This window comes from Drosophila obscura, unplaced genomic scaffold, assembly GCF_018151105.1.
Source record: "Drosophila obscura isolate BZ-5 IFL unplaced genomic scaffold, ASM1815110v1 contig_181, whole genome shotgun sequence".
Taxonomy (NCBI): Eukaryota; Metazoa; Arthropoda; class Insecta; order Diptera; family Drosophilidae; genus Drosophila; species Drosophila obscura.
Genome location: NW_024542769.1, coordinates 725,057 through 990,490, shown reverse-complemented (window position 1 = coordinate 990,490; position 265,434 = coordinate 725,057). Strand labels below are relative to the sequence as shown.

The 265,434-nt window shown below is 45.3% G+C and overlaps 42 protein-coding genes, 3 long non-coding RNA genes and 1 other non-coding gene across 91 annotated transcripts; 22 read left to right on the top strand and 24 right to left on the bottom strand.

Annotated features, from left to right (window-relative positions):
- The first annotated feature begins 38,698 nt into the window (after positions 1 to 38,698).
- Positions 38,699 to 41,204, top strand: LOC111076765 (acyl-protein thioesterase 1). Of its 4 annotated transcripts, none has more exons than XM_022370693.2 (7): positions 38,699 to 38,804; positions 38,870 to 39,120; positions 39,186 to 39,217; positions 39,281 to 39,668; positions 39,730 to 39,885; positions 39,984 to 40,001; positions 41,096 to 41,204. In XM_022370693.2, the coding sequence occupies exons 2-7, from the start codon at positions 39,073 to 39,075 to the stop codon at positions 41,150 to 41,152; spliced, it is 699 nt and encodes a 232-aa protein (XP_022226385.1). In that variant the 5' UTR covers positions 38,699 to 38,804; positions 38,870 to 39,072; the 3' UTR covers positions 41,153 to 41,204. The 4 variants fall into 4 exon arrangements, with proteins under 4 accessions (XP_022226385.1, XP_022226388.1, XP_022226387.1 ...); XM_022370696.1 differs by lacking the exon at positions 41,096 to 41,204 and adding an exon at positions 40,842 to 41,006; XM_022370695.1 differs by lacking the exon at positions 41,096 to 41,204 and adding an exon at positions 40,842 to 41,006 and having other exon boundaries at positions 39,947 to 40,001.
- Positions 41,205 to 42,271: 1,067 nt separating this feature from the next.
- On the top strand, positions 42,272 to 54,877 carry LOC111076783 (ATP-binding cassette sub-family G member 1). 2 transcript variants are annotated; one of them, XM_022370729.2, is made up of 7 exons: positions 42,272 to 42,425; positions 46,103 to 46,636; positions 51,939 to 52,068; positions 52,619 to 53,157; positions 53,221 to 53,745; positions 53,807 to 54,063; positions 54,133 to 54,876. In XM_022370729.2, the coding sequence occupies exons 2-7, from the start codon at positions 46,546 to 46,548 to the stop codon at positions 54,472 to 54,474; spliced, it is 1,884 nt and encodes a 627-aa protein (XP_022226421.2). In that variant the 5' UTR covers positions 42,272 to 42,425; positions 46,103 to 46,545; the 3' UTR covers positions 54,475 to 54,876. The 2 variants fall into 2 exon arrangements, with proteins under 2 accessions (XP_022226421.2, XP_022226423.2); XM_022370731.2 differs by lacking the exons at positions 42,272 to 42,425; positions 51,939 to 52,068 and having other exon boundaries at positions 46,558 to 46,636; positions 54,133 to 54,877.
- LOC111076785 (serine/threonine-protein kinase RIO1) lies at positions 54,585 to 57,017 on the bottom strand. Its single transcript, XM_022370732.2, has 3 exons — positions 56,808 to 57,017; positions 55,474 to 56,754; positions 54,585 to 55,415 (listed from the first exon to the last, which is right to left on the bottom strand). The coding sequence occupies exons 1-3, from the start codon at positions 56,865 to 56,867 to the stop codon at positions 55,047 to 55,049; spliced, it is 1,710 nt and encodes a 569-aa protein (XP_022226424.2). The 5' UTR covers positions 56,868 to 57,017; the 3' UTR covers positions 54,585 to 55,046.
- Positions 57,018 to 57,064: 47 nt separating this feature from the next.
- LOC111076786 (DNA-directed RNA polymerase III subunit RPC8) lies at positions 57,065 to 58,239 on the top strand. The gene is made up of 3 exons (XM_022370733.2): positions 57,065 to 57,248; positions 57,329 to 57,808; positions 57,876 to 58,239. The coding sequence occupies exons 1-3, from the start codon at positions 57,138 to 57,140 to the stop codon at positions 58,005 to 58,007; spliced, it is 723 nt and encodes a 240-aa protein (XP_022226425.1). The 5' UTR covers positions 57,065 to 57,137; the 3' UTR covers positions 58,008 to 58,239.
- Positions 58,240 to 58,895: 656 nt separating this feature from the next.
- On the bottom strand, positions 58,896 to 82,816 carry LOC111076782 (F-box/LRR-repeat protein 16). 2 transcript variants are annotated; one of them, XM_022370727.2, is made up of 6 exons: positions 82,566 to 82,816; positions 77,440 to 78,940; positions 70,141 to 70,314; positions 69,929 to 70,046; positions 60,528 to 60,723; positions 58,896 to 60,467 (listed from the first exon to the last, which is right to left on the bottom strand). In XM_022370727.2, the coding sequence occupies exons 2-6, from the start codon at positions 78,760 to 78,762 to the stop codon at positions 60,170 to 60,172; spliced, it is 2,109 nt and encodes a 702-aa protein (XP_022226419.2). In that variant the 5' UTR covers positions 78,763 to 78,940; positions 82,566 to 82,816; the 3' UTR covers positions 58,896 to 60,169. The 2 variants fall into 2 exon arrangements, with proteins under 2 accessions (XP_022226419.2, XP_022226420.2); XM_022370728.2 differs by lacking the exons at positions 58,896 to 60,467; positions 60,528 to 60,723 and adding an exon at positions 69,089 to 69,736.
- On the top strand, positions 62,423 to 64,085 carry LOC111076787. 2 transcript variants are annotated; one of them, XR_005967672.1, is made up of 3 exons: positions 62,423 to 62,578; positions 63,255 to 63,960; positions 64,018 to 64,085. It is a non-coding gene; the product is annotated as an uncharacterized LOC111076787 (long non-coding RNA). The 2 variants fall into 2 exon arrangements; XR_002608071.2 differs by having other exon boundaries at positions 62,423 to 63,766; positions 63,834 to 63,960.
- Positions 82,817 to 85,301: 2,485 nt separating the features above from the next.
- LOC111076776 (general transcription factor IIE subunit 1) lies at positions 85,302 to 87,162 on the top strand. Of its 2 annotated transcripts, none has more exons than XM_022370716.2 (3): positions 85,302 to 85,402; positions 85,455 to 86,666; positions 86,723 to 87,162. In XM_022370716.2, the coding sequence occupies exons 2-3, from the start codon at positions 85,571 to 85,573 to the stop codon at positions 86,914 to 86,916; spliced, it is 1,290 nt and encodes a 429-aa protein (XP_022226408.1). In that variant the 5' UTR covers positions 85,302 to 85,402; positions 85,455 to 85,570; the 3' UTR covers positions 86,917 to 87,162. The 2 variants fall into 2 exon arrangements, with proteins under 2 accessions (XP_022226408.1, XP_022226409.1); XM_022370717.2 differs by having other exon boundaries at positions 85,320 to 85,402; positions 85,447 to 86,666.
- A 426-nt stretch (positions 87,163 to 87,588) lies between these two features.
- LOC111076773 (major facilitator superfamily domain-containing protein 6-like protein A) lies at positions 87,589 to 92,549 on the top strand. Of its 3 annotated transcripts, none has more exons than XM_022370707.2 (6): positions 87,589 to 88,011; positions 89,125 to 89,263; positions 89,326 to 90,157; positions 90,227 to 90,694; positions 90,754 to 90,937; positions 91,533 to 92,549. In XM_022370707.2, exons 1-6 carry the CDS (start codon positions 87,948 to 87,950, stop codon positions 91,604 to 91,606), a joined length of 1,761 nt encoding a protein of 586 aa, XP_022226399.2. In that variant the 5' UTR covers positions 87,589 to 87,947; the 3' UTR covers positions 91,607 to 92,549. The 3 variants fall into 3 exon arrangements, with proteins under 3 accessions (XP_022226399.2, XP_022226398.2, XP_022226397.2); XM_022370706.2 differs by lacking the exon at positions 91,533 to 92,549 and having other exon boundaries at positions 87,589 to 87,775; positions 87,832 to 88,011; positions 90,754 to 91,411; XM_022370705.2 differs by lacking the exon at positions 91,533 to 92,549 and having other exon boundaries at positions 90,754 to 91,411.
- On the bottom strand, positions 91,749 to 93,516 carry LOC111076780 (biogenesis of lysosome-related organelles complex 1 subunit 6). 2 transcript variants are annotated; one of them, XR_002608069.2, is made up of 6 exons: positions 93,458 to 93,516; positions 93,187 to 93,405; positions 93,037 to 93,121; positions 92,598 to 92,684; positions 92,253 to 92,493; positions 91,749 to 92,175 (listed from the first exon to the last, which is right to left on the bottom strand). XR_002608069.2 is itself a non-coding variant. In XM_022370724.2 (5 exons), exons 1-5 carry the CDS (start codon positions 93,481 to 93,483, stop codon positions 92,389 to 92,391), a joined length of 522 nt encoding a protein of 173 aa, XP_022226416.1. In that variant the 5' UTR covers positions 93,484 to 93,516; the 3' UTR covers positions 91,749 to 92,388. The 2 variants fall into 2 exon arrangements, 1 of the variants encoding a protein (XP_022226416.1); XM_022370724.2 differs by having other exon boundaries at positions 91,749 to 92,493.
- Positions 93,497 to 95,755, top strand: LOC111076779. Its single transcript, XM_022370723.2, has 4 exons — positions 93,497 to 93,604; positions 93,703 to 94,000; positions 94,060 to 94,579; positions 94,638 to 95,755. Exons 2-4 carry the CDS (start codon positions 93,856 to 93,858, stop codon positions 94,750 to 94,752), a joined length of 780 nt encoding a protein of 259 aa, XP_022226415.2. The 5' UTR covers positions 93,497 to 93,604; positions 93,703 to 93,855; the 3' UTR covers positions 94,753 to 95,755.
- Positions 95,756 to 95,993: 238 nt separating this feature from the next.
- On the bottom strand, positions 95,994 to 98,920 carry LOC111076775 (2-(3-amino-3-carboxypropyl)histidine synthase subunit 1). 5 transcript variants are annotated; one of them, XM_022370711.2, is made up of 3 exons: positions 98,784 to 98,920; positions 97,006 to 97,801; positions 95,994 to 96,928 (listed from the first exon to the last, which is right to left on the bottom strand). In XM_022370711.2, the coding sequence occupies exons 2-3, from the start codon at positions 97,795 to 97,797 to the stop codon at positions 96,329 to 96,331; spliced, it is 1,392 nt and encodes a 463-aa protein (XP_022226403.2). In that variant the 5' UTR covers positions 97,798 to 97,801; positions 98,784 to 98,920; the 3' UTR covers positions 95,994 to 96,328. The 5 variants fall into 5 exon arrangements, with proteins under 5 accessions (XP_022226403.2, XP_022226406.2, XP_022226405.2 ...); XM_022370714.2 differs by having other exon boundaries at positions 98,822 to 98,900; XM_022370713.2 differs by lacking the exon at positions 98,784 to 98,920 and adding an exon at positions 98,626 to 98,751.
- Positions 98,921 to 99,133: 213 nt separating this feature from the next.
- Positions 99,134 to 101,291, bottom strand: LOC111076774 (dynein intermediate chain 3, ciliary). 2 transcript variants are annotated; one of them, XM_022370710.2, is made up of 5 exons: positions 100,181 to 101,291; positions 99,943 to 100,121; positions 99,652 to 99,889; positions 99,366 to 99,589; positions 99,134 to 99,289 (listed from the first exon to the last, which is right to left on the bottom strand). In XM_022370710.2, the coding sequence occupies exons 1-5, from the start codon at positions 101,249 to 101,251 to the stop codon at positions 99,271 to 99,273; spliced, it is 1,731 nt and encodes a 576-aa protein (XP_022226402.1). In that variant the 5' UTR covers positions 101,252 to 101,291; the 3' UTR covers positions 99,134 to 99,270. The 2 variants fall into 2 exon arrangements, with proteins under 2 accessions (XP_022226402.1, XP_022226401.1); XM_022370709.2 differs by having other exon boundaries at positions 99,370 to 99,589.
- Positions 101,292 to 101,994: 703 nt separating this feature from the next.
- Positions 101,995 to 109,308, bottom strand: LOC111076778 (F-box only protein 32). Its single transcript, XM_022370719.2, has 4 exons — positions 109,199 to 109,308; positions 103,780 to 104,078; positions 103,533 to 103,714; positions 101,995 to 103,470 (listed from the first exon to the last, which is right to left on the bottom strand). The coding sequence occupies exons 1-4, from the start codon at positions 109,303 to 109,305 to the stop codon at positions 102,994 to 102,996; spliced, it is 1,065 nt and encodes a 354-aa protein (XP_022226411.1). The 5' UTR covers positions 109,306 to 109,308; the 3' UTR covers positions 101,995 to 102,993.
- A 19-nt stretch (positions 109,309 to 109,327) lies between these two features.
- LOC121404042 lies at positions 109,328 to 110,502 on the bottom strand. Its single transcript, XR_005967657.1, has 3 exons — positions 110,488 to 110,502; positions 110,040 to 110,425; positions 109,328 to 109,502 (listed from the first exon to the last, which is right to left on the bottom strand). It is a non-coding gene; the product is annotated as an uncharacterized LOC121404042 (long non-coding RNA).
- A 1,028-nt stretch (positions 110,503 to 111,530) lies between these two features.
- LOC111076770 (cytochrome c oxidase assembly factor 3, mitochondrial) lies at positions 111,531 to 111,879 on the top strand. The gene has a single exon (XM_022370701.2). It carries the CDS (start codon positions 111,613 to 111,615, stop codon positions 111,877 to 111,879), a length of 267 nt encoding a protein of 88 aa, XP_022226393.1. The 5' UTR covers positions 111,531 to 111,612.
- An 11-nt stretch (positions 111,880 to 111,890) lies between these two features.
- Positions 111,891 to 113,135, top strand: LOC111076767 (dimethyladenosine transferase 1, mitochondrial). The gene is made up of 2 exons (XM_022370697.2): positions 111,891 to 111,982; positions 112,049 to 113,135. Exon 2 carries the CDS (start codon positions 112,049 to 112,051, stop codon positions 113,048 to 113,050), a length of 1,002 nt encoding a protein of 333 aa, XP_022226389.1. The 5' UTR covers positions 111,891 to 111,982; the 3' UTR covers positions 113,051 to 113,135.
- LOC111076768 lies at positions 113,075 to 113,970 on the bottom strand. Its single transcript, XM_022370698.2, has 3 exons — positions 113,807 to 113,970; positions 113,597 to 113,737; positions 113,075 to 113,536 (listed from the first exon to the last, which is right to left on the bottom strand). Exons 1-3 carry the CDS (start codon positions 113,862 to 113,864, stop codon positions 113,256 to 113,258), a joined length of 480 nt encoding a protein of 159 aa, XP_022226390.1. The 5' UTR covers positions 113,865 to 113,970; the 3' UTR covers positions 113,075 to 113,255.
- Positions 113,971 to 114,529: 559 nt separating this feature from the next.
- Positions 114,530 to 117,471, bottom strand: LOC111076754. The gene is made up of 2 exons (XM_022370679.2): positions 117,205 to 117,471; positions 114,530 to 115,211 (listed from the first exon to the last, which is right to left on the bottom strand). Exons 1-2 carry the CDS (start codon positions 117,299 to 117,301, stop codon positions 114,955 to 114,957), a joined length of 354 nt encoding a protein of 117 aa, XP_022226371.1. The 5' UTR covers positions 117,302 to 117,471; the 3' UTR covers positions 114,530 to 114,954.
- Positions 117,472 to 123,063: 5,592 nt separating this feature from the next.
- LOC111076751 (mitochondrial uncoupling protein Bmcp) lies at positions 123,064 to 125,368 on the top strand. Its single transcript, XM_022370677.2, has 5 exons — positions 123,064 to 123,339; positions 123,499 to 123,646; positions 123,895 to 124,308; positions 124,377 to 124,437; positions 124,502 to 125,368. The coding sequence occupies exons 1-5, from the start codon at positions 123,270 to 123,272 to the stop codon at positions 124,721 to 124,723; spliced, it is 915 nt and encodes a 304-aa protein (XP_022226369.1). The 5' UTR covers positions 123,064 to 123,269; the 3' UTR covers positions 124,724 to 125,368.
- Positions 125,369 to 126,107: 739 nt separating this feature from the next.
- On the top strand, positions 126,108 to 129,186 carry LOC111076746. Its single transcript, XM_041592626.1, has 8 exons — positions 126,108 to 126,357; positions 126,425 to 126,536; positions 126,598 to 126,721; positions 126,779 to 127,005; positions 127,081 to 127,630; positions 127,708 to 128,071; positions 128,124 to 128,889; positions 128,952 to 129,186. The coding sequence occupies exons 1-8, from the start codon at positions 126,108 to 126,110 to the stop codon at positions 129,184 to 129,186; spliced, it is 2,628 nt and encodes an 875-aa protein (XP_041448560.1).
- LOC111076747 (vacuole membrane protein 1) lies at positions 128,185 to 132,609 on the top strand. Its single transcript, XM_041592567.1, has 3 exons — positions 128,185 to 128,889; positions 128,952 to 129,199; positions 131,228 to 132,609. Exon 3 carries the CDS (start codon positions 131,238 to 131,240, stop codon positions 132,531 to 132,533), a length of 1,296 nt encoding a protein of 431 aa, XP_041448501.1. The 5' UTR covers positions 128,185 to 128,889; positions 128,952 to 129,199; positions 131,228 to 131,237; the 3' UTR covers positions 132,534 to 132,609.
- LOC111076752 lies at positions 129,315 to 129,977 on the bottom strand. The gene is made up of 3 exons (XR_002608068.2): positions 129,963 to 129,977; positions 129,499 to 129,896; positions 129,315 to 129,436 (listed from the first exon to the last, which is right to left on the bottom strand). It is a non-coding gene; the product is annotated as an uncharacterized LOC111076752 (long non-coding RNA).
- A 2,615-nt stretch (positions 132,610 to 135,224) lies between the features above and the next one.
- Positions 135,225 to 165,173, bottom strand: LOC111076750. 3 transcript variants are annotated; one of them, XM_022370673.2, is made up of 8 exons: positions 164,822 to 165,173; positions 158,135 to 158,588; positions 143,051 to 143,274; positions 137,431 to 137,575; positions 137,227 to 137,349; positions 137,006 to 137,164; positions 136,443 to 136,914; positions 135,225 to 136,375 (listed from the first exon to the last, which is right to left on the bottom strand). In XM_022370673.2, exons 2-7 carry the CDS (start codon positions 158,349 to 158,351, stop codon positions 136,694 to 136,696), a joined length of 1,089 nt encoding a protein of 362 aa, XP_022226365.1. In that variant the 5' UTR covers positions 158,352 to 158,588; positions 164,822 to 165,173; the 3' UTR covers positions 135,225 to 136,375; positions 136,443 to 136,693. The 3 variants fall into 3 exon arrangements, with proteins under 3 accessions (XP_022226365.1, XP_022226364.1, XP_022226366.1); XM_022370672.2 differs by lacking the exon at positions 164,822 to 165,173 and adding an exon at positions 164,505 to 164,771; XM_022370674.2 differs by lacking the exon at positions 164,822 to 165,173 and adding an exon at positions 164,644 to 164,771.
- Positions 149,622 to 150,873, top strand: LOC111076748 (gustatory receptor 68a). The gene has a single exon (XM_022370671.2). The coding sequence runs from the start codon at positions 149,686 to 149,688 to the stop codon at positions 150,871 to 150,873; it is 1,188 nt and encodes a 395-aa protein (XP_022226363.1). The 5' UTR covers positions 149,622 to 149,685.
- Positions 165,174 to 166,174: 1,001 nt separating the features above from the next.
- On the bottom strand, positions 166,175 to 172,914 carry LOC111076771 (flocculation protein FLO11). Of its 20 annotated transcripts, none has more exons than XM_041592580.1 (10): positions 172,864 to 172,914; positions 171,791 to 172,807; positions 171,583 to 171,637; positions 169,920 to 171,035; positions 169,529 to 169,592; positions 169,280 to 169,402; positions 168,146 to 168,814; positions 167,657 to 168,043; positions 166,864 to 167,578; positions 166,175 to 166,620 (listed from the first exon to the last, which is right to left on the bottom strand). In XM_041592580.1, the coding sequence occupies exons 1-10, from the start codon at positions 172,871 to 172,873 to the stop codon at positions 166,397 to 166,399; spliced, it is 4,380 nt and encodes a 1,459-aa protein (XP_041448514.1). In that variant the 5' UTR covers positions 172,874 to 172,914; the 3' UTR covers positions 166,175 to 166,396. The 20 variants fall into 20 exon arrangements, with proteins under 20 accessions (XP_041448514.1, XP_041448509.1, XP_041448515.1 ...); XM_041592575.1 differs by having other exon boundaries at positions 166,175 to 167,578; positions 167,657 to 167,741; positions 167,835 to 168,043; XM_041592581.1 differs by having other exon boundaries at positions 166,175 to 167,578; positions 167,657 to 167,703; positions 168,001 to 168,043.
- A 2,387-nt stretch (positions 172,915 to 175,301) lies between these two features.
- LOC111076764 (mitochondrial import inner membrane translocase subunit Tim13) lies at positions 175,302 to 175,746 on the bottom strand. Its single transcript, XM_022370692.2, has one exon. The coding sequence runs from the start codon at positions 175,649 to 175,651 to the stop codon at positions 175,373 to 175,375; it is 279 nt and encodes a 92-aa protein (XP_022226384.1). The 5' UTR covers positions 175,652 to 175,746; the 3' UTR covers positions 175,302 to 175,372.
- A 519-nt stretch (positions 175,747 to 176,265) lies between these two features.
- On the bottom strand, positions 176,266 to 192,670 carry LOC111076756 (phosphatidylinositol 4-phosphate 3-kinase C2 domain-containing subunit alpha). 4 transcript variants are annotated; one of them, XM_022370681.2, is made up of 16 exons: positions 192,198 to 192,670; positions 189,520 to 190,592; positions 189,399 to 189,451; positions 186,245 to 186,988; positions 186,080 to 186,168; positions 185,361 to 186,009; positions 184,724 to 185,294; positions 184,013 to 184,652; positions 183,700 to 183,945; positions 183,194 to 183,630; positions 182,730 to 183,122; positions 182,457 to 182,657; positions 177,863 to 178,059; positions 177,708 to 177,799; positions 177,493 to 177,642; positions 176,266 to 177,424 (listed from the first exon to the last, which is right to left on the bottom strand). In XM_022370681.2, exons 2-16 carry the CDS (start codon positions 190,548 to 190,550, stop codon positions 177,242 to 177,244), a joined length of 5,676 nt encoding a protein of 1,891 aa, XP_022226373.2. In that variant the 5' UTR covers positions 190,551 to 190,592; positions 192,198 to 192,670; the 3' UTR covers positions 176,266 to 177,241. The 4 variants fall into 4 exon arrangements, with proteins under 4 accessions (XP_022226373.2, XP_022226374.2, XP_022226376.2 ...); XM_022370682.2 differs by lacking the exon at positions 192,198 to 192,670 and adding an exon at positions 190,651 to 190,718; XM_022370684.2 differs by lacking the exons at positions 176,266 to 177,424; positions 177,493 to 177,642; positions 177,708 to 177,799; ... (8 more) ...; positions 186,080 to 186,168; positions 186,245 to 186,988 and adding an exon at positions 188,370 to 189,047.
- LOC111076761 lies at positions 178,569 to 182,102 on the top strand. The gene is made up of 4 exons (XM_022370689.2): positions 178,569 to 178,803; positions 178,861 to 179,054; positions 179,714 to 179,807; positions 179,878 to 182,102. Exons 1-4 carry the CDS (start codon positions 178,776 to 178,778, stop codon positions 181,674 to 181,676), a joined length of 2,115 nt encoding a protein of 704 aa, XP_022226381.2. The 5' UTR covers positions 178,569 to 178,775; the 3' UTR covers positions 181,677 to 182,102.
- Positions 192,671 to 192,760: 90 nt separating the features above from the next.
- LOC111076759 (trichohyalin) lies at positions 192,761 to 196,089 on the bottom strand. Of its 2 annotated transcripts, none has more exons than XM_022370685.2 (3): positions 195,955 to 196,089; positions 194,347 to 195,900; positions 192,761 to 194,291 (listed from the first exon to the last, which is right to left on the bottom strand). In XM_022370685.2, the coding sequence occupies exons 2-3, from the start codon at positions 195,732 to 195,734 to the stop codon at positions 192,809 to 192,811; spliced, it is 2,871 nt and encodes a 956-aa protein (XP_022226377.2). In that variant the 5' UTR covers positions 195,735 to 195,900; positions 195,955 to 196,089; the 3' UTR covers positions 192,761 to 192,808. The 2 variants fall into 2 exon arrangements, with proteins under 2 accessions (XP_022226377.2, XP_041448531.1); XM_041592597.1 differs by having other exon boundaries at positions 194,347 to 195,883.
- On the top strand, positions 195,893 to 197,678 carry LOC111076762 (spliceosome-associated protein CWC27 homolog). Its single transcript, XM_022370690.2, has 4 exons — positions 195,893 to 196,549; positions 196,620 to 197,006; positions 197,073 to 197,279; positions 197,338 to 197,678. The coding sequence occupies exons 1-4, from the start codon at positions 195,963 to 195,965 to the stop codon at positions 197,663 to 197,665; spliced, it is 1,509 nt and encodes a 502-aa protein (XP_022226382.2). The 5' UTR covers positions 195,893 to 195,962; the 3' UTR covers positions 197,666 to 197,678.
- Positions 197,679 to 197,739: 61 nt separating this feature from the next.
- On the top strand, positions 197,740 to 200,806 carry LOC111076760 (kinesin-like protein Klp68D). The gene is made up of 3 exons (XM_022370686.2): positions 197,740 to 197,833; positions 198,005 to 198,774; positions 198,848 to 200,806. The coding sequence occupies exons 2-3, from the start codon at positions 198,107 to 198,109 to the stop codon at positions 200,574 to 200,576; spliced, it is 2,397 nt and encodes a 798-aa protein (XP_022226378.2). The 5' UTR covers positions 197,740 to 197,833; positions 198,005 to 198,106; the 3' UTR covers positions 200,577 to 200,806.
- A 514-nt stretch (positions 200,807 to 201,320) lies between these two features.
- On the bottom strand, positions 201,321 to 203,242 carry LOC111076763 (2-amino-3-ketobutyrate coenzyme A ligase, mitochondrial). Its single transcript, XM_022370691.2, has 4 exons — positions 203,188 to 203,242; positions 202,567 to 202,763; positions 201,639 to 202,500; positions 201,321 to 201,573 (listed from the first exon to the last, which is right to left on the bottom strand). The coding sequence occupies exons 1-4, from the start codon at positions 203,222 to 203,224 to the stop codon at positions 201,416 to 201,418; spliced, it is 1,254 nt and encodes a 417-aa protein (XP_022226383.1). The 5' UTR covers positions 203,225 to 203,242; the 3' UTR covers positions 201,321 to 201,415.
- A 704-nt stretch (positions 203,243 to 203,946) lies between these two features.
- On the bottom strand, positions 203,947 to 204,018 carry Trnaq-uug. Its single transcript has one exon. It is a non-coding gene; the product is annotated as a tRNA-Gln (tRNA).
- Positions 204,019 to 204,412: 394 nt separating this feature from the next.
- LOC111076736 (cubilin homolog) lies at positions 204,413 to 217,470 on the top strand. Its single transcript, XM_022370653.2, has 17 exons — positions 204,413 to 205,100; positions 205,643 to 205,749; positions 205,803 to 207,724; positions 207,783 to 207,979; positions 208,035 to 208,369; positions 208,438 to 208,547; positions 208,801 to 208,990; positions 209,059 to 210,370; positions 210,440 to 211,331; positions 211,390 to 211,547; positions 211,632 to 213,454; positions 213,681 to 216,024; positions 216,092 to 216,274; positions 216,337 to 216,478; positions 216,539 to 216,693; positions 216,759 to 217,053; positions 217,113 to 217,470. Exons 1-17 carry the CDS (start codon positions 204,543 to 204,545, stop codon positions 217,331 to 217,333), a joined length of 10,944 nt encoding a protein of 3,647 aa, XP_022226345.2. The 5' UTR covers positions 204,413 to 204,542; the 3' UTR covers positions 217,334 to 217,470.
- Positions 217,370 to 218,353, bottom strand: LOC111076738. The gene is made up of 2 exons (XM_022370655.2): positions 217,856 to 218,353; positions 217,370 to 217,783 (listed from the first exon to the last, which is right to left on the bottom strand). Exons 1-2 carry the CDS (start codon positions 218,273 to 218,275, stop codon positions 217,454 to 217,456), a joined length of 750 nt encoding a protein of 249 aa, XP_022226347.1. The 5' UTR covers positions 218,276 to 218,353; the 3' UTR covers positions 217,370 to 217,453.
- A 69-nt stretch (positions 218,354 to 218,422) lies between these two features.
- On the top strand, positions 218,423 to 220,069 carry LOC111076737. The gene has a single exon (XM_022370654.2). It carries the CDS (start codon positions 218,614 to 218,616, stop codon positions 220,012 to 220,014), a length of 1,401 nt encoding a protein of 466 aa, XP_022226346.2. The 5' UTR covers positions 218,423 to 218,613; the 3' UTR covers positions 220,015 to 220,069.
- Positions 220,060 to 221,522, bottom strand: LOC111076739 (60S ribosomal protein L10a-2). The gene is made up of 3 exons (XM_022370656.2): positions 221,415 to 221,522; positions 220,924 to 221,079; positions 220,060 to 220,615 (listed from the first exon to the last, which is right to left on the bottom strand). The coding sequence occupies exons 1-3, from the start codon at positions 221,417 to 221,419 to the stop codon at positions 220,123 to 220,125; spliced, it is 654 nt and encodes a 217-aa protein (XP_022226348.1). The 5' UTR covers positions 221,420 to 221,522; the 3' UTR covers positions 220,060 to 220,122.
- Positions 221,523 to 222,546: 1,024 nt separating this feature from the next.
- LOC111076745 lies at positions 222,547 to 223,553 on the top strand. Its single transcript, XM_041592625.1, has 3 exons — positions 222,547 to 222,943; positions 223,013 to 223,463; positions 223,526 to 223,553. The coding sequence occupies exons 1-3, from the start codon at positions 222,766 to 222,768 to the stop codon at positions 223,551 to 223,553; spliced, it is 657 nt and encodes a 218-aa protein (XP_041448559.1). The 5' UTR covers positions 222,547 to 222,765.
- A 302-nt stretch (positions 223,554 to 223,855) lies between these two features.
- LOC111076740 lies at positions 223,856 to 227,781 on the bottom strand. Its single transcript, XM_022370657.2, has 9 exons — positions 227,221 to 227,781; positions 226,693 to 227,155; positions 226,518 to 226,629; positions 226,333 to 226,456; positions 226,049 to 226,275; positions 225,424 to 225,973; positions 224,983 to 225,346; positions 224,165 to 224,930; positions 223,856 to 224,102 (listed from the first exon to the last, which is right to left on the bottom strand). The coding sequence occupies exons 1-9, from the start codon at positions 227,404 to 227,406 to the stop codon at positions 223,856 to 223,858; spliced, it is 3,039 nt and encodes a 1,012-aa protein (XP_022226349.2). The 5' UTR covers positions 227,407 to 227,781.
- LOC111076744 (NADH-cytochrome b5 reductase 3) lies at positions 227,729 to 231,726 on the top strand. Of its 6 annotated transcripts, none has more exons than XM_022370660.2 (5): positions 227,729 to 227,830; positions 227,889 to 228,205; positions 229,676 to 230,329; positions 230,389 to 230,488; positions 230,912 to 231,215. In XM_022370660.2, the coding sequence occupies exons 2-5, from the start codon at positions 228,182 to 228,184 to the stop codon at positions 231,124 to 231,126; spliced, it is 993 nt and encodes a 330-aa protein (XP_022226352.1). In that variant the 5' UTR covers positions 227,729 to 227,830; positions 227,889 to 228,181; the 3' UTR covers positions 231,127 to 231,215. The 6 variants fall into 6 exon arrangements, with proteins under 6 accessions (XP_022226352.1, XP_022226355.1, XP_022226354.1 ...); XM_022370663.2 differs by having other exon boundaries at positions 227,730 to 227,830; positions 230,954 to 231,212; XM_022370662.2 differs by lacking the exon at positions 230,912 to 231,215 and adding an exon at positions 231,269 to 231,726 and having other exon boundaries at positions 227,734 to 227,830.
- Positions 231,727 to 232,368: 642 nt separating this feature from the next.
- On the bottom strand, positions 232,369 to 238,782 carry LOC111076741 (G2/mitotic-specific cyclin-A). Its single transcript, XM_022370658.2, has 7 exons — positions 238,147 to 238,782; positions 237,302 to 237,513; positions 236,964 to 237,234; positions 233,789 to 234,012; positions 233,507 to 233,711; positions 233,185 to 233,432; positions 232,369 to 233,113 (listed from the first exon to the last, which is right to left on the bottom strand). The coding sequence occupies exons 1-7, from the start codon at positions 238,375 to 238,377 to the stop codon at positions 232,969 to 232,971; spliced, it is 1,536 nt and encodes a 511-aa protein (XP_022226350.1). The 5' UTR covers positions 238,378 to 238,782; the 3' UTR covers positions 232,369 to 232,968.
- On the top strand, positions 234,769 to 236,355 carry LOC111076742 (RIB43A-like with coiled-coils protein 2). The gene is made up of 2 exons (XM_022370659.2): positions 234,769 to 235,021; positions 235,090 to 236,355. Exons 1-2 carry the CDS (start codon positions 234,896 to 234,898, stop codon positions 236,107 to 236,109), a joined length of 1,146 nt encoding a protein of 381 aa, XP_022226351.1. The 5' UTR covers positions 234,769 to 234,895; the 3' UTR covers positions 236,110 to 236,355.
- A 2,568-nt stretch (positions 238,783 to 241,350) lies between the features above and the next one.
- On the bottom strand, positions 241,351 to 242,645 carry LOC111076755 (alpha-ketoglutarate-dependent dioxygenase alkB homolog 7, mitochondrial). Its single transcript, XM_022370680.2, has 4 exons — positions 242,509 to 242,645; positions 242,248 to 242,446; positions 242,020 to 242,187; positions 241,351 to 241,953 (listed from the first exon to the last, which is right to left on the bottom strand). The coding sequence occupies exons 1-4, from the start codon at positions 242,550 to 242,552 to the stop codon at positions 241,609 to 241,611; spliced, it is 756 nt and encodes a 251-aa protein (XP_022226372.2). The 5' UTR covers positions 242,553 to 242,645; the 3' UTR covers positions 241,351 to 241,608.
- A 2,164-nt stretch (positions 242,646 to 244,809) lies between these two features.
- Positions 244,810 to 245,145, bottom strand: LOC111076781 (kunitz-type serine protease inhibitor homolog delta-dendrotoxin-like). Its single transcript, XM_022370725.2, has 2 exons — positions 245,064 to 245,145; positions 244,810 to 245,006 (listed from the first exon to the last, which is right to left on the bottom strand). The coding sequence occupies exons 1-2, from the start codon at positions 245,143 to 245,145 to the stop codon at positions 244,810 to 244,812; spliced, it is 279 nt and encodes a 92-aa protein (XP_022226417.1).
- Positions 245,146 to 245,698: 553 nt separating this feature from the next.
- On the top strand, positions 245,699 to 246,234 carry LOC111076772 (kunitz-type serine protease inhibitor textilinin-5). Its single transcript, XM_022370704.1, has 2 exons — positions 245,699 to 245,844; positions 245,917 to 246,234. Exons 1-2 carry the CDS (start codon positions 245,751 to 245,753, stop codon positions 246,108 to 246,110), a joined length of 288 nt encoding a protein of 95 aa, XP_022226396.1. The 5' UTR covers positions 245,699 to 245,750; the 3' UTR covers positions 246,111 to 246,234.
- Positions 246,235 to 246,952: 718 nt separating this feature from the next.
- On the bottom strand, positions 246,953 to 256,488 carry LOC111076753 (palmitoleoyl-protein carboxylesterase NOTUM). Its single transcript, XM_022370678.2, has 4 exons — positions 256,094 to 256,488; positions 250,047 to 250,545; positions 249,460 to 249,972; positions 246,953 to 249,395 (listed from the first exon to the last, which is right to left on the bottom strand). The coding sequence occupies exons 1-4, from the start codon at positions 256,199 to 256,201 to the stop codon at positions 248,314 to 248,316; spliced, it is 2,202 nt and encodes a 733-aa protein (XP_022226370.2). The 5' UTR covers positions 256,202 to 256,488; the 3' UTR covers positions 246,953 to 248,313.
- Positions 256,489 to 265,434: the final 8,946 nt, after the last annotated feature.

The following is a 265,434-nucleotide window of genomic DNA, read 5'->3' as shown; positions in this document are numbered from 1 at the left end:
AGGCGCACAGAAATCAGCAGAAAGTCGCTGCTTTTTCTTAATTCTCGTTTTTTCTTGTTTCTCTTTGTATTTCGTTGCTCTCTCTTTTCGATCTACTTTTTCTCATTTTCTGCCTCCACTTTCCACCGCTCAAATGGCATAAAACCGTTAAATTCAAATATGAGATACCAGGCGCACAGAAATCAGCAGAAGGTCGCTGCTTTTTCTTAATTCTCGTTTTTTCTTGTTTCTCTTTGTATTTCGTCGCTCTCTCTTTTCGATCTACTTTTTCTCATTTTCTGCCTCCACTTTCCACCGCTAAAATGGCATAAAACCGTTAAATTCAAATATGAGATACCAGGCGCACAGAAATCAGCAGAAGGTCGCTGCTTTTTTTTAATTCTCGTTTTTTCTTGTTTCTCTTTGTATTTCGTTGCTCTCTCTTTTCGATCTACTTTTTCTCATTTTCTGCCTCCACTTTCCACCGCTAAAATGGCATAAAACCGTTAAATACAAATATGAGATACCAGGCGCACAGAAATCAGCAGAAGGTCGCTGCTTTTTTTTAATTCTCGTTTTTTCTTGTTTCTCTTTGTTATTCGTTGCTCCCTTCTTTTCGATCTAGTTTTTCTCATTTTCTGCCTCCACTTTCCACCGCTCAAATGGCATAAAACCGTTAAATTCAAATATGAGATACCAGGCGCACAGAAATCAGCAGAAGGTCGCTGCTTTTTTTTAATTCTCGTTTTTTCTTGTTTCTCTTTGTATTTCGTTGCTCTCTCTTTTCGATCTACTTTTTCTCATTTTCTGCCTCCACTTTCCACCGCTCAAATGGCATAAAACCGTTAAATTCAAATATGAGATACCAGGCGCACAGAAATCAGCAGAAGGTCGCTGCTTTTTTTAATTCTCGTTTTTTCTTGTTTCTCTTTGTATTTCGTTGCTCCCTCTTTTCGATCTACTTTTTCTCATTTTCTGCCTCCACTTTCCACCGCTCAAATGGCATAAAACCGTTAAATTCAAATATGAGATACCAGGCGCACAGAAATCAGCAGAAGGTCGCTGCTTTTTTTTAATTCTCGTTTTTTCTTGTTTCTCTTTGTATTTCGTTGCTCTCTCTTTTCGATCTAGTTTTTCTCATTTTCTGCCTCCACTTTCCACCGCTCAAATGGCATAAAACCGTTAAATTCAAATATGAGATACCAGGCGCACAGAAATCAGCAGAAGGTCGCTGCTTTTTCTTAATTCTCGTTTTTTCTTGTTTCTCTTTGTATTTCGTTGCTCTCTCTTTTCGATCTACTTTTTCTCATTTTCTGCCTCCACTTTCCACCGCTCAAATGGCAGAAAACCGTTAAATTCAAATATGAGATACCAGGCGCACAGAAATCAGCAGAAGGTCGCTGCTTTTTTTTAATTCTCGTTTTTTCTTGTTTCTCTTTGTATTTCGTTGCTCTCTCTTTTCGATCTACTTTTTCTCATTTTCTGCCTCCACTTTCCACCGCTCAAATGGCATAAAACCGTTAAATTCAAATATGAGATACCAGGCGCACAGAAATCAGCAGAAGGTCGCTGCTTTTTCTTAATTCTCGTTTTTTCTTGTTTCTCTTTGTATTTCGTTGCTCTCTCTTTTCGATCTACTTTTTCTCATTTTCTGCCTCCACTTTCCACCGCTCAAATGGCATAAAACCGTTAAATTCAAATATGAGATACCAGGCGCACAGAAATCAGCAGAAGGTCGCTGCTTTTTTTTAATTCTCGTTTTTTCTTGTTTCTCTTTGTATTTCGTTGCTCTCTCTTTTCGATCTACTTTTTCTCATTTTCTGCCTCCACTTTCCACCGCTCAAATGGCATAAAACCGTTAAATTCAAATATGAGATACCAGGCGCACAGAAATCAGCAGAAGGTCGCTGCTTTTTTTTAATTCTCGTTTTTTCTTGTTTCTCTTTGTATTTCGTTGCTCTCTCTTTCGATCTACTTTTTCTCATTTTCTGCCTCCACTTTCCACCGCTCAAATGGCATAAAACCGTTAAATTCAAATATGAGATACCAGGCGCACAGAAATCAGCAGAAGGTCGCTGCTTTTTCTTAATTCTCGTTTTTTCTTGTTTCTCTTTGTATTTCGTTGCTCTCTCTTTTCGATCTAATTTTTCTCATTTTCTGCCTCCACTTTCCACCGCTCAAATGGCATAAAACCGTTAAATTCAAATATGAGATACCAGGCGAACAGAAATCAGCAGAAGGTCGCTGCTTTTTCTAAATTCTCGTTTTTTCTTGTTTCTCTTTGTATTTCGTTGCTCTCTCTTTTCGATCTACTTTTTCTCATTTTCTGCCTCCACTTTCCACCGCTAAAATGGCATAAAACCGTTAAATTCAAATATGAGATACCAGGCGCACAGAAATCAGCAGAAGGTCGCTGCTTTTTTTAATTCTCGTTTTTTCTTGTTTCTCTTTGTATTTCGTTGCTCTCTCTTTTCGATCTACTTTTTCTCATTTTCTGCCTCCACTTTCCACCGCTCAAATGGCATAAAACCGTTAAATTCAAATATGAGATACCAGGCGCACAGAAATCAGCAGAAGGTCGCTGCTTTTTCTTAATTCTCGTTTTTTCTTGTTTCTCTTTGTATTTCGTTGCTCTCTCTTTTCGATCTAGTTTTTCTCATTTTCTGCCTCCACTTTCCACCGCTCAAATGGCATAAAACCGTTAAATTCAAATATGAGATACCAGGCGCACAGAAATCAGCAGAAGGTCGCTGCTTTTTTTTAATTCTCGTTTTTTCTTGTTTCTCTTTGTATTTCGTTGCTCTCTCTTTTCGATCTACTTTTTCTCATTTTCTGCCTCCACTTTCCACCGCTAAAATGGCAAAAACCGTTAAATTCAAATATGAGATACCAGGCGCACAGAAATCAGCAGAAGGTCGCTGCTTTTTTTTAATTCTCGTTTTTTCTTGTTTCTCTTTGTATTTCGTTGCTCCCTCTTTTCGATCTACTTTTTCTCATTTTCTGCCTCCACTTTCCACCGCTCAAATGGCATAAAACCGTTAAATTCAAATATGAGATACCAGGCGCACAGAAATCAGCAGAAGGTCGCTGCTTTTTCTTAATTCTCGTTTTTTCTTGTTTCTCTTTGTATTTCGTTGCTCTCTCTTTTCGATCTACTTTTTCTCATTTTCTGCCTCCACTTTCCACCGCTAAAATGGCATAAAACCGTTAAATTCAAATATGAGATACCAGGCGCACAGAAATCAGCAGAAGGTCGCTGCTTTTTTTAATTCTCGTTTTTTCTTGTTTCTCTTTGTATTTCGTTGCTCCCTCTTTTCGATCTACTTTTTCTCATTTTCTGCCTCCACTTTCCACCGCTCAAATGGCATAAAACCGTTAAATTCAAATATGAGATACCAGGCGCACAGAAATCAGCAGAAGGTCGCTGCTTTTTTTTAATTCTCGTTTTTTCTTGTTTCTCTTTGTATTTCGTTGCTCTCTCTTTTCGATCTACTTTTTCTCATTTTCTGCCTCCACTTTCCACCGCTCAAATGGCATAAAACCGTTAAATTCAAATATGAGATACCAGGCGCACAGAAATCAGCAGAAGGTCGCTGCTTTTTTTTAATTCTCGTTTTTTCTTGTTTCTCTTTGTATTTCGTTGCTCCCTCTTTTCGATCTACTTTTTCTCATTTTCTGCCTCCACTTTCCACCGCTCAAATGGCATAAAACCGTTAAATTCAAATATGAGATACCAGGCGCACAGAAATCAGCAGAAGGTCGCTGCTTTTTCTTAATTCTCGTTTTTTCTTGTTTCTCTTTGTATTTCGTTGCTCTCTCTTTTCGATCTACTTTTTCTCATTTTCTGCCTCCACTTTCCACCGCTCAAATGGCATAAAACCGTTAAATTCAAATATGAGATACCAGGCGCACAGAAATCAGCAGAAGGTCGCTGCTATTTTTTAATTCTCGTTTTTTCTTGTTTCTCTTTGTATTTCGTTGCTCCCTCTTTTCGATCTACTTTTTCTCATTTTCTGCCTCCACTTTCCACCGCTGAAATGGCATAAAACCGTTAAATTCAAATATGAGATACCAGGCGCACAGAAATCGGCAGAAAGTCGCTGCTTTTTATAAATTCTCGTTTTTTCTTGTTTCTCTTTGTATTTTGTTGCTCCCTCTTTTCGATCTACTTTTTCTCATTTTCTGCCTCCACTTTCCACCGCTGAAATGGCATAAAACCGTTAAATTCAAATATGAGATACCAGGCGCACAGAAATCAGCAGAAGGTCGCTGCTTTTTTTTAATTCTCGTTTTTTCTTGTTTCTCTTTGTATTTCGCTGCTCTCTCTTTTCGATCTACTTTTTCTCATTTTCTGCCTCCACTTTCCACCGCTAAAATGGCATAAAACCGTTAAATTCAAATATGAGATACCAGGCGCACAGAAATCAGCAGAAGGTCGCGTTTTTCTTTTTTCTTGTTTTTATTTCGTTGCTCTCTTTTCGATCTACTTTTTCTCATTTTCTGCCTCCACTTTCCACCGCTCAAATGGCAGAAAACCGTTAAATTCAAATATGAGATACCAGGCGCACAGAAATCTGCAGAAGGTCGCTGCTTTTTTTAAATTCTCGTTTTTTTTTGTTTCTCTTTGTATTTCGTTGCTCTCTCTTTTCGATCTACTTTTTCTCATTTTCTGCCTCCACTTTCCACCGCTCAAATGGCATAAAACCGTTAAATTCAAATATGAGATACCAGGCGCACAGAAATCAGCAGAAGGTCGCTGCTTTTTTTAAATTCTCGTTTTTTCTTGTTTCTCTTTGTATTTCGTTGCTCTCTCTTTTCGATCTACTTTTTCTCATTTTCTGCCTCCACTTTCCACCGCTCAAATGGCATAAAACCGTTAAATTCAAATATGAGATACCAGGCGCACAGAAATCAGCAGAAGGTCGCGGGTTTTTTAATTTCTCGTTTTTTCTTGTTTCTCTTTGTATTTCGTTGCTCTCTCTTTTCGATCTACTTTTTCTCATTTTCTGCCTCCACTTTCCACCGCTCAAATGGCAGAAAACCGTTAAATTCAAATATGAGATACCAGGCGCACAGAAATCAGCAGAAGGTCGCTGCTTTTTTTTAATTCTCGTTTTTTCTTGTTTCTCTTTGTATTTCGTTGCTCTCTTTTCGATCTACTTTTTCTCATTTTCTGCCTCCACTTTCCACCGCTCAAATGGCAGAAAACCGTTAAATTCAAATCTGAGATACCAGGCGCACAGAAATCAGCAGAAGGTCGCTGCTTTTTTTAATTCTCGTTTTTTCTTGTTTCTCTTTGTATTTCGTTGCTCTCTCTTTTCGATCTACTTTTTCTCATTTTCTGCCTCCACTTTCCACCGCTCAAATGGCAGAAAACCGTTAAATTCAAATATGAGATACCAGGCGCACAGAAATCAGCAGAAGGTCGCTGCTTTTTTTTACTCGTTTTTTCTTGTTTCTCTTTGTATTTCGTTGCTCTCTCTTTTCGATCTACTTTTTCTCATTTTCTGCCTCCACTTTCCACCGCTCAAATGGCAGAAAACCGTTAAATTCAAATATGAGATACCAGGCGCACAGAAATCAGCAGAAGGTCGCTGGTTTTTTTAATTTCTCGTTTTTTCTTGTTTCTCTTTGTATTTCGTTGCTCTCTCTTTTCGATCTACTTTTTCTCATTTTCTGCCTCCACTTTCCACCGCTCAAATGGCAGAAAACCGTTAAATTCAAATATGAGATACCAGGCGCACAGAAATCAGCAGAAGGTCGCTGCTATTTTTTAATTCTCGTTTTTTCTTGTTTCTCTTTGTATTTCGTTGCTCTCTCTTTTCGATCTACTTTTTCTCATTTTCTGCCTCCACTTTCCACCGCTCAAATGGCAGAAAACCGTTAAATTCAAATATGAGATACCAGGCGCAGAGAAATCAGCAGAAGGTCGCTGCCTTTTTAAAATTTTCGTTTTTTCTTGTTTCTCTTTGTATTTCGTTGCTCTCTCTTTTCGATCTCCTTTTTCTCATTTTCTGCCTCCACTTTCCACCGCTCAAATGGCAGAAAACCGTTAAATTCAAATATGAGATACCAGGCGCATAGAAATCAGCAGAAGGTCGCTGCTTTTTTTAATTCTCGTTTTTTCTTGTTTCTCTTTGTATTTCGTTGCTCTCTCTTTTCGATCTACTTTTTCTCATTTTCTGCCTCCACTTTCCACCGCTCAAATGGCAGAAAACCGTTAAATTCAAATATGAGATACCAGGCGCACAGAAATCAGCAGAAGGTCGCTGGTTTTTTAATTTCTCGTTTTTTCTTGTTTCTCTTTGTATTTCGTTGCTCTCTCTTTTCGATCTACTTTTTCTCATTTTCTGCCTCCACTTTCCACCGCTCAAATGGCAGAAAACCGTTAAATTCAAATATGAGATACCAGGCGCACAGAAATCAGCAGAAGGTCGCTGCTATTTTTTTAAATTCTCGTTTTTCTTGTTTCTCTTTGTATTTCGTTGCTCCCTCTTTTCGATCTACTTTTTCTCATTTTTTGCCTCCACTTTCCACCGCTCAAATGGCAGAAAACCGTTAAATTCAAATATGAGATACCAGGCGCACAGAAATCAGCAGAAGGTCGCTGCTTTTTTTAATTCTCGTTTTTTCTTGTTTCTCTTTGTATTTCGTTGCTCTCTCTTTTCGATCTACTTTTTCTCATTTTCTGCCTCCACTTTCCACCGCTCAAATGGCAGAAAACCGTTAAATTCAAATCTGAGATACCAGGCGCACAGAAATCAGCAGAAGGTCGCTGGTTTTTTAATTTCTCGTTTTTTCCTCGTTTCTCTTTGTATTTCGTTGCTCTCTTTTCGATCTACTTTTTCTCATTTTCTGCCTCCACTTTCCACCGCTCAAATGGCATAAAACCGTTAAATTCAAATATGAGATACCAGGCGCACAGAAATCAGCAGAAGGTCGCTGCTTCTTTTTTTAAATTCTCGTTTTTCTTGTTTCTCTTTGTATTTCGTTGCTCCCTCTTTTCGATCTACTTTTTCTCATTTTTTGCCTCCACTTTCCACTGCTCAAATGGCATAAAACCGTTAAATTCAAATATGAGATACCAGGCGCACAGAAATCAGCAGAAGGTCGCTGCTTTTTTTAATTCTCGTTTTTTCTTGTTTCTCTTTGTATTTCGTTGCTCTCTCTTTTCGATCTACTTTTTCTCATTTTCTGCCTCCACTTTCCACCGCTCAAATGGCAGAAAATCGTTAAATTAGAATCTGAGATACCAGGCGCACAGAAATCAGCAGAAGGTCGCTGCTTCTTTTTTTAAATTCTCGTTTTTCTTGTTTCTCTTTGTATTTCGTTGCTCCCTCTTTTCGATCTACTTTTTCTCATTTTTTGCCTCCACTTTCCACTGCTCAAATGGCATAAAACCGTTAAATTCAAATATGAGATACCAGGCGCACAGAAATCAGCAGAAGGTCGCTGCTTTTTTTTAATTCTCGTTTTTTCTTGTTTCTCTTTGTATTTCGTTGCTCTCTCTTTTCGATCTACTTTTTCTCATTTTCTGCCTCCACTTTCCACCGCTCAAATGGCATAAAACCGTTAAATTCAAATATGAGATACCAGGCGCACAGAAATCAGCAGAAGGTCGCTGCTATTTTTTAATTCCGTTTTCTTGTTTCTTTGTATTTCGTTGCTCCCTCTTTTCGATCTACTTTTTCTCATTTTTTGCCTCCACTTTCCACCGCTCAAATGGCAGAAAACCGTTAAATTCAAATCTGAGATACCAGGCGCACAGAAATCAGCAGAAGGTCGCTGCTTTTTTTTAAATTCTCGTTTTTTCTTGTTTCTCTTTGTATTTCGTTGCTCTCTCTTTTCGATCTACTTTTTCTCATTTTCTGCCTCCACTTTCCACCGCTAAATGGCAGAAAACCGTTAAATTCAAATCTGAGATACCAGGCGCACAGAAATCAGCAGAAGGTCGCTGATTTTTTTTAAATTCTCGTTTTTTCTTTTTTCTCTTTGTATTTCGTTGCTCTCTCTTTTCGATCTACTTTTTCTCATTTTCTGCCTCCACTTTCCACCGCTCAAATGGCAGAAAACCGTTAAATTCAAATATGAGATACCAGGCGCACAGAAATCAGCAGAAGGTCGCTGCTTTTTTTAATTCTCGTTTTTTCTTGTTTCTCTTTGTATTTCGTTGCTCCCTCTTTTCGATCTACTTTTTCTCATTTTCTGCCTCCACTTTCCACCGCTCAAATGGCATAAAACCGTTAAATTCAAATATGAGATACCAGGCGCACAGAAATCAGCAGAAAGGTCGCTGCTTTTTCTTAATTCTCGTTTTTTCTTGTTTCTCTTTGTATTTCGTTGCTCTTCTCTTCGATCTACTTTTTCTCATTTTCTGCCTCCACTTTCCACCGCTAAAATGGCATAAAACCGTTAAATTCAAATATGAGATACTAGGCGCATAGAAATCAGCAGAAGGTCGCTGCTTTTTTTAAATTCTCGTTTTTTCTTGTTTCTCTTTGTATTTCGTTGCTCCCTCTTTTCGATCTACCTTTTCTCATTTTCTGCCTCCACTTTCCACTGCTCAAATGGCATAAAACCGTTAAATTCAAATATGAGATACCAGGCGCAAATATGAGATCAGCAGAAGGTCGCTGCTTTTTTTAATTCTCGTTTTTTCTTGTTTCTCTTTGTATTTCGTCGCCCCTTCCTTTCGATCTACTTTTTCTCATTTTCTGCCTCCACTTTCCACCGCTGAAATGGCATAAAACCGTTAAATTCAAATAGAGATACCAGGCGCACAGAAATCAGCAGAAAGTCGCTGCTTTTTCTTAATTCTCGTTTTTTCTTGTTTCTCTTTGTATTTCGTTGCTCTCTCTTTTCGATCTACTTTTTCTCATTTTCTGCCTCCACTTTCCACCGCTAAAATGGCATAAAACCGCTAAATTCAAATATGAGATAATAGGCGCATAGAAATCAGCAGAAGGTCGCTGCTTTTTTTAAATTCTCGTTTTTTCTTGTTTCTCTTTGTATTTCGTTGCTCCCTCTTTTCGATCTACCTTTTCTCATTTTCTGCCTCCACTTTCCACCGCTAAAATGGCATAAAACCGCTAAATTCAAATATGAGATAATAGGCGCATAGAAATCAGCAGAAGGTCGCTGCTTTTTTTAAATTCTCGTTTTTTCTTGTTTCTCTTTGTATTTCGTCGCTCTCTCTTTTCGATCTACTTTTTCTCATTTTCTGCCTCCACTTTCCACCGCTAAAATGGCATAAAACCGCTAAATTCAAATATGAGATAATAGGCGCACAGAAATCAGCAGAAGGTCGCTGCTTTTTTTAATTCTCGTTTTTTCTTGTTTCTCTTTGTATTTCGTTGCTCTCTCTTTTCGATCTAATTTTTCTCATTTTCTGCCTCCACTTTCCACCGCTCAAATGGCAGAAAATCGTTAAATTCAAATCTGAGATACCAGGCGCACAGAAATCAGCAGAAGGTCGCTGCTTCTTTTTTAAATTCTCGTTTTTCCTTGTTTCTCTTTGTATTTCGTTGCTCCCTCTTTTCGATCTACTTTTTCTCATTTTTTGCCTCCACTTTCCACCGCTGAAATGGCATAAAACCGTTAAATTCAAATAAGAGATACGAGGCGCACAGAAATCAGCAGAAAGTCGCTGCTTTTTCTTAATTCTCGTTTTTTCTTGTTTCTCTTTGTATTTCGTTGCTCTCTCTTTTCGATCTACTTTTTCTCATTTTCTGCCTCCACTTTCCACCGCTAAAATGGCATAAAACCGCTAAATTCAAATATGAGATACCAGGCGCATAGAAATCAGCAGAAGGTCGCTGCTTTTTTTTAAATTCTCGTTTTTTCTTTTTTCTCTTTGTATTTCGTTGCTCCCTCTTTTCGATCTACCTTTTTCTCATTTTCTGCCTCCACTTTCCACCGCTCAAATGGCATAAAACCGTTAAATTCAAATATGAGATACCAGGCGCCAAATAGAGATCAGCAGAAGGTCGCTGCTTTTTTTAAATTCTCGTTTTTTCTTGTTTCTCTTTGTATTTCGTCGCTCCCTCTTTTCGATCTACCTTTTTCTCATTTTCTGCCTCCACTTTCCACCGCTCAAATGGCAGAAAACCGTTAAATTCAAATCTGAGATACCAGGCGCACAGAAATCAGCAGAAGGTCGCTGCTTTTTTTAATTCTCGTTTTTTCTTGTTTCTCTTTGTATTTCGTTGCTCTCTCTTTTCGATCTACTTTTTCTCATTTTCTGCCTCCACTTTCCACCGCTAAAATGGCATAAAACCGCTAAATTCAAATATGAGATACTAGGCGCATAGAAATCAGCAGAAGGTCGCTGCTTTTTTAATTCTCGTTTTTTCTTGTTTCTCTTTGTATTTCGTCTCCCTCTTTTCGATCTACTTTTTCTCATTTTCTGCCTCCACTTTCCACCGCTGAAATGGCATAAAACCGTTAAATTCAAATAAGAGATACGAGGCGCACAGAAATCAGCAGAAAGTCGCTGCTTTTTCTTAATTCTCGTTTTTTCTTGTTTCTCTTTGTATTTCGTTGCTCTCTCTTTTCGATCTACTTTTTCTCATTTTCTGCCTCCACTTTCCACCGCTAAAATGGCATAAAACCGCTAAATTCAAATATGAGATACCAGGCGCATAGAAATCAGCAGAAGGTCGCTGCTTTTTTTAAATTCTCGTTTTTTCTTGTTTCTCTTTGTATTTCGTTGCTCCCTCTTTTCGATCTACCTTTTCTCATTTTCTGCCTCCACTTTCCACCGCTAAAATGGCATAAAACCGCTAAATTCAAATATGAGATAATAGGCGCATAGAAATCAGCAGAAGGTCGCTGCTTTTTTTAAATTCTCGTTTTTTCTTGTTTCTCTTTGTATTTCGTCGCTCTCTCTTTTCGATCTACTTTTTCTCATTTTCTGCCTCCACTTTCCACCGCTAAAATGGCATAAAACCGCTAAATTCAAATATGAGATACCAGGCGCACAGAAATCAGCAGAAGGTCGCTGCTTTTTTTAATTCTCGTTTTTTCTTGTTTCTCTTTGTATTTCGTTGCTCTCTCTTTTCGATCTAATTTTTCTCATTTTCTGCCTCCACTTTCCACCGCTCAAATGGCAGAAAATCGTTAAATTCAAATCTGAGATACCAGGCGCACAGAAATCAGCAGAAGGTCGCTGCTTCTTTTTTTAAATTCTCGTTTTTCTTGTTTCTCTTTGTATTTCGTTGCTCCCTCTTTTCGATCTACTTTTTCTCATTTTCTGCCTCCACTTTCCACTGCTCAAATGGCATAAAACCGTTAAATTCAAATATGAGATACCAGGCGCACAGAAATCAGCAGAAGGTCGCTGCTTTTTTTAATATTCTCGTTTTTTCTTGTTTCTCTTTGTATTTCGTTGCTCCCTCTTTTCGATCTACTTTTTCTCATTTTCTGCCTCCACTTTCCACCGCTCAAATGGCATAAAACCGTTAAATTCAAATATGAGATACCAGGCGCACAGAAATCAGCAGAAGGTCGCTGCTATTTTTTAATTCTCGTTTTTTCTGTTTCTTTTTATTTCGTTGCTCCCTCTTTTCGATCTACTTTTTCTCATTTTTTGCCTCCACTTTCCACCGCTCAAATGGCAGAAAACCGTTAAATTCAAATATGAGATACCAGGCGCACAGAAATCAGCAGAAGGTCGCTGCTTCTTTTTTTAAATTCTCGTTTTTCTTGTTTCTCTTTGTATTTCGTTGCTCTCTCTTTTCGATCTACTTTTTCTCATTTTCTGCCTCCACTTTCCACCGCTCAAATGGCAGAAAACCGTTAAATTCAAATCTGAGATACCAGGCGCACAGAAATCAGCAGAAGGTCGCTGATTCTTTTTTTAAATTCTCGTTTTTTCTTTTTTCTCTTTGTATTTCGTTGCTCTCTCTTTTCGATCTACTTTTTCTCATTTTCTGCCTCCACTTTCCACCGCTCAAATGGCAGAAAACCGTTAAATTCAAATCTGAGATACCAGGCGAACAGAAATCAGCAGAAGGTCGCTGGTTTTTTTAATTCTCCTCTTTTCTTGTTTCTCCTTGTATTTCGTTGCTCTCTTTTTTCGGTCTAATTTTTCTCATTTTCTGCCTCCACTTTCCACCGCTCAAATGGCAGAAAACCGTTAAATTCAAATCTGAGATACCAGGCGCACAGAAATCAGCAGAAGGTCGCTGCTTTTTTTAATTCTCGTTTTTTCTTGTTTCTCTTTGTATTTCGTTGCTCCCTCTTTTCGATCTACTTTTTCTCATTTTCTGCCTCCACTTTCCACCGCTGAAATGGCATAAAACCGTTAAATTCAAATAAGAGATACGAGGCGCACAGAAATCAGCAGAAGGTCGCTGCTTTTTCTTAATTCTCGTTTTTTCTTGTTTCTCTTTGTATTTCGTTGCTCTCTCTTTTCGATCTACTTTTTCTCATTTTCTGCCTCCACTTTCCACCTCTAAAATGGCATAAAACCGCTAAATTCAAATATGAGATACCAGGCGCACAGAAATCAGCAGAAGGTCGCTGCTTTTTTTAAATTCTCGTTTTTTCTTGTTTCTCTTTGTATTTCGTTGCTCCCTCTTTTCGATCTACCTTTTCTCATTTTCTGCCTCCACTTTCCACTGCTCAAATGGCATAAAACCGTTAAATTCAAATATGAGATACCAGGCGCAAATGAAATCAGCAGAAGGTCGCTGCTTTTTTTAAATTCTCGTTTTTTCTTGTTTCTCTTTGTATTTCGTCCTCTCTCTTTTCGATCTACTTTTTCTCATTTTCTGCCTCCACTTTCCACCGCTAAAATGGCATAAAACCGTTAAATTCAAATATGAGATACGAGGCGCATAGAAATCAGCAGAAGGTCGCTGCTTTTTTTTAATTTATTTTTTTTCTCGTTTTTTCTTTGTTTCTCGTATTTCGTTGCTCCTCTTTTCGATCTACTTTTTCTCATTTTCTGCCTCCACTTTCCACCTCTAAAATGGCATAAAACCGCTAAATTCAAATATGAGATAATAGGCGCATAGAAATCAGCAGAAGGTCGCTGCTTTTTTTAAATTCTCGTTTTTTCTTTTTTCTCTTTGTATTTCGTTGCTCCCTCTTTTCGATCTACCTTTTCTCATTTTCTGCCTCCACTTTCCACTGCTCAAATGGCATAAAACCGTTAAATTCAAATATGAGATACCAGGCCAAATAGAGATCAGCAGAAGGTCGCTGCTTTTTTTAAATTCTCGTTTTTTCTTGTTTCTCTTTGTATTTCGTTGCTCTCTCTTTTCGATCTACTTTTTCTCATTTTCTGCCTCCACTTTCCACCGCTCAAATGGCAGAAAACCGTTAAATTCAAATCTGAGATACCAGGCGCACAGAAATCAGCAGAAGGTCGCTGCTTTTTTTAATTCTCGTTTTTTCTTGTTTCTCTTTGTATTTCGTTGCTCTCTCTTTTCGATCTAATTTTTCTCATTTTCTGCCTCCACTTTCCACCGCTCAAATGGCAGAAAACCGTTAAATTCAAATCTGAGATACCAGGCGCACAGAAATCAGCAGAAGGTCGCTGCTTTTTTTAATTCTCGTTTTTTCTTGTTTCTCTTTGTATTTCGTCTCCCTCTTTTCGATCTACTTTTTCTCATTTTCTGCCTCCACTTTCCACCGCTGAAATGGCATAAAACCGTTAAATTCAAATAAGAGATACGAGGCGCACAGAAATCAGCAGAAAGTCGCTGCTTTTTCTTAATTCTCGTTTTTTCTTGTTTCTCTTTGTATTTCGTTGCTCTCTCTTTTCGCTATTTTTCTCATTTTCTGCCTCCACTTTCCACCGCTAAAATGGCATAAAACCGCTAAATTCAAATATGAGATAATAGGCGCATAGAAATCAGCAGAAGGTCGCTGCTTTTTTTAAATTCTCGTTTTTTCTTGTTTCTCTTTGTATTTCGTTGCTCCCTCTTTTCGATCTACCTTTTCTCATTTTCTGCCTCCACTTTCCACTGCTCAAATGGCATAAAACCGTTAAATTCAAATATGAGATACCAGGTACCAAATAGAAATCAGCAGAAGGTCGCTGCTTTTTTTAAATTCTCGTTTTTTCTTGTTTCTCTTTGTATTTCGTCGCTCTCTCTTTTCGATCTACTTTTTCTCATTTTCTGCCTCCACTTTCCACCGCTAAAATGGCATAAAACCGCTAAATTCAAATATGAGATAATAGGCGCACAGAAATCAGCAGAAGGTCGCTGCTTTTTTTAATTCTCGTTTTTTCTTGTTTCTCTTTGTATTTCGTTGCTCCCTCTTTTCGATCTACTTTTTCTCATTTTTTGCCTCCACTTTCCACTGCTCAAATGGCATAAAACCGTTAAATTCAAATATGAGATACCAGGCGCACAGAAATCAGCAGAAGGTCGCTGCTTCTTTTTTTAAATTCTCGTTTTTCTTGTTTCTCTTTGTATTTCGTTGCTCCCTCTTTTCGATCTACTTTTTCTCATTTTCTGCCTCCACTTTCCACCGCTCAAATGGCATAAAACCGTTAAATTCAAATATGAGATACCAGGCGCACAGAAATCAGCAGAAGGTCGCTGCTATTTTTTAATTCTCGTTTCTCTTTGTATTTCGTTGCTCCCTCTTTTCGATCTACTTTTTCTCATTTTTTGCCTCCACTTTCCACCGCTCAAATGGCAGAAAACCGTTAAATTCAAATATGAGATACCAGGCGCACAGAAATCAGCAGAAGGTCGCTGCTTCTTTTTTTAAATTCTCGTTTTTCTTGTTTCTCTTTGTATTTCGTTGCTCTCTCTTTTCGATCTACTTTTTCTCATTTTCTGCCTCCACTTTCCACCGCTAAATGGCAGAAAACCGTTAAATTAGAATCTGAGATACCAGGCGCACAGAAATCAGCAGAAGGTCGTTGATTCTTTTTTTAAATTCTGGTTTTTTCTTTTTTCTCTTTGTATTTCGTTGCTCTCTCTTTTCGATCTACTTTTTCTCATTTTCTGCCTCCACTTTCCACCGCTCAAATGGCAGAAAACCGTTAAATTAGAATCTGAGATACCAGGCGCACAGAAATCAGCAGAAGGTCGCTGCTTTTTTTAATTCTCGTTTTTTCTTGTTTCTCTTTGTATTTCGTTGCTCTCTCTTTTCGATCTAATTTTTCTCATTTTCTGCCTCCACTTTCCACCGCTCAAATGGCAGAAAACCGTTAAATTAGAATCTGAGATACCAGGCGCACAGAAATCAGCAGAAGGTCGCTGCTTTTTTTAATTCTCGTTTTTTCTTGTTTCTCTTTGTATTTCGTTGCTCCCTCTTTTCGATCTACTTTTTCTCATTTTCTGCCTCCACTTTCCACCGCTGAAATGGCATAAAACCGTTAAATTCAAATAAGAGATACGAGGCGCACAGAAATCAGCAGAAAGTCGCTGCTTTTTCTTAATTCTCGTTTTTTCTTGTTTCTCTTTGTATTTCGTTGCTCTCTCTTTTCGATCTACTTTTTCTCATTTTCTGCCTCCACTTTCCACCTCTAAAATGGCATAAAACCGCTAAATTCAAATATGAGATAATAGGCGCATAGAAATCAGCATAAGGTCGCTGCTTTTTTTAAATTCTCGTTTTTTCTTGTTTCTCTTTGTATTTCGTTGCTCCCTCTTTTCGATCTACCTTTTCTCATTTTCTGCCTCCACTTTCCACTGCTCAAATGGCATAAAACCGTTAAATTCAAATATGAGATACCAGATACCAAATATGAGATCAGCAGAAGGTCGCTGCTTTTTTTAAATTCTCGTTTTTTCTTGTTTCTCTTTGTATTTCGTCGCTCTCTCTTTTCGATCTACTTTTTCTCATTTTCTGCCTCCACTTTCCACCGCTAAAATGGCATAAAACCGTTAAATTCAAATATGAGATACGAGGCGCATAGAAATCAGCAGAAGGTCGCTGCTTTTTTTATTTTATTTATTTTAAATTCTCGTTTTTTCTTGTTTCTCTTTGTATTTCGTTGCTCCCTCTTTTCGATCTACCTTTTCTCATTTTCTGCCTCCACTTTCCACTGCTCAAATGGCATAAAACCGTTAAATCCAAATATGAGATACCAGATACCAAATATGAGATCAGCAGAAGGTCGCTGCTTTTTTTAAATTCTCGTTTTTTTTATACCCGTACTCAAAAAAGAGTTAAGGGGTATATTAGATTTGTGGGAAAAGTGGATGTGTGTAACGCAGAGAAGGAAACGTTTCCGACCCCACAAAGTATATATATTCTTGATCAGCATCAATAGCCGAGTCGATATAGCCATGTCTGTCTGTCCGTCTGTCCGCGCCCGCTGTCTGTCTGTCTACTGTCTGTCTGTCTGTCTGTCTCGATGAGCGCCTAGATCTCAGAGACTATAAGAGCTAGGGCAACCAAATTTGGTTTCCAGACTCATGTGATATCCCACTGTTACAAGTGTATTTCAAAATTTCGCCCCGCCCCCTTCCGCCCCCACAAAGGATGAAAATCTGTGGCAGGCACATTTTTAAAGATACGATAAAACTAAAAACGCAGTATCGTAGAGAATGCCCATATCTACCAGATTGCCGAATCTAAATCAGATCGGATCATAATTATAGCCAGAATGAAGAAATTAATTTTCAGTTGCTTCCCCTGTCCCCCCTCCCGCAAACGACAATGCAACTCATTTTCCTTCTCGCTCGCACACTCTGCCGCGTTCAGTGCGCGAGAAACCCCTAGCGGAGGAGATGTAGAATATGAATGGTACATCTATAATCTACATGTTAGATGTAGAATAGACATTGTATATGTAGATGTAGATAGCAGATGTAGCAAAAAAATGTAATATGTAAATTTTTTATTTTTTTCTAAAATTCTAAAAAATCATAAGCTGTATATACTGACTGAGTACGGGTATAAGTAGAGTCGAGTCCCCAGAAGCGACTCGCACGTTCCTTCTCGTTTTTTCTTGTTTCTCTTTGTATTTCGTCGCTCTCTCTTTTCGATCTACTTTTTCTCATTTTCTGCCTCCACTTTCCACCGCTAAAATGGCATAAAACCGTTAAATTCAAATATGAGATACCAGGCGCACAGAAATCAGCAGAAGGTCGCTGCTTTTTTTTAATTCTCGTTTTTTCTTGTTTCTCTTTGTATTTCGTTGCTCTCTCTTTTCGATCTACCTTTTCTCATTTTCTGCCTCCACTTTCCACTGCTCAAATGGCATAAAACCGTTAAATCCAAATATGAGATACCAGGCGCACAGAAATAAGCAGAAGGTCGCTGCTTTTTTTAATTCTCGTTTTTTCTTGTTTCTCTTTGTATTTCGTTGCTCTCTCTTTTCGATCTACTTTTTCTCATTTTCTGCCTCCACTTTCCACCGCTGAAATGGCATAAAACCGTTAAATTCAAATATGAGATACCAGGCGCACAGAAATCAGCAGAAGGTCGCTGCTATTTATTAATTTTCGTTTTTTCTTGTTTCTCTTTGTATTTCGTTGCTCTCTCTTTTCGATCTACTTTTTCTCATTTTCTTCGTCCACTTTCCACCGCTCAAATGGCATAAAACCGTTAAATTCAAATATGAGATACCAGGCACACAGAAATCAGCAGAAGGTCGCTGGTTTTTTTAATTTCTCGTTTTTTCTTGTTTCTCTTTGTATTTCGTTGCTCTCTCTTTTTCGATCTACTTTTTCCTCATTTTCTGCCTCCACTTTCCACCGCTCAAATGGCATAAAACCGTTAAATCCAAATATGGTACTAGGCGCACAGAAATCAGCAGAAGGTCGCTGCTTTTTTTATTATTCTCGTTTTTTCTTGTTTCTCTTTGTATTTCGTTGTCTCTCTCTTTTCGATCTACTTTTTCTCATTTTCTGCCTCCACTTTCCACCGCTCAAATGGATATAAAACCGTTAAATCCAAATATGAGATACCAGGCGCACAGAGAATCAGCAGAAGGTCGCTGCTAATTTTTAACTTCTCTGTTTCTCTTTGTATTTCGTTGCTCTCTCTTTTCGATCTACTTTTTCTCATTTTCTTCGTCCACTTTCCACCGCTCAAATGGCAGAAAACCGTTAAATTAGAATCTGAGATACAAGACCCACAGAAATCAGCAGAAGGTCGCTGCTTTTTTAATTTCGACCTTCGTTGATTTCTCTGCTGGTATTGCTTCTTTTCGATCTACTTTTTTATTTTCAGTTGTCGCGTGAAATGCAGAAAATTGAGAAAAAGTAATCGAAAAGAAGAGAGACCGAAAATACAAGAAAACAAAAAATAAAAAAGCAGCGCCTTCTGCTGATTTCTGTCGCCTGGTTTCAAGATTTTAATTTACGGTTTTCTGTTGGACGGTCAAAAATGGAGGCAGAAAATCGAGAAAAAGTAGCGAAAAGTTGAATCCGAAATACAAAGAGAAACAGAGAAAAAACGAGAATTAAAAAAAAATCAGCGACCTTCTGCTGAACTTCTGATCGCCTGTATCTTAATTTGAATTTAACGGTTTTCTGCCATTTGTGCGGTGAAAGTGGAGGCAGAAAATGAGAAAAATAGATCGAAAGAGAGAGCAACGAAATACAAAGAAAAACAAGAAAAACGAGAATTAAAAAAAGCAGCGACCTTCTGCTGATTTCTGTGCGCCTGGTATCTCAATTTGAATTTATGGGGTGGAAAGTGGAGGAAAAAGGAGAAAAAGTAGAGAGAGAGCAACGAAATACAAAGAGAAACAAGAAAAAACGAGAATTTAAAAAAAGGGCAGCGACCTTCTGCTGATTTCTGTGCGCCTGGTATCTCATATTTGAATTTAACGGTTTTATGCCATTTGAGCGGTGGAAAGTGGAGGCAGAAAATGAGAAAAATTAGATCGAAAAGAGAGAGCAACGAAATACAAAGAGAAACAAGAAAAAACGAGAATTAAAAAAAGCAGCGACCTTCTGCTGATTTCTGTGCGCCTGGTACTCATATTTGAATTTAACGGTTTTATGCCATTTGAGCGGTGGAAAGTGGAGGCAGAAAATGAGAAAAAGTAGATCGAAAAAGAGAGAGCAACGAAATACAAAGAGAAACAAGAAAAAACGAGAATTAAAAAAAGCAGCGACCTTCTGCTGATTTCTGTGCGCCTGGTATCTCATATTTGAGAAAATGAGAAAAAGGAGATCGAAAAGAGAGAGCAACGAAATACAAAGAGAAACAAGAAAAAACGAGAAATTAAAAAACCAGCGACCTTCTGCTGATTTCTGTGCGCCTGGTATCTCATATTTGAATTTAACGGTTTTCTGCCATTTGAGCGGTGGAAAGTGGAGGCAGAAAATGAGAAAAAGTAGATCGAAAAGAGAGAGCAACGAAATACAAAGAGAAACAAGAAAAAACGAGAATTAAAAAAGCAGCGACCTTCTGCTGATTTCTGTGCGCCTGGTATCTCATATTTGAATTTAACGGTTTTATGCCATTTGAGCGGTGGAAAGTGGAGGCAGAAAATGAGAAAAAGTAGATCGAAAAGAGAGAGCAACGAAATACAAAGAGAAACAAGAAAAAACGAGAATTTAAAAAAAGCAGCGACCTTCTGCTGATTTCTGTGCGCCTGGTATCTCATATTTGAGAAAATGAGAAAAAGGAGATCGAAAAGAGAGAGCAACGAAATACAAAGAGAAACAAGAAAAAACGAGAATTTTAAAAAAGGCAGCGACCTTCTGCTGATTTCTGTGCGCCTGGTATCTCATATTTGAATTTAACGGTTTTATGCCATTTGAGCGGTGGAAAGTGGAGGCAGAAAATGAGAAAAATTAGAGCGAAAAGAGAGAGCAACGAAATACAAAGAGAAACAAGAAAAAACGAGAATTAAAAAAAGCAGCGACCTTCTGCTGATTTCTGTGCGCCTGGTATCTCATATTTGAATTTAACGGTTTTATGCCATTTGAGCGGTGGAAAGTGGAGGCAGAAAATGAGAAAAAGTAGATCGAAAAGAGAGAGCAACGAAATACAAAGAGAAACAAGAAAAAACGAGAATTTAAAAAAAGCAGCGACCTTCTGCTGATTTCTGTGCGCCTGGTATCTCATATTTGAATTTAACGGTTTTATGCCATTTGAGCGGTGGAAAGTGGAGGCAGAAAATGAGAAAAAGTAGATCGAAAAGAGAGAGCAACGAAATACAAAGAGAAACAAGAAAAAACGAGAAATTAAAAAACCAGCGACCTTCTGCTGATTTCTGTGCGCCTGGTATCTCATATTTGAATTTAACGGTTTTCTGCCATTTGAGCGGTGGAAAGTGGAGGCAGAAAATGAGAAAAAGTAGATCGAAAAGAGAGAGCAACGAAATACAAAGAGAAACAAGAAAAAACGAGAATTAAAAAAGCAGCGACCTTCTGCTGATTTCTGTGCGCCTGGTATCTCAGATTCTAATTTAACGGTTTTATGAAATTTGAGCGGTGGAAAGTGGAGGCAGAAAATGAGAAAAAGTAGATCGAAAAGAGAGAGCAACGAAATACAAAGAGAAACAAGAAAAAACGAGAATTAAAAAAAGCAGCGACCTTCTGCTGATTTCTGTGCGCCTGGTATCTCATATTTGAATTTAACGGTTTTATGAAATTTGAGCGGTGGAAAGTGGAGGCAGAAAATGAGAAAAATTAGATCGAAAAGAGAGAGCAACGAAATACAAAGAGAAACAAGAAAAAACGAGAATTAAAAAAAGCAGCGACCTTCTGCTGATTTCTGTGCGCCTGGTATCTCATATTTGAATTTAACGGTTTTATGCCATTTGAGCGGTGGAAAGTGGAGGCAGAAAATGAGAAAAAGTAGATCGAAAAGAGAGAGCAACGAAATACAAAGAGAAACAAGAAAAAACGAGAATTTAAAAAACCAGCGACCTTCTGCTGATTTCTGTGCGCCTGGTATCTCATATTTGAATTTAACGGTTTTCTGCCATTTGAGCGGTGGAAAGTGGAGGCAGAAAATGAGAAAAATTAGAGCGAAAAGAGAGAGCAACGAAATACAAAGAGAAACAAGAAAAAACGAGAAATTAAAAAACCAGCGACCTTCTGCTGATTTCTGTGCGCCTGGTATCTCATATTTGAATTTAACGGTTTTATGCCATTTGAGCGGTGGAAAGTGGAGGCAGAAAATGAGAAAAAGTAGATCGAAAAGAGAGAGCAACGAAATACAAAGAGAAACAAGAAAAAACGAGAAATTAAAAAACCAGCGACCTTCTGCTGATTTCTGTGCGCCTGGTATCTCATATTTGAATTTAACGGTTTTATGCCATTTCAGCGGTGGAAAGTGGAGGCAGAAAATGAGAAAAAGTAGATCGAAAAGAGAGAGCAACGAAATACAAAGAGAAACAAGAAAAAACGAGAAATTAAAAAACCAGCGACCTTCTGCTGATTTCTGTGCGCCTGGTATCTCATATTTGAATTTAACGGTTTTATGCCATTTGAGCGGTGGAAAGTGGAGGCAGAAAATGAGAAAAAGTAGATCGAAAAGAGAGAGCAACGAAATACAAAGAGAAACAAGAAAAAACGAGAAATTAAAAAACCAGCGACCTTCTGCTGATTTCTGTGCGCCTGGTATCTCATATTTGAATTTAACGGTTTTATGCCATTTCAGCGGTGGAAAGTGGAGGCAGAAAATGAGAAAAAGTAGATCGAAAAGAGAGAGCAACGAAATACAAAGAGAAACAAGAAAAAAGAGAAATTAAAAAACCAGCGACCTTCTGCTGATTTCTGTGCGCCTGGTATCTCATATTTGAATTTAACGGTTTTATGCCATTTCAGCGGTGGAAAGTGGAGGCAGAAAATGAGAAAAAGTAGATCGAAAAGAGAGAGCAACGAAATACAAAGAGAAACAAGAAAAAACGAGAAATTAAAAAACCAGCGACCTTCTGCTGATTTCTGTGCGCCTGGTATCTCATATTTGAATTTAACGGTTTTATGCCATTTGAGCGGTGGAAAGTGGAGGCAGAAAATGAGAAAAAGTAGATCGAAAAGAGAGAGCAACGAAATACAAAGAGAAACAAGAAAAAACGAGAAATTAAAAAACCAGCGACCTTCTGCTGATTTCTGTGCGCCTGGTATCTCATATTTGAATTTAACGGTTTTATGCCATTTGAGCGGTGGAAAGTGGAGGCAGAAAATGAGAAAAAGTAGATCGAAAAGAGAGAGCAACGAAATACAAAGAGAAACAAACGAGAATTAAAAAAAGCAGCGACCTTCTGCTGATTTTTGTGCGCCTGGTATCTCATATTTGAATTTAACGGTTTTATGCCATTTGAGCGGTGGAAAGTGGAGGCAGAAAATGAGAAAAAGTAGATCGAAAAGAGAGAGCAACGAAATACAAAGAGAAACAAGAAAAAACGAGAATTAAAAAAAGCAGCGACCTTCTGCTGATTTCTGTGCGCCTGGTATCTCATATTTGAATTTAACGGTTTTATGCCATTTGAGCGGTGGAAAGTGGAGGCAGAAAATGAGAAAAAGTAGATCGAAAAGAGAGAGCAACGAAATACAAAGAGAAACAAGAAAAAACGAGAAATTAAAAAACCAGCGACCTTCTGCTGATTTCTGTGCGCCTGGTATCTCATATTTGAATTTAACGGTTTTATGCCATTTGAGCGGTGGAAAGTGGAGGCAGAAAATGAGAAAAAGTAGATCGAAAAGAGAGAGCAACGAAATACAAAGAGAAACAAGAAAAAACGAGAATTAAAAAAAGCAGCGACCTTCTGCTGATTTCTGTGCGCCTGGTATCTCATATTTGAATTTAACGGTTTTATGCCATTTCAGCGGTGGAAAGTGGAGGCAGAAAATGAGAAAAAGTAGATCGAAAAGAGAGAGCAACGAAATACAAAGAGAAACAAGAAAAAACGAGAAATTAAAAAACCAGCGACCTTCTGCTGATTTCTGTGCGCCTGGTATCTCATATTTGAATTTAACGGTTTTATGCCATTTGAGCGGTGGAAAGTGGAGGCAGAAAATGAGAAAAAGTAGATCGAAAAGAGAGAGCAACGAAATACAAAGAGAAACAAGAAAAAACGAGAAATTAAAAAACCAGCGACCTTCTGCTGATTTCTGTGCGCCTGGTATCTCATATTTGAATTTAACGGTTTTATGCCATTTCAGCGGTGGAAAGTGGAGGCAGAAAATGAGAAAAATTAGATCGAAAAGAGAGAGCAACGAAATACAAAGAGAAACAAGAAAAAACGAGAATTAAAAAAAGCAGCGACCTTCTGCTGATTTCTGTGCGCCTGGTATCTCATATTTGAATTTAACGGTTTTATGCCATTTGAGCGGTGGAAAGTGGAGGCAGAAAATGAGAAAAAGTAGATCGAAAAGAGAGAGCAACGAAATACAAAGAGAAACAAGAAAAAACGAGAAATTAAAAAACCAGCGACCTTCTGCTGATTTCTGTGCGCCTGGTATCTCAGATTCTAAGTTAACGGTTTTATGCCATTTGAGCGGTGGAAAGTGGAGGCAGAAAATGAGAGAAATTAGAGCGAAAAGAGAGAGCAACGAAATACAAAGAGAAACAAGAAAAAACGAGAAATTAAAAAACCAGCGACCTTCTGCTGATTTCTGTGCGCCTGGTATCTCATATTTGAATTTAACGGTTTTATGCCATTTCAGCGGTGGAAAGTGGAGGCAGAAAATGAGAAAAATTAGAGCGAAAAGAGAGAGCAACGAAATACAAAGAGAAACAAGAAAAAACGAGAAATTAAAAAACCAGCGACCTTCTGCTGATTTCTGTGCGCCTGGTATCTCATATTTGAATTTAACGGTTTTATGCCATTTGAGCGGTGGAAAGTGGAGGCAGAAAATGAGAAAAAGTAGATCGAAAAGAGAGAGCAACGAAATACAAAGAGAAACAAGAAAAAACGAGAAATTAAAAAACCAGCGACCTTCTGCTGATTTCTGTGCGCCTGGTATCTCATATTTGAATTTAACGGTTTTATGCCATTTCAGCGGTGGAAAGTGGAGGCAGAAAATGAGAAAAAGTAGATCGAAAAGAGAGAGCAACGAAATACAAAGAGAAACAAGAAAAAACGAGAAATTAAAAAACCAGCGACCTTCTGCTGATTTCTGTGCGCCTGGTATCTCATATTTGAATTTAACGGTTTTATGCCATTTGAGCGGTGGAAAGTGGAGGCAGAAAATGAGAAAAAGTAGATCGAAAAGAGAGAGCAACGAAATACAAAGAGAAACAAGAAAAAACGAGAATTTAAAAAAGAAGCAGCGACCTTCTGCTGATTTCTGTGCGCCTGGTATCTCATATTTGAATTTAACGGTTTTATGCCATTTGAGCGGTGGAAAGTGGAGGCAGAAAATGAGAAAAAGTAGATCGAAAAGAGAGAGCAACGAAATACAAAGAGAAACGAGAAATTAAAAAATAGCAGCGACCTTCTGCTGATTTTTGTGCGCCTGGTATCTCATATTTGAATTTAACGGTTTTATGCCATTTCAGCGGTGGAAAGTGGAGGCAGAAAATGAGAAAAAGTAGATCGAAAAGAGAGAGCAACGAAATACAAAGAGAAACAAGAAAAAACGAAAAATTAAAAAACCAGCGACCTTCTGCTGATTTCTGTGCGCCTGGTATCTCATATTTGAATTTAACGGTTTTCTGCCATTTGAGCGGTGGAAAGTGGAGGCAGAAAATGAGAAAAATTAGAGCGAAAAGAGAGAGCAAAGAAATACAAAGAGAAACAAGAAAAAACGAGAAATTAAAAAACCAGCGACCTTCTGCTGATTTCTGTGCGCCTGGTATCTCATATTCGAATTTAACGGTTTTATGCCATTTGAGCGGTGGAAAGTGGAGGCAGAAAATGAGAAAAAGTAGATCGAAAAGAGAGAGCAACGAAATACAAAGAGAAACAAGAAAAAACGAGAAATTAAAAAACCAGCGACCTTCTGCTGATTTCTGTGCGCCTGGTATCTCATATTTGAATTTAACGGTTTTATGCCATTTGAGCGGTGGAAAGTGGAGGCAGAAAATGAGAAAAAGTAGATCGAAAAGAGAGAGCAACGAAATACAAAGAGAAACGAAAAAGAAAATTAAAAAAAGCAGCGACCTTCTGCTGATTTTTGTGCGCCTGGTATCTCATATTCGAATTTAACGGTTTTATGCCATTTGAGCGGTGGAAAGTGGAGGCAGAAAATGAGAAAAATTAGATCGAAAAGAGAGAGCAACGAAACAAAGAGAAACAAGAAAAAACGAAAAATTAAAAAACCAGCGACCTTCTGCTGATTTCTGTGCGCCTGGTATCTCATATTTGAATTTAACGGTTTTCTGCCATTTGAGCGGTGGAAAGTGGAGGCAGAAAATGAGAAAAATTAGAGCGAAAAGAGAGAGCAAAGAAATACAAAGAGAAACAAGAAAAAACGAGAAATTAAAAAACCAGCGACCTTCTGCTGATTTCTGTGCGCCTGGTATCTCATATTTGAATTTAACGGTTTTCTGCCATTTGAGCGGTGGAAAGTGGAGGCAGAAAATGAGAAAAAGTAGATCGAAAAGAGAGAGCAACAAAATACAGAGAGAAACACGAAAAAACGAGAAATTAAAAAACCAGCGACCTTCTGCTGATTTCTGTGCGCCTGGTATCTCATATTTGAATTTAACGGTTTTCTGCCATTTGAGCGGTGGAAAGTGGAGGCAGAAAATGAGAAAAAGTAGATCGAAAAGAGAGAGCAACTAAATACAAAGAGAAACAAGAAAAAACGAGAAATTAAAAAACCAAAGACCTTCTGCTGATTTCTGTGCGCCTGGTATCTCAGATTCTAAGTTAACGGTTTTATGCCATTTGAGCGGTGGAAAGTGGAGGCAGAAAATGAGAGAAATTAGAGCGAAAAGAGAGAGCAACGAAATACAAAGAGAAACAAGAAAAAACGAGAATTTAAAAAAAGCAGCGACCTTCTGCTATTTGGGCGGACCGAGGTTCTGCTGATTTCTGTGCGCCTGGTATCTCATATTCGAATTTAACGGTTTTCTGCCATTTGAGCGGTGGAAAGTGGAGGCAGAAAATGAGAAAAAGTAGATCGAAAAGAGAGAGCAACAAAATACAGAGAGAAACACGAAAAAACGAGAAATTAAAAAACCAGCGACCTTCTGCTGATTTCTGTGCGCCTGGTATCTCAGATTCTAACGGTTTTATGCCATTTGAGCGGTGGAAAGTGGAGGCAGAAAATGAGAGAAATTAGAGCGAAAAGAGAGAGCAACGAAATACAAAGAGAAACAAGAAAAAACGAAAATTTAAAAAAAGCAGCGACCTTCTGCTGATTTCTGGGCGCCTGGTATCTCATATTTGAATTTAACGGTTTTCTGCCATTTGAGCGGTGGAAAGTGGAGGCAGAAAATGAGAAAAAGTAGATCGAAAAGAGAGAGCAACGAAATGCAAAGAGAAACAAGAAAAAACGAGAATTAAAAAAAGCAGCGACCTTCTGCTGATTTCTGTGCGCCTGGTATCTCAGATTCTAATTTAACGGTTTTATGCCATTTGAGCGGTGGAAAGTGGAGGCAGAAAATGAGAAAAAGTAGATCGAAAAGAGGGAGCAACGAAATACAAAGAGAAACAAGAAAAAACGAGAATTTAAAAAAGCAGCGACCTTCTGCTGATTTCTGTGCGCCTGGTATCTCAGATTCTAATTTAACGGTTTTATGAAATTTGAGCGGTGGAAAGTGGAGGCAGAAAATGAGAAAAATTAGATCGAAAAGAGAGAGCAACGAAATACAAAGAGAAACAAGAAAAAACGAGAATTTAAAAAAGCAGCGACCTTCTGCTGATTTCTGTGCGCCTGGTATCTCATATTTGAATTTAACGGTTTTATGCCATTTGAGCGGTGGAAAGTGGAGGCAGAAAATGAGAAAAAGTAGATCGAAAAGAGAGAGCAACGAAATACAAAGAGAAACAAGAAAAAACGAGAAATTAAAAAACCAGCGACTTTCTGCTGATTTCTGTGCGCCTGGTATCTCATATTTGAATTTAACGGTTTTATGCCATTTGAGCGGTGGAAAGTGGAGGCAAAAAATGAGAAAAAGTAGATCGAAAAGAGGGAGCAACGAAATACAAAGAGAAACAAGAAAAACCGAGAATTTAAAAAACCCGCGACCTTCTGCTGATTTCTGTGCGCCTGGTATCTCATATTTGAATTTAACGGTTTTCTGCCATTTGAGCGGTGGAAAGTGGAGGCAGAAAATGAGAAAAAGTAGATCGAAAAGAGAGAGCAACGAAATACAAAGAGAAACAAGAAAAAACGAGAATTAAAAAAAGCAGCGACCTTCTGCTGATTTCTGTGCGCCTGGTATCTCTTATTTGAATTTAACGGTTTTATGCCATTTTAGCGGTGGAAAGTGGAGGCAGAAAATGAGAAAAATTAGAGCGAAAAGAGAGAGCAACGAAATACAAAGAGAAACAAGAAAAAACGAGAAATTAAAAAACCAGCGACCTTCTGCTGATTTCTGTGCGCCTGGTATCTCATATTTGAATTTAACGGTTTTATGCCATTTCAGCGGTGGAAAGTGGAGGCAGAAAATGAGAAAAAGTAGATCGAAAAGAGAGAGCAACGAAATACAAAGAGAAACAAGAAAAAACGAGAAATTAAAAAACCAGCGACCTTCTGCTGATTTCTGTGCGCCTGGTATCTCATATTTGAATTTAACGGTTTTATGCCATTTCAGCGGTGGAAAGTGGAGGCAGAAAATGAGAAAAAGTAGATCGAAAAGAGAGAGCAACGAAATACAAAGAGAAACAAGAAAAAACGAGAAATTAAAAAACCAGCGACCTTCTGCTGATTTCTGTGCGCCTGGTATCTCATATTTGAATTTAACGGTTTTATGCCATTTGAGCGGTGGAAAGTGGAGGCAGAAAATGAGAAAAAGTAGATCGAAAAGAGAGAGCAACGAAATACAAAGAGAAACGAGAATTAAAAAATAGCAGCGACCTTCTGCTGATTTCTGTGCGCCTGGTATCTCATATTTGAATTTAACGGTTTTATGCCATTTCAGCGGTGGAAAGTGGAGGCAGAAAATGAGGAAAAGTAGATCGAAAAGAGAGAGCAACGAAATACAAAGAGAAACAAGAAAAAACGAGAAATTAAAAAACCAGCGACCTTCTGCTGATTTCTGTGCGCCTGGTATCTCATATTTGAATTTAACGGTTTTATGCCATTTGAGCGGTGGAAAGTGGAGGCAGAAAATGAGAAAAAGTAGATCGAAAAGAGAGAGCAACGAAATACAAAGAGAAACAAGAAAAAACGAAAAATTAAAAAACCAGCGACCTTCTGCTGATTTCTGTGCGCCTGGTATCTCATATTTGAATTTAACGGTTTTCTGCCATTTGAGCGGTGGAAAGTGGAGGCAGAAAATGAGAAAAAGTAGATCGAAAAGAGAGAGCAACGAAATACAAAGAGAAACAAGAAAAAACGAGAAATTAAAAAACCAGCGACCTTCTGCTGATTTCTGTGCGCCTGGTATCTCAGATTCTAAGTAAACGGTTTTATGCCATTTGAGCGGTGGAAAGTGGAGGCAGAAAATGAGAGAAATTAGAGCGAAAAGAGAGAGCAACGAAATACAAAGAGAAACAAGAAAAAACGATAATTTAAAAAAAGCAGCGACCTTCTGCTGATTTCTGTTCGCCTGGTATCTCATATTTGAATTTAACGGTTTTATGCCATTTGAGCGGTGGAAAGTGGAGGCAGAAAATGAGAGAAATTAGAGCGAAAAGAGAGAGCAACGAAATACAAAGAGAAACAAGAAAAAACGAGAATTTAAAAAAAGCAGCGACCTTCTGCTGATTTCTGTGCGCCTGGTATCTCAGATTCTAATTTAACGGTTTTATGCCATTTGAGCGGTGGAAAGTGGAGGCAGAAAATGAGAGAAATTAGAGCGAAAAGAGAGAGCAACGAAATACAAAGAGAAACAAGAAAAAACGAGAATTTAAAAAAGCAGCGACCTTCTGCTGATTTCTGTGCGCCTATTATCTCATATTTGAATTTAACGGTTTTATGCCATTTGAGCGGTGGAAAGTGGAGGCAGAAAATGAGAAAAAGGAGATCGAAAAGAGAGAGCAACGAAATACAAAGAGAAACAAGAAAAAACGAGAATTAAAAAAAAGCAGCGACCTTCAGCTGATTTCTGGGCGCCTGGTATCTCATATTTGAATTTAACGGTTTTATGCCATTTGAGCGGTGGAAAGTGGAGGCAGAAAATGAGAGAAATTAGAGCGAAAAGAGAGAGCAACGAAATACAAAGAGAAACAAGAAAAAACGATAATTTAAAAAAAGCAGCGACCTTCTGCTGATTTCTGTGCGCCTGGTATCTCAGATTCTAATTTAACGGTTTTCTGCCATTTGAGCGGTGGAAAGTGGAGGCAGAAAATGAGAGAAATTAGAGCGAAAAGAGAGAGCAACGAAATACAAAGAGAAACAAGAAAAAACGAGAATTAAAAAAAAGCAGCGACCTTCTGCTGATTTCTGTGCGCCTGGTATCTCAGATTTGAATTTAACGGTTTTCTGCCATTTGAGCGGTGGAAAGTGGAGGCAGAAAATGAGAGAAATTAGAGCGAAAAGAGAGAGCAACGAAATACAAAGAGAAACAAGAAAAAACGAGAATTAAAAAAAAGCAGCGACCTTCTGCTGATTTCTGTGCGCCTGGTATCTCATATTTGAATTTAACGGTTTTATGCCATTTGAGCGGTGGAAAGTGGAGGCAGAAAATGAGAAAAAGTAGATCGAAAAGAGAGAGCAACGAAATACAAAGAGAAACAAGAAAAAACGAGAAATTAAAAAACCAGCGACCTTCTGCTGATTTCTGTTCGCCTGGTATCTCATATTTGAATTTAACGGTTTTATGCCATTTGAGCGGTGGAAAGTGGAGGCAGAAAATGAGAAAAAGTAGATCGAAAAGAGAGAGCAACGAAATACAAAGAGAAACAAGAAAAAACGAGAAATTAAAAAACCAGCGACCTTATGCTGATTTCTGTGCGCCTGGTATCTCATATTTGAATTTAACGGTTTTCTGCCATTTGAGCGGTGGAAAGTGGAGGCAGAAAATGAGAGAAATTAGAGCGAAAAGAGAGAGCAACGAAATACAAAGAGAAACAAGAAAAAACGAGAATTTAAAAAAAGCAGCGACCTTCTGCTGATTTCTGTGCGCCTGGTATCTCAGATTCTAATTTAACGGTTTTATGCCATTTGAGCGGTGGAAAGTGGAGGCAGAAAATGAGAGAAATTAGAGCGAAAAGAGAGAGCAACGAAATACAAAGAGAAACAAGAAAAAACGAGAATTTAAAAAAGCAGCGACCTTCTGCTGATTTCTGTGCGCCTATTATCTCATATTTGAATTTAACGGTTTTATGCCATTTGAGCGGTGGAAAGTGGAGGCAGAAAATGAGAAAAAGGAGATCGAAAAGAGAGAGCAACGAAATACAAAGAGAAACAAGAAAAAACGAGAATTAAAAAAAAGCAGCGACCTTCTGCTGATTTCTGGGCGCCTGGTATCTCATATTTGAATTTAACGGTTTTATGCCATTTGAGCGGTGGAAAGTGGAGGCAGAAAATGAGAGAAATTAGAGCGAAAAGAGAGAGCAACGAAATACAAAGAGAAACAAGAAAAAACGATAATTTAAAAAAAGCAGCGACCTTCTGCTGATTTCTGTGCGCCTGGTATCTCAGATTCTAATTTAACGGTTTTCTGCCATTTGAGCGGTGGAAAGTGGAGGCAGAAAATGAGAGAAAATTAGAGCGAAAAGAGAGAGCAACGAAATACAAAGAGAAACAAGAAAAAACGATAATTTAAAAAAAGCAGCGACCTTCTGCTGATTTCTGTTCGCCTGGTATCTCATATTTGAATTTAACGGTTTTATGCCATTTGAGCGGTGGAAAGTGGAGGCAGAAAATGAGAAGAATTAGAGCGAAAAGAGAGAGCAACGAAATACAAAGAGAAACAAGAAAAAACGAGAATTAAAAAAAGCAGCGACCTTCTGCTGATTTCTGTGCGCCTGGTATCTCATATTTGAATTTAACGGTTTTATGCCATTTGAGCGGTGGAAAGTGGAGGCAGAAAATGAGAAAAAGTAGATCGAAAAGAGAGAGCAACGAAATACAAAGAGAAACAAGAAAAAACGAGAAATTAAAAAACCAGCGACCTTCTGCTGATTTCTGTTCGCCTGGTATCTCATATTTGAATTTAACGGTTTTATGCCATTTGAGCGGTGGAAAGTGGAGGCAGAAAATGAGAAAAAGTAGATCGAAAAGAGAGAGCAACGAAATACAAAGAGAAACAAGAAAAAACGAGAAATTAAAAAAGCAGCGACCTTCTGCTGATTTCTGTGCGCCTGGTATCTCATATTTGAATTTAACGGTTTTATGCCATTTGAGCGGTGGAAAGTGGAGGCAGAAAATGAGAAAAATTAGAGCGAAAAGAGAGAGCAACGAAATACAAAGAGAAACAAGAAAAAACGAGAATTTAAAAAAAGCAGCGACCTTCTGCTGATTTCTGTGCGCCTGGTATCTCAGATTCTAATTTAACGGTTTTATGCCATTTGAGCGGTGGAAAGTGGAGGCAGAAAATGAGAGAAATTAGAGCGAAAAGAGAGAGCAACGAAATACAAAGAGAAACAAGAAAAAACGAGAATTTAAAAAAGCAGCGACCTTCTGCTGATTTCTGTGCGCCTAGTATCTCATATTTGAATTTAACGGTTTTATGCCATTTGAGCGGTGGAAAGTGGAGGCAGAAAATGAGAAAAAGGAGATCGAAAAGAGAGAGCAACGAAATACAAAGAGAAACAAGAAAAAACGAGAATTAAAAAAAAGCAGCGACCTTCTGCTGATTTCTGGGCGCCTGGTATCTCATATTTGAATTTAACGGTTTTATGCCATTTGAGCGGTGGAAAGTGGAGGCAGAAAATGAGAGAAATTAGAGCGAAAAGAGAGAGCAACGAAATACAAAGAGAAACAAGAAAAAACGATAATTTAAAAAAAGCAGCGACCTTCTGCTGATTTCTGTGCGCCTGGTATCTCAGATTCTAATTTAACGGTTTTCTGCCATTTGAGCGGTGGAAAGTGGAGGCAGAAAATGAGAAAAATTAGAGCGAAAAGAGAGAGCAACGAAATACAAAGAGAAACAAGAAAAAACGATAATTTAAAAAAAGCAGCGACCTTCTGCTGATTTCTGTTCGCCTGGTATCTCATATTTGAATTTAACGGTTTTATGCCATTTGAGCGGTGGAAAGTGGAGGCAGAAAATGAGAGAAATTAGAGCGAAAAGAGAGAGCAACGAAATACAAAGAGAAACAAGAAAAAACGATAATTTAAAAAAAGCAGCGACCTTCTGCTGATTTCTGTTCGCCTGGTATCTCATATTTGAATTTAACGGTTTTATGCCATTTGAGCGGTGGAAAGTGGAGGCAGAAAATGAGAAAAAGGAGATCGAAAAGAGAGAGCAACGAAATACAAAGAGAAACAAGAAAAAACGAGAATTAAAAAAAAGCAGCGACCTTCTGCTGATTTCTGTGCGCCTGGTATCTCATATTTGAATTTAACGGTTTTATGCCATTTGAGCGGTGGAAAGTGGAGGCAGAAAATGAGAAAAAGGAGATCGAAAAGAGAGAGCAACGAAATACAAAGAGAAACAAGAAAAAACGAGAAATTAAAAAACCAGCGACCTTCTGCTGATTTCTGTTCGCCTGGTATCTCATATTTGAATTTAACGGTTTTATGCCATTTGAGCGGTGGAAAGTGGAGGCAGAAAATGAGAGAAATTAGAGCGAAAAGAGAGAGCAACGAAATACAAAGAGAAACAAGAAAAAACGAGAATTTAAAAAAAGCAGCGACCTTCTGCTGATTTCTGTGCGCCTGGTATCTCAGATTCTAATTTAACGGTTTTCTGCCATTTGAGCGGTGGAAAGTGGAGGCAGAAAATGAGAGAAATTAGAGCGAAAAGAGAGAGCAACGAAATACAAAGAGAAACAAGAAAAAACGATAATTTAAAAAAAGCAGCGACCTTCTGCTGATTTCTGTTCGCCTGGTATCTCATATTTGAATTTAACGGTTTTATGCCATTTGAGCGGTGGAAAGTGGAGGCAGAAAATGAGAGAAATTAGAGCGAAAAGAGAGAGCAACGAAATACAAAGAGAAACAAGAAAAAACGATAATTTAAAAAAAGCAGCGACCTTCTGCTGATTTCTGTTCGCCTGGTATCTCATATTTGAATTTAACGGTTTTATGCCATTTGAGCGGTGGAAAGTGGAGGCAGAAAATGAGAAAAAGGAGATCGAAAAGAGAGAGCAACGAAATACAAAGAGAAACAAGAAAAAACGAGAATTAAAAAAAGCAGCGACCTTCTGCTGATTTCTGTGCGCCTGGTATCTCAGATTCTAATTTAACGGTTTTATGCCATTTGAGCGGTGGAAAGTGGAGGCAGAAAATGAGAAAAAGTAGATCAAAAAGAGGGAGCAGCGAAATACAAAGAGAAACAAGAAAAAACGAGAATTTAAAAAAGCAGCGACCTTCTGCTGATTTCTGTTCGCCTGGTATCTCATATTCTAATTTAACGGTTTTATGAAATTTGAGCGGTGGAAAGTGGAGGCAGAAAATGAGAAAAATTAGATCGAAAAGAGAGAGCAACGAAATACAAAGAGAAACAAGAAAAAACGAGAATTTAAAAAAGCAGCGACCTTCTGCTGATTTCTGTGCGCCTATTATCTCATATTTGAATTTAACGGTTTTATGCCATTTGAGCGGTAGAAAGTGGAGGCAGAAAATGAGAAAAAGGAGATCGAAAAGAGAGAGCAACGAAATACAAAGAGAAACAAGAAAAAACGAGAATTAAAAAAAGCAGCGACCTTCTGCTGATTTCTGTGCGCCTGGTATCTCAGATTCTAATTTAACGGTTTTATGCCATTTGAGCGGTGGAAAGTGGAGGCAGAAAATGAGAAAAAGTAGATCGAAAAGAGAGAGCAACGAAATACAAAAAGAAACAAGAAAAAACGAGAATTAAAAAAAGCAGCGACCTTCTGCTGATTTCTGTGCGCCTGGTATCTCATATTTGAATTTAACGGTTTTATGCCATTTGAGCGGTGGAAAGTGGAGGCAGAAAATGAGAAAAAGTAGATCGAAAAGAGAGAGCAACAAAATACAGAGAGAAACACGAAAAAACGAGAATTTAAAAAAGCAGCGACCTTCTGCTGATTTCTGTGCGCCTGGTATCTCATATTTGAATTTAACGGTTTTCTGCCATTTGAGCGGTGGAAAGTGGAGGCAGAAAATGAGAAAAAGTAGATCGAAAAGAGAGAGCAACGAAATACAAAGAGAAACAAGAAAAAACGAGAATTTAAAAAAGCAGCGACCTTCTGCTGATTTCTGTGCGACTGGTATCTCATATTTGAATTTAACGGTTTTATGCCATTTGAGCGGTGGAAAGTGGAGGCAGAAAATGAGAGAAATTAGAGCGAAAAGAGAGAGCAACGAAATACAAAGAGAAACAAGAAAAAACGAGAATTTAAAAAAAGCAGCGACCTTCTGCTGATTTCTGTTCGCCTGGTATCTCATATTTGAATTTAACGGTTTTATGCCATTTGAGCGGTGGAAAGTGGAGGCAGAAAATGAGAGAAATTAGAGCGAAAAGAGAGAGCAACGAAATACAAAGAGAAACAAGAAAAAACGAGAATTTAAAAAAAGCAGCGACCTTCTGCTGATTTCTGGGCGCCTGGTATCTCATATTTGAATTTAACGGTTTTCTGCCATTTGAGCGGTGGAAAGTGGAGGCAGAAAATGAGAAAAATTAGATCGAAAAGAGAGAGCAACGAAATACAAAGAGAAACAAGAAAAAACGAGAATTTAAAAAAGCAGCGACCTTCTGCTGATTTCTGTGCGCCTGGTATCTCATATTTGAATTTAACGGTTTTCTGCCATTTGAGCGGTGGAAAGTGGAGGCAGAAAATGAGAAAAAGTAGATCGAAAAGAGAGAGCAACGAAATACAAAGAGAAACAAGAAAAAACGAGAAATTAAAAAACCAGCGAACTTCTGCTGATTTCTGTGCGACTGGTATCTCATATTTGAATTTAACGGTTTTCTGCCATTTGAGCGGTGGAAAGTGGAGGCAGAAAATGAGAAAAGGTAGATCGAAAAGAGAGAGCAACGAAATACAAAGAGAAACAAGAAAAAACGAGAAATTAAAAAACCAGCGACCTTCTGCTGATTTCTGTGCGCCTGGTATCTCATATTTGAATTTAACGGTTTTATGCCATTTGAGCGGTGGAAAGTGGAGGCAGAAAATGAGAAAAAGTAGATCGAAAAGAGAGAGCAACGAAATACAAAGAGAAACAAGAAAAAACGAGAATTTAAAAAAGAAGCAGCGACCTTCTGCTGATTTCTGTGCGCCTGGTATCTCATATTTGAATTTAACGGTTTTATGCCATTTGAGCGGTGGAAAGTGGAGGCAGAAAATGAGAAAAAGTAGATCGAAAAGAGAGAGCAACGAAATACAAAGAGAAACGAGAATTAAAAAATAGCAGCGACCTTCTGCTGATTTTTGTGCGCCTGGTATCTCATATTTGAATTTAACGGTTTTATGCCATTTCAGCGGTGGAAAGTGGAGGCAGAAAATGAGAAAAAGTAGATCGAAAAGAGAGAGCAACGAAATACAAAGAGAAACAAGAAAAAACGAAAAATTAAAAAACCAGCGACCTTCTGCTGATTTCTGTGCGCCTGGTATCTCATATTTGAATTTAACGGTTTTCTGCCATTTGAGCGGTGGAAAGTGGAGGCAGAAAATGAGAAAAATTAGAGCGAAAAGAGAGAGCAAAGAAATACAAAGAGAAACAAGAAAAAACGAGAAATTAAAAAACCAGCGACCTTCTGCTGATTTCTGTGCGCCTGGTATCTCATATTTGAATTTAACGGTTTTATGCCATTTGAGCGGTGGAAAGTGGAGGCAGAAAATGAGAAAAAGTAGATCGAAAAGAGAGAGCAACGAAATACAAAGAGAAACAAGAAAAAACGAGAAATTAAAAAACCAGCGACCTTATGCTGATTTCTGTGCGCCTGGTATCTCATATTTGAATTTAACGGTTTTCTGCCATTTGAGCGGTGGAAAGTGGAGGCAGAAAATGAGAAAAAGTAGATCGAAAAGAGAGAGCAACGAAATACAAAGAGAAACAAGAAAAAACGAGAATTAAAAAAGCAGCGACCTGCTGCTGATTTCTGTGCGCCTGGTATCTCAGATTCTAATTTAACGGTTTTCTGCCATTTGAGCGGTGGAAAGTGGACGAAGAAAATGAGAAAAAGTAGATCGAAAAGAGAGAGCAACGAAATACAAAGAGAAACAAGAAAAAACGAGAATTTAAAAAAAAGCAGCGACCTTCTGCTGATTTCTGTGCGCCTGGTATCTCATATTTGAATTTAACGGTTTTATGCCATTTGAGCGGTGGAAAGTGGAGGCAGAAAATGAGAAAAAGTAGATCGAAAAGAGAGAGCAACGAAATACAAAGAGAAACGAGAATTAAAAAATAGCAGCGACCTTCTGCTGATTTTTGTGCGCCTGGTATCTCATATTTGAATTTAACGGTTTTATGCCATTTCAGCGGTGGAAAGTGGAGGCAGAAAATGAGGAAAAGTAGATCGAAAAGAGAGAGCAACGAAATACAAAGAGAAACAAGAAAAAACGAGAAATTAAAAAACCAGCGACCTTCTGCTGATTTCTGTTCGCCTGGTATCTCATATTTGAATTTAACGGTTTTATGCCATTTGAGCGGTGGAAAGTGGAGGCAGAAAATGAGAGAAATTAGAGCGAAAAGAGAGAGCAACGAAATACAAAGAGAAACAAGAAACAACGAGAATTTTAAAAAGGCAGCGACCTTCTGCTGATTTCTGTGCGCCTGGTATCTCATATTTGAATTTAACGGTTTTATGCCATTTTAGCGGTGGAAAGTGGAGGCAGAAAATGAGAAAAAGTAGATCGAAAAGAGAGAGCAACGAAATACAAAGAGAAACAAGAAAAAACGAGAATAAAAAAAAGCAGCGACCTTCTGATGATTTCTGTGCGCCTGGTATCTCTTATTTGAATTTAACGGTTTTATGCCATTTAAGCGGTGGAAAGTGCAGGCAGAAAAGGAGAACAAGTAGATCGAAAAGAGAGTGCAACGAAATACAAAGAGAAACAAGAAAAAACGAGAATTAAAAAAAAGCAGCGACCTTCTGCTGATTTCTGTGCGCCTGGTACCTCATATTTGAGAAAATGAGAAAAAGTAGATCGAAAAGAGAGAGCAACGAAATACAATGAGAAACAAGAAAAAACGAGAATTTTAAAAAGGCAGCGACCTTCTGCTGATTTCTGTGCGCCTGGTATCTCATATTTGAATTTAACGGATTTATGCCGTTTTAGCGGTGGAAAGTGGAGGCAGAAAATGAGAAAAAGTAGATCGAAAAGAGAGATCAACGAAATACAGAGAGAAACAAGAAAAAACGAGAATTAAAAAAAAGCACCGACTTTCTGCTGTGTAATCTGTGTACAAGTGTTCAAGTGATGAGTCGCTTTTCCGAGGTGAAGAGAACGTTTTCGTGGTGACTTACCCCTCATTTTCGTGGTGTGAGCCGCATGTTCCCGCATTGTATGGGAAAAATTTCAGCAGCATTGGGAAATTGTTTTGAAGATATTAACGAAATTTTGCAGCACAGGGGTACAAAAAATAGGTATCAGAACCGGTATAAATGTATTTATAAAACACAAATAATATGCATTAATAGGCAAAAACGTCTCAATCTAAGAAAAATGCAATATTAATGCTTGGCAGCTTGTAACATCAAATTTAACATCAATTAAAGGAAATACGGTATACAAAGGACCATACGCATAGAAGAAACTTGGTTGAAAAGCAACAATGACGTCACCTTTAGTCAACATTTACGTTTTATGCTTTGGCCGTTTTTGTTTGAACCTTTTTATGTAAACAATGCAATGAAAAAGATTTCTGAAAACTAGCCAATCCTGAACAAAATTTATTGAGGAATAAGGTAAAATTATTTGTTTAGGGCTGAGAGGGCCAACTAGCTAGAAATATTAAACGGAATATCAAAATCGAAGTATATCAACGCATTTTGTCAGTATATGTACGGTATATTTACGGTATACTTCTGGGGTATTTTTGGGCTCACAATTTAAACGAAGAAATGAGTCCGGAGAGCGTTTTGAGTGCTCTTTTCGACAGGGTCATGGCAAGGTATGGCCCCAGTATTAAGACGGCCAAACTTTTTTTAAGGGCCTCGTAAGGACCTCACCCTAGCCCCGACGGACTAAATATACCATGTGTGCGCGAAAGCACAAAATCCCCCACGGTGAGTTATGTGGTGAGGTGGGTTTTTTCCTTGAAAGCTCTGGATTTTGTGACGTCATACTTCACACCTCATACCCTTATCCTTGCGGCGCAATCAAAAGTTCAACTTCAAGTTCGAACATCGAAATTTTTGCTGCGAAAGGTTGGACCGCGGATGCGTTTTCGTTAAAAATAAAGTAATCTTGTAGAAAATTGATGTATCTATGGGATAAAATTATTTTTTTAGGGCTGAGAGAGCTAACTAGCAAGTAATATTCAACTGAATATCAAAATCGAGGAATATCAACGCGTCTTGTCGTGTCCTTCAGTATATTTACGGTACATTTTGATAATGACAAGGTATATTTTGGTATATTTTTGAGGGTCAGGCGGAATATTTTATCGATAAATCCGCTGGTCACACTGATCGCGTAGCGGTGGCATGCAAAACAAAAAAAAATTAAAAATAATAGATAAAGTAATCCCTGGTAGGTGAAAGTGTCACATTCGTATCACCGCAGTGTGTGTGTTTTTGAAAACTACTGCCAGTGCTCAAAAAAGGAACATAGCCATAGCCGGCGACGAGTTGTCATTGCTATCGTAAAATCAATATTACTAATTTTGCTCTGCCTTCCACATGACATAACTAATTTACGTGCTTCCAGAACCCGGAAACGCCAGCCAATTCTAAACACGCAGCTAGCTGGCAAGAACGGTTCGTTGCCCATTGCAGAAAAAAGCCGAGCAGAACGGCGACGGAGCAGCAAAAGAGGCAATACAACGCAAAGTCGCACCGACGTACCTGGCACAGCGTGTAGAAGAGAACACCTCCATAGACATAGTAAACACAAGAGGCTAAACACTAGACATGTCTGCACCGGTCATTGTCGAGGCCACGGCCAAGCAAACTGCCACGGCAAGTACTCTTTTTCTATACGCACACAAAGCGCTCATTTGAATAACGAATGCTCCGCATTGCAGTTGATTTTCATGCACGGCCTGGGGGATACTGGGTAAGTTTGCGCCCGTAGTAATATTGGGGCGGTCGAATCAATCAACACGTGGGTTCTTTTTAGCCATGGTTGGAGCAGCGCATTGGCCGCCATCAGACCCCCTTTCATGAAGGTCATCTGCCCGACTGCCCCAACACAGCCTGTGTCGCTAAATGCTGGCTTCCGCATGCCCTCTTGGTTCGACCTGAAGACGCTGGATATTTCCGGGCCTGAGGATGAGCCCGGCATACAGGCAGCGCGCGACAATGTGCACGGCATGATCCAGAAGGAGATCAGCGCTGGCATTCCAGCCAATCGCATCGTCTTGGGCGGCTTTTCGCAGGGCGGAGCCCTAGCTCTCTATTCGGCGCTGACGTTTGACCAGCCGCTAGCGGGCGTTGTGGCACTCTCGTGTTGGCTGCCGCTGCACAAGAAATTCCCTGGAGCCAAGCTGAATAGTGAGGATGTGCCGGTAGGTGGAGTCGATACCCAGCAAGTAAACAGAAATAACCAGAAGCTCCCGAATATTGCAGATTTTCCAGGCGCACGGTGACTACGACCCGGTGGTTCCCTACAAGTTTGGCCAACTAAGCGCCAGTCTACTCAAGTCGTTCATGAAGAACGTGACCTTCAAGACCTACAGTGGACTCTCGCACTCGTCGTCCGATGACGAGATGGACGACGTGAAGGTGAGTGGGGTGCAGCACGCCTGGCCCGCCTGAGATTAGCTTGGCAATTTCAACGCTAAAGAACTTCATTACGCTCACTCTGCTCTTCTCCGTTGCAGGACATAATCAGTAAATGGGTAAACTAATTTCCAATGCACTTAGACCGTACGACCCTCGAACCCGCCCGTTGCATTCCACTTGCGTAGCAGCAACAAAATCCAAAAAAAAAGAAGATACAAAAATACACCCAGCAGCTGAACATAATTAAAAACTTAGTGAAAACCAACCGCAGTAAGCGAGTCCAGTCCCCACAGAGAACGAACTATGCATTAGAGTTCACACGGTTGTAGCGTAGCCCGGTTATGGAAATTAGCACTAAAATTAATTCGAAAGCAATCAAATCAACCAATCAATACATACTAAAAGTACACTACTCGCGTAACTATATACGTACTTAACGAGAAACGAAATGCCAAAATATATTGTGTCGAACAAGTAATTAGCGATGCAGTACCAGTACAAGTACCTTACTGCATACGCCTCTGGATGGTCTGCCAAGCATTGAGGAAATGAAAAAAAATACAGTTAAATTTCTTTGATATTCTTTGGCTGCAAAATTCTTTCGGTTTAATTATTTTGGGACATGTGCGTATTTTAATTGAAACTAATAAAGCTATATAATCCACCAAAAGGAAAGTTGAATTGAGCGCCGCCTAATTGGTTTAACAATTCCTTGAATTCCTCATGAGGATTCCACGGGGCAGACTCGACTGCCAGCACAGCACCTGCGTGTCCTGGCAAAGGAAGGCGTGGCGATGCTGGCAGTCGAGTTTCGGTCTCGATTTCAGATCATTGCAGAACGAACCCAACCAAACCCAACTAAAAGTATTTGTTCATTGAAGCTAACACAAAACTTGTTATTTTTAACATTTTTTTGATTTGATTCTTCGTTTCTTGTTTTGTTTTATTTTACACAGCAACAGACAAATCATCTGTAGAGTCGCGGCCAACTGGCTACAGTTTATAATTCGTATCGCTCACTTGTTATACTCGTACCTATGGCAATAAGCAACAAGCAATCCGATTGTTAGCCTAAGAACCAGGCTGGGCAAAAGATAAATATACTCAGAGTCCTATAAATGCATACACACGTATTTCATTTGCTACTTGCTAACCCCGTAGACCGCCAGCACCACTCACCACTCACCATCTTTCATCTATATATTTCCAGACACATTGGGAGGGCCAGGGCATGGCTAGAAAGGCGCAGTGCTGTCAGTTATCGTAGTGGCACTCAGTGTCGGTGTAGTTGAAGGTGCAGTTGCAGTTGCAGTTCCTTCCACAAATCAAAGCTCCTAGCTACTCCACTCCTCACCCTAGTCAAGAAATGAGCTGCGCCCGCGGTCCCGCCAAGCGCAGACGTCCCACACTGAAAGAGAGTTGTATTTTAGTAATTATTTTGTACATACATACACACACATACACATACGATGAACTTGGTACTATGAACGGCTGTCGCCAAAGCGAATTGCCAATAAAGTTATTTGACGCTCTCAACTTGAAGAAAACTCAATCGAAATCGGGATGGCAGATGAAAAATTGAATGCTTTACTTTGTTTCTAATGCAAAAAATGATTCCGATGTTACATTTTTGCAGTACATCAATTAAATATACACATGTATGTCACCCAAAGGTAATGTAACAGGCGTTTTTCAAATTTAGTCAGCCAGTGTTGCAGTATTATAAAACACTGTGCTTTCTCGTTTTGCAACACCGGGAGAAATTAGGAGGCCTCTACACGTTCCAGTAGCCTGAAGCTTTTGTATGAAAAATGAATTAATTAGATTAGATAGATATGGAAACATTATGTGTAAAGAATGCTCTCGGTTGGCTTTGCAGTCGATCTGCTACCTTCAAATAAAAAATAGTGCCACAACACTTCGACTGAGGGCTTAGTCTTTTATCTAGATTGGATTTGAAGTCTATTGTCATACGACCGTTACTGTTGTCAGATAATATGGTGGTTCTATCTTTATAGGCAAACAAGGTAAGGACTATGTACGACCAAGAGGAATAAATATTGGAAAGGTAAAATGGTTCCTTAATTTTATAGATTTTGGTTCAGTACTACTATAAATATTTATTCATTATTTAACTTTTAATCAATGTGAACTAATTAGACAATTAAAACTGAATACAATGTATACAAATGTCCGTAAATTACGTTTACGCGTCAGCACTTCTAAGCAGACTTCCATCCGCCTGGCTGTGACGAGCCCCTCTAGTCTATGCATTGGAGCTACTCCAGTGTCCGATCCTCCCCCAGCGGCACACCAACGAATTACTTGAATGTGTACAGTACATACATATATAAAATTCGAGACCGCTGTCAGTCGCTGGTACTTTTGATTTGAACTGCCAGTAGTTCCCATACCGCCGCGCAGTCTGGTCGCGTTTCCGTCTCCCCATTGAAGTCGCGTCGCTTATCCTCCTTCGGCTGCCACAAGCTCAAGCTAACTCGTCGCAGAGAAAGAAACAAAGGCGCAGAAATAAATTGAATGTAAGAAGTGAACGTGAGAAGAAAAAAATCAATTTTATCAAAGCAATCTACTATGCCCCCCGCACCACTCTGATAGACAAATCAATTTTCGTACTTTTACGAGGAAAAGTTTTGTTGTTTATTGTTTTGTTTTGGTTGGAAATGGAGCTTGCTTGGGAACTTATTATGGCATTGCAGTGGACAGTGCAAAAATGCAGAACTAAGTGCTTGCCACAAAGTTCGTCATTCTCTTGTCTAAATAAACATGCATTCGGGGAACATATTCACCGGTTACCGCAAAAGGAAATTCAAAAACAATGACGGGATCTACGAATCTGCCATTCGATCGAATGTTAAAAAACGCAACAATTAAATTATACAAAGTTAGCCCGAATCAGATAAGTAGTGTGGGAAATTAAAATTAATTTCGGTTCGTGATTGATCAACATATTCTGTCAAAGCTTCAGATTGAATAGCTCAACTCGCTATCGAGTTTCATCCTATGACGCATTATTCATTGAAAATTACCTGCAATTACATGCAAAGTGCACTCCATTTCTCTTTGTCGAAATGGTTGCATTACAATTTAATTAATTTTTAATTTAAGTGCTGCCCTTTACCTTTATGGGAGTACACGTGTAAGCCATTTCCGCCATTTCAAAAAGTGTCGCTCCATGAAGAAGTTCGCCCATCCCATTGATTTTTCATCACTGACCTATGACTCTGCAGACAGTTAAATGAACATCTGAGGAGGTGAAATGTAGAAACAAGTGATTAACAACAATCCACATCTGGTCATTGTGACCCACGTCTCTTTGTGGATGCATTTATCGGCACATTTGCCTTATTGAATAGATGGTACGTGACGCGATTATCGTCTCTTCGAGATTTGAATGCATATCTCGTAATTGTCGGCGCTGATGTGTGATGCATGTGCATCTGAATACAGCTCAGTATTTTCGTCTGTACATACATACATATGTATGTATCCCATATATGCCGGAAAAAAACAAAATATTTTAAATTAAACCGGTTGAATGAGCCACCAAAGTTATACCCAAACCCGATCGATAAAATCAAATTCAAATATTTGACGAGGAAAAAAATACCTGTATAAAGATATAGATTCATGTAAAGATACATATGTATATGTATGTACGTACATGTATGTATATCTTTCATAATAGCAAAAAGTCTGACCAATTAGAATACGCCAAATGCAAATCGTTTTCTTTATAACTAATGAATATCTGCTGAAAATTAGTCGCAAAATGTTGATGTTTATTATAATAGACTTGGCATTTATAAAAATTATCATCCATCTTAATTATAATTCAACATTTAACCATTCCATTCTTTTTTATTGTGTTCCGACTCCAGACTACTTTTTACACCTAAGACTGTTCAGTTTCATATATTTACTGATTCCATGAAGCGGGGGATTTTACAGCCAGCATTTTGCGATGATTTATTATCTCTCAAAAAATGAGCAATTGTTCATCATAATTCATCAGCTCATATCGGTTTTTTTTATTCTCTTACTCGTGAGATATTGTGAGAATTAGCTACTCTTTCTGTATGCTAAACAAGTTGTCGGGGGTCAAGACTCTCGCTGAATCGATGACTGGACGTCACAGAACTGTCCGACACAGAATAGGAGAATCGGAGGAGACCCGACCAGAAATTAGCATTATCCGCTGAGCTGAGCTGGCCATGAATAGCCGTGTGCATATTTAAACTTTCAATTATCCATTCTATCAAGAAGCCAAATCAATCCTCACACCGTGTATTTCCTCGTTTAGAATACATTTGACACGAGTGAATCGCTCCGCTCTGTGGTTACAACTTGCTTTTGCTTTTGCTGCTTATCCCTGCGGTGGAGAGAGGAGTTCAGGGCACAGGTCCCAATGGAATATGGTGTTGAGGGGCTTCATCTCCAGAGACCAGAACGGGTTTGGGTTCTTGACTCAGACAAGACGCAGTTTTGTTTGTTGTTTTTTAAGCCAGCCGGCGCCAGGTGACTATGCAGAATCAGACGACGCCAAATACATTTGGTCGGCAAATAAAATGAAAAACATCTCTGAGTTGAAGGCCAGTTTACCTGCATTACGATTATACGAGTTTGTAGTAGGTTCAGGGCACAAAGTTTTTGCCAGCATCATTGGCAAAGGGTTTATTGGTACGTGATATACCAATACCAATTTATGTACATTTTATTGTACACCTATTTATGTACATACATGTATGTCCAAAGTCTATTGCGTTACGGAAAGTCTGATGCCACACGACAGAGAAGAGGAACCTTTCAGTTAGTTGTGTGCTTATATCATAAACACCTTCGAGCGGAACGACTGGAAACGTGATAGATCTCTGCGATAAGTACATAGCACCAGCATCTGAAAACCAGTAGCGGAACAAACAGTCTTGATCTGTCCGCCAGCTTGATAAATGGACTTGTCTGTAATCCAACAAATGCAAATGCCACTTAGACTTTTTTAAGAAATAATTATTAGCCCTGTAGGTTTTTCTGGCTGCACTCCTGGGTGACATTGATCCTTCCCATGAAAGCTTTCAGTGTATAAAACATTCTTAACGATATTGTATTGGTACGCAACCCGTTTCGATCGTTTCGCACAGGACTATTTCGTATCTGGGACCTATTGCTAATGAAAAACGCTAATGAGGGGACGGTTTACGATCAGAGACAAAGGAGAGGAGATGTTCAGCCAGCTGCAGCATCATTTGATTGGCATTTAAATTGCTTTCGCAGGTTATTCCAGATGATAATCTCAATAAAGGTGGAATAAATGGAATAAATATGTTTGAATTTCAACAGGTCCCGCTGTGGTATTAATTAACATTCAATCGTGATTTGTAGAGTTTCAATTGGTATAATTATCAATCAAACAAACACGTGTGCCAATGAGGTAAATTGTCTGTATTATATTATATAAATGTCATTGGTGTGATTTAAGAATAAATTTCAACCAATGTTAATTTGTAATAAGACTTTCAAACCTGAGTAACACTTTTAATGGATCTATCTAAGTAAATATAGTGGCCAAGCTGGGCAATGTATTGGCGGGCGTACTTACTATTCCAAATTCCAGTCTTGGTCGTTCCCGCATCCGCACCCGCTCCTGCACCCTAGTTGTCTGCTGCTGATAAGGCACCAAATAATATTCAACCAGCCTACATACACGCGGCCAGATGGTACCTTGAGGCTAAGTAATTCAAGGCCATCAGCGTGTACGAATCAATGCTGATAAATCTCACGGATCTGCTATTAATGTTCCGGAAAGATTTATATAATCGTAGATGGTTATAATCGTACTAGTACTTTGGATTAATTCCCGACGCTGCAAAAATACATGTGTATTTTTTTTTTAATTTTTAAAGAGAATATTAACCTCAAGAACCGAGACTCTTTAAGCTTAATCTCTGCATGGAAATATGCTTTTACTCTTCAACAAGGGGTGCCCTGAAAGAAAACCAAAGATAGTCCGAATCAAATGCGAATCCTTTCGCTCTCGATTTTCTGCTACACTTCTGGAGGAACACCTCTGGTACGAGTATACGTAACAGCTGATCCTACGAGTGTAAATCGAAATCTAACCCAAATTACTGTGTGCTTATTGGTGCAGGGCTCTTTATTTTTATTTTATCAAAATCTATAATGATTAATTTTTTATTTTCAGCGCGTAATCAACGCACACGACAACCGACAACCGACAGCAACAAAAAAAGAGAGAGATAACAAAATAAACAAGGTAGAGAGGGATCAAAACAAAACGAGCAATAAATCTGAAAGAATCCGTGCCAGAGGCGGCGCCTAAAGAGAAGCAAAAACAGAGGCAGAAAGCACAAACAGAGAAAGAGAGAGAGAGAGAGAGAGCAGTTGAACAACGATAAACCATAACAGCATTCATAAGAAATACTGCCGATCCATACCCATTGCGAGTCCCACTTTGGTGCGGTAGGTAATGACACATTCGGAAGGCTCGGCACGTTCCTAGAACGCCTTCGAGCGAGTGCAGCATAAATCAGACCCACAACGTACCACCAACGGCGTATATCTATGAATATATGTCTGTTCGAAGGAGGAATTAAATAACAATAAACGAATCAATTCAAATTCGCCATGGATCAGTCGCGCACCCTCCTCGCCAGGCAGTCCAAAGATGTGGAATTCCAAGATGTCTTCTACACGGTCAAGGAGCGGGCCAATTTCTGTGAGTATTCCAATGCCTCCTCAATTCGAAGTGCATCTCCGTATGTCAATGTGCAATCAAGCTTTATTTATTATAGAATAAATAATTCTATAATTTTCGTTTATTTGGATTTATCTCTGACACGTGTGATTGAATGTATTTAATTTGCAAATAAATTATTCAGTCATAATCCGAATTATTTATAAGGCACTAAGTCGTTTTCGCGCCCGTGTTTAAATTACATTTACGGATTACAGCTACCCCCCAGTTCAATATTCTAAGGGCCGTCCTCCCTATCAGAACCCATTAAAAATAAAAAATGTCTTGACATTGAAAGATAAGTCCCTGGTAAACTAAAAAAGATGTTCAGTGCCATAGTAATTGTTCAAGATTGCTGGTAGATATTGATTAAAAGCTGATACCATACACACGAGGAGTATTCATGTTCAACAGGCCAGAAAGGCTTACCCAACTAACACAAATCTTTACTTAAGTTTATCGTTGCTATTCATGGCCCTGCTTCACACAAAAAAACCAGAAACCTGTTCATAAATGTGCAATTTATAATAATGCATAATGGTAATGGATTCCTTCAGTCTACATATGCTGCAAGCATTGCTGTTGCTCCACTCGAAGCCAATGCTAGCTCTCTGTCCATAAAGTAACAGCATCTTCAATTACTGCAAAGTAGCTGCGAAATGTGTAGAAACCTTTTCTATTTGCACATGTCAGCGTTGACTTTGGTGGTTTGTTTTTTATTCGCCGTTTGGTTACATCTTCGACTGTCTTTGCCACTGCTGCTGCTGCTGGGGCCCTGCATGTAGTGTAGCGGCTGTCGCAAGTAGTTTTCTGGCGAAGCGCTAACTGGCTCATAATTATATGGACAAGCGGGCACTGAGTGTGCGATTTTCGGCCTTTTCTTTTGGTCTCCATATATATCCGTTACACAGCAGACTACATTTGTTTTATTACTATTAATTATAAATGAAACTGGACGCAGTCCGCTGAAAAATTTTACGTTCTTGGTCCTCTGTAACTGGTATCCCCGTTTCGCAAGTTCAAACTGCGGTACAAACAGAGTCCGGCATGGAATCTCATGGAATTCCCGCCCCGCCTGCCATTGACACAGATCTAACGCAAATCGCAATTGAAAATGAAATGGAATTGAATTTAATTGAACTATGACATCCATTTGGCAGAGCCTCAAGTTCTTGATACAATTCGCTTTAGATAGAAACGAAATCGAAACCAAAACTAAAGAAAATAAAAGTGCAAGTGCAATGGGCTGGAAGTTTACCACTTTTCAAGGCTGAACTTTCTGAACAAATTTACATAATACACAGGAAAATAATCTGCATTCAGCTAACACTTAAAGCTTCAGGAATATGTTCTTACGGTTATTGGAATGCCATTTTGTTACTTAGCATACGAGACGCCCCTTGTTTGGTTTCTGCGATTAATTAGGAGCCCGTGCCGGATAGCCTATGATCTGTTCTATGTTTTGGTTCGGCAAACTGTGATTGTCCAATTTCTAAAAATGTTTTCAAAGAGCCTAAAGTAGAAATCAAAAGGCTTTAACTAAGTATTTTCAGCTTGGAAGACAAATTTTTAAACCCGAATCAAGTTTTAAGAAACAACTCAAATTGGGGCTGTATTTATAAGTCGGAATTTTATTGTTCTATCTACAAAGTCGATATAAAAACATGCTGTAGCAAGATGCGGATAGACATCTCAGCTGTGTCCGTGTCTCTGTGAGCATTTTCTCTTGACAAATGACACGACAAAAGCGCCTGGACACAGCCCCATCGAAGTGCACATTTGCAATGATTGCAACTGATTTGCTGGGATAGGTCCAAACAGAGAGATATAATCAATTTGGAATGCCTCAAGCCGAAAGGGGAAATGCTTATGCAACAACTCCACAAAGACTGATTTAGTGCTGGCCGTTGACGGGGCGGCTTCCTCGTTGCATTGCGGAGTCAAACTCAAGTACAACTAATGATTAATTATTACTCATACGCCGTGTGCAATGTGAAACACAAACGAAGTGCGATGTCGCCAAAGTTGTCGTCATGGGGGGAATGCAGTAACAAAACGATCGAAAGGCCATGTGTTTCATGTGCTTATATACATATACCCTTATATACTTGGAAGTACATAACAACATCACTTATCAGTCAGTGCCTAATACTAGTACTTCTGAAAATGTTTATATGTATATGTTTTACTTGTATGGGCATACAGTACTCGCTCGATATAGTATACCAACTGGAACCATCACTGCCGCTTCTACAGCAAGTACATCTTTCCGTGTAGCCAGTTCAATCCCACGACTGTCCCTGTACTGTACATGATTAATTTATAAGTGTACATAAGTTGATACGCTGCCACTTCCTCGATGTGCTCCGCATCAATGGAAACTATCGTAGCTGCCCCCCAACCAACTGTGGCGACAACACCATCCACATCATCATATCATAACATCACCATCGCCATCGTCATCGTCGGCAGCAACACAATTGCAACTAAAAAAAACTACAAAAACTCTAACAGCAAAAACAACCTCATGTTGGCGCTCGGTGAAAAGCGCAAATTGTCTTGCATTGATTGAATAATTTTCCCCTCCAAAAACCACAGTCGCGCGTCGCTTTTGGGTAGCTTGGACATGATTTGTGTTCCGCTATCGGGAGGCAAGCAGCCTGCGCTTTTCCTGTGCGCCTGCCCCATGCAGCACGAGTTGCCCCAGGGGTAATTTTCGGTTCCGCGTTTGCCGCTGCAAGTCAATGCCCGCTCACATCCGGGCCATAAGGTTGAGATAATGGGCTGATAGATTTACATATAATATAATGGAAATTGATTTTCCAATTGTGAATGTCTCGATCACCACTACACCAGTATTTAATTGACAGCTGATAGTCCAGTGATCAACATACATAAATTCATCTGTTACATAATGTAAGTGCAGTCCAATCAAACGCATACAAGTATAGGGGGTACTATAGTTGTTTGAACCCATATTACTGAACTTGAAACTTGAATAGAACGACTTTGAATGGATAAATACTAGTTTAAGGGGCTATAGATATCAGTTTTTGCTCCCATTCTGTGCTCTGTCTGTGCACATTTTTATTGTGGTCAAAGCTCAGGTACCACCGCCCCCCCATTTAGGGCGAGTTCCCATGAATCAACTGCTGAGTATACTAATTAGTGTACCGATGGTTATGTGACTGCTATGGATGGCTAATGTTAAATAGCGCTTGTCACAGGCAAACAACAGGCCACTGACGGGTGGGCGAGGCAGCAGCTTGAATCGAAACTCAGTAGATTCCCTTTACATTGTGCAAAGGGTTGTCTGAAATGAGTTGACGCCTAACCTTGAAGTCCTCCATATGAGTGGCTGATTCAGCATAGAGTAGGGACCCACATCACATCGCAGATCGCAGATTTCAGGGAACAACCGCCAATTGAGACAGACGGATCCTATCTATTGGGTATGTGTGCTGCATGCCAAGTCCAAGACCACTTTCAGTTCATCTGTCAGACAAACGCGTTTGTCGTTTTAATGAAATTGTGTTAATTACTGCATCAATTAGCGGATCCGACCAGCATTCAATCTGGAAGTGGCAAATGTCGCGAGAGTCGAAGATCTGTTCTGGCAATTAAATTATTACTTTCGCAGTATAAATCAGAAATTAAAACCAAGGCCGAAAGGCTGAAGGTGACCCAGCTTCAGAGCGAGATTCTAACCAAAGTACAAGCGTTTGCACATTGAATCTCTGGAATGGTGAAGGGTGATCAAAGAGAAGACAACGATTGGTGATTATTGTGCTGAAAAAACACATTTGCCGGCTGCGCGTGCCCAGAACTCGGAAATTGCCACGCAGCAGCCACAAAAGTGGGGGCTAATTGATATGTATGCTCCACCGCTGAGCAAAACACGAGCTGATAATACGCTGGGCGACAGCGGACTACGACTTGTCACTGACCTTCCTAAAATTCGTACTCGAACGGCAAATCGCTTGCGCCACGAATGTTAATTGGGCGGCAAGAACTGTGTTAGTAGAGCTGCTTGCTGCTGTGTGCTTCTCTACTAGTAGCCAGATGCAGCTGATCCATCGAAGTCTGTACTGGCATCACAGGAAAGATTCTCCTTCTAAACGAACTACTAATCTCTGCTTTCCCAGAGTGACATTGACATTGAAAAGCGAAAAGCGGGAGCAGCCGTACAATGCCTTCACCGATAACCCCACCCGCGCACCGACAATAGTTACAATCTTGCTACTTCCTGCAATGAATATTCTGGGCAAAGTACACCACACACCCATTCCATTCCCATCTGTAGCACTTATAAACAATATTATGAATAATTTTTCCAGACGAGTCATCAATCGAACCGAATCGCTGTTATGGCAGCTTTATAGTTTTTGGAAAATATTGCTTTTAATATACATACTAATGTCATTGAGTTGATGCATTCACGCCGATCTGTATTTACGAGCCTCTGCTATAGTGGCTGTGGCAGCTGCACAGCACCATTATCATCAATAAGAACGACTCTGTCATTGACATATATTAAGCCATACTGGCGCAGAGACTGACCGACTGACTGAGCGTACAATGCAGGTCAGGTTCGAGTCGCGATTGCATCTGCAAAATATATGTAGCATGGATTTAATATATACATGTGTGGATCAGTAGACTTGCTTTGTGCCCCAGCAGCATCTAGTGGGTGGCTCTGCTTACTAGAATTAATTACGCCCCGCGTTGAGTGAGGGCATGGCTAAAAATGACTGAATAGAATTCGGCGATCAAACGTCGATCATGGCGGAAGCTGTTTTCGGTTTGACCAGTCATGGCTTCAGAACAAATCTCCAGTCTAGCCCGAATCTTTGAAGCCCATCAATTTGGCTTCGACGAAATCTTTCCGCTGTCAAGGCATGACAGACGATTATTATAATGACTCGACTTTGTACACACAGTAAAACACAGTCATGCCCATTGTCAACTGCTCGACCTGTGTCTGTTGTTCTTGGCTAGGCGTATCGAAATACATATGTGTCTTCCAATAGGTGAAAGCGAAATGATATGTCTAGTTCATAAACATTATGGAACTTGATTAACAGCCACCATTCTGCTTCATTAGCAACTCAGAGTGGAACGACCAGATTGAGGCACTATCGTGGATACGTCACGCTGAGTTCCAAGTCGAAACGACTCATGACTCACAAACAGTTTCACTCTTCACTTCTTCTAGTCAAATTAATGGAAGCTATAAATGTACGCATAAGATTCCGCCCCATTCAATGTCTTTATCTATTTTCAGTGCGCGTAACGGGGCAGCGGCAAATTTTAAACGGCGTCAGCGGAAGTTTTCGAAATGGCCAATTGTCGGCCATCATGGGACCCTCGGGAGCTGGAAAAAGCAGTTTGCTGAATGCGATTTCGGGTTTCAGGTGAGAACTATAAAGCAAACGAGACCTGATTCCGGACGGATGACAGCTCGAGTGTAACACAATATGGGTGGATCGTACTCAACCGGTTCTACGCTTTACCGACAGAGATTAAGTTGTGATTGGTTTCTGATTTGAAAAGCGTAAGCCCAAAACTCGAAATGTGAACTGCGATCTGTAGGATGTACGTCGCAAAACAAAAACAAAAATGTAGCAATCTTCCCAAACGAACAAGCAGGCACATCTCCAGAAGCCTCCAAATAAATGCTGTGCATGTGATGTCGTATCGCGCACAAAAAATAACAAAAAAAATGGGTCCAAAACATTTCAAGTTCAAAAATAAATACGAGTACTCAGTCAGCAGCGGGAAAACGTTCAGCTATTCAGCCAGTGATTCAGTCAGATCTCTCTCTGAGTCTCTCCTGCCCTTTACCTTTACCTCTAGAGATGTATCGCTCATCTATATATGATTTATTGACAGACAGAAAAGGGTTAGATCGTAACCGTTATATATTTACCTGGAAGGCATAAAATTACTCTCCATCTATTGCAGGCGCGACGGTGTGACGGGGAGCATCCAAATGAAAAGGGATAATGCCTGCTACATCACACAGGATGATCACCACCAGACCCTGCTGACCGTCGAGGAGCTGATGAGCCTCTCGTGCGACCTCAAGCTAAAGCAGCGCCACAGGAAGGCCGAGGTTACGACGGAGATCCTCGAGAATCTCAACCTAAACCACCGCCGCAACGTGACGGCGGAGAAGCTGAGCGGCGGGGAGCGTAAGCGGCTCTCAATTGCCCTCGAGCTGGTGGACAATCCGAACATATTCTTCCTGGACGAACCCACAAGCGGGCTGGACGAGGTGACGGCGGCTCAGTGCATCCGCCTGCTGCGTGGCATGGCCCGCGAGGGACGCACCATCGTCTGCACCATCCACCAGCCCTCGGCCACGATATACAACTGCTTCGACAGCATCTACGTGCTGGCCAAGGGACACTGCGTCTATCAGGGCAGTCCCCGGGCCACCATACCCTTTCTGCGTATGGCCCAGCTGGACTGCCCGCGCCACTACAGCCCCTCTGACTACAGTAAGTTGTCCATTCCTCTATATTAAGAACTGCTCCGTTATGCTCTATTCCGTACCCCCACAGTCATCGAACTGGTCGACGTAGAGGACGGGCACCTGGTGCCGGCACTCAGCGAGCTCACCGAGAACGGGAAGCTCATCTACGTGGCCAGCCAGGCGGACATTGTGAATCCGCAGCTGGAGTCGCAGCAGGCCGTCACCACGCTGTTCGTGGAGCAGCCGAAGCGTCCACTCCTGCCCACAATCTTCGCCGGCAGCGCGCCCTCCACGGACGGCACTCTGATGAGCGGGGCCCGTGCATTGCTGGAGCAGATGAAGGCGTTCTCGCAACGCATGCACAACGGACGTAGTGAGGTCTCGGGGGTGCGTCAGTTCGTGGTTCTGATCCGGGTCATGATGCTTCGTATAATGCGCGCCCGCCTGGCCCTCACCATCCAGCTGTTCCACCATCTGCTATGCGGCCTCTTCTTCGGGATGATCTTCTTTCAGCTGGGCAACCAGGGGGCGCGCATGTTCGACCATCTCAAGTTCTGCATTGGCGCCGTCCTCATGATTGTCTACACGCAGGTGATGGTGCCGATCCTCAGCTGTGAGTCGCCCGTCAGAAGGCCCACTTTGAGCATACCCATTGACCTTCAACCCATTCGCAGATCCCGCCGAGGTAAAGGTGGTCAAGAAGGAGACCTTCAATCGCTGGTACACGCTGACTCCTTACTATATGGCCCTGACCATCTCGCGCCTGCCGCTGCAGGTGCTGCTGAACATCGCCTTTATGATGGTAACGTACTGGATGTCCGGGCTGCCGGATCAGATCTGGCGATTCGCCATCTTCGTCGCAGTCGGCCTCATGATCTCCCTGGTGGCCGAGGGCATGGGCCTGGCCATTGGTGCCACCTTCAGCATAACAGTAAGTACTTCTAAGCGAAAGCAAACAGGGGCACGACCTAATTCAACCTCCCCATGTCTCTCCCCGCAGAACGGCAGCGTCGTGGGTCCGATGATGATTGCCCCGTTTATGGGGCTGGCCGTCTACGGGTTTGACTTTGCGCCCCAAATCACGGGCGCCATGAATCTGCTGATGAAGTTCAGCTATGTGCGCGTCGGAGTGGTGGCCATGATCCTGGCCGTGTTCGGGTTTCAGCGCGAGGACCTCGACTGCGACGATATCTATTGCCATTTCAGCGATCCGCGCGTGCTGCTCAAGTTTCTCGACGTGGAGAAGGTTTCCCTAGTTTCCCAGTTCGGCATACTGACCATGCTGATGCTCTTCTTCCGCATCCTCATGTACATCAGCCTGCGCAAGCGCTGCTACGCCTGAGCACAGCCCCAGCCACGGGCACCGATGAATCTTATTCCCTTTTGTAGTTGTAGCCAATGTCAACGCTGTGATTGTTCGATTTATGAATGCTTCCATGTATATTATGTATATATTATGTACGGACGGGCATGTACTTCGACTCCGTCTCCAGTGCAAATTGCGGTGCGGTGCGAGTATTTTGACCCTTGACAAGACCAATTTTAGACATAAGTTGATGTAGCTCTAAGCACTTAGGATTAAAGCCTCGTCTTGCACCTTACAGTTTGTGGCTGGACAAAGAATACAGCTGCAAGGCGTCTGCACAGTTTATACAATTTGTTTGTGGTAAAAGTGATTTAAATTCGAATTTTACAAATAAAATATAATGGATCCGACTTGGATCTGAAGTGCAACTTTATAAATGAGGCATCATACATTCGCCTATCAATGATATTTACACATAAAAATGTAAGAGTGTAGTTCCCCCCACACACAAATTGACTCCATCCACTACGGAGATCTACCGATCTGTCGGTAGCCTTCAACGACAATTGCACGCATTTCATTTAAATCGGTGGGTGGCCGTGGCCGTGCTATTTTTTCATAGTGCCAAGTTTCTCCTTGCGTTTCTTGACGTGCTTTTTCACCTTGACCTTTCGCTGTTCCGCTTTGGCGTCCTTCACAGCTTTCTTGCGCGCCTTTTTACTCTCCAGCGATTCGTCACGTGGACGGGCCGAGTTCTTGAACTTGGAGCCATCATCGTTGTCCTGGGAATCATCTTCATCTTCACTCTCGCTTATTTGGTCGTCGCTTCCCACTTCCTCCGGCTCGTCTGTGGGCTGCAGAACGTCTGGCTGCTTTTGCACATCCAGGTCGGATGTGAGGCCAGTGATTTTGCCATAGATTAGATTCTGCTGCACCCCCTGCTTTGCCTTGGCCACATCACGCTCGAAGTGACGCACCTGGGGAGGAGATTTGTGGTTCATAGAAGCGTTAAAAGAGAAACTGTCGTTGGCCTACCTCGTCCAAGCGCTTCGGAATGTAGGTGTTTTGCCAGACGGCCTCATCGATCCTCTCCTGTGCCGTTATGGCATCAAAGTCGCGGTCCTTGATGTTCTCCGAGATGCTCTCCAGGCACTGCTCCATGTTCTCCTCTGTTATCGTTTGGTCGGTAATGAAGTCGAACAGCTCCTTGACGGTCATGGTGGCCACCGACTTCTTGCGGAAGAATTCCGATATATTGGTGCAGTCCTTGCGCAGAAAGTCAAACGCATGTGGATGGTCGTGCTCGACTGACTGGCTGACATCGATGATCACCAGTTGGCCGTCCTGCATCAGAATATTGAACTCTGAGAGATCGGCGTGGACGAGGCGGCACTGATTGTATATCCGCCACATGATCACCACACAGTCCCGGTACAGCTCGCGCGCCTTGGACGTGCTCAGCTCGACATCCTTCAGCTTGGGCGCCGGCCAGCCATCACGGCCGCAGAAGCGCATGACCAGCACATGGGATCGGAGCAGAATCGGCTCTGGTACGGGCACGCCAGCGTTTCGCATTCGCAGATAGTTGCGCATCTCCTTCTCGGCCCACGTGCGGACCATCTTGCGGGGATTGTGCTTGCAGTAGCCGTGCCGGAACCGGAACTCGCCGGACACGTACTTGTCGCGGTCCTTGAACACCAGTATGGAGGTCTTGTAAATTTTGATGGCATACTCGTCGGCGCCCTCTTTGGAGACTGCATGGTAGACATTCGCCTCCTTTCCCGTCGATATGCATCCGTTTATCTCTTGGATCAGGCCGCGATTGAGCAGCTTGAAGAGTATCATGCGTGTGCGCGGATCCATCACCTGCTCTGCCGTCGCTCGATCGTGCTTATCCCTCACGCGCACTCGCTCCGTGTCCTGTCGGCGATCAAAGTTCACCAGCCGGTTGGCCGCCTGGGCGCTCATGTTCGGTGTGGGATCATATTTCTCCACATTGATACGCGCAGAGTAGCGCCGCAACAGCTTTTCGTTGGGCTGGTAGCTGCTCACACGTGGCGCAGCGCCTCCACCGCTTCCCGCTCCACCTCCACCAGCAGCTGAACCAGCCGTTGTCATCTGTGGCTGTGTGTTTATCTTGCTGAAGCCGCAGTAGGCCTCCTCATACGCATCGTACTCATCGCCCAGCTCGTAGTCGTCGTCCTCTTCATCATAGTCGTAATCCAGATCCACTTCTCCCTCTTGTTGGACCAGCTCTTCGCTGCGTTTCGTTTCATGTTTCACGGTTAGCGATTTGAAGTCTTGCACCCATTCCGACTGCAAAATATAAGTTTTTTCATTTTGATGTGACACCTGATGGCTCTGCTTACGTTTTCCAGCTCCCCCTCATCCTCTTCGGCGTCGCTGTACTTGTGTGTGTCGTCGCTCATCCTCGCGAGTATCGAACAGTGGCAGTGACAGTCCACCGCACAAACCAGTGTATTTATAACGCAAAAACTGTTGCGACAGATTTGAAATTTTAGGAATAATTTCGCCAATTTGTTAAACTCGTGCACGTGTTAGAGCTGCCGATAACATTGTTTTGGTATTTTCAGCTGTTGTGCCGCGCAACAATCTGGTATTTTGCAACACTGGAGGGACCAGCGTGCGTGCATTTTAAATAAATTTAAATATAAATAAATCTATGCATATATGGCACAATGTTTGTGCTGGCCGAGCTGAAGGATACCGTGCGCATTGCGCCGGACCAGTTTAACTTAAAGTTGGTGGATGCTGTACGCGACGAAATCGACCGCAAACTGGCCAACAAGGTGTGTTGTGGGTGAATTGTTTTGTTTTCATTGCCTTAAATATAATTTCCGCTTGCATTTGCGTCATCCTATGTGTGCAGGTGCTCCTTAATGTTGGGTTGTGCATAGCGCTCAAGGAAATCGTATCGCTGCAGGACTCCATTATTCTGCCAGGCGACGGTGCCTCCCACACCGAAGTGCTCTTTCGCTACATTGTTTTCCGGCCCATGGTCGGCACCGTAATAACTGGCAAAATACGCAACTGCAGCCGTGAAGGAGTCCACGTGACGCTGGGCTTCTTCGATGACATTCTCATACCACACGCAGCCTTGCAGCATCCCTCCCGCTTTGACGAGGCCGAGCAGGCCTGGGTCTGGGAGTATCCCCTGGAGGACGGCGCCAAGCACGATCTCTTTATGGACGTTGGCGAACCCATCAAATTCCGAGTGTCGCGCGAAATCTTCGAGGAGACTTCGCCAGTTGGGCCGCCAAAAGCAGACGCCCAAAACTCGCAGGGAGCCAGCACATCGACAGCTGCGGCTACAGCTGCGCAGGAGATCAAGACTCCGTACAAGATTATTGTAAGCCAGCCAGTGCCGTTCCTACGTATAGTCTGTTCATGTATTTAATTCTTGCTCTGTTTTTTAGGGTGCCATCAACGAGTCGGGCCTGGGCGTACTCTCCTGGTGGGATCAGCAAGGCAAAGAGGACGACCAAGAAGACGAGGATAATACGGAATACGACAATGATGAGGATGGCGAGGGTGCGTGCGAAGAATGACCCTTCCTGACTATACACCATGGCACCATGCAACCTGAAATAAAGACGCGTCCAGCTGCAACAGCTCTTTAATTGTGCAAATTAAAGACGCAGAAAACTATAACGAAAATGCTTGGACATTGTAAATATCTTGTGCGATTTTATAGTTCACCTTGTTGAATCGAAATCGAGACTAATGATTGCTTTATTTAAAGCTATTTAAAAGGTGGAATAAAACATGTATTTATTCGCACATTATACATGCACTCACATCAAGGGTAATTTCGATACCAGAACTACAAGTAGATAGGACTTCGTATTGGCGCATTTTAATCGGAGTAATCTTGAATGTCGTTTTAAGCACAAGCACTCGTTGATGATCAGAGTGTGTGACACCTTTATGAGCGTGCAAAAACGTACATAAAAAATACATATTTACATAGATGGATATGATCGAAAGGAAAGTAAAACTTACTTGTTTCTAACAAATTCATTAGAGTGCTCTGAAAAATAGAGTATGTATCGTAGAATGCTTGAATTATCTCTCTTCAGTATCATTGGAATATATCATCATTCGAAAATGAGCAGCCGTTGATAGCCATTTGAAAAAAGTTGTGAGGAAATGTGCATCAAGATTAGCTCTTTTATACACTGCACCATTGGTAACGAAGGACATTCAATGGAATGGCTTAATGGATATATGTACATACAATCAATGTGTATCTATTATTTAAACCTCAAGTTAGTGTAGACTTAACACTGTAGTCATCTCTGACCTAATTCAGTAATTTTGGGGGGTTCGCAGCATTCATTCGTCTCAGTCTCAATATACATTCGAATTTTCCAACCAGAAGGATTCTCGTTTCTGCGGCTCCGGTTCCGATAAAATTAAAGAAGATAAACCCCAAATTTAAATTCAGTTTTGCATTTATTTATGTTATCATGTACTTGTAGATGGTTTTTGCTATTGGTTTTAGATTGCCAGTTGCAATCCGCATTTGTTCAGTGTTCATGATGAAACGAGCTCACAATTTAATAATTAAAAAAAATATATATATAGCATTTACAGTAGAGGCGTGTGTGTCACTTGGTAAAAACAACAGACAAGGAGGGCTCTAAAATGTAGGCTAGATGATACTACTACTAGTACATTGTATGCTGTTCCACATACACATGTACATGTATGTGTGCGGTGTGTGTGGGTGTTGGGGATTCCATTTTATTTGTAGCGTGCACACTGCATTTATGTATGTAGGGTTCTCTGCTTAAAATACTTTTAGCCGTCATATGTATGTTAATTACAGAATTACAATCAAATTTTGTGGGGAAGGGGTGTTATCCCTGGTCGGGCTTCGGTTTTGTGAGGGTGGTGGAGGGGGAGGGGAGTGTTTGGACTTTGATTCCATCTAAAAAGCTGTCCAGCAACTTCTTGCAAGTCATGCCCATGCCTCTGCCTCTGCATCTTCATCTGCATCTTCTATACTGGTAAATATTTTCATATCATTTCTAATGAAATTTACTTAGTTTGGTTTCTTTGAACTAGTGTGGATTAATTGCATATTTTGATTCTTTTAGCATTTTGGTTTTATTTTGGGCGCAATGTTTCGTTTCGTTTCGATTTGTTTGGTTGCTTGACAGACACGACAGACATTTGTGTTTTTTGTAATTTACAAGTAGACTATGACTGTATCTGTAACTGCATCTGCATCCGTATCTGTTTGTTTAGTTGCAGCGAGAATAATAGATAAAAGGTCCGTTAAAACTACCATAATATAAATAATTTATGTATGTATGTTTAAGTATGTATATTTATAAATATATCTTTTTTATTTTTGTATTTGTATATTCGACATATTATATTTATATTGCATGTAAATAAATATCATCTTTGGGTCTTTTGTGGTACTTCGTCTTAAACAGATCAACTTAACTTAGTTTCCATTCCAAATCACAGCAGAAATCATACAAACAAAATTCTAAAACTAAACGCGAGTAAGTGGGGACACGGGTAAGGGTAAGGGGCAAGACGGAAAGTTGTAGTTGTAGGAACTTGCCGACTAAAGATAAATGTACAAATTAGCATACTCATAAATAGTTCGTAACTAAAATCAGTTTCCAGAGCTGGGGCAGAGGGAAAGTAAAGTAAAGTTCAGTGTTGAGTGTTCAGAGTGTTTCTCAATCGATTATTCGATTATCAAGCAGCGCGGCAAGTGCTCCTTCAAGTAATCAAATAGCTCGTGCGATGCCCCCGGACAGTTTGTCAGCTCCAGCTCCTGCAGATGACGCAGCTGGATGAGGCTGGACAGCCCCGACGAGGTCAGCAGCGGACATCCGGCCAGCGACAGCACCTGGAGGTTGCGCATCGAGCAGAGATGCTGCAGCCCAAAGTCCCGCACCTGGGAGCACCAGCGCAGGAAGAGTGCGGTGAGCGAGAGCATCGTGGACACATATCCGACGCCAATATCCGTGATGTGCACGCATCTAAAAATGTGAGAGTACAGGGTGAATGTGGGAACCTGTCGCTGGCTCGGGGGCACTTACCTGTCCAGCGTCAGCTCCTCCAGCTGATTCAGATCACAGGCGATATACTCGAGCGAGGCGTCCGTAATGCGGGGACACCAGGACAGGTCAAGGGCGCGCAGCTTCTGCAGATTCTCGGCAATCAGCTCGACACCATCGTCTGTCAGCTTGCTGCAGCCGGAGAGGCTCAGCACCGTCAGATGCGGCAGCGAGTGCACTGCAAGTAGAGTCCAAAAGGAGTCAAAGGATTAGGTTTCAACGACTGAGTGCATATTCAGCTCACGTAGCAAACGTTTCGTTTCCTGCAGTCTGCAGCAACTTTTGCCCCAAGCATAGGGAATCATGCCACGGGGCAGGGTGGAGGGCAGTGTGTTGCCTGAACCTGCGCTGATACTGGATAAAACGGATAGCGAATGGCGGATAGCGACAGAGTGACGCGGCGGCACATGGCTAAAATTACCGTTCGTAAGCCGCTTAGACTTTGCCAATGGGAAAGGGTGCCTGGGCGGCTGCGGCTGCGGCTGCGGAAACACAGATAAGAGGCGCGGAAGAAAGCAAACTCCAAAGGAGACGAAGGGAAGGAGGTTGCCTGCTCCTAATGCCACTCCCTGCCCTCCCCTCCCCACCCCACCTCACCGCCAAGGGGTGAGAAGAAGTCGAAAAGTGCACGGGGTAAGCCGCTTTGGTGCGACCGTACAGGCAACACCCACTGTGTGCGACCCACTTTGACAGTGCGCGGGGAGGCGGAGTGGGGAGCGCAGGAGGGGGCACGGGCACCCCTTGTTTGGCTTCTGACCAAAAAAACCGCAAGAGGCATAGAAAAAAAACCGATTTGAATTACAAAATGTGCACACACACACAAACACACACACATGGATAGAGATCTCTCAGATGCTCAGATACTGAATGGGGAAAACTAACGGACTAAATGGGAAAGCCTATGGAAAATTTATGAAACGAGTCGCAGCTCTGTGCTCTCTGCCTGACTCCGGATTGGGCTGGACTGAAGCGAAAGCCTTTATGCTATTTGCAGAGCGAATGTCTGTGGATAGCTAACTTTAAGTTTTGTGTAGGGTTTAAGGCTGCCCCACAAAAGGAGGAGCAACTACAGGAAACCCAATCAAAGGACCACGAGAGGCATCCAACTGACAGATCAACCGATCAGGTACATTCTGGACTCCTTCTAATCACTGAAATGCTTGGGGGTAAATCCAGAAATCTGTGAATTTCCCCCCGTTCAGACAGCACTGCGCCGGCAATTCTGCAGTTACTCCATTATTGGGGGGGGGGGGGAGCTGCTCAAGTCCCTTACCTAAAACGGAACTCTGAATCTATTTGCCAATACATATTCTGATGGGAAGCCCCAACAGTGACAATAACCGTAACGCTGAAGACGGGCAGGAGGTGGCGGAGCAGAGCGGGGCTGAGAGGCTGAGGCTGCCTGCTCAAGGAGGCTAACAGTAATTGTATCTATCAAGTGGGAGCTGCTGCTGCTGTTGCTGCAACTGCTGGGGCTGGCAGAGAGATTCAATAACCGCAAAAACATCCAATGACGAAGACAAAGGCGCCTCTATGCCATCGAATAACTGTGTGTGCATATTCAAATAGTCATAGACATAGACTGAATGGGGATACAGATACATCTACGATGCCCTGCCCTGCACCGTTGTGTTCTCTTATTGGAAACTGTGATTAGCAGGCCGCCGCGGCGGCGACAGAAGCCGAGCCAGACCACATTAGATGGGAGGGCGAAAGGGATATGCCCAGAGAGACAGACAGAGAGAGAGTGAGAGAGAGAGAGTGGAATCGAGGCGGATAATGATCATCGATTGAATTACACTCTGAGCTAGATCTGTGCATTGGCCCCGATTTGCGCGTATTTATCGCGCTCGTGATCGCCGCTGAAATTCATTTCGTTATCAGCGCTCCATCGGCGCGCAACGATCCCCGATCCCCTACCCGTGATTCCTGCGACTGTTCGTACCCAGACCGAGTCCGTGGTCCGTGTGGTGGCAGTTCCCCGTTCCCCTGGCATTGGTGCTGCAGTTTCATTTTGTGACCGACACTAACGGGTAATGTAATGGCTGGCCGCAGGACCCTACTCGTTTTGGCGATCACAATACTGAAATTGCAGCAAAGAGCAGCGAATAAAATGTGTGTGTGTGTGTGTGTGTGTGTGTGCGTTCGTGCGTGCGCGGAGAAACAGTGTGAAAAGTGATGTGATTAAGGGAAAACAGACCGAATGAGAACTGTCGAATCAAGTATAGCCACATATTCGGTGTTGCGCGATCGAGTGAATTTCAAACTGCAAAAGGTTTGCACCCGACGAAGGTGAGAGCGCAGACTGATTAACTAATCAGCGATCCGCCGATGTGTGTGTGTGTGTGCTCAGATTGATACTGTGTGGAAATGTCACAGGAACGAGCATTGAGAGTATTTACGGATGTCGCAAATATCAAGAACAGGCAAAATGTTACAGCAAATGGAATTTCTGGTTGATGATTTCACACACATCGGTCGGTATAATCGGCTACGACTATTTGCACATTCTCTTTGATGGAAGAAACTGATAGCTGCCTATTGTAAGTTCAGCCAGTCAGTCAGTCAGTCAGCTGTCGAAGTAGATGATTCCATTTCCGAATTCCAAAATAACATCCTGCTCATTATTTCCTTCATGTTTATTGTCGGGCTGTTTGGTTGGGAAATAACAAATTACAAGTCGCTGAATAAATTGGGTTTGTTTTCCAGGAACCTGTGTGGGTGGCTGCCTGCTTGATATGTATTGTAAATGGAAATTTTTCAACTGACAGGAGCATCGGCGGGGCAGCGGCAGTGTCACAAATAGTGGCCCAAAAACATGAAACGAACAGAGGGCCCTTACCCACCACCCCCCAACCATTCATCCTAAATACACGCACCGACACGGGTCGGGAGGATACATAAACATGTCAGATACGTTGTGTGTCTAGCAGATACATTTACATTTCCCCATAACAACCAGCGACATTTGTGCGTGGCTCGTTTTGTATTCTGTATTCTATGTTCTGCTTTTGTGCCCCCAAAATTCTGTTCCCAAGGACCCGCTTTTCCCTCCCATTATCCTGTCGGGAAGCGTTAGGAATTATCTCCGTTCTGGACATCTCCTACTGATAGCACACGTTGCCTTGGTTATTATTTATATTTTTGGCTGAAATCCATACATTATTAAAGGACATCCATGTCACTACTTCTGCCCCCCAAAATTCTGTACGCAAGTGTCAGTAAGTCCTGGACAAAATCCGACAATCGTCGAGCCTCATTATGGCTTCTACTTTCACTCTCCTTCAGCGATTTGTATTGATTTTTTGCTCCGCACAATGTTTGCCATTTCTTGATGACTTTCTTTACGGCTTTGATGGCTGCTGATGGTCCAAACTGCCTTATTGTGGGCTAATAGAGCGCAATGGCATTTACTGTAAGTATTTTCCATACAATAAACGTGCAATCAATAATCACAAATCGTTTCTTTCAGGGTTATCCTTGTGCTCTCAAGCCCTTGAAGTGTCCTGCATTAAAGTTTAAGTCCCATCAATCGAAAGTAAAACCAACAACAATTAACACATTATTCAGGCGATTTAAAATTGATTAATGCTCATTCCAGGAAAGCGACTTAAAGTTGCATTGCAGGGGACCCATTACTCAAATTACTGGCAAGAGAGAGAGAAACGGAGTGGGGCGGGAATGCGGCGGAGATTCTTGTGAAAAACATTCCGCAGTTAATTAAGCAAAGCGGCCCCAGCTACCTGAAAGCAGTTTGAAAATGGAATGGAATGTTCCATGGAAAATTGGAAGGTTGTTGAGCGGCCACAGAATCCTGGAAGCGCCGTGGAAACGGAATGGAATGTTCCCTACTCGCTGCTTATGGTTCAAGTTCCCGCAACTAAACTAAAGACTTATTAAAGCTGACGCTAAAGTGATAAAACAAATCCCACTGAGGCGCATGGCTGCCACTTCTGTGGGTCTTAAGTGGCCCTGTCAATTAACGGCAAAGTTTGGGGTGCCCAAACAGCAAATGCGTTAATGGGCCACAGGCAAGACGGCCCAGAAGCCTCATTAGGCTTCCTTCAGCAGAGCGGAGGGCGGCGTGAACCCAGTATAACTAGCAGGAAATCAGATTGGATTACGCAACGAAAGATTAGCTACAGATCGGGGTAGGGACAGTCGTTGACTAGTACGACTAGTCTTCCCTTTAAAACTAGGCATGGAAGGGCATGCAAGGCGGAGAGTGTAGAGAAGGCTTGGACTGTCCCATCCACTCATTCGAAAAACCGCAAGATGCTAGCGTTCATGGGTTATGTGTTTGTGCCCCACGAATTGTTATGCCACTAAATTATGCAAAAGACAGCAAGCAAATTTGCCAAAAGCCATCGATAGAGACAGCCGGCTGTGGGTGATGAAAACAAAGAGAGAGAGAGAGCGAGAGAGATACGGATACAGATTTCAGATACAGATTTCAGATACAATTACAATTTCCCATTCTTTTGGCAGCCTGACAGCAGCGAGTCAGTGCCGGGCGAACAATTTCAATCAGAATTAATTTGTTGCCCTGCTCTCGGCATTGCTGGCTGTCAAATCGGTAATTGTGATGACTGGCATTCGGGATAATTCGTAGATATTTTCTATATAGCAGCCACTGGTGGGTTAAACTCTGGCAGAGCCGTTCCGCATTCTAGTAGTAGATAAAAGTAGCTCCAAGTCCTGATTATCGTTTCATGATTAAAAATGCATCAACAGCTTGACAAAATTGTCGTATGATGGCCCCACAAGTCGTGTGCCTGTGTCTGTCCATCCATATGTGGAGCCTTAAACCTGCGTGTGTGCTGCTACTCCTGCTGCCCTCTGGGTTATCCTCCTCCGTTCGCACTTTTCCTTGCGGTTAAAGAGACAGCAACTTTTGACCCAGTTGCGGGACCGTCTTCTATGTCTTCTTCTGGTAACAATCTACTGCACAGTCAAATATAATCTTTCCTTTACTGGATACGTTTTATCTGTCCATCTAGAACAGGATGCCACTTTCCATCGGTCCACAAGAGGCCCACGCAAAGCAGATGGCACTTACCCCCTCCCGCTGCGTGGGTGAGAAGTTTTGCTCATCCGCACGTGGATGTCTGGCGGTTGCTGCTGATGCTGCGCTGCGACCATCATCGGCAACTTAATTGACGTTAAGCTGCTCGGCACATGCGAGACGGTGCTGCTCCTGCCACCTGCCCCATTTCCGTGGCAGCCCTCGAATGCAATTAAAATGGAATTTCATTCCTCCACTTGCAGCAGGCACCATGCAACGCAACACTTTATGCATCTCGAAGAATTTCCAATCGTATTACGGAAGCCAGATATATTTTATCATGTCGCTAGCCTGTCAGCCTTGAGCGTAAACTAGGGTCCGTCCTATGGACGTGGCTGTGCACTCCACTGAAAGTTGACCAGGTTCCAGGATCTAATCAGTGAGAAAGTGCTACGATCCGAGTGCACTTCCATGCGGTTGCACACTCGCCGCTCTTCAAACACTCTTGTGGTCCGCCCGCCCTCCCCTTGCCTTTGCCTTTGCCACTGCCAAGTTCAGGTTCAGGGTCGCTGTCGCTGTCTCCGTCTCTATCGCTGCTGCCGCCGTGCGCAAAAACAGCGACCAGCTGACGCTTGATTGACAAGTTGGCCAAATGGGAAGTCGGCTCGCAGGGGTACAGTGCGTGCCGTGCCGGGGGAAACATTGGGTGGCATCGAACCCCCAAAGAGCTTTTTTAAAAATACAGTTAATTAAGAATTTCCCAACGAAAAGCGTGCGACGGCCGCAGAGCAGAGCCCCCACCCGAGACGAGAGTCCGAGCAGCAGCATCGAGCGAGCACCTTGAAATATGTAAATGTAATTTAATGAACACGACACCCAACGTGCGCTCCCCCTGCCCCTCCTGTGAGGGATGGCAGCTGCAGACTGCCAGGGAGATTTATCAATTGCTTGGCGCTCGAACAGACAGGCGCAGGGCTGATGATGGTGCCGCACCGGCTGAAGAAGATGAATTTGGTGCCTCGGCGTGCAGGAATTTCAGCCATCGAAGCAGCATGCTCCCATATACTACATATGTATATAGCAGATATGATACACAGGTTCAACATAATACACAATCACTCGCACAGTGCCAAAAGATTAACGACTGATTTACATATCCATTTACATTTACATTTACATTACAGCTAAGATATCCTGCACAATTTGAGGAATTTCTCGAAATTAATTTGGGATACCGAAAGCATAACCCTCAGCAGATATTCCCTAGATGCATCCCACTGTGTACTGTGTGTATTTGGCTAACAGCTTGTACGGCAAAGGAGGGTGTGGGAAAGCTTTTTGGCTGGCTGTCCCACTGCACTTTGCGGTTAAATTGATGGACATGTCGCCGGCGACGACAAATGCAATTGTTCAGACGCGAAACGAACCACAACCAACAATCAGCAATCAAGATGCCCCCTGCCTGAGCAGTGGGGGGGCTGCTGCTGCTGCTGCTGCAGCACGATTCTGTTGGGGGGATCTCTGCTAAATGGGATCCGGCATTCCTGTTGACACTGTTAATTAATGGGAGATTAACTTGTTCATTGTTTCGACCCGATTCCGCTCGCTCTGCCTACCCGTGGCCCGTGCCCGTGCCTGTGGCCGCGCACGTGCGAACTCATAAATCACGCATACGCCCAGTTGAACGACCTCGACGCTCTGCCAATTAGCTTGGACGGGGCGAGACGAGTCGAGACAGCCATTCAATGTGTCAGTCAGCCGCTCTTACATTTCCGTTTCCGGCTGGGCCTCGGATTGCGTGCCAAATGATGTGTTGAAGTCAGAGCTGGCAAGGCAATAAAAGAGTCCACTGGTCTCGACTGGCACTGGGCCAGCGCTAACGACCTGAGCCGCCTCCCAGGGGCAGAGTCAGAGTCAAACTTGCCCCAATTCAATTAGATGACAAATGCAATTAGCCAAACGGCTTCTCGATGGTGTGATAAGTCTGGATACCGTGCCACCGCCACTGCCACTGCCACTGCCAGTGGGCAATGGTTGCGAGTTGTTATTATTAAAAGTTTCTCCTGTGAACGGATTGCACAACTTCTGACAATGGCTTACAACATTGTGGCGACAGCTGAAAGCTCAGCAAGTCCTGAACTTCTAAGCTGAACCGAAGGTTACCCCGTCTCGGACCTGAACCGGAAACAGAGTCTACAAATCAATGATAGATTATAACCACAAGAACAAAGAGAAGAGCGTTCACTTCATTGTTCTTATTACGAGAGCTTTATCTGATTTATTTACTGTTTTTCGATGTATACAGATACTGCTTATGTATACATATGTACTCGTATGTATCCCATTGTCGCTCTTTGTTAAATTTTGTATTTTATTTTCATGATTGCCACCCAATTTACACAAAATGCTGCCGTTTAATGTGGCGCCTATTTGCTTAAGACCCCTACAGACAATATGCCGCACCGCACCGCACACCACCCCCCTGTTCCACGTTTCCTGTTCCCCTGGACAAACACACAGACAGTGGCAGAAGCCCATCCCTGTTGTACAGGGCGGATGTGTAATATGCTCGGTCGTTTTTGGGCTGCTTCATCCATCAAGCTGGGCTGCACACAAATATTGACGGTAAACAAGCTACAAAAGGAATCTTTAATAGGTTTTAAATACTTGTACACACATATTCCAGATTTAATAAGCTGCAGAATTTGCTAAGAGAACCTTGGAGTTTTTATTAAGGAATGAGTCATTCGATAACAGCAACTCTTTTGGCCTCTACTGCCATTTCTTGGCCCCATTGGGCTGTTTGTTGGGAGTCTAACTAGCGAGAATATAAAACTGTACTCTCTGCTTAATCCACTGTTGGCGAAATATTGTTACAGCAACGACAATCAAATCTGTGTGCAGGTGAACCAGCAGCATTTTAGCCCAAGGGTCTATGCGAACGAATCGAATCGCATTCCCAGTTTGGCCGCAACTCCAGATTCAGTTGCCGCCCAGCACTTGAACGGGAACGAGTTTGATCATTGAGCTGCGATAATTCGATTTCGGTGCGCAGTTCCTAGCTGCTATCTGGATGAGTAACTTCAGAGGCAGTAGGAGCCACCGTGTAATAGTGTAACATGGGATAAAACCACATCCTGGACGCTTTGCTTGCAGCAATCTGCAGCTTAATTTGCGGCCCAATAGGATGTGGATGGAGGCGATGGAGGCGTTGCCAGGGTCTCTGATTGCCAGGGCAGGCGAGAGGCGGGGCACAGGTACTCGGAGCAAAAGAAAATGACGTGCCACCAAATTGATTGCCACAGACGCTGCTGCACAGGCCGAGTCGATCCAGACGCCCGGGACTCTCTGAAGTGGGCGGCTCGTTGAGCTGTCGCCATGGCAAAGGTCAAAGTAGCGTACCCATGCAGAGGAAAGGGGGAAAGGGAATGGCAGGTTTATGCTTATTGCATATCAAATGGGGTTTTTGCTGCCCCATAAGTATGCTTTAAGCTCTCTGCTGCTCTGTGCCAGCCAGGAAATACGTCAATTAAAATGGTTTACGTGCTGGTTTATGGTTTATGCTGAAAAATGCACTAAACGGAAATGAGTTAACTTTAACACGTATTCCTCACTCATTTCTGCTTTTAATCCAACAATCTTTAAGGCATCTTCAATTGAGACAGTCACCCACGTTCGATATCGCCGAATATAATTCGATTTGGCAGTGCCCAGACACAGATGTGGGGGTGTGGCTCCGATTTGCAAACTGGGAAAAAGGGTACAGTTTGTGGACGTCCGGACTGTCAGGGACGTCAAAGGATGTTGAAGCCGTTTTAGCATCCGTTTACTTTGTTGCCGTTGCCCAGGAAGCAGCATCACAAAAAGTGTCCCACAAAAAAGTTTCAATTAGTTGAGTGCAATGTTTGCAGATGATGTGACGAGGGCACAAAGGACACGTTTCGGAAGCAGGGCAAACCCGTAAGGAATAGGACTTTGTACAAACATTTCATTATATTCGTGTGTACGCTCGTACGAGTATATTTTTTGCTGCTGCTGTCGTTGTAGGTCCGTCTACAGCTCATGCTCCAGCAGACACACTCCGGGCGGATATCCTATGCAGCTTTTTTGGACCACCAACAGCACTGCCACAAGAAGCGCCATTAGCGCCGCTGCAGCGGCCGTGTCAGTCGTCAGCGGCAACATTCTACAAATTGAACATTAAATTGGAGCGAGACGACCACCAACCGAGGGAATTAGCCATGGATGGAAATGGACATGCAGCCCGCAAGGTAATTGCCATTTGACATCGCTTAAGAATTCCGACTGTGAAGCGGAAAATTGCGCTCCACAAGAATGGAGGCGGGAGTCCTGAATCCCCTTGGAAGTCTCCACTTACCGATATTAACAATGCCATGGTTGGTCAGCTCCCAGCACGACTGCAGGCGTAGTATGCTCAGACTGTGACTTTGTTTGGGCGAGAAGTATCCAAGGGCCGCATCCGTGACGTGGTAGGCCTGTGTGTGTGTGTGTGTGTGTGTGTTGGAAAGAAGATTGGGGTTAGTGGTGGGGTTGATTCGCCCTGTCTTTACCAGTTGGATCAGCACTTGCCTGCAGTGAGAACTCGTACAGGGAGGGCAGCAGCTGTGCCACCGCCCCCACAGCCTCGTCCGCGATGTTGATGCAATCCGCCAGCGACAGGGACACGATACGGGGCGTCAGGCACGCCCACAGTCCAGCCTCGGTGACTTCATTGCATCCAGCCAGCTCCAGTTCGAACAAACTCTGCGAAAGCGAGTCGGTAAAAGTGGTTAATGCATAGTTTGGAAAACATTTTCATGGTATTGGTTATATATTCGTATTATAATAATAAAATTGGACATATCAGGTTCCCATTGAATATTCTGAAACATTTATTTCCCTTTCTTGACCTCTCCCTTGCACTCGGCACACTGCGAGCGAAAGTTCCCAAAAGGAACTGCTGAGAGAGAGAGAGAGCAGTCAATGCAGTAAAGCAATTGAGAGAGCATTTATTGCGTGAGAGCAGTAAAGATCAAGAGATAAAACAACTGCACTCAAAGCCTAAGAGAGTGGGTGTGTGTGTGCGTGTGTGTGTATTGCGTGTGAGGCGCAAAGCTCGCATGTAAATGAAATGAATATCGAGAGATAAGACTACTCAGCCTTTGTGGGAGGTCGGTATGCTGTCTTCCCTTGCCTTGGCAAATGTTTACTCAACGCAATTCAAGGGCAGACAATTCCCCTCTCACTCGCACTCAGCAATGCCAATAGGCAAGTGACAGGAATAACGGATAACCAAATAACGGCGAACAGCCAGCATACACTGAGCATAATTTCGTAGCGAATTAATGTACCAAAGCAAAATTTTACGATCCGACATGCACACTGTACTATGTACATATGTATAATTGATCAGCTATGAAAAATTAGTTTGAAAAACAAACTTTAATCGGTTTATAATATTATATCCATAGCATGACACTCACATACTTCACGCGATTGGTCACACTTACATACCTTATATAAGAGCTATAATAAAAGCAAGCTATAACCGAGTTTTCCGTTTAATCTACCAAGAAGTCAACACATCATGAAGTCCTTAGTTCTATTCGTATTTGTAATATTGGCAGTCTTCTCCTCTTTGGCAGCCGCAAAAAAAGAACCCAGTGAGTTTTCCAACAATTAATTCTCTATTTTCTTTGCATGTTTTTTGTAATTCAAGGTAAACATTGCGCGGAAGAAATCAAGATCTATGGACCAAGTAAGTGTAGTTAGTTTACAGTTCATTTTCCCATTCTCAAACTCTTCTCAAACCCTTCAGAGTGTGGCGATAAGATCATTTCGCTGGATTGCAGGAAGATCTTCGCGCTCGCCAAGCACGGAAGTAAGTGAAATATTAAATATTAATATTTTCTGCAACTGATTTTATATTTTTTCAAACTATTTCAGTATGCTACGATGAGTTTGTGGCGGCAACCTTTGATTAATAGTTAGACTTGGCAAAGGCACATCGTATATTCAGATGTAAATTTTGATTTTTACGTTGCTTCGGTTATATCCATGTAAGGAATGGATCAAAATAAAGCATAATAAAAGCTTATCCATGAGCGAGGACACGTCGAATTTATTGCGTAGTTTTCAAGGCTTATTCAGAACGTGTGTCTTGCGGTCATTAAACCATTTGCCACAGATATAATAAGTCCACAGAAATATGTGTCATTCCGTTCGATAGGTGAATGCTCGGTCGTCAAGCGAAAATATTTGTATGATCTGCTGTCGTGATGATTTCTAAAATACTTTTGGACATTTGATGGCATTCCTACTACTTGTTGACACTTGGCCAGCAGAAAATAAAGTCCAATCACAGGCGCAAGAATTTACTATTCATATATACTCATACCCATAAGTATTTACTTATACGAGTAGGCAAAAGAAAAAAAATACATTCACACATCTATATGTACATATGCATGTATGTACATAGGTATCTCAGGTAAATATTTTGGGCAGAGAGTAAATTCCACAAATTCCCGCATTCGAATCACTGAACCACAAAATCTTTCAGTTGCGGAAAAATCTAAAACAAAAAGCTGCCACATAAACAATATTATTTCTAGAATGTGGAAATAAAAATAAATATATAATAAGAAATAAAAAATAAAAAATCTATTGGAAAACTCAGCCAATGTCGAATCACTAACACGATTAGCGAAACGATTGAATCATTATGGAGAGCCGCCTCGAAAGTTAAAGTAAAATGTTTTCATAGTTTTGGAAATAGGAAATTTCAAAAATTGATTATTGCTTTCAGCGATGACGAGCTGAAGATACGGCCATAAAATGTAACCGATTGCCTTAATAATCTCAAGGACTGCTTGAAGATTACCATCAAATGATTATGACATTGATTTCTCCTCAAAGGGCACTTCAATATGCATGGAAATGGAATAGACAATGAACCTGCAGAATAATCTAGATTAATTATAAATTAATTAATATTTTGTGGTCAGGAATGCCAAATTCTGCAACAGTTCCACTTGATTTTGCATTTACAGTACGAGTGTGTGGCGGACATGGCCTGACCATTTGATATATCATGTGGTTCACCGTACACGCAAAACACACACAAAATGGCAATTAGCAATAATCCCTTTGGCTTTGGTTGGTGGGGTGGTGAAGGGCAAATCGAATCGAGTTAGAGGAGCGGGGAAGGGCTTCCTCGTGAAATTGAATTAAATTGCAGTGGTCTAAAGTGCTGTTGTGGATTTACCAGTCAACAAACTGGTAAAAGTTTCTCCTGGCCTTAAATCGCATCTGAACAGCATGCAACTCGATCAACTTTGACCTTTGCCAGTGAGAAACATGGCCCCGATTCGAGGGCCAGACATTGTGTCGGGTCCACTATGCAGGTCCAGGCTGGGATTGTGTCTGCTCTTGAAGCTGCTGGCCATTCCCAGCGGAAGCTGAAGCCCCACAAAAGCGATAAACAACAAACGCAGCCGGAAGCACAATATAGAAACCCACGGCACTGGAAATCGCATGAGAACAAAAATGCATTACCCAACCCAAATGCTACGCCGGGATCTGAACACACTGAACTTTGGCCTCCCCCTTCGCGGAATGGAAAACCATTGTTGTTACGGTTGGGACAACAATTCGGTGGAATTAGATAACCCGCAAAAGATGCGAATTAAATGGAAAACGAATCACAAATGGCTATTCCACGGAGCTTGAACACTCAATCAGCCATGAAGGCGATGGGAGCGACCATGACTGAATGGCAGAAGGATATGCATGCTGTGTGTTAACTTCGTTCTTCGTTTATTTGTCTGGATGGTAATTGATTGGCTTAATTACAGGTTGCTGTAATGTTGCATTAATTATAAGCAAAAAGTCCCAACTCATTTACGATTCAAATGGTCTAATGACGGCTGTGTTGACTGGATATGTACTGTGCATGGCAGTAATTGGATTCCGTACACTTGTATTACTTAATACGAGTATTGTTAACTCTGGCTGAGAGTCGACCCGCAGCCCAACTTTGCCACAAGTTCATTATGAATGGTGAACGTACGCAAATGCTGTACGTACTTTGCTGTTGTACGGATTTATCATCGTTGTGTGTGTTTGGTATTCCTACTATTTCTTTTTCTATTCTGTTTTTATGGACAATTGTGAAAGTTTTTGCTAGCGAACAAAAATCGATACCAAAAGTCAGCAGCCATGCAAAACGTAAGTTACCAACCCAACCACACACACAATGTTATGCTAATACGAATAGAATGTTTATACATACATACATACATATGTATATATATGCACTTAAATATGTATGTAGAATGACGTTATTCGATGGGTATCTTTGTTGTTTGTTGTTGCTGTTGCTCGCATTTATCTGAGCTTTCTTTTGGAAGCATCAAATTGAGCATTGATACGCGTATAAATACTTAAAAATAATGACCACCTGCCTATCCATTGTGTGTGTGTGCGGTTGGTTTTGGTTTTCCATCATATTCTTTTCATTCAATATTTCGAAAACAGAATTCAACTGCTTTAAAGGAAGCGCGGAACACAAGCAGTGCAACCAGAAAACAAGTATTTGCATACACGCGATATTTGCATGTAAAAACAAACATTTTTTATAGAAAACAATGTAATGCATTAATGATGAATATGTTGATATTTCGCATGTAATCTCAGTATTTTCATGTCGCTTTTTGCACCACACAAAAATACACAAATCCAATGAAGTGGCAGTAAGGCTTCCCCGCATCTCATTCAACGCATAACTAACGTTTATATAGCGTTTATATATTCAGTCCATGGAAATATAATCGCAGCTACAATTTATTTATACGCAGGTAATTTGCTTCCTTTTCAAACCCAAATTCTCCTGAGTGGAAGAGCAGCGTAGTTTAATGGGTCAATGGGGTTGGGTTCAACGTGCTGCTGGCACTTCACTTTGCTGCTGGCCACTTTGGAGGATACACGTCCGCGGCAATGCGGAAATCGCAGGCATACCCATAACCATACCCCTACCCCTACCCGTACCCGTACCCGTACACCAGTCGCATTGGCCATTAAATATGTAGCAGGAATGTATGTAGAAAGTCGTCGCATTTCCGTCGCACTCGCTAGCATTCGTTTCGCATTGCATGTCCGTGTTACTGCTGCTGCGCATGTCCGGAGGGAAAGGACATGCACTTAGGGAGGCACTCCGTCAAGTCGCCAAGGTCAAACTGCCGCACGCACACACACGCACACACACACACACACTCCAGTTGATCCTTTTCCCATCATCAACGCTCCACTCCACTCCACTCAGCCGTGTCCCCCATGTGGCACTGTCATTCAGTGACAGCAATTTGCAATCAAACCATTTGTGGGCGGTAACCAGTAGGCACCCACAACTGGGCCCATAAACATGGCATGCATTCACATTGGATTAATTCTGACATCAGCAGTCTCAGTCCCAGTCCCAGTTCCAGTTCCAGCTTCAGTCTCAGTGCCCCCGGAGTGACAGACAGCAAGGGACACACACTCGTACCCCCAGAGGAAGATGAAAACAGTCAACCCATTGAGTGTGTGATGGACTGTGCTGGCCGGACCACAGACAGTGCTCCAGCATTATCCACTTTTCCGGCTCTCCTACCCTGCTGGGCCCCTGGTGGATTAGGCCCCTCAGTTGGCCTCGAATTGGACCATACAACGAATGGATTTGCTTCCGTCCTACGCAGCTGAGCACCAATTAAGGACGAAGCCCAATTGTTCGTCCTGCAAATCTGATTGAGGTTGGTTTCCCCGTTCCCCATTACCCGTCCCAGTTCCCCTGTTGCGGTCTGCCTTTTGGGCAAAGTAGAGGTTTCGTTTATTTCATAAATGAAGTTTTTGTTTATTGGGGACTCTGCTCTATTCCAGTGGAACGTAAACTCTTATTGGCAGGAGCAGTGAAGGAAAACGTAGCTCCAGTTGTAAGCTAAAAGTGTACAGGATAGCCGCAATAAAGAGTAGAGAATTTTTAACTAAAGTTTAAATGGGAATAATTTCCGGAATTCGAACTACTTAAATATAAATACTCTTGCGAACGAACTGTTCTTTTTGTGGCAGCTATTGCCGCTATATGAAACTTGCTGCGGGTAACCTCTAGTTACGTTTCGTTACGTGGGACTTTACGTTACACAAGTCACTCTCTCACCTCGCCCTCTCTGTGTGTAAAGTGGCGACGGCAGGTTCTTTGCGACTCCCACTTTTGGTTTGCCTGCGCTTCTCTCCCTCTCCCCTACTTATTTGTATCTCTGTCTTCTCTCGCTCTCTCTTCCTTAATTTCCCCTTTTAGTAGCTCCCATTTAAGTTATCTCTGTAGGGTTTCTCCTCATCACAATATCACTATACCTATCTCTAGAGTATTTTTTATTTATTGCTACATTTTCGTCTAGTTTATTGCAATTAAAGTTTAGTCTTCTTCCATAGAGAACCCAAACACATGGCTACAGAATATGTTTATTATATGTATTAAATATAATAATGAAAATGCTCAAATTACATTTACACCGAGTGAATTTGCGAGTTCCAGTTGCCCGCAGCGCACCTCATAAAAGATTCATTCAAATTATGAATTCAATTCGAGGCAACGAATGAGCAAATTAGCGCAGCAAAATATTTGGCTAAATTAAATGAGATTTACGAGGGTTCTTTGATGTGATTGCATCTGAAATTGATCGCATCAATTCATTATGCGACAAGTGCCGAAAACTGTGACTGGTGCATGTGGCATGTGGCTGGCATGTGCCGTGTGTGCCGCCTGTGCCCCACTCCCTGCCATGACGATGACACACTTTCAGCTCTGACACGTTTCATTATTTCTGTGTGGCGCGCGGCTCGGCACAAGTTCTTGTTCCCGAAATAAAATGAAAATAGTTTTGCTTGACCAGCGCCGAGATGTTGCGGGTTTATTTCAGATCTCATCCGACACGGGACTGACCACTGTCAACTTTTCGCCCGTCCGCCTGCTCAGTGCCCCAGCCGATGAGGTGTCCCCCCCACCGCGATACATACATCGACCGAGACGCTAGGCCAAATGAAAGTCGTTTGCATGGGGTAGCAGCTGCTCTCTGAGAGGTCCTTTGGGTGGCAGATTTCCTCACATTTCTGTCTCGTTTTGGCGCCCACGAGAAAATGTGTCTTGACAGTCCCTTGTTCAAGCGAATGGCGGAAGGAAGAACCTCAAGACACACCGAACTTTTCAGCGGAAACATTTTTGGAAGTCTGTGCTGGATTTCCTCATAGAAATATCGCAAAATTACGCTTGAAACGAGAAGGAACGTGCGAGTCGCTTCTGGGGACGCGACTCTACTTATACCCGTACTCAGTCAGTATATATATTTTTCATTTTAATTTCATTTTTTCGAATTTTAGAATTTAAAAAAGGTTTACATTTTTTTGCTACACTATTATCTACACCTACAATGTATATTATACATATAACATGAAGATTGTACATGTTCCATTTAGATTCTACATCTCCTCCGCTAGGGGTTGAAATACACTTGTAGCAGTGTGATATCACATGAAACAAAATTTGGTTCCTTTAGCTTTTATAGCCTCTGAGATCCAGACGTCAAACAATGCAGACGGACGGACAGACAGACATGGCTCCATCGACTCGGCTATTGATGCTGATCAAGAATATAGATACTTTATGGGGTCGGAACCGTTTCCTTCTCTGCGTTACACACATCCACTTTTACCACACATCTAATATACCCCTTAACTCTTTTTGAGTACGGGTATAAAAAGGAAACCAACAGCTGAAAGAGGCTTAAATAACTGTCATACTTATATCGGATAGATAACCGCCAAATAATATTCGAACTTTACGTGGGAGACTCTCACCTGTAGGTGATCGAGCAGCGTTTCCAGGCCGCGATCGCTGATCGAGGAGCAGCGCAGGCTGAGCGAGTGGACATGCTTGGAGGCGAGCGGGAACGAGTGCACCACGTCCAGGGCATCCTCGTCGGAGGCGCCCACCAAGCCGAGCGCATGGAAGCCGCGACGGATGAGCGAGTTGTAGAGTTTGCCGCGATCGCAGCCGGGCATCTGTCGCAGCTCGCGGCACTGCAGCGTGGGCAGCAGGCCGGACCAGTAGCGGGGGCTGCGGTACAGTATGTCCCGCCACTTGATGCACACCTGGGCGAGCACGCGCCGCTCGTACGGCGAAAAGTACTGGAAAAAGCGATTCAGGAAGCGGTCGTCGAGCAGCAGCGCATCGATGCTGTGGATGAGAGGCGGGTGCGGGTGCTTGTGGAGGATCAGCGTGGACTGGGTGGCGGCGACGGCGGCCAACTGGGAGGCCTGCACCGGACCCGAGCCCGAGCCCGGGACGACACCCGGTACGACCACGTTGCCGTACGGATGGTGCAGGTGGGGATTGGGCAGCTGCTTGCGCATCTGCAGCGGGGTCCCTCCACCGGCGGCCGCCTTCTGGGCCGCCACCATGCCCATGGTGCTGAATGTGGGCGAGCCGGAGCCCGCGCCAGCGCCGACACCGACACCGACGCCCGGAATCGTGATGTTCATTTGCTTGGCAATCGACTTGACCGTCGGTGCTGGTGGGGCTCCGAGCGGCAATCCCGATGGTGGCGCCGGACCCGGTCCCCCGGGGGACATGGCCAAGTGGTGATTCGAGTTGATCAGCGTGGAGCCGGCCATCTGGGCCTGCAGCTGATGGTGTTGCTGCTGCTGCTGCTGTTGCATGAGTAGCGCCGTGGTCGAGGATGGGTTGAGTGTTGCCGGGACGATACTGGCCGACGGTGGCACCAGCGGCGGTGGCGGCTGCTGTGGAGAGACGGTTCCGGGACTCTGGCTGCCCCGCGATGGCTTGTCGGGTGTGGGCGGGGCATTGGCATTACTCGCGGCAGTGGCGGCTGCTGCTGCCGCAGCGGAGCTGTTGCTGGCGCTATTGGAAGTGGAGTTGGCGTTGGCATTGGCATTGGAATTGCCACCGCCACAGAGGGCGTTTGTGACGCGCTCCATCACCGAGGTCTTGCCACTGGACGCGGTCGCGCTGGACGTGGAATTGGAGGAGGCGCCGTCGCCACTGGCACTGCCACTGCCGCTGCTGTGGTGGTGCTTCGATCGGAGTCCCAGACCGTTGATGCGTTTCGATAGTTCGGCAGAGGCGCGCTCGACCACGCCCTGGGCCGAGATCGATGACATTGTGCTCTGGAAGAGATTCACCTTGCCTACCCTGCTGCACCCTCTCGCTCCTCCGTTCTACTGTTTCAATGTTCTATCACTTTTTTCTTTCTTCTCTCTTACATCACGTATACGACATGCATGCTGGAACAAGTCCTCCACGTGACCTCTTGCACCTGCAATTAGCTGGGGGCTCGAACTGAAATGAAAAAGATGAAAAACTAAAGCTTAAAAAGTGTTTCATTCGGTGTCTGATGGCTAAGTGCTGCCTGTGTATATGTTTCAGCTTTGAGTTCTTGTGCACTGAGGCACTAGAAGGGGACCAGCAGCAATGCTAACCAAACTTCCTGACCAGTCCCACAACTACACGATTTTTATTTATTTTGTCTGGTTTTCCCCTCAGGTTTATGGCACACTTTCGTGGGGTTAGCGTGCAACCACCAATAACCTCCGACCTCGTCGCCAATGCCACGCCTCTATTGACGATTGCGATTGTGTTTTGGCTGCAAAAAAAACGTCTACGATAAAGCGCAAAATGTTGCTAACTGCAGCCCCGAACTAAGCCAAGGTAAAGCTATGTGCCTTGTGCCTTATGGTTTGCGATTTAGACACGGAAGTTGTAAATCCTTCAAACGTTAGGCTGCTCCTCCTCCTGCCAGCACTTGCAGCTGTAAGTTTTAGCTATGGAATTCTTAAATCATAATCTTTTGGAGCTTTACTTTGCGTTGGTATCGATGCCAAAACTTTAAAGGCTTTGGCAATTCCAGCATCGGGTATCTCAGGTCATTAATTCAACGGATTTAATGCGGGAAATTTATAGCCAGATAAATGGTGATGGATCTGCTCTCTTAAAACTGTTCCTCTTGCTGTCAGCTGAATTTTAATTGCGTCCTCGCTTAGTTGCCTGGACCGGAGGGAACTCTCAAGGTGAGCCTCGACAGAGCGCTTATCGTTGGTTCGCTTCGCTGCATCATCTTGGAGCAAGTGGAGCGGCTTTCCGCTGGGACTTGGCCACAGACAAAGGCGCACAGTAATCTGTCCGCCCCATGGGCGTGCCAGCAGCGACATTGGCTGGGCTTTTGTCTGTCACATCCGCTGGGATGTGTCCGAGTGCGCCCTACACTCTCAGCGAATGCCACTCGCCGCACCCATCCAACAGGCTGCTCTATGTGGCGCCGAGAGCATGCAGGATTCGGCCTGGGACGGAGCTGCTGGTTGTCGTACTTATCCCTTCCGTTGACGAGGCTTTTTATTGTCGAGATTTGATTGTGCGACAAATGCAAATACTCGTACAAATTGTGTGCCACGACAGCCAAAAGTTGGCATTATCCAAGCAGGGCGGAGCCGTGAATCTGCTTTCCCCCCGTCCCCCTGGCTACAAGTTACACAATCCTCCTCCGTCTACTTGACTTTGCCAAATTCAAAGGGAAAACAAGAAGAAGCTCCCTCCATGAGACAGAAACAGAAGCAGAAGCAGAAGCAGTGGAGCAGTCAATCTCAATGCTTGAGTGTGAACCGTCTGGCAAATGTACAAAATTACAACTCACTCTGGCTGATAATTGAATTGATTTGGTAGCGCTTATTAAGTTAGCAAAGCAGAGAACTAGATCAGGTGTCCTTTGAAGAAATATTTCTTTGATTTATCAAACTATTGCTCCCATTGCTACGACATTTATTTTTTACAAAAACAAATTACACGTCGTGTGCGTGACAAGATATATTGGTTATTATTATGTCTATTAAACTGCCGCTGGTACGTATGTATAGTCAGTTCCCTTTAAATTCTAAGACGTTTCAGTCGCGCAACGAACCACTTGGCGCTACCCTAAAATTTTAATTACAAACTAAGCAAGTAAATAATTTGATTAAGCCACCGGAAAGTGCTTCCACTGCCAGACCTCTATTGCAACGTGCAACATAAAGTTCAAGCAAACTTCCTCTCTTTCTCGCTCTCTCTCTCTCTCTCTCTATTTCTCTGTCTGCAGGTTATTCCGCAGCGCAGCAGGCAGCCAAGTCAGGCCCCAACAAAAATGGGCCTCAACTGTGGGGCGCTTTTCCAGCAGCAGCAGCAGCAGCAGTAGCTATAGCTCTGTGTCTATTTTCGTAGCTGGGCTCCTGCTTGGGTTGTGAGCCACACCAACCCACCCACCCGCACGCACACTCTCACTGGCACTCGGCAACGGTAACGGTAACTACCACACGCTTTAAATCGCAGGCTCTGTGTCAGGGCCTGCTGCTCCACATTCCACTCCATTCCCATTCTCATTCTTTGGCATCGCAACCCGGGAGTCCGTGCCCATGCCCGTGCCCATGCCCGTGCCCGTGCGTGCTGCCAGGGGTAGCATTATCGATTTTCGTCCCCGTTGTTTCAAGCCCATTTTGGCTCTGATCCGAGCAGCGAACACTCGCCCAAAACAAAGGAGAAATGCTCGCAGCAGTAACGCACCCCCAACCCCCTCCCGGATGGAACGTCGATATTTTTCCCTGGTTTTCCCAGCTGTGGGATTGCCTTTTGGCCAGGGCTTTCTTTCCACCAAGTTCAGTGTTGACTGCCTCTACGCTTTCGACAGCTGGAGTGGGGTCAGGAGTCGGAACGAGGCGAACAAAACACATGCAATGCAAACAAGCTTTGGACACACTCGAACAGTAAACACCTTGGGATACCTAACGACGGGACAACAATCCAGTGGCTAGGCTATTTCTGCGACCAGCCGTGAAATCCTTTGTTCATCGGCATTAAATGTAAAGATGGGAATACCTAAAGCTTGGTATATTCCTTAACAAACATAGTACAAGGGGTTCCGAGGATTGCTGATATTCTTAGCATGAAATTTTATTATTTTTTTATAAGTAAAACTTCAACAAAAGTTGCTTACAAGAAGAGGAACATGCTAAGATCAAGTAGAATCTTTATGCACAGGCAATATGGTATGTTATCATTTGGTAAACACATCCATTCCATTGAAAATTTACTAGCAAGGACAACAATAATAATAAACATTGAATCTGAGTTGGAAACTATCAGCGATATCTTTAAGAGATCCTGGAACAGGTTAGCCGCAGCCTGAGTAGAAAGACCTACTATAAAGAGATTTCCTGATGAAAAACCAAAGATTCTGTTGGATAGTAGAGCTACTTGTGATTCCCAGTATACAGGAAACAGGAGAACCGATTCCCCTGAGCTAAAATCTTCCGCCTCATCATATTCTTTTCCTCCACTATCCTACAATCACCATTCCCATTCAAGTCGCAATCGGTGGCCCATAAGCCATGCTGTACGTCAGTCAGTGCTCGGATCTGGGTCAGACTATGCAACTTTGACCTGATTTGTAGAGTTGCCCGTGTAGTGCATATAATGTACAATATTATATACAGCACATAGTGCATGTGCATTCCCATCTATGTACACATGGCTGCTCGTGGGTTATGCAAAAAACTATACGGAAACAGCTCGCATGGGTAGGACGCGCCAGGATGTCTAAGACCATTACTATTATTATGTATGCACGAGGACATACTACATATAATACAATATATTTAGATGGCGCTGGTCCGTTGAATGACATCACAGACGAGCGGGCGCGGGCGGCAATCCACCGCGGGTGGGTGAGGGTGGTTGGGACCGGCTCTGCCTGGACAGGGGTGGGACCAACAACCGACCGAAGTTTTGGTGGATGGTGAAAATGGGGGAAAGCGAAAAAAAAAACAAATCACGTGCGACGGCCCGAAAATATGAGTTTTGCAGCAGTAATTTTATGAAAATTTAATCTCAATTTATGTGCTTTCGGCGAGTATGTGGCGGGGTCTGGCAGGACGAAACGAACCTTCTCTTTGTCTCCTTCTTTATGTAATTTTTGAACTCTTTTCACTTTTTCCCCGTCCGTCCCTCGCACGATAAAAATCAATTTGACGCCGCGTTTCTTGCTTCCTCTTCGCGCTTGCTGTTTTTCTTTCGAATCCGCTTCGTACTCGCTTTCCGTATTCCGTATTCGCACTCCGCGTCGACCGATGGATGAACAGCAACAAACAACGGACGGAAAACCGAATTTCCCACCGAGGAAAAGACCGAACGGCACGAAGCGAAAAGAGTCTCAAAACAAAAACAGTTGGCTCGCTCTTCTTGTTGGTGCTGTGGGCGGTAGAGGTGTCAAACCATCGATGGCACTATCGATAGTATCGATATTTTACTGCTAGCCTCTACTATCGACGGTTTTGCGACTATCATGATAGTATCGAGCTACAGTCGTTGCGCTTTTGATATGTTTGGATTTGCTGCTATAAAATACGAAGACAAATTTGTAACCAAATCGACAGGTGGCATCTAATTTTTACAATTAACAAGATCCTAAAAGGTTTCAATGGTTTTTTATCGATTATTTTTCAAAATATTCAAAGTTGATATTCCTCCATTTTGATATTCGGTTTAATATTACTAGCTAGCTGGGACTCTCAGCCCTAAACAAATAATTTTATCCGATAGATACATAAATTTTCTACAAGATTGGCAAGTTTTTAGAAGTCATTTTTATTGAATTATTTACATATTAAGGTTCAAACAAATGTGTACTTTTGCATACCTTATTTCTTTTAATTGATGTTAAATATTTTGTTCCAAGCTCCATTGAAACATTATTTATTTGTATCCTAGATTGACATGTTACCTAAATATATATGCACATTTTTGTGTTTTTATAAATACATTTATCCCGGTTCTGATACCTATTATTGGAACCCGTGAGCTGCAAAATTTCGTTAATATCTTTCAAAACAGAGACTGAATAGTTTCTGCATTAATTGGAGCCTGAAATTACAAACAATATCTCAAGTCCATAATATCCATTTTCCCAAGGTATGCAGATTATTGCTCGTCCCATGCCAAAGTTGCACAACAATGCTGCCTCTTCATTTCCACATGTTGCTGAATGTTTTCCCATACAAATCAAATGTATCTTACGGGAAAGCGTAGAAATGACGCAACAGTGAATCTTCATTCCAAATAAAACCCGTAATTTTAAATAATAATCATTTTTAAATTTCGACGATAATAATTTGTATCAGACTCGCCGTATTTTTCCCGGACTGTCTTCAAAACACTTGATTTCTACCAGCATGTGGCCGAGCAACATAAAAATGTCCTAGCAACATTTTGAATATAAATTTCCAAAAGAGCAGAATGTCCCAAAAATCAGCACCAACCAATGAAAAATGGTTGAAATTTTGGTACAGTTCAGTATATTTTAGTAAAAGGGAATTTATTTTCTTTCATACGTGCGTGCGCCAAAAATTGGCCCTAGATAGGATGCCTTTTAGCCTGGAGAATGTCAACAGCTACAATCTGGAGAGATTCGGAGAATTTCCTGACTCCACGGACTATTTTTATTATTAAGCTACTAAGCTTGCTTAGGTTTTACATGTATTTGATAAACAATTGTTTGGTTAAAAAATGAGCCCATTCTAGCGTTCCTGTTTTTAAAAAGAATTTATTTTTTTGATCAGAGAAAGTTAGGTATTCAAGTGGGATCGTACATTTATATTTAACTTGGGAGTCCGCCATATAAATCCACGCCAGACCCCCTTGGGCCTACACTTAGCCACGGCCTATCATCAATAATAAATATTTTCTTTTTGTACCCAAAAAATACTTTTCGATATAAAATCCGTTACAAAAGTAACGGTTCACCTTACGCTTTCAGCCAATCAAATCGTTCAAAATTTTCTGTAAACATATGGGGAGCGAGAATCATTGTTGTTCCCGTAAGATACATGTTTCTCACACCACGAAAAGTCACCACGAAAACGCTCTCTTCACCTCTGAAAAGGGAGAAAATTTTGAAAAACAAACACGAATTGAGAGCAAAAAATGTCAGTATTTTTTGTGCGCTAAATGAGTTTGGCGGTCATTTTAAAATGTATATATCTTATGGAAAAATAAATAGTTCACTTGATTTGTTTTGTCGAGTGTGACTGTCAGAAACCGAGAAAAAAAAAATGGCTTAAGCCCGCTCTTTTTAATCAGGTTAGTAACCAGTAAATATTAACAAAAAAATAATTAATAATTATTTGAGCCCGATACTATCACGATAGTATCGATTGTTTTTTCAAAATACAATTTTTTGACAGCTCTAGTGGGCGGCGTTGAAAATTGTCGTTGAGCGGAAAACCCGAGAATGTTAGCGCCAGTGTGACCGCGGGCTTAACTATAAAATATACCAGACCCTCAGAAACATACCAAAATATACCCTGTAATTTTCCATAAATAAAATAATGATAATCAAATTACACAATTTTGATATTTCAATTTAATATTTCAAGCTAGGTGGGACTCTCAGCACTAAACATATAATTTGATCCCATTGAATGGTCTAAGGTTCAAACAAAGAAGGTACAAAAAATGTCATCAAAAACATATCTATCTAAACCCTTTTTCCTTTAAATAATGTAAAAAATTACTCATCATAAAAGACCTAAATAAATAAAATAAATAATGTTGTTAATTTCAAAATAAAACTCCGATAGCTTGCGCATATCGCACAAATATACCGACATTGATAGTTTGTCAAGGAAAAATATCAACAAAAAATACATATCGATATATTGATATATTTACTACAATCAAAACTCGGCATTGAAAGTGCAGAGATTGAAATTTTAAATAAACAAGGTAAATAGCTACCAGGACGGCTTCAAAACGTTTAACAAATGAAGATCCGTAGGTATACTGCACGCTGCCTGTAACGACATCGACGCCTCCTCCTGCGGTTGAGAGGAAAACTGGACGAAGCGCGTGGATGCTTTTTGGTGGCACCACAGGCGTTGGTATATTCACGAGATGTCCTCGACATCAGCTGCAGCATCAAACGCAGCACCGGCCAAAGAAGTGCGCTATGTCACCGAGGTGCCCAGCAGCCTCAAGCAACTGGCGCGACTGGTGGTGCGGGGATTCTACTCGCTAGAGGATGCCCTCATCATTGACATGCTGGTGCGGAACCCCTGCATGAAGGAGGATGACATTGGCGAGCTGCTGCGGTTCGAGAAGAAGCAGCTACGAGCGCGTATCACCACGCTGCGCACCGACAAATTCATCCAGATCAGGCTAAAAATGGAAACGGGGCCGGACGGCAAGGCGCAGAAGGTCAACTATTACTTTATCAACTACAAGACATTTGTGAACGTTGTCAAGTACAAGCTGGACCTGATGCGCAAGCGTATGGAGACGGAGGAACGGGATGCGACCAGCCGGGCCAGCTTCAAGTGCTCGATGTGCTCAAAGACGTTCACGGATCTCGAGGCGGACCAGCTGTTCGACATGGCCACGCTGGAGTTTCGGTGTACGTACTGCGGCAGCTCGGTGGAGGAGGACAGTGCGGCCATGCCGAAAAAGGACTCGCGCCTGATGCTGGCCCACTTCAACGAGCAACTGCAGCCGCTGTACGATCTGCTGCGTGAGGTGGAGGGCATCAAGCTGGCACCGGAAGTCCTCGAGCCAGAGCCGGTGGACATTGACACGATACGAGGCATCACGAAACCGAATGCCCTGCGGCCCGACAGCCTGCAGTGGTCGGGCGAAGCGACGAGGAACCAAGGCTTTGCCGTTGAGGAGACTCGTGTCGATGTGACCATTGGCGGTGATGATACGTCCGACAGTGTGGTTGAGCGCAAGTCGCGGCCCATTTGGATGACGGAGAGCACTGTGATAACCGATGCGGATGCGGCGGAAGGCGCTCTGCAGGATGTTGCCCCAACGTCGAGCACGTCCGGACACCGGAACCGGAAGGAAAACGAGGATATTATGTCGGTGCTGCTGCAGCATGAAAAGCAACCCGGCCAGAAGGAGCCCCACATGAAGGGTATGCGCGTTAACTCATCGAATGCCAATTCGAGCGATTCCAGTGACGACGAGAAGGACATTGATAACGCCAAGATACGTAAGTGCTTCGATTCAGATCAAAATTTCGATCTCATTGATAAATCTTGCTTGCAGCCGATCTCGATTTCGAAAACTACAGCAACTCGGAGTCTGAGGAGGAAGCCGACGATGTACCTACTGTGCTGGTTGCCGGAAGGCCCCATCCCCTGGATCAGCTGGATGACAAGCTGATAGCCCAAATGACGCCGCAGGAGAAGGAGAACTATATACACGTCTACCAACAGCACTACAGTCACATTTACGACTAAGTGCCCCTGCAGCACTTTCCCCCCCCCTATCTGCCCCTAAACATTATGCATAGTGTCATTGTAGCTCTAAGTCCAATAGTTCCACACAAAAATGGTACAAAATCATCAAATTTGGTTTAGAAATCGTCACCATAATTTGAAAGAACCCTTAATATGTTTGTAAATTCATGAAATATACATATACCTTGCTAGCAAGATTTTTGCCTGCTTTAACGCAGTGATTGACCTAAATAATTTGTACCTCTTTCATTTGGTTTAAGCAAAGAAAGCTTAGAATGTTTCCCCCCAAAGGAGAGGCTTTTCAACAAAAGAACATCATTTTTCAAAGACCGATAGGTATCGCAACGACTAGAACCTCACACGTGCGAAAAATAGTTTGGCTCCCATCCCCAATCAGCTGTTTGCTATTATGATTTATTTTTAAAATTTATTTTGATTCTCTGCAAATAAAGCTAACCAGCCCTGGTCATGCTCGGTGGTGGGCGTATTTATCCAGCTTACAACAAATAACGTGCCGCAGATAAGCGGACAGACGAGAATTACTATGCACATTTACACGGGTCCGTGGAAATAAATGTCGATATACAAAGCAAGCCAGCCCGCCAGCCGCTGAAACTCCGGTCACTTGTATTTTTCTTGCCGGACGCGACTGACGCTGACACTCGTGGGAAATGTGAGAGGTTTCCAAAGTATTCCAAAAGCGGTCGGGAAAATTCTAACGGACGGACTGTGTGTGATAAGTGACTGCAGTTCCATCAGAAATTAAGTGCTGATGCACCGAAATCCAATTGGAGTTCGAGAAACGTGATCGCGCTTACCCACACCAGCACATACATAGGTGGAATTCAACTATATAATCGTATGTACAGACGTACATAAGTAAATGTTTATGCACGGGTAATTCTATTCCCATAGCGCTAGAAACGAGAACCCGACTTCCAATCAATCAAATCGACGATTTCCATAGCATAACGCGCAATTAGTATTAATCTTCGATAGCGGCTCGTTCCTCGAGTATAATTAAGGCCAAAATGAAGACGAACATTGATAAGGAGCTGCTGCCGATGAAGGCGCACTACTTTCTATTCAATGCCGGTGAGTGTCGATACCATCCTCATAAAACCCTTTATCTTTGCCCATCAAAAGTTATTAATTTAAGTAGTTTACTGCCATGCGACAGGTGTTCCCGCGCATACCAACCCGCATGTGATTCGGAATTCAGATTTTGGAAGGGTAAAAATCACATTGAACCTCGCGGCCAAAGTTCAGAAAAGCAGGCGGCCAAGCAACGCGATAGCGCACTTGTCAAAGCGAACATATTGTCCACTAAACAATGGGTACACTCCAACGATAAGCTAAATGCATATTGGTTGATTTGTATCAAAAGAATAAAACGAAAGTGAGAGCGTTTCGATTGAAATCACAAATCACACAAATCAAATTGAGTATAAGTCGAACTGTTTGCGTACTTTGGGGACAGACACAAAATGAAAAAGCTGTGGAAAGAAATTCTCCACTGATCGAAGCAATTAACGTGACTAATTGGTAGTCGATTTCATTGAATATGTGAGTGGGGCACATGATGGGGAAGCAATCTTGTAAACAAAACTCTTTGCAGTGGAAACCATCTTGATGTTTATCTTTTATGGTTATTCTGTACGTGTGAAGATAAAAGTGTATGTACTAAAATTATTATACTCTCTTGTGGGGTAAACACAGACTGGTGATAACGTGCTCCCAAATGGGGAATAAACAGCGCAATACTGTCTACTATGTCTAAGGTATATGCCAGGCCAGGGGCCACACGAGAAACGCAACTTGTGTCAAATGTTCATCGAGGTAGGGCCATGGGACAGCCACTGTCGCTGTCGTGTGTGCCCATCCCCAAACTATGTCCCATCAAAAGTTAAGACCCGTCGACAGCCGAACCACTTTCAGCAATTAAAGTTTCGCTTTTACTTTTTTTTTTTTAATTCAATTAACTTTTAATTCCACTTTGACAAACGGCAGACGCCTGTGCCCTTTTCTTATCAGACATGCGAGTAAACACCCCGTTTTTGGCCGCCCTACATGCCCAGGCTTAGCTGCATAAATATGTATATTAGTAGTTACTTATCAGCTCTCCTCCAATCGCTAATCAGACACTACATTTGGCTCTGTTCTCATTATCGCTTCTGTTTCGTTCTGTTTTGTTTTTCTCGTTTCCAGGCACCGCACCCGTTGTACCCTTCATGCCGACACTGGCCCAGCAGCTGGGCTATTCCTCGGTGGTGGTGGGGACAATGTACATGATATTGCCCATAATTGGAATGTTGGCAAAGCCGCTCTTTGGCTACCTTGCAGATCGGTAAATAGAGAAACCTTTCCTTTCGATGGCTCGGTCTCTCACAATTTCCGAACCATTTGCAGCTACCATCGCCATCGAGTGCTATTCCTCAGTGGACAAGTCATCACTGGCATTGCGTTCTTTATGATTATGTTTGTGCCGGGCATAGACAAGCCTCTGCCCCAAGTGCAGTTCCACTGCCATGCAGGCGTCTCGAACATTAGGCACTGCTCCGAGCATGGTGAGTGCGTGGAGAAGAATATGGAATCCTTCTACGGGAATCAGACACTCGCCTGCGACTTGCAGTGCGACGCCGAGCCCTACATGTGGGACATTGTGTGCGAGAACTGGCTGAAAAATCAAACAGAAAACTGTGCGGCGAACCGCACAAATCCGCAGCTCGACTTTGGCATCAGCATCAACATGAAGGACATTCTCGAGGAAGAAAACTGCCTGTTCTTCATGGTTCCCCAAGATCGTGGCGAGGTGGCAGGCCAAACCGTACCGCTCTTTTGTCCGGCGGAAAAGCAATACTTCAACGCCAGCTGCCGCATGGACTGCCACGACCAGTACCTTAAGGAGCAGCTCTCTGAGAGCCCCGTGATTAACACGCTTGACGCCATGGGCCAGCCCCAGTTCTGGTTCTTCTTCGGCATGCTGATCATCAGCTGGATCGGCATGGCAGTGGTGGTGAGCATTGGCGATGCCATTTGCTTTGGCATCCTCGGCGATCGCCATCATCTGTATGGGAAGCAGCGGCTGTGCGGCTCGCTTGGATGGGGTATCTTTGCGCTACTTGCCGGCGTTCTCGTGGACCACATGTCGGTCGGCAATGCGAACAAGAACTACACGGTTGTGTTCTGGATGGCCCTAGTGATAATGGGCTTCGACGTCCTTGCCTCCTCCAAGCTGAAGGTGGGTTGTAGCTCCTCCCATACTGTTCCTTCTGTACTGTTTCCAACGATCATTTATCCTCTATTGCAGGTCACCCAAACACACTTGTCTTCCAACATACTGAAGGATGTTGGCCAGATGTTTCTCTCCCTGCGCTGTGTGATCTTCTTTCTGTGGTGCGTTGCCATTGGCTTTGGCACGGCGCTGATCTGGAACTTTCTGTTCCTGTATCTGGAGATGCTGGACAAGCAGTACATGGGCTGCGACAGCTCCATCAAAACACTGGAGGGCCTGGTTATGGCCATCCAATGCTTTGGCGGCGAGCTGCCGTTCTTCTTCCTGTCGGGCTGGATACTGAAGCGGATCGGACATGTGAATGCCATGAGCATGGTTCTCTTTGGCTTCGGGGTACGCTTCATTTTGTACTCAATGCTGCAGAATCCCTGGTACATACTGCCAATAGAGCTGCTAAATGGCGTCACCTTTGGCCTGTTCTACGCTACAATGGCCTCCTATGCCAGCATTGTGGCGCCACCCGGCACTGAGGCAACCATGCAGGTACGTACCATCGTTCATTTTGGTCTGAAATGCTTCTAACACTGCCTATCGTTCCGCAGAGTCTTGTGGGTGCTATATTCGAGGGCGTTGGCGTCTCCATGGGAAGCCTGATTGGTGGCATACTATTCAATAGCGATCCGCGAACCACTTTCGAGATCTTCGGCATTGCCGCCTTCATCATATTCGTGGTCCATGTCTCCATTCAGATGTTCCTGCAGCGCAATGGCAGTATAGATGAAAACGGTAAGGGTAGGGTCTCTTCCGCTTCCGCTTCCGCATCAACATCCTCGGAGGCAGCTAAGCCAAAAGACACCGAAGCACGCACAATTAAGAAAGACAATGACGGGTTCAGCGATGTCGATCTGAGCTGATGCACAGCTCAAGCGGCGATCCTTAGATGAGCTATCATCTATGAATTTATAGAAGTATTAAGCATGCGCTATATAAAGTATGGCCATAGAAGATAGACGCTACCGAAAATGTGGCAAATGTGCTTAACATTTTTAACGACTTGAATGCAGCTAATTAACGTATTTATATTCACTTGAAAACCGCCAGATTTGCCATTTACTAGACTACATATAGACGCTCTGTCTCTCTCAGGTGCAGACAAGAAGCGTAAAATGATATTGCTCAAAATGAATTTACACGATCAGCGAGATGATCTTTTAATTTTAAATAAATGGCCATTTGATATTGTTTCTCAATAAAAAAAAACCAATATAAAAAAAAATAACAATTTGATTACCCATCGAATCGAATCTCACTTTTGATTATTAAATTAATATTTTTCGTGTCTATTCGATTACCTAACTAATAAAAATTCTGATACTTTTAGGCACTGTCAAATATCTCGCACCGACAGATGCAATGCACATGCTGAATGATCAGGAATATAGTAGAGTTAGCTAAGAAGATCGCATAACCAACCACCAACTCCACCACCTACAATCCACCAAGAGCCGATAAAGGGGCACACCTCTTCCGCTGAATGCTACTCCACTCCACAACGACATCTTTCCAACTTTGACGCTGCATGTTGAATAGATATTGATGCTGTTTGATGATTGATTGTATTGTATACGTGCTTTAATTTAGTAGTTACACAAATGTGAAATCTCCCTGCGTGCATGCTGCGTACTCACAAAAACACACTCCCCTCATTTAATATAACCCTTCGATTCAGTGTGAAAAATTCTTAATTAATTGTAGAATTACAAGTGCAGCAGGCGGATGCATGTCTTAACATAGTTTTGATCAATTTACTATGAATTTAAGTATAAATACTAAGACGCTGCTTTTGGCGCTGTGAATGTTTAAATATTGCTTCTCACACACTTAATCTTAATGTTAAACATATGATTATATTATTTAATATTTGTAGCTAAATGTATTCGATTGCCTTCTTGCTCCGGCCTGGCTCTGCATGCATGTGGCTTCGTTTTTCCGAAATCTCCAAAGTATTTACTTAATTTATACACCTAAATTACAGTCAACAATTTAATATTTTCCAACGTATCGTATTGTAGTAGATACACACTGCATAACATATACATACCTACACTTAATTATTAATATTGTTTCTCCAAATGGTCCAACTTTTGTTCTACTGTTGTTTGTGTATTTAGTACTTATTTAGTTTGTTAATGTGGGGAAATCCAAATATTATTTTAAGCTGCCAAGCGATCGTTGTTCTACTGCGTCTTCTGGCTGCCAATGAGCGACTCTTCGTGCTGCTGCCGCTCGAGCTTGCGCTGGTAATCACGCTGCTTGCATGCCGCCACGTTCGCGGCGCGTTTCTGTAATCGAAAATTCAAAGATAATAAACGTTAAAGTGGAGATCTTGCATGTGTTTTTGTTTCTCATTTTGCGTTTTTATGCACTTATAAAGTTTATTTCTTACCTTTAATTCTTTGGTACGCTGGTAGATACCCTGCATCTCCCGCTTGACCCGCGTCAGCTTTTCCTTGTAGCGCTTCACGTCGCTCATCTGTTAAATACAAAGTAAGGGCTCATAAATAAACCTTGTTAACGAATGCTATTACTGTGTTTCGTAGAGTTCCTGTAGATAAGATTGTGCCCTCCCCCCCATTTGCTTATGGCCAGTGATAAGATTTCGTTTAGCTCAATTGGCCGAACAGCCTAATGCTTAAAGCCCAATTGCAGAATGCTATACTATTGTGGCTTAGCAACTGATAGACTGATTTTTGATTAGTAAATAATTAAATATAAAGTAAAATCAATACACAAGAATGTTCAGAATGGAAAATGTTTCTGCATTACAAGTATGTGCAGGAATACATGAATAGGCAGATGGCTTGAATTCTTGCTCACCGACTCACCATATCATTTAGTTTTGCTACTTCACAGCAGTCTAGCTTGTACTTTTCCTTGGACAAGTCAATGTAGATCTTGTTTTGTTTGCCACTGACACGAAAAACCAGACACATTCATCATTAGTGGAACTCGGACTCCGAAATGACACTACTTACATCAGTTCCCTCAGCTGACTGCGCACACGGTGCAGCGGTGGCTCTGCTATTTGGAGCACACCAGCAGACAGTTGCACTGCGGCAAGACTGGCACCCAAAGCATCCTGATTGTTGGCAGACCAACAGGTGGAATTGTCGGATGTTGCATTCCTATTGGCATTGAAGCGGTTTCTTTGGTCGCTGGCTGTCTGATCGGCAGCGAGCTGCTCATTGATGACGCTGTTACGGAATAGTATTTAATACTAAAACCTTGCTAAAACCAATGCATTACCTATTGATGTTGCTGCTTTTTAACATATTTCAAAAAATAATAAATCCAGGATAAACAAAACAAAACAATGAATGTGAAACAGCTGACTATAACGTGTTGTAAAGCGCCGTAGTTCCGTGCATTACGATAGTTTATATTTTCATTCAAGTAAGTTAAAATACAAAAATTCCATCAATATTAATGCCATTATAAATTGAATAAAACTGCATATAAAATATAAGTATTTAAGAATTAAAATTTTCCAGATTATGCCATCTCTTTCATGCAGACTAGATTGGTCTTAGAATACGACCTGTAGTCAAGTCTCGAACCGTCGTCGTAGTCGTGACACGTCAATCAGCTGGTTGGAAAGTATATAAAAATTGTACTTGCAAATCGACTGTCCAATTCAATAAAAAATGCGGTGTGCTGTACGAAATTGTGGAAATAATAACAGCAATGAAAACAGAAAAAAGTGGCGATACTTTCACTTTCCGAAAGATAACCCTCAGCTTCAAAAATGGATCGAGTTTTGCGAGCGGGATGCACTAAACACCTCAACAGGTACTATTCCTTATGCTCCACAGGGGAAAAAAAAATAATCATTGAAACTTTTTAAACAGCCTGCATTTGCAACGAGCACTTCAAGTCGGACGATTTCGAAAGGAATATGCAATACGAGTTTGGGTTCAGTCGAAAGAATCCAACTAAACTAAAGCCCGGCTCATATCCCACAGTTAAAGGCCCCCAAACGTTGCCAAAGGTACAGTCATCCAAGAAAAAGAGGCGAGGCAGAACCAAAAAGGAAAACAGCTATGAACAGCAAGAATACGCCAAGAGTTTCAGTGGACTCCCATTGTCCCCATTTGAAGGTGTCAAAGAGATCATAGAAGTCGAGCCGTGTGGTTTTACCTCCGATATGGAAGATCGGGATGAGATCTCGGCCACCCTGACATCAAACCTGGGTGTGGAAAATGCAGAGGACGAGCTCATCAAATGTGAGACAACTGAAGAACCAGACGGTCTGGAAGACCAAATACATTACAAACTAGAAATAGTTGATACAAGCACAAACTCCATGGACGATGTGGAGATAATCGATGCAGAAGAAGCCACCTATGTAAGGCATTTGGAGCATGAAGTGTAAGACGCTATATACTTGATTATAGCCACAATATAATACTATCTTGCCAATTTTTAGGACCTCCCTGAGGCGTGAGGTGTTCTTTCTCAAAGACGAACGCAAGAAGCTACTCGATGTAATTCAAAATCTTAAGGAAACTATTCGCGGAAACCGTATGCTGCGGAAGGAATGAGCCGACTAGCTCCAGCACGTATAGGAATGAGTTAAATATATGATAATTATAATATAAATAATCTTATAACAGAGCAGTACGAACTGCTAAGTCAAAGGGAAAACTCGACTGACTACATGTACAAAACTAAATTTAAGAAATGACTCATAAATATTAAAAAAAAAAAAGGATTAACTAGTGTATCAAGAGTTACTGCTCGTATCATATATTCATTTTTAAAAGGATGATTCCTCGAATGTTTTCCTGACAGCTAATAAGTTAGTTGTTAATTATTATATTTTTGAAATTCAGCGTAATATTATAATTTTGAATAGATTTAAGACATTTTCCTTGCAAAACTATGTAAAAGATAATATTTTTAAGGACCATAAACAAACAAAAAATTCATTGGAAATTCTTTATCGCCTACCTACTTCCCTTATGTTTCCCTTACTATCAACAGACTTGGGTTTCTTGAAAATTACCAGTTCTGCTATCTTTTCCATGGAATTGCGGTGCGGCAATGGCAATTTACCCAAGGTCAAAGTCATTAGAAAGGCAATATCCTTTTTAATATTTATCTCTACCTGCGGATATACGAGTACAAATGTATAAAAGCGCATGTACGGCCTGCAATCGACCTGCACTGCAAACGATGAGTTCTAACCGTCAACATCCATCCTGGACCGACGCGATGTCAGCTCCCGGCAATATCCCACGCCGAAACTCTGCAGAACCTGAGGTGCAGATGACGAGGACTAGGACTATCCAAGACATCCTGGAATCAACATCTCCAGAACTTCAAATCACTTGGCGCTTGCGGTGTCAGCCAACTAGCCAAAATTAAATAATTGTAAATTGTAGTCAACTTCATAGTTCAATTGTATATAGACTTATCCAATCAATATTCTAGCCAATCTAATCAATTTTAGTTCAATTGTACATACATACAACTAGCCAATTGTTTAGCTCAAATTTATTTAGCATATCTGTTTGTGTATATTTTAAATATACGTGATACTATTTCTGCAATAAAATTAAATTTATCAAAACCAAATATACATACATACATACGTTCTCTTCTTGAGTGTTCCATCCAAAATATTCTCTGAAATCGAAGCTAATATGTGGCTTAGAATATCAGTTATCACAACTTGAAGTAAGGATCTAATTATTATTGGGATGAAAGTAATGAAAATTATACACAAAGATGATCCTCGCATTGTTTGCTTTCTTCAAAAAAAGTTTTTCAACATTTGTCCTTGTTTTAAACATTATTTTAATGTTAAAAGATATTGTAAATTGTTGCTGTTATTGTAACAATTGCATCGCTATGGGAAATTCAACTAAATTGCTAGAACTTAAGAGAGATGCTATTGAGAACATACTAAAATTGCATACATATGTAAATTTGATCTGAACACATGAATAATCTAAAATATAAGCCTTAAAAACCAAATTTGTACTAACTAAATTAGTAGGTAAGCATTATATTTGGACAGACGACCTTATCATCTAAATAACTTAGCAGTAGGTCGCATGAGATGGAGGGCTCTGTGTGGCTGCTAGGCAGGGGCAGAGTTAGCACAGCGCTTGCTTATCCCTTTTTAAAGTCCAGCAAATCGGCCAATGCTGCCGCCTTGCCGGTGTCGTCCTTCTCCAGTTCGGCGCGCGTGCAGCGGCCGCAGCAGTCGGCGGATGGCTTGTTCTCGCACTCTCCTAGGGCGGGCGGCTTGAAGTTGGGTGTCCAGGGGCCTAGGCTGCCGCTGGCATAGAAGTCCATTGGATATGCACTATTGCGCGGTGAGGAATTGTGGGGCGTCCACTCCACGTCGCCCAGCACCACGGAAAGCTCGTAGGGATTCAGAAGAGGCTGGCTAAAGGCCGAGCCCCAATCGATTGAGAGACGGGGACATGCTATCTGCACAAAAGCATCGATGTCCGCAAACAAGGCGAGCTTCTGGGGGAAGATCTCCGACAGCAATATGGTTGTGGTCTCGATTCCCTTCGCCTGCAGTCGCTTCTCCAGAAATCGGTGTACTCTTGAGCTGCCCTGCCGGCCCAGCGTTCCTAGAATAATGCCGATCCGTCGTGCCTTCTTAGCGCGCTGCACGGCACCGAGACGCAGATCCTGCATGGCCACATGGTCATACTGCTCGAAGGTGAACTTTTTCTCATACGGATCGTACTTGTAGGCCTGTGCGTAACAAGAAAAGAAAAATTGTAGTACTCTTTCAAGTCGGGAGAGCACAGTGGCTGGGCGAGCAAACATACCTTAAGCAGCGGATTGGCAATCATGGCAGACTCGAGATGGAAGCGCCCGTCGCCCAGATAGATAATCATTTGCGTCGTTTCCGGCAGCTGCGGGGAGGTGCATCCCAGTATTTCGCCCGGACTGAGGGGCTTGGCCTGGGGCACTATCACATCGTAGCCGGCCGCCTTCAGCTCCGTTGAGGCGGCCTGCAGTGTGGTCACAAACTGTATCGTGCTGACCAGAGCTATTTGACCCACTTCTGGTTTGAAGTTAAGCTTGACAGAGTCGAGGAAGTGCAGTGGATCGATCTTGATGTCCACGAATATGTAGAGTACTTTGATGCCGCAGGTCTGGTCCACGGGTATCAGGCAGCTGTGGCCATAGTGCACCAGCAGCTCCGCGCCCAGTGCCTTGGCAGTGTAGTCATCCACGCAGCAGGCACCATAGGTGACGTCGCCCATGATGACGGTGTCGGCGCTGGTGAAGCGTTCGATGATGTCGCTAATGACCATCGCGTACATCAGCAGACCCTCCGGCAGCTGCAGGGCCACGCGCTTCGCCTTCATCTCGCGTATCCGCCAAATGGTCTTGTGCAGCTCAAAGTTATAGTTCGAGGGCAGGCGGCCGATGGCCTGCTGCAGCACGGGGTCATCGAGCAGCTCCTGGGGTATGCGATTGATGCGAGCCTTTGGCTTGAACACCTTCTTGGGCTTGGCTCGCACCACAACCACATCGCTGCTATTGTTGTTGTTACTGATATTGCTGGTGTTGGTGCTGAGCACCTCGCTGCCTGGTTGGATCAGGTCCAACATGGTGCTGCAGAAACGAGAAAATTGAAAGCAAATGAGTGTTTGCGGTCTGAGGTCTGCGATAAGCTAAGCAAATATTTAGACTTGAAATGCGTTAAATCAAATTCAGCAAACAAACAGACAGCAGAAAAAGCAAGATGTCGATGTGATTCGACGGGCGTACGTGACTGCGGACGCGAATGGAATGGAAGGACAGGCCCCCTCCCAACTGCCGAGCCCAAGATTGCAACCGGAACAAAAACCCGAATTCTTATAATTAGCACACGACAAAACAAGGCAAAGCGAATGACTCAGGCACAACCTTACCTTTAGAATCACTTTGTGCAGCAACTTTCAAATCAGAGCCGCGCCAAGGTTCGTTGCATTTACGATTGGCTGCTATTTTGTTGTAAATACCCTGTAGCCAATGCGAACAAAAGGTATACGAGATCTCACTATTATGTTTATAATATGGTCGCGTGCGAGTGTTTATATTTATTTAATTCATTCACTGGTTATTTAACAGGAACAGACTGACTGACTATCAAGCAATGAGAGATTTCAAACGAGTGCCAACTTCAATGCCGCGCGAAGTGCTGCTGTCTGAGTTCGGGGGTTGCGCTGCCTGCTGCTGCTGCTGCATAGAAATTGGTCACTGAACTTTCGTATACTCGCACGTTGCGCCATTGATAACTGTTTCTGAGTCACGTAGGCCACACACACAGTGTGCAACAAGGCACGGTTGCAGGGTTGGTGTCTCCACTACACTCTGTCGGGTCAATTAATTTGGTTTGCATCGGTGAAAATGGGACGAAATGGTGGATGACATTCTAATTTGCCCTGGCCACTTACTCTTATTTGTTGCTACTAGGTGATAAGAAGCGGGCTGCGGATTATGAAATATTTCCGCACAGCTGTTAGTTGTGTTTATGTGTTGTGTTGTCGAGTGTGATTTTGGCACGTTTTCCCCCTTGAACTTTGCACAGTTTATTTTTGAATTTTTTGTTTACCTTTACTTGGCTGGTTTCAAAGACCACACGGACCTTACAATTATGACGTAAAAACTTTAACTATTTACTAATTTTTCAACAAAACCAAACCGCGTGGGAAAGTACAAAAGACCCCAAGTTCAAACATCGATGACACACTATCGACCGTATCGATGGTTTTGGAACAGTTGCATCGATATATCGTTTGGGAAAAAAAGTAGAATTTCAAATTCTAGAAAATTAATAAATAAATTGTGGAGCAAACTCCTAACAAGAAATTTATTTTTTACCACTTTGTACTTGTTTTGAATTGTTTTATAAAATTTCGGCACTGAACTTCATTTATCTCGTGAGCGAAACGGTCTTCAGACGCTCTTGCCCAACACTTATTTCCTGCCATTTTGCCGATACGATTTAAATAATTCAAACAAACTTATGTGTTCCATTGGGATATATTGCATCTAAAATGTTTTACATCTATAGCTTCGAGCTCTCCGCTTCCGACACATCAGCCTCCTCCGCATCCTCTGAAAAGTAAAGAAAATTAAACATAAATTAGTGACAATTCGAAAGCCATGGAGCGGGCGAAGCTGCTTTGTTCACCTACGCTTGCCACCGGGCAGCCGTCGCAAGCGTTCCTGTTCCACAGCAGCAAAGTATTCACTGGCCGCTTGCTCGCAGGCGCTGGCAAATGGCGCCATGTTGACCTTTCCATTGAGCATGGTTAGGTCTGCCTGATCCTGGCCATGGCTGGCCTTCACCTTCAGCTTGCTCTCCCGTGACTTTGCCTCCAGGATCTTCTCGCGACGGTTCTCCCGCTCGAACATCTGCAGGACAGGTAAATAATTACAATTTGTTTGTAGCTAGATGGGTGGCAGCTAGATCCTACCGCTGTCAATAGGGGCTTGTCATTCTTGGCCGACATCACCATGTTGTCGGAGACCTCGATAAGGAAGGTGGCGCCCAGCTTGCTGCCACAGCTCACGAATTTTCCATTCTCGTTGGTGCGCACGCAGTAAAGCGGCTCATCGCACACCTTCACAGTCAGAATTGGTTCGTTTTGCTGCTGGAGCAGGTCCCACGTGTCCAGCACGCCGTCCATGCGCGTAATGAAGAACTGCGATACCCTGGAATGGCATGGAGAATAAGTACGGGACGCTGGGGCTGGGCTGGTACTCACTTTGTTTGGCTCCAGGCACCATCGGTGAGCATGGAGCTGCTGCTCGTGGTCCAGATAATCGAACTCTCGCGGCAGTCCTCGGACCAGATGCGCGCACACCAGTCGCCCACCGTGAGGAAGTTCTTTACAAACGCCGGATTCCGGGTGATGGCATACACGGGACCCAAGTGGCACATCATCTGCAGTGCGAGTGAGACTACTTGGAGGGGAACAGAGAGGCGAGTCTGCTCGAACTTACCCGTATTTGGATCTTCTCTGTGGGCGTTTTGCCCTTGCGATTGCACGAGAACAACATGCCCATTTCGGTGCCCGCCATGAATCTCGTGGGTATGGTGGTCTCGTACTCTAACACCGAGATGCCGTAGGACCGCGACAGATCCTGTTCGTCGCTCTTGACTGGATCCATGAGCAGTCGGTCGAGGGGTTCGCTGAGCTTACGCGTATCCCACCACAACACCTGGCCGTCGGAGCCGCCGGAGAAGAATTCGGTTCCGCTCTTCGAATTGTTCCACAACACCGAGTTGACCGGATCGCGGTGGCACACCTCACGCTCGCTAATCATGACCGGAAGCTTGCCGTGGCGCGTATCCCAGGCCGCCACCTGGCCATTGTACATGCCACTGACCAGGCTGGTGGGATCCTTCTGGTTGTACTCGAGACACACGCAGGGCACCTTTGGCTCCAGCGTCAGGAAGGGCTCGTTTGGATTTTCCACCTCCCAAATGTACGAGTTGCACCTCTGTCCGGTCTTGTCGCCCTGGAACTTCATGTCGCAGTGGCTGACAGCCATCTTAATGCCGCCATCCGGGGACCAGGACAGATGCTTCACCGGCACCTTGATGGGGTTCGGGTCGCGGTAGACATTAACCGTGCGCGACTTGCACGGCTCTGGCAGCGGGGCGGGGTCCAGGTTCTCAAAGTAATTCTCGTATATGTTGACGGCGTTGTTCTGGTGTATGTAGTGCTCCATGGGCTTGGTCAGGTTCATCACCTGCGTGATGTAGTTCTCGTCCTTCTCGATCTTGCGCTTGTAGCGCACCGTCTGCTCCGGATCGTGCATGTTGATGTCCTTCGGCCAGCCGCCCTCATTGTGTGTTATCCCCGTGCTCTTGTACGTGGCCCTCTCCGTATTGGCCACGCTCAGCGATGTCTGGCCCGCATATTGTGTAACCCTGTCCACCGGATTCTTCAGTATGAAGCTCTTCACCAGCTCCGCATTGGAGTTCTCGCTGAACACCACCTCATCCTTGTCCTCAAAGTGTACGCGTGCCCCAAAGGAGCGGCGTTCCTTTTTGAAAATAAAATCCATTTTTAAGCAAACGTTTCGGATGGACAAATGGACCCTGGGACCTTTGCCTGGTCGGTTCAATAACAGATAATAGCTGATGGGATTCATGGCAACGCAACGGATTGTTTGATCGATAGAGCCAGAGCCTTGGGACAACTGCTTTTGTGCATAGCCAAGATGGTTTCAGTTGTGTGTTTGTTTTATGCAGCATTTTGGATTAAAAGAACGAAGAATTTTCAGTAATTTCCAAACATTTCGAACAGTAGAGTTTTACCCGAAGAACTTCTGCAGGAAATGGAGACATTCAAGGAACCATTTTTAAAGACTCTTCCATTAGCTATAGAAACACAAACAATTTGCATTGATCCACAGATATTTTAGACTTTATTTTAAACGTAAAATAAGAGATTTGATGCCCATAGAAATGGTGGCAAACAAAAGCATTAGAATGCTAAAACTTTGGTACTTACAGTAGTAATAGTAATAATAGTCAATGGGGGGAGGGGACCGGAACAACACACGCACACACCACACACACACACACGCTCAGATATTGTACAGAGGGAAGTCATGAGGCCTGCCTGGGTTGGGGCTGCTATATCCTACGAGTATACCTGTACAGTGTACACATTCAACATTATCGTTAGCAGCAGAGTGGTGTGTCGATGGGGTAACAAATTGCTTCTGCTTACATCTAACTGGCGAGGATCTCTAATATTTATGTATATATATTATGTATATGTATATGTATATGTATGTACGTATAGCATTGCTGACGGCATATCGCTTGGAGATTTGTTTTGTTTTGTTTTTTATCGTTTAGGTAGGTGTATTCGTTTCTAGCTTTGCTTCCTTGCAACATCACATGATTTTCCCTCATCTCTAATTCCTCCTAATTCAACGCGCGGCAACTACAAATCGGTAACGAATTGGTTTTGGGGAATCTAGGCTGATTTGATTGTTTGGTTGGTTGATTTGATTTGATTTGATTGATTGGAACTTATAACAAGATTTAGCACCAAAAAGCAGCTGTTAAAAGAAACTACATACACTTACAATAAACCCTAAAGTAGATCGATCAAAATTCATACGAAAATGTGTACATATTTCGCTGGCTTAAAATGAACAGATTTTCGCAATTATTATACTCGTATTGCACGCTGGCGTATTGGTATTTAAAAAATAGTCTCTCAATATTAGTACTCGCTTCTTGGCTTGGCTTGGCTTCGTTTTGCTTCTTTTTTGGAAAATATAATCTCGCGTTTGTGGCAGTTAATTTGGCGTGTCATAAAAAGTTCTACCATATAGCACTCCGCGATCCTGGGACACACTGGGACACACTCCCTCCATGATAACGACTGATGGGTTGGAGATTCGCTGAAGAACTGAACCTGCTGCCAATCGAAACGAAGCTGAAGGGATGAATATTCCAAGTAGTTCTAGATTAGGGATTTTCTGTATCACTTTGCTTTCTTTCCGCCTCCGCCTTCGCATCCGCATCCACATCCACATCCTCCTTCTGCTCCTGCTGCTCTTTCCAGGGTTAAAACTTTAACACGCACATAAAAACTTTCATACGCAGCCAACAACAACTCATCTGTGGGGTTCCAATTACAATTATCGATCCCTACGGCCGGGCCGGGCCGTGCCGGGCCTTCCCCTCACTCCATAAAAATATCTCAAGCTATCTCTTACTCTCTCTCCCTTGGTCAGTGTTCCACCGCACCCTAACTGCACCGCATATACCCCCCTTAGAATGTCGCTTACAATGAGAAATACTTTAAAAACTGGGCCGGAGGCACTGGCTGGGCCAGCGCCAACTGACCGCCCGCCTCCTCCAGGCGCTGCTTGTAGTCTGGGCTCTGGTCGACAATGCAGGGATGTCCGTCGGAGGGCCAGAAGAGGCAGCAGCAGGAGCGGCACAGGGCCAGCACCTCGGCGAACTGGTAGTCATCGTTGACCCCATACGTGCGTCGCAGCTGGTGGTAGATCTGCTTCCAGTCTTTGATCTCGCCCATCTGCTTGAACTTGTCCAGGTCCAGGATGGTGTGGATCTGCCGCTGGTTGAAGTGAAAGCGAGTCAGCTCTCGCCAGATGCGCTGCTCCGACACCAGCTTGGCCATGGTGTCCCAGGCCTTGGCGGCCGACTCCAGATCGCGATGATCGGCAATGCACAAAATGATCTCGCGCACGCACTCCTCCGGCAGCTCGTGCAGCTTGGGCTTGGCCTTTGGATCGGGCTGCAATGATTACAAGTTAAACAATAATAGTTGGCATTGGGAGGATCGTCGCTGGCTCTCACCTCTCGAATCTCGATCTGGCTGGCCACGCGCTGGATGCGCTTGATCGTGGCCACGTGCTCCTTCCAGAGGCAGGTGCTGCCCAGCGGCTTGCCCCAGCACTTCTGGTTCTCCTGGTTGACGATCTGTTCAAGCTTCAGCGCTAGCCCACGCAGCACATTCGGATGCTGCTGACTATCATTGACTGCGAAGGAGAGGAGCGAAGATTAAGAAGGATCGTCCACGGATCGGGCCATGCCGAGGGCTCACCATGCGAGGCCACCTCCTCGACCATCTGGAGCAGCTGCCGCTGCGCACTGCCCGGCAGACTGGCGATGCCCTTGTTGGAGACAAGCAGCAGGAACGCACAGATGTAGTGGAAGCGCTTCCGATCGCGCACCGATCGCCGGAAGTCCAGGCGCTTCACCGCCTCGCTCAGTCCGTTGAAGCCGGCGATCTCCCGGGTGCAACGGATCGTGATGTGATAGTGGGGTGGCATGATGGCACCCTCCTCCTCCTCCTGGCTGTCGCTGTCCAGCATCTGGTAGCTGCTCCCCTCCGAGTTGTGCCTGCAACAAGATAATTGTCCATTGTTCATTGTCAATGCAACATTTCGGAAGTGTGTCTCTGTCCGAGTGCCATGTCTCTGTCCGAGGACAACCTGTTTGGCCAGTAGCCGTCGCAGTCTGGGACTTGGATTTGGTTTTGCTGTTTCTGTTTCTCTGTTTTTCTTTTGGTGCTTTACAGGTGTAAGGCGCTTGTGAACCGCTTTCAAGAGGCGGAAGCTGGCGAGGTTTCCCAGCATCTGTGTGCGAATCACTTAGCCGGCCCGGTTATTAAATTTGTACAGCAGCGGTTCGGCAAGAGGAAACGAAACCCCCAGCCGTGTGTCAAGTTTTTAACGATCTTTACAAGTGCTCGGGTCGCATAATTTGTGTGGATTTGTACATTCGATTTGGGAGATAATTATGTATATTGCAGAAGGAAATGAAAGAGTTTTTGGTGGGTTGGGGATTGGCTTGGCAACCATTCTCTAACTGAAGATTTCTATAACTGAATAGAACTTTATTTTGGGCACAATAAAAGTCTAAGGGAGAGACCTGCATCGAATGAACTTTACTGTGAATGTCTGCAATCATTTCGAATTCGATTCACACCCCAAAAAATAACCATTTCGAATGGGTTGAAGCCCAAGAACAACGGCCTTGAAACTCAACCATTTTGCGACATTTTCAAGTTTTGCCAAAAAAGAAAACATGTGATAAGAACGTAAATATGTAATTACCAGGCAATTATCGAGGCGGTAGGGGTTGCTTCAGAGCTTCAATTAGACAGAGTGCAGCTGCAGTGGGACCAGCACAAATCCTGACCCAGTTTGGAGGAAAATCAAAAACAATTTTGTGGCTAACAAGGACAGGACATGACAGGCCACGACACGTCCTCGGCGGACAGTGGCACCATAGATGGTCAAGGCACATCGATCCACCGCTCGAATCGGTGCCTGTGGTGTCCTTGTTGGGAGCGTAAATTAAATTCTGCATCAGCTGTGGACTGCAGCTGGAATAAGGTTCGCTGCGTAATCAGTTGTAATCCACTCGAAAGTAAGTCCCCCTGGACGGGGACCACAAAGGCAAAGCAAAGCGCACCCGTAGATGCGCAAAGTGTGGGAAAGTGGAAAAGTGGAAAAGGAGAAAAGGGGGGACGGGACACAACACAGTCAAAGAAAAGTAGACGAAAGTAGAACGAAACTGGCGAAAGCTTTTGGCCCCCGCCGAGGGAGTCGAGTGCCTGACAGCCCTGGACCTAGGGTAGGAACTAGGTCAACGCTTTTATTGGCCAAATCACTCACATACGAGTACGTACATATGTACATATAGTATTTATCTGAGGAATGTATTGTGTTTTGAACTTACTCTTGGGTTGCATATTTTTGTTTCTTTGCTCATTACTTTCGAAACTTAACAGAATCTTTATAGATTTATATTTCCACATAGGGATTGTCTCGCCAAAGAGAATATTCTATTAAATTTGAAACAGGAACCAATCTAAATTGGATACCATTCACTTCGTTTGGGGATTCCTCAAGATATGACACCAGAAATACTCAAATGGAAAGTGATGATTGGCTTCGCATTCGCACACAAAGAAATGGCACCCCTAGACCTGCATTTTACGAGTATTATTGCAATCAGTTTGGGTGTGTTTTTTTGTTGTGATTATTTTTAGCTTCGTTCGGGACTGGAAGTCGCAGTCGCAGTGTTTAGATAAACGCGCAATTATCTGTGAATAAGTATAAAAATAGCAGGCGAAAAACAATGAAATTGCTGGTCTGGTCTGGTATTGGAGCTGTGCAGCCAGCCAGTGACTCCAACCGCTGCCCCTGACTCCGGACCAGCCCACGGGGTACATACATACAACAGTCCTCAAAGGCATCAGACCATGCCGCGCCGGCTGGGGCCATCGACCACGTGATTCATATAAATCACTCAACGACGTCACCATCGAGCGTTCGTTTACCTTTCTCCAAGCGAATTAAACAAATGAAAAGAAGTGCAACAGCAGAAGCATAAGCAGCAGCAGCAGCACCAGAGGGCCCTGACAGGCAAATCGCTTTATTTTCTATTTTTAAGTTTGTGACCTTTTTCGACATAAATAATTGGGAATGGAGCTGAACAGCAGCCAGAAGAGGAAGGAGAGCCCAGAGAGCACCTCAACTTTTGTCTAAATTTAGAAGAATTCGGAGAGATCACAGATCACAGAGAGCTATGTGCATGTAGATGCATGGTTCCGTTCCCATTGGGAATGGAATGAAAACTTTTGGTTGCAAAATTAGATTAGAATTCTGTGGAACTCTCAATGGAGATGTAGATGTGGTTTTTCCTGCATCTTTAATAGTCTAAAGAATTGCAGTAATCGAAATTAAAGTTCTGTGGCATTTCGAAAATTGTGGAAAACTATTTCCACTCAAGTTCAAGTCCATCAATTATGTATTTATATATACTCTAGTAATAAATAAGAGTATATATCTATGTACCTAAGACCAATGATGCCTTAAGTTGATCTGATCACCCTCACGAGTCTTGAAAAAGTTGGAAAAAATAACAGAAAACAAAAAAAGTAAAGCAAAGCCGATCGAAAGGCGAACAAGATCATAGCGATCCGATCCGTTTCGATCGTCTGTCCGCAGATGTGCAACGAAGAGTGCAGTGAAAGTGGGTCCGAGAGTATCCGAATTGGCGTCCGCGTCCGAGTCGTTGGCACGTCCGCGAATGCACTTTGGATTTGCTTTTACAGGCAATTTGGAATTTCTAATTATTATATTTTGAGGCATTATCTAATGGGTTCAGCTCAGTGCCAGTCCCAGTGCCAGTCCCGGGCATTGCATTTATAATTGCCCAAAAAGAAAGAAAGAAAGAAAGGCGTTGAGTAATGCCCGAGACGAGTGCTTAAACGGTTATGAAACGCTCACAAAAGTTGAGATCTCTTTCCCTATGCAATATGAGTGGAATGGTAAAATGGTATAAGCTTGGAGAAAACGCAATTGCCTGCCGTCTTACGTGTGGAGCCATGCTCCACTTCCCACATGCCACAAGGCAATACCATACCGCAATATCGATGAGCAAACGGAATCCAGCACGGACTCAATGCGTTCCACAACTCAATCAGTGTGAGAGCCCGAGACCAGCGGCCTGTTGCGCACCAGCCTCGCCTCGTGCTCAAGCAGCATCCACGTAGAAAGAGCACACGCTGATTAGAGCTTTGTGAAACCCCAAAATGGATTTGACCTCCCTCCCGAATGTTGCGTCAGGCGGGGGGCACTGTCCGTTGAGATAAGCGTCCGGACGGACGTGAGAAAATAAGACAGAACCAGAACCACAATACAGCCCCTTGGAACTCACGCACATGCGGAAAATGTCAGAGATTGGAGTGCAGTTTTGACAAGTCATAAAGAACGCATCGAACCCAAAGGCGGAGGTGGGTGAAACTATTTTTGGCACTCTCGACCGTGTGTGTGTGTGTGTGCTCTGAATAGGGGGGGAAAATGCGAAAGCAGCAGCGCCACTCCAAGTTCTTCTAGGGGCATAAATATGTATTTCAAGAAACTCAAATGACTTCCAAAATTAGAAGCAGAACAAAAGGTGGAAAACAAAGAGGCCGTCTTTTCCCGTTAAATGTTCCATTCGAACTGCACAGGAGTATGGGTAGTAAATATATCTACATACATTTTATATACTTACAACGACGCAGGACAGCAACCAGCCTTGGAAACTCCAATCCCCGAATGAAACCCCCCCTGCACATGCACGAGTACAGCAAACTGTGGGTAGGGTAGGCGTAAAAGTCGGTCAAGTTTAGGCTAAAGCGAGAGCGGGAGTGCCACCCAAAAGCTCAAGGCTCTGCCTCGCTCTTTCCGCTTCCACTGCCACTTCCACCAGCCCCCTAATCGATTCATCGTTGCTTAAATGGGTTTTTAAAATAACAAAAAAGAATACGCATTAGGAGAAAATATTGTTGAACAGCCAACAGCAGGATGTACTATGCCCCACTTGCCATTTCCCATTGCCCACAGAGCACAAACAGTGCCAATCAATCAAATGAGCAATCGATCAATGGCGGCAGAGATTACTATACCTCCCAGACCTCGCTGGAGATATCAGCTGCATCTAGCAGTAGCCGGCATTGGTTGCTTTCACAGTCATCTGGCTGTGACTCAGCCAATGAACTATATCTCAAGTCATGAAGTGGGCACGAGTACGCACTTAAGGGTCTGAAGAAATCAAGATCCACTACTCGTATCATAGGAATCACAGAGATATCGTTGTATTGGCATAACCTGCAGATTTCACAATTTTCATGGGCATTTATTTGAGGCTTCGATTGCTTCTCCCATGGCTACAGCTAAGGGGGAAGTGATTTGCATTGTTTTTGGGCCGCAACAATTATCCGTGGCTATGCTTTGGGCAACTGCTTCCAATGGCGCGACTGGGCAATGGACCCAATCAATGGACACGGGTCCATTAAACCGAATGATTTAAATATTTCGTTATTGAATAGCAGCTCAAACAATGCTACAAATTTCACAATTTGAACAGCAGAATACAATGAAACAGAGAAATTAGGTTGGAAGGGAATGCGGAAAGACATGCAAAAACATTAAATACATACATATGTATGTATGTACGTTGACTGTTTTAGGCCTTGTACCACAATTGGTTCAAGGTAATACTTTATCCAAAGGCATTGGCAATTTTCACCGATAAGATATGTAAATATTCTAAAGTGGGACATTGCTACGACCAGGACCTTATTTAAAAGTTTTTACTTTGTTTATTTGCATGCACTGCGGAAAGTTCACCCAAAACAATATGTCGTCGAAAGTTAGTCAAGGGTATTGCTGGTTCCTCGACCTTGCACTTAATAGATAAGCTGTCTCTTCTATCTTTTTAACAACTTTCTAATCGTACTACCGTACCCATCAAAACAGATTTCTGTACATTCATATAAGGTATTAATTCACACACTTATTTATTTACAGTGAATTGATACACGAGATAAGGTATTGCTCCATTATCAAGCGATAATAATGAAACGTTTACAAATGCAAATTGTCGATTGTGTGTGGCCGTCTGTTTCATAAGTGGAATGTCAACAGCCATCAAATCCATTGTCAAAATCTGGATGAACTTACCGCTTGCGTTTGCCGCCGCACTCGAGCACCTTTAGGCGCTCCCAGCCCTCGTCTGTCTTCACCCAGGCCTCTCCAGGTGATCGGAAGTCTTTCGAAATGAACGCCATGTCTGCTGGCTGGCTGGCTGGGATTCGGAGTTTCTTTGTTGATTTGATAGCTGCACTAATTACTGGACTGGGCTGGAAAAGCTATAGCTATAGCTGCTTTATTACTTTACTGCTTTGCTGCTTATGTATGCGCCTGTGTGTAGATTTGTATTGTATTGTTTAAGCGGACGGCGGTTAACGAAACGCGTTTTAGTTTGCTGCAAAGTTAAATTTCACAATTTGATGAATAGCCCATGGAATATTGAATAAAATATTATAGTTTCTGCAGGGTATCAAAAAGGTTCTCACACCTTCCAGTCTCTCTCGCACAAAGCGTGTAATAAAACAAAAAAAATCAAAACAAAACAGAACAGAACAAACGGGTGAAAAAGGCACACCAAATAAAGGCAAAGAGAGCAAGAGAGCGAGAGAACGCGACCAGCTGTTGGGTCTTGTCATTGACGGAGGGGGGCGAGAGTGGGGCTGTTGGGCGCTCAAGTGGAGTGTGTTTTGCTGTTGCTATCTCTGTCTCCGTCCGTGGGTACACAGCTGATTTCTGCAATTATTACGCGTTTGTTTTGCCTTTGCTTTGTTGTTATTGGGTATGGTATGAGATTTTCAGAGTAATTTCAAAACACGCAACCACATTTTACTTTCATTTCCGCATTTTTAAAATCCAACTTCACGGCTTGCCCATCCACATTTAAGCAGCCTTTTTTTTTAAGTTTAAACACATCACAATATGGAACACATACTTTTAGTTGAGGGAAAAAGAAGTCTTCCCCGCAGCCAGTACGCACTTTGAGGCGCAATTACCTCCCGACTGCTGTTAATAGCACGTAATTGCTTTTGGTTTGCTTCCAATCTGAGATTGCCTAGGCCTCTGCAGTAGTGATGGAGCCCAGCCCCCACTGGCTGGCTATTTGTAAAATAATAGCACTCTGCACAACAGAAATGACAAGGCCTGGAACGCGTCTGCTGTCTCTGCCTGCCCCACAAATTGTTTTGAACAACTCAGCACGTTTCGCGTTGCAATCGAGCCCACCAACAAAAGTGAACTGGCTAGCAGCTCGTTGCACGAAATACGAGGAAAACTAAATAGCAGCCTCGATGTACATATGTATGTATGTAGCTGTAACGGCTGCGCGGTGAGGAAAATCGTCAGAGTTCGTTGGGGGAAAAGCACTGGAACTGGCTTGTTACCTGACAGTTAGCTGGGATTGTTCTCTGCCATCCATTTTAAATGGAAAATACATCTCAGACTGTATATAAGATTTAATAATCAAAAATTATATACCATTTTAGATAAAGTTCAAGCGATTGTTTATAGTGACAGAGTGGGACCAGAGTGTGACCAGAGTGTGACACCGTCAGCTGTTTTGTAATTCTGCTGTACATACATACATATATAAAAACAAAATGTAATATTATATGAGAACTTTGGTTGCTTCCCTTTTATTGTTATTAATATCGGGAATTAGCCCACAGTAGTTTATTTGACTCACTAAAGGGAATTTCATTCGATTTTAATGTTTGGAATTGGTTGTTCAGTTGGTGCGGCCTCCTCGCCTAGCGCCTTCACGACCGCTTTTACGAACGCCTTGAACGCTTTCCTCTCTGTACCGGTGAACTCCAAGTCCAAGTCCGTACTTGTATCTTTAGTGGCTGTTTCGGTGGAGTCCTCTTTTCCCTTGCGTAGGTACTTAGATTCCGACACTATGATGGTTGGTTTCTTTCCAGCGAATATAATAGGGCTGCATTGTCTGCGATCAATGCATTGTCTTGAGCACTGAACAAGTAGTCGCCGAATATGCCATAGTAATTGGCTGTAGGTTGGATAAAGTGCAAAATGTAGTTTCTGGTGGTAGAGCATTTGATATGCCTTATTTACCAATTTTTTTCGTAGCACTGCAAACATCAATCGGTGATAAGCATTTCAATATCTTGAGCTCTCCGGTGGGACACGATATGAGAGCGTAGTATCTGTCATTTTTAAAACACGACATTTTGGGACTATCTCGACCTTCTTCAATAGAATAATGAGTCGTACTCTTATTTAACACGATTTTCTTCTTCACAAGCCCAGAAGCCAAGCCTGAATTTGGCGCGGAAGCACCTGATCATCGATAAGTGTGGGATCATCCTCACAAACAGCTTTTCAAGTCTAGTGTAGTGGAATTTTTAGCCATCAAAATTCGGACTGCAATTTTTGTTTAGAATTATCGATGTTTTTTATCACACACTCATCGATAGTGCTATAACAGATGTCATAATTTTCTAGCAGGCAAAAAGTGCAGAGAAATTTGTATTCACTTTGAAACGTAAATAATGTCGGCATCGGAGCAAGGACCTAAGATCAAGTACGGAGAAAACGCACCCAAATTGGACAGGGCGCAGCTGCAGTTCATGAAACTGATCGAGGAGCAGAACCTGGACCGCGTGCAGAAGTTGAAGCGTGTGCGCCGCAACAATTTATTGACTGCTGCCGGCCTGGGAATTTCCGTTTTTGCAATCTACGGCTACTCCATATTCTCGGTGCAGCAGGAGAAATTCCTGGACGACTTTGAGGAGCCCAAGAAGGTCAACACCAACTAAAAGTCGCCTTCAGTTATTGTTAATTATTTAGTCCGTAAGCGTTTTGTTTCATTTTACACACACATACACACAGAGGGAAGCCCTTAAATCGTTGCACAACAATGTAAGTAGCATACATCACGCCAGGCACTGTGCGATCAGTATCCAAATAATATGTTTCCTCTTGAAGATGTCTCAGGTCACGGCACGCGTGTTGAAAAGCGGCATGCGGCTGCCCCCGCTGCCTACCATTCGAGAGCTGGTGAAGCTATACAAGCTGCAGGCCATGAAGCAGCTCAGTCAGAACTTTCTTATGGACGAGCGACTCACTGACAAGATCGTGAAGTCGGCGGGACGCATTGATCCGCGCGACATTGTGCTGGAGGTCGGACCCGGGCCTGGCGGCATCACTCGCTCCATACTGCGTCGCCAGCCCCAACGGCTGATGCTGGTTGAGAAAGATGAACGATTTGGCGAAACCCTGCAGTTGCTGCGCGAATGTGCCAGCCCGCTCGACATGCAGGTGGACATCTACTACGACGACATTCTACGCTTCAACATCGAACAACATATTCCGGACACCACGCAGCGCATCCATCTGATCGGTAACCTTCCGTTTGCCATTTCCACGCGCCTGCTAATTAACTGGTACGCGGACTTGGCGGCGCGACGAGGCGCCTTCCGTCGCAACGACACCTGCATGACGCTCACCTTTCAGAAGGAGGTGGCCGAACGGATCTGCGCCCCGGTGGGGAGTGAGCAGCGTTGTCGGCTCTCGGTAATGTCCCAAATTTGGACGGAGCCGGTGATGAAGTTTATAATACCAGGCAAGGCGTTCGTTCCCAAGCCACAGGTGGACGTTGGCGTGGTCAAGCTCATGTCACTGAAGCAGCCCAAGACCCAGCTGCCATTTGCCCTCGTGGAGCGCGTCGTGCGTCACATCTTTAGCATGCGCCAGAAATACTGTCGCCGTGGCTACGGAACTCTGCTTCCGCCCGATGGACGCGAGGAGGCCACACAAACGCTCTTCCAGCGAGCCGATGTCCGAGATACACTGCGTTCCTTCGAGCTGTCCGTGCCCCAGTGCTTGCGCCTAGCCGATGCCTACGCCGAGTACATAAAAGAACATCCCGAAGTGGAAGGCTACGACTACAGAGGGCCAAAGAATCCAGAAGCTGCAAGTCCCTTCTGAGACAACGATTTCACGCCTGTTTATAATATTGTAAAATGTATTTAATTAGTTGAGTAAACACAAGACTACACAAAAATGTGAGTAATACAAAAGTTGTACAAAAAGTGGGGACGGAATGTGGCTAGACGAGATTCGAGCTCTACTTGAACTATCGTTGATTGGATTTAAGGCACTTTGGTACCAACTAAGTAGCCCAGTCGAGGCCCTAGCGGCCGAGCAGAAGCGTTACGGCCATGGCCAGTAGGCCCAGGACGGCAGACTTCTGCAGTCCACTGGCGCCGTTGCAGCGATGGTCGAGAAAGCAGAAGCAGAACGTTGTATCTGGGAAATAGTCCCGCTTGACATCATGCTCCTTGATCGTGTGGTTGACGTAGTGGGCCAATCGCACGTCCTTTGCCGCCGTACGGCAGCCTTCGTATTTGTCAGCGGGAATGTCTGTTCGGAAGCTGAGAGCACTGAGGCAGTCACGCGTTATCGTTTCCTTGGCTGAAATCGAAGAAAAGCCACATGATTATGCAGCTTCTGTCGAGACTTAGAACCACTTACAGCCGCGGCGTTCCGTCACCTTAACGCAGATATCGTTGGGCTCCGGGCATTGCTCGCCGAGGAAGCCAATTCCCCGCCAGTTGAACTTTTCGGCACAGCCGGGCGTGGCAGAGGTGCAGCGGTAGCACCAAATGGCATCACCTGTCGTCAACAAACAACACATTATTAGATCAACTCTGAGCTCGACTTGTGGTCCATGTTATTCATTACCTTCGCGAATGAATGCTGCTACTAGCAGCAGTGCAACAAGAGTCGTGTGTGCGTGCATTGTATTCTGTTTTAAAGGTATTTAACCGCCACTTTATTTATTAAATTGCAGATATTCCAAAATAACAATAATTTCCAACAAGTAGCAACGCCCAATAGGGATGGAATGTTAAATATATATTGAAATATCGATATATCGATATATGTTTTTCTTTTATTTTTTTGCGATACCGTGAATAAAATGCATCATTTTTTCTGTGTTGAATAATGATGGAATAAGTGCTAGTAAGGCGCCAAATTAAAGCCTATTCAAAATGATTTTAGCTCCAATCAAGCAATGATGACTGAATGTACAAACGCATTTGGCATTTCCGCTTAGGACTATAAACATGAAAATAAAATTTAATATGCGAATCAGGCGCGGCACAGAGTCAGCAACCGTTGGACAGCCCGAGCAATAAACCTTTGCTCGTATTTGGTGCTCGCCTCTGGAGCGTTTCAAGAGCCGGAATGTGATGTGCCATGTTTACCAACGAAAGCGCCCCGCAGATGAGTCAGTAGAGTCGCTCTGGCGGCTCTTGTTGACAAAGTCCAAAAACAGATGTCCGCGTAATACGGCGCTGGTTGTCGTGTGGACAGACCGCAAACAAACTCGTAAGCGGTGGAGATAAATGCTCAAATTTGGACATGACGCTGATCCCTGGATCACAAAAGAGCAAACATATGTACATACATATACATATGTATTTATGTGTTTTATTTGATTTAAAACTTAAAAACTAAACAATTTATGTTTAAAGTTAGTCATAATTGCAAATATCGCATACAGGGGACTTTTGAATAAATCAAAACAAACTAAAATTCTGTTCACACATGAAACATGAAGACAATGCCGACAAGGGGGGGTGGGAGGTTTTAATGCTTATGCGGGATTGGGATTGGGAGTGAGTGTTATGTACAAATTACAATAAATAAATTAAGAAGTTAGATGAATCATTCACTCGGGCTCGCTCGCTCGCGCTCACTCAAAAATCAGGCACACACAGAGACTACGAATCTACGAATACATTTCATGTAAAATCACGTTTCAGTTTCAACTGACAGGGTGGGTGGGGCAGCAGCTGGACATGATGCTGCATTGGATGCGGCATCTACAGCGAGACGACAAACTCCTTGCCGGTCTTGAAGTCAACGCACTTGAACTGCGGACAGCACTTGGGGAAGCTCCAGTTGACGTCGGCGGGCAGCTCCTCGCAGCCGGGTGCCTCGACATAGGGACAGGTCTCGATACTGATCTCCCGCGCCTCGAGGCTGCACGTCATGCTGGCGCAGATGCCCTTCGGCTTGTACTCCTTGTCGGGCAGCATCGCTCGCCTGGTGAACTTGTCGAAGCACTTGCCGGGATGTGCTGCAATGGAGAGCGGAAGGTTAGCAAAAGCAAAAGCAAAACTTAAAGCGGAAGTGGTTACAAAAAAGTCTTCTTTGTTGTATTTTACAATATTTATGCGCCTGTCGCAGTTACGGTTTATGAGGAAGTGGCTATAAATCGCTGTGTATGCCGGTTAAAAATTTAAATACTGTTCGAACGTGTGCAACAAATCCCTCCCCCACCCCGCCGTCCACCAGACCATCCATGAAAATGCAATTTAGATGTAGCCGCTGGCTGGCCACTTCCCAGTGCCACAATGTGTAGGAGGGAGTCTGTGCCTATCTATGGGTTGCTCCGTGACCGAAACGAAAGACTCAAGACACAAACTTGACAGTCATTCGACAAGAAAATTGGCACAATGAAGTGGACTCGAAGCACAGCCAAGCCAAGTTGGCCAAGTTGGAGTCTGAAGGGGGAGCCCAAGCCCAGGTCTGGTTATAAATACATCAGAAATACGAGCCGCAGGCAACTCGTGATTGGAGCATACTTATTTTTAAGTCTCTCAGCACCGCTGCCCCTGCCACTGCCACTGCCCCTGCCCCTGCCACTGCCCCTGCCCCTGCCTGACAGACGGCGATGGAGGAGCGTACTCGTACTCGTACTTTTATTTATAACGAATAGCCGCTGGGTACGGCTGAAATTGTTGAGTTGTTGGGTTCGAAAATACTCTCGCAAATTGCCAAATAGAAAGGTAAGTTTGATTAATGACACTCGCCATTAATTTACCATTTGCCCTCCTTCTACTCCTCCTTCTTCTCCTCATTCCCAATTGTGCAATTAATCGAGAGGCTCGCGTGAACTCATCGCCTATTTTTAAACTGGACTGGCGCTAATTTCTCGTGCATCCGTGAATTGTGTGGATTGTGGACCAGAATGCCAGAAATTCCCGCCGCACGACCTTCACGAATGAATAACTCAGCCGTACAGGGGAGGTGGAGTACTAAAGGAAAATACATATCTGACTGGCTGACTGGCTGACTGGCTGACTGTCTGACTGGATGCCTAGCCATGGGATAGGCGATAATTTTTCTAACTTAAATCCGCATAGCGATGCAAATGAGCCCCGCATCTCTTTGAATAATAATCCAACTTCAGCACATTTCTTATGCTAATTTTTGGCAAATGCGAAAAACCCACAAAACCCAAAACCATATCTGCGTATCTAACTATATCTATACCTATCGATGTATCTGTATCTGTATCTATTAATGTATCTGTATCTGTAGCCGAAAAGGGGGCCAAGCAATATGACAAATTTCGTGTGATTTCTGCTTTTGTTTTTGTCCGCCTTTTGCGTTGTTTGAAACGATCAATCGGTCGATCGATCGATCGATCGTTTTCTTTTGTTTATACCCCAAACGTTGACGTCAGCGAAAACAACCAAATGCTCGTATCGGATTGTGTCACTTGCCATAAATCACATGTCCGACCAAACGTAATAATAGTCAAAATTCCATCTGACAACTGACCTGACGTCAAATTTTTGCCAGATGCCAACGAAAGTAGTTCTGGCGGGGGCCATCAGCATGGGATTAGATCTTTTGCAGCCACCTGCCTGGAGGACACTGAAACCTCCAAGTGCGTCGGCAATGTAAGGCCTCGTCTGTATCGTATCATCGTTAATGTCGTAAATCAATCACAAATTCCCGCCTGACAACTCCTATCAATGATTTGTTTTTGTTTTTGTTTTTTTATTGTTTCTCAACGCTGGCAAAGGTCGTTTATGGGTAAGAATTGATTGAAAACTTAATTAGAAAACTCCATAAACAAGATACGCCGAGCCGGGCTGAGCATAAAACTAATGGAATTTTTCACATCTGTCAGATAAGTTTGCATCATTTACGAACGAAAACAAAAACTTGACTCAAAAACAACGGCTCTAAAATGGTCTGCGCTTTTCCACAGGCTCTGTGGTGTTTTTCCTACTATATTGAGACCCCCTTGGGGGGCGGGACCCTTCACGAATACTAACCAGGATGAAAGATGGCGGGCTGGCTGTAGACGGCCGCTTCAGCGAGGGCGAGGCAGGCGAGCAGCGCGAAGGCGACACAAACTTTTTCCGAATGCATTTTGGAATTGGGTTTTTAATCAAAGTTTTTGGATTGAATTTATTTTGCTTGGCTCCACTCTCGTTTGGCGTTCACTGGTTTACTGATTGCTTTACGCGTTTTTTGTTTTCAGAGGCTTTTTCAGAGGCTGTGTGTGCACGGGGGCTGTGATATTCAGACACGAACTGAGGCTACCTGGCCAGAACGACTCATATTTATGGTCCGACGCAGACTGGCAGAAAGCGAGAGAGCAAGAGAGAGATCGGTCCGTGTGGTGCTGCTCTCCAGCGTTGCTCCAACCTGGCGCTTCGCTTCGCTTCGGCTCTCGCGAAGCACATGTTTTCTTTTCGCTCCGGCCTTTGGTCACAATTCTTCGACTTTTTTTTGTGTGCTTGGGATATTCCGAAGTTGGACGAACGCCATAAATCTCTCGGCCTCCGCCTCTGCCCCCCTTCTCTGCGGTTAAGTATTTGGAGCGCTATCCGGCGAAATGCTTTTACCCCTCATCATCGCTAAATCGCTAAATCGCTACATCGCTCCATCGGCCATTGTTCTGCATTATTTTTGCAGCTTTGCGTAATTAATTATCCGGCCCCTTCAAATGGTTTTCCCATTTCAGTGTGCCCTGGGTGTGCCCAGGCCTAGTCGGCGTGGGAACGCAAGTGAACGCCCACACGCGTTTACCCAGCAGCTTCATAAATGGCCATCAAATACCATTCCATCCCATCCCAGGCCATGCCAGTCGAGACGAGCCTCACTCGAGCGACTCATCGCTCCATTGGCCTGCTGGCCAAGCGAATCATCAGTGCTAAATGCCGCTGAAAGCTCGAGCCAAATTTGGATGCACTGCCGCCTAAGTATTTTTACTGATTCGCAAACAATCGCAACACCCTCAACGAAAAGAGAGGATCGGATCGTCGATGGGAATCTGTGGAAAATGCACAGTGAAACCTCGATTTCTGTGCCTTAGTTCTCTGATAGATCTGATACTGCTCGTATGCCTCGTATTACAGATCACGCACGCTGATTTTGTGGGTGGTGTGGGAATGTGCATACCCAACCCAGAAGGTCGTCGAACCTGAATTTAAGTGCGAAGCTGCAATTGCTCATTATAGCATTTGGCTGACGCCAAGATGTCGCCGGTCGCCGGTCGCCGGTCGCCAGGAGGCGTAACGCTTGATGAAAACTGGTCGGGTCGGTGCAGTGGCATACAATGTTGGTTGTGTCCATTTTGATCTTATTGCATGCCAGGGAAATAAGTTTGTGCCTTCTGCTGTACAGATGCGAGCAGAGAACACCTTTGATTAAGGCCCAGTATAGCCAGAGTCAGAGCCAGAGCCAGAGCTGTCGTTGTTGCTGCTGAGTTGCTGATGTTTGAAGGGGAACGCTGCTCGTACCCGTTTAACCCGTTTCCGTTTCTACCATGTCACACTTGCCAGGGAAGGCCGAATGCCATCGCAGCCAGAGCCCCAGCCGCAGCCCCAGCCGCAGCCGCAACCGCGACAGGCAACAGGCCAGGGCCCCGTCCGTCTGTGTGTGACGTCAATTTGTTGTTTGTTTGCTGGATGCTGCGGCGCACGCTGGAATTTATTAATTATGCCCGGGCTCTTCGATTCCATTCTGTTCTGTTCTGTTCTGTTTGGCACAGGGCTCACAAGTCGCTCCACACCGCACACCCCACCGTGTTAAGGTCGAAAGCGATGAACTATGCTAAAAATTCCACTCGCAGCAAACCGATTTGTGGCTGATTTATTGTTTATTCGCTTTCAGTATTTTACGAGTATTACGAGTCGCATTTTGCTTTTTGCTTTTGGTCTACGTGCCATCTCCATCGCCATCGCCATCGCCCATCGCCCATCCCCCATCCCCAACCCCACTGTCTGTATGTCCTATCCTATGGGTATATGTTTGTGTCTCTGGATATTCTGGTTATGGCCCGTGATTAAAGCCGTAGACAAATTGATAATTTATTATGTATGTATGTGCCTTAGTTTTGTTGTTTTGACACGGCGCATAATTAGCAATTAATATTGTATATCTTTTATTCTCCGATATCGAAGCCATCGGAGCCGGTCCGGTCCGGCCCGGCCCGGTCCAAGTGGTCCCAGCAGCCCATACGGTAGCCGGGTAGCCATACATGTAATTCCCTGCCTTCAGTCAATAAACGATCAATTTATGAAATATTAATTGCTGATTAATTGCTGTTCTGGTGTGTGTTGCATTATGCATGAGCCGAGTACATACATATATCTGATCATCGCATGGGACATTCACTTTGACTGGACCTTGCGAGTGGCACATGGAAAATGTAGGGCTCTAAGAGTACTTGTAGGAATATTCCATTTAATGGGGGAGTGAGTTTATTATTCATAGCCTTTAGATCTCCTACAAGTCTGAGCCCAAACTAATTTATTGGATAACAGATCCTCCTCATAGGTGAATGTGTACAATTGTCCGTTGCACTCAAGTACATCTCCCCCTTTGATTGCCTTTTTGTTTGGAGTAGTTTGTATATTACACCGAGCTATGACTTTCCTTATGGCACTTAAATTACCAAACTTTAAACCATTCAAAAGTGTACGAAATTGGCTCATAAAAAGAGTTCAGGATACTTATATCGTGTTTTGGCTTTTCGAGATGGCAGCTTATACAAAAATATTAAATATATTGGCAAAAATGTATAGGAAATAAAGAATTTTTACTGCTGTATTTGACTTTTCAAAAAGAATTTATCTGTTCGAATACAGAGTTTGGCCCCTTTTTATTTGCTTCCAAAAATCTTCAAAATTATTCGTGGCGTTGGGTCTTGGGATGGTCTGGTCTCCTTTGCATATGGTCTTATTTTTGTGGTAACGCAGACCGGCTGTAAACGAATTTGAATGAAATTATACTAGTTTGTCATACAATAAAAACTGTCAGATTCGCAGAATTTACTGTGGCGACTTGGAGACGCGACAGTCGTCGCATCAAGAAATTCCTGCATAATTACCACAGGCAGGTCCACGCTTCGACTTCATTTTCGACTGCGATTGGAGCAGAGCGGGAAATACTACTCGTAGAGATTTGGCTAGGGACGGGACCCAGACCGGTCGGGACAGTAGCGACAGCAAAATGTAATAAAATCTTCACGCCACTCCACTCCACGCCACAACAGTCCCCGCTCCCCGTCTATGATTAGCACATGTAGAGGGACGGGACGGGACGGGACAGGACGGGACGAGCGGATGCTGGCTAGTAAAGAGTTTTGGCCACAAACGCTTGATGGATAGTTGGTAATTTCTTTGGCGCCAGACCAGACCAGACCAGACCCGACCCGCATTTAGCATTAGCCTCTACTCGGTATGCGGATTTGGTGGCTTGGGGTTTTTCACTCTCAAAACGGTAAACAAAAGGCAACGTGTTAAATATGCAAATTCGACTCAATTTAATTTATTGGATCTGAGCGAGAGCGACAGAGAGAGAGAGAGAGAGACAGCATGTGGAGTGCAGAAATTTCTTTTCCTTTTTCTGGGGAATACCTGAACCAGCCAGCTACTTGTTGTTTGATTGTTTTGGGAATCAATTTGGAACGGGAAAAAACAAAGCTACTATTAGTGGCCCTTAGATAACATCTTTAGCCAAGATGTTCCTTGGAGCAAATGGAAAAATCTACGTCTATAATTGACTTGGACAGTTCACGAACTCGAGTCGAGAGTGAAGAGCAATTGACTTTGAAAAGTGGCTCCTTTTTTATAGCATCCCCCATTCAATAGAGAATAAATTAAAGCCATGAAGCAGCGACTCTTGGCGAGATTTTTTGTAATTTTAAATTACATTATAAATAGTACCCGTATTTGCACTTGAAATATTTTTAGACTTTTGCACGTGTTCCCTTGCTGCGAGACGAAAGCACTCAGGGGAAAGCATAAGGGCCAAAGATATTTGGTTGAACAAATAAATTCAGATATGGCAATGGCTTATTTATTTCGGGGAATTTCCGCATGCCAATCAAGTGACTAACAAGCCTACCCCTGATCGATCCATAATAAGCAGACATCGGCTTTGTCTACATATGTACATATGGATATCTGTGTGCATAACCCGAAATATCTAGATATCTATGCCAGGTCTGTGACTGGCACGCGTTCAGCTGTTTAAGATTCAGCTTTTTGTGTGGTGAATATTTGACAATTAATTCGGAGCCTAGATGCCAGCGGTACATGGTACATGGATATACTCAAAATGGGGAGGGAAAGTGAAAAAACCACCAGGATACAGGTAGAACTTTATCCATTAATGTTAACATGTATGGGGATCAAAATGTGGATCTATTTCCGAATAATTAACATATCTAAGCATGAACGCATTTCACATAGCGCTTGATTGAATTTGCTAATTTGTTTTGAGCACAGTAGCAAATAGCTGAAACGCTCAATTTACTCGAATGCCCACGCCGCAGACGCTCCACTGCCAAAAATCACTTAGCAGACAGCGAAACCAGTGGACGGCGGGAATGCGAAATGAAGTGAAATAAACTGTAAGGCGATTAAATTACATTTTCAGCTGGGATCGGATTGGATCGACAATAGGATGCAGCGATTAAATTAATTTGCCAAATTCTTTTGTTTCTCCGCCGGTCTTAGCCATGCTCGTAGACGAAGCCAGGCCATGTTCGGGGGTTAAACCCATTGAAGTATTTTTTTTTCCCCCAAAAAGGCAACGGTCGAACTGGTCCAAGCCCGGCCGGGCGACGCGACAGCCGGTCGCCGATGTGACGCCGCCGACTTTCACGATCCGGTCTGCGCTTGAATTTGAAATGAGTGACGTGAATTAAGCACAGAGACAAATCGTAGTAAGCCACAAAACAAACTTTAATTATGCGAATTTGCCAACAAAACAAAACAAAACAAGACGGCGCAGAGCACTGCAGAGAGACAGGCGAAAACAAAACAACAAAACGCAAAATACCAGCAAAGGTCGACGCTGGAGAACCTGCCACTGCCTCAACTGCCACTTCCACTGCCACTTCCAGTACCCAGATGGACCACGGACGGGGCCAGGGCTAAGCGTACGAGTAGGTGAATAGGAATTCCCAGATTGCTGTTTTTTTGTTTTTGACTCAACTCGTTATCGGCTTGCGATTAAAATATTCATTTGGGATCCGCTGGTCGTTGGAGTGTTTTGATCTACTTTCTTGTTGACTTTTAAACAGTTGTTTTGATGTTGCCTGCTATTCAAACAAACAAATCAAGAAAAAGGGACAGTTACGGGCGTCGAAGATAAATATACCCTTGGAAAATATTCGTTCTCCTTCTAACAAACCGAACTGGAAAATTAGTTAGAGCTGAAGTGAGCCCCCAAGACATGCCAGAATGAAATTACTCAAGTTTCTTCACTTGCAGTAGAACAAATATGATTTATAAACTTTAAATTTAAATTCAAATTAATTTTTTTTCAACGGAAAAGCAATGCAGACGTTTTCTCGACGTTTTGCAGCACTAACTATGGTATTTTTTTATTAGCTGGCCACCCGGCAATTTCAACAGCAGTACTTGGCCCGAGAACATCATTACTGGTTTAATTTGTGTAACAGCATAACTGTTTGAGGTATATTTATACACTTTTGATGTCTAAATTGGGTTGAAAGTACATTTTGAAGCCTGTTATTGAAATATACTGTAATATACCACAATATAATCCGCGTTCCACACCACATTGGTTGCGTGGTATTTTATGGTATTTAAACGGTATTTATCGAAACTTAAATGGTATTTAATGGTATTTATTTTTTGTTCGGATGGTATTTCTTATCGTTATCGTCGGGTCACGCTGGTTGCGTGATTTGTGTAATATTTTTAATGCGAATTTCCTGCAATTAAATGTGCAAACGACATTAACTATACCACGAAATTGCAACGGAGGTGTGCAATTGCATTTGGACTCGTCGTTGAAGGGCCATCGCGAAATCTGATACGTTTTTGAGCATCATCAACAGGTGCTGGTGGCGGTCATGGCGGCTGAAGTCAAGGACTGGCGGCCTTTTGTTTATGGCGGCGTTGCATCCATAACTGCTGAATTTGGTAATTATGCAAAACAGGTGATGGTGACGGCAGCCCCCCGTGGCGAAAACAAGCGTGACGGCAGGTGGTGGTGCTGTTAGAATCGGCTTTGAAATCTAAACCTTATCGCCCAACTGAATCTTTGTAAACAAACGTCTGGCTTATTTATTTATATTGCAGGCACTTTTCCAATCGACACAACAAAGACGCGCCTTCAAGTCCAAGGTCAGAAAATTGATCAAACATTCATGCAGCTGCGGTACCGCGGCATGACAGATGCATTTGTGAAGATCTCCAAAGAGGAAGGACTGCGAGCCTTGTATTCTGGGTAAGCACGTTGTCACAGCATGAGACTTGAGCTTTGCGTTCGTTCTTATCAGGCAAAACGTGCCAGTCACATGTTCAGTTGCCTCCCAGCAAAGAGCACAATGTGTGAATACAAGTAGATTGATAAGGCAGCTTACCGTCAATTGCTAGCCGAAAATACAACGTTTGGTCTGCAAACTTTGCCCGGCCCGATAATGTGCCAGCAACCCCTTAGACTTTGTTTCTGATATCATCGTATATTCATTGCAGCATTTGGCCGGCAGTGCTGCGTCAGGCCACCTACGGCACCATCAAATTCGGCACCTACTACACCCTCAAGAAGCTGGCCAACGAGCGCGGCTACCTGACAAACGAAGACGGCAGCGAGCGGGTCTGGAGCAACATACTGTGCGCTGCAGCGGCTGGGGCCATCTCATCGGCCATTGCCAATCCCACCGATGTGCTGAAAGTGCGTATGCAGGTGCATGGCAGGGGCCATCATCAGGGACTGATTGGCTGCTTCAGCGAAATATACAAGTACGAGGGCGTGCGCGGTCTCTGGCGTGGTGTAGGCCCGACAGCTCAGCGGGCAGTGGTGATCGCATCAGTCGAGCTGCCGGTCTATGACTTTTGCAAGCTGCAGCTTATGAATGCCTTTGGCGATCATGTAGCGAATCATTTCATGTAAGTCCTATTCCCCGGCTTGGTGTCTGCATTTCATTGTTCAGGAACTAATTCTGATTTTATTACAGCTCGAGTTTCATTGCCAGCTTGGGAAGCGCCATCGCCTCGACACCCATTGATGTCATCCGGGTGAGTAGAGTGAAATTTAATACAACATTTTCATCATCTAATAGGAGGAAATCTTTTGTCGTAGACACGCCTGATGAATCAGAGGCCCGTCAGCATGACAATGAATGGCTTGGCCACGGCGGCAGCCACACCAAAACTGTACAGCGGGAGCCTCGACTGTGCAGTGCAGACAATTCGAAACGAGGGACCACTGGCCCTCTACAAGGGCTTCATACCCACGTGGGTTAGGATGGGGCCCTGGAACATCATATTCTTTATAACGTACGAACAACTCAAGAAATACTGATGCGACAAGTGGCACGTCGAACGAAATCCAAGTACAAGATGTATTCTAGCATTCAAACCAAAAAGATCTTTTGCCCCCGTAGAAGAGTTAGGTTAAGAAAACTGTCTGGACCTGGACCTACCTTTAAGCTCATAGTTCAATTGAAGTGGTCACTAAAGTGCCTGTCTGTTTCATGCTGCTGGCTATATAATAGCCAACAATAGTTCTACGTTCTCATGCAGATTGCCTTCGATAAAAGTGAAAACCAGAAAGAATTTCAGTCGTTGTCCCATTCAAGTATTTGCATTTTTAACAAATTTCCTCCCATATCACACTGATTTTTCTCTGCCATAAGAGCGCCTGGCCGTGGTGAAACCAGTTGCCCTTCGGCGACCACACTATTTACATTAAACTAAGCCTAATATTACTAATTATATAGTTAGCCAAAATATGAATAATGTGAACTTGTATTAGACGTGCATTTGTTCTGTGCAACATGTGTAGACTTTATCGATCGTATTACATACACGTACACACACAGGTTCGTTGTAAATATATGCATTTAGTAATATGCGTTATGCTTTTCATGATCCTTTTAAGATGTACATATGTATGTGTGTACATACATGCTAATTTTATTGAATAAACTGTTTGTTGGAAATCTCATTGGCCAAAATCGTACTTTCTGACACATTCCAATTGACTCCAACGAAGATTCTGCAAAGAAGCTGAGTAAAAAGCAATTGTCCCGCCTTGTTTCAAATTAGATTGTGTAAACCGATCTGTATATATCGATGCTATAGTTTCACCCGTCGGAATTCAATGTAGCATAGTTGTGTTGTTTATCTTGCAGTATAATTTGGACTTGAAGAATAAACCACTTCTATTAATTTCAAATTAAACTGAAAAATTGAATACATACAAATACGTTTTAGAGATGACACTATTGCATATCTGTCGGCCTGAAGTCTGGTCACACTAATATGACCCAATGCAACTTTGCGACTCTGGGAGACGCCGATAATTTAAAATTTTGCAACTGTAGCGGTCTAACGGGACGCACTGATCCCAAAATTGTTGAAACAATGGATTTTGTTACTGTCATTTCCACGGGTGGCAGTGTTGAGGTGAGTGCAGGCATCGTGCAGTAATATCCCCTCCAGAAGATTACCAAACCATTTTCCGAGTATAGTATGTAGTGCGGGAATACGCCACTGCCTTTATGGGAGCCATCTTCGCGGATCCCCACAACTGGCATGCGAAGGTGTCGCATCAGTTTGTGGGCCAGTGCTTCCACGTGCTGGGACTGAAGTTCAACGTGAGTGTGAAGGAGTTCCGCAAAACGCAGGATCATCCGTATCGCAACGACAACCCCAACTACATATTCGATGCTTAGCCCTTTGTGATGACTGCCGTGGAATCTTTTCTGGAGAAGCTGCCCACTCTACTGGCCCGCCATGCGAAGAGTTTGGAGCCGGATAGGAGCAAGTCGAAGACACCTGCTGCCAAGCGCTTCGACGAGCTGACTGACCCAGTTTCCTGCTACCTAAAAGTGGTGCTTACATGGACGAAAGTGGTGCATTACATATGCACCTCAATGCAGATGAACCCCTGCGCAGGTGATAAGTACCTCTGCGAGCCAGTGGCCAGAATGTGTAAGTGCTTCTCGCCATCCCCGAACCCCGAATAAGTGCTAACTAATTGAAAAATTATCTACCGTAGCATTCAGCATACTCTGCGGGCTGTCCAAGCTGCTGCCCACATACAACGACGAGTTTGGAGGCTTCAAGCATATTTGCCTCACGCTCACCATTGACGCACGCTATGGGCTATTGTGAGTGAGCACAGAGACGCGTCCCGATTGTGATAAAAAAATACCCTTGTGTGATTTGCAGCTACCAGGCGACTAGTCAACATATACTAAAACCCATGCTGGACATGTTTCGGGAGCACTTTGGGACATTCTGCAGCGTGGAGAACTCTGCGCTAGACTTTGTCTACTGTGCTCTGGCTGTTGTGGTAAGCCCTGAACCAATCAGTCACAGCAATCATTCGTGAATGAAATCGTAATTTTAGATGGAGGACGAAGATAGCTACATCATGACCTACGAGTTCCTGGAAAGTATGCTCAAGCAGTTTTCCCAGGACCAGCAGCGTGATCGAAGTGGCAATCTGTATCTACGTCTGTTTACCAATGAGCTGATCACTGATAGGTTTCTGGCCCTACACTTTGAGGTTTTGAAGTCGAGTAAATCCAAAGCCCTGCTTATGGCCACGCTCCTGTACATACGGACGCTTCAGCGGTAAGCTGCAGAGGCGTAATAGCCGTAAAAGCTGATTTCTCATTCATTAACCGATCCGTCCCGATGGTTTTCCAGACACATTGTCAGTGCCGAACGGTTTCCAACGAGGTTCCACGAAATTATCCTGGAGCTGTTGCTTCGCCTGCCACAAGCTTTGACCATGGTTTGGTCCATGGCAGCGAAGCTCTACGTGGAATTGGCCCAGCGCCTGTACAATGAGAGGGAAATAGTTATGCACATCTTGGAGACGTACGTCAAGTGTCAGTACAGCCCTCGCCGAAATCCCAGCTTTGCGCAGTTCAGGGCCCAACTGACACGCTACCTAAAGACGATAATGGAGCATTTTCCAGCAGTGCGGCGGTTCGAGGTCTACACGTTTGTGCTCACTTCCCAGCAAGTGCGCATCGAACTGAGCGTCATAGCCGCACAATCCGTATGCGTGCTCTTTGACCTCTATTGGCTTGAATATTCCACCTCGGAGGAAGCTCGTAAAGAGGTGCACGAACTTCTGCGTACTTGGCCGTATCTCATTTCGTCGTCAACCCACCAAAGTGTCACCCGACCTGTGCTCTACAGTGTCTACAGCGCCGTAGATTTTATGGCTGTGGCTTCAAATAATTTCGAGGTTTGTGCCCTAGGAACTCTAAAAAATATTGCTGAAGACCAACTACATAAATACATATATTATTGTACATTGCATAGCTGTTGCTGACACTGGAGACATTCTGCCTGGATAAGTTTCTACACGATGAAACGCTAAGCGATTCGGAATTCAGCGGCCTCTACACAAATCTATCCCGCTCCGTGGAGGCAACTGGCAACAGACAGACACACATAACCGCCGCAGGGTCTGTGCAATATCAGCACGCTCAGCTGCAGGCTCAGATGAGTGCCAGTGACCTGGGGGCTGCACAGAGGAAGGAACTGCTGGAAGCCTATGCCCAGTGCCTGCGTCGCTTGCACGCCCTTCTTAGGGCCAACAAGCTAAGCGGGGACCGTCTGGCTGAAATGGTGGACTGCTTAGTAGTCAATCTGCTGGAAAGACCACAGCAGAACGACAACCTGAGTAAGCGAGTCATATTCTAGAAGTGCCGTGTTAATCACAGACTGTTTTGTAGGTATCTTTGGCTCCGAAAGCTTGGCCTTCATGCTCATCATGATGCACAAGGAGCACAAGGATGTGATCGGCCTGGCCCAGCAGTTACGTGACTTCTGCGTTTATGAGCTCTCGAACCCCACACAGGAGAGCTTTCAGCGAACCAAGTTTATGTTCTGCTCCGTTGTCATCCTGCACATTGGCTTGAGGAATAGTTTTCCTCTAGACGCTCCAACATACGACGCACTCCTTATGAGTCTGACAGTCACTCCGTCGGGATCGCAGCCAAGTTGCGATCAGCTCACCCAGAGTTATATTCAAGAGAAGCACTTGCTGTTTCGTCAAATGCTCGCTTGCGATCAGGTCGCGTTGCCCAACAACCGAATTTGGAAAGCTCTGTTGCAGTACAATGTGGTGGGAACTGCCTCGCAAGTCCTTCGGCCAGAGCTTGATTTACTAGTCGGCGTTCTGATAGAGCACCGCATTCTCTGCTATGTCCACTGTCTGTCGGTAATCCAGCTGCGCTTCGGCAACGAAGCCAATGTCAATAAACGGATGGCCGCTACGCTGAATGCCCATCTGCGGCTTATTGAGGGCCATGCCTCCGCCGTAGACGCTTGGCTTCTGCGTTGGACTGTTTTCAATGGTTCGCTGAATCTCTTGATTAAAAAAATGGGCACTGTAAGATTGGAGGCAGCCAATGTCCAAGGGAATCGCTTGCTGCCGCTGCAGCATCTGCAACTGATTGTGGCCAATATGCGTCTGAAAGAAGCGCATTTCCAGAAAATGTAGGTCCAGAAGATTTTCCAAATGATATTTTAAACTAAATGGATCGTTAATTTCTTTACAGCGCTCGCTCGATTTGCAGCTTAAAAGAAGCGGCAGCTGGGCCCAAGGAGAGAGCAGAAATCGACAGTTTCATAAATCAGATCAGTGCGTTCAAATATCGCTGCGAGGATGAGCACGCGGAGGCATCAATTAGTGCAGATTTTGAGGGAAAACTGATGTCAGTGCCGCCTGGTCCCATGACCTTATGGCAATGCAAGGCCATGGATGATTTTGATCTCTTAAACGCTTCTGAATAGTATCCATACAAAGGTATGAATAATTTTGGTTCCCGTTTGGGTTGATTAACATCTTAAAGTCAGTGTTTACTTTCGTTTTGTATAATAGTGTATTCTCACATTATCAATGATTATCTGGTACGTTTAGGCCAAATAAGGCCATAAGTTCAGCAAGGTCCACACTGTCCGTTTGCTTAAAATGCATTAGCTTGTTGTACACGAAGGCCAGGCGTTCGGGATTGTCGGTCTCAGAAATTAAATGTTTAAGAACCTTAAAATATTTAAATTGTTTAGCAAGGAAGTAAAATTCATTTAGGAATAGGTTATACGCACCTCAAGAAAAATTTCGATAGCAGATTCAGGAGCAGGTGTCGATGAACTCGTAGCTAAAAATATAGCGTCGTGGACTTGGGTTTGATTACCATGTAAATCCAACAGCAAACTTAACATTTTAATTATAGCTTCGTTGCTGTTTTCAAGAGTGGTCTGGTCCAATGCCCAGAAATGAGGCCCAGTGGCAAAATAGGTGATGGAATCATTCAAAAATTGAAACTTTAGTGAAAATTTGCAAAGAGTGACCTCACACTCTATGCCAGTGGTCTTAATTTCAAATACTGGCATGCAAAATATATTGGCTGGCGTACGCCGAGCGGTACTCAGATCAAAGACTCTATAGAGTCTTTGCTCAGATCAACAAAATTAACCGATGACTCATGGAACATAATAATTTTCTGCGGTAGAAGTTGTTTGTGAACAGAGACTGAGTGCTAAGTTTTTTTTACTTCGACGCGACTTACGATTTGATTGAACTCTCCGATTCTGCTGCGAGATATCAACTGACTTAACTATAATTGATTTAGTTTCATGAAGAGAAGCTTCTATAAACATGGGGAATTGTGAAATTCCAAATTGCAGCGTCTGCAGAAAGCTAGGCTTCAGCTGCGGCGCAAGAGTTTGTGAGCGATCTTCGGTGGCCGAAAACTGATTACATATATGTATGTGTGTATATATGTATGTTTGTTTATACAAACCAAAGATTATTTTTGATATCATATGGGGAAGCCATAGATTGTTTATAACTCATATAAGAGTTCAATGGGATCGGGTACGTTAACTTGTTCATAGAAATAATCAAAATCCAATTTTATGGTCAAAGAAGGCTTTGAAATGGGGTAATTAAGGGGTATATTAGATTTGTGGTAAAAGTGGATGTGTGTAACGCAGAGAAGGAAACGTTTCCGACCCCATAAAGTATATATATTCTTGATCAGCATCAATAGCCGAGTCGATATAGCCTTGTCTGTCTGTCCGTCTGTCTGTCTGTCTGTCTGTCCGTCTTGTTGAGCGCCTAGATCTCAGAGACTATAAGAGCTAGGGCAACCAAATTTGGTTTCCAGACTTATGTGATATCACACTGCTACAAGTGTATTTCAAAATTTCGCCCCGCCCCCTTCCGCCCACACAAAGGACGAAAATCTGTGGCAGGCACATTTTTAAAGATACGATAAAACTAAAAACGCAGTATCGTAGAGAATGACCATATCTACCAGAATGCCGAATCTGAATCAGATCGGATCATAATTATAGCCAGAATGAAGAAATTAATTTTCAGTTGCTTCCCCTGCCCCCTCCTTCCAATGACAACGCAACTCATTTTCCTTCTCGCTCGCAGACTCTGCCGCGTTCAGTGCGCGAGCAACCCCTAGCGGAGGAGATGTAGAATATGAATGGAACATGTACAATCTACATGTTAGATGTAGAATAGACATTGTATATGTAGATGTAGATAGCAGATGTAGTAAAAAAATGTAAATGTACATTTTTAAATTCATAAGCTCAAAAATGTATGTATATACTGACTGAGTACGGGTATAAGTAGAGTCGTGTCCCCAGAAACGACTCACACGTTCCTTCTCGTTTTGTACATAGAAAGGCGGAATAGACTCTGGACTTGGAAAACCTTAGACTCTGGATGTTTTTGGATAAGAAAGCCTAGCCCGAACTCTAGCAATCGCATCAACATCGCCTTGATATAGAAGTATATCCGTAAATTCGATTTCAGAAATAAGATTATGAGACTGAAAATGGATCCAACTACCACAGATTCCACTGACGCATCGGGCATGTTGCTCACAGAGCAGGAGCAGGACCTGTCGACTGAACGTGCGGAGGAGCGACTGGAGAGAAGATCTCTAGTTCTATGGCGCCAGCCCTTGCAGACTTTGAAGTATGGAACCATGGAGGCCGTAGAACTGCTTCTCTCCTTCGCTAACCGGCTGCTGAACAAATGGCTGCTGGGCAGTCTGCTGGCTCTGGGTATAGTCTGCATACTGCCGGGACCACATGAGAGTTTCGTGAGCCTCGGCCTCCAGAATTTGGGATTCGCCTTGTACTGGCTGCTGCTGGGCGTACTTTCGTCAGTGGGCTTTGGCACGGGACTGCACACGTTCCTGCTATACTTGGGGCCACACATTGCCGCCGTAACATTGGCGGCCTACGAGTGCCAGACGCTGAAGTTCCCAGAGCCGCCGTACCCGGACGAAAAGGTCTGCCCCAAAGAGCCGTATACGCGAGAGGTTCCAGATATTTGGAGCATTTTGTCAAAGGTTCGACCGGAGGCCTTGCTGTGGGGCATTGGCACGGCCATAGGCGAGCTGCCACCATACTTTATGGCCCGGAGTGCCCGCCTATCCAGCAATGAGTTGGACGGTGCGGAGGTGGAGCAGCCTCAGGAGCTGGAATTGCAAAAGACTAAACGGCATAGGAATACGAGTATGGAACATTTCAATGTTTTGGACGGTGCAAAACTGTGCATGGAGCGCATGGTTCGTCGTGTGGGCTTCCTGGGCATCCTTCTCTGTGCCAGCGTGCCCAATCCCCTGTTCGATCTGGCTGGCATAACATGCGGCCACTTTCTGGTGCCCTTCTGGAAGTTCTTTGTTGCCACTATGATCGGCAAGGTGCTCATAAAGGCAACCATTCAGCAAGTATGCGTTATAGTATCATTCAGCGACCATCTAGTCAATGGTCTGGCCAACGGCTTGGGCAGGCTGCCCTGGCTTGGCACCCACCTACAGACGCTCTTCAAAGACTTCTTGATGTCCACAAAGCAGCATATGCACAGAAAAAGCAACGGGCAGGGCGAGGGCCATGACTCCTCCGCCACCAGCCCCAGCCTTAGCTTCGTGATGCATGCCTTTGAGCTCTGTGCCGTTGTCATGGTCGCCTACTTTGTCGTTGCCACGCTCAATGCACTCGCACAAATCCATCTCAAGCGGCGGCAGGAGAAGCAGCGCCACATGCGAAACATTGAACTCATTTTGTACTCTGACCAAGAGGAGGGAGCATCTCACAAAACCCTCGTCTAGAAGATTAACTTTTCGAGCTGCCGAGCATAACCGATTTTGATTATCTATGTAATAAAATAATATAAATAAAATTAAATAACGAGAGAGTCCAGTTTCATGGAACAAAATTTAATTTAATTTTTGGATTATCGGGATTGACTTAGATGCCTAAGGTGAAGAGAGAATTGAAATCTTGGTAATTGTATAGTCTTTGATGTTATATTCCTGGGCTCCATCCATACCATTTGTGCCCATATTTCTTGGGACGAAAGCTGTTGCAGTTTCGGACATGGATTTTTACATGGATCCATAAATGGATGTCCTTCCTTTCAGTTGAATAGAAATAGAAACTCGTTTAATTTTAACGTTTTATATTCTTTATTTCATTATAATTAGTTTCATTTTGGATTTGGGTTTCATTTGCTGTTATTGTATTGTTGTGTGATTTGGGGGTGTGGTTGCTTTTGTTGCTTGTGGCTTGTTGCTGTGTGTGTGTGTTTTCAGTATGTTTAATGCCATCATATCATAATTATTATCATTGTACAAGTACATTTATATTCAACAGCAATTTAACACAAAGCTAAGCATTACCTTACGCGGCCTCTCAAGTAATTCATTCGTTTCGGAATACTATGGTACTAGTATGGCTGGGTCTCCTCCCCAACGCCCTTCCCTCGCACCGCACTGTTGTCGCTGTACTCGTATTAACTTTATTTCAACTAACTGCATACTCACTCGTACACTCAAATAATTCGGACATTCATTCGGTTTTCTGGTGATGCGTGCAATAACGAAACTAAAAACTCCCTAGTGGAGTGTCGCCTCTATCCATATGTCCATCCGGCTAACATTTGCACTACCCGAGGCCTAATCTGTATGGGCTTGTGAACCTATGTAGTTATTTATTCTATTTAATACTCTGCGAGAATCCAAGCAAGTTACAATCGAACTTAAAAGCGTGAGGGAACGGAACTGGTTGAATCATAAATATGTATTAGTGTGATCTTCATGGATGGTTGTGTGCGTGGGTGTGTGTGTGTGTGTGTAATGCTGGATAATTTGGTTTAATTTCTTGAGGGGAATATACTGTCGTTAATGCCTAATGTGTACAGACACACGTGCACCCGGTACATACATACAATAAATAGTAATTTAAGTTAAGACTATTTTGCGGCAAAGTCTTTTCGAGAGTGTTTAGAGAGTGTAGACAGTAAAAATTTTAATTTTAACACATTTTAACATTTACATTGGGAAACGAAAGCTCTTCTCACCACCCACTGGGCTGCTCCCCTATCCTAACCCATGCCCATCATGTAAATATACACAAAATCGAAGGGGTTGGGGTGGGGTGTGGTGGATCTGTGTGGTATCGATCGATCAGGATCCAATTAAAAACTATTCCGATCCGATTGAATTGTATTTATATGCTGCATATAATAGTATTGTATGTATATTTTAACTACACTTTCATATACGACACCGTACTGTAACGTAACGATAACGATATGATCTAGGCCGATTTTCACCAGGGAGAAGTAGGCATGCGATTAAGATTACAATTACGATTACTATTACGATTACGATTACTATTACGATATTACAATACAATTACAATTTGTCGTTTGCCTAAACATTTTACTTGACTTGACGCATAATTTTTCAGTATTTGTATTCAATATTTCCTGTATTGCATAAATTAGCATTTCTTTTGTGATTAATCAGTTATAATGTAGTTTATCATCGTTTATTATCTGTCTCCATATCCGTCTCTTTATTTGGATTTATTTGTTTCCCCGCATATGAAAGTAGTCTCCTATCTCATGCACATCATATTTAACATGTAACTTGTTCGTTTTTCGTTTTCGGTTTTATTCGTTTCTAAAATTTGACGCCTAATACAATTTGCTTATAATTTTGGTTAAAAATTCAATTTATCATAATTACCATTTTGCTATAATTTATGATTATAGATTTTATACGATTTATAAGACGCACGGGCAAAAAACGAGGGATAAGTCAACTGATACTCATACTGAGATATTGATTACTGCTTACTGATACATTCAGCGGAAATTATGCCTAGGTGAGTATTCAATTTAGTTTTGGGGGGAGGTTTTCATTACTGCTAAGTACAAAACTAATTTAATTTGACATAATCGCATTTATTCTCGTATCCCTTTCGACTAGTTGCGGTACTCGTAGAATTTGCATTTACTTTCGGATATTTCTAGTTGAATTTTCTCTATTAGCAAACGAACAAATTTGATTGTTTTTTGTTTTTGTTTCAGATAAAATGATTGAATTAAAGAACCATAAAACGGGTAGTGGAGGGGGCTTGCTAACTTGGCCTATGGAAGTACATATTTCTTGAAAGACAAATTCTAGCAGCGCAAAAAGGGTTCGTTCTTACGTACGGCTCTTAGGATTAGTATTATTATTATTATTATTATTTAGATTTGTATTAGGTGTTTCCATTGTTGTTTGAGTTTTTAGTATGTATGATATATTTAAAAAAATATTAACGGCGGGAAGTACTACAATCATTTTGAAGCATTTTAGTTTTTGGTTTTACTCGATCTTTATTCCATTTATATCCATTCATCGTCAATATGTATAAGTATATGATCATCGTTATCATTCGATTTTGTAGCAAAATGTTCAACTCCCTTCGGTTTATGTACGTTTTGTTTAATTTAGTGTAGAATTCCTCTGGTTGATTGTAGAAAATTGTTATTCAATGCGGACATACATGCGAGTTCGAGTAGATATCTATGTATCTGTAGGTTACAAATGCATTCCCATGTCCATCGATTATGTTCTCAATTTAGTTGTATCAAAAGCAAAAAGTATTCACTGTATTGTCCTTAATGTCTCAGAGAATATATCCGTTAGCATTGGTTGGTTTTTTTGTTTTTGGATGATTCGTGAATGGTCTTCGGAGTCTCTGTGGCCTCCCCCAAGTGGACAAATGGAAGTGGGATATGCAGTTGGAGTTAACTTCCTGTTTTTGCATCTTTGTATCTTTTCTGTAATTACGAGTATGTATGTATGTATGTATGTATGTATATTGTCGACTACTTATGTACATCCCTTGTTTTGGTTGAGTCCTTCTTGTGTCCATTTTGCATTAACAATTCAGCTTGATTTTTTTGTAAAAAAAACCCCATAAATATTAGGGTTTCTCATACATACAGAGCACATGCAAAGTATATGCGGAAGTTTTATTCTTTCTAATGACAGTGTTTTCGTTGATCTTTAATACTTTTTCCGGTTTTGTTCTGTTTAAATGCTTACGATTGTTGTTCATCTTTCACATGTTAGATGACTTCTCCTCTACTCCTCGATTCTGACAATAAATTGAAGAACTTTTGTTCTTTTGTACATTAAACGCAGCAAACACCCGCCAACAATGCCAAACAAGACGATAATCAAAGAGCAATTGAATTGAAGTCTAATTGGGTTTTCTATTCGTACACCTCGTAATTATTCTAGTAAATAAATGCCAACAAATTAAGACGAGGACTTCCCTAGTTATTATTTCTTTTACGTTTTTAGGGATACATGGGGAGGGAGGTTCTGTTTTCTTCTCTTCTCTTCTCTTCTCTTCTGTTCTGTTCTGTTTTGTTTTGTGGTTTCCTTTTTGTTAGCCAGCTTGTAATATTAATCCATTAAATTATATTTGTATTTATAAAGTATGTACAATTGCATTGGTTATCCGACAGAATGGAGCAGAGTACAGATACTCTGGACCAACTGCCCAACGCTTTCGAGATTCTGCTCGGGTACGCGGAGAGATCTCTTAATAATACACCCTGCGCGGTGATGTCCACATTATTTTTGTTGTTAAATATAGTCATACAGTCCTGCAAGGCGAAACGAAATTAACTATCAGTGTCAGTTGCGGATCTAACAATATTTTTTGGAACTCACTTCATTTAATGCTCTGCAAATATCCATAATTTTACTTATTCAAGTACAGATTATTGTGCTCAAGTCAATTGGTTCCATTCCTTCACATTCCTTCCTCATGCCACATGTGCCACACGTTGATGCCCCCTTCTAGACGAACCATTCGTCTTTTTGGGCAGCACCAACATTGGCGGCATTGGCATTCTGATGATTGCCGGAGCCGGCAATGTTCGTCTGGCTGAGGCCGGCAGAGTTTTGTGAAAGATCTTGACCTAATTGACGGAATTTGCCAAGCACCAAATGGGACGGACTTTGGTGGCCATCTTCAAGTAGTTGTGTGGAATGCGGTGGTACCCGGATGGTCCCGCAGGGTGATGCCAGTTTCCCGACTGTTGTGGCAGTTGTGTGTGCTCCCGCGTCAGCGTGCCGCCGACACTAATGCCATGGTAGTGCAGATGTTTCGACGACCCATTTGTGTCGGCATTATGATGAACTGCAAAGATTTCAAAGATTCGATTCGATTCGATTGGATTGGATTAGTGGCCCGCGGGCATTTCATTTTTGATTTAGTTGCTTCGCCTTACGCTGGAGTGCTGTGTTCTGGTTGGAGGCATTCTCGTCCTGGCGCCGACACACGCAGATAGCCACGGCCACGATAAGCGCACTCAGGACGAGCAGAACGCCGACAACGATTAGAACGAACCAGGTCATGTCCATGCCAAACACAGTGCTGCTAGCCTCGCCTGCAAAGAGCGAACTTATGGTGTAACGACTGCGAGTAGTAGTAGGGTGGGGGCAGACTTACTCTGGCACAGATTCTGCACTGATTCATCGGAGTTGTCGCCGCAGTGATTGACGCCATCGCACAGCAGATCGGGATGTATGCAGAACTCCCGCGTGGCGCAGGTAAAGTCCTTGCAGGTGTGCTCTGAAAGAGACACAAAGAAAGTTAATTGATATTGTCTAGCAGGGTGCAGAGCACTCCCTACTCTCTCTCTCTAGTACTTACTGGGATCCTTGACCGATGTAATCACCAGCTTGAAACCGTTCGCATCTGTGCCCCAGCCATCGGTCACGTACTTCAGGGTCACAAAGTTTGTGCGCGTCAGCAGTGCATTGACGGTGTTCTTTGTGTTGCGACACGAGATGTCAATCTGCAAAAAGGAAAACCAAATACGAAACATAATCACAGGTATACATATATGGATATATTCCTGATACATCCAATCAAGTGCTAAGGGGAAATACTTTCTTTATATTTAAATTAAATCATGCTGGTTTTTTTTATTATTTTTTGGAAAATGTGCAACTTTTCCCACTGTCGGTCGTCTGTTGGTTTCGGTCACGTTATCGTCATCCCCATCCCCATCGCCATCGCCGTCCTCCTCATCGTCGAGTCGACGCCACAAAGTGCAAAATGATGATGACGTCTCCACCTCCCACTACTCCTCGCCCCACCCTCTGCTACTGTGGCACGTGTATATGCGTCACGTCGCCCACACCCCGCACCCCGCACCCTTTTCCGTTGCTGCGTTGCTGTGTAAATTTGTAATGTTGTTGGTTTTTGCCTCATAAAAGTTCCGCCAAGGGTTCATCAGCTGCCTCCCCGAACCACCGCAGGAGACGTTTGTAGGCTTTGCTGTGGCTGCTTTTCTTGACACAACGTTCTGGTTGTGGTCCTGATTCTGGTCTTGGTCCTGGCCCTGGTCCTGGTCCTGTTACTGATTCTCTGGTTCGTGTGTGTGTCTGTGTGTCCAGGGGGTGTGGCTGCCTGCATCTTCGACGTTGCGCGCTTTGTGCCATATTTTAATTTTGTTGCAGCCCCGAAAATGCAAAACTTTTCTTCGGTTTTTTGTGCAGCGTTTCGCTTTGTGTCATGTCGCCTCCTGCCTACTGCCTTCTGCCTGCCATGTGTGTGTGTGTGTGCTGGAACATTTTAATTTTGGATTTTTGCGGCTTCCCCCCACTGAGGCAGTGACAACTCCTTTTGTCGAAAACTATTTACATGTTCGAAAAATAGTATTCGGTTTGGTCGGTCCTCGGCGCCACTCTCTGGACCTCCTGCCTTTGCTGTGGCCGGCATGGAGTGCATTTGCATACTTTCGCCACTTTGCCGGCTCTGGCGAGGAGTGGCTCAAGTGGCAGTCGAATTCATAAATCCTGCCCATTCGCCCAGACAGTCCCAGGCAGCGACAGGGCAGTCCCAGGGGGTAACTTACGAAAGCTGCTTAGGTGGAAAGTGCCGCAGGTCGACTGCTTCTTAACTTTAGCATCCTTCAGATATGCACAGAGACGGGGGGGACACTTAAAGGTGAATATGGGGATGGGGAACTGGCAGTGCAAAACAAGTCACTTGACAAATATTGTAAGTACATATACCTATGCATCTATATATGTACGTATATATGTATATCCCCCTTTTGGATGCTTATTGAATGGATTTGAATGGCAGTCGGGAAAAAGGAAGAGACGCATGCAAACGGAGGCTAATAAGTAGTGGGAATGCGATGCTTTATTTATTGCAGATTTTGGGGTATTTCTTAGCCAGAACTAAACTTAAATATGGGCAGAAGGTAACGCTAGTAGATAGGTACAAAATTGTGTGATATATCTAAGGGAAACGCGGTCCTTTAGTAGAGGGAATCATGCACAGAAATCAGTATTTAATACCGAGCTGAACAAACTAGCTCCATTATTATCCCGAATATACATATACATACCCCTCGCTATATCCATGTGGTCAGATTCATTCGGTTCCTCTTATCCTTATTACCAGTTCAGAGACCTGATAGCTAACTCATCAATGAGTTTAGCTCGACAGTCGGCAATGCATCCATCTAATGGTTCTGTTCTGGCGATGGCCTGGCTGGTTGCTCCGCCAATAAAGTCGAACGGGCATGCGGGCCTTGTCTGAATTTAAGACCCTCCCAGCTCCACCCATCCTTTGACGTTGGTGCCCGTAAAATGCCCATTAAGCAACGATGCCTGTTGAACTTCTCTTGTTGTGCCTTGCCCGACCCCTCCACCCGTTGCTTACCCACACTCGAATTGGCTGGGCTGCTTTTATGATACTTTCGCTTTTATGGGGCTCTTCGCCTCCTAACTTATTTACGATGAGCTTTCGTTATTTGGGTTTTGTCAAAAGGGCAGCAGCGCCTCAAATCACTGCTGACTTCTGCCCGGCTCCTCTCTGCACCTTTCATAATTAAAGTTAATTCAGTTGCCATCGATATTGATGTTCTCGTTAAGAATGCTTTACGTCCAAGGGGGGACAGCGCTTCGTTTACAGCAGCCCCAAGTTAAAGGCTGATTCACTTCAGCGGTTCGATCAAGTTTTGATCCGTGACCCACACTGGCACAATTTATGGGAATTGCTTTACGTCCTGAATTGTTTGTTCAAGTCTTTATTAAAGGCCGAAATCGTCCATCGTTCCGATCCTTCGGATGTCTAAGACCCCTCAAAGTTCCTCATTGTATAAAAGTGGAGCTGCACTCTAATATCCTATCCCCAAAACCTATTCTCTGGCTGCGGGTCGTGACACCCCTCGATACCCCAAATTTTAATGCCTGGGCAGGTGGCAGAGAGAGAGCGAGAGCGAGAGAGCGTTGGCAGTGGCCCAGTGCAGGCGCCACTCCGAAATGAGGTCGTACCCGAGAGAGAGGCGACAAAAAAAATGACAGCGGCAGGAGCCGGCATTCCGCAGCGGAATTTCTTCAGTTTTCCATAAATTTCAAGGTTTCCTCTAGAGAGGGGAAACTGGGGAAAGTGCAGCAGCTCAGGATTCTGGCTGCATTTTTCTAATTTTCTAGCTGAATATTTTTATACATATTTTTTAGTGGCGCCGTCGCCATCGCTGTGCTGCTTCCTTTTGGCAAATAAAGGATTTGGCTTATGCGCGCTCTATTTGTGGCCACTTTCCTACTTGCCTCACGCTGCACAGCCCACACACCCACACACAACACAGGACACAGCCCACCCCACCACAGCCTCTCCCCCGCATTAAATAGTGCAGTGTGGGGATCGTGTGGGGATCGTGTGGGGGAACGAATGAAAAATGGAAATTGTTGCTGATAAAATCACAGAGCCATCAGCAGAAGCAGAAGCAGGAGGTGGAGCAGGCGGAGCGTTGGCAGCTTGCAGCCTTCGCCGCAGTGCAGCCGCAGTGGAGCCTTGGAACCGCAGCCGCCTCCCCACACTCTTTGCTGGCTGTCATCATTGCAAATGTTGCAGCGACAAAATTATGCCTTTGTGTGTGTGTGGAGTATGTGGAGCATAGCGGAAGCCCCACAGGGATTGAACCTAAAATGTCAGAAGCATCAACGTGATCTGGATAATGCGGTAGCTGTGGTTGGGTGGCTGTTTGGCTGGTTGCCTGGTTGCCTGCCTGGATGTGAATGCGAATGTGAATGTGGGTGGGCACTGATGGTGCGGCACTAGAATTCACAGTTGGCCAGCAAATTGTGGTGCTTGCCTACGCCCCTGCCCTGCCTTCGGCTGTGGCAAACTAAGCAATGATTGGCCTTAACTATCGGCATGTGATGCACTTTCTCAAATCATGTACATGTGTATGTACAATGTACATGCATATATCTAGATTGCAGATGTGTGTAGATGCTGGTGTTGGCATATCATCTCTCAATTCCTTGAGCATTACTTAATGGGGAGCTGCCGCTGCCTCCAGGGAAGTCTCCCACTTAATCGATGTGCGGAATGCTGGGCACCGGTTGCTCCTACTGCTACTCCATCATGTTCTGGTTTGCCCAATTTCAATTTCGAATGCATACAACAAGAAGTTACTTCAGCTTGCATAGTTTGGCTGTGCAGGGATTATCTTCACATGTATTTCTATCTGTGAAACTCAAGTGAAACGAATTAAAATTAACTTAATAAAATTCCCTGTGAATGTATCTGCTGGCCAGCCATGGCTGTGACGTGTTAGCATTCGAATAAACATTTATACTTGAGTGCTTTTTATAGCGAAAGTTTTGATACATCAAATAAATACACTGCTGCCTCCCCCAGGAGTAATTTAAGCAAGTCTGCAAGGTGCAGACATGCGGGCACCTGTTCAAACATACATACATATGCACCTATGTGCATACATATGTATGTATGCATGCTTAATGCCAATTTGAGTTGTCTGTTTTACAGTTCAGCTCCTAATAATTCAATCTACTATACGCAAACACACAGACACTCAAGTCAAGCCAACCCAACCCAATTACTGTACACAATTACTACTGCTCCATGGCATGGAAATGGAAGCCAGCAGAGAGCAGCCAGCTCACATGTGCAAGGATTTGCATACTCGCAGTATGCTCACATCGATGGGTTTGGATGCGCTGTGATTACCAATGCACTATGCACAGTTAGGGCAAAAACTCTACGTACAAGTTACATTTTTCCTAAAAAAACGAGAAGGAACGTTTGAGTCGCTTCTGGGGACGCGACTCTACTTATACCCGTACTCAGTCAGCATATACATTTTTGAGCATATATCTATTTAGAATTAAAAAAAAAAAAAAAAAAAATTTACATTTTACATTTATTTGCTAGATCTGTTATCTACATCTACATATACTATGTATATTATACACTAACATGTATAATACATGTCCATTCATATTCTACATCTCCCCGCTAGGGGTTGCTCGCGCACTGAACGCGGCGAGTGTGCGAGCGAGAGGAAAATGAGTTGCGTTGTCATTGGAAGGGGGGCAGGGGGAACGAAATTAATTTCTTCATTCTGGCTATAATTATGATCCGATCTAGTTCAGATTGCAATCTGGTAGATATGGGACTCTACGATAATGCGTTTTAGTTTTATCGTACTTTAAATTGTGCCTGCCACAATTTTCGTTCTTTGTGGGGGCGGAGGGGGCGGGGCGAATTGAATACACTTGTACAGGTGATACACATGAGTCTGAAACCAAATTTGGTTAGCCTAACTCTTATAGTCTCTGAGATCCAGGCGCTCAAAAAGACGGACAGACGGACGGACGGACGGATGGACGGACAGACAGACATGGCTATATCGACGCGGCTATTGATGCTGATCAAGAATATATATACCTTATGGGATCGGAAAATTTTCCTTCTCTGCGTTACAGACATCCACTTTTACCACAAATCTAATATATGTACCCCTTAACTCTTTTTTGAGTACGGCTTAAAGCTTTAGAAATTTCGCTGATCATTTTAATATTTGCTAGCAGCTGTAAGCAGTCAATTTTAGTATCCATAGCGTACGTAGACTTTTGCTGGACACGGTATGCAAATTTGTAGCACAATCTAATTGTTCGCTCAAAGTTGTTTCGCTTCCACTCCCACTCCCACCGTGGAGAAGCTATTGCCGAGCAAATCAATAAGGCTGTGTGGATCCCCACCTATGCAAATATGTTCGAGTATACCAGTATATGTATGTATGTGGGTTTAGATGGTAGATGGCTTCGCTACCTTTTCGATTTGCATATGCAAATTAGCGTTTTCGCTAATAAAAATGGGCGACACGTAGCCGCGTCCCTGTGCCTCCTCCCAAGAACAATCTCGGAGACGTGCTCTACCGGGATTCTGTTGAGCCACCGAAGCAATTATGCTGAAGGAAGATGGCTGGCATGGCTGGACTCACCTTGGGCGTGGAGACGGCATGGGCGCCGTCGAAGACCAGCAGGTGGTCGTTGCAGTCCAGTTGGAGCATGTCGAAGCGTAGCATGAAGCGCTGCAGCACCGAGTGCGTCTGGAACGTGATGATGCAGTCCAAATTGCGCTCGTTCTGCGACCAGAGAACGGCGCCGTCGATCTTCCTGTATAGCTGCTGCAGAAAGTGATTTTTGCACAGCGACTGCATGTAATCTGCGGAAGAGAAAGAGCATCGGTTATTGATTATTCCATCAATCGGATATTGAAAAGCGCAGCGTTTCAGTGGCAACAAACACTAAAAAACGAAACCAAACGTCAGACGCTCTCCCACCCATAATCTCCGGGTTGGCTTTGTGGGGCCACTTCCTTTGCCTTAATGGCGGGGCGTCTCGTGCGCTGCGCCGGAAAATGTGCACTTACGTTTTAATGGAGGGATGAAAAATTCATTTACGCTTCGTTTCGCCTGCCACTTGCCCCACACATGTGCACGTCCCGTGCGCACCAGTTGCGTTTACCCCTGAGCCCCAACCCGCCGACTGCACTTCAGTAACTACATATATGTATGTATGTATTTAAGATGGTGTGCTAAATGTACATACATTTCATCAAATATTCATCACCAAGAAAACTTCTTTCGTTCTACCAAAGACCAAGGAAAATCGTCTACCATTCAAATTTGACTTCCTATTACTATTATTTTGACTTTGGTTCTACGGAACTGATTTAATGCATTAAAAGGACAATTTTAGAAGAGGAATATAAAGATATATTCGATACATTTACTGCATTCTTTCAGCTGCCAATAAGCAAATTCCAATTAATGTATGGAAAATGCATTTAAATTTCGCATACTAAGCTACTAAAACCACAGGGACAGTTGCGGCGGCACTTTCAGTGTTACGCCTTAAGGGTCAATCGAAATCAGCTAATGACCAGCAGCGTCAGTCACTATACTCGTCTACTCGTGGAAGCCGTCTGCTGCTGCCAAGTAGTTGGCTATTATTTAAGCAACTTTTAATTAGTTTGATGGCGAAAACTATAGCGCTTAAGTGCGAAATGCATTAACATGGAACGAGGGGCCATTTCCAGGCGCTACTGATGGCCGGCCACGGCGCGGCTGCGGCGCGGCGCCATGCAAATGAAGCCGCCAGCGGGGCGGGGCGACCGGCAGTCCGACAGTCCGGCACATAAAGCCAACGCGTGCCGGGAGCAGGACGATGACTCCAGTTAATGGAACCCACTAAGCTGGGGGTTGGGGAGGGAGTGTGTAGCAGTACAGCACGGGGTGGGGGGGGGGGGGACTTATGTGCGCCTGATTTCAGGCAATTTCCTGCTTAGCAAACCGCTTCCGTTCCCGCTGCTGCCGCCTCCGTCGCCGCCGTCGCACTAACTCAATTTCTCTCCAATAAAACGCACAAGATGACGACGCATCAGCGCTGGCGTTGGTGGGGGTGTGAGAGGCGAAAGTATGGGGCAAAGAGGGAGGAGAGTGGAGAGAAAGAACGCCCAAGGAATTTACTACAAATTCGTTTTACGCCCTGCACACACACACACACCCACACACACTCGCTCCGCAGCAGAATCGAAAAGAGAGTGGAGATGGCAAAGTCGCTTTAATATGAGGTGAGCAGTCCTCTCACCATAAGTAGTAGTTGCAAAAGTAGTGGTAGAGAATGGGACTCACCTTATCTGAGAAAGTCCCTTGCAAAGGGACCTCCGAAATAAAGGCCCCACCATGTGTGGCTCCTCCCTCTCTTTCTCCCACATTGTAAGTGCCTTATTTTTCGGTCACAAATGTTGTTGTCGCCGCGTTGCCAACTTCAAAATTGAATTCACAATTGGATTGTGAATGGCTGACAGAGACAGGGATAGCCAGCAGCCAGCAGCCAACAGCCGCCAGCCCTTTGTTTCACCTCCCCTCTCCCTGTCAGGTGCAGACCCCGCCCTATGGCTTTCCGCTGCTCTATATGTAATTGGCAATTTAGTTACAATTTCTCTTTGATCTCCGCCAAAGTAAATAGCAGAGGAAGGCAAAGAAATGGGCCTTTGGCTTTAGTGGAGTGTGGGTGTGGAGAGGGGAGCTTCTAGGCTCTTGCCTTCTGTGCTACCTGCACAAATTGGCCGCAAGCCATTTGCTGAGTAATTTTCAGTGGGCTTTCCCGAAGTGCAAAATGTTGGAAGCTCTTTGAGCTTCAGGTACAAACTGCTAGCAGCTAGCAGCTGCCAAATATACCGTTTGAGTCTCGGAAAGAATGTATACCAAGATAAACCTTATTTCTTTTGTATATTTTTTTTTTAAATATATATTTTTTATAATTTTTCCTTTTTACTGTTTTTTAATCTTTATTTTTGTGTGACGTGTGGCTGAGATCAAAGGAAATCATGTGACGTCACGGAATGTTATCGTTGCAGCCTTTTACAGATGCATGTTAATCTAGCAGTGAGCTAACAGCGAGAGAGGAGAGGCCTTGATCTACAACAGGTTTGTGATTTACGCTCTCTGTTTTTACTGTTTTTCCTGTTTCGTATTTTCTAAGTATTTAATTTATATATTGTATATTTATATTTTCCAAAGTTATATTTTTCTATATTTATATATTTTCTCGTACATATTTCTTTCTTTCCCTCCCTGTTCTTTGTGGGATATTTGTTTTTGATCAGTTAATTTCTCTTCTGGTGTGATAATTATTTATTTTTCAGCTTTAAGCACACCTCCATTGGCCAGATCGGATGTTGATTACAGGGGGAAACTCTTGTAAGTGTCAAAGTTCAAGAGTGTCTCCTTTAGATACTCAAATGTGTCACTGTTTTAGACATGTATTTCATACGTAGAGTAGAGTGTGTGCCCCGTCAAAAATGGGAGAGTAAACTGTGCATCTACAGCGACAGCGACAGTTGCATCAGCATCCCATGTGGAATGGGAATGGCATGGGCATGGGCATGGTTATATAGCCGGCAATGCGAATGGATTGATGAAAAGTGAGAAATAGTATTTCTGCACAATTTGCCACAGTCATACTGATGGGTGGGGCGAGAGAGGTGGATGAGATAGATGGATGGAGACACTTGCAAAATATCAATTACGCTGTGGAGTGGAAATATACGGAGCAGAGTGCTCGGATGCTATTTCCGCTACAAGTACGGGTATCATTGGCTTCTGGGCACTCCACGGCAAAGGGGAATGAGGGAATCCTTCAATCATTTCTGGCCAGGAGCGGCCTAGAGCCGCATGCATGTGTCTATGGGTGTACCGGGATTATCGTGCAGCTGTGTTGAACTGAACTGAACTCTTCCCTGATCCCCGCAGGGACCAAGACGAACCGAGAGAGAGAGAGAGAGAGAGACAGGCAGACGGACGGAGGACAGCTGCCTCGAGCTGTCGGCTGTCGGTGCTGTGTCGGGAGCGAAAGACAAACGAAAGCCGCGCGGAGCGCTGAAACCCATGTGACATAGCCCGACACGACACCCCCAGCAGGAGCCAGCGGGAGTCCAGGCCGGAGCGACGGCAGATACATTTTCTATAAATTAAGGCATTTCTGTCACAAATGTCGGGGGAGCAAAGGGAAAACAATTCCATTTGCCACTGGGTTGGAGGTGGAGAGGAAAGGAGTCGCGGATCTGCCAGATGGAATTGCAACATGCCTCAAGTTCAGCTTCAGACACACTCACAAATGTGCAGAAGTGTGTTTATCTCCAATTTGTTTATGCACTCGAGAGTACGAGCATCTGGCATGGGACGGGGAGGGGCGCAGGACTTAGCATTGGGTGTGGCATTGGATGGCGGATGGCAGATGGCATGGCAAAAAGAGCAGGCAAAAAATGTCATTTCCGAAATTGGGGATAATGCCCTGGCTTAATGGGAGAATGTGTGTCCCACATCAAACGGAAGATGGAGTACGAATGCTAAAATATCTACCGAATATTACTACTCAAAATGTGTCCCATTCCAATCCGATTGACGGATAGGAAAGCTCTCTCCTGGCAGCAGCCTCATCTGTTGGCTGGGTTAATAATGGGGGATTATTCGGTCGGAATATCTCATTTGTTCACATTAAAGCACTGCCAAAAGGATTAAAATTAGCATAATTAATTTCTGGGATTTTCCACTCGCGCTCTGCCCCCGCGTTATTAATCGACTAATAATGCCCCGCCCCGCCCAATCTTTGTGTCCCCCCCCAAAGACTGTAGGAGCAGCGTTCCGTGGCCCTAGATAACCCTGAGACCCATCAAACTTAACGCCATAGCTCGAGGCTATCCCAAGCCACAGCAAAAACACCACTAACCCTCTCTCACCCGCAGAGGAGTAACCTCCTCATAGCTCGCGGGATCCGGAATCGCACTGGTAATGGCCCTCGCAGGAGCCCCGGGCTCCGGCTAACTCCAGAGCTGCGAGTATTTCCCAGCTTAATGCTTCCGACCGGGGACGGGCACGGCACTATGGGCTGTCCGGATGTGCTTGGTGGTCTTTAATTCCCCACCGACCCCACCCACCCCCCCACGGAGGCCGGGGGCCCACGGCCGGACCCCCCAATGCGCTGACAAGGGCCGGGGGGCGGTAGGGCAAACATCAATGTGTACCTAAATTGCAGTGCAAAGGATAATTTTGAGGCATCGTCTGATGAATGTTTCTTGATTAGAAACGATTTCTGCAGTCAGTTATGCTTTGGCAAATATTTCGCTGGCCTGCCCAGTTTGAGGAAAGCTTTACAAGCACGCAAGAAGATAACTTTATGGCCTATTGAGTTGTGTTGTTTTCGGGGGCTTCAATTTAATTAAGTGGCACCCAGGATAGCAGCATTATCTGTATACTTAATATCTGTAGCCGTCTATCTGTGCAGCTATTTCTCCATTTATGCAGCTGTTGCAATCTGTATCTATATAGCAAATCGGGCAACGCATTAACGCAGTAGTTCGAGTCTCTAATAACTGATTGTGTTCCTTGAATCCATTAACAGACCGGCACCGGCTTATGCCCCATTTGGATTTGGGGCAGCTTATGCTCATCCGTTCCGTTCGTGCAACTCAAATCCCATACCCTGAACTGAACTGACCTGACCCGCCCTGACCTGACCAGACCACCGACATTGAAATGCAAATTTAATGTAAATGTTTTAAACTAATTTTCAGTGATTATGCAAAACCGCAAATAAATCTGCAGCAGTGGAGCCGCCAGTCGAAGCCCCGGCAGCATTCGAGGATGCTGCCGTAGATGCCACAAGGAGCAGCAGCAGCAGCAGCAACGGCAACGGCAACAATGGAACGTACCGAAACCGCAGCAGGAGCCGGAGCCGGAGCCAGGGCCCAGCTCAGTGCGTGTCCCAAAAGGCTCGGAGGCAGGGGGAAAGTTGGGGGGTTTGCTGCTGCTGTGCAGTGCTGTGGCAAAAACTTTGCCTCGAAATCTGCTTGGTTTTCGATCATCTGCCCCCCCCCTCGCTTCAGGTCATGGTTCCGGTCCTCCCTCTACTCGTCCGGATGTGCCGGGGCAAGTTGGTTGCAACAAAATAATTTCGCTGGCTCGTTTGTCAAACTAATGGCAGGAATTTGAGCAATTTAAGCAACAAAGGTTAAACAATGAATTTCCTGTGCTCCAATATTGAATTTTACTTGGCCCCGAGGGCGTTTGTGTGCTGTCATCACCGTTCAGTGTCCACCAGCCAACATCCCACTCATCCACTCATCGACTCCATCCACTGGCAATGTCCAAGACCCTCTCGCTCTCGGTTGACTAAGCTGGAGCTGGAGCTGGCACCGACAGCGACAGCTGGTGCCGGGCTCACACGCTCCATTAGCGCGACCAAAATTCGATGCCATCTTTTGTGGACTTGGGCCCCGGCTACGGATTGGATTGGGGCAGATGACGCCTCCGGGCTTTTGCTTTTGCTTGTGCCGCAGCCCCTTGCTGCCTGGCCTAATGAAATAATTGAAGTAAATGCCTTTCGCCCCAGCGATTCTCTACATTTTCATCCAGCTTGTTCGTTCTTCCATGGCGTTGCCGCCGCACTTCCCGGCGCTTTGCATAATGAGCATAATCCCTGCACGGACACGCCTGGGCCGCCGATTGCCGCATTTGACACTGCCCCCGGGCTGTCCGTCAAACCACTAGCGGAACTACATACAGTCGAGGGACATCGTCATCGTCATCGTCGTCGGCGGTTTGTCAAAGTAATTGGCCAATTTGCGGGCGGCATTTGGGCACACTTTCAGGCTCCACGCTCAATTATGATGGGTCGCAGTGCCGCGTAATTACGCAATGAATTTCCACAAACTACAAAACTGAGAGAAGTTTTTATTGGAAATTGCATTTATGTATTAGGACAAGAAGGCAAATCCCAGATGAAACATCCCCACGGAAAGAGCAATCGGGTACAGATATTCCTTGGAAGATCTTTTTTAATCCACGGAGAAACTAATATTTTTTTGAGGGAGCTGATCAAATTCAATTATGGAAATGCACACTCGAGCATTTCCATTATTGCCATAATTAGCCCAGAGCTTCGTTAAGTGCCTGTCAATTTCAGCTAATGGCTGAATAAACCCGAAAGCATACGCCCAGAACCGCCTGAGTCCGGGGACACACATATTTTGTGTAGTGCTCGGCGGTGAAGCAACAGACGTGCGGACAGAATGAAAATCCTGCAGGACATCAGGGCGATGGTCTTACCCACTCAAGTGTGCGCTCTGCTGCCCTTCTTCGGTGGGGAGAATGAGGAGAACTTTCGATTGGGCAGATGGGGCCGTTGGTATGGCCGCCTGATCGCTGCCCTGCTGCTGGTCAGCTCCGGGCTGCTGTGCCAGGATGTGCTGTTCGCGTCGCAGGAGTACAAGTTGGTGGGCAGCTCGCTGGGCGACACGGAGGAGATCAATCGCACCATCGAGACGCTCTTCTGCATCTGCAGCTACACGATGATGGTGCTCTCCAGCGTGCACAACGCGACCAAGCACTGGAGCACCCTGCGGGACATAGCGCGGATCGACGAGTATCTGGAGGTGAACGGCTTCAGGGAGAGCTACAGCTGTCGCCTGCTGGGTGCCCTGGTGGCTGTCAGCTCGACGAGCGTGGTGCTGGTGGCCTTCTATTACGTGCACTTTCTGAGCGGCATCGGGGCCAGGCGGCAGTGTGTCCTCATGCTGGTCTACAGCCTGCAGATGCTCTACTCGGGTGTGTTCGCCGTCTACCTGCGCACCATCCTCAAGAATCTGGCCCTGCGCATCGAGTTCCTCAACCGGCGGCTGGACGAGTTCACGCGGCAGGAGAGGAGCAGAGAACGGACCGACCGCGAGAACTGGCGGGAGCTGAGCAATCTGATTGAGGTGCTCTGCAAATTCCGCTACATCACGGAGAACATGAACTCCGTGGCCGGAGTGGGTCTGCTCTTCTACTTTGGCTTCTCCTTCTACACGGTCACCAATCAGAGCTACCTGGCCTTCTCCACGCTGACCGCCAGGTCGTCATCATCCGACGAACAGTCGGCGGACATTGTCGACACCATGGGCCTGTCCTGTGCCTGGGTTCTGGCCGAGACTGTCACCATGGCCGTCATATGCAGCTCCTGCGATTGTCTGGCCTCGGAGGCCAATACCACGTCCCAGATCCTGGCCCGCGTCTATGGCAAGAGCAAGGAGTTCCAGAACATTATCGACAAGTTCCTCACCAAAAGCATCAAGCAGGAGGTTCAGTTTACCGCCTACGGCTTCTTCTCCATTGACAACTCGACGCTTTTCAAAATCTTCTCGGCCGTCACAACATATCTCGTCATTTTGATACAGTTCAAGCAGCTGGAGGACTCCAAAGTGGAGGAGGTGGGACTGTGAATAATACCACAAAAATCTCATTTTTCTACACATTTTCTGCGCACTTTTTCAAAGTAAAAAAAATTAGTTCTTCAATGTACAATGTGAACAAACTCTTTGGGATTGTCTAGGCAGGAAGCGAAGTATTTTCACGGCTGGGAATACCCTATCCGCTCCGTGGCATTTGTCCCCGATTTACGTTCTTGAAAAATCAATAAAGGAAAAAGAAAAGCCTGATGGCTGCAATTTCTCTACGCTGAGGGGACAGACAGACAGACAAACATTGCAATGCGTGTAGATCTCAGAAGCAGTGGAAGCAACAGCGGTAGCAGTTTGCCAAAGGGCGTGCCACGTGCAACTTAAACGCATCATTAAACTTTTGTCAGGAGTTGCAGCATGAAGCATGGAGCATGGGAGGCTGTGCAGCAACCTCAACCAGAGTCATTCGAGCGTGCAACGAAGATGAAGTGCCAAACTAATGAAAGAACTGTGAAATAAGCGTCAGGCAAAGGAGATATGGGGGCCAGGCAGCCCAAAATGGGGACAGATGATAAGATTCATTGAAGTTTGTCGTCGTCTTCCGTTCCATTCCCTTCCATTCCATTCCATGGGCAATAATCAAGCGAATTGTCGCCTGTCATAATGTTTGAATAGTCTAAAGTTGGGGCAAGTTGAGATTTGTTTTTCTCTAGAAAAATATGTATGTATAATGGTTATAGTACTCCAATTCCAAAAAAGTAGCCCATAAAGATGAAGGACTGCCAGGCAGGAGAGTAAATTCCTACTAGGGGGCCGGGCCGGGCCGGGCCTCCTCTTCACTTCACCCTGATTGAATTGAGTTTTTCTTCTTTTTCCTTTTTCCCATTTTATGATTGAACAAACTTTGGCAGTTGCGATTGGCAAACGTGGCAAAGGGCATGGGGCATGGGGCATGGGGCCAAAGGGCAGTTTAATTATGCCAGTCTCAACTTTGTACTAAGAACTTGTCAAATAGCTCTCAACTTGTAGGCCAGGCTATTCCCTGGCCCCGGCTCCTGCCCGGCTGGACACTCAATCCGGGTAGCAGATCATTGTTGGAGGTAAAAAGTCCGCCCTCTGTGATGGGATGGGGTGGGGAAGGGAAGCTAAGGCCGCCCTGGATATCGGATGGTCGCGTGCTCGCGCTTTTGTTTATTTGCCTTTCATAAATTGTTAATTAAATTTCTGCACTGGCCCGCCCCGCCCCGGCCCATCTGGCTCTGGCTTAACTATTTTTCGAAAATTATTTGTTTGCTTTTTTTATTTTTTTTATTATTTTATTATTAATTCCATTTTTGCAGCCACGGCGAAATCTTTCTTTTTGCGAATTTCTTTCTTGGGCTTTGCTTTCGCTTGTGAAAAAACAAAGAGAAAACTTTTTGCATAGTTCTGGAGGGAGCCCGAGTTTAGCTTTGCCGTTAGTTTATTATGCCATTGTTCTTGTTGTTGTTGCTGTTGTTTTTCATTATTTTTTGTTGCTTACTTACGAGCATTTCTTCGGTGCTGCTGCTGCTGCTGCTGCTGCTACTATTGTCTATGCAGGGAGCTTCTTCTTGTAATATTTTTCTTTCAGCTTCATGGAACCCGCCTCCAACGCCTTGTACTGCCCTGCTCTGCCCTGCTCATCTCATTGCCCTGCCTCTACCCTTACCATTCCGAAGCTCGGCTCGGCAGATAATTCTACGGCTTTGTTTTGCGGGCGCGCGAGTTCCCTCCGCACCGCCCAAGTGGATTCACGCACCCACCCACAGCCACAGCGCGCCTTCGATACAAAGCCCATCCGGAGAAAACACGAAAGAGGTTTGGGACGACTCGGATTTTCGTTGAATGGAATACAATTTTCTGTGCATTTGATTACAAAAGGGATTCGTGTGCTTAACCGGCGGCACAATGCGGTGGGGTTGGAGTTTTCTTCCCTCTCAGTTTATGTATTGTATGTCCTTTTGTGGCCCATTGGACCTACGCGTTCCCCCGCAGGATTTCTACTGTGTCCATCAGTGGATAACTCAGCGTTGCCCGAAAATAAATAAGGGAAAGTCTTGCTGGATTATTTAGGGCAACATGCCTGCCAGTCTATGTACTCGGATTCGAGGGGCTTGTTAAATTACAGAAGGAATAAGTTGGATTAGTGATTGGTAGAGATATTTATGTGGTGTAAACTGGACAGTGGTGCCTGTACACTGATGGGCAATCTCAGGCCGGGGTCTGTGAGAAGGGCTCTCGTTGATCGTTGGCTTTGAGTAGAGAAACATGCAGAGATCCATTACTTATGCTGCTCAGCTAACCCTAACAGCAGGATACTGCCCAAGATCATTGAGAAAAATGTCTCTACAGACCTGAGAATTTTCTACTCTACTGAGAAGAATTTCAAGTGCTACGAGTTGTAGCATTAAATCGAAGCGCATGCTGAAGCCAAACCAGTTTGAGATTTATCTCTGCCCGGGATCCGCGCATAACAGACTTCAGCTTGGATGGGCGAGTATGTGGGCTTTGTCAAATGAATTCTTATGTTAGCGATAATGGGACATAGGATTTGCTATAGCAAGTGATTACTTGCCCACCAGCAGCAGCAGCAGCAGCCCCCAAATGTTGATAAATGATCTCCACCCACCCAGCCACCCAGCCACCCAGCCAACAAAAACCAATGTCCTGTACTCGCAGCGTGGCGCGGCTGCTGGCACGGGGCTTGCCACCCCCAGCCGCGAGATGCCAACGCATCAATAGTCGATTTGGCTCCCTATTTGTTCCCCCGCATTCACCACACTCCTCACACCCCTGCAATGCTATTTTGGCCACAGTTCCGAACAAACTACAAATGGAATTTATTATGCGTCGCCCGATTTCTGTCCTCCCGTTGCAGCAATTTATCTTCCATAAACATTTATCTGCGCATTTGACTGTGACCTGCCCTGCCAGCCAAGGATCGCTAAGCAGCTGAATCATTGTCGCTCAAGCAGGATTTATTAGGGTGAAGGAAGGTCCTTTCTACTCTACATTGCGATCCCCCCATGCCTCTTCATTTTTGCCATTCTACGGGACGAGTAGACCAACGGATCAGAAAAAATCAATAACGTCTAAAGGAAAGATACAAAAGAATAAATAATGAACAATCAAGTGAATTGTCGGAGTATATTATTAATTATTGAGCATACACTGTACAGTGTACACTGGTCACGATACTCAACGATACTCACTCCTTATATTTCCTGCCTACCCTTCTCCCTTATCTGTCTTTGTGAAATATTCAGAAAACAATGGAAAAGAAAGCGCAAAGCCAGAACTGGTGGCTGCGGCTTGTTACACAAATCTCATTTCGTATGCGGCTGGATTTTAAGAAAATTAAAATTTATTGCCCCTGGAAAGCCTTTGCCTCCTTTTCATCATCTCATCTCATCCCGCTAGATTCTATTTGGCACCGAATTCGTTGACGGGAGAGGAGAAGGAGCCGGAACATATCTAAATGCGGCATGTGCCGCAGTGGACCAGTTGGTACCACTGCCATTCCACTCCCCCATACCACAACCCCCGTAAGCCGTAGCAGCGGACCAAATCCATTCATTCATATTTATGCCACACAAAGAGCAAAAGTATTATGCCACTTCTTCGACGTCGACAGTTGTTTTTCTCACAATTTTATTGGCCATCAGCGTCGCTTCGGCTTGAGCTGGAGAGGAATCGGATGGTTGTGTGGGTTGTTTTGAGGACACAGGTTAGGGGATAGGGAAAAGGGACCAGAGACCAGCGACCAGCGACCAGAGACCAGGCAACGTGACATATTTTATAAAAAGCGTATAATGTTTGCAATATTGCAAAGGAATCGCACAATGCGAGCAGAGGGGAGGGGATGGGATGGTAAGGGCATGGGCGTGTGAGTGTGCGTGCTGTCAGGATATTGGAGGATCCCTTATCAAAACATACGCACTGCTGTCATTATAATAAAATTCCCGTTCAATGAAATAAATATCTAAGGCATTCGAAGTTCGAATGTGTGTGTCTGTGTACGACTGTACGAGTATATACACCCATACAGAACGAACATATCCCATATCCCATTTGCGGTAACTATCGATGAGCAGGCTACATTCCATCAATGTCAATGGTGAGGGGAAATGTGATGCAGTAAATGTGGAAATGTTTGATTTAAGCAAACTCAAATTGGGTTACAGGCATACAGGCACCCACATAAGTACGCGCACATGATTTCCCAAGCAGACAGCCTCTGTGTGTGTCGCCTTGGAGACTGTCTCAGAGACAGTCTCAGATGGATGTGCTTCAGATATTCGTACTCGTGTGTGTGTATATTCACGTATGAAGTGCTCACACAAAGTAATTATGAAAACCACTTGCAAATGTTTCCCCCACCCTCCCCACACTTACATCTCTCTCTCTCTCTCTCTCTCTCTCTCTCTGTGTGCGTGTGTGTGTATTTACTTTTATAAGTAACTGTTTGCAAGTGTTTGGGCAACACACAGTTCGAAGTGGCGGGAAGGGGAGTGGGCCCAAGGAGAACAACCAACAAGTTTTCCACACGAGTCGCTGCTCCTGCGAGTCATTATAAGTTACGCTAATCAAGTTGAACGTGCGCTGCGGTGGGGCATGGCTGTTGCTGCCACATACTCGTACGAGTTTGTATGTATGTAGTAGTAGGGGGGCGTGGCTGTGGCTGCCAACCGGATGGCAGGCAGACGACACCGGTGCTTCTGCGGCGGGAACTGAGTGTTGAGAGAAAGGAAATGACAATTCAAATTAAAGACACCAAACCCCCAGCCCCTAGGAGTGGGAGTAGTGAAGGGTGGAAGGACGAAGGACTGAAGGACGGAGTGAAGAGTAAATCAGATAAGGAGTGGGAACAGTGTGGCAGGCAGACCACGCCCCGTCCTCCTTTGCATTGCCACTTAACATGAAATTAATTATGAAACTTTTGTGCAAAATTTTGTTGAAGGAGTTGAAAAGTCTTCTTCAATGCTGCCTGGCCGATGGGAGGGGCAGCAGTAGCATCAGTAGGAGCAGTAGCAGGGGAAACACGTACTAAGTATGTGGCCGGTAAAAAAGTTAACGTGCCTCGGCATGGGGCATGGGAAATTAAGTACACGCCACGTGGGCCACAAGTCTGCCGAGGACAGGCGACGACGCTACAAGGGGAGAGCAGCGCCTACTCTGGCTACCAGCGGTATCTGTGTCTGCCTCATATGTATATATACATATATGTATGCGAGTGTGTGTGTGTTGCCACAGCAAACAGCGCAACGCAAAGAGCAGCATCAGCAGAGCAGAGCAGAGGAGAACAGCGACAGCGAGAGTGCAACTAAGCGTGTCCGTTCTTGTCGCCCGGAAATTAGCAAAAAGAAACGAAACCCGGGCCCACGGAACAGTGGGGTCGATACTTCTGAATGCCAGGCGAACGAATACTTTTCTTGGCTAAATGCTTACAAAGAGCTAAAAGAATAGACATCCGCGGGACATTCTAGCCCATTGCAATGGCAATGAAAATTCATCAGAAACTATCCATAATTTAGACACTGTTAGTTCTGGGGCCAATCCCGATCCCCCCTCAGCATTAAGATACGTCCTCCGACTGTGCTGTGCTTTTGGGGCGTAGGCTGCAATTAGGCCGCAACGCAGGCGGTGGCAGATGCAGACGCTTCGGCGGCAACCGGAAACATGCCCAAATAAGTATGCAATGAACTTTTTCTGCGCCCTCGACAAGAAAACTTTCGCAGGCCAGGCCAGGATAGGGCTACCCTACTCCCCGCCCGCCTGATGGGGATGGCTGGCATGTAAGTTGTTTTACTTCAAATTTTAATTATGATTTAATGCTGAAATACGGAAATAATAATTTGCGGCAACAACTTTCGCGCAGGGTTTGCAGGGAGAGACGCAACGTGCGCCGCCTGAGTAATTCCATTTCATGGGTCGGCAATTGCGGCTGCTACTTGCCTCATCCGGGGGAAACCATATACATACGAGTACATACGATACTTTATGCTCCCTCAGCCGGTCTATAATCGGACTATTTCCGACATTAGGCTGCTATGAGTACAAGTACTCCTGCTCCGGCTCCCACTCGTTTGGTATTACTTTTCTGAGCAAACGTTCAGCAAAGGTTCTGGGGCTCAAGTCAAAAAAATTCTTTGCGATTTCCGTATGGAAAATAATAGGATTAATCTACAAAAATGTACTCAACATATTCGTGTTTGCGCTTGACTGATGTTTGATTGAATTGAATGCATTTCAGCAAACACAAATAATAAGTAATATTTTTGAGCTTTAGATTTTATTTTCTGGTTTTTAGTTTGATTATGATGTTATCTGATTTTATTTCTTATGACCTTTGTCCCTATAAGTATAAGTACGTTTAAACACGCATCGATATATATTCCAAATGCATATGTACATATGCGTATGCCCGTTTGTACGAGCAGGATAAATATGTATTGTATGTGGGCCCACAAGTTGACATTGCTTCGTAAAACTGTATTTATTTGTTCTTTATTTGCAAAACAAACTATGTCCATATGTAGATAAAATCATGCCCACTCGTATATACGAGTATTTGGGGGGCAAGTGAATGAATTACCAGAGCCAGAGCCTCGACACACAATGTGCCACACGCGAATCCCCTAACACACACACACACACCACACACAGATACGTGACGGTTTATTCCACGCGTAGTTCGTCCGTTCGTCCATTTTCCATTTTTTATTCCCATCTTTTTATGCACTTTTATTACCTTCGACGCCACAAAACAAATGTTTATGGCCCAAGCGAAGAAAAATCGGAAAAACTCTCGAGAGCAAAAAAAAAACCACACATAAAACTGAGCTGCTGACAGATTTTATTGTGCGAGATGACTCCTTACGTCGACCCAAGGGCGACATCGACATTAGGAGGGGGCGACAAATGCAGGCTTTTCGATCACATACAAACAATATCTAAAAACATTCTCAGCTTGTGGTGGATACGTGTACGAGGCGGCAAACATTTTATTTAAATTAAATGTAAAATGTTTTGTTGTTTTTTTCTGTCAAATATTTAACATAGCCTAAGAGTAAATAACTGTGTCCCCATTTTTGGAGCATTCCACTTTTATTTTGGCACTGGCAAAACATTTCAGAATCTGTAGTTCTGGTATCTTTACCCTGGGGAGACAGGCTCACGGACTGCAATTCCGATCTAGCGATTCAGTTCAAAGTTTCTCTAATCAGACGGTATGTTTTGTGGGTATATTTTCTGTTATATATTTTCTGTCGGTATTACTCACAGTGTTTGCTCTTCTCAGCCGACACCTGGCCATGCGGCGTCCTGGCGAGTATGGCAAAGAGCATCAGTAGCATTAGCAGCCATTTGGGAATGCCTGACGCCACCGCCGTCGTTGTCGTTGTTCGTTGGGCAACCTCCACTGGCCCGCCGACATCAGCTCCCGCGCCATTGGGGCCCACGGGTGGCCCCGGCCCACACGATGTGGGCATCAACAGCATCGCTTCCTCTGCGGTGGCACAATTTTCGTGGTTTCCCCGATGCCGATGCCGCTGCCGCTGCTGATGTTAGTGGCCGAAAAGTTTGCTTTGTTTTCGTTCGCTTAGTCCGTCATTCTTCGGCAATTAGTAAGCTTTCATTTATGAATTTCCTCCTCTTCGTTGGAGCTGCTGCTGTTGCTGTCTCCTCATTTCACCCGCGATGTACATTAACGGATTTTGCCTCGTTCCAATTTCACACTGCAAACAAAAAGAGGAATTAGACAAAATTGAATTCAAAGAGAGAAAAACGAGAGAGAGAGAGAGAAAGAGAGACAGAGAAAACATTTGGCAGCAGCTTGCCGCTGGCAAACAGTGAGCGATGACAGTTTATGGTCGATTACGCCGCTGCTGCGATAAAGTTATATATTTTTAAGTTTTTCTTTACTTTAATTTATTTAAGTGTAAAACGATAGCAAGTGAATTGAGGAGAGCACTTTATAGTTGTAGCAGGGCGCTGGTATGGCTATAAATATTTCTTATCGCTTGAGTAGTAGGTTTAAGATCATATTTTTCTCTAAGAAAGAAACTAAGGGAATACTTTCTATTGAATATTCCATCTAAAAGTAAGAAATTCACATTCACTGATGGTTCCAACTGATATGTGCAGTGACTGCAGTCCCATGCAGCATTTTTCTAGGAAATCGATGCATAAATTTAGTCTCTCCCAGGAAGAAATATACAAAATGAAATATTACGCATACGACCCGCTGTGCATTTTAACACTTGAAGCGCAGCCATGAATACATTTTCGCTCCTGCACGTGTGTGTGTGTGTGTGTGTGGTCGCTTGTTAATAATGAGCAAAAACTGCATGTCCGAGCGTCCAATAAGGAGCTGCGCAGCCCCAGTTTAGAGCCCCAGTAAATATTCACCAGAAGCTGCGCTGCAGGAGTTAAACAAGTTATAGGCACATCCTTCATATTCTCTATGCTTCATGCCGCTGCGACATAATAATGAGAAATCAGAGGCAGCTTGAAAAAAAATGCAACATGCAAGCCGAGCCACACATGCACCAAGCACGAGTCCTGCCCGAACTGGGAGGTAGCCCGAGGGCATAAGAAACGCCATCGAAACGGGACACGGCCAGTGACCGTGTCACACACACTCGCTGTGCCTCCCAGGCAAGGAGCGGAACAGAGGCAGAGCGCAGTGCTCCAATTTCGTGTTTAATTAAATCTGATTATAGCTTTTCACTTTGTCCTCTTTGTACTCCACTTATTCTCTGCGCTTGGCATTTCCCCATGGGCCATGTTTTTTTCACATACGTACATATGTACATATATAGAAATACACACACACATACATGGATATATATACTATGTATATAAATTTATGTGTCAGGGTGGGTAAACTTTCTTTTAGTTCTTTAAAGACAAACCCTCTATAATTATGTTAAAGATGCAGCTAACAGAGAAATACCGAGTATTAGGTTGATCTTAAGTATTTGAGACCATTGCGAGAAGGATTTCTATAAAATAGATTGATTGAAGCTTTCCGATAAATCATATAACCACTATTCCATATAGAATAATTTTATTGCTGGTCTGGTTGCTCTTACAAACCATTTTCTCGACTCCTGCAAGGATGTTTTTGATCTGAGAAAGGGACTTTTCAATAACTAACGACAACTTGCAAAATGTTGGACATGAAAAGCAGTCCACTCCCTCAACAAACAGATTTTAGGAAGCCTTTGTGGGCAAGCAAGTAAAAAGATTTTGTACGTTCCCAGAAGATGTGGAAACTGGTGGTCATTGACATGCGATTTCCCGCGGGGAGCCGACGTAATATTCACACATATAGTAGGAGCATAAACATACATACTTACTAGTATACATACATATGTGTGTACTTGTCTGTATATCCCCCAAAGCCTGTTGTGCATTTCCATGGCTGTTATTTTTGTTTTGTTTTTGTTATTGTCCCTAACGCCATGGCAACCCGATTTTTCCGGGCAGTCCGAGAAAATCGCTCGTGAAAGGACATTAGAGAATATTTTTCTCGCCATTCGGCCCAGCCCCAGTCCCAGGCGCTGCCTTTACCAGGAAAGAACAAGTAAACTTTACTCCCTGATTGCTCTCTAATTTCACAATTTGGGGAACTCAAATCTGGAAGAATAATTTCAGCTGGAAGGCGGATGAAATACGGCTCTCGCTATGCGCCTTTTTTCGTAACTCTAATGAGAAACGAAACGAAACCGAATGGAGTGGAGTGGAGTTGGTTAGGCGAGGGGGCATGCGTTTTGTGTGCAACGAACCGGAGGCGCCGAGGCGAGGAGGAAGCCGCATAAATTACAAACACAACTAAAAGTAATAGAGCAGCCAAGGGAGCACAGCCACGAAGGAGTGAGGAAGGTATTGGGGAATGGCAGGGAGCGAGCGATAGTGTGTCCGAAGTGGCGAAAAAAAACTAGACGACTTACAATTAATGGCTCTGTGGGGTTTCATCGTCGTACAGCTTTTGAGGGGTGGAGGCCCTGGGGCCGACACTCGTGTGGATTTGTGTTCTGGCTTGATTTGCCTTTTGTCGCGATCACATTGTCCGGACAAAACAAAAGGGGCATCCCTGCAGACAGTGGAGACACATTAGTGATGAAAGCAGGCAGACCCGCATTGCCAGTGACTTTTTAGATGGCAGCAGGGATAGCATTGTGATGGCTTTCGCCTGATCAGATAGACTACGAACAGACGAACAATCAGCTGCTAGCACAAATAATGGTTTTAGTTGTTTTCTGTAATGTTTGAGTCAACCCTTTAGCCCTTGCTAATGGCTAATAAATGTCATCAAGGCACGGCACATCACAGCCCAGAAACTTGGATAACTTTCTATGCTTGTATGGAAACGCCAGTGTATTAACCACATAAAGCACTGATTATCGATTTCTTTCTATAGCCATTTCGCTAATGAATCAAACCCTATATCTCACTGTCAGCCAACTCGAACCCTCTCCAATGGACACGACACCAGGTTTGTGAAATGTAAGGGACACCGCATAAGCATACGAGTATGTACACGTATGCACACGGGGTGCACAATAAATATTTATGTACCCGTATATTCTATACTGATTGTCCTGCATTTTGTACTACGAGTATCTGCACATGGAAACTCTTTTTGGTGGCGCGTTAAAAGCTCGAGAAACGTTCGCTTTGGCTTTCCGTAATGGCAGTGCGGCAACAATGGCAGATGGTGGCAGACGGGGGAACTACCGGAGGACTACTCCAAGGACTACGAAGGTGTGCTGTGCGGGCGGGAAGCTCTTTGTTGTTCCTGTCGCTGTCTGGGGGAGCATTCCAAAAGCACCCACATGTCTGGTTGTCGGGGGTCTGGCGGTGAGGTGTGCGTGCCTTTGCGTGCACAATGCAAATGTATTAACTGCAGGACGTTAAAAACAAAAGAAATTACGTTATGCCTGCAGAGTGTTGTGCAGAGGGGATTTTTCCCACTTTCGGATTTGCCTGCCTGTTCCCCATATGGTTGGTGTTGCTGTCCGTCCATCGTGTCCGTGTCCGTGTCCGTGTCCGCACTCGCGTCTGACTCACGTCTGCACTGGGCACGTCCATTTGTCTGCCGAGTACTGAACGGAACTGAGCTGCCAACAGCCACAACAGCACCTCGCCCCACGGCCAGGACAAGGACAGGAGTGCGAGTATGTTGTTGTGTGTGTGTGTGTGTGTGTATGTGGTTTTGTGGGTGGATTGCCGGATGGGTGGTTGGCTGGGTGGCTTGAATGCACTTCTCTGTTTTCTCCGGGCGAATGAGTTATTTCTCGGTGAGAGTACGGGGCGGCTGCGGGTGTTTGTATTTTTAAGCCATTTTCCGCTGCATTTACTCCGGTTTTCCTTCTTCGATGAGGTGTCAGTTTATTGATTCAGGAACATTTTCCATTCTTTTTTCGGGAAAGGGATGGGTTGTGGATGTATGCCTAATTGGAGTACTTTTATCTGTTTATGTGTCTGAATATGATGATTAATAATAATTAATTTATTTATTTATTTAAATAAGAAATTAAAATTTCTCCTAGCTTAAACATTAAATAAATTAATTCAAATAAAATAAATGACACAGGACACAGAAGTTGTTGTATTTTTTGCATGGAAAGTATTAAAAAAATCAACAATAAAACAAACAATTATATTCATTTATGATTATCGGGTAGCATTTAATCCAGAAACTCTGCAGATTCAACCATTTTAAGACCATTCTCATATGGAATGTTCTTGTAGTTACGGTACTATTCCCACATGGAATTTCTATTTCCTTAAGCACCCTCGGAAAATGCCAATTCATGGGATTCCTCGAAGATAGGATTGCGATGACAGAACGGGAAAATAGGGCTGGATGAGGATGGGGCTTTAAGTGCTAGTGTTGACAAGAAAACCTAACGACTGACAGCTGAGTCGGCCCCAGGAGAGCTGCTGCAACGATGACTCGTAGCAAATCGTAGGGCGAAAAATAAGCAAAAATCAAATCCCGTCGTTGTCGATTTGCCTTTTGGGCAAATCCTTGTGGCAGATTAATAGGCGGGGCGAGAGACCAAACCCACTCTGGGACCAAAACCAAAACCAAGACAAGTTTCGGTAGACAGCCAAACCGCAACCGAAATCCCAATCAAATTTATTTATTTATTTTTATGATTTTTTTTGCTGTTGGCAGTTTCCTCATTTGTGCCCAGCGCAGCACATAAGCCGACAGAACCGTCAAGTTGTATTTTATATCTAGATTGGGAGCTGGGAGCTGAGAGCCTGTGAACTGGGCGCCGGACTGGACGCACGAAAGGGTCGAGGTCATGCTAATGATTAATACGCCTGGCAGGCCGACCACCCCACCCCCCAACTCCTGGCAGCCTTGCAACCTGGCACCCAGAACCTCCGATTGGCGTGTCCAGTCGCAGAGATGTACTCGCATTTGGGTGGTGGGAGAGAGGGAGCTAATGGAGTGCGGACAAAAATAAATCACCTGCCGAGGAGAGATGCTCTGTGTGTTTTTTGAAACATCTACGAGGAGGGAGTACTCGTACGATGATGTGGTGGGAAATATATAGAAATTAGAAAATTCTAAACGGACGCGGAGGTCCTGGGCAATGGCTGGGGGCGGGAGGAATGGAAGTAACGAAATACTCCATTGCCACACTTCCTGACCCTGGCTACAGAGAAGGCCACATATTCCATTTCGGTGCGAGCATACATACAAATACATACACAGGTACATATGTGTGTATGTACACTCAAATGTACATATATGCATGGGTCTGTCTGTATGTATATGTATAATGCGTGACACTACTTTTACACACTCGCACGATGGTATGTACTCCTGGTATGTACACACTCGTAAGCGTGGATACGCGAAGGACCTTCGGCATCGAACACTACGCCTTGCCTGGGGAGTGCAAGCGAGACGACACACTTAACAGCGCAACTAATGCTCTCGCTGCGAGAGAAACAGAGCGGCAGAGAGAGAGAGAAGCGAAAGAGTAATTTTCAGCTTTCTATCGTACTCGCTCGTAGTACTCGCAGGCGTAAAAATGTGTAAAACGCAACTTGACAACCGACTAGGCTCCCGGCTACGGCTACGGTTCTCAGTGCTCGCTCTGATGAATGAGATTAACCGTTACAGTGGCACACGACAAACGACACGCACACATGCAGAGGCACTGCCACACGAAGTACCGGACCGGTGTGGCCAAAATCAACCCCCTGGCAGGCATAGTGCTCTGCTCGTCGCGACAAATGACTGCAAATGACCTCAGCCAGGAACAGAACAGAACAGCAGCAGCAGCAACCCCCGAGCAACCCAGTCGAGCCACCGACGCACTTGCTGCTGCTGCTGCCTTCTTTCTGTGTCGCCTTTGCGATGCCTCTCACTCGCTGCCTTTTCACCCCTCACTTTACGACACACCGTGCCCCCCGTGCCAGTATTTATTATGCGAACTGTTGTTGTTTCTGTTGTTCCTGCCGCACTGATATTTCATGTGTGTGTCGTCCAGAGGGGCGGCTGTCGCGCGGTTGTTTGTCCAGGCAGCCGACCTCGCCGCTATCTTTGGACTCGATCAAATCAAATCACCCAGCCCCAAGAGAATGCAGGCAGGACTGTTCCGTGTACGTTCTGTACTCACACAATCGACGCTCCAGGGTGCGGAGACGCCTATCAAAGCTTTTATTGATCTTTGAGCCGAAACGAACTATGCCACTGATAATGTACTGCACTCGATCTCTTATGCACTTTTGAACATCCAAAAAGTGTTCACAACTCACAATTGATTCACACTTTTTGCCTCTCACTTATATTTACGGAACGGGAACAAACGAAACGAACGGCGCGACGGCTAAAAAAGTTCTGCAAATGTAATCCTCATTTAACATTCAACATTCGAGTTAACAGCCACCACTCGCCAGTACAATTGTTTTAGCTTCTCGCTGTGCTAACATTTACCTAATTCTTCTCGCTGCTTTTCGGTGGCCAACGAGTTGGCAGCCCTCTGTTAAGCTTATCGATTGCAGGAGGGCTGTGTGCGAGCAGGACAGCTCTACTTTCTACTGAGCTCCAGCGGGTGGGGTGGTGGGTGCAAGGTGGCAGGCAACATGTCTCTTTGATGCCACTTTCCCAAGAAAACTGAGTAAATTTTAGAACTTGTACAGTATAATCTACACTCGGCTTTAATTGCCAACACCTTTAGTCACAGTTGGCGATGTTTGGGCTGAATGTTAGGCACACAACACTCAAAATATATTCAATCCGCACTATGCGTACTCCTGACGGACTCGAACTCGACCCGGAGCGAAGTTGAAAGAGAACTGAAGCCCTTGCCGGCGCCTTCGGGGGTAGAAAACGTGTACAACTCGACCGACCCACAATCAACCACCAATAGAGCGACATTCTGGGCAGGGAACTCTTTCTCTCTCTCTCTCTCAGTATACACTTCACTCTCTTAGTTGTCTCTGTTGTTCCATAGGCGTATTTTACTGTACTCAAATTTGGCGCCCCAAAACGTAACGTAATCGCATCTCAATGAATTAGCAACAGAAATTACCATCAGCCTTAAATTATATTTAGCGTCGTTAAAGAATCTCTTTAAAAATTTGCTTTCAAGAACTGATTGATAGATGAGACTGTCTGGGAATTGCCTTGAAATCAAATCGATTTCACGTCACCCGCCTACCCCACACGGACACACACGGACAGGCTATCGATGAGCTTGGAGCACAAGCGGAGCCATGTCCTGTAATTTGTCGCCGCCACACGACAGTGCTTGTCAGTGCCTGTCTGCCGACCGCCCTTCGGGTTGGACAATTTAATTATAGCGCCGAGAGTGAGGTGGCTTTAAGGTAACGTAACCCGAGGAAGGCCGAGTTACTGGCTGAAGCCCCCACCCAACCACCCAAGGACTACTTGTGGGCGCATTCGAGCCTAAGCGCCTACGTCAGAAACATCAGAAACATGCGTTTATCTCGTAATTAAATTTAAATGGGATAACTTTGTGCCCACTCTACATTTCCGCCACAGAAAGAAATTAGCGTCTGGGCCATGCCAAAGAGACAAACGCCCAAAGATAGAGCTGACGGCGGCTTGACTTTAATTATAATGGACAGAGCCTTTGACATTTAATCGTTTCGCAGTGTTTTTACAAAAAGTATTACTACTTTTCAAGGAGATCTTTCCTCAGAGAAAATTTTGAATACTCTCTTCTGCTACTCTGCTTAGAAATAATTTTAGAGGCACATGTTAATGGATCTATTTGTCTGTTGGATCAAATTAAATACGATCTCTTCCTGAAAGTCAAGCTTCGTTGGTAGGTCCTTTATTCGTTGAATATATCATAGTCGGAAGTAGAATTAGTAGTGTGCATATCAATTAAAATTACGCATATATGTAAATATATCAGTAACCACTCAGAAAATATAAGAATAACCATACAAATATATCCTATTAAACCCTATGTTAAAACCCTTTTACCATGTTCCTATAATAATATTGTACTGTAAAATATAAAGATCAAAGATCAGCTCTCTATTTGTGAGACATCTTCACTAGTAATCCTTTACCAGCCAGATTTTGGTTTTTCATGTTGAGTTTTCTTGCCGTTGGAGCTAAAGCCTCGACTATCGAGCAATCCACACGACTGGGGAAATCGCAGACCTTCTTTGTGATATCGAAATTCAGACCCTTCGGACATTGACGGGGTATCGAGCGGCCGTTGGCGCAGACATAAAATTTGCTGCACGAATTCAGATCTCGCACAAATTCACCATTTGGAAGCGATGTGCATTCAAAGATCGGGTTCTGTTCCACTTTCTTATTGGAGTGCTTAGAGAGTGTCTTGAGCACGGACCCTTGGACACCATCAATAGAGCAATCCACACGACTGGGTACATCGCACACCTTCCTTGTGATATCATAATTCAGACCCTGCGGACATTGACGGGGTATCGAGCGGCCGTTGGCGCAGACATAAAATTTGCTGCACGAATTCAGATCTCGCACATTTTCACCATTTGGAAGCGATGTGCAGTCAAAGATCATTTTCTGTTCCACTTTCTTATTGGAGTGCTCCGTGAGTGTCTTGAGGAGGGAGACTTGGACGCCATCAATAGAGCAATCCACGAGGCTGGGGAAATTACAAACTTTCTTCTTTATATCAAAGTTGAGAATACTGGGACAGCGACGGGGAATAGCCTTTCCATTTAAACACACGTAAAACTTGTTACACGACGTAGGGTCCCTTAGGAATGCTCCCGTTGGGAGGAAAGTGCAGTCTGTCCTTTCTTGGAATTGCGAAGAACCCCCTGACGTTGTGCTCAGTAAGCGATCATGCTGCGATTGTTTGATTCCCCCCGAATTCAGTGGCTCGGTCTTGGAACCATCAATAACTGGACGGTTGGAGAGCGAAATTGGTTCGATTGGTCTAGGGACGGGCAATGATGGAGCTACTTCGATTACGGGAGAACTTTCAGCTGATTTTTCGGTAGATGATATAGAACTGGAGCTAGTTGGCTCCGTCGTGCTTTCCGAAGAAGGTTCTGTGGATGTTGGTTCCGTGGATGATGGTTCTTCAGAACTGGAGCTATTTGGATCCGGCGAACTTTCCGCAGAAACTTCTGTTGATGATGGTTCTGCAGAACTTGAGGTATTTGTATCCGGCGAACTTCCCGGAGAAACTTCTGTGGATGATGGTTCTGTGGATGTTGGTTCCGTGGATGTTGGTTCTGTGGATGATGGCTCTTCAGAACTGGAGCTATTTGGATCCGTTGAACTTTCCGAAGAAGGTTCTGTGGATGATGGTTCCGTGGATGATGGTTCGTCAGAACTGGCGCTATTTGGCTCCGTCGTACTTGCCGAAGAAGGTTCTGTGGATGTTGGTTCCGTGGATGATGGTTCTTCAGAACTGGAGCTATTTAGCTCCGTCGTACTTTCCGAAGAAGCTTCTGTGGATGATGGTTCCGTGGATGATGGTTCTTCAGAACTTGAGCTATTTGGCTCCGTCGTACTTTCCGAAGAAGGTTCTGTGGATGATGGTTCCGTGGATGATGGTTCTTTAGAACTGGAGCTATTTGGCTCCGTCGTACTTTCCGAAGAAGGTTCTGTGGATGATGGTTCTTCAGAACTGGAGCTATTTGGCTCCGTCGTACTTTCCGAAGAAGGTTCTGTGGATGATGGTTCCGTGGATGTGGTCTTCAGACGGGGCCCCGAAGAAGGTTCTGTGGATGATGGTTCTTCAGAACTGGAGCTATTTAGCTCCGTCGTACTTTCCGGAGAAACTTCTGTGGATGATGGTTCCGTGGATGATGGTTCTTCAGAACTGGAGCTATTTGGCTCCGTCGTACTTTCCGAAGAAGGTTCTGTGGATGATGGTTCCGTGGATGATGGTTCTTTAGAACTGGAGCTATTTGGCTCCGTCGTACTTTCCGAAGAAGGTTCTGTGGATGATGGTTCTTCAGAACTGGAGCTATTTAGCTCCGTCGTACTTTCCGGAGAAACTTCTGTGGATGATGGTTCCGTGGATGATGGTTCTTCAGAACTGGAGCTATTTGGCTCCGTCGTACTTTCCGAAGAAGGTTCTGTGGATGATGGTTCCGTGGATGATGGTTCTTCAGAACTGGAGCTATTTGGCTTCGTCGTACTTTCCGAAGAAGCTTCTGTGGATGATGGTTCCGTGGATGATGGTTCTTCAGAACTGGAGCTATTTGGATCCTGCGAACTTCCTGGAGAGACTTCTGTGGATGATGCTTCTGTGGATGTTGGTTCCGTGGATGTTGGTTCCGTGGATGATGGTTCCGTTGATGATGGTTCTTCAGAACTGGAGCTATTTGGCTCCGTCGTACTTGCCGAAGAAGGTTCTGTGGATGATGGTTCCGTGGATGATGGTTCCGTGGATGATGGTTCTTCAGAACTGGAGCTATTTGGCTCCGTCGTACTTTCCGAAGAAGGTTCTGTGGATGATGGTTCCGTGGATGATGGTTCTTCAGAACTGGAGCTATTTGGATTCGCCACTTTTCGAAGAAGGTTCCGTGGATGATGGTTCCGTGGATGATGGTTCTTCAGAACTGGAGTATTTGGATCCTGCGAACTTCCCGGAGAATCTTCTGTGGATGTTGGTTCCGTGGATGATGGTTCTTCAGAACTGGAGCTATTTGGATCCGTCGAACTTTCCGAAGAAGGTTCTGTGGATGATGGTTCCGTGGATGATGGCTCTTCAGAACTGGAGCTATTTGGCTTCGCCGTACTTTCCGAAGAAGGTTCCGTAGATGTTGGTTCCGTAGATGATGGTTCTTTAGAACTGGAGCTATTTGGATCCGTCGAACTTTCCGAAGAATCTTCTGTGGATGATGGTTCCGTGGATGATGGTTCTTCAGAACTGGAGATATTTGGATCCTGCGAACTTCCTGGAGAGACTTCTGTGGATGATGGTTCCGTGGATGATGGTTCCGTTGATGATGGTTCTTCAGAACTGGAGCTATTTGGATCCGTCGAACTTTCCGAAGAAGGTTCTGTGGATGATGGTTCCGTGGATGATGGCTCTTCAGAACTGGAGCTATTTGGCTTCGCCGTACTTTCCGAAGAAGGTTCCGTAGATGTTGGTTCCGTAGATGATGGTTCTTTAGAACTGGAGCTATTTGGATCCGTCGAACTTTCCGAAGAAGCTTCTGTGGATGATGGTTCCGTGGATGATGGTTCTTCAGAACTGGAGCTATTTGGCTCCGTCGTACTTTCCGAAGAAGGTTCTGTGGATGATGGTTCCGTGGATGATGGTTCCGTTGATGATGGTTCTTCAGAACTGGAGCTATTTGGATCCGTCGAACTTTCCGAAGAAGGTTCTGTGGATGATGGTTCCGTGGATGATGGCTCTTCAGAACTGGAGCTATTTGGCTTCGCCGTACTTTCCGAAGAAGGTTCCGTAGATGTTGGTTCCGTAGATGATGGTTCTTTAGAACTGGAGCTATTTGGATCCGTCGTACTTTCCGAAGAAGGTTCTGTGGATGATGGTTCCGTTGATGATGGTTCTTCAGAACTGGAGCTATTTGGATCCGTCGAACTTTCCGAAGAAGGTTCTGTGGATGATGGTTCCGTGGATGATGGCTCTTCAGAACTGGAGCTATTTGGCTCCGCCGTACTTTCCGAAGAAGGTTCTGTAGATGTTGGTTCCGTGGATGATGGTTCTTCAGAACTGGAGCTATTTGGATCCAAAGTACTTTCCGAAGAAGCTTCTGTGGTTGTTGGTTCCGTGGATGATGGTTCTTCAGAACTGGAGCTATTTGGCTCCGTCGTACTTTCCGAAGAAGGTTCTGTGGATGATGGTTCCGTGGATGATGGTTCTTCAGAACTGGAGCTATTTGGATCCGTCGTACTTTCCGAAGAAGGTTCTGTGGATGATGGTTCTGTGGATGATGGCTCTTCAGAACTGGAGCTATTTGGCTTCGCCGTACTTTCCGAAGAAGGTTCTGTGGATGTTGGTTCCGTGGATGATGGTTCTTCAGAACTGGAGCTATTTGGCTCCGTCGTACTTTCCGAAGAAGGTTCTGTGGATGATGGTTCCGTTGATGATGGTTCTTCAGAACTGGAGTTATTTGGATCCGTCGAACTTTCCGAAGAAGTTTCTGTGGATGATGGTTCCGTGGATGATGGCTCTTCAGAACTGGAGCTATTTGGCTCCGTCGAACTTGCCGAAGAAGTTTCTGTGGATGTTGGTTCCGTGGATGATGGTTCTTCAGAACTGGAGCTATTTGGCTCCGTCGTACTTGCCGAAGAAGCTTCTGTGGATGATGGTTCCGTGGATGATGGTTCTTCAGAACTTGAGCTATTTGGCTCCGTCGTACTTTCCGAAGAAGGTTCTGTGGATGATGGTTCCGTTGATGATGGTTCTTCAGAACTGGAGTTATTTGGATCCGTCGAACTTTCCGAAGAAGTTTCTGTGGATGATGGTTCCGTGGATGATGGCTCTTCAGAACTGGAGCTATTTGGCTTCGTCGTACTTGCCGAAGAAGTTTCTGTGGATGTTGGTTCCGTGGATGATGGTTCTTCAGAACTGGAGCTATTTGGCTCCGTCGTACTTTCCGAAGAAGGTTCTGTGGATGATGGTTCCGTTGATGATGGTTCTTCAGAACTGGAGTTATTTGGATCCGTCGAACTTTCCGAAGAAGGTTCTGTGGATGTGGGTGGATGATGGTTCCGTGGATGATGGTTCTTCAGAACTGGAGCTATTTGGCTTCGTCGTACTTGCCAAAGAAGTTTCTGTGGATGTTGGTTCCGTGGAGGATGGTTCTTCAGAACTGGAGCTATTTGGCTCCGTCGTACTTTCCGAAGAAGGTTCCGTGGATGATGGTTCTTCAGAACTGGAGCTATTTGGCTTCGCCGGACTTTCCGAAGAAGGTTCCGTGGATGTTGGTTCCGTAGATGATGGTTCTTCAGAACTGGAGCTATTTGGATCCGTAGTACTTTCCGAAGAAGCTTCTGTGGTTGTTGGTTCCGTGGATGATGGTTCTTCAGAACTGGAGATATTTGGATCCTGCGAACTTCCAAAGTTCTGTGGATGTTGGTTCTTGGTTCCGTGGATGATGGTTCTTCAGAACTGGAGCTATTTGGATCCGTCGAACTTTCCGAAGAAGGTTCTGTGGATGATGGTTCCGTGGTTGTTGGTTCCGTGGATGATGGTTCTTCAGAACTGGAGCTCCGTGACTTTCCGAGAAGGTTCTGTGGATGATGGTTCCGTGGATGATGGTTCCGTTGATGATGGTTCTTCAGAACTGGAGCTATTTGGATCCGTACTTTCCGAAGAAGGTTCCGTGGATGTTGGTTCCGTGGATGATGGTTCCGTGGATGATGGTTCTTCAGAACTGGAGCTATTTGGATCCGTCGAACTTTCCGGAGAAACTTCTGTAGATGATGGTTCTTCGGAACTGGAGCTATTTGGCTCCGTCGTACTTTCCGAAGAAGGTTCCGTGGATGTTGGTTCCGTGGATGATGGTTCTTCAGAACTGGAGCTATTTAGATCCGTCGAACTTTCCGGAGAAACTTTTGTGGAGGATGGTTCCGTGGATGATGGTTCTTCAGAACTGGAGCTATTTGGCTCCGTCGTACTTTCCGAAGAAGGTTCTGTGGATGATGGTTCCGTGGATGACGGTTCTTCAGAACTGGATCTATTTGGTTCCGTCGAACTTTTCACAGAAGGTTCTGTGGATGTTGGTTTCGTGGATGATGGTTCTTTAGAGCTTGGACTATTTGTCTTTGTCGAACTTTCAGGAGGGGGTGGTATAGTAGTTAGTGGTTCTTCCGAGCAGTCGACCATACTTGGAAAATTGCAGTAACTTTTCTCGATGTCGAAATAGAGACCCTCTGGACAGCATCGGATGATGGCGTTCCCATTGGCACACACGTAAAAAACTCCGCATTTCTTGGAGTCCCTTATGAAGGCGCCATTTGGTAAAAAGCGGCATCTCTCTTCAACCCTTGACGAGGTAGATGCTGCCTCATCAGGGGCAGGCTTGTTCTCATGGGGGGAAGAAATGACTTCACTTAAGGCTGACAAACTTCCGCTGGGTAGCGGGTCTTGATGCTGATCGGGTGCGATCAGGGGTTGCGGTTGCGACAGAGAAGGAGACGGCCGTGGAGAGCTGCCCCATAGGTTACCGAAGAAATTGAATATTAGCGGCCTGTCAATGAACACGTTTTGGTGGATGGTGGTATCCTTTTCTGCTTGTGAACTGCCAGAACTTGGCTTGCCTCCATGCACGCAGCTTTGGTCGTGCACGCTGAACCGCAATCCGTCTTGGCAGGTGTTTCTTATCTGTCCGAGGAAGCCCAGGCAGAGAAAATACGCGTGAGGATCTGTTGGGTCCGCTGATCTATATCCAAACGATTGTCCTGCACAAGAATCCGCGGCAAATGCCTGAGGAACGATCCAGAGACCGAACCACAGGATATTTACTGAAAGACAACAGGATTTAGTAATATATTCCTTGGTAGATTCCCATCTTACTTACCTATTAGCATTTTCAAAGTACATCCACGAAATGCAACGTGCCCAGACAGAAACGTTCTTTTTATATGCCCGCCGCCTGTAGCTTCCGCTCAAAAACAATTCCCTGAAAGCCATTCTCAAGTGGTGGCTAGACAAGAGTGCCGATATGCAGGAACTAATTGTTTACACTCCAAAACAGAAAAGTTAGTTTAAATAAATTAAATTTTTGTCCAAGTGGTTGGATAACCAACAGAATGTTGTGCTGCGTGATTTACACTTGTACGGATCTGTGTAGCCGGAAGCTGTTCTGGAATAGTCTGATGGCGAAGCGAAGGTATCGGAACTCTGAATCCGAACAAACAAACAGCCATATTTAAATAAAATATTCGGATTTTAAATATAAAAATAGGGAAATTAAATAGAATTCACTCTTATTCAAAGACAAAGTTATTGAATACGGCCCATATTTAATCCAAATATAAAACACTTATAACTTAATAAAATATATTACAATTTTAGGAAATATATTTAATCTTAGTATAAAATTATTTAATTTAAATTTACATTCCAAATTTCAATTAAATATTTTGATGTACATATATGTAAGGGATAACATTTAATTTTTACAATTTCAACTTTCAAAGCAACTTCCAATCAATCTATTGGTATCAATTTTACAATCTAAGTGCAAATAGTATTACACTTTCAGGCCTTTTTTTGGCTGGTTACGGCTGGAATATTTGATTATTTTCTTCATACAAAAATTAGACCCACTAGCAGGGTAGAGAGAATAATTGAAGTTGAATTAAGATCGTTTGCAATACGGAAAAGATGACAAGAGATAAATAAAGCGTACATATGTAGTTCCCTCCTGGAGGGGGGGATGTTTCTAATCTGCCTCGTAATAGGGCTGTCAGCATGACTTTATCTCCGCTCACCTTGCGATGACGCCAGTGTCTGCCGTAACTTTTGGTTACCGATTCAGGTGCCCCATCGCCCTGCACCTCAACGCACTGGCCCTGCCCAGACGAACTGTTCCGATTAGTTGTCCAGATAAGGGGGGCCATCGTCTCAGCACACTTATCGTATTTCTTGCAATGATTACTCAAGCCTTGGGGCACTTGTTGTTGCTGCTGCTGCTGCTGCCGCAGCTGGTGGGCGAAGTTTCTACTATTTTTAGTTGCGGGAAGAGCTTTTGGGGCGGAAAGCGCCGCCCTGTCCCATATGGAGGCGTTTTGGTCCGCACTCTTATCGTAACTTGTATGGCTTCGAATGTACCTAGTTGAGGAAAATTCCAAAATGGATTTTGTTACCTCTGGTATTCGAGCCAATAAGTTCGGCCACGAAATCGCATTTTATCTTTTGCATTTTTTTATTATTATTTTTTGATTTTTTTTTTCTTGTTTTTTTTTTTTGGTAATTTTAAACTATTTGCAGCATTTCTTGTCCAGTGCACGGGGTCACCTGCACTCACTAAAAATTGCGTAATTGCCCGTGTCTGTCCTCATATCAGTGAAATGTGATAGCCTCTTTTGGGGGTCTTTGTTTAGCTCCAAAAAAACCAACAAAAGTGCATGGTGCCATGGGAATTTTTATTTAAGTGGTTAAGTGGCATTAACCACCATCCACATAGAGGTTTTGGCGCTTATTTTAGAACAGAAATCGAGTTAAAGTCCATTCCATAAGTACAGAGTACTCTTCCAGAATCTTTCTTCATTACAATGAAGAATCAGAGGATATGATATGTTGCTTCTCTTTAACGCTTTAAATAAGCCCTTATACTTATTTTTTCCTGAACAAATTATTTACACTAGAAACCAGACCTTGTAACCTTTTTGATGGAGTTCTGTATAGTTAAATGCGATCATTTGATATCTTCAATTTATTGGTTTTTTAAATTTCGTTGGGGGTCTAGAATATCCAATGTATTTTATTTGATCTAAACGTACATTTGACTAAATGCTTTACAGCTTACTTAAAAACCGCCTCTTGATTAGAAAATACCTTTGAAAATACAAAATGCCACATATTATCTGATCAACCATTCCGTTCGCAAACCCTTTGACAGAAGTAAAAATAAATACAAAATTTGCATAAATGTGTAAGGGGTGCAATGGATTAGAGTGGTCTCGAAACTACACTTTGCTGTGCTTGAGTTAACCACAATCCATCCCGATGCGAAATGCATTTGGCCAATGCGCGCAAGCAGTTGCTCATCCGTTAGCTAACGAGACCATTCCAAACACGATAACGATCAGTAGAAGTGCACATATCAAGCAGAAAGCTATGTCCGCGGGGGGATATACCCTCAGCCCATCACCCCTGCAACCCTCCAAGGCGTCCCCTGCCCAGTAGTTGCAGTTATTGCAAGCCAATAATCAGTCGGTTATCACTTGCCCCTCCATGAGCGATCCAATGGGGGGCACACCTGTCTCGATCATCATACCCCCACCAGTGGTTAACAATAATGGGTCTTTATTTGACTCCATGAGTAACAGGATCAACGATACGATTTGGGCGTGGGCATGGGTTCAGTCGGCCATGTCCACGGTGCCCTTGAAGTGCTCGCGCTGCAGGCGGTTGCCATAGGTGCGCGAGACCAGGTTCCAGGCGTCCATGAAGCGGTCCATGCACTGCGAAATGCAACGCTGCTCGGTGTTATCCAGCGACTTGCCCGGCTTCTGGATGCACTTCTTGAAGCACTTCTCGGTCATCTTTGACAGCATCTCCTGGGCATTCGCCAATGCGATCTGCTGCTTCACTTGGCTTATCAACTCCACCTTCTGCTGGCCTGTGGCTGTGGCTGCCATGTTTCGTCTAATTTAATTCAAAATTTTAGTTTCCGCTTTCCTCAAATCAAACTCCTTTACAATTACAGATACAAGTACAGAGGTTGTATCTAAATACACGTACTTGAAAAGCAAATGGCTCAAGGCTAGCTAAGTTCGAAATTAAAAAATAAATAACCAAACAATCTAGTTAGCTGGAAGCATTATTCTTGACGATTTAGTGTGTACTTTTAAGCCTAAACGTTCGTTAATTATCCAGCAAGCAGTTCATCAACTTAATCTGAAGGGCGGTTTAAGCAGATCTTTGCTGATACCTGAAGCTCTAGATATTATTCTGCGTGAAGTTCACTCAATATACAACGAATGATCGTACTGAAGGAAATTTATAAGCGTAGCGCCACACGGACAAAGGATAAGAAACATTACAGGTTGAGAGAGAGGTTCCAATAAAAATGTATATACATACATATGTACAAATAAAACCACAAAACTGATTTTTGTGTTTAGGAGAATATATGTACATATGTATGTATTTTAATTTGGTATTTTCACATATGTATATTTTGTGCCGAAATTTGATATTAATTACATTACATCAACTTTGTTTTAATAAAATGCACAAACATCAGATCAGATCGCTTATCAATTAATATGTATGTATGTATGTCGTTAATAAGTTTTGATTTTCGTTAAAAATACGCAGGTAGATGTAGTTTTTAAATTTCCATAGATATAAAAATAGTATCTGTCGATTTCACTGTGTAAGTTCCTAGACAAATACATCTAAACATTTTACAATAATCTTTTTAATTTGTTAAGACACTTTTAGTACTTGGTCTCTCCGACGACAGTTCCAATATTCGCTATTTATTTGCTTTGCTTGTAAATTTGTTGTAAGTATTAAGTGTCGAGAGTTTACCCCAAATAACTGACAGCGGGTGCTGCCACAGACACAAAGTAATTTTTGTCGTACAGAAACGAAAAAGAGAATCCCTGGAGAGAAATTAAATTCGTCTAATTCGTACAAATGAACCTAGAGCCGGAGAACATGACATTTCTTAGATGTTACGGGTTTGTTTTAAATGACTCCTTGAGTCAAATCTCTCATGCTAATCCTCTGTATATTTTAAAAGTCCCTCAAATTGTTGGGATACATCTGTATAATACTGCAAATACTCTGAACAAACAGGCCAACCGCTGACTAATGGAAAAGATAAAAATTGAACAGATATCCAGAGATATTCCTAGAGACCTAACATACTCTTGCTCTTACTCTTCTCTCCCACACAGTATTTCATTAAAGAATAGCTGGAGCCAAAGTGAATCAGTTAAAGATTTAAAGAATGTTTGTGTATGAGTGGGGAGGAATAAAAATACGAGTGTGAGGCACAATTTGAACAAAAAGAAAAAGAAATAACACAGAATCTACTGGACTTTAGTTCAATTGTATATAATATAAATGTTGGAATGTACAATCACTTCGAGTATGTGTGTAAGTATTATTGTGTTCAAAAGAAGACAAAAACGTGTAAATTAGTATTGCTTTATTCCTAGGCCAGATTGTCGGTAAGCAGGCGGTGAGCTGTCCTCTTATCCTTAATTCTCATTCTATCATCCATTTCTCGGCACCGATCGCAGGCGGTGCCAATCGCACAGCTCCTGCCGCAGATCGTGCTTGGACAGATCCAACTCGAAACCGCCGAGCAGTTCGTTCTCCTGCAGCGTATCATGTGTCCAGATAGTGACCTGCAGTCGACGCTCCTGAATAATATTGAGTGGCATGCGGTACTCCAGCTGCATAATAGGGAGAGAAAAATTTACTCGAATGTTTAATACAAATAGTATTCATTTATTCAACTTACCGTTTCCATGAAACTGGGAACACAGGTCTTGCGCACAACTTTGGTCTTGCGTTTGGTCTCCTTTTTGGGGTCCGGTTTTAGGTAGCATTTCACATATGTGTTGGGCTCCTGACCGCCCTGTATCAAGGGCAGCCCTTTGGCGTGGTGTATCTAACAGAATAAACAGGATCCATTAGCTATAATATGCTATATAAGATAGCTCATAAGCCACCCACCATCACAGTAAGTACGCCGCGGTTATATTGCAGCGATAGTCGGATTTGACCAATCTCATTGGGGTTATCACGCGACGGCTTTCGCTTGTCCTCTACAATATAATTATGTTCAATATCGATTCAATGGAGGTGACATGTGCTAGCTGCTAACTTACCCTTCATCTTGGGCATCTCCAGCTTGGCCTCCTGCTGATCACGCAACAGAGGATGGAAAAACGTGTACACCAGATCAGAGTGCGCAATTTCCTCGGCGGCATCGAACAGCGATTTCAGAAAGTGCTGTATCAGAGGTAGACGTTTTTCAGCCACAGACTTGATGTTGGAGCGACCCACATGCACGCCAGCCGGTAGACTGTAAAGACAAGATATTAAAGATAGAGTTGATAGAATAAAACTGACTGAAAGATGTTAGTATTTAAGGGAATTAATGATACTCTATGACATGATTGACATAATCTTCATTTGCAAGCATTAATTAATTACCAAACATTTCAAAAAACATTACAAGCTTCTTAAGTTAGTGCACGGATAGTGCTGACAAATCAAAATAAATATATATATATTGCCGATTGCTTATCAGTGTGGTAGGTAGGTAGTACGAGAGGTTACACCGCTAATAGCCTGATAAATCGGTGACTGAGGCAAACTGATTTCACTGTCGTGTCGCTACCGAGGGAGAGCACACCCGCTCCAAGTGGGCAAAGAGAGAGAGAGAGTCGAATCGAGTCGGGTTGGTGCTTGATATCGGCCCGAATCGTGGGGACCGATAAGCAACATTCGCAGCGACGGCAGCGGCGGAAACGTCAGCGCTCAATCAGTTAACGAGCGAGCGGGCGCTCAGACGAACGGAACGCCAAAAAAAAAAAAATCTGAAGAGCTGGAGCCCCCGATAGCCGTCCGCTGTCGCTGGGTCGTTCGATTAGCGACGTGGTGAACTTATGTACATATGTAAGCGTATTTATGTATATATATACAATATATTCGGCAGCAACAACAGAGACAGAAATTCGTGCAAAATTCGTGAAATCTGCTGAAATGCCACCAGCCACAGCAGCGTAAGACAAAGCCATGGCTCAACTGGAGAATGTGGGCCAAGGTAAGTTCTATGCCAGACCTAATCAGAAATCCATCTATAAGTTCTATCCTGCTACAGGTCAGCATGCCGCTGTCGGGCCACTGCTTGCCTCCGCCATGCTGCTCGTGGGCCTACTCTTCGCCCTGCTCGGCATCAAGATCTGGGGCTTTCGGCGTCGCCTGACCTTCGATCGCAGTTCGTCCGGCTCGTCTAGATCATCCGCGGCACAGCCACAACAGCCGCCGCCCCGCTATGCTGCCCAGGAGTCACAGGTAGGCAAAAGTCCGGCGGAATCTGCACAGAGAACTGCTCGACAAGCACGTAAAGGTCAATGTGTGATGCCTCCCCTCCCCACGATAGCAGTACCAGTAACAGTAACAGTACCAGAACGCCCGCTGATAAGGCACAGCAAATAGCAAACAGAGGCGACATTTATTCATTTGCAGGTGTAAACGCTGTCTGTATGCGAGGGACAGAGATGGGCGCGTGAGGGGCATGCAAATCGTTATTAAAAGAGTCAACTTTCACTCAATCGAGTGGATAGAATGTTGGCGTCTTTCTTTTACAGGTACTCCTCTTCAAATTAGGAATTAAACGAATCAAAAGTGAAGGGAGCCAACGCTCAAGAATATATTCTCAGTTGTAGCAAAGTTTTGAAAGGTTTCCAAAGGGGTTTCCAAACAAAAGTTTTAGCGTGCCTCATTGCATGGGTGTGTGTGCTGGTGCTTGTGCTTTGGCTGTTCTCTGGGCATGTGTAATGCCCAACGTATTCACAGTACAACTACAGTTGTAACGCATTCGAGGGGCCACCCCAACAGCTGAGTCCACAGGCCACAGCTGATGCAGCTGTTGGAAGTTGGGTACACACACGTTCCCTGACCAATGCAATGGCAATGCAGTGCTCCAAAGAACTAATACGATTCGATTGCAGGTAAACGGCACAGACAATGCAGTGCATGGCGTGTTCCGGCAGCGCAATCTCGAGGAATTCGAAAGCTCATGGCCTTCAACGACGGCTTCAGCGGGTAAAGACTGGGATATTGTGTGATTTTCTATACTGTTGCCCCCACTGACTGCCATTCCATTCTTCCGCAGGCAACAGCTACTTGACGGGCAGTGTGCCGAACCTTCGAATGTACTCCCCAGTCACGCCCCGGGAGCGCAGCTTGGGAGAGGCCGGCGATGTGTCGTATCGCGCACCGCCCCAAGCACAGCGTCGTCGCCGCAAGGAGGTGCACAGTGCCCACTCTGACTGCTATGCGGCGCCACCCACTCGCATGCCACCTTCTCCACCCACAGAGGCGCTGCCACCAGCCACCGACGCGATGCCAGCGAGAGATCTAGCAGTCGCTGTGGCTCCTGAGGCGCCTAGCGAACTGGGAATGCCCAACTTTGATCACTTTGCGGAGAAATACGCGCTCATTAGCGTACAGCCCACGGCGGATGCGGCCAGCACAACGCAGCTGAGGAGCAAGGACAGTGGGCGCTATGTCAAGTTCGAGCCGGTCGATGATGTGCCAGAGCTGCTGACCCCCGACGAGGAGCAAGGTGCCGCCTCCTCTCTCTCTGTGACTGCTGTGGTGCACCGCGGGGCGCCATCCAACGATGAGCACGAATCAGAAGTGGCGCCCAGTAGTCAGGGAGCCGTCGATCAGTCCGTGGACTCGGCATTCGTTGTGGCAGTCATAGCAGGCAGTCCGGAGACGACAAGCCCACCGCAGGCCCCGATGGCACGTAGCCTTTTCGACGATTTGGAATTGCCGAATGGCGAGCAGGATCCGGAGTTTGTGCGCATCCGTTCCTCCTTTGTGATGAACGAGGCAGACATCTTGGACTTGGATCCGCGGCAGCTGCCAGCGGCAGGCAGTCCGCCTGGCTTTGGCAAGAGCATCGACGAGGACTGGGAGAACTGGATGAACCTCGATGCCGTCGCTGAAGTGCCCGAGCCCAACTGGGCGTTGCATCCCAGCGCCCTGGAGCAGCTGCCCCCGGTGGAGACCACACTCAGCGAAGCCACTCTGTCGCTGCACAACGTGGAGCAGCTGCCCCCAGTGGAGACTACTCTGAGCGAAGCGACTCTGTCGCTGGACAACGTGCAGCAGGCAGAGGGACTATTCAATCAGTTGGAGCCAATGGAACCAGCTCCGACAAGGCATGCGGAGTCCCCACCAGCTCTGCCCTGTGCAGATCCCCCGCCCTACGACCCGGGCACACTCTATCTGCCTGACTACGAGTCCCTGATGCAGCTGGAGAACACGCGGGCCAGCCAAACCCTGCCCAAATACACCGAAGTCGTGAGCAGCATAGAGGATCTGTATGCCGAACTGGAACCGAACGGAGGCTCAGGCACAGGGCCGACAAATGGAATTGACAATTTCGAGGATCTGTGCCAGGAAATGGCTGTGGCCGAGACACCGCGACCAGCTCCTCAGCCTACTCCGCGCTCTACCAAGACTAGCACACTCAATGTACGTGGCGATGCGGCTCCCCTGGCTTTCTACCAACCCGAAGAGCTGCCCGGCTCCAGTTCCAGCGATGGCGAGGCGCAGAATGAAGCCCCCCGTTCGGCACCGAAGCCTGCACAGCGCAATCCACGCACGCGCAAGGTCCGCTTCGATGTGGATAACTTGCAGTACTACCAGTCCGCCGATGTGGTCACATCGTCGAGTGCAGAGTCTGAGGAGGATAACCCTCCTCCTCCGCCACCTCGACCCATGCTGCGCTCAACCATATTCGAGCCAGAGGCGGGCCACAACATTGTGCCCAGCCTGTTCGGTGCCCAGGTAATGCAGGGCGACAGCAGCGACGATGATGAAGCCTTCGGCCGAGCCATCAGCCAGCACCGCTCCATGACAGCAGCACTGCGCACAATGCATAACGATACGGATGCCTAGGATCCCGCCCCCGATCTCTAGTTGCTTGTGCAGCCCGTGCCTCAATTTCCTTAGAAAATACAGTATTTTATGTGTAACTGACTGGCTCTGGCACTGGCACTGGCTATGATCCAATTACGAGTACGAGTACATACATACATTTCAAAGATAAGTTGCCATATAATGTTGACTACACGCGTATATTAGAATAATAATTATAATAATAAACACAACGAGTATAGCAGGAAAGCCTTGGCAGATAACAACAAACGACAAAAGAGCGTCTCTGGGCATTTATACAAGATAAGCAAATGTTTTGAAGCCGAATTGGAATCAATTTCTCAATGTCTAGATAAAGAGTCTGATAGATGAACGTCCGTTATTCGATAGAGCATAAAGATAATATGCGAACAAAAATCAATAAAGAAAACCAGGAAGAAAACAAGATATGGCCCAAGACCCAAGCCCCAGTCACTGTCCGACGAATTATTCCCATGGAAAATATTGTTCCCTGTTCGAGCCACCATTGCTTCGAGATTCATTCTTCAAAGGAGAATGCCCGAGAATGCAAAAAAAAAAAAAAACACATGTCGTGTGCATGACGAGGGACATTCTAAACAGCTGCTGTAGTTATCCGTGATGACAAAGAAATAAGTAATAGCAGCGAAACAATTAAACTGGATTAAATCTAACATGATTCAAGGAGTCCCTTAACTTTGTATCACACACGCCCACTCCCCTCCCCCCACACAGCACACACACACACATACAGCAATCATCTGTCTGAGAGGATTCACTCACCTGTGAAGTTTGACCAGTGGAAAGTGCATGCACAGCTTCTGATGGAACTCGGTGAACTCGCGATAGGAGCGGAACAAGTGAGTGGGATCCGGCTGTCCGTGTCGCGTCACTTGCAGTATGTACATGTAGAACTTCTCCATGCTGTAGTGCTTCTGGAAGCGCACCACCTTGACAATCTTCAAGCGACCATCCTGCTGCATGCTGTCGTCAAACGAAAAACACATAAGCGATAAATATATAGTCGTATGCCAGTTGGCAGCGGCCAAGACTTACGTATATTTGCGTGGCACGAAGGAGAGCAGCTCGCCGGTGCCCTCGTCGGCAGTGAAGCGCATCTGGGCGAGGTTGTGCAGAAAGAAATTGAACTGGGTGAACCAGCTCTTCAGCGAGGACTGGATCATCTTGGCGAAAGTGGCAGCCGCCTCGGGATTCGATTGCGTTGGCAGCAGGGCGCGCCGCACATAGGTAACGGCATTGGAGTTGACACCAGGCATGCCGGCGGTGGCCATGTGGGCCAGCGTGTGCAGCAGCAGATCCGCATTCTTGCGCACAATATTAAAGGCGCGACAGCAGAGATCCACAAAGTAGTGGAAATCGGTGGAGGGCTTGTCCCCGCCATTTATCACGTACGCCATGTCCGAGGTGAGCACAAACGGCGTACGATCTCTGTAGCAGGAATTTTTCCAGATTAGAATCAATAAATCTATACAAATTTTATGCGGCCTTCATCCCGTTACCTCTTGAAGTTGCCAAACATCTGTGCATCGCCGAGGAATTTACCAAAATCAATGTGAAACAGATGTCCCGAGGTTTTCAGCATAATGTTGTCGTTGTGCCTGTCACAGATGCCGAGCACATAGGTGGCGACGCTGTAGCCGGCGCAGGATAGTGTGAAATTGCGCACAGCACTCTGATACTCCAGCGGACTGGGATTCTGCTTGCCCAGCCATTCGGCTATGGGGCGATCCTTAAACGAGCCCGTCAAGCCGCACTCCACTTGGATTTTGCGCAACGTTTCGGCCTCGGAGACGAGCTCGATCATGCCGCTCTTGTAGCCCGTCGGCACACAGTTGAACGTGACCATCTTCAGGTCGAGTCGCTCGGCCAGCCACATTTTGTCCATGATGCGAATCAGCTGAATGGTAAGCTGATCCTGCTGCAGATCATCACCACACTAGAAAAAAGAAGTCAAACACTCAGCACTCGTGGGATTGATGGACTGACTCCTGTGTCTGCCTCGTACCTTAAAAATGGCTGGCAACGACTCGGCATCGGGTCCCACGAAGGTGATCTTGAGCGGCAGTGTGTTGGAGTTGAAATAGCTGCAGTTGCGCACACTGACGCCCGTCACCTCCAGCTCTGGTCCCAGCGGCAGACAGGTGGGCTTCTCCAGCAGATCCTGATGCACCTCGTCCATGCCAGCAGCCAGACTCTTTTGCCGCATCGACTCTTTGGACTCCTTCACAGACTCCGCTATCGTTGTCAGTTTCTATTGAAGCAAAATCAATGCAAAATGAGTCACAAGGATGTCTAGGGAGGTGGGGGTAGACACCTACCTGACACATGCGATGCTGGTACATAAAGCGCTGCAGCATCTTCTCGCCACAGATGGCCATTAGGGCGCGCAGCATCATCTTGCTGCGGCGGTAGTAGCGCGCCTGGGTTATCTGGCACTCGTCGTACTCCTGGTCCACCATGGCCGCCCCAATCGAGTTGTGTGGATCGTCCGGCAGGCTGTGCACCAGCAGCCAGTACATGTGATGGGCGAATCGCGGCGACTCCAGGCACTTGGCCAGCAGGAAACGTGCCATGGCTGAGCCCTCGTAGGTGTCATGCTTCAGGGACTGAACCAGCTGCGGCAGAAAGTCCACCAGCTGATCGTTGGGCATTTTCGAGATCCATTCGACGGCCTTCTCGCGTACCTTGGCATCCGGATAGCGTGGCAGCAGCAGCTCGAGCGCCTGCAGCGGCGACAGCGGCGACCACGAGTGCAGCAGGGCGTGCAGATCTATCAGATTCGCATAGTCCCAGCTGTGCGCCGCATGCAGGACCTTGGGCAGTGCATTGGGATAGTTCTGCAGATACAGACGCTTCTCCCAGAATACTTCGCGTCGCTCAGTGGCCCCGGTGTAGCCCAGCTCGGCCGTGTCCAGCAGCTCCTCCTGCAGGTTGGCATCCAGCGAGGCAAAGTCGTAGCTGTAGATAGAAGACCGAGACTGTGTTAGAAGACTTTGTACCATTCTAGCCGAGGTGGCTCGAGTACTCACTGTGGGGCAGGCTTGGGCACCTCCTGATGCTCTGGGAACTCGATGCGCCCTCCGTAGGGCGGAACCTCGATGCTTAGAACTGGACAAAAGTCGGGATGTGGATGACAGCCGCGTGCTGGGGCCGGGCCCAGCATTTTGTCCGTGGTTGGTGGCCACACGGACAGCAGATAGGGGCCGCAGATCATTGCCCGCTTGAAGTCGAACAACTGTATGGAGCACCAGCCCAGTTCGGTGGTCACCTGCCGCCGCTCGCCATTCGGCTCCGAATTGGGCTCATTATCGCTGGCCGCCTGCTTGCCATAGAGCACAAACGTGACGCGGGCCTCGCGCGGCAGCGTGCATATGGGATGCTGTTCGAAGGTCAGCCAGGCGCTGAAGTTGAGGCGCGGAAACAGGCCCCCACTGGTGTCGTTCGAGCAGCTCAGGACATTCGGTTTGGACAGCAGACGCGTTCCATAGACCAGCTGCACGCACAGCGAGTAATCCTCGAACTTCCAGTTGGGTGGGGGCCTGTGCAGACAGTTGATGCTCACCACAATTGGCTTTGACACGCACGAAATGGGAATGGGTGCTGGAATTCACATTCAGGAATTCAGATTTAGTTAAGAGCAGCTGAGCAACTGAGGGGAACACTCACTTGTGGCATAGTCCAGCGACTTGACGGAGAACGCCACACGAAAGACATTCGCATAGAGCTCGACCAGCTCCTGCACAGCATCGCGCAGGCCATTGCACTTGACCTTGATCTGTTCGAGCAGCGAGCGCGGCCGCATTGTCACCTGGGCATAGTCGCCGTAGTCGCTTACAATCTCCGGATTGCTGGCACCCGAACCAGCCGCATACTTTGTCTGGGCCTCCTCGCAGACGCGCTTCAGATCGGCCACACATCGGGCAATGTCCATGGTGTCGATGGATCCGAGCAGGGCGCATATGGCTTTCACCGCCTGCACCACGCCCGAGCAACTCACGACACTACGCCCGGAAGCAGGTGCGGGGGAGTCGGCGGCCGACTCCAGCTTGTCGATCTCCATTTCGAGCGTCTCGATGAGTATCATCATGTTGTCGTAGGTGACAATGGGCACCACCTCGTTGGGAAACAGTTGCTCTGGCTGCAGGTCCGCATCGTTAATGTCATCGCGCTCGGAACGCGCTATGGCCTGCATGTTGGAGGCCGTGCTCAGGCAGAGACCCAGGTGGACATCCTTCTCCAGCTGAAAGCTATTGTGCACACTCTCCAGTTGGCTCAGCCGCGAGGTGGGCGCCAGCCACTCCAGCAGACCAATGGGCTGAAAGATTACAGATTACAGAGTAGGACCCAGAGTACAGCAGTACAGATTGAATGCCACTGCCACTCACCTTGACGACATAGTCGGTAACACTGCCCTTCACCTGACCCTCCAGCGAGGCCAGCGCCTGGGCCACAACCTGCGCCACCACGGAGTCAACTGCAAAGCGAAAGCGAGGAACGATTAGAGAGTGAGAGAGATCTCTTCAGAGAGAGCCAGCAGGAACGGAACTTACTGTCGCAGGTAAACGTCACCGGTGTGCCATAGCCCTTGACCTGCTCCCCGGCTGCCGAAGTGGACAGGGCATGCTGCTGGAGTGTGTTCAGTGCCGGATGCACAATCACCTTGATGCTGGTGTCCATCATGTAGTGGTAGTTGAACTCTGCCGCCACCACATGCCCCACGTTTGTGGGCGCATCGTCGTGGGGGTAGCGCGACCGCAGCTGCTTAACCATGTTATAGAACTCCAGCATCTCGGGATCGTGCGTGCGCTGGTCGCTGATCAGCTCGTACAGCCGAGTGCATGTTTTCCGTCGGTCGAGCACCACGCGGGCCGGTATGCTGGATGTGTAGCTGTCTGTCAGGACCGTGGGCTGGTATTGGGACGGCTTGGTCGCCGTCAACGCTGCCGGGACCTGGGCCGACTCGTACAGCTGCTGGTTTCGCGGCGGCAGAGGTGGAGGCGGCGACACACTGCCCGATCCATTTTCGGACAGACGCAGGCGCTCTTCCACGGGAGCCTCCACCTGACACGACGCCGCAGCCGCCGCCGCCGACGATGTTGAGGGCTGTGCCAGATAATCTTGCCGCCAGCCAATGAGACTAACATTCGGACTGGCGGTTGCTGCGCTCTTGTCCCACCTGTTGACCGCCTCGTACATGGGATCCGAGTACTGGGTGCCGCCATCGCCGCTGTACAGGAAGTCGAATGGATCGTACTCCGCATAGTACGAGGTGCTGTCCGAGGCACTGTCGTTTCCTGCAAGTAGCGAATGCATGATCAGTCGCAATCCCAATCTGGCACACAATCTGATCGCACGCAGTTATGCAAATGGCACTGAGGCCTACACACGGTCAGTGTCCGCGAGAGTCGTCTGGGCACATTGTGTAGCCAAAAATAAAGTCCCCCCAAAAAGACACGCGAATGGAGAGAACTAACGTGCAGCAAGCACTAGCGATCGGAGAACAGTTCGCAAAATCTACGCTAACAAATCCCACATTGGCCGCGCCATCGCTTCCCATCGCCTAATAGCTAATTGTGATTGCTGTCATACTACTGCCTGTTTGTGGGGGTCGCCCACGCCACGTCTGGCCACAACTATAGTGGAGGTTCCATGTTCGAATAGTCCAACTCATTGCAAGCCTCCTGTATAATCAGGAAACTCAAGTGAATGTAAATGTGAATGCTCCAATTTAAAGTCATTCATTGTCTTACTAATCTGCTAATTCTTTCATACGAACGTTCACTGTACCTATGTGGCATACGTACTATATGTATATATATATATATATATGTATGTATGTATGTACGTGTGTATATGTGCCCCCCATAGCTCATTCAGTTCGTGATCGTCCCAAATGTTTTCTATCATCTGTTTCATGTTCCACAAAAGGGCAAACTCAAAAGCATATATATTTTAAAGGGTGGACACAAATTCTGTTTCAAACTTATCATCTGTTTCCGCGAACGATAATGGTGGAGTGGTGGAGTGTGCAACTTAAGAGATTTTTCACAGTGAGAATATTCGCCCATTCGCAGATATTCCCACCTAATCTATTCAGGTAAATTGCTAAAATATGCAAATAAAATTCACACAGTGGGAAAACTTTCAAAAAAATGTAGATTTATTGGATTTGTAACTTTCTGATCCTTTATAATAGTTATTATTACTTGTGTTCGATTTTTAATCGATGTTTGAAATTATAAATAGTTTTTGCAGTCTTTTGGCTTTTGCTTTTAAATTCTGTTTCTATCTGTAATAATCTTCCGCTGGCTAAACAAAACACAGAACCATATCCCTTACACGTTGGGGTTAAAAGTGTCATAAGAGGAGGGATACTTTACACAACAATTACCATAGTGAAAAAATAAAAGAAAGGATTAAGAGTTAGTGACAGCAAAGTGAAGAAAAGAGTCCGAAACCCCGCTATTAAAATGTTAAAAGATCTCTACTCCCACCCAATCTCTCTCCAATCTGATATATAAATACATACATAAATATTTACTCAACGGACATACTATAGAAATATTAGGAAGGTATCGAAATGAAGTAAATGTTAAAGGGAAACGAGGGGCATTGATAGCAAGGCAAGGCAAGGCGGCAAGAAGGATGTTTAATAAAACAACAAGAGACTGGAATTTGTTCAAGGAATTATTTATTTGTCTTGACTCACAAAATGATACACGGATAGAACTAAACATGTGTATGTATTTATATTGGTATATATATATGTATGTACTATGTATAAATGTAGCAGCAAATCACAATCTGTTCATTTCGTAATACATTAAAAAAAACACAACAGGAAGTGACCTCAGAAGAACTACATACATTGTTCTTCCACATTGAGAACACTTCTCCACTCCATCAAGGCGATTGCCAAATCACCAAAATTGGTCTTAACTTTTGAAGAAAAAAAAACACATTTGATCGTATGGGGATCGATGTGCGAATCGGAAGCCAATATTCCAATCATATTTGGGGTACCTTCCGCTGTGTGTGTGTGTGATGTGGTGTGGTGTGTGTGTGGATGGCACAAAGTCAGCCTTTTGGTTTAAAAATAGTGTTTATAAAGTTTAGTATAAGTAAGTAGGTGGTTCTAAGTGCGTGCTGCCTAAGACACGAATATGTTTTTGTCACTGACTCCGAAACCAAACCGAACCGAACCGTACCGTAGCGTACCGAAACCAGTTAAGACGGCGGTGTACTTGTTGTGGGTTGTGTAAAGTAGCTTTTGCTTTGCAGTTGTACGGATAGGTAGTGTAGTAGTAGTAGTAGTAGTAGGACTTTCAATTAAAATGGGTTACTTTTGCGACACTGCTGCAATACAGAGAGAAAACAAACAAAAAACATTCAGTTTAATTCGTATCCAAGTCGGAGCAACCAACCACACTTGCTACAAACGATCTCAAGCTACAAAGGAGAGGGATTGGGTTTGGTTTTTGCTATTTTGCTATTTTTTGGAAGACTTATGCACAATTACCCCCAAAAATATAATGCTATTCCCATCAAATTAGTATCACCTATCAGGCTGTAAAAATCGAACTGGAGAACCTTAAAATCACACTTTACGAGCAGTTCAGTCTCAGTAGTCTCTTATGGGATTGCAGTTACCAGGAGATTGGGTGGATTTAATGTCTGGTTAATAATTGTCGTGGATGGGCTTACCAGTGTTCTCATTTAGCAGGGGATCGAATGCCTCCAGTACACTCACACGGGAGCTGCAAAAGCAGAGGAGAGTCTATTGTTGGGGTAAAACTATTTGTAGCCGATAGGCGATGATACATACTAGTCCTCTTGGTTGAGGTCTATCAAATCGTTACCAGTGCGTTTGGGAGGCTGCGGTTGACCGTTGGAGCTGATGCTGTTGCTGGTACTGGCGCTGGCACCCAAAGGCACTTGGCGTCGGGGCTGAATGTTCACGCCATTGGCCTCGTGAGCGACAGGATTACTGGACGGATGGTGGCTGCTAATGCTGGTCGCTGTGGGGACTGGCGTGGACTGCGGACGCCCCAAATCCATGTGGGTGCTCGCTCCCGCGTACACAGGCCCAAAACCGAAGCCATGCGACTGTGGATACTGCGGCGGCATAAATGCTGCCGAGCCAGGCACTATGGGAGCCGTGTAGGGCGCTACAACAGCTCCGGGATAATAGAGGTAAGCGGTGGGCACCGCCTGCACCGGCTGCACGGCCATCTGGTTGGGCATGCTGTAGAGCCTCTGCAGCTCCTCGTTGCTCAGTGGCCGCTGTTGTGCCTGAGACGCGTTCTGATACGGCACCAGTTGCATGCCGCCAGCTGTTCCCACGATTCCATACGGCGGCGGTTGGGTCTGAGCCTGATGATGCGGCAAGGGCTGTGGCTGGGGGTAGCCGTATTGCGCAGGCACCGCAGCAGCTGCCTGCCCCACTGGCACCAGCGCCTGCGAGTGCGGATTGGGTGGCTGCATCCGCTGCAGATCCTCGATCAGCCTCTCGAAGGTGGTACCGCTCTCGGGCTGCTTGCTAGTGGGACTCGCAAAGCAGATGAGGTCATTGGCGGATACCTGCGCCGGCGGAGTGCGAGAACGTTCCACATTGCTGGCCGCGGCTGCCGTCGTATGCACCTCCGAGTGTCGGCGCTGGGTGACGCTCTGACTACGCTGCTGGGCATAGTAATCCCGCGCAGCGACGCCGCTGGGTACCCCCGAATGGTAGCCAGTGCCGTACTTTTTATTTCGCCTGTAGTCGTCGAGGGCCTGCTGCTCCAAGCTCAGTGCTGTCGCCTTGGCCAAGTCATCCTGGAACTGTCTGTCGTAGTCGGTCTGGCCCTGGTTTGACATATTATCCTCACAGCAGCAGCGTCAGTCGTCCCGAGTTTTATTCTGGAAAAAACAACAGAATGAGGCTACTTGGAATTTTGTTTTTCTTTTAATTTTCTACTTGGCTTGTCCAAAAATGCTATACTCTCTGCTTTGCCGAACTTTACTGACTATCGTGTGCTTTGTTTCTCTTATCTGCCATTCTGCCCGCTTGGCGCGATAACGAAATTGTATGATAAAAGTGATTATGCCCTGTAAAGGTGCAGGTCGTTGTATGTTTCAGGCGAGGCCATATTGAGGAACAAGTGTACCGACTGGCCGGGAAAAGGCAGGTGTCTATCGGGTATGCATAGCGAATAGACAAAAGGGAATGATAGGAAAAGGGAGAATGATTCACTTGAACCAGTCGCAGAAACAGTACGTCATTTACCAAATTGATTGCAAGTGTTGATAAACTTAGAAGCAATTGATTAAAAACATTCAAAAATTTCATTTTACTACTAAATAGATTAGAGGAACAGATGTTCAAATTGGCAGAAGAACATGTGCCGAAATATGAATCTATAACTAATATTAACAATACACTTTTAAGTGATTTCCATTATCTATAACCATACAGCGATCGTCACCCTATCCCAACTGGTAAATAATCTAATATTTATGTCATCATTTATTATCATATGAAAAGATTCGGGAAGACGGGAATGTACAAATAATACGAAATAGTTTTATGTTCTTGCGAAGTAAATATGATTATGATAAGTAAGCACAAATCTCCTAAATGCACATATACATATGTATGAATGTTTACTCTAATATACTCGTATATAAAACAAATTTTGCGATTACCATTCATCAAAAGCGGTTGAACCAGATCAAACGGAAATATACATACATACATACACAATCATAAATTGTGTGAATGAATGCTCTATTTCATAGAGATTGTTTTGTGATGTGCAGTAGCAAGACTTCTTCCCCTCATTCACACAATATTCGCACAGCGGGTGAAAAAAGTATTTTTCTGGCTTCTTATTACGATGTTATAAACTCCATTTGTTGCTATATTACATATTTAAAGGCCATTTGTTCTGTATATTAAAAATTTAAAGGCTCGCGCTTTTGGCCCAATTTATTTTTTTAAGTATCCCGATCGGCCTCAGTACTCTTTTGACCCACTGTACATAAGACGACGGAACGAACAGCTGTTCAGCATAAACACAGATGCTGAACGTATTCACACACACATGCACCGTTGAATGCGAAACGCGAAGGAGCAGAAGATAAGAGAAAACAGCAACCGGCAAGAGACGCAAAAAGGAAAACCTTCAGTTACGGCGGCGGCAAAGGTTAAGGTGCTAAATCAATATGCATGCACAGGTTAGCAAATTGGCAGCAGACAAATTAATTGATACAAAATAAATTGGGCTGCTTCTTCTTTTTGTGAAGAGCGGCAAAATATAGAGCAATAGTTATGCGAATAATAAAACTAGTTGACCCACACAAGCACATACAAAACACACACACACGACATTGAACATAACGAAGGGAGTAAAAGAGACGGAGCAAGAGAGAATATGATAATGGAGTGTATGCATATACACAACGCGTACATAAGTATTAACATTTTCACATACAATTCGGCATTTTTTCTCCATTTATGCTTACTTGATTTTTTAGGTGTCACCTCTACTGAAATTTTCGGTTGTTACTTCACTTATTCCGGACAATATAATGCCGCCCTCCTGGAAGTTTCAAGTACACAGGAGCGATTGAGGTGCTTCTCTTGTTATTTGCAATGGTTTATTTCATTGCTTCACGTATACGCTGACGCTGAATTAAGGTGAAGTTGTCTCCCACACACCTACTTACTAAATACAAAACGAATACGAAAGGCGTACGTACACACACGAACACGAACACACAAAAAACGGAATGACATACAAAACGTAAGCGTAATACGCGAGAATACTGATTAACTTGCACTTTAATTACACGTATATACTTGCACTAGAACATATTAGTTACATTATTATTAAATGACATAAAAACACACATTTGTTGTTGCCTCGCTCGGGGCAAAAAACACAAAATAACACGGAAAAAAACCAAAACGGAATGCAACAACCGCAAATAAAGCGATACTCGATAACGATGAATGCAATATATATCGTAGTTATAGTTGGCTTCAATTTAAATTTCAAAAGTACAAAATAAACTCAATTATTAATATACTGTTTATTATTATTAATTAATTTAAATTTCTTCAGATATACGGATCAAGGTGCGAATCCGTGATTGAATTTCGATAGCAAGGCTTCCAGTTCCGGATCCATCAGTTTGCCGTTATCCATGGCCACCTTGGAATCGTCGTCGAGGCCACCTGCCAAGTCGGCATAATCAGCATCGTCTACTGAACCCGACACGTTGTACATCCTACGATAGGAGGCTTTAATGTTTTCGTCCAACATTCGGTCGACAATGTCGCTCTGTGCCTCGCCAGGTTCCATTTTGAGCATGAATTCGGCATTGCTGAGCGGCATGGGGGGCAGATGAAGATCCATGTTGGTCGGATTTTTCGATTTCCGGTCAATACGAAGGGCCAACTCGGCGCTCTCCGAACCCATCTTGCAGAGGGCACATCTGCTGCGGAGGATCTGCTTCTTCAGGTTGTGCATCGCAATGCGGTCCTGGGCGAGGAGCATACGCTCCTGGGACAACTGCGCCTCCTTTTCGCTCAGTTCGTGATGCCGCTTGCCCAGCAACTGCAACTTTGCCTGCAGCAGTTGATCCGCCTCGCGTGCCTTCTGCTCTGCCATCTGGGATCGACTGGTGGCCATGCGGTATGCAGTCGTGGACTGCGCCATCTCATCCTCCTTGATGTTTAGATCGTTCTCCCTATCAGCAAGAAGGCGCTTGCGTGCCTCCACCTCGCGTTGCAGCTTGTGGCAGCGATCCCGCTCCTGGTCCGCACGCCTGATGGCCTCCCGGGCCACCTTTAGCTGAGCCTCCACCTCTAGACGATCCTGGTCGAGGTTGCCGCCATTATCATGCAGTTTGTGCTTCATCTCCAGCTGCTGCCGCTCCACGGCCAGTTGGGTGCGCTCCTGCTGCAGTTCCAGGTGCAGGCGCTCCGTATCCGCCAGCTGGATGGTCTTCAGCTCCTCGACTCGCTTCTCGTCGCGCTCCATTTGCTCTCTGTGGAACTGCTTCTCGCGCTCGAGACTCTTGCGCTCTGCGTCCAGACTGGCCATGCGCTGTCGCAGCTGCCAGTTCTCCTCCGCCGAGTCCTTGGAGAGGCGGTCCAGCTGCAACTCCAGCGTGCCCACCAGCTCCATGAGTCGTCGCTGCTCCTCGTCGGCCGTTTCCTCGTTCATCTTCAGGCGACGCTCCTGGTCGGCCAAGCGCCGTTCGCGAGCATCCAGCAATCGTTCCCTGTCCTGGCCGTTGCTCATCCCGTCGCGCAGTTCCTGCAGGTTGCTCGAGGCAAGGCGAAGCGTTTCCAAGTAGTTGCCATGGTCCTGCACCGCCGACAGTTCCACCAGCTTGGCCTGCCGTATGCCCTCGATGTCCATTTCGTGGGAGTTGCGTAGCTTTCGCACCTCATCCTCGTGATCCTGCCGCAGCGTGGACATCTGCTCGACATAGTCGGCCTTCTGTTGCTCCAGTTTGTCGACAAAGTGCTGCCGCAAGTCGCTGTTGTCCGTCTTCAGTCGCTCCTCGACGGCGGCCAAGTGCTCCTCTAATACTTTTAGCTGCTTCCTGCAACCAGTTGGAACCATTAGAACGGGCAACAGGGCAACAATCGGTTACTTACTTGTATGAGGACTCGATCATTTCGATTTCCTGCTCGTAGTTGACCTTCATGTTGGCCACCAGCTCCTCCAGGCGCAGCTTCTCCAGCAGATTTCGTTTGGATTCCGTCTCTAGTTGGAGCTGCTGCATCAGATCTTGCTCCTTGTGCTCCTCCATGCTTGCTGTTTTCTGTTCCGTCTCTTGTTTATCCAGCGCTGGCTTTGGGACAGGAGGCAGCCCCTCTAGCGGCTGAACATGCGCGGGCTGAGCCATCAACAACTGGATGTGCATGCTGATGCGCTCCTGCTGCCCCTTGATGTGCTCCTCCATCTGCTGCTGGCGCTGCAGTTGCTGTTGAATGAGAGTCTGGAACTTGCGGTCCTGTGCCTCCTGTCGTCGCTGCATCTCCATCAATGTTCGCTCCTGGCTCTTCATTTGCGCTGCGATAACCAGCTGGCCCTCCTGCTGCTGCAGTGCATTGAATTTGGAGCCCGTTTCCAGGTTCAGGCTGTTCAGCAAGAGGATGCTCTGTGTGGCCGGATTGACAGCAGCTATTGGGGCCAGAGGTAGCTCTGACGACAGGTACTGCTCCGGCTCGTCGGGGTCAGGCATTCGCAGGATGTCTGCAGTGTTCTTGTGAGCTGCCGCTGTTGCTTCAGCAGGAGCTTCCTTGGCAGGCTGCTGCTGATGCTGAACATTGGGCGTTGGTGTGGATGGTCGCTCCTGTTCCACAGCTGCCACGGATGCTGCCGCGGCTTCCAAGCCCAGCCAGTCTGCTGTCGTTCCCCGCTTCTTGGACACCGGCGTGGACATGCCCGAAACGGTGGCATTCGTGTCCCTGCCGAACAGCCCCAGAGGATCCGCATTGACAGTGGCCGATTGCGCGGAGCTGCGCCGCCCAGTGGAGGTCTTGGGCCGCGCCTGCGAGTTTTCCGTAGTGGTGTCTGTCGACTGGCGGGATATGGACGGCTTCGCAGTGGCCGGACGCTTTGCGGCATCGCCACCGCCGCTCAGTATCTCATCGAATATGTTCTTTTTGGGCTCGGCGACGGCCAGCAGGTCATCAAACAGACTCTTCTTCGTGCCTCCACTTTTGGGTCGCTTGGGATCAAAGCCCAAGTCATCATCGCCAGCGTCGTCGTCGAGGGAGAGGGAAGGCTTCTGTTTGACGATGCGCGGAGTGCTCGTGGCAGTGGGTTTGCCCTTGTTGCCCTGGCCAGACGTGGCGGGGCTTTGTACGTCCGCCTCCGTTTCCTCTTGTATGCCAAAGAGATCTTCCAGTTTTCCTTTAGCTTTGGCGATTTTCGGCGGTTTCTTGTGGCCAACACCAGCTGGTGTCTCAAAGAAGTTGTCGTTGTCCAAGCTGTTGTCACTTAGCAGGTCCGCCAATGGGTCGTCGTTAAAATTCATTCTTAATTCACTCAGATATTATCTCTCAACTTAATTATTTCCAAAAACAATTACGAAAATCAAAAGCAAAACGGTTGCCTAGAAACACATCTCACGATAATTATCGCACAAAAACATCGATATATTCTCCCACTGATATGCTCACATCGCTAGGAACAAAAACAGACTTTTTTTTATTGTTAGATGTCCCTCTTTGTTTTGCTTTAATTTAAAAATTTACCTTCAATAATGAGCAATATTTACATCCAGGAGCCGCCCACGTCGGGCAAGGTTCTGTTGAAGACCACAGTTGGCGACATCGACATCGAGCTCTGGGCCAGAGAGTGTCCGAAGGCGTGCCGCAATTTTGTGCAACTTTGTTTGGAAAATTATTACAACAATACTGTCTTTCATCGCCTGGTTAAAGGATTCATAGTGCAGGGCGGCGACCCCAATGGCGATGGAACCGGAGGCGAGTCCGTTTACGGGCAGCCGTTCAAGGACGAATTTCATTCGAGACTGCGGTACACGCGTCGCGGCTTGGTGGGAATGGCCAACTCGGGCAAAGATGACAATGCCTCGCAGTTCTTTTTCACGTTTGCAGAGACTCCGGAGCTGCAGAGCAAGAACACACTCTTCGGCAAGGTCACGGGCGACACAATCTACAACATGCTGAAGCTGGAGGATGGCATAGTGGACCACCAGGAGCGACCGATGCACGCCCATCGCATTCTGTCCACCGAGGTACTCACCAATCCCTTCGAGGATATTGTGCCGCGCGCAATCTCCAAAGCAGAGAAGGGCAAAAAAACCAAGAAACAACGACAGGGCGTAAAGTGAGTGTGCAAGCTGTTTCTTTTCTGTTGATTTGCTAATGATTTGCATTATTATTGTTATTTATTGCAGAAACTTTGGGCTGCTTTCGTTTGGTGAAGAGGCCGAGGGCGACGAGGTAGAGACCAACGTGTTCGTTAAGCAGAACGCTGGAAAGGCCAAATCACTGCACGACGTCGCAGATGATCCGAAGCTTAGCAAGGAACCAATTCAAGTGCCGAAACAAGAGCGGGCGGATAGCGAGGAGCCCTTGCCGAATGACGATGAAGAGAGTGGCAAGGCCAAGAAGTCTTCCACTGGCAATTTCTCCGATCTCATCAAAAAGAAGCTCTCGAAGACATCAGACGCACGGCCCCAGAAGACTACGAAGACTGTCGTTGTGGAGAGTGACCCAGAGGAGGAGGAGGACGTGCTAATGACCCGAGAGCAAGAACAAAGACTTAAACTCTCCAAGGAAAAGTACGACTCATCAATATATACATACATAAGTACATTGGTTACCCTCAAATCAATTTACCTTTGCAGATCCAAGATTCGCGAGGAAATCGCTTCTCTGAAAAAGCAATATCAGATGGATAAGATCCGCATGGATAAGCTGGCCAGTGGCCCGGAGAAGGCTACAAAGGAGTCCCACATTAAGGGTGGCAGCGAAAATCATTATATCAACGACTTCATTGAGTCGAAGGAGATATACACGGCAAAGGGGAAGCTGCAACCCAAAGGACAGTCCAGGTGTGATCAGTTCTAGTTATATTTTTGCCATCGTTTCATTCTTTATTCACTCTATCAGGGAGGAATTCACACTTAAGCTGTTGGCAAAATTCCGCACCAAAGTGGCCGGATTGAAGCACAAAGAGGGCTCTGACGACGACGACGCGGATGCGTGTGAGGAACCAAAGGACTTTGACAACGGAACAGTGGAGAAGGAAATAGTTGGAGACGACTGGCTAGCGCATACCTTAAATTTCAACAGTACAGCGCCCGTGCTGGCCAAAGATGCGAACAGCAAGGGCGACGATTGGTACGATGCCTACGATCCGCGTAATCCCCTCAATAAACGCAAGCGCGGTGCCAACACCGGTTCTTCCAACAAATCAAATTCCAATAAAAAGAAATAAAATTAATTATTTATTCAACCGTTTGAAAACTATCGAATACATTTTAACATATCTTATCGATACTGTACCATCGATACCTGCTTAATATCGTAATCGCCTGTAGGCCGCAGCAGCTGAAACAGAAAAAAAACGTATTCAAGGTGAAGTAATTGGCTTAAAAAATAACAGGTAATTAAAAATTGGTTGAAAAAATATTTTCAGTCCATTGCTACCATTACCATAAGGAAGCTACGCTTTGAGCCAGTCTCAAGAGACCAAGTTATTGGGGTGCCTCAAAGGTTTGCTTCAGAATTGAATTATTGATTTTATTCGTCATTTGTTTTTCCGTCGTCGCCCCAGTGACTGCTTCCACTTCTGGCTAGAGTGCGTGGAGAGGGAGAGGTAGAGGCAAGGCTGCCTTAGTCACACGAGAGCACAAAACACAACACAACAGCTGCGGTTATGAGTGCCAAGAGTAGGCGCCCTGGCACCGCCAGCAGCCAGACAACACCCAACGAGTGCGTCCAGGTGGTGGTGCGATGCCGACCCATGAGCAATCGCGAACGCACCGAGGGCTCCCCGGAAGTGGTCAATGTCTATCCGAACAGGGGCGTGGTGGAGCTGCAGAATGTGGTGGACGCCAACAAGGAGCAGCGAAAGGTCTTCACCTACGACGCCGCCTACGATGCCAGCGCCTCGCAGACGACCCTCTACCACGAGGTGGTCTTTCCCCTGGTTAGCTCGGTCCTGGAGGGCTTCAATGGCTGCATATTCGCCTACGGCCAGACCGGCACCGGCAAGACCTTCACCATGGAGGGAGTGCGCGGCAACGACGATCTGATGGGCATCATTCCACGCACATTTGAGCAGATCTGGCTGCACATCAACCGCACGGAGAACTTTCAGTTTCTGGTGGATGTCTCCTACCTGGAAATCTACATGGAGGAGCTGCGCGATCTGCTGAAGCCCAACTCGAAGCACTTGGAGGTGCGAGAACGCGGCTCCGGCGTATATGTGCCCAATCTGCATGCCATCAACTGCAAGAGCGTCGATGATATGATCCGTGTCATGAAGGTGGGCAACAAGAATCGCACCGTGGGATTCACCAACATGAACGAGCACAGTTCTCGGTGAGTTTTGTGACCTTCTGGGACCTGTTACCGAACTAACTGTAATGTAATTTGATTTCCCCATGGTACATAGCTCACATGCCATTTTCATGATCAAGATCGAGATGTGCGACACGGAGACGAACACCATTAAGGTGGGCAAGCTGAATCTGATCGATTTGGCTGGCAGCGAGCGACAGTCGAAGACGGGCGCATCAGCCGAGCGGCTGAAGGAGGCGAGCAAAATCAATCTGGCCCTCTCCTCGCTGGGCAACGTGATCTCGGCTCTGGCCGAGAGCTCGCCCCATGTGCCGTACCGCGACTCGAAGCTGACGCGTCTGCTGCAGGACTCGCTGGGCGGCAACTCAAAGACGATTATGATTGCCAACATTGGGCCCTCGAACTATAACTACAATGAGACACTGACCACGCTGCGGTATGCCTCGCGGGCCAAGTCCATACAGAACCAGCCGATCAAGAACGAGGATCCGCAGGATGCCAAGCTGAAGGAGTACCAGGAGGAGATCGAGCGCCTGAAGCGTCTGATTGCGCCGCAACAGCAGCAGCGCAGCGAGAAGCAGGGAACAATCAAGAAGCAGCGCGTCAGGAAACCCAAAAAGGAGCCCCAATCACAGGACCTGATGGGCAGTGCAATGCAGGCCTCAACTGCGGAACTGCAGCCGGATGAGAACCGGGACAGCGATGGCGATGGTGCAGAATCCGAGTCGGACAAGGAAAATGAGGCCGAGGTGGCCAAGTCCAATGAAGAGCTGGAGCGGGAGCGTGTCGAGAATGCCAAGCTGGCGGCTAAACTCGCCGAGCTGGAGGGACAGCTGGTGCGTGGCGGCAAGAACCTGCTGGACACCTACAGCGAGCGTCAGATCGAGCTGGAGAAGAAGCTGGTGGAGATTGCGGAGCGCAAGAAGCGAGAGATCGAGATCCAACAACAGCTGGAGCTGCAGGAGGAGAACACCCTGGAAATACGTGAGCGCAACGTCTCGCTGGAGCAGGAGGTGGAGCTGAAGAAGCGCAAGCTCTCCAAGTGCTATGCCAAGTATCTGGCACTGCAGCAGGAGCTCAATGACTGCAAGCACGACCACAACCAGGACCTGCGTGAGCTGGAGATGGCCCAGAATGAGCTCGTCAAGGAGCTGAAGCGCCAGCTGCTCATCATTGACAACTTTGTGCCCGTCGAGGTGAAGCAGCGCCTCTACACGCAGGCCAAGTACGACGAGGAGCAGGAGGAGTGGAAGTTTTCCTCGCTTCCTCTGCCACTGCCGTCGTCCGGCGCAGATGGAAGGCAAGGTAACAGGCGCCCCGTTTCCCATCCACAACGTCGACGGCCCACGTCCGAGCATGCGCTGCAGGAGGCCAAATCTAATGCGCCCAGCTCTCTGCGCTTCAAGAGCGAGAACATAGTCAGCTACGAGCTGGAGATGCCCTGCCGTACCACCCAGGAGTATCGCACGCCCAAGGTGTCCGCCTCGCTGCAGGCGGTGCTGGCCCAGGCCATGCAAACGGGCGGCGACGACATCGATATTGTGGACTCACACACCAACTCGCTGCGCAGTCGCCTCGAGAACATCATCAATGCCAACTCCAGCGCCAATGGCGGCGGAGTATCCGGCTCTGGTGCTGGATCGCTGGCCGCTAGCACTGTCAGCAGTGTGCCAATGCCCAATGTACGCAACATAAAGTCCAGCCGTGGTCTGCCCAGTGCCGCAACGACTCTCGACTCCAACCGACGTCCGCCCACGGGTCGTATTCCCGCTAAAAAGCCGGCTTCGGCTTACCCAAAGGCACGCGGCCTCGTCAACAAGTAATCCAGACGTGCGCCACGCGCCCCACGACTCGAATCTAACCAAACTCATACGCAAAAACCACACTAACCAAAGTATTTCATAGTCACACAAGGACGGTAACGTCAACGCAATACGCCTAGCCCAATCTTTACATTTCCTTCTCACATTTCGCACAAGCGCTTTGAAAAAGTTTCCTTTTTGTCTGAAGCCTCCGCAACACCCCCACAAGACTCACAGGTACTGTTGTATTTTAGTCGGCTGATGCCAGCAGTGCAGTGCAGGGTCAACGCTTTCCTTAATTGATTGTTGTTTTTTTTTTTTGTTTTGTCTTGTTTGTTAACGACTCTTATTATTATTTGTTACTGAATTATTTATACACATATTTGGTGAGCCATGCATGTGGCTCACTCTGTATCTCGCTTTAGTTTGCGGCGTTTTCTTGGCGCCTGCATTTACTGGCTCCCCGGCCAGTCATTCATTTATCCATTTATCGTGCAATCTACGCTTAAGTTCAGCTGCAACAGTTTATCGTTTACTTAGTAAAGGATCCTTAGTTAATCGTACCAATACGAACCAAATAAAGCCACACCATAAACACTGATATATTACAGGTTTTTTTTGTATATTAATATCGGATTAACCTCTATGAAGGTACCCCTTATCGTCGAATTTAGACAACGTTCAAGGAAGTGCGTGTTTATATTAGGACCAAGACGAAGCTTGTTACGCGCGGATCCCTGATCTCCTCTAATCATCGCAAATTAATTACAATTTAATATTTATTTAATTCTTTAGATAAATGCAATGCAGTTTCCTTCGTTTAAATGCAAGATGCAAGACAACATTTGGATACTGTCGTCCTACTGGATCACCTTAAGAGAGCGACCGACCTCTATGAAGGCATCAATGGCCTGATCGATTTCAGCCTCTGTATGGGCAGCGGAGATTTGCACGCGAATCCGTGCCTTGCCCTGGGGCACCACCGGATAGCTGAATCCAATCACATAGATGCCACGAGCTGGAAATTGGAATAGGAATAAGCGCAGAGAAGAGAGACAGATATCTGAGCGTTCATGGACTTACTTAGCATCTCATCGGCAAACTTGGATGCGAGCCGAGCATCGCCCAGCATCACGGGACAAATGGGATGATTCTCGCCGGCTATGGTGAAGCCAGCCTTGGTCATTGCTGTCCGGAAGCGATGCGTGTTGCTCTGGACGCGCTGCGTCAGTTCGCTGGAGGCGAGAAGCATGTCCATAACCTTGAGGCCCACAGCCACGACGGCAGGGGGCAGGCTGTTGGAGAACAGATACGGCCGGGACTTTTGGCGCAAAAAGGAGATGAGCTCCGAGGGCCCGGTGGTGTAGCCCCCAGAGGCGCCGCCCAAAGCCTTGCCCAGCGTCGAGTTAATGATGTCCACCTCGCCCATGACATTGTCGTACTCCTCGGTGCCGCGCCCGGTGGCGCCAAAGAAGCCAGTGGCATGGCACTCGTCCACGAAGACCAAGGCATTGTACTTCTTGGCCAGCTCGACAATCCTCGCCAACGGTGCTATATTCCCGTCCATCGAGAAGACCCCATCGGTGGCAATCAACTTTAGACGTCCGTCGCTCTCCCGCAGCTGCAGTTCCAGATCGGCCAGGTCACGGTGCTTGTATCGCTGCTTCTTGGCCTTGCACAGGCGAATGCCGTCAATGATCGATGCATGGTTCAGTTCATCTGAGAAGACAGCGTCCTCCGGCGTGAGTATCGCCTCGAAAATACCAGCATTGGCATCGAAGCACGAGGCATAGAGAATGGTGTCCTCACGCCCATGGAACTGGGCAATCTTTTGCTCCAGCTGCTTGTGGATGTCCTGAGTGCCGCAGATGAAGCGAACCGAGCTCAGGCCGGCTCCGTACTTCTCCAACAACTTTCGGCTGTACTCCACAATCTCTGGGTTGTTCTGCCAGCATCAGAATTAGTCTTAGATGGGGGAATGCCATATTATCATTATCATGGAAGAACTTACCGCCAGTCCGAGATAATTGTTGGCACAGAAGTTTAGTATGCGCTTCTCGCTGCCCTGCACTGTGATCTGGGTGCTCTGCGACGACGTGATGATCCGCTCAGCCTTGAATGTGCCCGCCTCCTTGATTCCAGCCAGCTGGGAGCCAAGTATTTCGCGCAGCTGTGTCTGTGCAGCGGCGCTATAGGGACGTCTGCCTGCTGTTCAATATCGGGAAAAAGTATTAGAACAATATTAATTTCTGTATGAATCAAGAATTGGGTTTTTGCGTGCATTTATATTCAGCATCAATCTATCTGATTGAAATACGAATTTGTCTTGAACTAAATGAGTTCTTCGTGTTTCTGGATTGGTTCACAATCGATGGGTCACAATTGCCTACAAAATCACAATTAATTGGGTCTTTTAAAGGGAACAAACCTCGTTTTCTTTGGCCTTTGGGAAACCAATTTGATTGAAAGTGTAATCTCAATATTGTCGATTAACAGATAGCGAATATACATAAATATGTTCGCATATAATACAATTTATTGCAACTCAACTATATTTTTCTTAAGTCATATATATAATCGTGCATATTTTATGTACATACATATATACTACATACATATATTGACAGCTTACCTCCCCTGAAGAGAAATATTTTCGAGAAAGTGGACATAACGTCGCTTTTCTTTGGTTTTTTGCTGTGTGCGACAAAGTTGTCTTTTTATAGAGGAGACTGACTAGCTGGCTGGCTGGTGTCCAGATCCGTACGACGTCTGGCACTTTACTGAGCGACGTGCACACAGCAGCAGCCAGAGCGAAAGCCCCAACAACGCAAGCAGCCCAGCCCCTTACCCGTGTTTGGGGGCTCGCACTGCAGCAGCCTAGCAGCTGATTTTTGTTTTCAATGTATTTATAAATAGCTGAATACCCCCATACACACATGTACTGTATGCGTGTATAGCAGTCTGCCTTTACTATAATTCAATTGATTTAATTTACGCTCAATATGGTTGCCATGGTGTCGGTTCTACATAGGAGAGATACATAGATACTTGTATGTCTGTACTCACTTATGTTAAATGAATGAATCAAATATTTTGCAAATTATTGCCAAGGCCAGACCCTATTAGGCTTTACTTTCGTCTGAATTGAAACTAATTTCCCAGATTAAATAATCTGCTCTCAATACTTAGAGTGCCAAGCGCTGATAAGGCTGAATAAATGAATTTTGTGGGAAGATACATCATAATTTCATAAACTTTGGCTTAGTAGAGCTTTATGTATAATATTTCTCCAAAATATTTAAGAGAAAACATCCAAAATATGTGGGAAATATGCAGCTACTCAGTAAAGGTGGAAACATTTAAAATGTAAATAAAATTTTGACTGTCGGTCAGGTTCTACCGAGATTTGAACTCGGATCGCTGGATTCAAAGTCCAGAGTGCTAACCATTACACCATAGAACCCCTAAAATATTGATGACCATATTAGCAAATGGAAATGTGATAGGATGTGACCACATCAAATGCAAATTTCTTACATCGTACATCTTACATCTAAAACATCTAAGATGTTTTACAGAAACTACTTTGCTTAATTATTTGTCCATTTAAGTTTCATTTAGGACTAAAGGTCCGAAATGAGCAGATTTCCTGGTGAACAGACGTTTTTTTTCCAGGAGACTGGGCTTCAAATATTAACAAGTGCAGCATTGAGATAACAGGCACAGGCGCATACTCATATACAAATGTATGTCTACTTGATATTGATATTTAAAAGGTTTATCTGGTATCACTATGAGTATCGTAAACGCCCCCTTTCCCTTGTGGAACATCTATAAATTGAGAGCCGCAACTTCATCTAGCACCAGTATCCCGTGCATTTCGTTCCGCGTATAGTTGAAATTGTTTCCCGTGTTCTACGTGTATTCTATCCACCAATCAATCAGTGCATATATCCTCCTATCCAGCATCTGTGAAAATGAGTGAAAATGCGTTCTAATACGCTGAATATATTGTGTTTGCTGGTGTTGTGCGTTTTTTTCCTGGAGCTGGAAGCATCTTCAGATGAACGGGAAGAACGGGCAGTGATCACAAGGCAGGAGAACGGCAACCTGCTCCTGAAGGCAGCCCCAGATCAGAATGTGACTTTTCGACTTATGGGCGAGGCTGCCACGGTGATGGTCAACGATGTGGATGTGCTTCCGCTTCTCCAGCGACGCCTACAGGTGGTCACTGCTCGACAGGTTGCGGCCCGACGTGAGCCATTGTCGGTGGACGTGCAGAAGGACCAGTTCCGTGTGGTACAGCGCAGTCTCACTCGATTGGAAAAGCGCTTCTTCAACATGCGTAACAACACGCGGCGTAGCGGGCTTAACCAGCGGGTCCTGCGCCGGCAACTACAGCGGATAGAGCGTGTCTCGACTACGCTGGCGAGAATACAAGTCTTTCTGGCCAAGGACGAGTGCCAGTCGAGCCCATGTCAGAACGGAGGTACCTGCTACGACGAATACAAGGCCTTCCAATGTGATTGTGCTGCTGGCTGGCAAGTGAGTACATCCACGGGGGCGTCTCTGTGTCATCGAATGGGGGCGGATTCATATTCATGTGATGCTCGCAAGTCACCTTATGCCAGCAGAGTATAGAATCACATGTTTAAATGAACATACAGATTTTAGTGCATGACCTTACGCGCGTGGATTACCTGGCGGAGGACTCCATTGATCATTTCAAGGAGACAAAACCATTTCAAGTTGATTTCTAGATTCACTTTAAATAATGCCGCGGATTCTCACAATTTAGTCATTCAATTAAGTAACGAAATAAAAAAAAAAATAAGTAACTGATCAATTACAAATTGGCTTTGCAAGGCGGCATGTTTTTGTATGTGTGTACACATACATACATACATACATACATAATAATTGTATACGTGCCAGCCTCCCGCTATCACTGCAGTACGTGCAGTGTTGGTAAATTAGTAACTTTTGTCCCGTTAGATCTGCAAAGATGCTTTATTGTACAATTATTGTTATTCGAATAGACTTTTACAGTCGGATCGGATCCACCATGATATTTGTTTTGGTTGTAGGGCCCCACCTGCGAGGATGATGTTAACGAATGCTTCGATTTGGCTGGAACCGATCTGGCTGCCTGCGTGAACAATGGCCGATGCATAAACACGCCTGGAAGTTTTCGGTAAGTAGAGTCTCAGACGTCGATGATTTGTTTATACATGAACCAAATTTTAGTTGCGTTTGCCGCAATGGATACTCTGGCACCCATTGCCGACTGCGCCAGAATAAATGCCTTGCCGGCGATTCGAGCGAAATGTGCGGAGAACATGGCACGTGCGTTCACTCGGTCAGCTCCCCCGCCGGCTACGTGTGTGTCTGTGATCAGGGCTGGACCTGGGCCGACACTAATGTCACGACAGCTAGCGCTAGCCCCTGCACCCGTGACGTGGATGAGTGCGCGCCCAGCGTGAATCCCTGCCACAACGAGTGCATCAATCTGCCAGGCAGCTATCGATGTGGCTCCTGTCCGCCGGGCTACACCGGAGACGGCCGGTTCTGCCGCGACATAGACGAGTGCACCGTGACAAACGGCGGCTGCAGCCTGCAACCGCATGTAACCTGCATCAATACCGAGGGCTCCCATTTGTGTGGCCGTTGTCCAGTGGGCTGGACAGGCGACGGAAGCAGCTGCATGGCTACCGAGTCGAACTCATGTGATGGCGAACGAATTTGTCATGCAGAGGCGAAATGCGAGTACATCTCTGGCACGGTCGTCTGTACCTGTCCACTGGGCAGCTACGGTCACGGCTACGGCGCGGACGGATGCACAAAAGACTCCACCCGCGACACATGCTACCAGCATCTGTGCCAGAACAACGCCACCTGCGTCCACATTGGACGCGGCAGCACATGCATTTGCCAGCCGGGATACAAAGGAGTCTTGTGCAACGAAACGGATTCGGACGCCTGCCACCCCAGTCCTTGTCTGAACGGCGGCACCTGTCGTCTTCTGCCGGGCGAGCAGTACCAATGCAACTGTCCCGCCGGCTACACTGGCACGCGTTGCTCCAACCAGCGCTTTTACTGCGGATCCACTCTGCGAGGACCCACGGGCCAGCTCCATTTTCCACCCAACAGCGCTGACGGTGACTACCAGCCCGACGAGCGGTGTCCCTTCATCATACGCACGCCTCCAGGTCATGTGCTCAACATAACCTTCACACAATTCGATCTGCAGGAAAGCACCGACTGTTCCGCCGACTTCCTACAGTTGCACGACGGTCCATCGTTGGCGTACAAGCTCATCGGCAGATTCTGCGGCAGTCAGCTGGGCAACAAAAGCATTGTCTCCACCCAGGAGCAGGTGTTCTTTTGGTTCCGCTCCGACAATGCTACGCAAGGGAGCGGCTTTCACCTCGTCTGGAGCTCCCTACCCTTCTCCTGTGGCGACACGTTGGCCAAGCTGACATTAGGCCAGACTGGCATACTGCGCTCCCCCGGCTATCCTGGCAAGGCGCGAGCCGGCCTAGACTGTCGCTGGCAGCTGACAGCCCCCTACGGCACTCGTCTGCTGTTGCGGTTCTACGACATAACGCTGGGCATTGGCGGAGCATCTGCTGACCCTTACTGTAGCCAGGGACTGAACGGCAGCTACCTGACCGTGTACGACTCTGATCGGGAAATGCTGAAGAGCTGCGCGTCGTCACAGCCGGCACCGCTTTACAGCTCATCCAACAGCCTGCAGATCGACCTCCACACGGCTGCGCTGCGCGCCGACAGCTCATTCCAGCTGCACTACGAGGTGGTGCCCGGCCAGCCGGGCTGCGGTGGCCACTACATGGAGTCGCACGGCCGTATCAGTGGCCACATTGATGCAGAGGTTTGCCTATATCTAATCGAGCAGCCAAGTGGTACACAAATCAAGCTGGAATTCGAACACGTTAACCTGCTGCTCTCCGGGGATTGTCGATTGCAGAAGATCGAGATCTTCAACGGACGTACCGATGAGTCGCCCCTGATGCGACGTCTCTGCGGACAGCCCGAGGCCAGCGAACTTGAGCCGCTGATCTCCAGCGGCAACGTAGTGCTCGTGCGCTACGAATATGCCCTGAATGGGCTGAAGCTGGAAAAGAGCTTCGAGCTGAGCTACAGCAGAGGTAATCCATCATAAAGATATACATTTAATCAATGCTGAACTAAATATTTATTATGCAGTGTGCAGTGGAAATTTCGGAGGCATTTTGGGCACCATCAGAACGCCCAACTATCCGCACTCCTATCTGGATGATATGACCTGCACATACAAGATAGTTGGGCCATTGAACACGCTCGTGAAGCTTATCATCAAAGACCTATCGCTAGGCGCCGACTCGAATGCCACTGATGATGGAAATCAAACCAATTATTTAGACGTAGGTGCGATTTGTTGTACAGCATGACCACAGTATGACCAACATCCCTTTACAGGTTTATCTGTCGAGAGATGAGAAGCGCCGCATACACAAGACGGTTGGAGATCTCGTGCTGATGGCACATACCAACCAGGCGACAATGGTATTCCATGGATCCAGCAGTGGCCGTGGCTTGGTTGTTGACTACAGCTTTTCATATACGGGCTGCGGAGGTTATTGGACTCAAACAGACAGGAAGCGTGTATTGGCACATATCACAGAGCCCTTCTGTCAGTGGATATTCGATGAGCCGGGCCGGAAATTAATCAGCGTATTCCAGATTCTCGAGAACGAGAACGGGCAATTTTCCGTGTATGATAATAGCACCAATCCTGGATTGCTTCTAAACAGGTAAAATCCCAATCTCATGTAATTAATTTCAAATATTCGAATATTCTTTTTTTTCTGGTTTTTTGCAGCTATGAATCGAATTTTGAGGAAACCTTTGATGCTGATCCCTTGACCTTGGTCTTTAGAAAAGAACGGCCCATGACATTAGTGATGATCACTTACAAACATGTGGAAAGTGGTAATTCATTTGATTTCATTAATTCTTAGATAATGCAGAGTCCAGCCGAATTCAATCGGATCTTAGAAAGAGCGCAAGAGATACAGGGAAAGAGAGAGCCTAGAGCGCGAGAGCAGCTTCGATGCCTAGAACGAAAGGCCTGTTGCTTGTACAGTGAGCACTGCAATTACCGAACAATAACTAGATTTTTACTTGTAGAATTAGAGCACTCTTAACGTCTCCTGTTTTTAAACTTAATTATACTTTTATCCAGATTGCAAAGTGCGTTCCACTCAACGCTACGGCGTAATCAAGTCACCGAACTGGCCGCGACCATATGGCGCATCGCAGAACTGTGAATGGATCATTCGAGCACCGCTCGGCCAGCGCCTTGAGCTGGTTGTCTCGAACTTCAGTCTGGAGGTTATGGGCCGTGAGTGCCACAGCGACTATTTGGAGATCAGGTGAGATCGCAGCGAGAGTTCACTTGGCTGACGCTGACGAAAGCTCCTCGAATCGTTTCGTTCTGCAGGAATGGCGACTCGGCCCAGTCTCCACTGATTGGCAGATACTGTGGCACACAGATACCCCCCCGATTGCCCTCGTTTGGCAACGCGCTGTTCGTTAGCTTCAGCTCTGACAGCAGCGTGGAGGAGAGTGGATTCCTACTCAACTGGCAGCAGGTTGGCGAAGGATGTGGCGGCAAGCTCAACTCTCCGAAGGGATCCATACACTCGCCGCACTCAATGGCAGGAAACCTTGGCGCCTTGGCCTGTGACTGGCAGATTGTTGTGGCCGAGGGCTCGCAGGTAACACTGCAGATCGAGAGCCGCGAAGATAACCTATGCAGCGGACATCTAACCATTTTTGATGGACCCACCACGAGCAGTCGTGCACTGCCACTGCGCTGCAATGAGACAAGCAGTTTTGTGCTCAACTCCAGCACTAATCGCGTGCTCGTGCGCTACGATGTGGGTGACGAGTCGCCCGACGGCACCAGCTTTGTGCTGAACTATGCAACGGACTGCAGGGTGCGCCTGGAGAACCTCCAGGGGGCCATTGAGTCGCCCAACTTCCCGGATAACTATCCGCCCTTCATGTCCTGTGAGTGGGATATACGCGCCGACGGTAGGCGGAATCACATCCATCTGGTCTTTTCGCATCTCTCGGTGGAGCAGTACGAGCCTGGTAGCTGTGACTTTGACTATGTGATGCTCAGTGACATGAAGGACGACCAGCTGCTGGAGGAACGGCGACTATGCAGCAACGAGGGCGTGGCTCCCATCACCAGTAAGGGCAATCGTCTGCTGCTCAAATTCAGCAGCGACAGCGAGATGCAGGCACGGGGCTTTCGCGCCGAGTACAAGCGCATTGGCTGCGGTGAACATCTCCAGGAATTGGGTGGTACCTTTGGCTCGCCCAATGCCCCATTCAGCGTCGATCTGTCCTGCGATTGGGTCATCAGTGCGCCGGAGGGCAAGCAAATACGATTGCTGCTGCAGGAGCTGTATATCGATCCGCCCCAGCGAGAGTGCCTCCAGGATTTGATAACAGTCTCTACGCCGGATGGCCGCGTGCTCTACCGCAGCTGTCAGTCGGAGACCTCCACGCAGACATTCACCTCGCCGGGCAACGTACTGCACGTGCGCTTCCAGAGCAGCGCATCGGTGGCAAGGAAATATTTCAAGGCCACGTACGCCCAAGTACCAGCCAGTTGCGGCGGCTCTGTGCGTGCCAGCAGTGGGGTCATTGCCTCGCCAGGCTTCTATGATGCCAACACAATCGAGGAGGGTCTCGCTCCCCTCAACTACTCCTCGGAGGTGGATTGCCTTTGGATAGTGGAGGTAGGTCGCCCCGCCCCACCAAGTGCTGCATTCGCCAAGAGCGAAGAGTAATTCTTTTTGTGTTTCTAGGTACCGGAAAGCTATGGCATCCGGTTGCGATTCGAGCAGTTCAACCTCACCAGTTCTGCCAATTGCTCGGACTCCTTTGTGGAACTGACCAAGGTGGATGCGGACAATGCGGAGATTTTCCTGGAGCGGGCCTGTGGCGAGCAGCAGCCACTGATACGCCTGGTCCACGGCCAGCGAGTGCGAGTGCAGTTCAGGGCGCAGCCGGGAAGCTGGGGCAGATTTGCCCTTCACTTTGAGCGCCAATGCGGCGGCACGCTGTCGGCCGGCGTGGGCTATCTGAGGTCGCGACTGGACGAGGACTGCAACTGGCTGGTGGTGGCGCCGGAGGGCACCAAGCTGAGCCTGAGCATCAACCAGCTGGAGTGTCCCGGTTGCCCCAAAACTGCAGCGAAGAACTGCACGACCAGGGAGGGACTGCAGCTGCTCAACGACGATGACCAGGTGGTGCTCTACAGCCTGTGCAACGAGCATCCGGCCAATCTGGTGGTGCCTGCCAGCAATGTCCGTGTCCTGGCCAATGGGATCGCTCTGGTGGCGCAGTTCAGCAGCCTGGAGAACACTTGCGGCGGCAATATCAGCTCCGTCCGCGGCAGCCTGAGCTCTCCCAACTATCCGGACAGCTATCCGGCGAACGTTGAGTGCCTGTGGCGCATCGGCGTTAATGCCGGAAACTCCCTGGCGGTCACATTCGATTCACTGAACATTGTGCCCTCCGAGCACTGCAACGAGGACTTTCTCGAGCTGCGTGCAGGCGTCGACGAACGTCTGCTGGGGCTCTACTGCGACCGCAAGATGCCCGAACAGCCGCTGGTTATACAATCGCAGCTGTGGATCAAATTCCGCAGCGTGCCCGGCAACAGCGCCGACGGTTTCAAGCTGCACTGGAGCTACGGTGAGTGGAGGAGTCAAAGTCCCCAGCCCTGTCCCGACTAACTTTCACTTCTCGGCAGTGCACGACAATGAAATCAAGTGGGAGACCAATGGTACGATCGAGTCGCCGCCCATCCTCGCAGTGCGCGCTGACGAGCAGCCCTTCAGTTGGCGCATTTTTGTGAGGCGCAATGTGGTTGTGGCCCTGAACTTTGAGGAGTACATAGGTGGCCTACAGGTGAGCCCTGGGCACCCAGGACATTACCCGCACATTCCCCACAGTCCATTAAATCTCTTGTATTCCTCCATCTGTCTTTTGTAGCTGTTCGATGGCTTCGATGACTCGGCGTTGGAGGTGAGCATTGAAGCCTCGCCCTGGCAGTTCATCTCCAGCAGCAATGTTCTCTATTTGAGGACACTCAACACAGACTTTAATGCATTCCGATTGAAGTGGCGTGTGCTCAGCAGTGACCTGGTTAAGGGCAACAGAACCGTGCAGAACGACGAGTGCAACAAGGAGTTTACGGTGTCCGCCAGTGCGCGTTTGATGGTGAAATCCCCTGGTTACCCGAACGGCTATGCGCCCAACCTGAACTGCCAGTGGACTGTCAGGGCCGAGGATCCCACCCAGCATACCTACGCGGACCTCTATGAGGTCGATCTGGAGGTGTACACCGATTGCTTGGTCGACTACCTGAACATCCAGAGCTCCAGCGATCTGAGCCACTGGACCAATGAGCTGCGCATCTGCAATGGCAGCAAGGGCGGGCCACTCATCCAGCGATTGCATGGCACTCCGCATCTGAGGCTGCAGTTCAAGAGCGATGCATCCATCAATGGACGCGGCTTCAGGGCCATTGTGCGTGCGACATGTGGCTCGAATATGACGGCTCCCGTGGCTACCATTTTGGACGCACAAATACGAGCCGGGCTGGCCATGGGCAGGAATTGCGAGTGGCACATCGAAGTGCGACCGGGCCGAAAAATAGAGATTAGCATAGCCTATGCCGCCCGCACAGCCGTCAACGTTACGTGCCCCGTCTACGGACTCATCTACGATGGCCTGGACGACAGGTCGCCCTTCTTTCAGGACGGCAAGTTCTGCAACCAGATGAGCTTGGACAAAGGCTCGTATCGCACCAGCGGCTCCCATGCGTACATCAAATACGTGGTGCCGCCGCGATCAATCAATCCGGAGCACAACTACTGGAACCTCACGTACCGTGAGTACAGCGAATGCGACGGCGAGATCCAGCTGACACGACTGGCCAGCACGTACAGCATTACGACGCCGGGCTATCCCTATCTGCCGCATCCCCATGCGGAGTGCACTTGGCTGGTGCTGGCGCCGCCCGGCGAGGTCATTGCGGCCACCTTCGACGACCGTTTATTCGATCTGAGTCTGCGCCAATGCGAGAAGGAGACCGTGGAGCTCTTCGATGGCTCCACCACACTGGCGCGCAGACTCCTACACACCTGCCGACGGCCCCCAACGACGTTGCGCAGCTCAGGCAATGTTCTCATGGTGCACTATCAGACGCAACTAGACGAGCCGCACGCCGGCTTTCGGCTGAACGTATCGCTGAGTGCCTGTGGCGGTCTGTCCACTGCCGCCATGGGATTCATCAGCTCCGTGAATTATCCGGCCCTGGGCGGCTACCCGAAACCGGCTGTCTGCGAGTACAGCATCAAGCTGCCGCGTGGTTCGTACATCCGGCTCAACATCAGCGATCTGCATCTGCCGTACAGCCCGGAGAAGGGGCAGAACAACAGCGATCGACTCGAATTCGTGGACCTAGCCGATGTGTCTGGTCAGCAGACCCCTCTACTGGTACTGGACGGCGGATCCCACCCACCGGACGTGACCCTCAACATCAACGAGTTGGGAATCCGCTTCATAGCGGTCAGCAATGTGAACAGCTATCGCGGCTTCAAGATTCGCTACGACCGGATAACCGGCACATGCTCCCGCGAGATGAATGCCGCCTCTGGCACTCTTGAGATTCCAGCCAATGCGCCGTCCGCTCAGTCCTCCTGGCTGAGAGTCTGCCGCTGGAAAATCACTGTGCCCAAAGGCCAGACCGTACGTCTCGAGTTCCTCAATCTAGCCGATATACGTGTGGTCATTCGTAATGAAACTAGGGGGTGAGTGCGCGCTTATTCTTGCATACAGCTACTGTGGGCTCAGCTGTGTCTCGAGCAGTAAATCAAACGAAGAGTGAGCGAGAAAAAATACCGACATTTTTAGGATTTATTTAAAGTCCTACAGCGATCCTCCCACACATAATTACAATTCCATTCATAATCAATCACGTATAATAATGTGTAATTTAATTGAATATCAACTTAAATATCGTTGTATATTTTGCAGCTGGAGGAGGAGTGAGATTCAACCGCAGTTTGCATTCTACAACGATTTCAATCAGCTCACAAAGATCACCGATTTCCGGATTGATGCATACAATGGCAGCGGCATCATCGAGTCCAGCGACAACATAATGCTGGTCAGCATCATCACTACCCAACTGGATCTGACCACCATACCGCTGCGTGCCCGCTACAGCTCCAGCCAACCGTCACAGTGCCCGCCAGACATTGGAGACCAGTCAGCCGGTGCTCTCTCCATCCAAAGTCTCAGCCAGCTGCCTGTCTACTACTGCACCATCAACTATGCGGGCCTCAGCGGATCCACACTCACCTTCAGAGTGGTGGAGTATGTGTACTGGAGCCGTGCCGGTCCCTCGGTAGTGTTCAGAGACGAAGGCTTCCGCTTTGTCAATTACATGTCCACGAATGTCACCAATACCTACGTCTCAATGCCATCCACGCCCGGACGAATCTCCCTGAGCCAGAGCAAAAATGTCAAACTGAGGCGCTTTCGGGCCACCTATCGCCGCCACAACTGTGGCGGTCAACTGCAGGTAGACGAAGGCCTCACCATAGAGTCACCGCAGCTAATGGCAACCATCGGCGAGGAGTATGGGGCGCTGGAGTGCGTGTGGACGCTGGAGGGCAGCAGTGGCTATGCGCTCGAGGGAAACGTGAGCCTCAGCGATAGCTGCGACCGCGAGTACATTGTGATCTTTGCGGGTCGCGCACTGTTGGGGCGCCTCTGCCGCGGCATGACGATGAACAGCACGCGGCTGGGTAAGGTCCAGTCCAAGGTGGTTTACCATACAGAACAGCACCGACCTGGTCGCAGTTGGTTCCGGCTGGAGACCAAGCGACGAGCAAACCCTTTGCCAGGGAGTGTGATACGCGTCGACCAGAGGACCACGGCGCCCATAACGATCAATGGGACGGACTACAAGAACAACATGGAGCTCATATGGGAGTTTAGCACCAATACGGAACTGTCCCTCTTGCTGAAGTTCCAAGGGCGGTTCTTCATTGAAACGTCCCCGAACTGCACCAATGATCGGCTGAGTGTGCAGCAGAGCAATGACAGCCAGGAGCCGGCGGCAGTTTGGACCGAGGTGGCCAACCTATGCGGCCGACAGCTGCCTACACCACTGAAAGTTGAGGCGTTCCGCATGCGAGTGGTATTTCGCACCAATGGCAACGTCACCGGCGACGGCTTCAGCTTTACAGTCTCCCCCAGTTGCGACGTCACAGTGCGTGCCTCCGCGGAGCTGCAGACCCGTCGCAATCCCAGCTGGCAGGCATCGTTCAGTTTGCTGCTCAACTGCAGCTACGTGATCCTAACGGACAGCCAGGAGCAGTTGGTGGCCAGCGTGACAAGTGTGGGGCGCCGCCCTTGGACTGCATACGCCTGCAACAGGTCCTTCTTTAAGGTCTACAGCCCAGGCTCGAGCTACAGCTCCAGCTCTGGGGAAGAGGAGCAGTCCGGGGAGAAGTTCTGCCCGGACTTCGAGGTAAATGGCTACAAGGAGCTCCGTCTGCAGTACATTTCGCCCACATTGCGACAGTTTAAGCTGGAGTACCAGCTGCTGGGCTGCGGCGGAAACTACAGCGCACCCTTCTCTCTGCGTCCGCCGCAGCTCGATGGGGATGTGCGGTCGTATGCCCACAATAGGCACTGCGAATGGCGTGTGACGGCGCCACCCCAGCACGCCATCGTTCTGGTGTTCAAGTACTTTGATCTGGAGGAGAGCCGGAACTGTCGATACGATTACCTGGCGGTCTACAAGGGCGGCAGCATGGTGCCGAACATTGAACAGCGCGTGGCCCGTCTGTGCGGTAACTTGACCACGCAGCCACCTACCATTATGGTGGACAGCAACGAGGCGCTAATTGTCTCCCACTCGGATGGATCGAACAGTTTTCGGGGCTTCCTGGCCGCTGTGCGATTCACCCCCAACTGTAACGAGCGCATTGCTCTGGACGCTGATCTGCCCCGGATGAGCCTCATGCGTAACTACAAGGTGACTGCCTCCGAGCAGCTGCTGTGCATGTTCAAGGCCAGCGCCCCGCCTGGACATCGGCTGTCCGTGCAGCTGAGACAGTTCCAGCCGTCTGGTTCCTATCTGGGCTCCTACCTGGAGATTATTGACAGCGCCGCCGCTCAGAGCCAAAGCCTCGGCAAGTACTATGACCTGGCCGGCAATCGTACAAAGCTCTTCAGCTCCTATTCAGACCTGGCGATCAAGCTGAGCGGCACCTCCAACGAGGCGCAAAACGTGAGCTTCGAATTGATTCTGCAAATGGAACGTACAATCTGTGGAGAGACCGAATATCAACTGCGTTCAAACGAGGTGGGTGAGCTTGTCCTAGGGACTTGATTTGAATGGATTCTATAATTGTAATTGACTTTTCCTGCAGAGCATCAAACTGGCCATCCCAGGGGACAACAGCACGAGGAAAAGCGTTGAGGGAAGCGTTCACTGCACTTGGACGATTCAATCAGCGGTGCAGACGGAAGTCGAGATACGGTGGCTCAATTTAAGGGAAGTGTCCCAGCTGACGGGTAAATGCGTGGACTACCTGCTTATATCCGAAACGTGGGTAAGTTGAATATCGTGGGAACAAAGTTTATTGAAAATGTTAAACATTGCAAACAATTGCAGACGCCGCACTATTTATGCGGCCAGTTGAACAATACCTTCAAGAGATTGTCGTCGCCTGATAACTCGAATTTCCAACTAACATTCCATAGCGAAGAGCTGACAGACTCCACTGGGTTTGAAGTGATAGTCAGGCAGAATAAACGTAAGCAAAATTTGTACTTTTACTTGGGGAAATTGGACCTAAATATTGTGAAAATTTCAGCTTGTGGTCGCAACTATACGCAGCTGAGCGAATCCATCCAAGACTACGGTTTGGCCAACTGCAGCGTGGACATTCGAGTGCCCGATGGCTACAGTGTGACTCTGAACCTGCTGTTTCTGTTATTCGATATGGAGTCTAGCCTAAAGTATCTGAACGTGAGTAGTTGCGCCAGCAGTCGTCAAAACCAAACCATCTAAAGCTGTGCCTTCCCACAACATAGATAAGCGACCTGAACACCAATAGGCCAGTCCTCCACGCGACCAGATTCTTGTCGAGCCCCACATTGAGATTCACGACGTCCAATCAGCTTCGCATTGCGAGCGCGGGCGTTGCTTCTCTGCGATTGTTCTACTACTCCACCAGTAACGAATTTCCCAACGGCTGTGGTGGCGACATCTCTTTGGGCGATGACTTTGGCAACTTGGCCAATCCCCCCTACGACAATCGGAATCACTCGCTGTGCACTTGGCGTATATCAGTGCCAGCAGGCAGCATCCTGAGGATCAGTTTCACGGGTAGGCGCCATGTCAGTTGGTTTCTGACTTTTTTTTATTGCTATTTTTGTATTTTCCAGACTTCAACATGGGCACGGAGACCAATTGTAATCTGGATAATATTAAATTCTACAAGGTTTTGCCGGATGCAAGCGAGGGACTAGTGCAAACACTCTGTGGATCTACCATGCCCGACGACTTTGACGTGAATAGCAATCGTGCAGTTGTCGTTGCAAAGAAGTCACCCAATTTTGATGGACTTGGATTCCAGTTCTCATTTACCCGTAAAAATGGCAGCTAGACAAAGCAACTAATCGATGAGACATTTTAGAATTTATAAATATGTACAATAATATATTACGTCTTAAGTCTCTTCAGTATTTCTTAAAAAAAAACAAATCCTTAATGTCTAATCTGTCTATTAATCATAGTTTCTATTAATTGCTTCACATATTTTCGTTTTTAGATTGACATATATACCCATATTATAGACCAAATAGTTTATACTCCTGCGGAATGGCAAGAGTTTGGCGGTGTCCTCAAAGGATTGCTTTGCGCGCCGCAAGCGACGATGGATCTCGGCCAAATCGTGCATCTGACCAATCGATAATTCCAAATTAGTGGAGACCATGACCGAGAACAGGCTGGCAGTCTCCGGCGAGACCTTGAAGTTGTAGCCAACACAGACTTTCTGCTCAATTGCCTCGTCGTTAATGAGCACAGTGTGGGAGGCTTGGTCGAAGTCTCTAGACTGGGAGTGGATTGAATGTGAATAAAATGCCAATTAATTCATATCTTCCCTCAAAGCCGAGCCTCTATTTACCGTTCGTAACGCGCTGACCAGGCGAAAATCCCGATTCGCTTGCAGTACGAAGCACGTGGCTAGCTCACAATCTGGCTCGTACTGATATCCCTGTTCGATGCGACGAAAGCACGGATGCAGATCCAGCAGCCTCAGGCGCTTTCTGACCCTCAGCGACAATTGGTAGGTGTTCACAATAGGCAGAACCTCGTGTCGAAACTTAGCGCACGCTTCATGTGGTGTGAGATCTTGAAACTCGGCCATATCCGTGGACCACTCCCTCCAGGCAGCAACATCCTGTATATATAGAAGCCGGCACAGGCCGATTGCGTGTTGAATCAAGCTATTGTGCAAGCGTGGGAGAGTGTTGCCCATTGGCGTTGATGCGGTCGAGGGTCTGATGTTAGCAGTAAACAGCTCTTCATCTATAGTTTCATTCATGTTAGCTTTTGGTAGTAAATTATATTAAATCATATTTCGAAACGGACCAACACTTTCAAGTTCATCGCTGTTCTGCTATTTCATACATCGATATTTACAAAGTATCGATAGCTGCTTTCTGCACCCACGATTCGCTAAATAGCCATTCTTATGTCGTTAAATTATACCAAAATGTGTTGTTTTTCACCCCTCGAGTGATTAATCTGAATCAGAATTCTATACGATTCAAATTATATTCAAACAGGGCTTTGATTTGAGTCGTATATATACGAGCAGCGATACTTATATTACGCTCTTGACCATCACTAATAAAATAAAAACAAAGACACTACAACAAAATGGAGAAAGAACTGGAATTAATCAACAGCAATTTAAGCAATGCCCTGGCCAAACTGGTGGAGACTAAAAAGAACCAAAACAAGGATGATGATTGGCGGAATCGCAAGGAAAGGATCGCCAGGCTCTTATGGCTGCACATACAGCACGTGCAACTTACTGTGATTACACATAGACGTCGGTCCCAGCAGCGGAGCAGGCGCCGGTATAGGCATCTGCGTTCGTTTTTCATGCAGCAGATGGTCGAAATGCAATCCAACTATATGCAGATGTATGCCATGTTGCGCCTCAAACGTGCTAGCCTGGAAGATGAGGAGTCCGAGGAGAGCGATGCCAACGACAATATACAACAGACCAACATAACAGACAATCAGATCGTCTATGAGGACATATTCCCGGAGCTGAGCGATGAAGAGTTCCTAAACAAACTGCACATAACCCGGAGCACCTTCAAGGCGCTGTGCCGGCAGCTGACACCAGCAATGCGCAAGGGGGGGCAGTGTAGCGGAAGCTCTCTCGAAATTTCCCTGGACAAATGCGTTGCCTTGGCGCTCTACTATCTGGCCAGCGGCGAGCGCATCTCGATCATATCGAATCTGTTTTCCGTACCCCGGCTAAGAACAATCAAGTGCCTGAAACTCTTCTGCAACGCCGTCATGTCCACCCTGGGAAAGGCTCTACGCAAATTGCCACAATCCGAGCCGGACTGCGGCAACGTCATGGTCGGTTTCCAGAAAGAAAGCAACATGCCTGCGGCCCTCGTTGGTATCCTGGGCGTGTGCTCCATCCCGATACGAGCCAATAGCGGCCCCCTAAACTATGCTGGTCAATCGGTAATGCGCATGGAGTTTTTACTGGACGATCGTATGCTCTTTCGCGAACTGCGGCTAGGCAACGGAAGCAGGGCCTCGATGATGCCACTGTTCTCCAAAGCGCCAAACCGACTTACGGATCTGCCTCAGATACCCATAAATGGACGCCTGATTTCCCCATTTGTCTTGGTTCCGCCTCAACAAAATTATCCGCTGCGTCGATGGCTACTCCAGCGCTATGCGGATCCGATTGCTCCGCACGAGCACGACTTCAACGAAGTGGCGGAACGTCTGCAGGAGTTGAGCGACTGTGCACTGCACCGTCTGATGTCGCGTTGGCACTTTTTCATCCAGCCGCTGGACATCCGCTTCCAGACGGCCTCCTGCATTATTACGGCTGCTGCAGTCCTGCACAATCTGCTGGAGCAGATAAGCGAGCCGCACATGCTGGAATGGGGCAACGCAGTGGACGTCTCCAAGTTTAAATCAGACCCACTGCCAGATTGCTGCGAAGACGTCGAAGGGGAGACGGAGAAAGGTTTGCGTGTACGTGATTTTCTGGCGCGAACCATCAGTTCCACTGAAATCTAACTTCCCAAACAAAATACCGTATTATTGCAATATAAAGAAATTTAGTTAAGATACATTTAGCAAAATGTAATTCCTCATTTATTATCGGATGTTAAAAATTATAGACATCTAGTAGAGACGCTGGGGTGGGCCCATGGAGGACTTGATGTGCAGCGAGCGCACATTCTGCCAGTTCTTCTTCAACAGCGAGACCAGGAAATTGATCGACAGGTTGACGTTCTGGGCAAGCTCATCGCTCTTCATGCCAACGTGTCCGACGGCGACCGACAGACACAGAACCTTCTTCATCTGGAACTTGATGGTGGACTTGACCTCCTCGATCTTGCCAATCATCGACTCCTGATGCGACAGCAGGGCAGGGAACTTTCCGGCCTTGTTCAAACCGGGACCCAGCAGACGTGGGATCTGCTTGATGAGCGACTCGGAAGCCAGGAACGCGTCGTAAGACTTGGCCAGCTTCTTCACAAGTTTCTTGTTCTTGTTCAGCTTCTTCAGGGCTTCGGCATCCATGAACTCAACGCCATTAGCCTTGGCCTCATCGCAATGCTGCTGATCGCCAAGGATGCACACCTTCATCTTGGGACGTGGGATGTGCTTCAACCTGCAGATCAAAAACAAACGAAAAGATTCATCAATATACCACTCACATTTCACAGACGCTAGGCTCTAACTAGGGGGGTATGTTGGGAACGCAGAAAACTTACAAAGCCCACGGGTGAGCAAGCCTGTTTTCATTAAAATAACTATAGGGGTCGGTTTCCATTGCTGGAAACCTACTCAATTTGTTTTTAAGACCCTGAGTGCAGGTCCGCCGAGATGTGTTGCCACATGATCGACTTCCTGACGCTGTGGCACACTACTCGCGGGGAGCAGACGTACTCACTGGCGCAGGTATTTTAGCCAACGTACTTGACAGTGCCGGAGAAACGCTTGTCCTTCTGGGGATCGTAGTTCTTGAGGCCGATTTGCAACTCCACCGTCTCGAGGAAGCCACGCTTCTTCTTCAGCGAATTCTCCAGAATTCCACTGACGCCCTCATAGAGCGTGTCACGCGAAACTTTCGATCTGCAACACAAAGTAAATTATTAGCGAAAATATCCACAAAACGTATCATACAAAAAGTAGTCTATTCCTTGTTTAACTGTCGAGGCATTGTGCAATTGAGTGCAGCTCACATTAGTAGCTGCGCCCATAGCACAAAATCACATTTAATTTTGCAATCATTTCCAAACTGATATGGACATGGAAAATGGTCTAAAAAGCTGGTTTCTGATTGCCAAATGCATAAAATAGTATGCATTGCATTGTTATCGTACCACTATTTAACGAATTACAGTTAAACCATGTCAAAAACATTAGGGATGCCCAGTATTTTTAAAGATTTATTTTGTGTAACTTACGCCATGTCTGCACGTCGGAACGTCCGGTTTACGAAAGAACGAGCGATGGGTAGAAGTGTCAAACCATCGAGGGCACTATCGATAGTATCGATATTTTACTGCTAGCCTCTACTATCGACGGTTTTGCGACTATCATGATAGTATCGAGCTACAGGGATTGGCTGCTATAAAATACGAAGACACATTTGTAAACCAATCGACAGGTGGCATCTAATTTTTACAATGGACAAGTTCCTAAAAGGTTTCAATGGTTTTTTAATATTTTTGAGCCCGATACCACGGTATCGATTGTTTTTTCAAAACATTCAACGTTGATATTCCTCGAATTTGATATTCGGTTTAATATTACTAGCTAGTTGGCCCTCTCCCTGAACAAATAATTTTATCCAACCCAATGAATTTTGTCAGGAATGTTGGTTTCACTTTTTCATTGGATTTTTTTACATAATAAGGTTAAAACAAAAGCGGCCAAAGTATAAAACGTAAATTTTGACTAAATGTTTCGTCAGTGTTGCTGGTCAACCAAGTTTCTTCTATGCGTATGTACTTTGGTATACCTTATTTCTTTTAATTTATGTTAAATTTGTTGTTCCAAGCTCCATTGAAACATTATTTATTTTTATCCTAGATTGACATGTTTTTTACCTATATATGCACATGTTTGTGTTTTATAAATACATTTATCCCGGTTCTGATAACTATTATTGGAACCCGTGAGCTGCAAAACTTTGTTAATTTCTTTAGAAGAGAGACTGAGTAGTGACCTTCATTAATTGGAGCCTGAAACTACAAACAATATCTCAAGTCCATAATATCCATTTTCCCAAGGTATGCAGATGGTTGCTCAGCCCGTGCCAAAGTTGCACAACAATGCTGCCTCTTCATTTCCCATGTTGCTGAAATTTTTCCCATACAAATCAAATGCATCTTACGGGAACGCAAGATACATGTTGCTCACACCACGAAAAGTCACCACGAAAACGCTCTCTTCACCTCTGAAAAGAGTGAAAATTTTGAGAGGGCGATGTTAAATATATGTTGACCAATATATCGATAAATATTTTTTGTTGACAATATATTTCTAGGATATAGTTTTGCAGACTGGCGAAAATATTGATACGGATAATAAATACATCATTAACGGAACTAATTTTGTCAACAAGTCAACACTATTTTTTTTCGGATTTAAATGTCAGTATTTTTGTGCGATTAGCAAAACGTGAATCTGGCAGTTCGGCTATGCTGGCCGATATTTTTGAAAGAATCAAACATCCCATCTCTGAAGTGGCAAGTGCAGCCGTAGACGTCTGTGAATTCCCCGAAACAAGTCAGAGCTGGAAAAATCGTCAAGATGTCGCTTAAATTCAACGAGGCTTTTGATAAATTAATGGAAAAAATACCACAATTCGATTCGCCAACTCCGACTATAATCTCCAAGGATACTGAAGAGATTGTTCAGAAAATAGTTCAAGCATTCCACGACATAAACTCTATTTTCCAGGGCACTCTAATTGATTTTATAAAAACGAGTAAGCTTTACATTCTTTTCGACCATACATATGTATATCCGAATATCGTACGTTTTTACACTGTCCCAGGTATCAATCACCCGTATCATTATCCAGTGCTTTTTCTAAAAATGCCGTTCAATATTAATCGTATTAAAGTACTCCAAGACAAAGACGCATCGGTTTACGACCTGAAGGCAGATGTACAACATCCAGTTGTACGAAGCGGATATGTTATTCCCTATTTGATAATATCCCTGTTTAATGACGATTTAAAAAGAGCTCTTGCCCGTATTGGTCAGATGAATTGTGCGAGCAGCAAGACGTACACCCTCAGTGTCTTTATGGCGGAGAACTCTGCTAAAGGCATGCCAGTATTTGAAATTAAGACCACTGGCATAGAGTGTGAGGTCACTCTTTGCAAATTTTCACTAAAGTTTCAATTTTTGAATGATTCCATCACCTATTTTGCCACTGGGCCTCATTTCTGGGCATTGGACCAGACCACTCTTGAAAACAGCAACGCAGCTATAATTAAAATGTTAAGTTTGCTGTTGGATTTACATGGTAATCAAACCCAAGTCCACGACGCTATATTTTTAGCTACGAGTACATCGACACCTGCTCCTGAATCTGCTATCGAAATTTTTCTTGAGGTGCGTATAACCTATTCCTAAATGAATTTTACTTCCTTGCTAAACAATTTAAATATTTTAAGGTTCTTAAACATTTAATTTCTGAGACCGACAATCCCGAACGCCTGTCCTTCGTGTACAACAAGCTAATGCATTTTAAGCAAACGGACAGTGTGGACCTTGCTGAACTTATGACCTTATTTGGCCTAAATTAAACATACGAGATAATTATGGATAATGTGAGAATACACTATTATACAAAACTAAACGAAACTAAACACTGACTTTAAGATGTTAATCAACCCAAACGGGAACCAAAAGAGTTTAAGAAATCCAAATTATCCATGGCCTTGCATTGCCATAAGGTCATGGGACCAGGCGGCACTGACATCAGTTTTCCCTCAAAATCTGCACTAATTGATGCCTCCGCGTGCTCATCCTCGCAGCGATATTTGAACGCACTGATCTGATTTATGAAACTGTCGATTTCTGCTCTCTCCTTGGGCCCAGCTGCCGCTTCTTTTAAGCTGCAAATCGAGCGAGCGCTGTAAAGAAATTAACGATCCATTTAGTTTAAAATATCATTTGGAAAATCTTCTGGACCTACATTTTCTGGAAATGCGCTTCTTTCAGACGCATATTGGCCACAATCAGTTGCAGATGCTGCAGCGGCAGCAAGCGATTCCCTTGGACATTGGCTGCCTCCAATCTTACAGTGCCCATTTTTTTAATCAAGAGATTCAGCGAACCATTGAAAACAGTCCAACGCAGAAGCCAAGCGTCTACGGCGGAGGCATGGCCCTCAATAAGCCGCAGATGGGCATTCAGCGTAGCGGCCATCCGTTTATTGACATTGGCTTCGTTGCCGAAGCGCAGCTGGATTACCGACAGACAGTGGACATAGCAGAGAATGCGGTGCTCTATCAGAACGCCGACTAGTAAATCAAGCTCTGGCCGAAGGACTTGCGAGGCAGTTCCCACCACATTGTACTGCAACAGAGCTTTCCAAATTCGGTTGTTGGGCAACGCGACCTGATCGCAAGCGAGCATTTGACGAAACAGCAAGTGCTTCTCTTGAATATAACTCTGGGTGAGCTGATCGCAACTTGGCTGCGATCCCGACGGAGTGACTGTCAGACTCATAAGGAGTGCGTCGTATGTTGGAGCGTCTAGAGGAAAACTATTCCTCAAGCCAATGTGCAGGATGACAACGGAGCAGAACATAAACTTGGTTCGCTGAAAGCTCTCCTGTGTGGGGTTCGAGAGCTCATAAACGCAGAAGTCACGTAACTGCTGGGCCAGGCCGATCACATCCTTGTGCTCCTTGTGCAGCATGATGAGCATGAAGGCCAAGCTTTCGGAGCCAAAGATACCTACAAAACAGTCTGTGATTAACACGGCACTTCTAGAACATGTCACGCTTACTCAGGTTGTCGTTCTGCTGTGGTCTTTCCAGCAGATTGACTACTAAGCAGTCCACCATTTCAGCCAGACGGTCCCCGCTTAGCTTGTTGGCCCTAAGAAGGGCGTGCAAGCGACGCAGGCACTGGGCATAGGCTTCCAGCAGTTCCTTCCTCTGTGCAGCCCCCAGGTCACTGGCACTCATCTGAGCCTGCAGCTGAGCGTGCTGATATTGCACAGACCCTGCGGCGGTTATGTGTGTCTGCCTGTTGCCAGTTGCCTCCACGGAGCGGGATAGATTTGTGTAGAGGCCGCTGAATTCCGAATCGCTTAGCGTTTCATCGTGTAGAAACTTATCCAGGCAGAATGTCTCCAGTGTCAGCAGCAGCTATGCAATGTACAATAATATATGTATTTATGTAGTTGGTCTTCAGCAATATTTTTTAGAGTTCCTAGGGCACAAACCTCGACATTATTTGAAGCCACAGCCATAAAATCTACGGCGCTGTAGACACTGTAGAGCACAGGTCGGGTGACACTTTGGTGGGTTGACGACGAAATGAGATACGGCCAAGTACGCAGAAGTTCGTGTACCTCTTTACGAGCTTCCTCCGAGGTGGAATATTCAAGCCAATAGAGGTCAAAGAGCACGCATACGGATTGTGCGGCTATGACGCTCAGTTCGATGCGCACTTGCTGGGAAGTGAGCACAAACGTGTAGACCTCGAACCGCCGCACTGCTGGAAAATGCTCCATTATCGTCTTTAGGTAGCGTGTCAGTTGGGCCCTGAACTGCGCAAAGCTGGGATTTCGGCGAGGGCTGTACTGACACTTGACGTACGTCTCCAAGATGTGCATAACTATTTCCCTCTCATTGTACAGGCGCTGGGCCAATTCCACATAGAGCTTCGCTGCCATGGACCAAACCATGGTCAAAGCTTGTGGCAGGCGAAGCAACAGCTCCAGGATAATTTCGTGGAACCTCGTTGGAAACCGTTCAGCACTGACAATGTGTCTGGAAAACCATCCGGACGGATCGGTTAAAGAATGAGGAATCGGCTTTTACGGCTATTACGCCTCTGCTGCTTACCGCTGGAGCGTCCGTATGTACAGGAGCGTGGCCATAAGCAGGGCTTTGGATTTACTCGACTTCAAAACCTCAAAGTGTAGGGCCAGAAACCTATCAGTGATCAGCTCATTGGTAAACAGACGTAGATACAGATTGCCACTTCGATCACGCTGCTGGTCCTGGGCAAACTGCTTGAGCATACTTTCCAGGAACTCGTAGGTCATGATGTAGCTATCTTCATCCTCCATCTAAAATTACGATTTCATTCACGAATGATTGCTGTGAATGATTGGTTCAGGGCTTACCACAACAGCCAGAGCACAGTAGACAAAGTCTAGCGCAGAGTTCTCCACGCTGCAGAATGTCCCAAAGTGCTCCCGAAACATGTCCAGCATGGGTTTTAGTATATGTTGACTAGTCGCCTGGTAGCTGCAAATCACACAAGGGTATTTTTTTATCACAATCGGTACGCGTCTCAGTGCTCACTCACAATAGCCCATAGCGTGCGTCAATGGTGAGCGTGAGGCAAATATGCTTAAAGCCTCCAAACTCGTCGTTGTATGTGGGCAGCAGCTTGGACAGCCCGCAGAGTATGCTGAATGCTACGGTAGATCATTTTTCAATTAGTTAGCACTTATTCGGGGTTCGGGGGGAGAAGCACATACACATTCTGGCCACTGGCTCGCAGAGGTACTTATCACCTGCGCAGGGGTTCAGCTGCATTGAGGTGCATATGTAATGCACCACTTTCGTCCATGTAAGCACCACTTTTAGGTAGCAGGAAACTGGGTCAGTCAGCTCGTCGAAGCGCTTGGCAGCAGGTGTCTTTGACTTGCTCCTATCCGGCTCCAAACTCTTCGCATGGCAGGCCAATAGAGTGGGCAGCTTCTCCAGAAAAGATTCCACGGCAGTCATCACAAAGGGCACAGCATCGAATATGTAGTTGGGGTTGTCGTTGCGATACGGATGATCCTGCGTTTTGCGGAACTCCTTCACACTCACGTTGAACTTCAGTCCCAGCACGTGGAAGCACTGGCCCACAAACTGATGCGACACCTTCGCATGCCAGTTGTGGGGATCCGCGAAGATGGCTCCCATAAAGGCAGTGGCGTATTCCCGCACTACATACTATACTCGGAAAATGGTTTGGTAATCTTCTGGAGGGGATATTACTGCACGATGCCTGCACTCACCTCAACACTGCCACCCGTGGAAATGACAGTAACAAAATCCATTGTTTCAACAATTTTGGGATCAGTGCGTCCCGTTAGACCGCTACAGTTGCAAAAGTTTAAATTATCGGCGTCTCCCAGAGTCGCAAAGTTGCATTGGGTCATATTAGTGTGACCAGACTTCCGGCAGATATGCAATAGTGACATCTCTAAAACGTATTTGCATGTATTCCATTTTTCAGTTTAATTTGAATTTAATAGAAGTGGTTTATTCTTCAAGTCCAAATTATACTGCAAGATAAACAACACAACTATGCTATATATCCATTTTGCCGCCAACTTTTTTTCAAAGCAGCCCTGCTGTGATAAAAAAAATATCATATGCCACCATCTTTTCCATCACTAGCAAGTACAGCGGCATCGATCGATACTTCACAGCGGTAAGGATTTTCGATAGTCGATACCTTAGCGATACTATTGATACTCGCCAGGCTCGACTTACCTTTTTCTGAGATGTGGCAACACTTATCAAAATTGAACTCGAGCTGCAGCTGGCTGGGATTGTTTTGATTTAAAGTATTACACAAATCAGCCTACTTCGACCCCGGCCCGGTGACAGTCCATTGATAAGGTGAATATTTTACTTATTGGTAATTGAAGAAGCTCGCTTTATCACAAATCTCTTTCAGCTGCAGCGCTACTCCAGCTGTGTTTGACACAAAGAAGAGCACGGTCGCCCGCTCTCAGAGAGAACGGAGTGCAGTGCAGACATAAAGAGCGCGTGCAAACAAAACACTGCCTTCGATAGTACGCCGTTAGTGGCTGCGCCTTGTATTAGCGCTCCTACGCCGGCGACGGCATCAGTGCAAATTTCGAATTATATAATTTATCCAAGACTGGTGACCCATTGATTTTCCCACCAGCCACTGCGACTGTCAAGCCGGAGCCCATTTGAAGACAGTGTCGTGTCTAACGCCTGGACATGGCCCGTCTCATCGAGAGCAACGTAAGTTACGACACGAGCTGCAGCCCAGCATCGCTTTACATAACTCCTGTTCCAAGTGGTCGGAATTTCATAATTGTCAAGCACACACCCGCACCAGCACTTCATTCCTATTCTCGGGACAAATGCTTAGTCGTTTGCATTAGTGTAGATTTCTAACAAGTGACGTCGCGCCGCTATTTATAGAGATGCTATATAGTAGGCGCCTCAGACTGGTGCCTGGTGGTGGGGACATAGCCACCCAATCCTCGTCGTGTTTTTCCAAGCAGATACGCTTCGCAGGCAAGTGTCACGCCGTACACTCTGGGATGTAAACCCCATTAGCCTCCCCTCTCTCTCTAAAAGAAATTTTCAGTACAAAGCCGGTGCAATGCAATGCCAAGGCCAATCAGCTGTTCGAGGCTAGCACTCACTCTCTGCACGCCCACCGCAACAAAGAGAGCTTTGCGCTCTTAATCAATAAAAACGGATTTTGTCTAACTTTGTACTTTACTATCTTTTGTGCTCTCCTGTCTCTCTCTCTTTCAGACTCGCTCTCTTGCTCTCGTACTATCGTAGTGTACAGTACAGATACTGCAAAGTGGCATGACCATTATTTGTCGTCAATGAAGATTTCTGCCTCGTATTTGGTTTGTGATTGCACACATGTCCACTAAATAATCTGACCTGGCCTAATTGCGCTCGATTCGGGCAACTTTATCATATAGCCGATTTGTATTCTAATCAAAAATGAATCGCGGTGACTTGTCCTCATTTCATAGAGGGGTAGAGTGAGATTGAGAGGTAAAGCCGTGCAAAGCTACACGCGACGACTTCATTCAAATTTCAGTGCTCGGCCGCACGCGTTTTCGTCGTCGTTCAAACGTTTTCGCTTGCAAGTCAAATTAGAAATTGAAAAAAAAGAAACAAAATTTGCATTAAACAAGTGTGGGAACCATGACGGATTTTGATGTAAGTTGATATAAGGTGGCTGTGACGTCATAGCCGAACTACTCACTAACCCTAAAGTGTGCAACGCAGTTAGTTTTAGGCCGGCCCGAGAGCCCCAAGGTCGGTAGTGGCTAGTGGAGCGATCGAAGTGCGAGCAGTGGGGTTAAACCAGTAAAGTAACCTCAATCAGCTGTTGCGTTGCGGTCGCAGGTCGAAAATGGTTCGACATGCGAGTCAAGATTTCACCTTTTGTTTTTCTTATCGCGGCAGACGTAAGCGGTAGTTTCCATCTTCCCTCTTGACCTTGACTCAGCCCCGCTAATCAGTCGATTCAAAATAGCTAATACAAACAGACATTATCCCACCATTGAGTGTGTCATAAGCGTCCGCACAATCTCAGAGTGGACATGAACACTCGCACGTGCATTCATATGTACGTACTGTACTATGTACATGTGTATGTACAGAAGCAGTCATCATTGATATCTTGTTATCTTTGCTTATTCGACAAGTCAATTATGTATGTTTTCCCTATTCTTGCAGTTTGTCCCGATCGCCGTGGGCGTGGTAGCCGTCGTAGCCGGCGCTCTGATCGTCCACTATTTCCTGAACAAGAAGTCTACGAAGCCGCGCCGGGAGCCAAATCGCACTGCCCGCCTCCGCACCCTGGTGGACCCCAATGACAAGTATCTGCTGCCGCTGGTCGAGAAGGAGGTGCTTAGCGCCGACACGCGTCGCTTTCGCTTTGGCCTGCCCTCCAAGCAGCACGTTCTGGGCCTGCCCGTGGGCCAGCACATTCACCTGATTGCGACCATTGACAATGAGCTGGTCATCCGTCCCTACACGCCCATCTCGTCCGACGAGGACGTGGGCTATGTCGATCTGGTGGTCAAGGTATACTTCAAGGACACACATCCCAAGTTCCCCGGTGGCGGCAAGATGACCCAGCATCTGGAACAGCTGGAGCTGGGTGACAAGATCTCGTTCCGCGGACCGTCCGGCCGCCTGCAGTACCTCGGCAATGGCACCTTCTCCATCAAGAAGCTGCGCAAGGACCCACCCAAGCACGTGACCGCCAAGCGGGTCAACATGATTGCCGGCGGCACAGGCATCACTCCCATGCTGCAGCTGGTCCGAGAAGTGCTGAAGCGCAACGACAAGGACAAGACCGAAATGGCTCTGCTGTTTGCCAATCAGGTAAGTGACCCACCCCCGCCACGCCAGTCGGCTCTCCTAATCTTTCTAATCTTTCACAGAGCGAAAAGGATATTCTACTGCGCGGTGAGCTCGACGAACTGGCCCAGAAGCATCCCGACCAATTCAAGGTCTGGTACACCGTGGACAAGGCAGCCGAAGGTAAGCTGCAGTTGGGGTACACTCCGGACATATCACACATCGCATTTGATCGTTTCATGTTGAGTTTTTCCCCATTTATATTGTTTCTCTCACTACTCTCACCCACACGAGGCCAGTTTTTCCTTTCATAATGGTTGTAAGATCCTCTTGTTAATCGCGAGTTTTAGACACCTTCTACCTCTTGGTTCAATATCAGCCGTTTATCGCCTCAAAAAAGATCCAGCAATAACCAATATCACTTTTTGTGATGTATCAAGCAATGTTATCACAGAGAGCCTTCAGTTCAGCCATAGTTAGCCTCATTCGCATTCAGTCTTCTCATACGCATCGGACGCACCATTGAAACATTGAAACACACACAAGCGAGCCATGTCTAAGTCATCTATTATGTTAAGAATTTTGTATCTGCCTTGCCACATGCTGCTCTCAAACGGATGCCGCGAACGGCCAACGCCCGGTTCATAGCCTGGTCCTACAACACCGGACACGTGAACGACGAGATGATGGAGAAGCATCTCTATCCGCCCGACGGCGACACGTTGTGCCTGCTGTGCGGTCCCCCGCCCATGGTTAACTACACGTGCATACCGGGTCTGGAGCGCCTGGGGCATCGAGCGGAGCAGCGGTTTAGCTATTAAGACCAGCTCCATCTAGCATATATTGCCCCGTCAAAGAGTTTTTGCTTTCGTTTCACAATTGCCAGAGGGATAGACTACGCGCAGTAGTCTGTAGACAGCCCGTGGCTAACCCCTTCCCGATGCTCTCTCTACTCCCGCACAGGCTGGGGCTTTAGTGTGGGCTTCATCAACGAGGACATGATCGCCGGACATCTGCTGCCGGCCAGCGACGACACCATCGTGCTGCTCTGTGGCCCGCCACCCATGATCAACTTTGCCTGCAACCCAGCGCTGGACAAGCTCAACTTCCACCCGGACACCCGATTCGCCTACTAGAGGTGAGCGCCCAGCTTCCTTGGGGGCCTTCCTGCCAAAATTCCTGGATTAAATTGCGTTGGAGAAAGAATTTGCATTTCGGTTTTGTCATTTTCCATGTCAACATGTTTGCCTAACCACCACCTCATCGAATCCTGCATCCATGCGCCAATGGTCCCAGAAGTCGGGATCGATGCGATCGATGGACCCAAAGCAAATGTCTAACATGTAACACCCACCACCCGTGCTAATTGTTGTAGCTCTTTTTTATTATTTGTGAATAAAAATCAGTGTTAACAAAAAGGAAACATCTCCATTTGCATTTTCACGTGTGCGTGAACAATTTGTTGTCGCTGAACCTTTCGACTTTCATTTGCATTTTACATTTGAGTATATTTGCGCAATGCCCCATCGAATCCGAATCGATTTCACGCGGAGAAAACAAAACTAAGAATCGGCGATTTCGGCTGTGTTTTCGTTTGTAATTGTATCAAGATAAAATCTGTTTTGAATGAGAGTATTCATGAATTTATCCTCTTAAGTTTCCCAACTCCTTTAATACGGTGCAGTGCCACAAAAGTTGCTCCAAAGTGAACATAGAGGTATCTTTAATTTTTTTTCAATATAAGACCAAAATCTATTTCTTGTGCATTACTTTCACAATTTTATTGAGTACAATACGTTTTTATGGAATATGAAGCTTGCGAGGCGACCGCTAGCAGCAATGCTATTATCAAGTTACATTTGAGGGGTTAGTAGATCGTACTATATGTATCTAATTGTATCGCTAAGCCACCACAGCTAATTAACGATTGGTTCAAATACTTTCCAAGCGTCGTTGGGTTCCATGGGCTCGTTGGGTCCTGAAGCTTAAGTTCTGGGTTGTTATTGAATGGTTCTGTGGTTTTGTGTTGTGATGTGCTAAGGTAAAGTAAAACCTATTAAGTGTCTGGTGTAATTTGGATGTGTGTATTTGTTACAATTGTTGCGTGGTTCACAGAACATTTATAGCCTAACTAGTTAGTACGTATATAAATATGTAATATAATTTCTGAAGCTGGCTGTTAGTGCGTACGATTATGGTAAAAGACACATTTAATACATTCATGTGACACTTTTATCAAAAACAAAAAAAAGGAAATACATGGCGAACATATTAAAGAACTCAAACAGTAAAATATTTAGTATCCAATGGAGTAGAGTTTTTGGACTTGATTGTTGTTTTCATCGCTATTTTTGCATTGGTTAGTTTTCCTAAAAACTGCTGCAGCTTCTTCTGATCTCCCTTGGCGTGGTGTGGCGGCAAAGCAGGCCCTCACCGTGGACAGTAGGAGGTGTTGGTGGTTTGCTGTAGAGGTGACTAATCTCTTATATGGCGAGGCATATAAAATTGTCCAGTACATGTTACGGGAGCTTGCCGATCCGCCACGTGCTGTAGATGATCTCCGCTGTCTTTTCTTCTTTCTTTTTGTTCTCTCCGACTCCCATCAATTTCTCAGTTAAATACAATTAGGTCTAAAACTACAAATAATACATGGAACACTAAACTTAAAACTTATAAAACAAATTAACTTCCGATTTGGAATTGATAGCCGCCTCCTCCTGTTTCTGCTTGGCAATGTAGCCCTGCAATAGCTGATCAAAATCTTTCTCATTCAGCTCGATTGTCTCGATGGAAGCTACCTTCTTGTACCTGTGTGACAATGGAATATCGTAATTAGGATCAAGAAATCCAAATCTCCGACAGGATCATTTGCTACTTACTTTTCTCTATTGTATTTTTCCCGTATGGCCTGGGTGTTGAGCTCCTTGGACGTATTGTGCGTTTGGCACAGCTCGAGCGCCACAGTCTTCAAGTCCTCTAGTTTGTAGGTAGTGATTTCCTCTAGATGCGGAGTCCAAATCTCCATGCCGAGTATGTGACGCGACATGGCGAGCGCAGCGGCCGACGTCAGTGACGGCAAGTGCTCCAAGTACGGTTCTCCCTGCATAAGCGCCAGCTCGCACAGGAACTGCGAAGCGAGACAAGACAAAAGTCAGAGATTAGAAATGTATTAAGAATATTGATCCTATATAAAAGACCCACCAGAGTCAGACTCTTCAGCTTCTCGGGCATGTCGCACATCACAGCGTACGTGTTGACAAACACATAGGCCGTTGGGGTGCACAGATCGAAGGAGAGCGTCTTCAGAATGACCTGCTCCATGCGCAGCACTTGCGACTTGGTGTAGCTGTCGTCGGTGAGGAAGACAAACTCACCCACATCTGGTGGATAGATCTCCTCGTATTTCCTGCATAAAAGTAGTTGCATAAAGGTGAGAAATGCACATGAGCACATCAGGGCCAATTCTGGTGCCACTTTACTTACGAGGCAATGTACATGGCGGCAGTGCCAACCAATTGCAGCTTTGGACGCACCACTGCCATCTGGCTGAGGAAGCGGTCAAGGTAGGAGACCGATAGGTAGAGGGTCTCCGTGTCCAGTTTATACTCCTCCGACACCTCCACCAGCCAATCGACCAGGATCGAGCGCATATTGTAGTTGATGTCCTTCTGCTTGCGCATGTACTCGCGCTTGGGGCGACGTTTTTTCTAAAAATTACGACCGATTAGTTTGGCAAACAAAATAACTAAATAATTGTGCAAAAAGTGTGCAATGAGAAGAGCAAAACCGGGTACATAATTCTAAGAATCTCGTGTTTACCCTGCTACCCATGAAGATTCCCAATATTAAAATGAAAATCAACAATGAATATTTGAAAGATTCGGCGGCACATTCACAGAAGAGCTTGAAAGATGTGCATTTATGGTTGGGTTTCCCCCATCTTTTGCCTTTTTATTAATATTTTACCAATATACCTAGGATTCCAATATACCCTTGAAGCTAGCATATGTCCAAGGGGTATTTCACGCATGACCAAATCGTTTTGGGTACCCAGAAAACTCAAACAACTCCACTCCCTCTGCCATGAGAATCGAATTTACTAATTTATATTTGTTTATTGGTTATTTCGTGTGGTACGTGAGGGGCATTCCAAATCCCACCGAGACGGGGGAATCATTTGCAAAAAAAAGCCCATACAGGGTACTACCTGGGTATGTATGTACATTAGGTGTTTATTTAATGGTCGCTTTAACGATTATTGGACACGTCAAGCGCCAGGCGGAACCCAGTGATGGTAAAGGCAAAGATTGGAAAAGAATCTGCATTTCTCTACACGAAATATAACGAGTTTCTATGGTATTTTTCAGGGAGTGGGAGGGGGTAATCATGGGAGTGAGGGAGGCGTCAAACGATAAACAAACTAAGAAACTTAGAAGCGGAACACCCGGCAACCGGGCAAACAAACTCAACTCCGAATCAGAGGCAAATATTTGCTTTCAGTGAGAGAGAGACACACTTTCAGATTGAAAAAAAATCTTTCAAGAGTATTTTTCAAGAGTATATTGTAATTGTGTTTGAAGCAGCCACAGGATGACTCTGAAACTGGGTATCTGCACAAAGGGGGACCTCGACGAGGCCATGAAGCTGCAGAAGCGCGAGCAGTACGAGGAGGAGCGCAAGAAGCGCATTTTCAACGCCAAGCAGCGTCTGTACGGGGTGAGTCTTGGGGTCGGAGGGCAGGCTTTTTTTTGACTCCTCCTCCACGTACTCCGATTACTATGCAGCTGGACCTCGAGACTCTGGAGCGTCAGATCCTGGAGAAGAACAAGCAGCGGAGCGTGCAGCTGGAATGCGACAAGCGGTACGAGGAGCAGGAGCAGCTGCAAAAGCGCCTGATCGCGGCCAAGGAGAAGGAGCTGGACATGCAGACGCGCGTCGCCAACTCTGACCTGAACTACTACCGATGCCGGTACCAGCGTAAGGAGCAGCGCCGCGAATTCGATCTGAACGACCCAAACTATCTGAAGAAGGCAAAGCCCATGCGTATCGCCGACGACGACATCACGCTGGGCGTCTCCAGTGCCCAGATCTTCTCCGGCGAGGATCTCTACAACAACGACCGTAAGGTGCGGCAGCGGGAGCAGCAACGCGCCTGGCTGGACCAGCAGGTGCTGGAGCGCAAGCAGGCGGAAGCGGCACGTCGCCAGGCGGACAACATGCTGATGGAGAACATAAGCTGCCGCGACAAGCATCTGGAGGAGATGGCCAAGTCGGAGCATGTGATGCGCAACCACATCATCCAGAAGGTGCGCGAGTTCAACGTCAATCTGGCCACGCAGAAGCAGGTGGGACGCGACCAGGCCAAGCGGGAGAAGTACGAGGACGATATGGCCGAGATATACAACATGCTGTCCAGCGACATGCTCACGGAGAACCCAGACGTCGCCCAGTCGCGCACCGATCCCAACAAGAAGATCGCCTTCATGTACCGCGGCATGACGCCCGAGGAGCTTCTGACCTTCCGCAAGGGCCAGGAACAGCAGCTACTGGAGGCGGCCCAGCGCAAGACAGAGGCACAGCTCATGGACAAGCAGTGGGAGCAGTACGCCATCAACATGGATCGCACTCTAATGCTCAAGCAGATCGAGGTAGACCGCCGTCGCAAGGACCAGTTCGATGATCTCATGCGTGCCAATGCCAAGCTGGCGGTGGAGCAGGACGAACAGCGCAAGCACTCGCTCGAGCAGCTCAACAATGCTGTCTTCGACGACTTCTACGATCAGTTCAACAAGAATTCCCGCTAGTTTATATTCACACATAAACGTTCCAAGTAGTCCGATCTTTCTCCGTGTCACGGACTCGATTAGGAAGTCGCCCCAGTCCCCGTTGCAGCACTGCAGAAATCCTGGGAAGGCTTCCCAGTCGCGTCCAGGACACCAGTAACCACCATTAAATTTGTATCAGTTTAAAATGTAATACACCGTTGGATCAATCGTTCGTTGGGACTGTCTTGTTAGAAATTCAAATACATTCCTACGGCAGAAAATATCAACCAGCTTTAGTTTGGGACTGATTGGGACTGTATTCAATTTTAACTATATGGAATCTAATCTAATCTAATTGGAGTTCAGCAGATGGAATGTATCCGCAATCTGAGAGAAAGATTGCTGATATTACTCTCAAGTTCCCCGATATCTTAGCGTTTTCAGATAGCAATGATAGTCTTTATGGGGTGCTCTGCCTGTTCCCTACGGACATTTTCTTGTGCAGGGCATAAAATGGCAGGGGGAAAAAAACAGAAGCAGAGTCAAAAAATGAAAGAAACAAAGGACGCGGGGCAAGCGCGCATTTCCCGCTTCATGGGCATGTGACGGAGATCTTTGGAAGACAATACTCTTAGAGGCAGGGCAGCGACGCGTGAAGCAACAGCAACCGCTCATCAGGGTGCAGTCCGTGTCTTTCTCTGCGCCTGCGTGCACACACACACAGACACAACACATGTGAGCAAGAGCACAGGGAGGGGGGTAACTAATAACAGGGAAACCAAGGCACTCACGGGGGAGATTTCCTACAGATGACAGTTTTTCTTATCTTTAAGGAAATATCTTTGTATTACGTTGCACCCCCAATGTGCGCTGCTCTCCGACCCTGGACTTACCTCGCTCTCGTGGAAGTTCTTTAAGATGTCCATCTGGTACTGCACCACCTCGAAGAATCGCTGGCGATCGTTGCGTGGCGGCAGCTCCTTGGCCCGGACACCGGGGGCAGCTCCACATTGTGTGCCCTGGGCCGGGCCGTCGTCAGTGGCGCTGCCGACCTCGATGATCGAACGATCCACAGACATGGGCGACATGACGTCAGTGACGGACATGGGCGTCCCCTCGAGGTCATATTCGTGCTGTATGGAGAACTCCTTGGGCACCGCGTTGCTGTACGGAAGGTTGAGGGACGGCTTGTGTTAGGGAAAGGGGAAAAAGAGTCTGGGGGGATACTCACTACTTGGCGTCGTACAGATTCTCCTTGTCGGCGGCAGAGGACTGGCCCTTGACGGCGCCCGTCGGCACCACCTGTGTGTCGATGTTGTCCTCATACACCGAGAATGTCTTAAACTGCTCCACCACGGGCACAACGTTCGATTTCTTGACGGCCAGGCCAGCGTAGTCAGTGTTTTCGTCCGTATTGATGTTCCTTACGTCGCGGAAGAATTGCTGTAACGTAACATGCACATACAATCGTTAATTTGTCGCAGACTGTGTAAGAAGGGGGTAACGATTACAGCAACAGTGCACCAATTGCAGCACTCTCGCTCGTTTCCTTTCGTTGGAATAATCCTGTTACGTCTCACGCTGCCGCTGTGCGCGCCTTTGGCTGGCTTCCCACAGCGTGCGAGAGTGTATTAGTGTGCGATGTAATTGCATTTTCATCCTCTCTCTATCTCTATGCATTCTCTTTCAAAAAGGCGCGCAAAGTCTTGCAATTACATGGATGTGCAATTTCTAGGTTAGTTTTAGGTTAGGCGCGAACAATTAGCAGAGGTTATCTCCCGAGTGGAAGGAGTGGGCACATGCAACCTAATCGCGCATAGCGTTGCGAGAGAGAGATGCACAGACAGAGAACAACCACCGCGCTATCATACCCAGGGGATCGAGGCGCTCCCTTTGCAAGGAAAGCAGGCAGCTTACACAAAAAAAACACACACACACGCACACATGCACAGAAAGATCCCACCACCAACACGCTCTGTCAACGAGACAGCAGCTGCATTAGAATGCGCAGAGCACAAACAACAACAACAAAAAGGACAGACTGGAATGGAAATAACTGTGCTGTTCGGGACTTACCGCTTTCCCCAATGGCGCTGGATGAGCACGCTGAACATTTCCATGATTGTTGTTGGAATTAAGCACAGCGAAATTGGTGCGGGGGCCAAGTGCAATCTTTTCCTTGCCACCGCCGATCACGGCCAGCGGCTGCTTGGCGGCACCCATATTCTTTTCCTTTAGAGCAGCCGGACCAGTTTTGGCCGGATTCTCCTTGTTGTTCAGGTCGTGCAGTATTTGGAAACTGGCCATTTTTGCGTCTAATTCAGCTTCCTTGCTCTAAAAATTGTGACTGCGCGTTTCTCTCTTTATCTTGTTCGCTTCAGCTGCGATTTTTATTAAGCGTCGCTTCGGCTTGTCGTCGTCTCGCTTTCTTATGCTCGACGCTCGCACCAACACATACGCACGGCTATGCTCAGCGCACACATTTACATTTACTCAAAGGCAAATTTTATCGTCAAAACCTGACGCTGGAAGGCAGCACAAATACACTCAAAGTTTACACAATTTACGCAGAATTCATTTGACTATCAATTTTTACAACACATCTGCGTCTCGCCAGCGCTCGAATAATTTATTTTCTAGATTTCTAAACAACGCTCGCTCGCACTGACTTCACGTTTGGCTCCGACGCCGTCAAAAATTGTACTTATGCTTTTGTTTGATTTTTTCCCGGTCCCTGTTCCCGATAACGATAAAAAAAAATCAAACGAGACTTAACCCACTTACACCCCTCTATTTAAAAAGTTGAGCACCCTTTGTTAAACCGCGGAAAATAATACTGTTTGTGAAGGCTCCTTGTAGCACCATTTACTTACAAAACAAAAATGACCACCGATATCTTTCCCCAGTAATGCGTAAAATATGTTAAGTTCACATAAATATGGTGGAAATATTAAATACCCCCCTGGGCGACAATGGGATAACGTTCATTTGTATTGATTGAAATCATATTCCAAGATTTTGATATTCAGTTCAATAATACTAGCTAGGCAGCCCTCACAGCCCTAAACAAGTAATTTTATCCGATAGATACATCAATTTTCTACAAGATTGACTAGTTTCAGGAGTCCTTTTTATTGCATTGTTTATATAAAAAGGTTCAAACAAAAATGGCCAAAGCATAAAACGTAAGTGTGTACGAAATGTGACGTCATTTTTGCTGGGTAACCAAGTTTCTTTTATGCGTATGTACTTTTGTATACCTTACCTGAAGAACCACCATGATTTGGGAGCGAAAAATTTCGGTTTTTTTTGTGCGCTAAATGGAGTTTGGCGGTCCTTTTGAAAAGTATTCGTGAGTATTAAAATACCCACTGGTCGACAATGGGTTAATCGCACCATGTTCACGATCAGAAATTATATTTCTCGATCTTGAAGTACGGTTTAATATTACCAGCAAGCTGGGACTCTCAGCACTAAACATATAGTCTTATCCAATTCATGAATACATTTTTTACAATATTTTCTAATTTGTAGGACCTCTCTTTATTGGGTGATTTATATTCTCGGTATCACTAAACTGAATAATTTCGTAGAGATAGAGATCAAGTTGGACATGGAAAAACGTGAATCTTTTAGGATGAAACTCAATTTCTAGGCGAGCTTTTGTGGGTGTTCACGGTCATGTTAAAATATCCTTTCAAAAGGAGGATACGAGAAAACGAAGAACGCAGTAACGTAGAAAATTACCATATCTACCAGATGGTCGAATCTGCATTAGATCGGATCATTATTATAGCCAGAATGAAGAAATTAATTTGCGAAGCATCCGCTACTCATTCTCTCTCTCTCGCTCACACACTCTGCCTCGTGCGCCCTTTGGCGGAGGAGATGTAGAATCTACATTGTAGATGTAGCAACAAAATGTAAACAGATAAAATATTTAAAAACTCCACATAAATCATAAGCTCACATACATATATACGGACTGAGTACAGGTATAAAAGTAAAGTCGCGGGTATCGAAGCGACTCACAACGTTCCCTCTCGGTTTTGTTTTATCAGTGGATTTCTACTGGTGTGATAGAAACTAATTTTTCAGGTAATAATATAGGGGGCATCTTTTGGGAAGACCAACTGTGTTCTATATAATTTACAAATGTGGCATATAGTGTGGGGAAAAGCGAAGTTTTACTCCAAGTAGTAGTAGTAGCAGTAGTACATCGCTATTCCTAGCTTCAAATCATTCAGCTCACCTCCGCGATTTATCACTAAAGCACTTTTGGTGACGGTATTTGCACTCACGGTGGGCCATTAGGTTCGCCGTGTCCCCGCAGAGTCATGCCTTTTAAACGACTTTTTTGGATGGAAGCGCTTCAGAAGGACACTTGGACAGCGGCGCTGCAGATGCTTATCGCCTGGGCACAGGACAAAGCACCGCAGGACTTCTGTGTTGGACCCAGTTGTATGCGTCCTGTGTGCGCTCTAAATTAAATTTGTATGTATGACAGCGAGTCCATTGTCCCCTACCTGGGACCCTATCGTGTCGGTATGCACCTTTGTTGACTCACTGTTAGATATGTTTGCGAAAATTGCACGGGAATGAAAGTGAATGCTGGTCACGAGTCTGTCGGGTATTTTCGCTTGTCTTAGATAGGGATTTTACACACACTTTTACGTAACTCCCATTGTTTATGAAATTCGGTAGTGTCCTGTCTCAGGCTGGCCAATATGTTTCCGCAGAAGCAGTTGCAGACCATCTTCCTGCGAACAAAGGCCGCACCAATACACCTTTCACTTATCGTTTTACAGCTGTCACCAAAGGTTTTGGTTTTTCATCGCACACAAGGGATTAAACCCAAAAATTTCTCCCTGCTTTGGATAAAAGTATTCATGAATAGAGCCCGCTTATGTTGTTCTTTGTCAGGCGTCTAAAGCGTAGCAGCCCTCTCTGCATTAATTTCGTTAAGAAAATATATTAAATAAGTTAACCGTAAAAAATTATACTTTTCAGTATATATGGAGATATACTCGATGGATGGGAAAACCATAAAATTTAGAAAATACCCTACAAATCTATGCTTAATTGATATCATTAAGAGGAATGCTTGGGCAGGTACCCAATCGATAGTGTCCATTGTCATGCAGTGACTAAAAATGAATAAACTCTACTTTCGAAATATTGAGACACGCTCTTTGGCAGCACCTAATGGCATCAACATTATAGCTTACAAATAGCAAATCTATTAGGGCCAACGGACTCAGTGTTCCACATATAGGTGTATCTTTGAAATCAAATTATATTTTCTTATATACACACGGTCGATTGTAACTTTCATGTCATAATCAATAACTAAAATGGGTAATAATCATATGTACAACTAACATTAGAAGCGACTAGACTAGGCTCTTGAAGAAAAACGAAATTATTTCTATATGGAGACCTCAACGGATATATAGATGGATATATGTATCTGAACGCTTCAATAAAAGTAGGAAGGGAAGCGTTTCCGCATAGAGTACTCATGTAGGGCGGTCCTCATCATGGATCGTTGCGGCAAATGATAGATATCCGACGTGCCTTTGGTATGGGTGTGCCGAGAAACGCAGAGTGCTCCTTCGCCAGTATCTCATGGGTGAAATTGTAGCGAGCCGTGTGGCACATTATGTAGAGCGAGCGCCTTGGGAGTAGCAGATCTGCGTAGAATCCATCTTCAAGAAATGCCTCTGGAAAACGCCGATGGCCATATACTGCATCGGAGTCTGGGCTCTTGGCTTCCGGCGCACTCTCCGTGCTGGGCTGCTGGTACTTCTGGGCATCTGTGCGCACGAGACGCATTACGCAGTCGCTGAGCAGGCTGATGCCCGAGATGGTGGTGCCGCAGTACTGTAAATTTGAATGACGTTGGATTTGCTTGTGCAGTGGCTCGGCATGAACATTGCTTAAACTTACCCTGGTGCTGTCCACATGCGGCTTGATAACACCGTCAGCGGCAAGATCCAGCACATGAACGTATGGCATTATAGCCCCGTCAAAGGCCACCTGGCGCACTCGCTCTAGGACATCGCGGTTCTGTGGATACCACTTCTTGCGCTCAGTCTCCCTGAACCCGTGGATGGCCTGCAAGATAGAAATACTTAAGCTGCGAGCCACACTGCTGGTGTTTTTGGGTGAACTCACGTCGTCCCAGTGGTCGAACTCATAGCGCAGTCGGTTCATGTACGGCTCGACCTCTTCGTGCAGCTGTTGCTCCTCCGATTCGCTGATAAAGTCCGGAATGATGCGCATGTGTTGCACAAACTCTTGCTGCTCCGAATCCGGCCATTTCCCAAAAAAGCAGTCAAGGGGCTTCTGACCTTGCTGCAGACACTTGCTGCCACTAAAATCAAACGCACGCGATACTATTGGTTGATGCCAGTCAAACATGTTCGTATTACCCACCTTCGCTGTGACAGCGCCGCAGGATCTGCCTGATGGGTGAGCATCTATTCAGTATTATCATTTTATTCAAAAATTTCTTGAATTGTTTGCCAAAAGTTACGTGCTGTAGAGGTGTCAAACCAAAGAGGGAACTATCGATAGTATCGAGCTACAGTCGTTGCCCTATTGAAATGTTTGGATTGGCTGCTATAAAATACAAAGACACATTTGTAAACAAATCGACAGGTGGAATCTAATTTTTACAATGGACAAGTTCCTAAAAGGTTTCAATGGTTTTTTAATAATTTTTTGAGCCCGATACTATCACGATAGTATTGATTGTATTTTTCAAAACATTCAACGTTGATATTCCTCGATTTTGATGTTCGGTTTAATATTACTAGCTAGCTGGGACTCTCAGCCCAGAACGAAGAATTTTATCCGATAGATACATAAATTTTCTACAAGATTGGCAAGTTTTCAGAAGTCTTTTTTATTGCATTGGTTACATAAAAGGGTTCAAACGAAAACAACATTAAACGAATGTGACGTCCTTTTGTGGCGTTGCCAGACTCGTACAATTCGTAGTTGCGGGCTGCCACCATGATACTTTGCTACCCGTTTCATTACCGATTCGCTTTGAACCGATTTGGCAGATGTTTGCTTTGAAAACATCGATGTTTTCGTTTGTAATAAAATATAGCTTGCGTATTTTCGGATCCATAGAACATCGATGTTTTCCCAATAATTTAAAAGCATTGATGTTTTAATCGATGTTTCTTCACCCAGTCGATGTATACCCAATTTCCTTTCAATAATGAGTTTGGCGGTCATTTCGAAAAGTACTTTAATATACCTTAAAAATAGATTGCAGCTTAATTAAATATATCGATATTCCGTAAATATACTTTGAACCCGATTTCGACGTCAAAATATCCCGTAAAGTAAATATATGTTGTAAACGGTGCTGTTGATAATAGCACTGATCCAGTGTTGTAAAAAACAAATTTGTTGGTTTTTTTTTGTGCCAGAAATACCCGTTTTTTTTTTTGGTATTATTTGCAAGAAATCTGGTGTCTCCGAAAATAAATTTCATTGGAAATACGTTTTATATTCAAATGCAAATTTTCGTTTAGAGAGCTTAAACTCTGCGTACCGGGATATTCAGAGTAAGGTTCTTCAGATTAAGGTCAAAAGGAGTGGAGTCCCACGGAGATTCTACTAATTCCTAATTCCTCGATCTAACTAGCCCCAACAGAAACATCTGTTAATGAATTTAATTACGGCTCTTAGTTTAAGAATATAATTATGGGCAGGGAAAAAAAAAATCGAAGAATATGTTACCTTCTATATGCTCAAGCTTTAATATTTATTATTGCTCAGTCATCATCATGGCTCACACTTCTAGGGCCGTTTGCACCTGCTGCGACAGCTGCCGAGGGAACAGTAGCGATTGTTGTTGCCGTTACAGCCCAGAAACCTCATCTTTTGGCAGTCATTGATGCGAACATTGTACCACCACATTTCTCGCATGGCTCTGTCATGACACGCCGGACGATTGTTGTTGCCTTCATCGATGGCGCCTTTGCATAACTGTATGCCTACAGAAACAACATAGTATCCTGTAAGCGTTAAAGATCTAACATCAACTCTACTAACCGGGACGCCCAGGGCAGTACGTCTGGGCATTAGTGGTGTGGGCCACAAATAGAGCCATGCTAGCGAAAATCCAAATGAATTTCACTCTCAATGGAATCATATCGGATGGTATTCGATTTGAACTGTTTAATCGAACGCAATGCAGGCTTTATATATAGGAGCAAAGCGTAGCTGATTATAACTTTTCGGTAGCTCATCAAAAACATCTTCACAACAATCTGAATAATGCAATACAATAGGGTAGATCGTTCTTGATATTAACAACACGCGACACACATTTACATGTGTACATAAATACGATGCAAAAGTAGCGCCAAAAATAGTCCCAGAAAAATCTGGGAGTCTTTCAGTGTTTCGCAGTCAAGGAAATTAAAATGTTTACCCATTAATTAATGGTCTACTTTTCTGGGAGGTCATTTGTCAACCAAAAGTCAAAGAAGTAATCAAACATCGCTAAGGTAAGACAGCCTCTGTGGATGAAGGGCCCTCTATATCCATTGCTTGCTTTGTTCTTCTTTTTTTTACCCAACGCATCGCTGTGTTTACTTAAACGCAATTAATATAATTAATAGTGTTGGCATTCATGCACAAACAGTGGCGTTTACGAGCTTATGTTTATTTATTATCAAAATCTTTCTTGAGACACAGGATCAGAGGAAACTTTTAGCGGCGGCGGCACTTCCTGCGACAACTGTCGAGGGAGCAGTAGCGGTTGTTGTTGCCGCCACAGCCCAAATACCTCGTTTTATGGCAGTCCCTGGCGCGCTCGTTGTACCACCACATTTCCGGCATGAATCTTGCTGGACACGACCAATGGCGGTTGTTGCCTTCATCCCTGCCGCCATTGCATACCTGGAACACTACAGAACAAAAATTCAAATAATATCCTGTTCGAAAATTAAATGATTTTCACTTACCGGGACGTCCAATACAGTTGTCCTGGGCAGCGGTGTGGGCCACATAAAGGGCCAGACAAGCCAAAACCAAAATGAGCTTCATTCTCAAAAGACTTGGGTCGAATGTTTGCTTTGAACTGTTGGATCGAGCGAATTTCGGCTTATATAGGACTAATTCGCAGCTTATTAAAGCTTTTCGGTAGTCAAAAACATAACACAACAGTCTGAATAATTCTATTGTACTGTGATCTGCTCCAAATATCAACGAAACAAATACTTGCATCACATTTAGGGTTATACTGGTATACATAGCAGCCTACACCTCTGAAGCAAGTCCTGAATTATTTTTTTTATAAAGTTTACTCGGTAAAGCTTTTTGGCCCAAAAATGTCCAACTCATAAAAGAAGCACACGCACGACACCATTTAAAATCTTCCCTTTGCAGCCTACAATTATTCTACTTATTTTTAGATACAATGTCCGAAATAATATTGTTCCCGAGCTATATCGAAACACGTGTGCATTGAAGTGAATGGCGGATTTTAAAACAGATTTTTAGCATGAACAGAGTTGCTGAGAACAATGTCTGAATTTTCGAAACTGAGCTTTATAAAGACCCACAGCAGAAGCATTGAGCCTTTATTCTATAATCGGAATATCCAGATACTAGAGCTCCCACTCCCGCTTTCGCTCCCGCTCCCTCCGACAATGCGCACTTCCACTCTGTTCATCGTGGGCCTTTTACTGGCGATGTGTTTGGTGGTGGTTCTGGGCGCCACCCAAAGGTGCAAGGGAAAGCCACGTAGGTGGATGGATCTTCTCTTGATGGCTCCTCAGGCTTATTTCATTTCTCTCTTCTCTTGTGTCTGTTTAGCTACCCCAAAATGCGATGGAGTGAAGGATCACGGAAACAACAGCAAACGGAAGTGCAAAAAGAATGCCAACGGCGCCATGTGGCACTATAACGGACTAAACAAAACGTGCACTCAAATGGACTACAAGGGGTGTGCGGGTAATGCGAACCGGTGGTGCAACAAGCAGGCATGCGAGACAGCATGTCGAAGGTGAATCTAGTCGAAGGTGCTGCTAAAAGCGTGAATAAATAATTTAGTTTAAAAATTATACTTCAAATAATTATATTATTTTGAGGCCGGAACTCTGTGGAGTTTCCTGGAGCTTTAAACAGTTCAAACTGATTTTTGCAATACAGATTCTTTGAGAAAGTGGTCTGATGTGATCGGCGGGAATCCAGGATTTCACTTCCGCGGGTGTCAAAATTTGCTCGATTTAAGTGGGTGGATTCAAGTGGGTGTCAATCAATTGTATTTTATTTTTTGCTAGTACGAGTAGTATCGAGTTGCATCGAATAACTAACTAACCTCTTTCCTGCTGGTCGTTTAATGAACCAAGTAAACTTTTTGTGTTATTTTTTGTATTTTTTTTTAGTTTATTTTGGAACATGTTTCGGGATAAATGGCCACTACGTCGACGGCAGCTATCCTGGGCAGAAGTGTGGGCCAGAAAAGCTATAACCAGAATTACATTCATTCTCAAAAGAATCGCGTCGAATTTTCGATTTGAACTGTTGTCGGGTTGTCGGGGGCTTATATAGGACCGATTTGCTGGCAGTAAAGCATTTCAGATTTCAAAAAGACTGCTCAACAGTCTGACCCCTATTGGGAGTGAAAGACACTGTTCTCCAGAACGGTGGGAATCTGGATCTGGACCATGATTGGTACCACGACAGTTCCGGCCAATTTGGACAAAGTTCAACAAATTCTTGACGGATATGGAATGCGATGGTGACCAGGGGCAAGCAAGTGTGAATGAGGTTGCGTATCCATTCGATCGATTCTGTTTTTACTGTAACAAACACCCCAAAGATTAAACCATTTAATTGATACAATTATTTCGCTTGTTTATTGTGGCTGTCGTTTGAATGATTATCCTGCTCAAGTGTTTTCATCTTGATGGGTCAGTGATTCATTTAAGCGTTGTGAACAAGAGCTCTAATGTTGTAACAAATCAATTAGCGCTTTGGACACTACTTCACTTCGTGGTAGACATGGTATAAAATTATCAAAAGGTTTAAGTACAACAATTCTTAAGGCTAAACTTCAACCAGATCTGTACAGAGGGGGGAGCTTATATCACTAGGGGTGTGGGGGGAGGAATTAATATTAATTTGTTTAGTGTTTATTTTTGTGGTGTTTTCCGTTTACGTTTATGTAAATCTATAAATTCTGTACAAACATTGTTTAAATTATTTCTATTTTTATATATTCGATTTGTTCACTTCGCTTCGCTTGTTGCTCTAGCTGCTTTTCGTATGTATGTATGTATTTTTCATTTAATGTAAGTTTAAGTAACATTAGTTTGAACGGAATGCGTGCATTATTAAGTAAGTAAGGTATTTTACTCGTAGGTATTTATTTGTATTTGATTTGATTTGTCGTTGCACAGGTACGCAATGATTCATATATTTGTGTGTTTATTTATGTTAAAACTTTAAAGGCAGCTGTCTATCAATTCAATTTCATTCTTACTGAACCTGAGGTAGGTGAAAACTGATGCAAAAAAAAAAAAATAAAAAAAAAACAAAAACGAACTGAAACACAGTCTGGACAGTCGACGCACACACAAAAATAAAGTACCATCCTCTAGGGCAGGTAGGCAGGCAGGCAATAAAATTATCAAATAAATTACATAAACAATGAATTATCCTTTAGCATATGTGTAACCCTACATGCATATATTATGTATAGTATCTGTATTTATCGCTATATATATTATATAAAAAAAAAACATAAAACAGTCTTGTGGTTGCATTTTGTGTTTAGTTTCTCGTTACGCAGATTTTCCTTCGTTTTCCTTCGGCTCGTGCTCTTGTGGGTTGTGTGAATGCGAATGAATAAATATGAGTGTTGTGTGTGTGGTGTGTGTGAATGTGAATGTACGCGTAGAGTTTGCAGTTCGAGTTGGGGGGAGGGTATAGTATACAATATAAATAAATTCTGCTTAATTACTGGGCACTTGCGCATGTCTTTTTCTTGGTTTCTTGGTGTGTTCTAGGAATTGGAGTTTAGCTCCGCTTAAATGTGGTTTGGGGATGGTTTTTTTTTGTTTTGTTTTTGGATGTTTTGTTTTGTGGTATGGTGTGGTATGTACAAAGCGGCTCTACCTATATATATATATATATCTACATATATGTACAGACCTACTACTATTTACAGGGACATACTTGTTTCCCATTCGCGATGCTTCGCTCAGCTCAGCTCACCTGCTGGGTAAGCAGATTGACCAGCTCCGTCCGCTCCATGTTGTTGAGGGTGTGCATATCGACTCCGAGTGCCGCTGCCACCGCCTCAATGTCTAGGCCGAACGAGGTGAGCAGCTCCAGGAAGCGCATCTCCTCGCCCGTCAGCGGATTGGTCAGTGTGGGGCAGGAATGGTTGCACTGCGGCCAGGAGCAGCGCTCCAGCAGCCGGAGGCCACACTTCTCCGGCACTCGGGGTACCCTTTGACGCTTCTTCGACTTGGTGCCCGACGAGGAGGCGTTGTTCGAGGATCGCCGCTTCTGGGACTCTCCCAATGCATCTGCCCCGTTGCCAGTTCCCCCTGCGGCAGGTTGCTCGTGTTGCATCTGCTGCTGCTGCTGCTGCTGGGCCTTGCGGCGTCGCTGGCGTTGCTCCTGGCGCTGTTCCGGCGTCAGTGGTGGCTGGCGGCGTCGCTGCTTGTGCATATCGCTGGCGTTGCTCTTCGGCTTGTTGTTGTTCTTGCTCTCTGCTGCCCCCCTGCCCGCTGCAGCAGCTGTTGCCTGCTGTTTGTGTTGCTGCCGGCGGCGTTGCTTGCGCCTCTGTCGCTGCTCTTGGCGCAGCCGCTTGCGCTCCTCCCTCTGCTCCTTGCTCAGGTGATTGTGCTTCCGGGGCTGCTGCTGCTGCTGCTGCGTCGTCTGTGCCACATTGTTCTGCTTCTGCTTCTGTCGCTGCTGGCGCTGGCGGTGCCGCTGGTGTCTTTGGTTGTTGGAATGCGGATTCTGGCCGACGGCCGTGGAGGCTTCCGTGGAGCGTTTCAGCTTTTCGTTGCGCTTGCGTCGCGTCGAGTGCTCCCAGCAGCGCAGGGCGGAAGGCAGAGAGATGTCGTCGATCTTAATGTTGACCCAATCCCTCTTCGAGAGCACCGCATGGCCGATGCAGCTCGGTGCGAACACTGCACTGACGTTGTCCAGGGAGGAGCGCAGGGCGCCGCCCATCTCGTGGATGTAGTTCCACTGCTGGGGCGTCACCGGAGCCCCCACGTTGTCCGCCCGCATCTGTGCCTCGTCGAAGAGCCACTGGAAGACGAAGAGCGGGGCTGCAGGAGAGAGACAAATGGGATTAGGAGGATTCTCTGGATGGGGGATGCACGGGTGACTTACTCTTCAGGGTGGGATACAGCCGGTAGCCGAAGTAGCAGCGCCAGGGCTCCGTGGGATGTGCCTTGGTGCAGTCCTCGGGCAGCAGGCCTTGCCACAGCTTCCAGCCCTGACGCACTGACTCGCTGGAGGCCACCGCCGATGGTGTGTAGGGCTCGCGGTCGAGAAACCACCCCGAATCGCTCACTCCCCGCACCGTGACCTGCAGCTGGCGCTCATTGACCAGAAAGTCCCGAATGCGGTCCAGATTCAGCATCACCCCCAGGCCGCCGGCGGAGGAGCCAACCAGAAGCAGCTCTCCGCCCGGCACACGACCCAGGCCCAGTGGGATGAGGTCGGCAATGACTTGGCGCAGGAACAGGGCACCCATGAAGCGCCAACTGTTCTCCCTGTCGCTGGTGTCCGGCTCCATCCGTGTGCCCGACCACGAGTCGCTGCTGCAGTACGGAATGAGCACGTGGTTGGCATTGTGCCAGTAGGGATTCTCCTCGGCATGGGGCGACAGAATGCCACCAACTGAAAGAGGGAAAGGACCCAAGGAATGGGATTAGATCAGCTGTGGGTTTCGTTCTCTCTCCTTCTGGACTCACCATCTCTCGTCTCTGGCCACTGGGAGGAGGTCATGAGGTGGCGCAGTCTCAGCCAACGGGCACGGCACGACCTCACATCGAAGCAATGCCAGCCGCCCTCGAGGAAGACGATCCACTTCTTGGAGCTGGGCTGCTTGCGCAGGTAGAAGCCCGCATGGGTGCCATCGTTGCAGGTGATGCTCGAGTTGGTCAGGGCGGCCCGCTTGAGGGAGCGGCTGTGATCCGCCGTGTGGTGGCTGGCACCCGCTGGGTGCATCACCATGTAGTTACGCTGGATCATGTTCATGCTGGTCTCCATGGCTGGGCGTGTTCTCTGGCGCACTGCCTGCTCGTGATCCTTGTCCAGGCTGGAGCTGGCGGAGCTGGCCACGGCAAAGGTTTCCAGGCTGCCACCGCTGTTGCCGCCGATGTTGCTGCTGGCATTGGCATTGGCGTCTGGCAGCGGACAGAGCGCGACCAGCAGAAGCAGGCAGAGATGCCTATTCGGTGTTGTTGTTTTCTGCCAGAGGGCGGGAGAGAGGAAATAAATGGTTAGATTTAAGTTGATAACTAATACACACACAAACACACATCTCTCTCTCTCCTTTGCCTCCATCTCTCTCTCTCTAGGCCTCTGTTGTTTTTGGCGGAAAAACTTGCTTTGATCAAAATGCGAGCAAGAAGCTTTGCGATAAAGATCAAAGAAATTTTTGCCGCATTTCGTTTCGTTGTCGTTCCGTTTCGTTGTGTTATTTCTTTACCCCCCTTTACCGCTCACCACTCACCCCCTTCCCCCCCCCTCTGTGTTTTGTTTGTTGTTGGCTTCGTAGAGAAAGAACGTTATAATGGATATGCCCGACTATGCCAATACCCGCTAAACATATTTCAATAGGAGTATTTCAAATAAGGAATCAAAAGCAACATAAAAAACTTATTTAAATTGAATCCTAAAACATGGCTGGACAGATCCATTAACTCTTAATCAGAAGAGAATTATTCTTTTAATATAAATTAAACAACATTTGCAGTGGCTGCTAGGGGTAACTATTACGGATTAGGCGACGCTTTGCTGTGGCCCAGCATACCCCTTTGGGCTTCTACAATTGCCAGGTAGTATTACCATCAACAACAACAAACCTCAAGCACGGCAAAGTATTTAGTCAAACATGGCAAGAAATTGCTGTTAATCATACGCCCCGTGGGCCAGTGCCAGTGCCAGTCAAACAAATTTCATTTTCACATTGTCATGGCCGCTGACGCGTGGTAATCACCAGCGACTGCAACGCCAGCGTCTGCTTCTGCGTTTGCGTCAGCGTTAGCTGCGACGTCGACGTCGGACCGTTCTTGGCTTTGAACTTAAGGTCGGTTTTTGGTCGCTTTGGCTGGGGCATAGGCACAGCACACACACACACACACACAGATACACACATCAATCAAACGGTCTATCCGGCGATTTGTTTTGTTGTTTTCGCTCATTCTGGTTACCCCCAACCCGTTCCCCCCTTTGTTTTCCGTTTAGCTATTTTCCAGCAATTTGTTAATAATACAACAACAAACAGCATTTTGCCGACAACACAAACAACAGCAACAACAACAAGCAGCAACAATTTTAGTGTCTCAGTGTGTCAGTCTGTCAATTTGGTTTGGTTTTGGTTTTGGTTTTGGCCTGGGTCTGGTCTGTCTACGGTCTTGCCTCCGCATAAATAACCATTCAGAAATCGTAAAGAAATCTTCAATCAATGTTTATATAGGCTTTTGATGTTTCGCCGCCCTCTGCTGCCGCAAGCAGCGACAATTTGCAGACGAAAATGCAAATGACATACACACACACACTCATAGTGGGGGTAGTGGGGAGAGGGGAGAGTTTAGAGGCCTACAAAGTAACCAAGTAACCCAAGAAGTCGCATAACGGTAGCCTAGCCCATTGGAGACTCTAAAATATTCGCCAAACTCTGGAGGATTGGATTTCTATATTTAGACCCGCCAAGCGGGTTCCCGTTCCGAGATTCGAATCCGATGTTCACATAAATCTGGATTATATTAAAGTTATATATTTAAAAAATATGCATATACGAGTAGCATTATGTTAATGCTGTGATTGGAATATCTGATATTTCAATTAATTTCATTTCGATTTGACTATGAACATCATAACTAAGGATTGAATTGGATTGGTTTTGTTTGGTTTGGTTATTTATGCATAATCTTGATGGCACATAAGGGCACTTTTACTTTGCTTTAATCGAAGCATTTAATTGGATTGCAATTTGGTGAAAATATGAAAAATGAGAAGAGTATATCCCATATGCCAGCAACTACCTTATGGCATGGCTCTACCTGAGTATTTGCAGCTTTGGCATTTCTTTCTGGATGTTAACAAACTTATTTTGCTTCCTGGGCTTACTTTTTTTCCACCACCTTTCCTGCATCAAACCCTCGTGTTCTATCTTCCCTAAATACGAGTATATCTCTCTCTCTCCTCTTCCATTCTTACAACAGGTTTAAATGTCTTCCGCCGCGTCCGTCCGTTTCTCCGTCTTGTGGCCCGTCGTCCCGTGTGATGTTTGCCGCCAAACAACGAAAATTGACAAGAGCCCGGGCCCCGCTGCCGCTCTCCGACATTAGATGAGTAGTTTCCATTGTTGATTAGTTCAACTGCGCCAACGACTGACTGACTACACTACGAGAGCCACAATGACCCACCAAAACCCAAACCAAAACTAAAACCAAAACCAAAAAGATGGAGATACAAATAAAAAGATTTCACGTGTGCGTGCGCGGATTTACGTTTGAGTAAACACACTCAAAGACAGACAGACAGACACACGCACGCTCAAGAGACATAGATACAGATACTCGTACGTTGCACTTGCTGTTTACCTGAGAAGAAAAAAAACAGAAACAAAAACAAAAACCGGCGGCACCGAGCGGCAAGGCGGCGGCGTTGCCAAAGGAAAAATGTTCACAAGCGCCGCTTAATTACCCTATATAGAGTCTTAAGTTGCGCTATTAATTGCGGGGCACTGCTTATTAATATTTTGCTTTTGGCTTGTACCCTGTCCAGCCCTGTCCACCTCTCTCCACTCTGTCGCTCCTCCTGCCGCTGCCGCTGTCGCTGTTGCTGCTGCTGCTGGAGCGATGCCGACAAAGGAGGAGCTCGCTCGCTCTTTCTTTCTCTGGTCTCTCGGCCCGAACTGTCTGGGGGCTGGCTGGCAGCCAACTACTTGTCGCGCCGATTATATTGTCAGTTTTTATTAATTGCTGCAAATACATAGCCGCTGCCGCAGTCGCTCTCGCTGTCCGTAGCAGTCGTAGCGACAAGGTGGCGCTAAGCGTTCCTTATTTTTCACTCGTTTTTTCCCCCTCGTAATTCATTTATTAAAAATCAAGCAAAGCCAAACAGCCCGTTGCGACTGGAATTGATTTGATTTGATTCCATTTGATTGCGGCGGCAGCACTTAAGTGTGTTGCTGTCTGTGTCTGTGTGTGCTACTAATTAATATGAAATTTGGATCGCGTTTGAGAATGAGTGAGTGTCTGTGGGTGGATTTGGGTTGCAAACAGATCGAATGTGTGTGTGTGTGTCGATGGCGTCTAAGAGGAATACTTTTATATTCTATTTTTGGTAGAGTACTTTCTCGGGATAATCTCCACATAAATCCCCATCGTAATCAATAATGACCTTGTCTGAAACCAAAGAAAAACCGTGCCGGCGTGTATCCACAAAGTGGCTCTAAACTTGCAACAATAACAACCGCAACAACACCCACACCCACATACATATGTACATATGTATAGAGGAAAACGATATGGTTACACTCTCCCGTGGAGGGCTTATCGGAATACGCTTAAATAAATATCGGACCAGGGCATAAATAAACTTCCGTTGTCGTTATTGTTGCTCTCGTTGCACGTGTAGTTGTTGTTGTTGTGGTTGGAGTTGTTATTGTTGACTTATTGTTTGATTTGCTTGCGTCGGCATTGGATGGCCGCTCTCTGTTGTTTGCCGGCTTTCGGCTTTGGGCTTCGGGTTGCGCGCTTGAAATTCCAGAATTATTATGACAGAGAATGCGATCCCCAAAACAAAAACAAAATAATAATAATCATCTACAACAACATCAAACAGATCGAATACAAAATAAACAAAAAACAAGAAGAGCTATGTGAAAAATGATCAAGATGTAGCAGGAGCAGAAGCAGAACCAGAAGCAGGAGATGCTGAGGAACTATGAATCTGATTCTTATATTTACTATACATTCAATAATTATAGTAATATGAGTGGATGATTGTGTCACCTATTTGAAATATAACTAGAAACTACCAATAGCAAGTTAAGGGCCACGTTTTAGTTGTTTTAAGACGAAGAAGAACTCTTTAAAGTTCCTAGAAATAATTGTGGTTTACTTTCCAATTGTAAATAAATTATCCTGATACATACGTGTAAATGTATATCGTTGTAGGAAGTTCTTCTCACATTATTTCCTAGCTAAAGTTAAATTGATATGTTTCACAGAATTGACCTGAATCGAGCATTATCGAATTGCCTGCGGCGAAGCTTTAGAAAACAAAAAGCCAAGCAAACCCTGGCCTACCTAGCCGCGTATAATTGCAGTTCCCGAAACCCCAACACCAATCCCAATGCTTCGCACCGCTCGCCCTGTCTCCTTGCTCCTGTCTGCTGCATCATACTGCCTGCGGGGCATTAAAATACACCTGTTTGCAGCAATTTAATACTTTTTATGGTAGGGAAATAACGTGGTGGCAGCTACTACTGCGGCTGTTGCTGTTGCTTTTGTACGCTGCTGCTACTGCATTGCTGGAATGGCAGTGGCAGAGACAGAGGCAGAGGAGCTGGTAATTCGGAAGCAGCCTCAAATGAAGCCGCAAGCCAGCGGCGGCAACAACAAAAGCGAAGCCGCCAAAACGTATAGCCAGTGCCGCAGCAGCAGCAGCAGCAGCAACAGCAACAGCAACAGCAGAAGAGGCAGCGTTATTAGACCGGGCCTGATCTCTGTATCTGTATCTTTAGCTGTGTGCGTTTGTTGGCCCGTATCTGTGTGGATGTGCGCACGTCTGCCGCTGGCCGCTGGCTGCTGATCGCTTTTTACTCCGAGCGCGCTAAACCCGTGCCGTTTTTGGCTTTGTACTTTGCCGCTCCGACTTGCCGACTCTCGTGTGTGTTTGCGGCATGTTGCAAAGCAGCTCGGAGAGACCAAGATCGGGCCAGAGCCAGAGACCAAGACCAGGCCAGTACCAGTTCGGATTCGGGTTCGGGCTCCTATTCGGGTTTGGGCCAACTACAAAAACCCAAGGCATCGTCGCACTCATTGATCTTAACTTTGAAAACAGTAGCTACTACGGTTGTGGATTGGAGTGGAGTGGAGTGGTTGGATGTGGATGCGGTTGTGGATCTGGACTCGTATTCTCGTACTCCTCTCTGCCCCAACTTCAAGCGAAGTGGGGCGCACGAAAGCGGCCTGCACTTTGTTGTTGCTGCTGTTGTTGTTGTTGTTGTTGCTGATGAGGGTTTTCGGTTAGCTACACTTAAAGACCCATTCCCCGCTCATTTTTTGTTGTCGGTCTTTTTGTTTTTCTTCCCTCTGTTATTTTTCCTTTTTCTGCTTTTGCGGTGCGCTCTGTTTTTTTTTTGGTTTGGTTTGTTTTGTTTTTTTTTTTGCGGACTCAGGCAAATTTTTAAGCTCGTTTTTTAATGCCCTTGCAAAGGATTTTCAAATTGATTTCATCCGAATGTATGCTAATGTCCCAAATAAAGCTGTAGAGGAGTGGGTTTTCGATTTTGGTTTCGTTTTCAGTTTTCAATTCGGGCCCCAAGACCCACGACCCAAGAAGACCCAAGACCTAAGTCGGAAGCTATTAATTTTAATTGACGTGCTACTGTATTTTTCGGGGGGGTTTTTCGGCTTTAGCGGCTGCTTTTGATATTCCACAAGAACGGGGATGGGGGATTGGTATTGGGTTTGAGATTCCTCTTAATATATTTCATTTCTGGGCTTCTGTATTTCTTTGCCCCTCCACTATTTTTTGTTTTCGGCGGGGGATAACTCACCTGCTGGGGTTCTGTGCGACTCTGGTTGGGTTTAATCCATTTACTGGTAGCTTTCAATGAATTTGAATGAGCCATTTTAGCCAGTTTAGCAATTTGTTCGGCTGCCATTTCTCGATACGATTTCACATAGGATTTATGATATTTTTTTGCGGTAAATATTACTCGTTGTTGTTGTTGTTGGTTGTCGCTTTTCAGCACAGTTTAGAGCACTTTTTGGGTCGCTGCATGGTATTCGGTTGCATTTGGGGACAATATTTATTATTTAATTTAATTTGTTTCTTTTTTGTTGTTGTTGTTGTTTTGCACTTTAAAACTTGTTGTAAATTGATTGATTTTTAATTTCTTTATTGAAACAAAAAATGTATTATTTCCTTTGATTTGTGGATGGGGTGCGTACAGTAGAACTTCGATCGGCCACGACACACGCGCTCAGAACGTCCGCTCGGCTCGAAGTCAAAAATTCAATTCAAAAATGGATCGTGCTCGGAGTTGGCTCTTACCTTGCGCAGTCGTCGCTGGTAAGAGCGCGCGAGCAGCGCGCAAGCAGAGCAGAGCACAGCAGCGACGCGCGCACTCTCTTTCTCTGTCTTCACTGTGTGCGAGAGAGCGAGAGAGAGAGAGAAGTAGAGCGATTTGAGAGAATAATGAGAAGAGGAGAAGCAGCAAGCAGCAGCAGCAGCAGAGAGGAGCATCGTGGAACAGCAGCTGCAGAAGCAGCGCTTTGAAGTCGACGACGACGTCGACGTAGACGTCGACTGCGACTGCGGCTACTTGTTAATAACCGTATTAACCATCCCGGACCGTACCGTCCCCTTTGATCTGCTTAATCGAAAGCCGAAATGGAATGCGCTTCTGGTCTTCACTCTTCCTCTCTCCAACTGATCCTCTTTCGCTCTTACCCCGTCTCTGTCTCTCTCTCTCTCTCTCTCTCTTTCTGATCCTCCTTCTCCCTGTCCTTATCTCTGCGGAGAGTTCATGTCCTAAGTCTTTTGTTTTTTTCATTTTTTGGCGGTTTTTCCCTTATGTTAATGCTAATTTAGTGTAATTGCAATCGGGAATGAATGCACACACTCGTTTTATGCTCTCATAATTCGCTCATCGCCATGAATCGCCTCGAGATTTGCAGGTACCCCACAGTACAGTAGATATCAGCTATGAGGCATTCATGTTTCAAGCGACAAATTGCATTTATTTTTAATTATCGTTGGGATATTCCTTAGTAAATTCCGCATTGGACCACAGCGAAGGATGTTTGGTGGGAAAGTCTTTGAAATACTGAGAAAATAAATAAATAATATAATTTATTTGCATATGCGCCTACTCTGGGCTTATAATCCCGATATTTACTGTACTTTTATTGTGGATTGTTTTTGTTTTTTATGCTGCCTCATTCTGTGTTTTATGGTTGTCGGCATTTCTGGGAAACGAAGCCATTTTTGATATGGCCCTGGGAATCTCTGATATGCTGTGGATTGTGGATTGTAGATGTGGGCCGGCTTAAAGACATAAAATCTCAATAAAGTAGCCAGCCAGCCAGCAGACAGCAGCCAACGACTTTTATCTAATTGTAAATCTAAAAAAAAAAACACACCAACGGTTTTTGCAGAGGAGAAAAAAGAGATTCACAAGAGAAATCATTTAGCTTCTTCCTTTTGCGAGTTTCTGGGCCTGGGTAGGGGTATGGGGCCTGGGCCCTTGCCACGCTTTTTCATTTCCATTTCTATATACGAAACTCAATTAATGACAGATCATTAAAGATTCTTTTTGGGCTTTTGATATTTGCCGTTTGGCCCCGAAATACTTCGAGATACTTTTACGATCCAATCCGTTCGGTCCTCAGACGGCGAAGGCATAAAATTGCTTCGCTTTTGCACAAATTTTATCACTGACCAAATTGATTTTAGCTGTAGCCCCAGCCCAAGCCCCAGCCCCAGCCCCATCCCCTTCCCCTAGCCTCCCTCAATAGAAATTGTAGGCCTAAAAGAGGAGGCAGAGCAACAAATGATGCCCGGAGAGCGACTGCGCCAGCTCGGTGGCGGCACACATGAAAGTGGCAAATAGAAAGGAGCCGACTCCGGTTCCGACTCCGTTTCAGTGCCATATTTATGCATTAAGTACACGCAATTATTATGCGACAACGGCCAGGTTGGACCTCTCTTTCTTCCTCTCTGTCCTGCTCTCTCTCTCTCTCTCTGGAGATTATTGATGCTCGACATTGCTCATACGCAGTGTGGCCAGGCTGGCCTAGGCGCTGGTGCCGTTGGTGGCAATTAAAACGCCGCCAGCACGCGATGAATGCCATAAACATTTGACGCGCAATCAGCAGGAGGAGCAAAAGCTGAAGCAGGAGCGGAATCACCAGAAGAAATTCTCCTCCAACTGCAGCATAATGATATGATGATGCTGCCTGGCGATGATGATGTTGATGATCTTGCCACGACGATCGAGTGCTACTTTTACTGGAAATGGAAATGGAGATGGGGCTGTGGCTGGGATCGGGTCCGGGGATATATGTGTAGCCAGAAAAACAGATCATGGGAGGACGGACATGGACATTCATTTCGCTTAAGCGCACTAACCGGGCGAACCGGGTCGGTGTCTCTTTTGATCCTGGCATTCTATTGTTCCGTTTCAAAGGCCACTATTATGTAAACAATCGGCAGCTTTGATCTTGGCCGCATCAAAGTGTTGCCGCCACGTTTCATCTTTTGCCGCATGCAGCCACAGCCACAGCCACATAGCAAGCAGCAAGCAGCAGCAGCGCCAGCTGATGCCTCTGCCTGCCGATGATGATGAGCCTGAATCAGATGATGATGATGTTGATGAGGAAGAAGCGACAGCACAGCCACTGCGTAGTTAAAGCTGCCTCTGTCAGAGGCTCTCTCTCGCTCTCCCGCGCTCTCTGCCACCGAGCCATATAATTTCGCATGCTCTGCGGCAGCGGCAGCGGCAGGCAGCAACTAGGCTCGAAACGGATCGGATCGTCTCCGCTCGGAGCACCTGGAAAAACGGAGCCAGCCTCATAACTTTGGGCATAATCTTCAAAGCGCCGACACATCGCTTGACATCAATAGAGGCGGCGGCCACGGCCACGGGCACGGCCACCGCTCTAATCCCAACAGATGGGCTGCTGCTACTCCAGGCTGCTCCCGGATCACTCGCCGCCGATAAGCAATTAAAATTTCATTTAATGCACAACTTTATTATCTGCTCATCCCCGTCACCGGTCACGTCCTTTGATCCTGCGACCCAAGGATACGCCGCTTAACGCAACTGTTGCTACCATTCGCAAAAAGCAACCGCAAGAAATAGGAGCTGCGTGCAGGGACGGGGAGGGCAGAAGCACTGTGGAAAATGTGCAACAGGTGCTTCTGCAGACAGCAGACGCAGCCAGAGCCAACAGCTAACAGCATCACGCAGCAATCGCCAATCAACGAATGCCAATCATCCAGCCCAACCAGCCACAGCAACAGCACCAGCAGCAGCAGCAGACACAGCCACAGACAAACCGCGGCCATCTCTAATTTCATCGGGAAACGATTGATCATAATTGCATTGCTCTCTCGATTGATGGAGGTCAGTGATTTCGGGCAGGCATCCATAGTTTCATAGTTTTGGGTGGGGAAATCACAGGCAAATCTGCTGCAGAGAAATTTGAAATTGTTTGCAGTTATTTTCCTTTAAATATTTCATCAGTTTTACACATTCAAAAATTCAAAAGAATAAACTAAATTGCAAAATTATTAGATAATTCAGCTTGTGTTTTATTGCTGGAAACTGCCTTTTATTTAATTATATTTATTCGCATAAATTCTCATTTATTTGTTTATTTATGGATGCTTATTTGTTGAGCGTTTTATTTTAATATCCTTGCCATATTTTTGTTTCCATAACGTAGCCAAACCTGGTTTCCTCTCAAATGCCGCAAGAGATGGCTGGAACATTTTTTTTCACTCGTCCAGCAGCAGCATCTCGTCGGCGGCGACTGGCCAAGGGGCAACAACTTTCTGGCGGCACGGCACTCTCTCACGCCGCACGCCGCACGCCGCACGCTCCACGCTCCACGCTGCTCTTGCTTTTACTCTTGCTCTGGCTGCTGTTGCTCTTGCGGTTCACTTGGCGGCAAATTGCTGTTGCATGGCGATGATGTTGTTGTCGGAGTCGAAGTCAAAGTCGGCGTCGGCGAAACAACAAAGCGAAAATCTCTGCATTGGGGCACACGCCATTCCCAACATCAAAGCGGGCCGACAGCACACATTTTCTGAGGTTGCCCGTCGCCACCGTTGGGGCAGCAGCAGCAGCAGCATCAGCAGCAGCAGCAACGCATGCGCAGAGGCTCTTCTTCTCTTCCTCTCTGATGCTCATTTGTGTGTTTGAGGCACATTGTGCGACGCGCGTGTTAAGTGGACTGTGAATATGAAAGGAAAGTTCGTTCCCAAAGACGAAACGGAGAGAACAGAACCGCTTTTGCCGCCAAATAAATGCGAGATTCCAGCTCCCAGCTTCAACTTCTGCTATGGATGCTACACTCCTGTCTGGTGGCCACTGCCGGCCAGTCCTCGCCAGTTCTTAATCAAGAAACGCATCGGCGGCGTATCACGGTAGCACTTTAAACGTAAATTGCTTTTAACATGGTTATTACAATCTTAACGTTTGTCTGGGCCACAAAGCACTTCAGGCAGCGGCAACCTGTTGTCGACATTGTTAGTGCTGTTGCTGCTGCTGTTACTGCTGCTGTGGCAGATGCAGAAGAGGCAGCAGCAATAGAAGTCAGTTCCCCTGGTCGGGTCCAGGCTTTGTTTGCGTCCGTTAGGTCTCGCTCTCGGGGATGCTTCATTTGGAAGATTGTTGTAATTATGATTGCGCGATTATGATTGGCTTGGATTGAATTAGTTGTCGGTGAATTTTGCTTTAATCGAAATTGTTTTCGATTCTCTCGCGTCTCTCTCTGTCTCTTTCCCCCTGCTAATTAGTCGAGCGCACGGCAAGATCAAATAAAGGTAGAAGTCCGTTTGGATGAGGGAAGGATAGGATACAGGGGAGGATTAAGCAGGATTGAGTGCAGCCTTTTTTGTTGTTGTTTGGGCGATAATCTTGCATTTTAAATATTTCGCAAGAAGCAACACGCAAATCCGCTGACTTGTCACACCTTGCCTTGGCCTCCGCTCAGGTAGGGAGGAACGGAGCAGCAGCAGCACCTTGTTCAGATGGGATGGGCACAGATGTTGATCAAAGCAACAGCCGCGTCGCTGATTAAAGACAACAACAACAAAATGAGCAGCGCAGCAGAAGACACATGGAAAAAAAGGGGGAATTTGTCGCCTTTTGTGGCAGTTGCATAGCCATAGCCATAGCCCTTCTGCCCTGCCGTCAAACGAAAGTATTTAATTTCAGGTAAATTTGTAAGATAAATAATTGTCGCTTACCTGGCTGACTGCCTGTTGGCACTGCGTAGCAGGCACTGCCTGGAACTGGACCTGAACCTGGACCACGACCACGACGCGCTTCAAAGAACTTCATTGTGTTTTTGCATACACGGCGGCGTGTGTGTCCGTCTTCAGGGGGAAAACTTTGGCTAAAAGGACCTTCAAAAGGCACCGCGCTCAGCCGATGGTCCGATGGTGTAGATTATGGGACGACAACAGCGACACAACACAACACAACAGCTCAGCTCAGCCCTGCCATTGTTATCCACCCCTCTCGCCGCCCCTATCTTGTAAGGGCCGCATGCTGCGCCTGGATCACAACAGCGGGACACGGACGATCAATAATGCCCGGCTCAGCGCTGCTCAGCCGATGGGCAGCGCTCACTTTTGATGTTTTCTCGCCGGGCCCTGAATTTAGGTGGAAACTGGCAACTGAACACTGAATTCTGGATGCTGTATTCCCAGCCCCCGGACACTGCTGATCCCTCATATGTGGAACTGTCAAAACACACGCCACACACGGCGAACCATCATAATTCGGAGCAGAACACACTCCCCAGCCAGAAAGCCAGACAGCCAGACAGCCGATTGATACCTCACTCTAGGTCTGGGCCTGTCTGGTCTGTGTGGGTCATTTCCAGTCTGACTCCCAGTCGCATTCACATTCACAGCAGGGGGTGCTAGGTGCTTGCTGCATGATGAAGAATCGGATATGGATTCTCCGATGCGGCGGCCATAATCAATAAGCCGAGAAATGTAAGACCCACTTACAACACACTCGACAGTGGGTGCAGGGCTTCCAAAATTGGGCTTAAAAATGTGTCCTGTTATGAAGAAAGAATTAACAAGGGAGAATATTACATTACCGTTATCCTTTACATCAAGTTTTGTCTAAAGGATACCGAGCGAAGTTTCTTTACAAAAGTCTGCTATATGTTGATTGATAGTCCAAAAAAACTATTTAGTTTGCCATTCGTTAAACATTCGACCCACATCCAATACGTTCAATCCCACTGTGCGTGGGTCGTAGTCGTCGCCCATGCCCATTGTTCCGTCTCCCACTGTGAACTCATCAAATTGTGCCAAGATTTACGAGGCCCTTGATTGAGTTTTCTTGTGCTTTGAATACGGCAAACTTCACACAGGACCACCGAGCGGATGGGATGGATGGGACCTGGAGACCTGGAGACCTGGAGATGCTTGCTGTACGAGAGATGGGAGATTTTGGAAAACGTTTGGTTTCCTTTCCTGGTAAGCTGCCCATTGTGATGATGCCGCTGGAGCTGTTGCTGCTGCTGCTGCCTCTGTCCCTACTGATGATTAAGATCATGATCATGATGGGAAGGGAATGGGATGGGAATGGGAATGGGCAGCATGTGCATGGGGGATGGCAGGCAGCATCCAACTTCAATTTTAGCGGGCAAGATGCTCTGTTGTTTATAAGATGACAAATTGCGCTGATATCGTAACATGTTGATTGAGCGCACACGCGGCAACATTGTTAACAGAGGAGGCAGGAGGTAGGTGGGTCTGGAAGGGGGGGGGAGTTGGGAAGATCGCTTTCCAGTTCTCAGTTCTGGCTGTGTGCCGTGCCCGCGGCCCGCTTGCCGCATGCCGTTCTGTGCGCGTGCTCGGGTTTGGTCTTGGGTTCGGGTTCGGGATCGGAGTCGGGCTCGAGATGGAGACGGAGACGGAGTAGCCTCCCGCCAAAGTTGCAGTTGGGGACCAACCACGAACGAGCCCAATGTGGCTGCAGCATGAAAACCCAGAGAAATAAAGAAATAAATAAAACAGGCAACGGCATAAAGATGCCGACAAAGTAATAAACCAATTAGGACATCAAAGTGTTCAACCGACAGCAGCAGCAGCAGCAACGACAGAGGCCGCAGCAGCAGCGCAGCAGCAGAAGAAGTAAGAGAGAGCACAGAGGCAGAGGCAGACACCGCCAAAGATCACAGAGATTTGCGCTGATCCGACCTGGATTCTAAGCCACAAAACGAAACCTATATCTCCTCATACCCCGGCTCCGCCCGGTGCTCTTCCTATTCTCTTCCTTTTTTCATTTTTACATACATTTTTCTTTTGCGGAAATATCCAAAGAGTTGCAAAAGGGAAAACAACATTCTTCGCCATTTTAAGTGATATTTAAAGTATTAGTATTGGGAGGCTTAAGTCATACATACGAGTATATAGAAAATGCGAGAATATTCCTGATCTGATTCTCCGATTGTACTCAAAATTTTCACTTTTCACTTGACTTTGTATCTCCTGTGGATTATAATGAGAGTGTTTAGCATACCGTCAAGGATTTAGTATAATATATTTCCATGGATTCCGCTCAATAACGGATACTATGACGGGTAGAAATTAACTAGCTCCTTAGCCAATGGGCAATATTTGCTGTCTCTCCTCTGTGTCGCTTCCGATCCATACCCGTAGTCGTTGCTGGTCCTGTGGCCGAAACTGCAGAAATTGCACACGGATTGTTCAGAAAGGGCCATATTCTTGTCCTTCCCAATGACTTTTTGAATGGATCCAACACTGAAAAAACGAAGCACAGGACAACGGGTCGCATGTCATTCTCAGCAGCCTGCGCTCTAATCTTTCTTCTTATATTTGCCTCCTTCTAAGATGAAGGCTAGTAAACAGGCATTTCTCTTTAATATTTGTTCAATTTTTAATGCAAACAATTAACGTTAGCTAGTCACAGACAATCGGAAAAAATTTTTTTGTCAGTGCTGTCATTAAACACTATAATTGAGCGGGAACAAAAATCGATCTTTGTTGTTTTGATCCGGATTTTTCGGTTGATTTGACAAATCTCTAGGGGTAAAAAATCTCCAGAGATTTCTGTGGCACTCTTGTATGTGTGTTTTCGATTTAGGTTATTGCTTACTGCTATTTGCGCTGTTCGTGTACACTTTAATATTCATTGATATATCTGGTGATAAATGAGGCAGTCAAACAGATTATTAAATAAATAGCTTGCACTCAGCATTCCTTGGAAGGGCACTTGTCGACAATGTGCGTAGCATAATCGGCTGATCAGACACATCGCGAAGAGTTTCTCGATTTTCAGGACGCCATTTACTTTTTAGCCCGCGTGATCGGGATAATTGTTTTACTTACCACCCCGAATTCGATTCCTCGAATATAATATACATAAGTTATATTTTCAGTGTGCAAAAACTTTGGTGCTAACCATTCTTTAACCCAGCCCAGAACATGTAAGGCATCGCTACCTTATTTAAGGTGCTCATATCGTACTACTATCACCTGGTTAAGCCAGAAAGTAATGTTCGGGGGTTTTCGCTGCCTTCCCTGTCCTGCGGTAGCCACTACCTGCTCCTGTTGAATGTCCATGGCAGCAGGACTTTTAGATGTAGGGCGACTGGCCCTACCTGTCAACCTGTCCGCCCTCTCGAGCAGCAACTTCATCAGCGGCGTTATCATTTAAATTATCGGCACATGTGCGCCTACACAGGACAGGACTGGGCCTGGCTGGGTTACGCTTACAGGCCAAATGCGGCATTCATTAAGAATTTAAATCGCACATAATTAAAGCTCAATAAATAGCCGCGACAACTTCAATATGGGGCATATATTAATAACTGCGACTGAGACGAAAAACCAAACAAAATAAACGATAATCACAAGACAAAAACGGCATAATTAAATCATAAGACGTTGAGCACATCATTAAAATCGTTCAAATCGCTACTCGACTTGAAAACTGGCTGGCTGCGGAATCTGGAATCTTTGTTAGACGCCGCGAAAATACTAAACGATATAAATAAACATATATAAAATATATATTCGTATTTATTTATGAACATTTTTGTGTTTATTAATTCAAATGGGGACTTGATTTGATTGGATCATGGGATCAGGGGAATCGTTCGGATCAGTGACGAT

Bases quoted from the DNA above. Each gene is read 5' to 3' on its own strand.
- LOC111076765 (XM_022370693.2), top strand. From the start codon at position 39,073: ATGTCTGCACCGGTCATTGTCGAGGCCACGGCCAAGCAAACTGCCACG. The intron at 39,121-39,185 runs GCAAGTACTCTT...TCCGCATTGCAG, and splicing joins CGGCCAAGCAAACTGCCACG to TTGATTTTCATGCACGGCCT. The intron at 39,669-39,729 runs GTAGGTGGAGTC...CGAATATTGCAG, and splicing joins TGAATAGTGAGGATGTGCCG to ATTTTCCAGGCGCACGGTGA.
- LOC111076783 (XM_022370729.2), top strand. From the start codon at position 46,546: ATGGATCAGTCGCGCACCCTCCTCGCCAGGCAGTCCAAAGATGTGGAA. The intron at 53,158-53,220 runs GTAAGTTGTCCA...GTACCCCCACAG, and splicing joins CTACAGCCCCTCTGACTACA to TCATCGAACTGGTCGACGTA. The intron at 53,746-53,806 runs GTGAGTCGCCCG...ACCCATTCGCAG, and splicing joins GATGGTGCCGATCCTCAGCT to ATCCCGCCGAGGTAAAGGTG.
- LOC111076785 (XM_022370732.2), bottom strand. From the start codon at position 56,867: ATGAGCGACGACACACACAAGTACAGCGACGCCGAAGAGGATGAGGGG. The intron at 56,755-56,807 runs GTAAGCAGAGCC...TATATTTTGCAG, and splicing joins ATGAGGGGGAGCTGGAAAAC to TCGGAATGGGTGCAAGACTT. The intron at 55,416-55,473 runs GTAGGCCAACGA...TCTCCTCCCCAG, and splicing joins TTCCGAAGCGCTTGGACGAG to GTGCGTCACTTCGAGCGTGA.
- LOC111076786 (XM_022370733.2), top strand. From the start codon at position 57,138: ATGTTTGTGCTGGCCGAGCTGAAGGATACCGTGCGCATTGCGCCGGAC. The intron at 57,249-57,328 runs GTGTGTTGTGGG...CTATGTGTGCAG, and splicing joins ACCGCAAACTGGCCAACAAG to GTGCTCCTTAATGTTGGGTT. The intron at 57,809-57,875 runs GTAAGCCAGCCA...TCTGTTTTTTAG, and splicing joins AGACTCCGTACAAGATTATT to GGTGCCATCAACGAGTCGGG.
- LOC111076782 (XM_022370727.2), bottom strand. From the start codon at position 78,762: ATGTCATCGATCTCGGCCCAGGGCGTGGTCGAGCGCGCCTCTGCCGAA. The intron at 70,047-70,140 runs GCAAGTGCTGAT...ACACACACACAG, and splicing joins TGTACGAGTTCTCACTGCAG to GCCTACCACGTCACGGATGC. The intron at 60,468-60,527 runs GTAAGTGCCCCC...TCACATTTTTAG, and splicing joins GAGGAGCTGACGCTGGACAG to ATGCGTGCACATCACGGATA.
- LOC111076776 (XM_022370716.2), top strand. From the start codon at position 85,571: ATGTCCTCGACATCAGCTGCAGCATCAAACGCAGCACCGGCCAAAGAA. The intron at 86,667-86,722 runs GTAAGTGCTTCG...TCTTGCTTGCAG, and splicing joins CATTGATAACGCCAAGATAC to CCGATCTCGATTTCGAAAAC.
- LOC111076773 (XM_022370706.2), top strand. From the start codon at position 87,948: ATGAAGACGAACATTGATAAGGAGCTGCTGCCGATGAAGGCGCACTAC. The intron at 89,264-89,325 runs GTAAATAGAGAA...AACCATTTGCAG, and splicing joins TTTGGCTACCTTGCAGATCG to CTACCATCGCCATCGAGTGC. The intron at 90,695-90,753 runs GTACGTACCATC...ATCGTTCCGCAG, and splicing joins GCACTGAGGCAACCATGCAG to AGTCTTGTGGGTGCTATATT.
- LOC111076780 (XM_022370724.2), bottom strand. From the start codon at position 93,483: ATGTTAAAAAGCAGCAACATCAATAG. The intron at 93,406-93,457 runs GTAATGCATTGG...ATTCCGTAACAG, and splicing joins AAAAGCAGCAACATCAATAG to CGTCATCAATGAGCAGCTCG. The intron at 92,685-93,036 runs GTGAGTCGGTGA...TGTATTTAACAG, and splicing joins TAGCAAAACTAAATGATATG to ATGAGCGACGTGAAGCGCTA.
- LOC111076779 (XM_022370723.2), top strand. From the start codon at position 93,856: ATGCGGTGTGCTGTACGAAATTGTGGAAATAATAACAGCAATGAAAAC. The intron at 94,001-94,059 runs GTACTATTCCTT...CTTTTTAAACAG, and splicing joins TGCACTAAACACCTCAACAG to CCTGCATTTGCAACGAGCAC. The intron at 94,580-94,637 runs GTAAGACGCTAT...GCCAATTTTTAG, and splicing joins AGGCATTTGGAGCATGAAGT to GACCTCCCTGAGGCGTGAGG.
- LOC111076775 (XM_022370711.2), bottom strand. From the start codon at position 97,797: ATGTTGGACCTGATCCAACCAGGCAGCGAGGTGCTCAGCACCAACACC. The intron at 96,929-97,005 runs GTATGTTTGCTC...TGTTACGCACAG, and splicing joins TTGCCAATCCGCTGCTTAAG to GCCTACAAGTACGATCCGTA.
- LOC111076774 (XM_022370709.2), bottom strand. From the start codon at position 101,251: ATGGATTTTATTTTCAAAAAGGAACGCCGCTCCTTTGGGGCACGCGTA. The intron at 99,590-99,651 runs GTAGGATCTAGC...CCTGTCCTGCAG, and splicing joins ACAAGCCCCTATTGACAGCG to ATGTTCGAGCGGGAGAACCG. The intron at 99,290-99,369 runs GTAGGTGAACAA...TTTACTTTTCAG, and splicing joins ACGGCTGCCCGGTGGCAAGC to AGGATGCGGAGGAGGCTGAT.
- LOC111076778 (XM_022370719.2), bottom strand. From the start codon at position 109,305: ATGGCGTTCATTTCGAAAGACTTCCGATCACCTGGAGAGGCCTGGGTG. The intron at 103,715-103,779 runs GTGAGCCCTCGG...TCTCCTTCGCAG, and splicing joins CGAGGAGGTGGCCTCGCATG to TCAATGATAGTCAGCAGCAT. The intron at 103,471-103,532 runs GTGAGAGCCAGC...TAATCATTGCAG, and splicing joins GCCAGATCGAGATTCGAGAG to CCCGATCCAAAGGCCAAGCC.
- LOC111076770 (XM_022370701.2), top strand. From the start codon at position 111,613: ATGTCGGCATCGGAGCAAGGACCTAAGATCAAGTACGGAGAAAACGCA.
- LOC111076767 (XM_022370697.2), top strand. From the start codon at position 112,049: ATGTCTCAGGTCACGGCACGCGTGTTGAAAAGCGGCATGCGGCTGCCC.
- LOC111076768 (XM_022370698.2), bottom strand. From the start codon at position 113,864: ATGCACGCACACACGACTCTTGTTGCACTGCTGCTAGTAGCAGCATTC. The intron at 113,738-113,806 runs GTAATGAATAAC...TGTTGACGACAG, and splicing joins AGCAGCATTCATTCGCGAAG to GTGATGCCATTTGGTGCTAC. The intron at 113,537-113,596 runs GTAAGTGGTTCT...CTTCGATTTCAG, and splicing joins GGTGACGGAACGCCGCGGCT to CCAAGGAAACGATAACGCGT.
- LOC111076754 (XM_022370679.2), bottom strand. From the start codon at position 117,301: ATGCATTCGGAAAAAGTTTGTGTCGCCTTCGCGCTGCTCGCCTGCCTC. The intron at 115,212-117,204 runs GTTAGTATTCGT...TCTCCATTGCAG, and splicing joins GCCCGCCATCTTTCATCCTG to CACATCCCGGCAAGTGCTTC.
- LOC111076751 (XM_022370677.2), top strand. From the start codon at position 123,270: ATGGCGGCTGAAGTCAAGGACTGGCGGCCTTTTGTTTATGGCGGCGTT. The intron at 123,647-123,894 runs GTAAGCACGTTG...TATTCATTGCAG, and splicing joins CTGCGAGCCTTGTATTCTGG to CATTTGGCCGGCAGTGCTGC. The intron at 124,438-124,501 runs GTGAGTAGAGTG...CTTTTGTCGTAG, and splicing joins CACCCATTGATGTCATCCGG to ACACGCCTGATGAATCAGAG.
- LOC111076746 (XM_041592626.1), top strand. From the start codon at position 126,108: ATGACTGCCGTGGAATCTTTTCTGGAGAAGCTGCCCACTCTACTGGCC. The intron at 126,722-126,778 runs GTAAGCCCTGAA...TCGTAATTTTAG, and splicing joins ACTGTGCTCTGGCTGTTGTG to ATGGAGGACGAAGATAGCTA. The intron at 128,072-128,123 runs GTAAGCGAGTCA...ACTGTTTTGTAG, and splicing joins ACAGCAGAACGACAACCTGA to GTATCTTTGGCTCCGAAAGC.
- LOC111076747 (XM_041592567.1), top strand. From the start codon at position 131,238: ATGAGACTGAAAATGGATCCAACTACCACAGATTCCACTGACGCATCG.
- LOC111076748 (XM_022370671.2), top strand. From the start codon at position 149,686: ATGAAAATCCTGCAGGACATCAGGGCGATGGTCTTACCCACTCAAGTG.
- LOC111076750 (XM_022370673.2), bottom strand. From the start codon at position 158,351: ATGCTGTTGATGCCCACATCGTGTGGGCCGGGGCCACCCGTGGGCCCC. The intron at 137,350-137,430 runs GTAAGTACTAGA...TGTCTCTTTCAG, and splicing joins TACATCGGTCAAGGATCCCA to AGCACACCTGCAAGGACTTT. The intron at 137,165-137,226 runs GTAAGTCTGCCC...CGCTCTTTGCAG, and splicing joins AGTGCAGAATCTGTGCCAGA to GCGAGGCTAGCAGCACTGTG.
- LOC111076771 (XM_041592568.1), bottom strand. The intron at 171,036-171,582 runs ATCCACAGAACC...TCATCCACCCAC, and splicing joins CCATCATCCACGGAACCATC to ATCCACAGAACCTTCTTCGG. The intron at 169,593-169,919 runs TTCGACGGATCC...TTCTTCGGAAAG, and splicing joins ACAGAACCTTCTTCGGAAAG to TACGACGGAGCCAAATAGCT.
- LOC111076764 (XM_022370692.2), bottom strand. From the start codon at position 175,651: ATGGCAGCCACAGCCACAGGCCAGCAGAAGGTGGAGTTGATAAGCCAA.
- LOC111076761 (XM_022370689.2), top strand. From the start codon at position 178,776: ATGGCTCAACTGGAGAATGTGGGCCAAG. The intron at 179,055-179,713 runs GTAGGCAAAAGT...ATTCGATTGCAG, and splicing joins ATGCTGCCCAGGAGTCACAG to GTAAACGGCACAGACAATGC. The intron at 179,808-179,877 runs GTAAAGACTGGG...ATTCTTCCGCAG, and splicing joins TTCAACGACGGCTTCAGCGG to GCAACAGCTACTTGACGGGC.
- LOC111076756 (XM_022370681.2), bottom strand. From the start codon at position 190,550: ATGTCAAACCAGGGCCAGACCGACTACGACAGACAGTTCCAGGATGAC. The intron at 183,123-183,193 runs GTAACGGGATGA...TTCCTGCTACAG, and splicing joins ATGTTTGGCAACTTCAAGAG to AGATCGTACGCCGTTTGTGC. The intron at 182,658-182,729 runs GTAAGTCTTGGC...GTTTGACGACAG, and splicing joins TTCGTGCCACGCAAATATAC to CATGCAGCAGGATGGTCGCT.
- LOC111076759 (XM_022370685.2), bottom strand. From the start codon at position 195,734: ATGAATTTTAACGACGACCCATTGGCGGACCTGCTAAGTGACAACAGC. The intron at 194,292-194,346 runs GTAAGTAACCGA...AACTGGTTGCAG, and splicing joins ATGATCGAGTCCTCATACAA to GAAGCAGCTAAAAGTATTAG.
- LOC111076762 (XM_022370690.2), top strand. From the start codon at position 195,963: ATGAGCAATATTTACATCCAGGAGCCGCCCACGTCGGGCAAGGTTCTG. The intron at 196,550-196,619 runs GTGAGTGTGCAA...TATTTATTGCAG, and splicing joins AAACAACGACAGGGCGTAAA to AAACTTTGGGCTGCTTTCGT. The intron at 197,007-197,072 runs GTACGACTCATC...TTACCTTTGCAG, and splicing joins CTTAAACTCTCCAAGGAAAA to ATCCAAGATTCGCGAGGAAA.
- LOC111076760 (XM_022370686.2), top strand. From the start codon at position 198,107: ATGAGTGCCAAGAGTAGGCGCCCTGGCACCGCCAGCAGCCAGACAACA. The intron at 198,775-198,847 runs GTGAGTTTTGTG...CATGGTACATAG, and splicing joins ATGAACGAGCACAGTTCTCG to CTCACATGCCATTTTCATGA.
- LOC111076763 (XM_022370691.2), bottom strand. From the start codon at position 203,224: ATGTCCACTTTCTCGAAAATATTTCTCTTCAGGGGAG. The intron at 202,764-203,187 runs GTAAGCTGTCAA...GATATTGAACAG, and splicing joins AATATTTCTCTTCAGGGGAG to CAGGCAGACGTCCCTATAGC. The intron at 202,501-202,566 runs GTAAGTTCTTCC...TGATGCTGGCAG, and splicing joins ACAATTATCTCGGACTGGCG to AACAACCCAGAGATTGTGGA.
- LOC111076736 (XM_022370653.2), top strand. From the start codon at position 204,543: ATGCGTTCTAATACGCTGAATATATTGTGTTTGCTGGTGTTGTGCGTT. The intron at 208,548-208,800 runs GTAATTCATTTG...ACTTTTATCCAG, and splicing joins TTACAAACATGTGGAAAGTG to ATTGCAAAGTGCGTTCCACT. The intron at 208,991-209,058 runs GTGAGATCGCAG...TTCGTTCTGCAG, and splicing joins AGCGACTATTTGGAGATCAG to GAATGGCGACTCGGCCCAGT.
- LOC111076738 (XM_022370655.2), bottom strand. From the start codon at position 218,275: ATGAATGAAACTATAGATGAAGAGCTGTTTACTGCTAACATCAGACCC. The intron at 217,784-217,855 runs GTAAATAGAGGC...ATCCACTCCCAG, and splicing joins TGGTCAGCGCGTTACGAACG to TCTAGAGACTTCGACCAAGC.
- LOC111076737 (XM_022370654.2), top strand. From the start codon at position 218,614: ATGGAGAAAGAACTGGAATTAATCAACAGCAATTTAAGCAATGCCCTG.
- LOC111076739 (XM_022370656.2), bottom strand. The intron at 220,616-220,923 runs GTACGTTGGCTA...TTTGATCTGCAG, and splicing joins CGTTTCTCCGGCACTGTCAA to GTTGAAGCACATCCCACGTC.
- LOC111076745 (XM_041592625.1), top strand. From the start codon at position 222,766: ATGTCGCTTAAATTCAACGAGGCTTTTGATAAATTAATGGAAAAAATA. The intron at 222,944-223,012 runs GTAAGCTTTACA...ACACTGTCCCAG, and splicing joins AATTGATTTTATAAAAACGA to GTATCAATCACCCGTATCAT. The intron at 223,464-223,525 runs GTTAAGTTTGCT...CTATATTTTTAG, and splicing joins AACGCAGCTATAATTAAAAT to CTACGAGTACATCGACACCT.
- LOC111076740 (XM_022370657.2), bottom strand. From the start codon at position 227,406: ATGTCACTATTGCATATCTGCCGGAAGTCTGGTCACACTAATATGACC. The intron at 226,457-226,517 runs GTGAGTGAGCAC...TGTGATTTGCAG, and splicing joins GACGCACGCTATGGGCTATT to CTACCAGGCGACTAGTCAAC. The intron at 225,974-226,048 runs GTAAGCAGCAGA...ATGGTTTTCCAG, and splicing joins TACATACGGACGCTCCAGCG to ACACATTGTCAGTGCTGAAC.
- LOC111076744 (XM_022370660.2), top strand. From the start codon at position 228,182: ATGGCCCGTCTCATCGAGAGCAAC. The intron at 230,330-230,388 runs GTAAGTGACCCA...AATCTTTCACAG, and splicing joins CTCTGCTGTTTGCCAATCAG to AGCGAAAAGGATATTCTACT. The intron at 230,489-230,911 runs GTAAGCTGCAGT...TGCCACATGCTG, and splicing joins CGTGGACAAGGCAGCCGAAG to CTCTCAAACGGATGCCGCGA.
- LOC111076742 (XM_022370659.2), top strand. From the start codon at position 234,896: ATGACTCTGAAACTGGGTATCTGCACAAAGGGGGACCTCGACGAGGCC. The intron at 235,022-235,089 runs GTGAGTCTTGGG...ATTACTATGCAG, and splicing joins CCAAGCAGCGTCTGTACGGG to CTGGACCTCGAGACTCTGGA.
- LOC111076741 (XM_022370658.2), bottom strand. From the start codon at position 238,377: ATGGCCAGTTTCCAAATACTGCACGACCTGAACAACAAGGAGAATCCG. The intron at 234,013-236,963 runs GTAAGTCCAGGG...CGTAATTTTTAG, and splicing joins AGAACTTCCACGAGAGCGAG to AAAAAACGTCGCCCCAAGCG. The intron at 233,433-233,506 runs GTGGGTCTTTTA...CTCGCTTCGCAG, and splicing joins AGCTGAAGAGTCTGACTCTG to TTCCTGTGCGAGCTGGCGCT.
- LOC111076755 (XM_022370680.2), bottom strand. From the start codon at position 242,552: ATGCTCACCCATCAGGCAGATCCTGCGGCGCTGTCACAGCGAAG. The intron at 242,188-242,247 runs GTGAGTTCACCC...TCTATCTTGCAG, and splicing joins AGTTCGACCACTGGGACGAC to GCCATCCACGGGTTCAGGGA. The intron at 241,954-242,019 runs GTAAGTTTAAGC...TCAAATTTACAG, and splicing joins CGCATGTGGACAGCACCAGG to TACTGCGGCACCACCATCTC.
- LOC111076781 (XM_022370725.2), bottom strand. From the start codon at position 245,145: ATGAAGCTCATTTTGGTTTTGGCTTGTCTGGCCCTTTATGTGGCCCAC. The intron at 245,007-245,063 runs GTAAGTGAAAAT...TTTGTTCTGTAG, and splicing joins CAACTGTATTGGACGTCCCG to TGTTCCAGGTATGCAATGGC.
- LOC111076772 (XM_022370704.1), top strand. From the start codon at position 245,751: ATGCGCACTTCCACTCTGTTCATCGTGGGCCTTTTACTGGCGATGTGT. The intron at 245,845-245,916 runs GTAGGTGGATGG...GTGTCTGTTTAG, and splicing joins AAGGTGCAAGGGAAAGCCAC to CTACCCCAAAATGCGATGGA.
- LOC111076753 (XM_022370678.2), bottom strand. From the start codon at position 256,201: ATGGCAGCCGAACAAATTGCTAAACTGGCTAAAATGGCTCATTCAAAT. The intron at 249,973-250,046 runs GTGAGTCCAGAA...TCCCTCTTTCAG, and splicing joins GTGGCCAGAGACGAGAGATG to TTGGTGGCATTCTGTCGCCC. The intron at 249,396-249,459 runs GTAAGTCACCCG...TCTCTCCTGCAG, and splicing joins GCTGTATCCCACCCTGAAGA to CCCCGCTCTTCGTCTTCCAG.